At 38.6% G+C, this 288358-nt stretch overlaps 19 protein-coding genes and 2 long non-coding RNA genes across 61 annotated transcripts in view; 8 read left to right on the top strand and 13 right to left on the bottom strand.

The window, feature by feature from the left end:
* Ttc7 (tetratricopeptide repeat domain 7) overlaps window positions 1–2623 on the bottom strand; it is a 5976-nt gene extending 3353 nt beyond the window's left edge. The window contains exons 1-4 of one of the 2 annotated variants that reach the window (XM_033334688.2): window positions 2307–2623; window positions 1567–1718; window positions 1288–1456; window positions 798–860 (exon numbers count right to left, since the gene is read on the bottom strand). In XM_033334688.2, coding sequence (XP_033190579.1) covers window positions 798–860; window positions 1288–1456; window positions 1567–1718; window positions 2307–2430 — 508 coding nt within the window. In that variant the 5' untranslated portion in view covers window positions 2431–2623. The remainder of the gene's footprint in view (window positions 1–797; window positions 861–1287; window positions 1457–1566; window positions 1719–2306) is intronic. The other variant, XM_033334689.2, reaches the window with a different exon arrangement.
* Window positions 2624–2842: 219 nt separating this feature from the next.
* Window positions 2843–5557, bottom strand: LOC117157050 (KICSTOR complex protein kaptin). Of its 8 annotated transcripts, none has more exons than XM_033334714.2 (8): window positions 5434–5557; window positions 4677–4886; window positions 4334–4599; window positions 4056–4222; window positions 3767–3939; window positions 3599–3677; window positions 3246–3537; window positions 2843–3160 (listed from the first exon to the last, which is right to left on the bottom strand). In XM_033334714.2, the coding sequence occupies exons 2-8, from the start codon at window positions 4879–4881 to the stop codon at window positions 3089–3091; spliced, it is 1254 nt and encodes a 417-aa protein (XP_033190605.1). In that variant the 5' UTR covers window positions 4882–4886; window positions 5434–5557; the 3' UTR covers window positions 2843–3088. The 8 variants fall into 8 exon arrangements, with proteins under 8 accessions (XP_033190605.1, XP_033190607.1, XP_076478186.1 ...); XM_033334716.2 differs by having other exon boundaries at window positions 4677–4836; window positions 5434–5555; XM_076622071.1 differs by having other exon boundaries at window positions 4677–4865; window positions 5434–5544.
* Window positions 5558–5560: 3 nt separating this feature from the next.
* On the bottom strand, window positions 5561–14675 carry hzg (CTD small phosphatase herzog). 6 transcript variants are annotated; one of them, XR_013059333.1, is made up of 5 exons: window positions 14308–14573; window positions 13142–13575; window positions 12871–13056; window positions 12492–12798; window positions 5561–5692 (listed from the first exon to the last, which is right to left on the bottom strand). XR_013059333.1 is itself a non-coding variant. In XM_033334737.2 (5 exons), exons 2-5 carry the CDS (start codon window positions 14375–14377, stop codon window positions 12607–12609), a joined length of 882 nt encoding a protein of 293 aa, XP_033190628.1. In that variant the 5' UTR covers window positions 14378–14405; window positions 14551–14675; the 3' UTR covers window positions 7866–12606. The 6 variants fall into 6 exon arrangements, 4 of the variants coding, with proteins under 4 accessions (XP_033190628.1, XP_033190626.1, XP_033190630.1 ...); XR_004464220.2 differs by lacking the exon at window positions 5561–5692 and adding an exon at window positions 7866–9064; XM_033334737.2 differs by lacking the exon at window positions 5561–5692 and having other exon boundaries at window positions 7866–12798; window positions 14308–14405; window positions 14551–14675.
* Window positions 6573–8350, top strand: LOC143303233 (uncharacterized). Its single transcript, XR_013059334.1, has 2 exons — window positions 6573–6742; window positions 7270–8350. It is a non-coding gene; the product is annotated as an uncharacterized LOC143303233 (long non-coding RNA).
* LOC143303270 (uncharacterized) lies at window positions 14425–15688 on the top strand. The gene is made up of 2 exons (XM_076622272.1): window positions 14425–14430; window positions 14526–15688. Exons 1-2 carry the CDS (start codon window positions 14425–14427, stop codon window positions 14907–14909), a joined length of 390 nt encoding a protein of 129 aa, XP_076478387.1. The 3' UTR covers window positions 14910–15688.
* A 143-nt stretch (window positions 15689–15831) lies between these two features.
* Window positions 15832–21393, bottom strand: Glg1 (Golgi apparatus protein 1). The gene is made up of 13 exons (XM_033334673.2): window positions 20823–21393; window positions 19737–20717; window positions 19542–19643; window positions 19180–19464; window positions 18919–19088; window positions 18730–18847; window positions 18446–18642; window positions 18149–18368; window positions 17749–18075; window positions 17500–17679; window positions 17188–17416; window positions 16981–17087; window positions 15832–16910 (listed from the first exon to the last, which is right to left on the bottom strand). The coding sequence occupies exons 1-13, from the start codon at window positions 21144–21146 to the stop codon at window positions 16746–16748; spliced, it is 3405 nt and encodes a 1134-aa protein (XP_033190564.1). The 5' UTR covers window positions 21147–21393; the 3' UTR covers window positions 15832–16745.
* A 260-nt stretch (window positions 21394–21653) lies between these two features.
* Window positions 21654–58077, top strand: LOC117157037 (uncharacterized). 10 transcript variants are annotated; one of them, XM_076622063.1, is made up of 10 exons: window positions 21786–22369; window positions 22612–22671; window positions 23062–23350; window positions 25652–25890; window positions 27068–28045; window positions 29367–29718; window positions 31566–31971; window positions 33152–33423; window positions 33860–34044; window positions 34688–34877. In XM_076622063.1, the coding sequence occupies exons 3-10, from the start codon at window positions 23249–23251 to the stop codon at window positions 34860–34862; spliced, it is 2709 nt and encodes a 902-aa protein (XP_076478178.1). In that variant the 5' UTR covers window positions 21786–22369; window positions 22612–22671; window positions 23062–23248; the 3' UTR covers window positions 34863–34877. The 10 variants fall into 10 exon arrangements, with proteins under 10 accessions (XP_076478174.1, XP_076478181.1, XP_076478179.1 ...); XM_076622064.1 differs by lacking the exons at window positions 21786–22369; window positions 22612–22671 and adding an exon at window positions 21667–21775; XM_076622062.1 differs by lacking the exon at window positions 22612–22671.
* LOC117157059 (uncharacterized) lies at window positions 51364–63396 on the bottom strand. Of its 2 annotated transcripts, XM_076622078.1 has the most exons (3): window positions 62946–63396; window positions 59497–59771; window positions 51364–57892 (listed from the first exon to the last, which is right to left on the bottom strand). In XM_076622078.1, the coding sequence occupies exons 1-3, from the start codon at window positions 62955–62957 to the stop codon at window positions 57829–57831; spliced, it is 351 nt and encodes a 116-aa protein (XP_076478193.1). In that variant the 5' UTR covers window positions 62958–63396; the 3' UTR covers window positions 51364–57828. The 2 variants fall into 2 exon arrangements, with proteins under 2 accessions (XP_076478193.1, XP_033190633.1); XM_033334742.2 differs by lacking the exon at window positions 51364–57892 and having other exon boundaries at window positions 58503–59771.
* On the top strand, window positions 60620–79434 carry LOC117157053 (TD and POZ domain-containing protein 2). Of its 9 annotated transcripts, none has more exons than XM_076622072.1 (6): window positions 60620–60878; window positions 76754–76961; window positions 77424–77722; window positions 78034–78285; window positions 78740–78887; window positions 78970–79434. In XM_076622072.1, the coding sequence occupies exons 2-6, from the start codon at window positions 76784–76786 to the stop codon at window positions 79236–79238; spliced, it is 1146 nt and encodes a 381-aa protein (XP_076478187.1). In that variant the 5' UTR covers window positions 60620–60878; window positions 76754–76783; the 3' UTR covers window positions 79239–79434. The 9 variants fall into 9 exon arrangements, with proteins under 9 accessions (XP_076478187.1, XP_033190619.2, XP_033190611.2 ...); XM_033334728.2 differs by lacking the exon at window positions 60620–60878 and adding an exon at window positions 71052–71614 and having other exon boundaries at window positions 77520–77722; XM_033334720.2 differs by lacking the exon at window positions 60620–60878 and adding an exon at window positions 71062–71614.
* Window positions 64434–81221, bottom strand: papi (tudor and KH domain containing protein papi). Its single transcript, XM_033334697.2, has 8 exons — window positions 80812–81221; window positions 80327–80735; window positions 80033–80242; window positions 79795–79958; window positions 79488–79708; window positions 69130–69310; window positions 67604–67897; window positions 64434–66669 (listed from the first exon to the last, which is right to left on the bottom strand). Exons 1-8 carry the CDS (start codon window positions 80905–80907, stop codon window positions 66418–66420), a joined length of 1827 nt encoding a protein of 608 aa, XP_033190588.1. The 5' UTR covers window positions 80908–81221; the 3' UTR covers window positions 64434–66417.
* Window positions 81222–83476: 2255 nt separating this feature from the next.
* LOC117157054 (glyoxylate reductase/hydroxypyruvate reductase) lies at window positions 83477–86039 on the top strand. 2 transcript variants are annotated; one of them, XM_033334731.2, is made up of 7 exons: window positions 83477–83503; window positions 84009–84097; window positions 84290–84417; window positions 84763–84952; window positions 85154–85317; window positions 85395–85685; window positions 85872–86039. In XM_033334731.2, exons 1-7 carry the CDS (start codon window positions 83492–83494, stop codon window positions 85985–85987), a joined length of 990 nt encoding a protein of 329 aa, XP_033190622.2. In that variant the 5' UTR covers window positions 83477–83491; the 3' UTR covers window positions 85988–86039. The 2 variants fall into 2 exon arrangements, with proteins under 2 accessions (XP_033190622.2, XP_076478288.1); XM_076622173.1 differs by having other exon boundaries at window positions 85765–86039.
* Lamtor3 (Late endosomal/lysosomal adaptor, MAPK and MTOR activator 3) lies at window positions 86008–87421 on the bottom strand. Its single transcript, XM_033334743.2, has 3 exons — window positions 87267–87421; window positions 86821–87048; window positions 86008–86691 (listed from the first exon to the last, which is right to left on the bottom strand). Exons 1-3 carry the CDS (start codon window positions 87273–87275, stop codon window positions 86554–86556), a joined length of 375 nt encoding a protein of 124 aa, XP_033190634.1. The 5' UTR covers window positions 87276–87421; the 3' UTR covers window positions 86008–86553.
* A 557-nt stretch (window positions 87422–87978) lies between these two features.
* LOC117157055 (erlin-1) lies at window positions 87979–89754 on the bottom strand. Its single transcript, XM_033334733.2, has 5 exons — window positions 89477–89754; window positions 89123–89243; window positions 88868–89057; window positions 88536–88794; window positions 87979–88460 (listed from the first exon to the last, which is right to left on the bottom strand). Exons 2-5 carry the CDS (start codon window positions 89228–89230, stop codon window positions 88073–88075), a joined length of 945 nt encoding a protein of 314 aa, XP_033190624.1. The 5' UTR covers window positions 89231–89243; window positions 89477–89754; the 3' UTR covers window positions 87979–88072.
* Window positions 89755–89890: 136 nt separating this feature from the next.
* On the bottom strand, window positions 89891–93040 carry LOC117157046 (SET domain-containing protein SmydA-8). Its single transcript, XM_033334702.2, has 7 exons — window positions 92622–93040; window positions 92151–92346; window positions 91750–91977; window positions 91394–91678; window positions 90892–91179; window positions 90597–90807; window positions 89891–90421 (listed from the first exon to the last, which is right to left on the bottom strand). Exons 1-7 carry the CDS (start codon window positions 92693–92695, stop codon window positions 90111–90113), a joined length of 1593 nt encoding a protein of 530 aa, XP_033190593.1. The 5' UTR covers window positions 92696–93040; the 3' UTR covers window positions 89891–90110.
* Window positions 93041–93266: 226 nt separating this feature from the next.
* LOC117157047 (SET domain-containing protein SmydA-8) lies at window positions 93267–96993 on the bottom strand. Its single transcript, XM_033334703.2, has 9 exons — window positions 96697–96993; window positions 96024–96091; window positions 95716–95935; window positions 95184–95434; window positions 94941–95108; window positions 94629–94855; window positions 94311–94521; window positions 93734–93879; window positions 93267–93567 (listed from the first exon to the last, which is right to left on the bottom strand). The coding sequence occupies exons 1-9, from the start codon at window positions 96712–96714 to the stop codon at window positions 93335–93337; spliced, it is 1542 nt and encodes a 513-aa protein (XP_033190594.2). The 5' UTR covers window positions 96715–96993; the 3' UTR covers window positions 93267–93334.
* Window positions 96994–98009: 1016 nt separating this feature from the next.
* LOC117157058 (voltage-dependent anion-selective channel) lies at window positions 98010–101338 on the top strand. The gene is made up of 6 exons (XM_033334740.2): window positions 98010–98165; window positions 99132–99454; window positions 99564–99685; window positions 99988–100096; window positions 100179–100387; window positions 100608–101338. The coding sequence occupies exons 2-6, from the start codon at window positions 99135–99137 to the stop codon at window positions 100697–100699; spliced, it is 852 nt and encodes a 283-aa protein (XP_033190631.1). The 5' UTR covers window positions 98010–98165; window positions 99132–99134; the 3' UTR covers window positions 100700–101338.
* CSN4 (COP9 signalosome subunit 4) lies at window positions 99810–104247 on the bottom strand. Of its 2 annotated transcripts, XM_033334717.2 has the most exons (9): window positions 104082–104247; window positions 103935–104014; window positions 103504–103622; window positions 103304–103440; window positions 103119–103233; window positions 102857–103046; window positions 102413–102790; window positions 102194–102318; window positions 99810–99893 (listed from the first exon to the last, which is right to left on the bottom strand). In XM_033334717.2, exons 1-9 carry the CDS (start codon window positions 104162–104164, stop codon window positions 99825–99827), a joined length of 1296 nt encoding a protein of 431 aa, XP_033190608.1. In that variant the 5' UTR covers window positions 104165–104247; the 3' UTR covers window positions 99810–99824. The 2 variants fall into 2 exon arrangements, with proteins under 2 accessions (XP_033190608.1, XP_076478050.1); XM_076621935.1 differs by lacking the exon at window positions 99810–99893 and having other exon boundaries at window positions 101915–102318; window positions 104082–104238.
* Window positions 104248–105707: 1460 nt separating this feature from the next.
* Window positions 105708–112739, top strand: LOC117157040 (protein lin-54 homolog). 2 transcript variants are annotated; one of them, XM_033334692.2, is made up of 12 exons: window positions 105708–106005; window positions 107207–107603; window positions 107664–107984; window positions 108074–108310; window positions 108448–108666; window positions 108754–108870; window positions 108965–109102; window positions 109191–109430; window positions 109498–109703; window positions 109979–110222; window positions 110301–110497; window positions 110576–112739. In XM_033334692.2, the coding sequence occupies exons 2-12, from the start codon at window positions 107217–107219 to the stop codon at window positions 110757–110759; spliced, it is 2490 nt and encodes an 829-aa protein (XP_033190583.1). In that variant the 5' UTR covers window positions 105708–106005; window positions 107207–107216; the 3' UTR covers window positions 110760–112739. The 2 variants fall into 2 exon arrangements, with proteins under 2 accessions (XP_033190583.1, XP_033190581.1); XM_033334690.2 differs by having other exon boundaries at window positions 108074–108328.
* Window positions 112382–115037, bottom strand: LOC117157049 (uncharacterized). The gene is made up of 2 exons (XM_033334709.2): window positions 113661–115037; window positions 112382–113590 (listed from the first exon to the last, which is right to left on the bottom strand). The coding sequence occupies exons 1-2, from the start codon at window positions 114544–114546 to the stop codon at window positions 113085–113087; spliced, it is 1392 nt and encodes a 463-aa protein (XP_033190600.2). The 5' UTR covers window positions 114547–115037; the 3' UTR covers window positions 112382–113084.
* A 118-nt stretch (window positions 115038–115155) lies between these two features.
* On the bottom strand, window positions 115156–288136 carry LOC117157048 (uncharacterized). Of its 7 annotated transcripts, none has more exons than XM_033334706.2 (10): window positions 287975–288136; window positions 260066–260198; window positions 224227–224298; window positions 127104–127860; window positions 126350–126572; window positions 126032–126171; window positions 123538–123690; window positions 121282–121462; window positions 121032–121171; window positions 115156–120118 (listed from the first exon to the last, which is right to left on the bottom strand). In XM_033334706.2, the coding sequence occupies exons 4-10, from the start codon at window positions 127450–127452 to the stop codon at window positions 119850–119852; spliced, it is 1455 nt and encodes a 484-aa protein (XP_033190597.1). In that variant the 5' UTR covers window positions 127453–127860; window positions 224227–224298; window positions 260066–260198; window positions 287975–288136; the 3' UTR covers window positions 115156–119849. The 7 variants fall into 7 exon arrangements, with proteins under 7 accessions (XP_033190597.1, XP_076478083.1, XP_033190598.1 ...); XM_076621968.1 differs by lacking the exon at window positions 287975–288136 and adding an exon at window positions 261432–261646; XM_033334707.2 differs by lacking the exon at window positions 260066–260198.
* LOC143303258 (uncharacterized) lies at window positions 172272–176705 on the top strand. Its single transcript, XR_013059390.1, has 2 exons — window positions 172272–173097; window positions 174888–176705. It is a non-coding gene; the product is annotated as an uncharacterized LOC143303258 (long non-coding RNA).
* Window positions 288137–288358: the final 222 nt, after the last annotated feature.

Raw genomic sequence — 288358 nt, 5'->3', positions numbered from 1 at the left:
TATTAAAAGGATCTATTGTCTAAGGATTGGTATGAATATAATAGAACAATAATTTTTAATATTAAGGTACATATTTTTAAATACAAAAATATTATATTCACAGAGAATAAGAGAAGCAGCAAAAAAGAAGCACTGTTTTAAGCAGATTTATTTCATAAAATTTTATGCAATACACTTACAGTTATTTATATGCATTGATAAAGTTTATGATATACAAACATAACAATCAAATTATCTACAGAAGGTATATTAGCTTTATTTTCATTTTGCATAAGACATCAGCACAGTAGGTATAAACTATTAATTTTTTGTTTCAACTGAAATGTAGTAGTTATTATCGATAAAACATGCAAAGAGTCTTTTTATATGTTATAAAATGACTACTAATTAAAATAAATATTATAAGAGGATGTCTAACAGACAAACAGAAAAAATGAATGTTTTCAAACAGTATACATTTATCATGCAGCAGTTGTCAATATTGATAAGATGCAAGTAAACATTAATTTAAACAGAAGTAAGGAAACATAGTTACCATGAATAGAACATCTTCCCTTTTTTAGATTATTGAAAGTAATAAAATTAAGCATGAAAATGATATTGACAAGGCAACATATATTTCAAACCTTTAAAAGTTAATGAAAATATTTTTGATTTGGATTATTATATTAATAAAAATGTTTTGTATAATGATAAAGCATACAATAACACTTTAACGGATAGTCAAACAAAAATAAAAAATGGAATACACTTACACATGGCAAATAAAAGAAATAAAAATGAAGCAAAATACAAACCTTTAATTGCGTACGACTCAGCAATAATGCGCAGTCTTCGGCAGGATAAATGTTTCTCTGTGTCTAAAGTAAACAGTCTTTCTTTCTCTAAGTTGTACATTAGTTGTGATATTCAAAATACAGCAAATATTTTCAAAAATCATTGCTTGTGTAACTAAATTTTGATTAGGTATTACCTTCAGGCTGATGTACAAGATGATTTATACTTAGTAGAGATTACAAATAAGAAAAAATATGCAATTCTTTAAATTTTGTTAGAATAATTACATTAAGTGCAATACTATCAAATTCAGCATATATTTAATGTTCTAAAGTACAGAATTATTAAAAAAGAAATTTGTTAAGTGAAATATATAAGACACCAAACTATGATAGATATAAATCATTCCTTTATTCAACTGGCAAGCTATTATGTGTGGTATTAGAAATAATAATGCACTAGTACATACTAGCAACGTACTAAATGATTTAAATAATATCTGATGCAAACCTTTAATTGCATATGATTCTGCAATAATACGTAGGCTTCTACAAGGTAATGGTTTTTCTGTAAGTGTGTGTAATTCAGCTTGTTGATAATGTTTAAGAGCTTCTTCATACATCCCCATTGCATAATGCAATTTACCAAGTAGTAAATGTGCATCCAATACAACCAAAGCCTATAATTAAAAATATTATTTATTAATTATTCATACAAAGTTAAAATTACCAGATTCATAAATTTTTATCTTTTATTCAATTAAAAACTGTTAATTATGATTTTAATTACTTGTTTATCTTTTTCATTTGCTGCAAGGATCAAGTATTTTCTAGTTTCTTGTAGTCCATTTCTAGCTTTTCCAATGTTGGCATCTATAGGTGGAGTTTGTTCTAAAAAGCTTTCTAATCTTCCTTCCCCACATAAAAAATTTGCTAAACATTCTACAATCAAAAGCATCATACATAATTTTGGATATATATTTTTATCTTATATATTTTAGTATGAAATTAAATTTTCTTAACGGTATTAAAATATTTAGAAATATGAAATGTTTATTAAATATAGATATAAATGTTCATTTTTTAATACATTAACTTAAATAAAATTGTATACAATTTTCCTCATTTAAGATTTCAATAATACAAAATTCATAAGAAAGATATATTATTTTTTCGAAGTCAAAAATAAATTTCTAAGAAGGCATAAAAAATATTCTTATTGACAATTATCAGTATTTGTTAAAATCAGATATACTTATTAACAAACAGATAAATTTAAATTTAAAAAAGTGTTGAATTAAGAAGATTTATATCAAATGACATTTTACTACAATTATGTTTGATTGATATACATGTAATCCTTATAATTCGTGAAATGACTTAACAACTTCTTTTTACATAAACAGGTTACGAAACTCGTGACGTGACAGTTAATTACTATAAAATTTTATCAAATCTTTTATCAAAAAAAAAATTTTTGAACATGTAAATCTGATTATTTAAAACATTACGAGAAAAAGAAACATTTACCATTACTAGGGTACTGTACTTTCAGGTGTTCCGCCAATTCTATAACCTTTTTCCAATTTCCGTCCTCACGGTTTTTATCGATTTCTGATTCAATTCGGAGGGTGTGTCCTTTTTTACTAGTCATTCTAATTCACGTAAGAAAAAGAATGAAATACGCTGTTAAATTCTTTCGAAATATTCAACAAGACGTAATGTAATATATCGATCATCAGTGTTAGAAGCGTGGGTACAACATAAAAGATACACGTATGACAATTTCCACTTCAAGCACGTGCCACACTATTTTGAACTGTCTGTTATGTCACTGATTCTGCGAAGTCTAGATACGATGCATCGTGAAACATGTTGGTTTAAGAACCAGTGAAATTGCGCATTCGTTTGACTGTTAATACGTGAGTTGACTAGTTTATATGAAAATATCATTTCATTTTTAAAACAAAATCTGCAAAATGTATAATTTAGAGTCATCTACTGATATAGATTTGCTATATTTGAAAAGTAAATAATCTTTCTTAATTTAGAAATAAACAACAATATTTTATTCTTTGACTATATTTATTAAAATTATTCAACTTTACAATTATAGTAATAATAAAAATAAATTTCCTTTTATTCTTTTTGATATTTGTATCCATTTGTATGTGTATACACATATGTATATACATAATATCAATAATATGAAACGTGTGTATTTATATTTTGTAATTTCTTGTACTCTCTTCTCAATCCCTGAAGACTAAACCTCAATTCAAGTCTTTCTATATGGCAATTTGAAAATTAAGCTATATTCTATTTTCTTCAAGAAATTTTTTATATCGCTTTTTCCACTTATCTTTGACATCCATAATATTATGCTGCAATTTATATGTCTACTTTAAATTTTTGAAACTTTTGTCATATATTAATATTATAATTGATTAATTAAATACAAATTATAACCTGTAATATATGCACTCCGCGTTGTGTAAGGACAATAAGTTCTTTCATTCCATCATTGGTGATATCCATATAACATATAGAATGTACAGGTGCATCAAATAATTTTCTTATGATCAATTCCCATGAGTTATTTATGAAACAAAAAATAAGAACTTCTTGACCATAGGTTCCTAAAAGTATCTCATTTTGCCCATCCATATTTATGTCAGCAATACAAGAACATAAAATGCAATCAGATGTTTCACTACCATTTAATGTTATGTCTTCATCCATCCCATTATTTAGAACATCCCTAGTTATAAAAAATATGGAATTATTTTTTACTATACATATATAAAACAAAATTAACTTACATAAAGACAACTGCATTACTTGTATTCACAACAAGAACATTTAGTTTTGTTTTTTGATCATTTAGGAAAGATTTAGAGTCTACAACAAATTGAAAATATACATTAATTTTGATTTCTAATCAAGATTTTTTAGGATATACAGATATTAATATTTGTAATGAATTTTACTATTAGAGCTAAGAAAAGAAGGTTTCTCAATACTATTTTGAAGTGAAAAAGTGGATACACTGGAAACAGGTCTGTCATATCTTAATTTCCAACTTCGGCAAACTTTTAATTCTAAAACATTAGTTATAGCTACATTGACCAATCCACACTCACAACCGATTACTGTCAGTCTCCTAAACAAATTAAATTATTAGTTATTATAACTATATATATATTATATATATAGTTAGCTGAGTATTATTAGTTATTATAATGTAATGCATAAAGATTCGTTTCACATATATCATACCAATTGTAATTATCATAATAGTAAATATTAATCCATATTGCAATTCCTTGGATATCATGCAATTCAGGAAAGTACTTTTCAATAGGTGATTCGCTGTAACTGTGATTTAATTTATCTTCTCTGATCATATGTATTTTATAATCACTGCCAGAGAGTAACCAAACAACCTAAAATCTTAGGAAAAGTTATAATTCTGCTATAAATTCATAAAATATCATTTGCTTAAATTCCATTTGTTTAAGTATAATTAAAAGATCATTACTAATATAAAAAATTACCTCATTAGGAACATTTTGTTGGGGTAATACAGTATGATATAAATGGTACGGTGTATATGCTAATTCCACCATAAGACAATTTTGTGCTATAGCTTCAATGGAACTTCCTTCATCTCCTTCGCCATCTATGGCACCTTCTGTATATATATTTAGATATCTTTCTACAGATGTATCTGTACTTGCTTTCAAAATAGTTATTCCTATCACAAATCCATCACCGCTGTCAGACTTATTATAAGCATCAATAGATATGATTTCTGCACCACCTAATAAATAGGAACTTTTAATCAGATATAGAAAACTATTGTTTTTGGATAAAGTGTTAATATTTAAGATTACAAACTGGGAATGTATGTAAAAAGTAGTTCTTTAACCAGTGGTCTTAAATGTAGATTTGGCATCAAATGGTATTCACAAGAATATATTTTTCTTTTTAAAGAAGCCACCAATACCTTATTGGAACCATTGACAGAACACAATTTGGTCATTGAATAAATATTTCCCTGTGATGTTAAGGGAAACCAATGTGCGTCTGTTAAATTATTCATGTTATCTTCACAGAAAAAAATTATTAATAAACACAATAATTTGATTGTCATTTAGTTTGGATTGTATCATATTTATAAAAGCAAATAAATGAAATTAAATATTTATATAAAATCATTAAAAATGTTCTTCTTTGGTTAAATTTTATTCTGAATCATAATTCATTTATTTATGTTTAATGTCCTATTTTTCTTCTAATAGCCTCAAGTTTAAATTTAAGGTTAAGGATATAAAACTCATTTTAGGTACAAGATTAAGTCACAGATTTGTATAATTTTCACGTTAGAAATTAAGTTTTTGTTTGTTAATGAATAGCGAATATCATCTTGCATTAACAATAAATTAAGTATAAACATAAAGATACATTTTATTTGCATACATATATGTATATGTTCAATATAATTTTGTTACATATGTTTAAATCATTAGAAGTTGAGAATGTTAAATATTATTTTCTATATTGTGTAATTATTTTTTATATTGAAATTGTAGTACAAACGAGATACATGATAGACCTAACACTCACTGCATTTTTATGTCGCAAGTTTCTTTACCTTTAGGGCACCTTTATCACATTATCGTTCGTATAGTCATAGATGAGGTACTAGCGCTAGTATACACAGATTCGGCAACTCGTTCAATTTTTGGTGGTGGGAGATGTCATCATTTGATGGTGTTTGATGTGCATTAATCGCATAGCGCTACCACAAAATCTCTCAACAAACATGCGCGTCTAGCGACCACTACGCCGCTTTGGGACGGATGACAAAAGCTATCGCTAGGTCACCCACTTGCCACACATTCGAATTGAACCTGATTCGAATAGAAAGGAGAAATGAGTAGAGAGTAGAGAGAAAACAAAAGCATATATATGATCGTGACTGTGATTGCGAAAAAAATGTATGATAAGGGTGCCTCGTGCGTGCATTGTGCCGAATTGCAACAGTAAATATAAATACATAGATCTACTTATCTGTGATGTACAGAATAGACGTGATTCACATCACAGATTAAGTCAATGGTTGTAATTTCTATATTCGCCGAAACAGATCGCAGGGGAAGTGAGAAATTCTAATTTTGTCGAGGTCGGTATTTCAGAACGTGAGACACCCAGTTCTATATATGTACATAATGTCAGATGACAGATCTACCCTGTATTTAGTTAATGATCTTATTTACGATGAAATTATTTTTTCTAATACATAAATAAAATTATACAAAATTTAATAATTAACCTTAGGATATATTTATTAAATGTATCTCAATGTCATTATTTTGTAAAAAAATAATTGATTTTCAAACATTTGCGAACAATTGCTACGATTTGAAATAAATACGCTAAATAAAAATTCTATTCTAATGAAAATATAATTAACAACTCAAAATGAATATAGATTTGATTTTAGGTACTTCAATCATCTGATCCGTTTGAAAATTTTCCAAATAATCTAATATAAAAGCATAAAAACTATACATTTGTCAGAGTGCAAGCCTACCTGTTTTATCTAAAGAAAACATACACACCAAATACAACTTAAATTACGTTTACAAAATATTATAGATATCCCTTGACTTTGTTTAATTTAGTATCAGTGAAGTTACCTATAATTTAGGGTCCTTTCCTGACAGAATGTCAATCGTTTTAACACTACCTACATATTATCATGTATAGTACCATGTATGGTATATGCTCTAACCACTGACAGGTGGTTTACCGGAAACTAATAACATATGTACGTCAGTCATGACATTTACCTTTATAGTAAGGTAATTGCCATTCGCGAAAATTCAATATCGAAATTAATCGTGTGCGATCGAGCAGGTTGACCTGAATACTGTGGTGTCATTTAAACCAATATAGAGGTGCGTATGGTACATACGCAAACGTAAAGAATAGTATTTCGAACACAGTCCTGTTTTAACACTCTTTCGTACAATCTAATTTCATGTAATGAAATTTTTTTTATAATATTAAACTACGAAATATCATAATATACACTAAAAATTATTAAATGTCGCTCTACCTTGTGTTATGATAAATTTGCTAAATAGTATAATCTTTTTGTGGACCTAATTCTGCCATCATATTAACGACATAATTAAAACCAACGATGAAAATTTACCATACCTCTTTATAAGATTGAAAACCATAATACAATTTTCCTTCCAAGAATCTAATAACGTTTACTATTACAAATGAATATGTGAATGTAAAAATTGTTCTAAAGTACGTATATAATGTACAACAATCAGTAAATGGGGGACACTTTCATACGGGGATCATGCAAAAACTACTTGAACTCGTTTATCAAACGCGTATATGTACATATACATATATACATATACATAATATATATATATTTTTCTTTGTTTTTTTTTATTAAACACAGAATCACAGAGCAAACTGGACATGTCGGAGGGATGGGAGATTTACATAATCTAGCTGATTCTTCTGGTACGATGCACAGGGCTCACCTCCACGTTTTTTAAAAAATACATATATATAATGTATATATATATGTGTGTGTGTGTGTATTTATATATATATTTGATGTTCCGTTACTGTACAAAATATACTCGCTGTTAAAAAATCAATTGCGGTTTTTTAGTAAAAAACATACGAAATCGAAGATGGTGAGCCCGCGTAGACTGATCGCGGCCCGCTCGGTATCCGCAGAGAAGATTTCATTAGTGGAAGTAATTAAATTTTATTTACAAATCAAGGCAATATCGTTAATTACGTTTGTTTTTTTTTTACACATGCATACTCGCATCTCTCATTCTGTTTTTAGTATCTTTTTTCATTTTTTTTTATCTCACGCGGACACGTTCACCCATTTTACCGACGAGATATTATGAACCCTAGTATAGTATGTAATTTCATTCCATTTGTGACGAATTTTTTCACTTTTTGTACAATGTATGTATAATAATGATACAATAATTTAGCAATCGTTCAGGATGTAACAGGGCAACACGACTGGAGTCTCGAGCTTTTTCCTTTATTTCGCCTCTTCGCCATTCACATTCAGTTAAACTGATTACATATAAAAAATTTCAGTTTCGACTTTGCGCCCGTCGCCCGGCGAACGGTTTTTACCATTTCTGTTATTTCTCTTTCCATTATTTTTATTTCATTTAAAAAATTTCTTTTTTAAATTATACTCTCCATGTTACACACACACAGACGCACACGCGCGCGCGCGCGCTCATACACACATACGCGTTCTCTTTTTCCTCTCTTTCAAAATTAAATCCTCTTATTATATTTGCTTCTTTCGTACTACAGCAAAGCTGCTGCGAAGTAACGATGTTTTTTCGGCACTGAGAAAAATGTTAGCGGTTCGTTATTGCTGTATTGCAACACGATATATCGTTACCAAATAGTCGCTTTACTTCGGAGCGAATCTAGCCGATAACAATAATCATTCGAAATTAATGCAATGACAAACGCGCCAATAAAAGTAACGACACAGAATTCGTTCTACTTATCCTTTCCCCTCACATTTTCTTTTAAAATTCCATCGTTTCTATCATAGATCGCTAAGTAAACCTACACTTCATAGCAACGAACATTACACATATACAGGTATAGATAAATTTATAATTAATTTTAATAAAATCACTGGTACGTATAATAGTGAGCTCTTAACAAATTCAAGATATAGCTCAGTATTTAACGGTATCGTAAACGTAATCATACAAGCGAATGATATTGTACAATTGAATTTAATAAAAATATATCACTTGTACGCTCCCTGTTTGTGAATAAGAGTAACAGCTCTTGTACTTTCATGTATGCATGCGTTGTACATATATATATATATGTATGTATATGTATATATGTCAGATTACAGCGGCGAAGAGCTACGAATTCGAAGACACCGTTGCGTCGCTGTACGAAAGTATCGCGCATTAAAAATTAATTGGTCTACCTAAATATATATATATATAATATATATATATATATATATATATATATATATATATATATATATCTAATTACGTATCACGATCGTTTTCGCTACACCTTTCTCGCGCTAACAGTTTTCTCGGCGCATTTTTTTTTTTGCTTTTATAATAAATCTAAATGTACTGTATTCTTTCTCTCCCTCTTTCTCTCTCTCTGTCGCTCAACTGGTAGCAGACGAAAGCCATCATCCTCAATGTTATTTTATAGCGTCTCTACAATCATGTTACAACTCCATAATAATAATAATAATAATAATAATTATAATAATAATAGTCATAATAATAATAATTAAAAAAGAAAACAAAACAAAATGCTTGGAAAAACGAAACACGACAAAAGATACGCACTTATTATATTATGAAATACTATGGATACTCGTCTAGAGCATCCAACGGGTTTACATTCCATAAAAGCAATATACTAGATTGTTAATATTAATTAATCACGGAAGCACGACATGATGGATGCTTAAGGATGTTTGATGTATGATATTTCGTGTGTTTAATGTTAGATCCGATAAGGAACGTGGTCTTCGTCGGATGCAACATTAACTTTGCTTCTTCACACATCCTCCCGATCTTCCATCAAACCGATGAAGCTTTACATTACGATGATAGTTTCTGTACTTGAATTTGATTATGATAAAAATCATTAGAGATGAAAGATTTCTGAGATTAAAAGAGAACGAAATAATAATAAATAATAATGGTAAAAAAAAAAAAGAGAGGACCGTAGAATTTAGAAATATTTTCTGTTTCTTAGGATTTTGCCACATGACTGTATATGTCGCATTGTAATCGCTTATATATCGTATCTTAAATTTATGACTGCTTTCAGACAGTACACGAGAACATTATAAAAGACATTGTGTTCAATTTGGAATATACATATAAAATTTCCTTGTGTGGGTGGCATATTCTCCGTGTTTTTTGTATGCACTTCCCGAAAAGGTGCACTATAATTAGTAGAGTCATTTCGATGGGCACTGTACGAGTGGAAACAATCACACTTATTGACATACTTTTGTAAAAGTGTACGGTAAATATCGTTACTTATGTAATCTCTCAAGTCGATTGCGTTTTCGAGAAATTTTAAGAGCTAACGAACGTTTTGTATAACTTTCGATTTCTTTTTCTTTTAATGAATTCGTCGAGTTTGTGAAAAGCATACACATATAAATCAAGATTGAAGTAAAGATATATGGTTATTGCATAATTCTATATTTTGAAAACAGTTAAATCAGAAGAAGGCGAGGTACGTTTACTAACAATAAGTACAAATGTTCCATAGCATGCTGTTACTTCTTAAATACGAGTAATAATGAACATAAAAATACGGCTAACAAGTTAAGGTTTAGATATAAACATTCAACATTTATATACAATGCTGAGAAGTAAGTTCGCGTATTTTGGATTAAATAGTATTAATATGATTTTTACATAAAAATATTATAACTATGAAAATCGATTTCTTAGTTCTTGCTTATTCGGATTTTTAGTACACTATGCACTGTTATACCAGTTGGGTTAAAAGTAAGATCTAGTTGTGAATGATACTGATCCGTTTAAAACACTGCCATATAAAACAAAAAACTGATAAAATATATAGTTGGAAGCCATTTAATATTATGCAATATGTATAACTTGTTGTATAATATTCTTATCTCTGTATACCCTAGCCCTTTTTTAATGAAATAAAAACCTACAACACTGATGGCTTACTTTTTTTCAATGATAAATAGCGACGTAATATCAGATAATAATAATATATAGACTAAAATTAAAGAAAACTACCTCCAAACTATATATAATATTGTTAAACTTTATTGAATGATTATTTAAAAATAACAACGATTTATTCTAAAATTTATAAAATTTCTTTACAATTAATTCGTTTTAATAAAAGATGGATTAAAAATTTGGTTTCTATTTATTAATGTCGTATCTTCTTTATTTTTAAATTTTAAAAACATTAAAATTTCAGAAGAAAGACAATAAGTTAATTTTCAGATTTTTGTGTTATGTTATGTAAAATAGATGATGAAAATACATCGATATTGAATAGGATGAACGTTAAGACGTGAGTAACATGTATGATTAGAAAATTATTTAACAGGCATTATAAAACTGTATCTAGTTGACTGCCTGTTCTCCTCTGTAAAAATTTTTTCCCAAAAATTCAATAATGCGACCGACGTATATTATCCTTAGTAGTCTGATATTTGAAATTAAGTTAATGACGGCAGTACAATAAAATTTGATTTACTGCATCATTCATACTGACAAATATATTAGCAACGATACGAATAAAATAAAAAAGTATAAGTAACGACAGTTTGATTGGATATGAAAGTATAACGCTAGCTATACATTTCTTACGCACGAATTAAGCGTACAAAATTGACGACTATCTGTTAGTAAATATATTTACATGTGTAAATATACATTTGTTTACTTATTCATCCTTTATGGACTACATCTAAATGATTTTAATTTGTTAATGATATTGTAATGATTAACATAATGTTCCATTATTCATATAACTGCCTGGAGGGAAAGAATGATATGCATTGATCTAATGTTTCAAATATATATTGATTTTTTATCTTATACAATTCCCATTGCATTGTTTTTTTTAATTATTCTTTGGAATGAAATTAAAATAGCATGAAAATAATAAAAACAATATATATTCTTTCTTTCTCTGTACTTTTCATTCAACCCAATTATTAAAACATAATTTTTTTTATATTTGCATCATTTCCCCAAATTTCCGATTTATATCTCAACCTCATTTATAAAATATATGTTTGATCAAGCAAAATCAAACACACAAATTTTCAATGAATTCTAACAAATTCTAATTATAAAGGTAAGAAAATTTCATGATTTAATTTCATTTTTCGTAACTATTTGGAATTATCAGCCTCATAAAATTTGTATAAAAATTAATTATTTCTTTGCACAATATTTATGATTATATAAGAAATACTTATTGAAGTTTCACACATAACATGGTTAAAAGCAATGCAAAACTACGGTAAATAATCGGAATATACAGAGGGAAAAATTATAACGGCCCATCAAAAGACTCTTAAGTAATCTATTTTTTTTTCTCTCAGTGTTACTTAATACTACACTTTGATTTATTCTCTCGTGCAAATAATTTTGTATATACTCTGCATGAATTTAAATCACGTACATGTACTTATTCGATTTCAAATGCATATTCACTTTTTACATTCATTGTTATCATTATCATTTGCTCCTTTTCTCAAGTACATCAAACACGGAAACTCGCATTAATTCATTATGCAACCAATAAGTTGTATTCGAAATCTATTCCATGTCAATGTGATTGGAAGAGTTATTTGTTTATGACCAATTGAGCTACTTTTTAATCTTTCATCAAATACCTTAATAATTAGATAAATACAATCAGTTCATTGTACCTGATATACTGTGAGCAGTTATATCATATTATTATTTCTTAGGAAAAAGAACTGAAGCCAATGATAAAGCAGTTGTGATTCATGTTGTGTCAAAATGAATACAGGAGGGTTTAAAATTTTCACCTCCTTTTGGATGACTCTTTGATAGGTATGCTTACATTATACACCCAACACTTAGTGGGTCATACCTGGTTGTCCATTGCTACATAACAAGCAAGCAATGTGGAATATTCCAATCAAAGTTCTCCTCAGAGTGCATTGAGCGATGATAATACTGGCTACTTGGCCAGAATTTAGGTAGGGCTAGGAAGCACCAAGTGAACCTGACCCTGGGCTTGGACTATTTTGTACAGCTGGAGGTACTTGATTATAAGGATGATTACTATTGCACAAGACTGTATAAATATTTTCCACATTACTGAGCTTCTCGAAAAATGGAATTAGATCTAATAGTTCTGAATCTGTCATATCATCAAACCATGATGCCACTGGTACCTAAAAATGAATTTATTTTATTTCTTTAATTATTTTCTTCTTTTTTGTATATTTTTCATTGGTAAAACTTACTGCATTATCTGGATGGAAAATGTAACTGGCGGGGCTATTATCAACAATAATAATTTGCTGTAAATCCCGCCCTAGTTTATTTAAATCTTTAACATAATTTCCTCTGTGATAAACACAAGATTCTCTAAACAGTCTTGCTCTAAACACTCCCCATCTGTCAAGCAGATCTGCTACTGGATCAGCATACTGTAAATATCAGAAATATCGAATGTTCAAACAAATCTAAATATGAAGCCCATGGTAATAATAAACAACTGTTTGCATAATATACCTTAGCCAAACTTGCTGTGAACAATACACACTCGTACAGTTCACCCATTCTCTGTAAGAATTCATCCACATAAGGCCTCTTTAAAACATACACTTGATGCACTGTCCCATCAATCTCTACAGGAACAACAAAATCGGCATTGTTGATTGGTTTGAAGGAACTATGCACTAGTGTTTCATCCAAATCAATCACCATGCACTTCTTGTGCATATCCTGATGTCTGACAGGTGGGAGAAGGAACCTTGGGGATCCAGTCCTTAGGGATGGAGAACCATGTCCATCGCCTTGTAACGAGCTTGTCTTTGAACTTTTAGAACTACTTCCACGTCCTCTACCGAGGCAACAAAGTAGAGATCGCAGAAGCCCACGCCCTCTTGGCTTTTTGCCACTGGCTGAACCGGTGCTGTTCACTTCATTCTCTTGTGGTAACTGAGCTACATTTGGAAAAAATAAATATCATCTTGTAAATACACATATGTAAATATGTATATGATATATACATTAAAAAGTGATCAAAATTGTTAAAATTTGAGCCAAAATAGAGATATATTTATACAAAAATATATGGAAGATAAAACGTAAAATTTGCTCTTATAATTAATGGAACGTTATTTTCTGCTTAATGTACAAAGGGATGAATTACTAGAAATTACCATTTTTAGGATAGTAGAATATTTCTATAAGCATATATTTTGACAGTTTTAAGAAATGGGAGAGGAACATTTTTATTTTATCTTAATTTAAACATTGTTTGGCTTCGTCCAAGCAATATTTGAGTATCGAGTACACGAATCGGATTAAGTGAATTAAAACGGCGGCAAGGTATGGGTACGACACGATGCAATAAGTTACACGCGAAACTTAGGTGAAAGAAAAAGAGGGGGAGAAGGATAGGAGACACGATTTGTGAAGAGGCGAGGCGAGGCAAAACGAGGCGAGGCCAGGCAAAAACGAGGGCGAGAGGAAAAGAGACGTCGGAAGTGAAGTATAGGCGAATAGCAGTGGAAGGGAGGAGTAGAGGGGTGAGAGGTGAGAAGTTAGGTGAGGTAAGGTGAGGAGCGAGGTGCAGTCCCGTAACAGGTGCAGATTCCATCCAGCATCTGGAAGAAAAACGTAAAAAAAAAAAAATGTAAGGCGGCAAGCCTATATTCACAGCAAACACCTACCTTTCCCATTATTAAATTGGCCTAGCTCGTCATCCCGCGACACTTGGGTGATAATGGACGATGCGTCCATTTAAACATTTGTTGAGAGTCCCTGCGTGCTGATCGTGAATTCCGTTAATGCGCGCGCGCGACATATATATATATATATATATGCACATACATACACAACACACACGCGAACGATCTCAAGAATGAGAGAGAGCGTATACGCGCGGTAGCACGCACACGCACCAACTCACTCACTCAGTCACGACGTACGAAATCTCTCCCTCCAAACGTTGTCGCGGCCACCACCGCCGCCGCCGCCACCACCACCTCCACCGTCTCCTTCACTGTCGCCACCGCTGCTGCCGCTGCCACCGTCGTCGTCGCCGCCGCCGCCGCCGCCGCCGCCGCCGCCGCCGCCACCGCCACCACCTTCACTGTCTCCACCACCGCCGCCGCCACCTCTACGAAGATCACCACAACTTGGCGAACGGAGACGCATAGGCGCAGGCACGGGCACGGGCACGAGTACGCTCACGCACACGCACCCACACGGTGTGTTTTCAATACCAACAGTGATATTTACTTCACCGAGATCAGTACAGGATTTATCTTGATCTTAAATACCAATGTAATACATACGGCGATACAGTGCAGAGACGATTAACTTAGTAGGATCAGATTATTATAGTTAATACCGCATTGAAAGAATCGATCGGTTTCTTAAACGTAAATGTAACTGGGGAAAGTTAATCCAATTCTTGGTTACATTCATTCCAAGGGAGCTCGTATTGCACGTATGCCTACGTATACGTGTATGTACGCTCTCTCTTTTACGCGCCACACCTATGTCGTTGCGCAGTTCATTACGATTCGACATTTGTCGTATGCGTTCTACTCCTTCAATGTGTTTTTCTATTCGATGATGATGTCCTTCGACGCACGTCACATATATCAATCTTTCCACGATGGTTTTCGATACTATTGTTTGATATAATTAGTTCATGTATTTGTTTATTATTTGAGTTGGTAACAATAGGGATTCATTAATAGTTCGTAACAATCATGTTATACACTTGACACACACAACATTAAACAATGTAGATTTCTCACACAACAAACACTCACTGTAGCTACAATTTCGTCCGTTCAACGGAAACAACGTTGCGGACCTGCGCTACAGAGGTTTTTGATGTTAATATTTTGCTGGATCTTGTACTTCACGCGATTGTCGCGCCTCCTCGCGACCTTCAATCGAATTATATGTACGACCGTTGCGCACCGTTTGAACTCAAAAATTACTGCCATAAAAGCAAAGCAAGGTGCACGGTTTCGCTGTATTCCTTTTGTGGCCATCAACTAACTTTGTTAGTAATGATTCATATCAGATAGATAGATTTTCAGCGGAACTATAGCCTACTAGAAATTAAATTTTGTTAAATGAGAAATTCGCTTCATTTACTTTGAGTTTCATTATATTTAGACATTATGACTGAATTACGTATATGATACTTGGGTTATATTTTTTTACAATATAAATATGGGTAGAAAGAAAATTTATTTTTTATAACTAACAACGGCATGACTACAGTTCAGCATCTTTACCTTGAAATTTCACCTCGTAATATATTTCGTGTAACACAATATTTGGTCTTATACCTTAACTTATGATACACAGTAGCAATATATGTATTCAATGATAAGATTAAATAGCTTTAATTACTATAAATTGAGCATAACTTTTTTTGTCAGGAAATATGTAATATTCTTATACGTTTCATATTATGTGCACATTACATAATTGTCCAAGTTCATTCATTGTAAATAATTCCCGATAATTTTTATTCTATATGCATTCTAACGTTCTAAAATGGAAGACCAAGGTAATTTGTGCCCAGATAATATGTTTTGCTTTAAATAAAATGTGACCATTTTATTTTTATACGAATTTTTGTTATATATCACAAATGTATAGAATATTGACATAAAATTTCATTCCTCATTTCAATTTATTGTATATATATATATATATATATTCTCTATTAATATATTTTTTTTATTAAAATCTACCTTAAATGCAAATCATTTTCAATTTATCATACATTACATTCATTCAATCTTACAGTTTTTTATATTTATGATAATACTACTGAATGACAAATTGTAGATTCGTGTACATAATATGTATATGAATATATATATATTCTCTCTCTCTCCCTTTCGCTCTCTTTTATAAATTTATATGTGTATTAAAAAAGGAGATAAATAAAAATATTAAAAAATGCAACTTCTATCTTAATTTTGCACAGTTTGATATCTTGCAGGAAGGTCACCAGTACAATCACTCTGTTCTTCTTCTTTGTTTCGATGTTTACTTGGAATTGATTTTGTTCTTTCTTTTTAATTACAGCGATAGAAAATCTTCGAGGACGGATTTTTCTCACTATAATTTATCACTTATTTTTCATTAACATTGTTCGTCTTGTTACTCTCCCACAAAATAAGCCGGTGATGAAAATTAAGCCAATCATTGTTAACGCAATAATCATGAAATATCGTCTTGCGGGAGATTGATTTACCGTTGAGTACAATTCCTGGATTGAATTTGGTCCAATTAACTGAAAATAAATAAATATACATATATTACTAATATATAATATGTATTATAAGAAATATAGAATTCGCTACCTTAGCTGCATTTCTGAACATTTCGATCCTTGTAGTTAACATCTTATAGCAATCAGGTTGTAGAGACTTGTTACTGTCTTCTAATACATTTTGTAAACACATGATATCTAAGAAAAGAAGAAGAAATAATAAAATTTTGACAGATTTATACTTCTAATAAATGAACTAATTTATATATAAAATGTATTGTTTATTTGTTTAACGTACGCCTCCCTGCGCCTTGAGGAATATCACTACAGTATTTATTGACATCGACGGCACATGCTTTCTGTAATAATGGATCTACATTAATATCTGCTCTTGTTTGTTCTATTAAGTCAGCAATTTCAAGGCGACATTCTTCTTTCATATCTCTATTTCCAGCATTAAATTCCATTTTCAAACATTCTTCTACAGCTCCTGGATCATTGTCATCTGCTTTACAAACTGTTTCAATCTGTTCCAAATAGTTATTATATTGGTCAATATATTTATTTCAAATTATTTATCCTTTTTTTGAAAATATTCTAATGATAATACCTCATGTGCACACATTGTGGCTAATAATGGATTTAAATGGTAATTTAAAGCTGCTTCTCTAAGTATGTTAGTCATTTGGTGTTCACATTTTATTAAAAGTTTTGACTCTCGGAATTTAATTTTTAAACACCTTATAACTTTTCCTTCAAGTTCTTTATCGGTAGGTTCATTTAATAAAACCTAATGAGGGAATGTCATACATATAATAAGGTAGAAAAAAAGATGTAAGTAAAATATGTTCAAACATACCTCTTTACAATGCTTATTAATATCATAAGAACATGCAATTTGTAATGCAGTATTAAATCTGTAGTCTGTGTTTTGTTCAATCATCCTTCGAATAACAATACTTTTGCATTTATCATCAAATGTTGGTTCATCTTTATATTTTTTTAAACAATCTAACGCTTGTGAACGACTTATATCATGACAGAATTGCCTTACCATCGCTCGGCAATTATTTAATAAAGTGAAATCGCTTGAACTGTCTTGGAATTCTTGCTTCCTCACTTTAAACAATTGTTTATGACACGCATCTGTTAATTTTGACTTGTGTGCCGCTAAACATTCGAGAATCTGAAGTAATAATGTTTGCATTAATATAGATATCAAAATATAGATATAAAGATAAATATGTATATATCACAACCTGAGAATTTCCTGGTTCAAGATCATAACAATACTGTTTAATATCATTTGTACATTGTGCCTGTAAGATAGGATCAAACTGAATGTTTTCTCTTTGTTGATAAAGCTGCGCTTTTAACTGTTGTCTACATTCTTTTGTTATGTGATGTTGAGTATCTTTTATTATATCTTCTTGCACTTTTGTACTTAAACATTCTATTACTTCTGCCTTAGTTTTAGATCTAAATATTACATTTTAAAATATAAACATTCTTGTATTGATAAAAATTCATATAAAATATTTAAGAAATCTACTCACTTTGGACACCATCTTTTAACAGATGGTCTACAAGCTTCTTTAAATTTATAGGTAAAGTGGTAATTTTTTAATGATATCAATTGGAAGTGTTCCACTGCTGCTTTACATTTATAATCAGATCGCACTTCTATCTCATTTTTGTGTTCTATTAAACATTCCATCATATCACCCTCATCTTTACCATATTTTAATACTTCCTGTTTTTTAAATATTTCATATAAGTTTCATAAGTAAAAATTATGTGTTAATATTTAACTTAAATTTTTGAAAAAATTATATTGCACCTCACAATGACGCTCTATGATATGGAAACATGCAGTAGAAATTATTGGATTCAATTCAACACGTTCTGCTTGTTCTTCCGTAAAATTGCCGACTGCTAATTTGCAATTTTTGCTTAAACTGCGAATAAAACAAATGGATTGTAAAATAAATTTAGAAATTTTCATATGACCGAATACACCTACTATTACCGTTCTAAATTATCTTGAAGACATAATATTTCTTCTCCTTTTGCTGTTTTGTCATAACAAAATGATGCTAACTCAGCCAGACACACTTCTTCAATTTCAGGTTGTAAATCAACATTTACTGCTCTTTGCCTCATAACGCGTCTAATTTCTTCAAGACATTCTGTTCTTAACTAAAATGAGCCAATATAAGAATAGCTTTTAACTTCCAGAGTTACTTAAGGTATTATATACAGTTATTTATGAAACTACATGAATTCTTACTGTCATATTCTTTTGAGGATGATACGCATGTCTATATAAACATGGTAAAACAAGAGGTCCTCTTTCTGGATCCATTTGTTTTCCATCACTAGCCCATGCATTTCTTGCATGACATAGATGTGTTGCATCATATTTACATGCTCTATACAATTGAGGATCTAGTTTGAAATCTCTAGCTACAAAATATTGTATCTGAACTAAAGCAGTTTCACAAGCTTCTGTCATTTTGTCTGTACCAAGCTGTTCCATTAAACAGGATATCATTCTGGCATCACCTCCCTGTACCTATATGTAAATCAAACTAGAGTATTCACTTATTATTTAATAAAATATCAATTGATTTGTTTCAATTCTTTTCTTACATTTTTGCAAACTACATTAGCAATTAATTCACACTGTTCCTTTAAAACAGGATCAATTCTCCAATCTTCTCCAGCATCAGCTTCCATAATTAGATCCTCTAACTATTAATATGTTTAAAAAACATTTCGTTAATATTTATTATTATATAATTTCTTATGTATATAATAAATGTATATATGAAAACATTTGATTACCGCTCTCTGACATTTACTAGATATTCGCGATTTCCTCTTTCTTGGTCTTGTATGCTCCATCAAGCAATGAATTGTTGCACCACCAACTTCTAAACTATTACAAAATGCTGTAATATCATTAGCACAACCATCAACTATCTCAGGGGATAATCTATAATCTTCCATTAAAAGTTTTCTATGATCAAACATTTCAGCTTGGCAGTTATTATCAATTTTACTACCATTTTTTGCCGCAGATTCCAAACAAAGAAGAATTTGTGCAAGTCTTATGTTTTTATCTTCAAACGCAGATCTTCTACAATGATTACTTTTAATGTCATCTTTACAAGCTTTAACCAGTCCTTTACTAACTCTATAATCAGATGCAATTAATTTCCCTCGTCTTGCAAGCTGTTCTTGGCACATTGTTGTCATAGATCTATCCGTTTTGTGTTGCATTAAACACTTATATACTTGACCACTTCCTGGTCTAATATTTGGACAAAATCTAGTATGGTCTTCTTCGCAAGCTAAATACAATTGTCGGTCTAAGTTGATATTTTCTGCTTGTATCTCAGACACATGAAGTATATGTCTTTTACATTGAAGTTGAAGTTCATTAACATGTTCTTGTAAACAAGCTAATATTTGTCCTTGGGATATGTCTCTGTAAGGTTGTACCTTGTCACATTTGAATCTTTTAATATCATTTTCACAATCTGAAGAAAATGGTGTTATAATCCTAAAATCACTGAATGCAATCCATTCCAACCTTTGGATATATGTAATGCATTGAGGATTTTTGACTTTTTCTCTTTGATCAATTAAACATGAAAGATACGCTCCATGTTTATTACCAAAAGCTGTGCAATCCAATGAATCTAACTCTTTGCCACAGGTTCTTCTAGCTAAACGTTCTATATTTGAGTTACCTGTAACATTTAAGATATAGTCCCAGATTGCTTGTCGGCATTCATCATCAATACCAGATACTTCAGTTGGCTGTAAAATGAAAAAAAACCAAATTAAAATTAGTAATTTTATTTTACTTGTATTATTAAGTACTCTATATTATAAAATAACTGTTCTGTTAATTCAAAGTTATACCTTAAAACTTTGAATACATTCTAACAGCATTAATTCGTCGTTATTTTTAGTAATATCACCGCACAGGCGATTTAAATTTTGTCGACACTTAATATTCATAGATTTTAATAAACTATCTTCGTTTAACTTGATTATGCTGGCTCTTTTAATTCTAACGGAACTGTCAGCAGAACTGCTAAATAACCAACTGATTTTTGGTATATTGTCACCATTATTTGTAATTTCATCTTTAAAATAAGTTTTCGTCAAGTGAGTACAATTTAGCACCGACAAGTGTAGAAAAATCACAAATAAAATGCTTCTTATATTCGTCTTATGTTCCATCCTTATGAATTAGGTTCACTTCTCCAATTAGAACTTATTTTCCATGAAACATATTACACTGTTTTAGTACATTTATGAGATTTCCGTTCCTTTTTTTTCTTATTCTTTTCGTCTGTTATTATGGACTATGTAATGTCAACGTCACGAATAATAGTACACTCGTGTATAATACCGAACTTTGCGCGGACAGATTGCTCTATATAATACTCGTCATCTATAGTTCTATTTAATTTTCAAATAACCTTAAACGGCAGATTTTACTGAAAAATAATGAAATTAATTTATTATACAAAAGAATTAAATTGTTTTACATTGTTTTAATTGCATTTTATTGTTCGAAAAAATAAAATAATAATTTTTAATATGAATCAGATTTAATTCATTTTGCCGATGAAAATTTTAGTGTTTCACTATACTTCTTTACTGTATAACGAACACAAAAGTGCTTTATAAAAATGTATAATGACAAAAATACTTTAATTTCAGCTTAAATTATACTTGTATCCGCGCCAATGTGTAGCGATAAAAGGGAATTATTAAGTTTTGCGATATTTGCCATTCATCTCCTAGTGAAAATGCTCCTTGTCGTGAGTAGCATCATACAACGTTGGCAAGCCTGTTGTAATTGGGTATGTATTTCTATTTCGTCGTCTGCATTAAAGGCCAAGTGACAGCTCGAACTATATTGTTGACATTCGTATGAAAATTACGCTACCGCGTCGTACTCACGAAAAATGTAATTTTATATACTATTAAGATCGAGATATACAAGTGGACTTTCTCTTTTTTTTCATTGATATAAAAACTTTAATTAAACGATATCGGTGAATTGTGTATACATAAGAAGGAAACTCCGAATTAAATGATAATCGGTGTTTGAGGAATATAATTACATTGGGCTAATAGATTTGAAGCGCTTAGCGATTACGATTAAAGTGGTACCTATAAACCCTTCGAGCTGTTCCATATTGATTAGTATCTTTTAGTAGTTCTAACAATGACTGCTTATTGGAAAACTCTGTTCAAGCACCGTCGTAAACGTTGTTCTCAGTAGTACGTTCTCGACAGTGAACGATAAAGTGCGTGCGTAAAAGTGAATCAATCCGTATGGTATTACGCGCAGTTACTACGGCGTCACTTTCTAAAAAGAAAATATTAATTTTTTTTATTGATAATCAATTTTTTTAATGGTCTTGATGTATATTGATAAATCCGTGTAAAAAGTAAGTTGCAATTTAATCTTACGAAAAATTATAAAAGCTTGCTCGTATCGTAAGCGCAGCTTCTTTCCTCGAATATTGATGTTTCAATTTTCTACTTCTATCGTTTTTAATAAGTTTCATTTTACACAGCATATTAAACATATACTATATATCAAATTTATTTATACAGTCATTCAAAATTACAATAAAAATATATTATACACATCTTGCTTGACGAATAACACTCGTTTGCAATCACTTAGAAGTCAAACATTGCGCGCAGAAAATTCACGACAGGGTGAAACCTACGTTTAACGTAAAAGGTAATATTTCGAACAACGGTATATGGTGTTTCACTTGTATGCAGTTATTTCCGATTGTTTTCTTTATTCATGAACAGCATTATCGAGGAAATTTCTTAAATCGTTTTTCATCCGTGACTAAACATAACGTTATAAGGAAAAACTAAAATCGCCTGTTCAATCCTAATTTTCTAATTTCGAACGTAAAATGGATAGCGTAGTGTATTAACTATCCCTGACATTTTCGGCTCTATTTATAGCGTTGCCATTAAGGGTGTCCATGGTGTTTTTGCATCCGATTTCACGCCCCTCTCGCGACATAGGAAAATAGAAACTGACGATCGTTTCCGCGAATTAGGATTATCGTTGGTGACTGGTTCAGCGATTGATCTGTTCGGTATTTCATTAAAGATTCGAGGTCCAGTGAGGGAGAATCGATCAGTGGTCCCGGGTGTATGTGGTAACGGAAACAACGCGATCGATTCGAATCGGTGAAATTGTAAAAACGTGGTGAAACGAACAAAGAGAAAGACGGTTTCGGAATGACCTGTGGCGGTGGCAAGATCTCGTTAGAAATATCGGGTGGGGAGGAGGAGGCATGGAAGCTGAAGCTGGTCGGCAGTCTCACCATCAGGGGCTGCAGCTTACCCTGCCATCCCCGGGAATCCCCGGACTAGACGTTGTCAGGGCCTTGCATCAGGTTTGAATGTTTGAATCACAAATTTAATTAATGCACCACGATTAACTTTGTTACAATTAATCACAATAATTGAACTTGTGTTCATCCCGTTTGTTTTATTCTTTCCTATCTTGGCATAAAATAATCTTGTCAAAGAATTTTAATTAAATAATACAAATTTCAAACTCGTTATTATACATATATATATGTATACGCGCGCGCGCGCGTGTGTGTGTGTGTGTTATATTTAGAAAATAGATTTCAAATTGGTAAAATTAAAAAAAATACTTCTGTTAAAGTTTGATATGCTATTCTATTTATTTTTTTATATAGTAAGGTGTATATATTTAAACAAAAAGGCACAGAGTATAATTTATGTACTTGCTTTGAACTTTTGTTTGCAACTTTGTAAAATATTACGTACCAACATATGTAGGTAGATACAAAAAGCCAGTTTTTGTCAAGTTACTACCTGTTTGTTACTAGTTGGTCGTCTGTTAAAGAATAAGTTTAATTTTGAAGAAATTGCTCCTTTGTTATACCTACGTGTGTCAGTATGCCTGACTTATTATTAATGCGCGTGTATGTGTGTGATTGGTCAGATGACACGATGCTTGCTAAAAGGGCATCAGATCACTGTATACACCCTTACCTGAGCCATCGATTTCATAATACACCGATGCTGTTCGCTCTCTTTCGATCTTTTTACCTCTGTGATCCTTTGACCTTAGTGTATGATATGTTTCTTCTGTGTACGATTCATGGTACATCAGATTAAGGGATATATGTTAATAAACATAAGAAAAATTCAGGATATCATAATAAATATTTTGATTCTAACGAGATTATTATTTGTATTCTAACTATTTTCTAATTATTGCAGTTATTTGTAAAACTGATATTTTTATTCGCGTATTTAAATCCATACCGTGAGATTTTTATTCAGCGTAATATGGAAACGTGATTCGTCTTGTTTCTAATCTTCGTTGCAGCAGAAAATCAAACCGCACTTCCTACCGTGCATTGCCAGCGCTCAATTATTAAGCTATCTTAAGCTAAATTACATTAAACCACTTAATAAAACGACCATCTATTCAAACCAACGAAATTTAGGCCCATTCAAGCATTTTAATATAGATGCAAGCTTTCGCCAAGATTTTTATCCCATCGAGATGGTAGATCCATTTCGTCTTCCGAGATTTCATTCGTCTTAGAAAGTACGCGATTCGTCTCGGAACAGCGTTATTAACTTTGTAATCATAGGCATTATTGCCGATTCACAGACTTATCACGCGGATTTCCCATGTTCTAATCATTTTCTGAATTTCCATCTCGAACACGACTAATCAGAACTCTCGGATAATTTAATCGCGCAACTGCTCGATAAATTAAAAAAAAAAAAAAAAAAAAAAAAAATCATCGATCACTCTGTAATTTCAATAGGCAACTCTCGATAGTATACAATAATAGTGTATGATGTGAATATTTTCGTTAAGAATATACCAAGACCTGATCATTAAATGTACACGGCGAATGAAATCGAAAGGGTAATAAAGTTGATCATGTGTGCAATTCTCTTCAAACATTCATCCATCGTCTCAATTACAATAATTCCCGATAGCGCCTTGGTTCAACGGTGACCCATAATAATCGCAGCTATTTTGCGAACGTTCCAACTGAAACCTACTGTTATCGTTCACGGTAATCATAGACGCAGAGTGTTTGTTAAGAAAACGATGTTATAATTAGGCAAGGTTAATTTTCTTTGATACACTGTTTAGAAATTGGAAAGGAGCAAATTGGAAATTTCTTGTCGTATTCGTAGGGTTATACGTTCTTACGCAGAATACTTAGAATTATAGCTTAAAAATGTTCTAATGTTAGTTTCCCAATATATTTGCATTGAATTTACGTGACGAAACGTTTACTATAAAACCACATTCAGGAAAGTTTCTAAATTAGAAGAAAATAACCGATAACTGGGACATACAAAATTCGGGGATCGTACCAGAGTTAATCTTGCATTCGAATCTCCTTGAACTTGATCCTGCTTGTCGTTAGACTGCGGATTTTTACGCAAATTCGTACAATTAAATTTTTCAGAGTATAATTTAAGAAAGTGGAGCTTCGGTAGGAAATTGTTTTACCTAGCGAATATTACGAAGAGCGCTGTACTTCCGAGTTTTCTATAAGCGCACAAAAATCCGCTCTCTACTTATCATTTGTGTCTTGAGTGCGAAGAATCGTTTTAAAAATTCTTTTCAGAAACAAGCGTTATATGCTTGACGGATAAAAGTGATTTTTCGATATGCATGCTTTCAGACTGTGATATCGCTGCGCTCCGCGCTGGATTCTTCGCGGGAAGAGCTTCGCCGTCTTAAGCAGAGCGTTGGTGATTTTTCTGGCGAGAGCTACGTTGACGTCGTCGAGAGGCTCGCTCTTGAGAATCACGTCCTTAGGCGAAAGATTCTAAGCAGGAATAGTGAGTTTTCTAGTGATGCTGCCACAAGCCCGCCGCCCCAGGCCCGTCTTTTTTCACTCGCAGTAGAAGACGTCAAAGAGTGAGTCTTGAAATGCGTCTCTGTGAGCAATTAAGAGATCGTTCGTGGATTTCGTTTCTCTTTGTCACGCGCCATCGTCTTCTTCTACTTTCGCGTTTCACGATCATCGTGATCATCTAGCCCGGACCGGCGAGACTCGTTTTATTGATTTTATTTACGAATAACATTAACGCGGAGAAACGAATTGCAATAACGTGAAAACGTTGACTGCCGCGCGAATTTTACGCGCTTTGTTCGCTCGGTAATATATATAATAGGCGGAAAGGTTTCACGCGCTTGATTTATGCAAAATATTACGTTCCGATGAAAATTGATAATCGTCGAATAGCACACTTTCCGTTCTACCATTTTATCTAGTCATTTGTATTAAAAATTTCTCGGTCGATGTGACGTGATTTATTTTAATCGTAGTAAATGTAGTAAAAAAAAAAAAAAAAAAAAAGGAGGAAATAAAGCAACAACGTAGTGGCTGTCAACGTGTTAACGTATAGAAACTACTGGAAAAGTGTTTTCCATTTATTTATTCATCGTTTATTTCACTGTATTTCAGCAAAAAATTCACGTGGATAATGCGCGATCGAGAACTCAGTAAATGTTTACTGTTTATGCTAATGTATCGATAACGAATGAAAAGCGATTCTGAGAATGCACGTAGAGATTTGACACGAATGGTAGTACGTGGAGATTATATTGCACATTTGCAAAATTGTGTGCCATGCGTGTGAGATCTTTAAAAGTGCAGTATGACCGATAAGCAAGGGAGTTCTATGTAAATCTTTGATCAGTTAAAAGAGTCGTGCGAGAGTTTCGACAGTTGTTGCTGCTCTTTCGTCGTTAAATATATGTTTCTTTTTCTCATTATTCGTACATTTCAAGTCTACTTAACATTTCCACGATAAGGTCATTTTATTTCTGTCCAAAATAGTATAACCCATCCAGCTCAAAGCAAAGTTAATGTTATTATGTAGATTAACGATCTAAATATTCAGGATAATAGCGGAAGATATTCGCGTAATTCGCCGGTCGGAAGCGTGAATCGCCAAATGAAGCTTCTCCGTAGCGTTAGTGTTAATTAAAAGGAACGCGTTCCATTCTCGATGCACCTATTAATAACCACGTGTAGCGTGCATACGCGGCTGGTTTCTCGCTGTCATTCTTACCCTGTAAACGGTGTCAGTCTGTCAGAGCAAGCAGGCGTACTCATGGACGCGTCCAGGGACAAAGTCGGCACGGAGGACATGGCAGAGGCACCTAAGCCGGTCATCGAGCCTCGTGCCGATAGCAACACCAGTGGTAACGGCGAGATTCCCGATCTGCAGTCTCGTACAGTCGAGAAAGTGCCTAACAGTCATGTAGAATCCTCGTCCAAATCGGAATCCAGGAGTCAGACGTCGAAGTGTACGATGTCGAGAGACGCGACTGTTGTTAAATCTCAGGCTGGAATATCTGGTGTCAGTTTGGACGATACGGTGAAGAGCGGGACTTCGAACGACCTGGCTTCCGCCTTGACGAATAGACGATCCAAGGACGTCGAGGCGGAGGATGGGAACGCGGCGCAGGTCGATCACTTGGAGGTGCCAGAGAAGGATCTCGAGGATCTGAGCTTGAAATCTGTTTCCGACGGAGACAATTCGGTGTTCAGCGATAATCCGGACACGCAAGTGTTGCAACAACATCAACGCCAGAATCAATTGGCCGACCAGCCGAAGCCGAACGATCAATCCGAGAACGAGTCCGAGGAGTTGGACGATATCGAGCTGATATTCACCACGGACGAAACTTGTCGCGATCTTGGTCTTCAGGAAGATCTGGTCTCCATAACCGAGACCGAAACTTGGCCACAGTCTGCGCCTACTGGTCAACCGGCGTTGTTGAAGTACGCTAAATCAGCCGAGGGCGAGTCCTTGGTGTGCAACGGTGAGAAGACCAGCTCCGTCGAGGAAGCGGTTTCTTCGCAAAGCTCGAGCATCGATCGCGAGGAAAGCGTGGATAGGTTCGACGAAAGTTCCAGCACCAGGTTGAACAAAATATGGTCTCAGTGCTCGGTGCTGGTCGAAACAGATATCAGCAAGTGTGGAGTTGTCGAAGAACCTGAGCATGCTACCAGACAAGCGGTCAGAAGGAACACTTTAGCCGCGCCACCTACTGCATACAGGTAACTAGCAGCTTCTTTTTTAGCGTTGCACGATAGCCTATCGATTTTATTTTTTCGGCACTTGCGTTACAGCAACTCCAGGCCTCCGTCGAACGTCTTGAAAAATGTCGTAACAGTTGGAGCGTAAATCTTTATTTAAATTACCTGTTGTTTTTATCGAATATCTATTGGTTTCGTTGAAAGATACACTAAATATCGTGGATATTATTGTTGATCATCGTTGAACGAAGGAAAGGAAAGAGAATTCGACTTTTTCGCTTGAATAGGTGTACCGACATTTTATTTAACATCTCGTAGGGCTCTTCAGTCTGTACTTGATGAAAGACTCTCACGCTAATATATGTATGCGTGTATTCGTTGAAAGTACTTTAATTAGCTGCTTGGTATTTAACAGCCATAAAACGTTTTCACTTACTTCCAACTGCTTTTTTTCGCCTACGGCAATTTGCCACATGCGAAGCTTCCTAACGAATGATGCGTACGCATACACGAAACGACACTTTAAACGTGTTTCCTGTTCGTTAGCGCACACGCGTATTTATGCGATTTAATTACGTCGTCGGTTATAATTATCAATAACTTATCAAACACATCCGTTGGCTTGTCATTTGCTTTACTTTTACATCACCGTTGTCTGTAACCGAAATTGTTTCGTTAGCGCAACAAAGAAATCCTTTATCTCTACTTGCACCATTCATTTCACATATCGTTAATGAAATATCATCGACGATTCTCTCTCGATTGATTTGCTGGGTAGTTCGGTGATTTCAGTTTGTTGTGTCAGAATAGAGCGAGGTATGTGTTGTATCAGAAATTGGCTCTGATTCTGATACAATTATGGACTGAAAATTAGATCAGAAGCCACAGTCGATGGTCTAGGCTCTAATAGTATTCGGGTGTCAACGACGAGCTACTAATAGTTCGAAATTGCACGTAATTTAATATGAAATTTTGTCACAGCAAATTTAACGCTCAACATCTTGCAACCGCCTTAACAGAAGACGCTTCGACATGTCGAACGAATCATATGGTTAATCGTCTATACTTACACGATTTCTAGAAAAAGTCATATATTATAAATTTATAAATTTTGCAACAATAATAATGTTACTTCTTAACAGTACGTACAACTTCCCTTAAAATGTAAAGTAAGAAGACACGAGGAATTTGAAATATTTAATAAATAATAAAGTATGCTCGATGCAACGTTTTAACTAAGAAGCGTGAAGTCGCAATTGCGCGATTCTTGGAAGAATGGAGAAATGGCGAAAATGCCAAGTACGTCAAACAATTTACCGTATAGTTTTATACCTTTTTTCAGACCGATCATTCATCGTGAAGCTTTAGCGGGTAGTCGACGAAAGAGCGCGGCACCATTGAGACCGGTGATGGACAGAATCAGCGGAGCAAGACGAGAGTCTGGTGCCCAAACTGACATTTCTGCGCTTCCAGCCCACTGGCGTTCCGAGAGTTATCTCGCGCACAAAGTGGCCCATACGTTCACCACGTTGCCCAGCAAGTTCGCTCTGCCTACCGGGGTGCCTGGAAGACTTCGATTGTCCGACAAAACCCGGGAAGCTAGAAGAGTAATGCTATCGGACATCAGCTTCACTAGCATGGTGCCAGAGTTGTCCAGAAGCGCCGATCATCTCTGCCACGACCCACACGCACAGGTAGGATCCGAATTCGGATCAGAATCTTCATAATCCGTAAGATAAAGATTCGATCCTTCTGTGTCAAAGGACAAATCTTGTAGTTTTTGATTTGGAAAGTACGATAAATACATTATGTCAGGAGTTTATAGTTTGCAGTATGTTGATGTTGGGTGATAGTATGTCGCGACTGCAGCATGGATTTCATCTACGAATCATTGGTTTTCGTGCAATGTGGTGTTTCACATTTTTGAAGTTTCGACAATTTCAGAGAAAAAGCGAGAGGAACATCGCGTAACATTGGTTTGCGCTCGTGTGAGAAGGAACGATGCACATTTATGGAGTTAATCGTTTAAGAATCGAAACCAGACCTGCTGCTGCAGTGTAAGCTGGACTTATAGCGAACATTTGTGATACAAACTAGATTTGTTTATCAAGTAGTAGAAACATTTTTGAATCATTGGAGGACTCGTAGGATCGTACACGCGATAGAGAAGTGGAAGGGCAGCGAGTGCGAATCGCGTCATTCTAGCGTCAATAGAGTGTAATCAGGATCTCAATTTTTATGATCCCCAGATCAGAATACGAATAATTATCGGTCGTAATATCCCAACTTTCTGCTCTTTGTCTTCGTCCGCAATATTTACGTACGATGCTGCGATGGAATGTTTGAGCAGTCTTCCTGTCACATTTAGGTCTTAATCGTCAGCATTGTTTTTGTAACAAACATTATTTTTGCACGTTGATAATACTATACTTATAAAATCCTGTATGTGTGTTGTTTAAACGCTTGTTTGATAACCAATATATTTTATAGAGATGTACTTTGTCATATTTGTTTAACGTTACGTTATATTTCAGATGCCAATGAATTAATTCTGTATACTTAGCTGATAATGGACAATAAAAATATATTTTGTTGGTGTCTAATATTTTTTTATTTATCGTAATAACGTAATAAGTAACATTCTCTGCTATCTCGACGAATAGGTCCGATTCCAAGCATCCTACGTGTTTGAAATCACCTCGAAAATGGAATTACTGCATATTCACTTCGAAGAATCCAAGTAACAACGTTGGAGTAACGCGTTCTTGGTAAAGGACAGCTCTTTGGAAGGCGATTATATTACACGAAATAATAATAATTAAAACTATCTTTATCCATGCGCGTAGAAATTCAATATCGTAGGTGATGAATGGAAGCAGTAAAGTAGACTATTCTTAAAATGGCGTAACACCGTTTTATCTATGTGTATATATATTCCGTATATATATATATACAGAAATGATTGGCGCGTGGGAGAAGGTCGAACGAATAAAGCTAATGCGATTCACTTTGACGTTCGTTTCAATTCCGCCTCTCCGTCAACTTGGATGACTAATTGCTTGCCTCGTTTTGTTTTATTCCGATACTGTAGGTTCTGAATGTTTACTGTCGCTGTATTATTCGATTATACTCCTTTCCGCTGCGCTGCGGTGCAAGGGAACCTACGATCTTAAATATCTCAGTGAAACGCGAATAACGAATCGCTTATCTCTTTTACAATTGCTCTTCTGTCATTTCACTTCCATTTCGTCCTCGAACGGTAATTTAAAACATGGAAAATCGGCTGCTTACGAAAATTAAACAACGCTGCAGCTTGTTCTTGCATTCGTAGTCTAATAAATGTGGCAAATACGAAATAAAAAAGGATTAGCGTACACAATTACTTTTCTATTATTTCGTAATTTTGTATTTCCGATTGCGTGCGTTATTCTAAAAATTGACTCGTTCTACTCGAACACATTTCGGTAGATCGACCGGATAATCAATCGGTTTTACTATCGCGGAATGATCAACAATGACTCATATCGTTCCTTTTGTTCAGACTTGTTTCAGTTCTCGCGGCTGTGGCCTTCGAACACCGGACGTGCATCGCCGCGAATCGCTCGGCTCTCCTGCGGGATTTTGGCCTCGTTGCAACCCCAGCACAGGACTTCCGAGTCCGTGCGATTGCCGCCTCTCCACCGACTTTTACTCCTCTCGATATCGTGGCTCTTTGTCTTCGATCCCGTCGCCTGGATTGGAGGTTGTCGGTGGCCCGTCTCGAAGACACTCGTGGAGAGCAACCGCGACGTCCTTCGATACCTGGAGAGTTCCGGCGGCCACTTCTACCCCCAGACCAACCTGGTCCTCTATGCCCTCTTCGCCTACACACGTGCACCCTCCTGCGACGTCCTCGAAAGCTTCCAAGAGCGTTCCAAAGAGGACGCGATCGAAGGTCACTTTCCAAGGTTTGTCTTTCTATCGCACTAACTTATTTTAAAATTTTATTTTAAAATCATAGTTTACAGTTTGTCTATTTGTCACGATACATCTTAATTGTGCGTGTGTAATTTGAAACGACGCCTGTAGAGTTAATTTCAATCGAGATAAACTGTCGCAAATGGGCATGTAGTTTACTATTTACTCGCAGAAGCCAGTTGCGGTTAATTGAATCTCAGGCTCAGCCACTTCAAATTAACCTTCTATCGCGTTCAGAAACCTTACGATCGGCTGGAACTGTATCGCAAGTTCGCGTTTCCGTGCAACGTTATAAGACGAGTCACTCGATCGTAACCGATCCACATTACGTGGCTGTATTTTAACATCGTTTCGATATTTTGCACCTATTTTCGCAACCTTCCGTTCCTGCCAAATAAAACAATCCATAAAAGGACTTTTCGCTTTTCGACTTTTCACAAACGCTCTGATTAATATGTCGAATATTTGAAAATTCCAAAGGCAGCTAGTTGTTTGTATATTGTTTCAGGAATGAGATTTCTTAATTCTTTGGGGATCGAATTCTTTCAGACCTCGAGACAGATTTGTTCTTGCCAATTATTAACCATAGAAACTATACAAACATATCCTTTCCTATGTTTTCGTAGAGTAGACACAAAGTACTAGAACTTGCGGGCAATTTTCCCGCAAACCAAATACGTTTACTTAGTTGATAATCTGTAAAGTTTCAACTCGTACTTCCTTTATTCGCACAAGCTGAAAACGTACCTTCGCTTTCTTTTGTGTCGCTCATTTCGCTGTAAACCGTCCTCGATAATTATAAGTGGATGAAACCCAGTCAACCTGCAACTTGTCGCGTTCTTTCTATTTTACCATTGAACCTGTGCTTTGACGAAACCTTTTTTAATTACTCTGATGCGACGCGCGTATAACGATAAAGATAGTAAAAACGCGAAGCCCGTCGACCTCGGCAAAAATAAAACATCGCCCAAGGTTTCGTTGCACCACTTTTCCCCCAAACTTATTCGTATTGTCCGATAATGCTGGCCGATGGCGTCGATAAATAATAAATAAATGACGAGTTCTTCCAAACGATCCACTAAAGTAACATCGTTTGGCCAGACACCCGTTATAAACGGTGTATCGTCATAACAGTAAAGCGACTTCTGTCAGGACGCTGTTTGTTCGCAGAATGCCCGATGACGCGAGGCAGTCTGCCAAATTTGCGCTCGGATTTGGTGACCGGCGATAACAGCGGCGATTCGACCGAATCGTTGATCGACGAGGCTGAGGATTATTTACGACGGAGCATCGACTCGATGCTGACGATCTCCAGTAGCGGCGTCAGTTCCGACTATTGGAACCGACAGACAGCCAGGCGGAGACGTACGCGGCGATACTCCGAGCCTGATCTAATCCGTGATTGGCATCCCCCGCAGGATGCTAGACCGTACCTGCCAAAGGTGAATTTCACCAGCGTGTCTCGCGTGTGCCTCGACGTATCCGGCTTCGCTGACAATTGATTAGAACGTGGCACGATAACGTGTCATTTGGAACGGTGGAAAACACTCCGGCGCGATTAAACCGTTATAATTGTAAAATAAGCGAAGTTACGAAGGAGAGTTATTACATACAGTTCGTACGATCGCTCGTCAATTCGCTTAATCGATGAATTACCGTACGTACGAGAGATGGTCTGATGCTTGAAAGTTTCGCTCTTTTTAATCCTGGTGAATGGTTATCGGTGTTAAACTCGTCGATGATAGACGAAACTTAATCGAACGTCGAGCGTCTCTTAACGATCCGTTAAAATCGTTACCACATGGAATTAAAATCGTATACTTTACGGTAGATCACTTGCTGATCTTGGTTTACGATCTACGGCGTTTATTTCGACAGATACCAAGAGATCTCAAGCTGGATCATCTCGTGAAGGTTATATCGCCGGAGGGTAAAGTTCTTCAAGGACGAGTGAGATACGTCGGACCTGTGCCAAGTCGAGAGGAAACTCACGTGGGTGTGGAGTTACCCTATTTGAATGGCTCCTCCGACGGCACTTTTCACGGCAGAAGATTCTTCGATTGGTAAGTTATCATGTGTACGTTATATCAGATATATTTTCTTGTCGCTGGAGATTATTATGAATTATCATTCGTAGCGTAATTAGCTAGTCAACTGTTAAAGATTTCGTTAGTATCCATTTTGGAGGATAGTCCATCGCGTATTCGCATGAGCTGCAACGATCATGTCGTTACACATTATGGTTCGTGCGTTATGTCAGACAGTTCTATGAAACGAGCTTCGTTGCTTCGCTGAAACAATAACGAGGCCTTTTATCGAACGAACGTCGGTCGCGTTTTCGCAGTTAGCAGTTGCCCATTAACACAACGTCACAATCGCGACTCTGCATTGTTACTGCAGTGAAAATAGTGTTAACGAGACGCTTAGCAAACGCCACACGGATATCGGATCATGAGAGTAAAGCGATATCGACGCTAAACACGATGTATTTTTATTTAAGGGAAACAGTAGTCGCTTTATACGCCATAGTGCGAGATAAAAGTCGTACAAAATGAATTTTATACGATCGAAATTACCTTCTATATCTTCCTTTAGTCCTTACCTACCTTCTTTATCGTTAACAAAAATGTATTCACGTTCTTACGTATTTTTCTCGGTCGAGTTCTTAGTCGAAATGTGCCGCTTAGCATTTTTGGAATTTTTCAGGATACATCAAATCCTCCCGCCTCCTCGTGTTTCTTATCCTCTAACCCCACAACCTACGACTTACGTTCGAGAATTTTGGGCCGAAAACGTAAACAAGCTGCTATACAGGGTGGTTTGTAACTGGTGGTACAAACGGAAAGGGGATTCTACGCGAAAAAAGAAGTCGAAAATGTAGAATAAAAATTAAACAATTTTTTAAATTAAAAAAATAACGTCAATCGAGACAGCGATCTACAGTGAGATCCGTTGTAACGAGACGCGACAAAGTGCGGGCGTACCGAGCGAAAATTCAAAGTCGATTTTCTCGAAAACAAAACCTCGAACGAAAAATTGTTATTCTATATTTTCGACTTCTTTTTTCGCGTAGAATCACCCCTTTTCCGCTTGTACCACCAGTTACCAACCACCCTGTATATTATATGTAGTATCGGGGAGAAGGGCCTAGGAAACGTCGAGCTAACTACAGACAATGTCGGGAGAGCCGAGGCGCTGTCGGCTCCATCAATGCATTACCGGGTCCTTCAGGTAAATAGCTTTACCGAAAAGACCTACGTGACCCTGGCTACGAGCGTCTGTAGAACACGTGTGCGGTGGGCCCAGGAAAAGACAATAGAGTGCTAAAACGGGCAGAGAGTCAGTCGAGAAGCAGAGTGCGAGTTGAGCGGACACGGAGTGTGAGTCGGCGTGCGACGATATCGTAGTCTGTCCTTTTGTTATCGAATATCACTCATTGAAATACCTTAAACTTTAAACTCTACCAGCAATCACTTGTCCTTACTCTAAGAATCCACCAGTTACTACATATATTTGGCCCGATCATCGTACTACAGGTTATGCCTGTAATATTTACGTTTGGTGCGATCATCTACTACGAGCTACGCGCATAATATTTACGTTTGGCCCGATCGTCGTACTACGGGTTATGCCCGTAATATTTACGTTTGCTGCGATCATCTACTATGAGCTACGCGCATAATATTTACGTTTGGCCCGATCGTCGTACTACGTACTACGTGCCCGTAGTTGTAGGTCAAGGGATTAAGCGAAGTTACGCGCTTTTGCGAAGCGACAGCAAAATATTTCAGACGCTTAGAACGTTCGTTTTTAAGAACTTGGATGTTCCGTTTTCTCCCTTCAAAAACTATAGTTTCCTTCGTCTTCGGAATGACCCCTAACAGATTTCAACTAAGAAGGGCAGCGTAAGATTGAAAGAAGGAAAGATGAAACGACCGCTCGAACGTTCGTTGGATATTGGCCTGGAACCATCCGACAATGTAATTCGCCAACATCTTCCGAGCCAAGAGAAAAGATAGCGATCGAGGCAAAGGATACTTGAAAAGGCGTTATCTACTCTTGGCGAAACAACCTCGAATTCCAGTAGCGGTATAAAGTAAGGTATATTCGATGGTCGAGTAGATTGCTCGAGTTTCTGCAGTTAGAGGATAATAGTGATCATTTTGCTGCGCGCACGAGCTTTCGTGATACATTCGTTTACCTGTATTTACGAGGGTCGGCCTGCCGCGTCTTGGCAATGGGCGCTCCTCCCTTTCGACGACGACGTGGCCGAAACAGAAGGTTCTGCGTTACGACTTCTTCGGTTTGGCCCTTAATTAAATCGGCGCCACAAGCAGCAGCCGCCTTTCCCGAATCGGCCGGCGACGTATTTAATTTCGTAATTGCATCGTGTGTTGGAGATAATAGGCCGAACGTGGAACGAGCTGCGTGACAAAAGCAATTCCGCTCGCGATAAACTTTCTCTCTCTCCCTCTTTCTCTCTTATTGCTCGTAGTTTCTCTCGTTTGTACGAGTTTCGCGTATGTGCACCTGAGAGCACGAGTATTCACGTGCAGAGTGACGTAAACGTGGACTTACTGCTTTCTCTCTCTTTCTCGTAGAAGAATGCAAAGCTCGCCCTATGAACGCCGCGCGCTCGATAATACTATGCCATTTTTAATAATCATTGTTCGTTCGCGTAAAAGAACCGGTAATTCGCTCACTTCCGCCGGATAACGAGCAGAGTCTGCAGCAAGTCGGCTTAACATTTTTATAAAATACCCTCTTTGTTGCAGCAGGAAAAAGGCTTTGCTCGTTGCTTCGAGCGCGTCTAAATTCTGCCGGTGTATAGCTTACTTGCCGGCTCACGGAATACTTTTCACCGACTTTCGAATCTTACAACTTCTAAATTATAGACAATCGCGAACGATTGCGACGAGAGAGGGTAGAATGGTAATGCTGAACGCTGAAATGCTCAAATGGTAACGCTAATGGCAATGCTCGAGTCATTGCAGCCAGCTGGCAGAAAAATAGCTCATCTGCGTGCGTATCGAATAAGAAAGCGGAATTTCCGTTGAAACTGAAGGTACGACGGTTTGTATTGGGTCGTCCGAATAGTCGCTTTCGTTTCACTAGGAAATAATAGATGCGCGATCGTTTCATCGAATTGCGTGCTTTCGTCTCAATTATTTCGGACGCAGGCGAAATCGACGTCTGGTTCTTAGACGCTGAAACTCCTCTTTCTCAAAACTACCCTCTTAAACGAATACGCCTATTTGAATCAACGCGGCAGAATAATAGTCGAAGATTCTTATGTATCACGACGTTGAAATCGCGTTAAAATCGACGGTTAACAAATTCGCCTTTAAATGCAATTAATCGTTTGTCTGAATCTGGGTCGACTGTGCTCGAAAGCAGCGGATCTTCCAATATCTACGAACGGTTTACTGGCCGCCATAAAACTTACCGATACCCGAACCTCCATACATCGAATGCATGCTTCGTGCTTTTAAAAGTTAGCCGAGCAACAAGAAGCGTAACGTCTTGAAAAATGCAGGGCGTTTAAAAGTTAAGAAAGTGTATAGCGTGTTAAGGAAACTGCATAATGTATCATTTCGCCACTCGATCGCACCACGAGACCGACTTGCCTGATAGATAGAACCGCACGTATCATTCGAGGGAAACGCGACGATAGTCTAATCGATCGAACGTGCGTAATCCATTTTACTCTCAAGTCGTCTGATCTACATTCGTAGATTCGACTTACGCTATCAGACAGGCAGCGAAGCTGTGTAGCGAAAGTTTAGCAAAATTTTTGGTCAAACTATCGGGCAAGAGTTCGTGCAACTACAGCTTTGTACCTGGCGCATAGAGTTGAATGTTTGAGGAATTTATCGCTGACTGGTAGGTAATCGCTATTCTTGGTTCGCCAACTGAGAACGTTTTACGCTTTGCCGGTTTGAACACGTGAACCGACGTTTAAACGTAATGCCACTTTTGCTGCAAGTGTTTCGCCGATCGACAACACAATGAATAAGTAATGCAGACTCTCCGCCGTGTCGTGGCCGTAGATCGTCGAGATCCGACCAGCACGTTCCGAGCTTCTACGTACGTACAGCGATATATGCGCCTCTGTATCGACTATACGCTTTATATTTAAACTAGAAACGTCTAGCGAAAATGCTACGTTATTTTTACGCTTTCCACGGCTGGTTCTTCTCTGTGATGCGTTTTAATCGATATCGATCCGACCGAGAGGAAATGCTTATTGAACGTACAGAGGTATTTTGCTATTTTCGACGATGATAGTACGACTTTGGAATCCTACCGGATATTTTCTCTGATCTTCTTACATTCGTTAGAATTTCCAGAGTCGCGCGAATCATTGCCCTGATAAAGATTGGCAAGAAAATCGCTAAAGATATCGAGCGATTCGAAACGATATAGTTATTAATTACAAATGGACTGTGCGTGTTTGCACATTTGTGGGAAATTTGGTAAGAATTTTAGGAAATTATTAAGATCGATATACGCAAAAATATACAAATATACAGGCTGGTTGGTAACTGGTGGTACAAGCGGAAAGGGGGTGATTCTATGCGAAAAAAGAAGTCGAAAATATAGAATAAAATTTTTTTTTTTTAATTTCTCCATCGAGACAACGATCTACAGTGAGATCCGTTATAACGTACCGCACGCAAAAATTTTTATTCTATATTTTCGACTTCTTTCTTCGCGTAGAATCCACCAGTACCTCCAGTTACCAACCACCCTGTAGATAAATTTAAAGTATTTAGAACGGGTGGAAGAAGCTTCTGTTCAGCTCGCGTTTCCCTAGTCGTATCGGTATAAATATGGATTTGTGTAAAAGTTCGCGTCTTGCGAAAGCGTCTTAAGTACTTGAGCTTCTAATTAAGTTCGATCGATATCCAGATTGGAAAGGCATCGAAATCTGAGATTTTAATCGACGTATGCTTCGCGTATCATACGAGAAACGTTTATCCCTGTTCTTATTCCGAGACTATAAAAAGAGTGGGTACGTGAAATGTACTATTTTATACGATCGATCGGTATTTTTATAAATTCTCATAGCTGGACTGCTTCTGCGTGCGTTACATCCGATATACCTTAACGAAAATGTAAAATACGCTGGCAGACTGTGTTACCAAATGAATAATTATTACGATGCAAGGCTAATCGACCTAATTTTTACTATAATGCGGTATCAATTTAGGATCGGCTGTGTTAAATGTATCCGGTCGAGATAAGAGTTCGCGCAATTTCACCTAAAAGATTAAGAAATAATTAGACCCACGGGTATACCGTCGTTGCTTTCATAACTACGTTTTAGCAGGGTACTTACATATTATACTTTGAGCGTTATAAAACATCGTGCAACGTGTTCGTTCCTCTTACTATAGTATATTATTCGCGTGATATGCAGATTCAACTTTTTTTTTTTTTTCGAATTCTTCGCCTATAATTATTTAACGGCGAACAGATAGTCGCAGTGATGTAACCCGATTCGCAGTTGCAGTTTCTTACAATGTCGTGTTTTGCGTTTCTTACTATTATACTGCCGATATTTATGCAGATTCGTTTCTTTTCTTGTGATTCCGATTTAAGGGAAGAGATTCAAGGAGGCATTTGTTTCACTCACGTACACGTCCATTACATCCACACGTGTTGTATCCATTTTTATAGCTTCAAATACGAAGTAGCTACAGTTGCACGAACATTCACGGTTACTATAAAATATAATATAATAGTTACGATAAAATACTCGACATATTTCTAGAAACGATGAAGACGCCTTACATAAAAACGGGATTCCGGTATAACAATTTCTCTGTCGTTAGATTGCAAATGAAACTAAAATCCTGTATTATTTATCCATTTTTATAGCTTTAAATACAAAGTAGCTACAGTTGCACGAACATTCACGGTTACTATAAAATATAATATAGTAGTTACGATAAAATACTCGATATATTTCTAGAAACGATGAAAATGCCTTACATAAAAACGGGATTCCGGTATGACAATTCCTCTGTCGTTAGATTGCAAATTGAACTAAAAACTTGTATTATTTATTCATCTTATTTATCATTGTTTATTTATTATTTATTCGTCCGCGATCCTGCGGCGCTGGGTTCCATTTTCATTTACGATGACTTGTCTCTTATCTTACGTACTGTTTTCACCACGAAACCCATCTTCCTACCCGTGTAACCTGCCTAAACTGGAATTCAACTGAAACAGAAGTGAACTCGACGTAAATCTCATCTTGAACTTAAACAAATCAAACGTGAAGATATCTCAGACCTCTTCTTCTTGCCACGGCACATCCTAATATGCAGTTTCATAGCGCGTGTCTTCGCTGTTCACAACTAAGGTCATAGTTTCCAATGAATTAATACGTCCAGAGCTGTCACGATCGAATAGCCAAAAACTTACGCTAAATTATAATGTTTGCAAGCGATATTAGTTGCGGGGAACGAACGTGAGTCGCGAAAGCGAGATATTTCACCATTGTTCGTCTATAAATCGTATCAAATAAGAGATATTTTGGCAGAAAGATAAAGATATCCGAGCTGGTAGTATATAGCTAGCGATAAAAGAAGGACGATAAAACGCAACATAGAGATAGCCGGCGAAAAAGTGAAACGAATGGCAGAACACGGATGAAACGTTGTTGGCTTTACGCGGTTGGTCGATAGCCATGCCTGTCACATACGTTATCGTGAGAAACGTCGGTCTGCGGGGAGCCTTGGAAAATCGCTACAACTTTGGCTCGAGATGGTCGCGCGACGATCGTCGACCCTGAAAGCGCACCTCCTCCGATTTTGATCTCGAGAACGTACCTACCACCTATGCGTTGCTTCGAGTCTCGTCGTGTAAATCGAATCGTGGAAATGCGGTCGAAGGGAAATTCCTCTCGTAGCTCTGCGCCGTCGATAGGATTCGAACAATTCGAGAGAGGAATTCTTTGAAATTTATCGCTCCGAGTTTTCCACGCTTTTGTAGAAACGAGGAGGAATATTTTTACGGCAATATTTCACTCCGTTAGCGTTTACATAGGAAATCTAGCGTTTTCAGTTTTCGATGCCTTGGTAGGAAAATAAGGAGGAACGATCTTTAAACGAATTCGTGTATAGTATTCCTATGGAAGATTTAGTATCTCGCTGTTTCGATGTTTTCGTAGGAGATTTATTGTTTTCGACACTGCTTTTTTTTAAAAAAATGGGGTAGTAGTTCTGAAATAATTCTTCGTACAGCCTTCGCGGAGGAAATTTATTAATGGAAATTTAAAATGGAAGAATAATGCCAAAATGATATTTTCGCATAATCTGATGTACAGCTGCAGCACGCGACCCAGTGAATTACGTTTCTGCAATTTGTCGAAGAAAAGGTGAAACGCCACGTACTTTTCTGTAATTCGCGTAGAAAACAACGTAGTGTAAGCTGCCTCGATTGCGTGACTTCTCCTTGTTTCTTCAGATTTATAGAGTGATAAAAATCGAAGTGCACGCTCTCAAAGTTTGAAGTACAAGGAAAATGCAAATGACTTATTGGTTCGTGAAGTCGGCACCGGTTTACGATCCACGCGTTACGTGGCGTTTTCATCCGATTCTTCCGAGAAGGGCGAACCACGCTACGAGAACCGAGCAACATCGATCTTTAACCGGTCGTTAATTCCCTTTCTTCCTTTTGCCCTCTTAACCGTTCTTACGCCTTCCAATAATCCACGATCATCAACATGTACGCCACGATTCGGTTTCTCAGCCTTAACTTCTCCTTCGACTACCTCTAACGAGAGTAAATATTCCTCGAAGGATAGAACTTTCGGTTAAGTCTTTGAAGAAGCTAAAGATTTTCGTATGTAGGAGGTTGAATGATGAGATTACTAGTAGGTGAAATCGTTAATGTGTTTAAAATTGTCAGTACAACGTCCTAGTCGCGAAACGGTGTGTGTAACGTCGTTTGGTCGCAGTTATAATCCGTTTGCGATCGCGTCCGTTTATTTATAATAGTAGGGGGAAAGTCGGAAGATTCAAATTTGTCTTTGTTTTACGGTTACATGTAGCGGCGACGTTCTTTTCCTCGGAGTTTGTTTATTCTTACGTTATACGTAACCTAACGAACTTTATACTGCGAAGCAAGGAATACTCCTGTCGCGTGAGAGATTAATTCTATCGCACTTTGTGATTGCGGATTTTGTCATTAGGTGGTATTGATACTAGAATACAATACTAGAAACTTCAATTTTGCGTGCTTCTGGAACGCTTTTGAAACTTCAGTTTTGTAAGAAACTTTCCGGACAATCTATTGGGTTGGCAACTAAATGATTGCGGATTTTGTCATTAGATAGTATTGACAAAACCCGCAATCTCTTAGTTGCCAACCCAATACTAGAACCTTCAATTTTGCGTGCTTCTGGAACGCTTTTGAAACTTCAGTTTTGTAAGAAACTTTCCGGACAATCTATTGGGTTGGCAACTAAGTGATTGCGGATTTTGTCATTAGATCATATTGACAAAACCCGCAATCACTTAGTTGCCAACCAAATACTAGAACCTTCAATTTTGTACGCTTCTGAAACTATTGGGTTGGCAACTAAGTGATTGCGGATTTTGTCATTAGATGATGTTGACAAACCCCGCAATCAATTAGTTGCCAACCCAATACCAGAACCTTCAATTTTGCGCGCTTCTGAAACGCTTTTGGAACTTCAGTTTTGTAAGAAACTTTCCGGACAATCTATTGGGTTGGCAACTAAATGATTGCGGATTTTGTCATTAGATAGTATTGACAAAACCCGCAATCTCTTAGTTGCCAACCCAATACTAGAACCTTCAATTTTGCGCGCTTTTGGAACGCTTTTGAAACTTCAGTTTTGTAAGAAACTTTCCGGGCAATCTATTGGGTTGGCAACTAAGTGATCGCGGATCTTCTCAATACCACCTAATGACAAAATCCGCAATCACTTAGTTGCCAACCCAATACTAGAACCTTCAATTTTATACGCTTCTGAAACTATTGGGTTGGCAACTAAGTGATTGCGGATTTTGTCATTAGATGATATTGACAAAACCCGCAATCAATTAATTGCCAACCAAATACTAGAACCTTCAATTTTGTACGCTTCTGAAACTATTGGGTTGGCAACTAAGTGATTGCGGATTTTGTCATTAGATAGTATTGACAAAACCCGCAATCTCTTAGTTGCCAACCCAATACTAGAACCTTCAATTTTGCGCGCTTCTGGAACGCTTTTGAAACTTCAGTTTTGTAAGAAACTTTCCGGGCAATCTATTGGGTTGGCAACTAAGTGATTGCGGATCTTCTCAATACCACCTAATGACAAAATCCGCAATCACTTAGTTGCCAACCCAATAGATTGTTCGAAAGGTTTCTTTCGTTTTATAAGGAAATATAGACGCGCAAGATTTTTGGTTTTGTATTATTTTATCGAATTACGTATGATCCATTTTGTTGCAGAAGAACAACGAGCTAATATATTATCAAAAATGATCGTGTTTCTCTCTTCTGTTCAGTTTCAGCTTCTGTTTCAGCTTTGAAAATAACACAATTTCTGACATATCGGTACAATCCTTTTTTCGTATTTATCAGTACACTGTAATTATTACATTCTTTTTCCGTCTTTCTTTTTCTTCTTTTTGCTCACTGGTTCAACGAAGGTAGTTGACGCATTCATCGAAAAGATTCGAAAGGTCGCCGAGAAAGTTCGTTCCGATTTACATTTCGATTCGATATACGTTTATTGAATTATATAGATGTGATTTCGTTGCACAACCTTTCTGCTCCTTTCGCGCGACTTGAATATTCCATCCTTTCAGAATTTCTCAGGTTTCTCGGCGAGAAATGCTTCCATATAATTTCTTATGTCGTCAAAATTCTTTAAAAATCGGAAGGAACTTTCCGAGCAGCGTTCAACAAGCGTAACATTTTCTTCAAAATCAATTACCATATTTAAAGATACGCTTGAAAAGAATTTCCTCGATGCAGAGCTACTAAGCAAAATTTATTATTTTATTAAATTCCTTAAAAATCCCAATGGTTTCCAATTATTCAAGCATGCAACGTAAAAACACATTCGTAACATTTTGTTTATAGCATTCATTGCTTTTTCCTACTGTTCTATTCAACGGTAGTTAACTGTTGAGAATTGTGGATCTTCGAAGCCGAAATAATGTTATAGGAACGCTATATTGATACCGAGGATTAATATTAAAATAGCAATATATTTATTTCATGGACGATTTCTTCTATATTCATCGATACACACTTGCACGCGTCTCAGCACTTTCTTCTATACCCGACTGTTAACCGACTGACTGTTTACATTCATCTGTTTTCGAGACGCCGCGCACACACATACCTCCACACACTGATGTTTACATACAAGTATCTCTACTACGCGTTTAACCCAGTCCAACACAGAAAATTACACATATCTCAACATTAACATCTTTCATAGCGAATTTGCGTCTCCAGACCGCAAAGTGTTAACGATACAACAACGAGGAAAGAACGAAAGAATTACAGATAAAAAATTCTACCAAATGTCCAAATTGGACAAATTGTAAATGTGAAATTTTAAATAAAAAAAAAAGAAAAAAAAGAACTTCCACGCGTTTTCATCGAAACAGAAAATAACCAAAAAATCTAACGTACTAAAATCCTTTTCTACGACGAAATCGTGTTGCAGCGATCCCGGCCGTGCAATCTTCGTCCCCTTCAAGAAAGTGATCCTGGCCTGGTGCACTACTTGACCCGAACCGCCGACCAGCCTCACGACTCCCCGAATTTTGCTGTCTCAGTACACCATGTGAATGGAAGAAGAAAACGACGAAACACGTACGTACGCGCGATCTCTGATTGGTTCAACAAGTACGTGACGCTCCTTTCCGTCGTGATCGTCCACGAAGCTTCACTTAACGTACAAAAGCGGACAAGGGTAAGTTCACGTGAGAAGGAGACGCTTCGAAAGCTTCGCGAAGGGACGTTTGACGGCGGTCGATACGGCCGACGTACGTCGCAAACTCCAAACAACGATCGGAATTCGAATCGTGTATTTCGTCGATTTTAAGCTGATTCGTGCGAAATTCCATCCGAATTCCTTCTTTTCTCCGATCGTGCGAAGTACGTTCGATCGCATCGGCAAACGGACCTGGTTCCCTCGCCGGTACCTTAAGACGGAGAAAGGCGTTTCCATCGATGATCGATGGTCGTTCGCGTTGGCGTAACCACGAAGACACGAGACGAGTTTGCGTTCTTTGAAATTCGAAAACGAAGAGTCGATGGGAACGACAGATAAAATAATAATAAACGACGAATGCCAGCGTGCAACGATCTTCATCGACGCGTATACTTAGATGTTCTAGATATCCCGTTGTCGATCTCTGCGAACGATTTCCGCCTGAAAATCGGTGAATCAGTATTATAATTGTCGCGCGGGCCTGTATGTTACAAACCTTGTGTATCGTCGAACAGACGCGCAAGAAGATAATCGCATCAATGGATCTCTCGCGATACTTCGCATCGATCGATCATCCGTTCGTGAACGATTCGAACTGATAGCAAAGGGAGCGATAGAGCGAGAGGAACAAGTTCTTAAGAGAATATTTAGATTTAGCAAGGTTCGTCGCAATACTAATCTCTCGTCGTCGTAATCGCAATGAAGGACTCGTTATTGTCATTTACGATCCTGTTTACCTGTTTCGCTTTATCGTTTTTTCTTCTTCTTAAACGAATGCACGTACACTTTGCAGCGTATGCGATACGTTGGAAAGGAAAGAGAGGAAAAACGCGTATCCAAAGGAGAACACGTAGCACGAGTACGCTAGACAAATACGAGACTATTTTTATAATACTCTTTGAGATCGTGAGATTTTAATTGAAGAAAAGAAATTTGTCGGAAGCGTTTTTTAATTGTAGTTGTAGACTCGTCGTTAATACCACATCGATAAAGGGAATACGTTTCTTTTAGGCTCGAACGAAACGGCAGAAACGGTATATAGGAAAATAAAGGAGAATATTTCATAATTGATCGTTAGTTTCTTAAATTTAGGTTCGCGATGTTTAACGGTCAACGAAAATAAGTAAATAAGCGGATAATTAAGGAGATATTTTGGCCAGGATAATCGATGAAATTGTTTTCTACGGGAAAACTGGAAACGTTGTGAACTCGGACCGCTCAATACGCGGCAGTCTACTTTCTGCATTCGATCGATATCGCGTAAATGATTCTTCAAGTCGTGTCGACTGCTTTTGCATCAATTTTCTGATAATTTTACGGATAAACGCGAGATCGTGTTCGTACCTTTATCAACGTATTTTTGCTTAATCTTTTGCTCGAAATTTAGAGCAGAAACTCGATTGTCTCTTAGACGATCAAAATTAGAGGAAAGCTCGTAAAAGTTCGTCCAAGGCAGAACGAATTGCTGGAATTTTTCTTAGAAGGACGATCAGGCAATTACGAAGGATTCTCGCGAGAAAGTTCGATACAACAGATTCTTCTACATTTTATATACACGTTACGTTCGATACTTAACGTTTACAGAGTTTCCCGTAACAGGCGAGAAGAAGGTGACGTGTGTCTGAGAAAAGAAATCGAAAGGCTCGGAATTCTTCTTTCTAATAACACGGATTTGATAAGTAAACGGTCGAATCGATCGTTATTTATACATAAAGTATAAGAAACACATACACGCGCACAGAAGTCTATCATAAACGATATCATCGTGCAAAAGAAAACATACGTTCGAAGTTGAAGTTTTCACTGTACGCTGACAACATCTTCCCTCGTCCTCTGCAACTACCAAAAAAGAAAAAAAAGGAAAAGAAAAGATGAATCTCTAGTTCCATCCTCGTCGTCTACCTTCGTTTCGCCAATACCACGAAATTCCTAGAATATCCATGGAATCAGTCCCAGCGTGTTACTATTTCACGTTCGTCGTGCCGAATCAATTCCCAGCAAAATTTTCTACTAGTTTCTGTTTGAAGAACCGAACGATCCTGGAAAAACGATACTCGTTAAATTCCACGTTGTCCGTGCAATTTCGACATTTCATTCCGTGCATTTTTCCTCCCTCGTCGATCTCGCAGTTCCATTTCCACGCTCTTTGCTCCGTTTCGAAATTTCACTCCTCTGGCGTTCTCCGTTCGATTTTCCAAGCAGAATTGACCCGTTGCCTTCTCTCGACCAACGCAACGCCCGTTACGGGAAACTCTGCGCGTAGTACACCGTTGAACGCGCGTTACCGAAGTGACAATATCGATTCCTCGCTGCGACTCGGCCCCATGCAAGGTGATAACGCGTCGACGACGATGTTAACGAAAACTATGGGCGAATCGACGTGTTCGCCGACGACTGACGGCGCAAAAGGATTCACGCGCGTCTCCATCACGCGTGGATCGCAGCATCCAGCGTCGCAGATGTTCGCGTGATCATGCGAAACACTGTGCGTATTCTACGCCATCGCGTGTGTGTATACTCGTTCGAAGAAATATAGTGCGTTGGAAATTAATGGTCGAAACGTGTTTTGGGTATCTGGGCGAATTTCGCGCGATTATCATTCTTCGAAGAATGTGTATACGTAGAATATATATATACAGGGTGGTTGGTACAACTGGTGGTACAAGCGGAAAGGGGGTGATTCTACGCGAAAAAAGAAGTCGAAAATATAGAATAAGAATTTTTCGTTCGAGGCTTTGTTTTCGAGAAAATCCACTTTGAATTTTCGCTCGGTACGTCTCGTTATAACGGATCTCACCGTAGATCGTTGTCTCGATTGACGTTATTTTTTAATTTTTAAAATTTTTAAATTTGTATTCTATATTTTCGACTTCTTTTTCCGCTTGTACCACCAGTTACCAACCACCCTGTATATTGCAATTGTATCTCGCAGAATGTTACATCTTGCGATTAGACCAAGCGCCCTGCGCACGGTTTGTCGTTAGAAGTCTGAGCGAGAAGATAATAAGAGAAGAAGGGAACAGAAGTTGTTGAGAATTGAACGTGAAAATCGAGTATGCACGCATGCTCTCGCGCGGTTTTATTAAGTCTAGAAATATCGTTGTACGATTCGTGTTGTTGCTCGTGTTTACCGTATGTTGTACAAAGTGGTCTATGTAATTGGAACGAGCGAGAAAGTGCTTCTTTCCTGGTCGTAGTTGCAACGATATTTTACGATCGTACGTCGTTCTCGCATAGAAGCGGTACGTAGTTTCCGTTTGCAAGGGGACAATCGTCTCGTTATTTCATATCGGCGAATATGCTGATAGACGAGCGATCGATTTCACGACGACGCTTTAAATAGCGATGTTTGTCGAAGAACCGCTTGCCGAAACCGGAAAGCAACGGCTCGTTCCAGTTTCACGGACCGCTCGGTATAACGAAGAATAATTAGCGAAATAAGCGTGTCCTCGCTTAAGGACTATTTCCTGTTAGCCCTCGACTGGCACCTTTGAGTCGTGATTAACCGCAACGGTTTCCATTAACAAGGAAAATTAAAAAGGAATCAAGAAACAACAACAAGAGGAAAAAAAATCGAGTGATCTTGCCAAAGTAAACGACTCAACGACACCAGGATCGAGGACCAATATGCAAAAATTGTTGGAAATCAATTTTTATTCCAACGTAATGGTGCTCCGTTACGCTCCTATGAACGTACTGCGAAAAATGTTCAACATCGACGTCCTCGAAAAGGAAGCATCCTCGCAAGGACGTGGCGTACAATATTTTCGACCTACGTTCTCGCGCGCGATCGTCATCCCCTTTCGGTTCGTCGACTTTCCACGAACCTCGACTTACGTTCGGTCGCCGAGAAGTTGAAGCTTCTAATCGTGGAATAGCGTCTACACGCTGACGTATGTCGATGTATCGGGTACGCCGTCGTTCGAGGGCTTCGAATCCACGGCTGCGCTATATTTCTTCAAACTGGAGTACGTCTGTACGTGCGCGCGTAATACGCTGGAAAGTGAGGAGGAGCAAGAGCGCGTAACAGACAGAACGAGGAGGCGACAGCCGTGTTCGCGTCGTTGTTCGCGCCGTTGTTCGACGACGATGTAAAGAGGACGTTGTGAAGAAACGTAAGAAGAGGATAAAAGAGGAAAGACAGAGAGGCTATACGCGTGTACATTATCGTCCGGCGGAGTTTTCAAGTATTTAAGAGGCTATAGGACACTCTGTACAATCCGAGCTGTGTATATCTTAATCGCTGTGCATCCGTGGAGAAACATAATATTTAAACGCGTGTCTGTATTCCTGTATCTGTATATCCGTGCAACATGTAAACGGCATGACAAACAGTCGCAGTACCGTTTTAACGATTTTAAGCGAAATACTACGCAAGTATAAGCTGACGCTAACTAACGGAGTTCTAGTTGTTAGACTTTTAATCGAGCGTCTTCGTTCGAAGGACTGTCTCGAGATATCCTTTTCAAACGCGTCCAGTTGATCCATCGACAGGCCGAACGTTTTGCGTTAACGGGACCTTTCATTCTGCTATCTGTTTCTACCATTTGTCTATTTATTATCGAATTTCGTCTTTGGACATTGGACGAAGGGCAATTACGATTTTACCAAGTTCCAACTTTAATTCGTTCTCCTGATTGACTTCCCACGCGTTGTCAATTGTCCTGGTCGTTGATGGATTAACGACGCGTCCAAGACTCGTCGATGTTACGGATATCGTCCTTCTCGCGCTCCGTGCGAACAGATTCGTCTGGCCATCGACGATGAATCCGCGAATCGCGTTCTGATCGAACGATAGAGGCAAGTCGATCGCGAGAGCAACTTTGTACGGCGACTGGCGAAGATCGAGCTCGACGTAGGATCTTATTTCGTTAAATGTGGATCAATCGGGTCGTTGCTTATGCCAAATAATTTTTTTTACGAAACGTATCGACGGATGTGTCGTTGCAAAACTCGCCGAGTATTACAACCACGATACAAGGGGTATCTTCGACTTTCGAATCCGATTTCGGTGACAGATGGAAACGTAGCGGTGTAAATCTCGTTTAGCCTTCGTTGTTTGTCTTGTTCTTCGACTCGAAGCCCGGAAAAAGACCGGTGAAAAGTTATTTTTATATCCTGACGGTATTCATCGTCGGCATTGCAGACTCGTTGCATATTCATCGAATCTGCGTGGTATACTGCTCGCCCGTGAGACTGTTCGCAGTTGCCTGTCATAATTTCAGATAATAACAGTAGTAGAATCAAGGACAAACATCGGCCGTAATCCGCCATTAGCGTCTCGATAGCCAGCAAACGCAACTTACTCAACTGGAATTGCATTTTACCGTGAAAGAGGAAAAGAGGCGCCGCACTTACCGCGAGGAATCGTCGCAGTACGTGAGACTCGCTGGCTCAATGGGAAAAATCATCGATATCGAAGGTTGTTTCTTACGCACAGTGTCTAGTACCTGCATCTTCATTTTCTATTAAATCCCGAGATCTGGATAATTTTATAACGTTAAAATATTTTGAATATCGAAAAATCTTCGCAAAAGAAAAAAATAGAATTTTTCGAAAGTTTCTCGCAGTATTCGATCGATTTGTTCTCTGTTTATTCGAAGAAAGATAGAAGCGATCTACGTCGTTCGAACGTCTGAAAATCTTCGTCCTGTGATATTCGATCTCGTTTCTCAATGCACGCCACAGTTTTTCCTTTCTTTTTTAATTCGCGAACACGTGGAACGATTTATTTCGAAGTTTTGGATCTCGGCACGTACGCGTATCGTTTAGCCTGCGTTAAGTCGAGCCGTAGGAATCGATGTTCGCGGTTTACGAGGCTAGCAAGCGTTTAGACTTTAGAAACGTAACGACAGATGATAATTTTCTATCGTTTTCCATTCTCATTTAACGCCATCGACGACTTTAACACAGCAATCCTTAAAAACGACAAGCCGAATCGGTTTCACGCTTTTAGCTGATCACAAACGAACGGTTGTACCTGCATCGCGTTGCTCGTTCGTACGAATGTTGTTTTTTATTTGCATGTATTTTACCATCAATTCTCATTGAAAATTATAAGTAAATTACTCTGACGTGGTACTATAGCGTGAATCGTATTAAGCGATTATCGTATGTTTGATTCTAGCTGAATCTAATGTTTAAATCCAAAGGGTAACGTCTTTTTGGCCTGCGGATCTGATCCATCGTGTCAAGTAATTGAACAACTAATGGCTTTTAGTGGTTGTTGACTCTTATGTTATATCTATTACTGAATTTCGATATTTCTTCTTTAACTGTAGGTATCTTAAGGTCGCGATGTATTGTTTCGTTGGTAACATACCAAGGTGCATCTGTTAAGAATCTGCAGAGGATAGTTCTTATCAGATATCACGAAATACAGTCCACTGTTTGCGAGCAATTTATAGAAAGGTATTTATTCGACACAAAGCACAAGTCCAGGTATAATAACTTTTACGAAATAAATACGCGTAGTCTCAAGAAACTCCGTATATACGTCTGATGCGTCTGTATGCTTATGCTGCGATCGCTGAACTTTCTCGCTCGTCATTTCGTTTGTTTATTTATACTGGTCGGAGGACAGTCGGAAAATTTGAACTCGACTGCGTTTGACGGTTGAAAGTAGCGGCGACATTGTTTTCCTCGGAGTTCGTTACTCCTTGCAATACCTGTGACCTAACGGTCATGATACTCCGCAACAAAACAACCACAGGATTTGAATTTGTCCTGCTCGCGTGCCGCTACAAATCCTACAGTTTTCCATCGTTCGTACGAATGAAACGCGATCGTTCTGACGTGTTTTATGCACGTGTGTCCGACAATGAGCATACCAGATGTGTCGTGTTAACGGCTCTTTGCGTTATGATTCTCTTCGTTCGAGTATATGCGTATCGTTGGCCTTAATATACTTGAATGGTACGTCGAAATCGGAAGGATCTGTGCTCAGCACATGTACGACTTAATAATGTGAAAGGTAAAGTCAGAGTTAATCCTTTGACTACGGCGGACTTTGAAACGTAGAAATTTGGGACAAGGAAACTTTTCGTTACGCCTGCATCTCTGAATTCTACTATATTAAAACGATGTTATTTATTCACACGTATTCTCGTTTGTTCGCTTGTTTCCAGAGAATCGGAACACGAATCATTTGTCGTTTCGTGTTCGCGTTGCGTGTTCCTCTGGCCTTCTTATTATCCCAATTATTCGTTTCAAGGATGTAAGAAAGAATAGCTGTAAAATAAACTGTACTTAAATAACGTATGACTAACAATTGTTGAATTAGCGTTCGCTTGCGTCTGGTTCGAACCAGATTCGCTGGAATTATGGTCGATCAAATTTTCCCAACGCGTTTAGGTGCCAACAGTAGTCAAAGGGTTAAAGAGTCGAGCTTTGGTCGAACGTTATTCGTCGTTCGTAATTAACACCGTGAACGTGACTCGATGTAACGAGGCAAAGGGCCAGAAAGTAATTAAGAAAAGTATACTCACAGTTTCTCTCCGCGTCTAATTTTACAAATTAACTTTGGAAGCGATAGATTCTCGCCATACGTTTTCTTCAATTTTTCTCATCGACAGACGCGTCGCGCTTCGTCGCAATTTCTACGCATCGCTCGATTTTTAACGCGACGAGGAAAAAGAACGACGAAGAGTCGACACGTGTAAACGTTGGCGAAAACGACCGCGATAACGCGAAGCTTTATCGCTGGTATTATTGCGGTATATTATCAACGGGGCAAAAAGCCGTGCAATTAATTCCGCTCAATCTTTGCTTCGCAACACCTGCCACGAGCCGCACGGTTTCAACGTCCGGCAACAACTTCGTGGATACAAAATCTGTCTCGCGTGACTGCAGGTAAATTTAGTTATGTTACGCGAGACGATACTATCTGACTGTACGTAATATCTTTTGTTGGAACGAAGGATGGAAAAGTTTGGGAAACCTACACTTTTTCCTTTTTCTTCCTCTTATCCATCCCCGCGCCGGTCTTCGAGACGATTAAAGCGGTACGATGTTAAACGCAAACGGAAACTTGCTCTTTATTCCGAAAGTTACATAATTGAATTCCTTTGGCTTGAAAATTTCACAAGTTACCTTGCGCCAATGCAATTGAATTTTACTTTCGAGAAGCTACACGCGCACGAATTCCGATGGGATTTTTCAATTTTGAAACTTGCTCGCATTTAGAAACCGGACGACAAATTCGCGGCTTCCTCGTTGGAAAATCCACACTGGCCGTTGAATTTAATTTGCGATGCAAACTCGCACCTAATCTCAAAAAGTCGTCCAACGGATATCCTTCTCTTTCCTCTTTTTTCTTTGATAAAAATCCGCTTAACGGATCTAGCAATCTTCCTAGAATTTTTCTAAGCGAAGTTGTAAAATACCTGCGAAGCGAAAAATCATTGGAAATTGCCTAGATTGCCTTGTTGCGCGTTAACGCTTGCTGGGACCATGGAATCGAGAAACAGCCTTCTTCGGCTATCGATTCTCCTTGGAATCGGTTTCGTCTTTAACGTGTCAATTCTCACGACGTCGGTTCGAATTAGATCCGTCAATAACGCGGCATTGTATCATGGGTGATGAACGACGGTAGAATTGATTAAAACGTTCGACCTCGTTTCGCTCTTCGGATTATCCTTGCTCGAGTCGTATTTTCCTATGGTTGAAAAATTTCCCAAGGTGAAACGAGCGAACGAGTCGTCGTCGTTAGAGTACGCGTCGCTTCGTACGCTAATTTTACGCGCAAATATTTCCTACGCACGTCGAAAGTCGTTTCAAACTCGGAGTGAGATCGAAGCGCGAAAGTCGTTAAAACTGAATACGAAACGAACGTTAAAAATGAATACGAACGACGGTAAGAAATGTTCGATGATTTTGAATTTCCGGTCGAAAGACGGAGAATTTTCCGGCTCGGTGAACGCGTTAAATCAGACTCGCACGACACACCTAATATGCTTATGCGCGGCTCTGCGAGACGAACACGTGCATCGGTGCCGTATTTAATCCCATTTAAGTACAACAGTAACGCGTTCGACCGCCTGCACTTAAGCTTGTTATTATACATTCGATGCAACGTTACGTTCGCGATCGTGCTCGAGATACTTTTCTATTCTGGTGCTCCGAGACGCGCGGTTCTGCTGCGAGAGCGCGTCTGTCGATACGACGACGCGCGCCGATGCCTAGCAACATGAACGTTTTCGTAGCTTTGTTCTCTTTCGTCGTAGAGAATACAGGCGATGACACAACTGACTGTGGGAAATTTCAAGACGCAGCTGTCGTATAGATTACGCCGATGATCGGGTTCGTTAACGCTTCGTCGTAGTTTCGCGTCAAACTTTCCATAGAAACGAAAAGAGAAAAAGGGAAAACGAAAATGAGGAAAGTTACGAAAGGACCCGGTGTCTGGTAATTAGCGATATTCGGTAACAAACGTCTATTTAGGTGGCATTTCTTCAATTTTTAATTCCAAATGTTGCTGGATCGAATCGGTAGCTACTTCGGCTTGTTAGACTCTGTTCTCGGACGCTAAGCTTGAAGATCGTTCGCGAATTGATCGTTCCTGGAAAATACACAGAGTTTCGATGTTCTGAATGCTACTTTCCTATGGAAAGCCAAGGCAGATTCGTTTTTTGACAATTTTACGCAGAGATTAGTGGGTTACTTGGTGCGCGAGATTTCGCTGTTCTACGACGCTTTCCTGTGCAAGGCCAAAGTACTTGATCTTCTGAAACACGATTTTACGTAGAAATCGTACGAATAGTTGTTTCCTTGGAATATAAGATTCCGGAGAAAGACTTTTTCTGCAATGTCGAAGCTTCTCGTCTTTCTCGGTTTCGTTGGACGATATTTTTCAACTTAAAACAAATATCACCGACGTACGCGTAAGCGTCAGTCGTCGGGTGTGTTTTCGCGATCGATATCGTTAGCACTTTCGCAGCTACGCGTTTCTTCTGCTGTCCAGCTACTTCGCTTCATCCCCTTTACGTTAGAAACGACGAGCGCGCAGATTTTCGCTTCTCCGCTTGAAACACGAGGCAAACGCCGTTTATTCTCCTTAATCAGGCAAATTCGGACACGATCGCGCTTGTACGTGGCTTGGCGTTCGATTCCGCAATCATCTTGTTACGCCTCACGCTCCACGATGACGAATTTCTACAGCCTATCGACCCCTCGTCGTGTTTATGACATTGACGCGACCGGGATGATTCGAGGTCATCGACGAAAATCAATTCGCCGATCTCTCGATACCACGCCCTTGCGCTTTCCTCTCGACGAATTCAAGCGGATGGACCGGTCGTTGAAACGCGTCGCGTGACGTAGGAGACACGAGAAATCACGACGAAACCGACGATCTTGTGACAACGATCGCGTCTCAATCTACAGCAGAGATAAGACATCGACCCCCGAGCTTCCGACTCTTTCGCACACGTCGCCACCCTATCACCGAACTTATGACACGCCTTAATCTCGTCACAGATAAAACATCGACCCCTGACCTTTGAACTCTTGTGCACGTCAAAAGATACACCGAGCCCCTCGACATCCCCAAAGCGAAACGCACATAAGCCGAGACACGAGCCAGCTCGAGCAGTTCTTGTTCGGTCTTTCTGTGATTCAGTATCGTTCTACCTCTGTGAAATCGTTCTAATCATTGTATTTATCGTAAAGTTCGATAGAAAAAAGTTCATAGTTGGGTTACGGCTGAACCTTCTTTTCTCTTACGATCGAAGTCTCAAGTTCACGTGGCAATCTCCTCGCGTCGCGGTTCGAACGTTTCACGAATAAGGTGAAGAAATCGAACTTTGCATACGATAATAGAATTTATCATGCGAATCCAACAGAGTGACGGTTCAAAGTGTCGCAACAGAATGATCGAAAATGTTACATGAGACTGGGGCGAGCGCTTATTTTGCAGGGTTTTTATACCGAGCTTTTAGTCCCTCTGGAGGAGTCGTCGTCTGACGTGTCTCAGAGGCGCCTATTGCGTTAGTATTTGGTTATTGCTTCGATGGCTGTGGTATGCAGGATGTCCAGCTTATCCTGTTACAGTTTCTGAGCGGGTGACCTTCTTGAGCGTGTGACAACGGCAAAGCGCGGAACACGTTGTTTTCCTCCTACTTGTGTTCGTACTTTTCTGCAACGCGCTTAAAAACGTGTTGTTTTCGTTACGCTCGGCGAGCCGTCGATAAGTGGAAACGCGTTCGAAACGGATGAGGAGGCGTTTCGTGGCGAACAGAAGCGTTTTGCGAGCCGCGATACGTTTATGTAACGCCTCTGACGAGCCTACGCGCCAGGCGGATAATTTTTTCGCGCGAGATCGTTCGATCGAACGCCGAGAGAACGTCGCGACGCGGAAACGTAATTAACGCTCCGATGATCGCTGCCATAATCGTGTTTGGACAGGAGTCGCAGCATAGAACAAGACGCATAAAAAAGATTTCCCGATGGAACGACCATCGAGATGAACATTTTCTTCCGTGTTCGTCGGTTAGCCATCGAAGCTTCGAATTTTGATCGATAGCGCCGTTCAACCTCGTGTTGTCTTTCTCGACGTAGCTACGTCACCAGGTCAGGAGTTGTCGAGTCGCTGTTGTTTCGTAGAATTGGAACAATCAGGGAGCAAGAGCAAGCTTTGCAAATCTTCTTTGTCCAAAATTTAGCATGGAAAGTCGCTGTTGACGTCGATACGTATCCGCTGTATGTTTCGTTAAATAATTGAAAAACGTCTCGTTCAGGGTGATGCGCGATCCATAGTGTTTGGATTACAGGAAACTGTACCAACTTGAGTATAAAACGATCGCGAACGGAGAAGGCGACGCGACATCTTTTCTCGTAGATGGGATGGCGGATTGCAGCGAGGTATCTGATGATACGGAATCGTCGAGAGCGTTAAACGATCGTTAAATTAATAAATTGCTCGAGCGAATAAAAATGTTGCCGCGTTCGCACAAAATTCAACTGTATCGTTTAAGTGGTAAGGTCTGAACGGAAATATACGCAGCGAAAGGGAGGAGAAGCTAGCGGAATTTGCGGAGAGCAACGTTAATCGCTATTAATTACGATAATTGCGTTTGCTTTTTAAGTATTTCGATGTAACGTTGGATAGAGACGGCGAATAGAGATGGAAATGACGCGCTCGGATTCGATGAAGCATTTATTATCCTCTTCACGCTGTTGCGCCAAGGATCATCCTATCTCTTCTTCCTACGAAAACAATTCATCTCCAAGCGAATTATATTGCCTCGTAGAACAGTCCTTTCTGACGTTTATCGTAGAAGGAAGATCTGAACGAACAATTACAGCGAACATTTATAACGCAAAACGTGTTTCAAGAGGAACAGTAACGATCGACCTTCTTCTTCTTTTTCTTCTTCCTATTCAGAGAAACTTTCACCTGTTCCTCTTCGCCTAACGCGTAATTCCGCTGCGAAATTTCGTTCGTCCCGATGTTACAATTTCAATTAGAAGCTACGGAACTTAATTTATCGATGGTTCGTAACTTGTAATCGTTCGAATGGCGGGAACGCAAAATGTACTTGCTCCGCGCTGCGGATAAAAGGAAGAGGAGCGACGCGATCGCCAGGTCGACGAAGTCGTTGATTCCTCGCGAAACGTAGCCGATTAACGTCGCGTGTTGGATCTTCGCTAGATCCATTGAAATTTCAACGAGCGTGAAAAGAACGAGGGAATACGAACGAGATGGCGAAGGGAAGAGCGTGACGAGGATAATAACGAGCGGATTCGATCGATCCTATCGTTTCTTAGCCGTTTGCAGACGCCAGATGGCCGCGATATAATATATACATACATATATAGATATATAGGTACTTAAGAAGAATCGTGATTCGTGAAATTCGCCGGCTCGTTAAATTGAATTCCGCCTGGGAATAGGAATGATGCTCGCCTCGACGAGATTGTTATCGTTGTACCTAAAAAAGAGAGAGAGAGAGAGAGAGAGAGAGTGAGAGTGAGAGTGAGAGAGAGAGAAGAAACTATAGATATTAACATGACAGAAGAGATACAAAGGACACGCACCGTCGTTCTCTCGCTATTTATCGTATTGTAACGATGGGTGTGATCATATGCCGGAAAATAAAACTATTATTACTCTAAATGGACATCGTCCGATGTTTCACGGTGGTGTACGAGAATTTCTGGTCGGATATCGTTCTTTCGTGATTTCTCCCCCGGAGGATCGAGGTAGATCTTCACAGGGACACCGAGGACAACGAACGACCTTTATCGTCCTTTATCGTCGTTAATTCTCTGAAAGTAATTAGCGGCTGTAGAGGAGAGAAAGTTTAAAGAGCAATGGATGGCACGTTGACGAAGGCGACCGTGGTTTTAAGAGATCACCGAACTCGACGAAAGATCGCAGGTAAACTTTATCCGACTAGAAGCTTTCGCTCGCCACCATGCATATGTATTGAGTGTACTTTTGCCCTTCCTCTTACATTTATACAGCACGCGTCGGGATAAATACCGCGGGTAAATTTCACGAGTGCAGATAGATGGAACTTCGTCGTCGAGAAGAACGAGTTTCAGCCGCAAGCTTTTATTTTAACAGCGATCGTAAACAGTTCGAAGCTTATCGCACATCGGAGCACGCGACGTTTCCAGGTATTGTCCGTGAACGGGTCTCTTAGGAATATTCGATGAAGAGATCGTCGAATCTCGGTTAACCAAGCTGCTTCATATTTTATTCAAACAGCTTCGACTCGCTATGGAAAAATTATACGAACAACGATTGGTCTCGTTACGCGGCAATCGACTCTTTAACATCCGTCAAATGGAAAAGGAAAAAAGGTCGGGAGGTTCGTATCGAAGAGACAGGACAGTTTCGCGAGTTTCGCAAACAATTCACTTTATACATCGACGAAACGAGCGTAGCTTAAAAAGCTTGCAAAACGTATCGATCGATCCGCGTACATACGTTTTCGCGTGGTCGCTGCACCAAATTGCTTAACAAGTTAACTTAGCCAACTCGAGCAGTAATTTAATTTTCAAAATACAACGATCAAGGAGCGCACGCTTCGCGCTTTGAACGTCCGTGTTTCTTCGAAACTGTTCGACAACGTTGACCCTTCGAAGGCGTAGCGGAACGACCTAATTCGAAATGAACGATCCTCGAGATTTCCTGCGTTCCTGACATCGGATCACGAACCACGCTTGCTTTATTATATTTGCTTGCCTTCTCGCGGCAGATTTAGGTCGCGGCGACCAATTTTTCATGCTACGTGCGCGTTTCTCGCACAGTACGTCTCGTTAGAGGATCAACCTGCTAACCAACTTGATGGTCGCCAGTCTTACAACGACAATCCTCGCCAAGAGATATTCTAACGTCCGCTGATCCGATCAGAACGCGAAAGAACAATCGATACCATCTCCGGGTCACCTGCTTCTCCGATATTCTCCTTCGTCTTCGACGTAACAGATTCGTCGATCGTGGAACGCTCGTAGGCAGAATCCGTGGAAACGCGTCTCGATCGTTCAGGCTCTAGGTGATTAATGATGCGCTGGATAATCGGCGTACCAGCTGAAGGCTCCGTTCGAGCCTGTTTGTCCACCGAAATCCACGTAATCCAGGATGCGGGCGTTGGACCTCTCGGAGCGCACACTCCTCGGCTCTTCCTGAGAGACACTAGGAACTGCTACTGGAAGGTAAGCTTCTGTCTGCCTGGTGATCCTGGCTGTGGCTGGGGGCACCGGGCTCAGCTCGATCACGTCGAACCCGTCCACGGGAATGGCGATGTAACGGCGACCGGCCAAAGCACCGTAGACACCGCACAAAAGAAGCAACGTTACCCCCTGAAATAGTAAAATGGTACAAACGTATTGGAATTAGAATAAATAAATGAATAAACCCGAATTAGATAATCGACCGGAGAACAGAATTGCCACTGGGCTATTTAAATTCCCTTCTCGTCGAGATCGTCGAGCGTACGATCTTTCTGCGCTTGTACGTTGCATCGTGGCTACCTGCCGAGTACGATCGCCAAGCGGCAAGAAATTCTGCTACCCTTTAGGAAAAATCTAACGATCGTTTTCTCAAAGATTTCTCGCATGATAAGAGCGCGGTGAGGCGTACAACGTTCGCGATTATTCGATGCTTCTTCGTCGATCGCCGCTGAAGCAGCGTACAATTCTCAACGAGGCGTCGATCATATTTTATCGTACGATATTTTAAATGGAATTTGATCCAGCGATTAACTTTGATATCCAGACATTGTCCTTTACATTTAAGCGTTAGATTCAACTAGAATCAAACATGCTATAAACACTTACGATCTAAGTTACAGTACCACGCCGAAATAATTTACTTATAATTCTCGATGAGAATTGTTTGTAAAAGTTGTACCAAATTAAAAAAAAACCTTAATATTCCCTTTTGGTACTGTAAACAGATTGCCTAAGAAATATCGGGTGAATCGTAAACAATTTTGCGAGAAAGTCTAAATGTGGACGGACCAAAAGGGTCTGGCAACTTCAATAGGCCGAGCGAAAAGACCTACGTGACTATGGCTGTGGACGATTGTGGAACACGTACGTGGTGGGGCTGTGAGAAAAGACAAAGGGATGCTTAAGGGAGAAAGACGAATTAACAGGCAGTCGTGAGTCGAGAAGTCAGTGTTGTCAGCATCGTCGAGAAGGATGGTCCGCGCGAAGAGACAGCGTTGGAACCGTTGCAACGAGAGGAGTGAGCGACGAAGTGATCGCGTGCATGTAGACTGATACTTAATTTTGTGTTGGCCACGTGTTACGACGTCGCATTGTACTCTTATTCGCGTAGTTTCGTGAAATTTTTGCCAGTATACGCGTTTCTCTCGGTTTGCCACGCGATGCGCCAACGTGGCAGCGCGTGTTTTAAGATATCCGACTATTTTCCAACTGCGGTGTTATTATCGATAACGGAAGGTACGTATAGCGATCGTACAAAATAGAAGATTAAACGGCAGAGAGAAATGGATCAGGGAAATTAGGTGCGCGTGGACGATTCTGCCTTTCGACATCTACCGCAGCGATTATTTCTTAATGTGCAAGCTTCACAAGTTGTAACAAGTAATGGGCGATTGAAAAATTGGATAATTTTCATTTTCGTCATACCGACGTATTTTCGTACGATCGATCGTTATAACACCAAACGCATCGTCGATGAAATCTCATGAATCCATCCATCCACCGTTTAGAAGCAGAGTTATCTCTCTGTAGCTACGTAGTCTTACGAGCGAATCTCGTAAACGATCGCATTTTTCGTATCTCGCTTTAATATCTCGCGATTAAGTAGAAACAACGTTTGAAAGATGAAAATCGAGTAATTTCGTTTTAATAGAATTTCCACCAGCCACGCCTACGTCTTCGATTTATAATTATTAGTTTTGCGTTGGTCGGTGGCCTCTAATTTTCATTAAACCGCGTCAAGCGATGTGCTATTGGCCGTGTATTTGCCGCTACGTTGATTCGCAAAGTATATCGGCCCGTCCTTTAAAGCTTAAAATAATCTCGCACCGAGCGTTCCTGGGGATACCTTCAATCTAAGAACGTTTAACTTTTAAATCCTTGTCTTTGGAACGATAGCAAACATCGCGAGGGACGGCAGAGACGATCGATCGACCTTCGTACGTTCAGCAATATATTTAATGCATTCGATGTAAAAGCGAATTCTATCGAAAATTGCAGGGAAAAATCGGAAAGAATTCTTTTCTACGTCCGATGCTTCGAATCCTACGATTCTCTCTCTTTCGTAACGCTCGCAACAGAAATTATTACTCGATCGAGTTAAAAGTTGAGAGCGTAGCGCGCTCGGAACGATCCTCTTCGACAATTTCGTTTCTTCTTCTCGCATTGGACGACGCAAATTTCACTTTTTTCAAACGTAACGATTTCGTCTCCAACCTGGAGAAATAGGTAAAAGGAAGTCAAGGTAACGAAAATGCAATTACCGAGAGCTATCCTTCGGTAAACTTGGCGGGAAGATTCCAATTAACGTTATCGTTATTTATTCGCGGTATATTCTAATGAAAATTTACAGGAAACGTCAGCCGATTGACGACGATATCGAACGAGAGATAATAAGTTTGAATTATCGTAATTAACGCGGTAAATTATATCGTTTTAAACTATAATAAAAACTGCTACGGGGAACGCGCTGTGTTGAAAGGTTGAATTACGCGCCATAAAGCAACGAATTACGATCGATATCTCTAAATACGAAAAAATCGCAGATCGATCGATCGAAAAGTTCAGTTTGCAAGTAGTTTGCGCGATATATCCAACAACGATCGCGATAATCGATCGAATACGTTCTACCGGTTATTAGTTATCTCGTAATTGATCAATTAGCTGGTATATTTGTAATTTAAGATCACTACATCATCGATGTACCATCGAATAATTTCATCCGGTGATTAGCAATTGAGCTAATGGGACCAATTAGAGCCGCTGTCTTACCATTGCTATAACGCGTCCTACCATCGTACGAAGTTGGAGAAACAACGATGCGAAAACAAATAATTTCTATTCGTCGTAGAGGAGATATTTTCATTGGAATTTATTACACGTTTTACCTAATTAGAAATTTACGGTTTAAAAATTGATCGAACGTATAAGAAACAATTATTACATCGGAATGGCGATGATTTCATATATCGATAATTTCGATAGTTTCGAATCGATAATTTATCGTTGATCACGTTTGATTCGCTAGAATTCACACTCTACACTTCCGTTAATATACCGAATGATTATTGATACTTACATGCGATAATGTACGCAGATATATATTATTTACGAGCTGATCTAATATCTTGCGACGTATTATCAAGAAACGACGCGTTGAATTTCGAACACCGCGACCGAAAACAGTTCCTTGGAAATTGGAAAATAACGCGATTTAAAAATCGAAGAGCAATCCATCGAAAGGCCAAGAGACGATTAACTTTGAACGATTAGCGATAGAAACGGAAAGAGATAATAGAAATTTACCAAATGATTCATCGTTGGATTTGCTGGTCGTGGCGGCTCCGGTTTCGATATTCGTCGCACTGATCACGGAAGATCGGATTAGCCACGTTTTATACAGTTTCGCTCGGCCGCAGCTTTCTCGTTTTTCCCGATCACCGACCACCGACCGGCTTCCAGGCGACAGCAATTACTCGCGGCACTTCTTTACCAGTTATTTACCGTACTCCAGCCCAACTATCGCGTTCCCGACCGACGTAACGCGAAAATTGACTGCCGACTATTTTTAACCTCTTCGCCATTTTTCTTCCTTTCGCCGTTCTTTTAGGAAGTCGTGAATCGAGTTCCATTAGAAATCAAATTCAACGAGTTTAATCGTTTCGCTGGAACCGCAGGCTGGCATTATTCGGTATCGCTTACGGCGTTCAAGCAGTAATTAACTACGACGAACGATTACGTCGGAACGGTTGAACGATAGATCGTAACATCGACGTATCGATTGCTCTTTCGATCCCTAGAGAAACCAGTCGCGGGGCATGATCGATTTATCGAAGTAACGCCGCGTAATTACGAATTTCTGCGTTTCGTCTCTTTTTGGTAAACGAAAGAGATTCGTAGGGGGGTTTTAAGATACCTAAAATTAAAAATCGTAGATCGGAATTTTGTCGTCTTTTGTTCGAGCTTGAGATATTTCACAAGGTTACGCTTGGATGGGAACGATCGGCAAAATTAACTTTCATTTGCTTGATAAATCGTCTCGGCGTTTAGCTCCTCGACGTTGAGTCTCTATGACGCAAATAAAATTTAAGATTTCACAGAGTCCCAGTAAAATAAAACGACGAGATAAATTGATTTAGAAATTAGCAAACTATCGGAACGACAATAGTTTGTAAAATCGAGCTCGAGGTTTATCCGCTGATTTAAGCTCCGTCATCGTCTAAAAACGAACTCGTTCGCGGCTATCGATCGTAAAAATCGTTGGAATCTCTGAGCGAATCGGATTTCTAGCCGAACAACTGTACTCAAACTCCGTAAAAGTAGACGCGGTTTGATAGTCTGTGTCGGATGAGTAAGTTCTCTACTCACTGTTCCACTGCAGCAACTTCCGATATCGTCCTTTCCTCTTCCTTTTTCTCCTTCTGTTGCTGGTGCCGGCGTTGCTGCTCGCCGAGGACTTTGTCTCCTCTTTTTCGCGGTCGTCCTCTCGGTTCCCACTTTTATCCGCAGACAAGAAGCTCCGGAAACTCGCCGGTCTTGCATCACGACGCCGTAATCCGAGAAAGCAGCGACGAGATGGATAAAGTGAAAGGAAACGACGATTTAGGGTTCCGTTAAAGGACACCGAACGATTGAACAGAATTCGTAGAACGATCGTTTCATTCCTTGTCTACTCGTCTACAATCTCAAACTTAATTTCCATAAATTCTGCCGTCGTTCCGCGATTAGACGGCTGAGGGAGGCGAGAAAGGTTCGGGGGTTCCGTTAAAGGGCTAAGGAACGAACGAGATAATCTTTAGAGAGCGAAGATTTTATTTGTCCAATGATATTTTGTTGTTTGCTTACTTGAGTACAATTTCAAATATTTCGATCAATTTCGTAAACTGACGTTTCGTGATTTATGCTCGATCATCGAGCAAAAATCGGGCAACTTTCGTGGAGTTTTCAGATTTACTGACATCGTTGAATCGCAGCACGTGTCTACCGGAAGGGTTCGAGACAGCGAATCGGTTCTTTTCTTTCTTTTTTTTCTTCGTTCTTTTTCTCGGGGTTTTCTTAAATAAGTCTTTGGGGAAGAAACAGGTAAATCTAGGATGTAACGATGGGCTTAATATAATAGGTACAATGGAATCGGTCGTTTACTTCAATAGGTAACGGATCGTATCGTTATGAATCACTATCATTTTGGTGGGTAATAAATCGCGTAGACTATAATTGCGTATTTGTATACAATCGTGGATTTACCTTTGCGCTGGAAGAGCATCGCGTTACTTCATGATGTACCGCGCTTAGGAGAATGGGAAGCTACGATGAATAATATGGCACTATCATCTTAAGGTAGTTTCAAAGATTCTACAGATCTTGTGATAACTAGGACATCGAAATAAAAAAGACATATCGGATAAGAAGAAACAAAAATCCTAATACCGACGATCGTTTCGGCTTACGCATTAATCCATTTATTTCCCACCAATCTACAAAAACGAACTTAATTAATTAGTTAGTCATATTACAAAAATAGGACGACCTCTATGTAGTTTTCTTCGATCTTTATACACCTAATACTTGCAACTGTTGCAACTATATGTTGCATGCTATTATGTTCATATTTCAATGGTGGTAATTATGTATGAAGCAGAAGTTTAAGGCACGCGGTTTGTTAATCTTGAGCATACTTCAAACAGCGTACGTATCCCGAAGGAAACAATGCACAATCTGAAGAGAACGGCCAAGCACAACTGACTACTCGGAAGAAGAGTAAGGAACAGTTTTCTTCAAGTTTATCTTGCGATGAGAGTAACAATTATCTCTAAAATGTGTCTAATTTCTATCGCTTTCAGGCCCTTACGATTCTTCTTCTATCGTGTACCTTCCTCTCTAAAATATATGGAAGTATAGAAATTCTACTTTTGATTACATGATACTAATTAACGCGTAACAGCGTCTAGCAACATAAAATATAGAGAAAATTATCCAGTCACAAATGTCACGCGTGACAAATCAAATAAATTTAAAATGCTTCCATTAAAATAGAGAGAGAGAGAGAGAGAGAAAGAGAGAATCATTTGCAAATTAAATAACCTAATAAACGACCCTTTGTACTTTCAATCATTTACAAATGATCAGCTTGGCGGAAAAGACACTTTAAAGTAAGTAAGCAGACAAGCAAGTATATAAATAAACAAGTAAATGAACAAGTGAGTAAATAACTGAACAAGTAAATTTACAAATTTTTGAAACTAGAAAAATTAGGGAGTAAAAAAGAAATTAGAAAAAGAAGGAAAAGGAAAAGTTAAAGCTAACAACAAAATCTATAATTACATTTTGAGAAAAGCCCGGCGCTCTAACTACTTTAAAAGCGTTTTCCAGGTTTCGTCTTCGACTCGATTCAATCGCACTGAATACATACATATAAGACACTGTTTTATATTCTACTTGATAACTCACTTCAATGATATTCTCTATCAAAATCGCCGAGGTATTAGAAAAATATATCGCAACAAGATAAAAAGCATATCTTGCCGAAATTCATAGCATATGAAAGGCATTGCCAAGAGAATGAAATTTGAAAAAGAAAGAAAGCGCACGGGCACGGGTAAAGTTTAAGTCACTGCTACGTATTCTACTCTATTCTTATTTTCTTTTTTCTATCGAGGATTCGTTGCGATTGTTCAAACCGCCGCATTTCTAACATCTACAAGACTTCTACAACACATGAAATAAACGGAAGCGTATCTCGATAGAAAAAAGGAAGAAATGTACGGCCGGTTCTTTCGATTTACCCCAGCTCCATCACGTCCGAGTCGTCCGACATATCACTCTCGAAACCAGCCGGAGCGACTCGCGAGAATTTCGAGACTTGCCATGGACGTTCCCGTTTTTGGGTAGACTCCAACGGGATGTAAGTGCCGTTTGGAGGGCGAACACTATAGTCGTCGTCCTCTTGAACTTTCTTCTCGTTTGCGACGAAGCGATTCATCTCCTTCTTCGATGCCATCAGATCCACTTCCTCGGTCCAATCGTGTGGTTTCTGAAAGAAATCGATACAGACGCGGTTAATGATCGCGATGTATTCGACGATTGAATGGTTAACCGCAGCCGAGCGTGTTTTGCCAGCTACGCGCCGCAGGAGAAGAGAAAAAGATCGGCGTCCGCGCGCTTTCTACGCTCGATCTCGATCTCGACGACTTCCGGCGTCGTAGATTTCGTTACGAAAATCTTTTCTACGTTTCTTACAATTTTCTGCTTTCGATCGGTACACCGTGCACGTGTTCGTGTATTTATAAGAGATCTCGGAGCGTGAACGAGTTTACAAAATTTATCGGTACGCAAAGAGAACTGTAAGCGATCAGAGACAAAGTATTTGGATAAATAGGAATCGATAATTTCGTTAACGGTGAATTACGTAGCTTCTCTCGCCTTTGAATTTCCTTATCTCGAGCTTCGCGTAAGAATCTGTGGCGGCACTCGACCACGGAACTTTTCAACGTCTTCGCGACGCAAAGCGCTATACCTTCAAAGCGTAAGACCGACATGCCTAATGTACCATCGATATCCCTACGGTTTCTTCGCCGAATATATAACCGTCGCAGACATCCAATAAACGCGTACATAGTGGGGATATCGAGGGGCAGCAAAGAAAAGAATCCGCTTGGTTTCGAACCAAACATTCATTCTACCCAGAGCTGCGAAGTGCGAAAGGTCAAGCGTCACAACGAAGCAAACACGATTACAGATACGTGATTATTAACTCTTGATAGTTAATCGTTGACTGTCGATTGTTGATAGTTTAAAAAACTTTTTTCTTGAACGTCAAGAGTATTTCTTGCGGGCACCGTCACCAACAACCATCTCAAAGCGATATTAAACCTTCTTTAGTTCGGAATTAACGTAACGTTTTGAACGTAGATTAAAATTAGAGGCCAATTTACGACAAGTCCAAAGTCAAATTCCAATATATTTACATGCGGCGTAAATAGGTGAACTTCTTTAACTTCAGATGACAATACGTCAGATACATCAGTAGGCATCCCATCCATGGTCGACGTATTTGGCGAGTCGATGGCCGAATCCAAATTATGTGAACTGTTTGCCGACGTTTCAGGACTCAAAGCTCGCTTCGTCAGCAGAGGAGTCGAAACACCCCCGACGTCGTAGTGGCGTGAGAATAGCGACAACGTCGAGGAAGCAGTCGATGGTGCGGTTTCTTCTAGCTCGGCGTAACCTTCCTTTATCATCTCGCAGCCGATGTTAATTTCCTGCGCATGTTAAAAAATGTACAATTCCATGGCAATAAATAACAGCGACGAAAATTACTATAGAAATATACAATACGAAATAGTACGATTTTTAGTAATAATATATACAGGGTGCGACCGAATAACACGTACAAGCGGGTACAAGGTGATCCCTTGTGAAAAAATATGAACGAAACGTGGAATCAAAGTTTCTCTTCGAATTTCTTTTTTCGGAAGCGAAGGGTCTTGAGAAAAATTGTATTCCGCGCTTTCCACCTATCTTCACACGTAGAACGACCTCCTGTCGATTATCTAGTGCCGTCTAGTCCGCGACACGTTCAAATATACTCGATAAATCTTCAAACTCGACTAAAGTTTTAAATGAAAAAATGTTATTCCGTATTTTGTTCTTATTTTTTTCCTAAGGAATCACCTCGTACACTCGCTCGTACATGTTATTCGACCGCACCGTGTATAGTATAAAGTATTAGGTCATCCCATAAGTTCGTGCCAATTTTTGTGTATACATTTTATGTGTCGATTTATAAACATACGGCGATAAGGGACCGATGCACTAGAGCTTAGCTGATCGAGAACAGGCTAGAGCAGATTTTCGTGGGTACAAGATCGTGATATAGCGAACACAGTGACTTCTAAGAGTAAAAAATCATGAGTGAAACGCGTATCCATTTTCGACATCTCATGTCATATAAATTTCGGAAAATTCTGTAACAATTGCCACGAAAATCATATGTGTTGTTTACGGAGAAAATGCGCTTTCATCTCGCACCTGTAGGAAGTGGTTCCAACGTTTTAGAGCTGGGAATTTCCGTTTAGAAGACGAGGAACGCTCCGGGCGTCCTCCTCGGACAGACGAAGATAAAATTCGGGATCTTGTTGAAAAATCACGAAGTTTGACAGTTCGAGAGATGTGAAATGTTCTGAAAATTCCTAAGACAACGATTCATGGGTGTTTAAAAAAAATAATATACATAACCGCTCGAAAAACGGCACCAACTTATGGGATGACCTAATATATACGTATACGTATAGTAGATATAAAATAATTGAAACGTAGACTTTGTAGATGGTCAAAGAGCAGTTTCGGATTTCAATAAACGGTAATCTCCAACCGAATGAGAATAAAAACGAAATAATCGGTCTATTGGTAAACGTTCGAACGGACACTACTATACTGTACATATTCAGATAATTTTGTAAATGTTTCATCGAACAGATCCTCGTTAAAGTACCTCGTTCTCGTGCTTATTGTAAAGCTCGACGGAAGGAATCGGTGAACCTTCGCGACGAGATCTTCCATAGCCGAAGGTTCTCTCTTTGAAACCTTTAACTTTGGCATAAAGAACTTTCCACTCAGCCAAAAACGTGATCTCCGCGAAAAAGTCACACTCGTCATTGGACCATTCAGCTCCCCTGCATCACACGAAAAGGAACGTCAAATATTTCAAGGATATCTTATAAATATTATATTCAAATAGTAAAAGTAAATGATTATTAACAAAATATGTATCATGACCCGTGTAACAGGGAGAAATTTTGTTTAGTTGCCAGTAAAAAAAAAAAAAAAAGAATTAACTACAATCGATTACAATTTCCTCTTCGTTTATAACATAGATACTCGCGAGCGTGTAACTTCCAAATTAAATTGCAGTGAAAATGAAATATTCTCATTGCTCGATCCTTAATTTTCTAACAAAGTATTGGCGATTGCGGGTCCGATAAATGCGACGTTACACGAAGCGTAACGTAACAAATATGTTGATAAATTGCCAGCAAAAAGAGAATCGTATGCCAGCAGCATGCTCGTTCGTTTTCAAACGTTTAATGTTTCTGCCTCGTTAAAATAATTTTTCACGAGAGATGTAGGACTTTTTAGGCAATTTTCTATCCCTTGCAAATGCCATTCTTTTCATACTGTTAGTTGTAATAGTAGCTTCATACTGTTCGTACTACGTACAACAGGAAGATTCGGTAATTTTGGTTGCGCTAATTTTCTGCCGGTTAGCGTGATTACACGGAGCAGCCAGAGCGAGTACAAACAGCATGTAAATATTTATGTTAGAATGCGTGTCGCTGACAATGTTGAAAATACTGATTTATGTAGCATGTGTACACGCTGCGTCGATAGCGAGTCTTCGAATCACGTTCCATTGATGAAAATTACAATTTCAGTGGACGTGTAATTTAAACAAAGCGTGTATTCTATTCACAGCTTCCTAAATATAAAAGTCAGCGCCTTGCTATCTTCAAGCTAAATTCGCGGTTTCACGATTTATAAATCGTAGAAATCGTCGAACTGGGATCTCCGGATCTCCAAACGTTTCAATGAAATCTCCTGACCTGTGGATAATCAAATGTGCATGTTGTATTCTGTTGATTTTATCGGCCTACGAGTATCAATGGTCGAGGAGGGCCAAAAAAGGGGAACGTCAAGTTCTCAAAAAACGAAAATCTATTTTCACCGTGTAACATCTTCGTATTTCCTCGCGTATGGAGATAAAACCTCGCTTTATTCTTCATTTCATTCTGCGTCATTTTCTATTTTTACCCGATAACTTTGAGCAATATATGAAACTCTAACAAACGAACACCACTTTTTCGTTGTACAGCTGGATTTCGTAGCCGGTGCTAAGGAACGCTGAAAATTCCTTAGAATTAACATTTTAACCGTGCACCATTCGTATGCTAAATATACCTGGAAAAAATCATTCTTCCGCGTGCAATTTTAACACCGTCGATCTTTGCTGTTTAATTTTTTCGCCGATCGCAAAAACCATCGTTCCGCCCATCAAGACGAACACCTGTTTCCTCTTTTTCGTTTCTCGGCAACGTTTAAATCACGAAATAATTAAAGGATGAAAATGAACGATCAATCATACGCTCTCTCGTTATATTTCCCCTTGCAACGTACGGTATACCCTGGTTTCGTTCTCGCCCCAATTGCCCGCAACTTTTACGTAACAGCGATTCTTTATGCAATTACCATTAACCCTGTTTCATAGGCAGAATTCAGTTGGAATTCGAGGGTTGATAGAGCTATCATCGCACGAAACAAAGAAGGTGTGCGTGGAACAACCCCATTTAACGAGGCTGAAGCACTTTCAGGACGTCTTGTTCCATTTATAAACGGTACGATACAAGTGTACGCTGTACACGTGCGAGAAGATGAAGTGGACGACGAACGTAGACCCTCGGCAATGGTCAGAGGATCTCTCAGTCGTTTCACGATCATCGTGCAGAACGATATCCTCGCGCAAAGTAAAAAGAAAAAGAGAGAGAGAGAAAAGAAAGAAAGAAGAGGAGGGAAGTGTGCAAGCAAACCGATCATTTTTATTTGCCTGCAGCCAGAACGACCGGTGATTGAACGCGATGCTACGACAGTGGCGATCGAAAAAGTTAGGAAATTTGTTCGATCTTCTCCTCGTTTAAAAAATTTGAACAATTGGTAGATAGAGGAAGAGAGAAAGATCCAAAGATTGGAAGATATTGGTGAACTTTGAAACGATCTGTGCCTCTCTTTTTTTACTGATTTCATCCACCGGATAAATAAATGTTCAAAGTAATATAAGAACAAAGTGAACGCGTACGAAACGTCGAGTGGAAAGTGGAAAAGTGAACTCGCGATTACGCTCTGGCACGAAACGCTCTTGCTAGCTCCATGCACTTTACGCTCTATGCATTAATGAACGTGATAATAGAAGCGTGCGTTATATTTACGTAAGTACGCATTTATTTTGCTGTCGTGTGCGACCGTGGGCTTTTCAAGCGCGTGCAACAGTGTCAAGTGGTACAAGGTTTGAACGTTGGACGAGAAAATGCTACTCCCTCGACTTTCCATCGATTGTCAGATGCTTCGATTTCCTTCTCTCAAGCGCAGTTTAAAGCCGATCTTACGAAACGAACGTCCGGAAATATCCTTTTCGATCGACGAAATTATTATTATTTATATTAAATGATAATTAGACGGTAGAAAATTTAAATGTGCCTAAGTGCACAGAACGCAGATAATACAGAAATACGTAAGATATTGACAGTATAAAGTATAAACAATATTTATAATATTCATAAAATTGTACTAATCCTCATAAATATCGGCAGTCTAGCGATGATCGCGAAAAATCTATTATAAAATATAAGAAAACGCGTCTTATTACTTTACTTAATATTATCTTATTACTATAAGAGGCATGTTTGTACATTTGCTTCGTGCGAATGTATAGCAACCGGAGATCACGAGTTTATCGTTTAGAAATATAAGCTAAGACAGGTAATTAATCTTTTTAAGCGACCTCCTCGTTTGTAACGCAAATATAATCTGCCAAGTCGTTGTTGTCTTCAATTAAACATCGTTTAACGCGATTACCCCATTTGTTAATTCAGTCTTAAATTACCAGGTGGTCTCATCGCGTCTCTCATTGCCGAGAATTTTTCTGGACGCGTTCGAGGTATGACGAAAGTTCGCGGAACTCCTTTCAAGCCGGTAATTTTAGAGAATTATAGCGGTTACACATTGACGCAATTCGATCGTTCCTCTCAAAGCTCTAAAATTAATAAAATCGATAAAACTACAGAAGATAATATATTCTAAAAATACAATAAATTCAACTGCAACGATATATTCAAAGTAATCCGCGTAAAAAAATCTCGGGGGGTTTATGCATCCATTGGAAGATGTGCAGAAACGAACGAAATGGACAGAAATACGTAAGCTATTCAAAATATAGTACTTGTCGTAATAGTAAAGGGCCCGGATTTCGTTATCGAGTGCTACAATTTAAATTGGAATTTAAAAACGAAGAAATTCGCCGTATGTAGAATGTTCTGTGACGCCCTGTCTCTTCGCCAATAGCGCACTACATTGTTTCTTGATATTTCAAGTCATAATTCAACATCTAAAGCAGACACGTGTATAATTCAACTGTTTATTTTTAGCGACGTGTAGTATATTGCTTCTATTTTCATATTCCGAAGTGGCGATCTCCTCTTGTCGCTTATCGATTAGAACCTGTCGTTTCTATTAAAAAGCGGCTTTGCGCTTAATTTTGGTCCCCTACAGGGATTAGATTTGGTCGATACAGGCGAGATTAGGAACGTGTTTTTCGGAACGAAATTCGCGACAGTGTCGTCGAGTGAAAGCGAGGAAGATGAAGATATGCGGCTTGTTTCATACGCGACAATCAATTTTCGAGCGATGCGAAAAGCGGGTAAGATGCACCGCGCGCTCTATGAGCTGTGCACGTTTAATTTTGTATAGATCCGTGATTTGTCTCATATATTGTACATATCGTTTTATAGTGAGACGTATCTTGAGCGTCTGACGAACTGAAAAACGCATGCCTTTACACATATTATACATTTTTTACTTTGCTTGTACGAACTTTTATGAAACTACAGATCTTCGTTACTAATATTTCCAGGTAATTGTGCAGATTTTTTTCAGATTACAAAATTTAATTTAGTTCTGGATAAATGGTAAAAAAGCTATCGGAGGACGAAATTTGGGCACCTTACCCAATTGCAGACAGAACGATTCTCTATCTGGATTCTCCTTCTTTTTTTTTTCCTTTCGTTTGTATTCGTAAAAATAAGAATTTTCATAGATATTCGTAGTGCACTCGTAAGTGGACAACAGCCGTGTGCACGTGAAACGGAAGGAAAAATCGGAGCATCTTCGCAATGCTCCGAACGATCAGAATGGGAATAGATTCCGCTGCGGGGTAGCAATCGAATGTGAATTTAATCAATCTGACCGAATACCGGGGCTCGTATCGCGTGCCGAGAAACAGCTAATCACCGGCACAACCTCGAAGTAATGCACACACGATGGTTTTCGAGTTGGAATTACCGCGGTGCCGACAGTCTTCGGTTACACGCGACACGACGGCTTTCGAGGGCAAATCCGGTCGACGAGTGCCTGGTTGCCAGAAAGCCGCAGACCACTCTGAAACGCTTTAACGCTTTCTATTTCCGTTCTACTCGCCTCGTCGTTTTCCTATCAGGTTCGATTCCCCAAAATCTTTCGAATCTCGACATCTTTGTTTTAATGAGAAACATCTTCATCTTTCTCTCGTTATTTCGTTAACTTTTATATTATCTTTCGTTCTAAACGATCTTTTAGTTTCAAGTACCGATCTCTTTAATTAACCAGCTGTCTTTTCACGAGTATACTCGTCACGAAGAAATGGCAGTATTTTGTGTTACGATGAGCCCTGTCAGTAATAAAGTTCAAAAATAAAACAGTTGCAGCTTCATTCTATATCGTAACAGCTGCACATACTCTGTGCTTGGCGAGTATACTCGTCATCGCTTGCTTTTGTGTAGAAGCTTCTCAAAGCTTTCAAAGAAGTTGCAACGGCTATCTTAAAATGTTCTATCTGTCGTTTCAAAACTCAAGAAAATTGCGGTTCCATCATTTTCGCCTCTGTCCTTCTCCATTCGATTAAAAATATTTAATCGTTATTTCGCGACTTTACTCGGTAGTTGAAACAAATCGAAACGGTTGCGTTGATAGTTCTCTGCTCGTTCTCGATTAAAGTTGCGGTAACATCGGTACAAAAAGAGCACGAGCAAATACGAAGTTTTACAATTGATATTCAGTCGATTGCCGTAGCAATTGAAATTGCATCGGCTTGAATCTTCATTGATTCCATTTGTACGATTGCCGTCCCGATAACTGCTATTAAATTTCTCCTTTAGTCACTTTAACGTTAAACGGTACAGAGCAGTTAACCATCTTCGATTTATTTAGGCTAGTTACGGACGAAACTCCGTTCTAGAAGATTGATTAAACTCTCGGCCCTCGTTGCCACTGATATTCCAATGTAATGCAGCTATGTTGAACGAAAGCTTTTCTAATAACAGAATAATATAAATATAAGAATTCCAAAATTGCAAGGGTTCTTTCACTTGTCTTCTTACGTTTTGCTCTTTTATTTCTTACGTTTGCCTGTGAACAACGATACGCAAATATTTTTACTTGTCACGACTTGCCATAAGAAATTATGAAAATATATCTCATGGACAACAGAGTTACAAAAACATTTGTTACGTAACAATGTTTTGTTGCATCGGGTAGAGACTTACAGGCGAGATAGCTATAAAATTACCCGTTTCGCTGAATACGATCTTTAGTGTGAATGCGATTGATAATCTTATTCTTCCACTTTATAACGTATCGAGGCAACATTGCGCTCAGGTTACTAGTCGTTGTAAGCTGCATCGAATTTCGTTCGACGAGGATGCGTTAAAATACGATCCGTTTGTTTTTTCGCGTTCGATCGTTCTCTGAACACGTGTTTCCATCTGGAATAAAACGCGGATTTCGATAAAACGTCCAAACAAAAGAGTAAACGACGAGCGAGTAACCGCCAAGCAACTCTTTAAATGAAAGATAAATTAAGATCGAAAATTGGCGGCCCGCCAAAGTTATGCACACGTGCGTTTCACGTTGATCTTGCGATTTCCATCGTAAAGTTTTCCGCTATACAGAACCAACAATCGGTAAAGTGTTTTGCGCACTTTTGCGCGAAGCTTTATTGTGGCTGTGCGCCACGAGATTACGGTAATTAATTATTTACGGAACGAATGGCTTGACCGTTCTCAATGACCTTGAAACGTATTATCAAGATCAACATTCTCAACAATTTCTCTCTATACACGTGATCATAGTTCGTCCTTACTTCCGAAGCGTTCGCAAAAAACTGCAATTAAATTTAGGTTATGATTAGTGGACCGCGGATATTCATGCGATTTCGTATTTCTATAAATGTAATTGAGGAAATAGAATTCTAGATAGAGAATTGCTACCGTATACTATATCTACTTTACCTTCGGTATTTCACCTATTTTTTCGTGTACTACGCGTATTTTGTGAGTTTCTGCACATTTAAATTTCCTATAGATGCGTGAACATTCACGATCTCATGATTACACTGTGTTCTTTCATATGTAGCCGCGTTTCTATACAACCTAACTTAACCTTAACTCATGGACGAGAAAGAGAAAGAAAAAGAGAGAGAGAGAGAGAATTTTTAATATCGCGTAAATAGAAAAGAAAAATCGATGGGTTATAGATTAGGCTGGAACAATATACGCGATGTAGCGTCAAATAATTTTCGATGAATCGATCGATACATGAAACATGTGTCTTTATTTTGGTCTTCGATTGCTCGAAAAAGCAACGAATATATTCGCCATGGTTGTAGGATTGTTTACATAACGAAAGTCTGTAAAATAAATTGTTAAATATCCGCATGTACTATTAAACACGTAAATTGCTTTGTAATTCGAAAACTAAAGCCGTGTACGACAGTCACGTTTATAGGAAAAGATTGTTTAGAATTCCAACCTTGACAACACGCTTCAAGGTTATCAAAATCAGCCAGCTCGTCCGCTTTGTAAATAATTAGCAAAATTACTTGCAACAACATAAATAAACAAACAGATGCGAGAGAAAACAATATAGCTGAGACGAGTGCGAGATACGATAAAAAATACAAATTTTCTTTCAAAAGCTTTTTCAGAGACTTCTCAAACGTCTTACAAAATTAAAAGATACAAGACTCGCATTTCGTTATTCGATTCCTCTTCCATTGGATATTTTTTACTATATATATCCTAATAATAGCTTCTTCGTTCAGTGTACAATAGAACTCCATATATTGCTCGATTAACTGAACTTTAATTAAATTCGCTTATCTGAATATATTCCATTGTTTAAGCAAAAGGTTATAGGTAGCAGGTGAAACGAACGATATAAATAATCCAGCTACATAGGTTGTTTCCTTCTGATAAATTCAGATAAGTGAAGCCTTTTTACGTATATGTGAATGATTAATCGCCACTTGATTACCCTAGGCTCCTTCGTTTACATAAAAATACGATAATATGGAGTTGCTGGTGCCAGCTGTCTCGGACGTCGTGTTTAAGTACACGTGGCCCGTTCCAAATTACAAAAAAATTATTTTAAAGAAAAAGCTTATCGATAGCCCGTCGTTCGACATCAATGTGAACGATATTCGCAGCACGTGGAATTTGTCCATCAGATTCTGGAAGAATCCCGATGGTAAGAAGAACGTTATCCCAACTGTAAGTCTATCGTTTCGATCATTACTAATCTGAATCATCTTTCCCACAGTATAACATTACACTCACATTTGAAATATTATTTTATGGATAAACCAAATTAAGGCTTGGAATGATTTAACTTGAGACACGATGTGACTTAACTAGAGAAGCTTTTCTAGCCTAACTTGAGATACATTGTATCTTTACTAAAGCAAGATTATATTCTTTCAAATTCTTATTTTAACGATTTTTATTTTCTTTGTAATGGAACTTGTTATATTTGATTCGGAGAGAGAGAGAGAGAGAGAGAAATGCAGACCGCTTTTCAACTTCATCGCGGCATTTCTCAGAATTCAGTTCATCTTCTATTCCCACTTTCTTTTGTTTCTTTTTTCCATTCGAAACAATCATTGATATCGATTTTATTACAAGAAATGGATGATCCACTGTTTGATAACAGGCAAACGAATGATAAACCCGATGGTATTGTGCCTGAACATGTTGAACTGCACCGTAGATGAAGCGGAACAAGCGAAGATACGATTTCAATTTGCAGTTTTCAATGCTGACGTTAAACACTGGGAGTACTGTCACGTTAGCAGGACAATACTTGAGCTGAAATCATACACGGACATCATTTCCTTGGGATACAGGGACTTGTCCATCGCCGACAGGCATTTAAAGAAGAACGGCGAGGTGATGTTAATGGTTAAGATACAGATAATTCATTACGAAAGCGAGAAACACCACTTGTCGCAGGCAAGTACTCTCACGATCAGTACATAGAATAGAAACCCATTTAAACAGAGTTTGAAACTCATTCTACGGAGGATTTTATCTTTCACGAGAAAAGAATTATTTTTCAAGTTACGTTAATACAAAGCGAGATTGAAAAGGGAATAAATCCTTTCAAATAAAGTAAATGATATTTTTTTTAATATAAATGGATAATTTAAATATTGAAACATTCCAGTAATTTAATACAACTGCATAATATAGAATTGATCAGAAAAAATATCAGGAATAAAATGGCAATTATATAAATTAGGTAATGAATTAATATGTTCCAGGATATGGCCAGACTATTAAAGCATTCGTATGGCGCAGACACTAAGTTGATTTGCGGGGGTTTGAATAAAATGGAAATTCCAGTTCACAGCAACATATTGGCTGCTCGTAGCAACGTTCTCGCTGAAATGATTTCGCCCATAAGAGAATTGAATAACAGGAAAAGCTCGAAGTCGGATACCGCAGAAGATAAGATATCGGACATGAGAGAATTAGAAGAAGATATAATCGATAAAGAAAACGAAAGTTCCAATGTACGTGTCAGAAGTTATTCTGTGCCAATGTTACAGAGTGTTCGAATTAATTTATTCTGAAGTCCATAAACGATATAACAAATCCATATTCTGATATCGTATTTATTAAAGCCTTAACGTTAACATTAGAACATTAATATTCACCTTATTGCAAAAATTTGACATCTAAAATGAAATTTCTTTTATTATGTGCTTGCATAAAATTAATATAATTTTGTAGAAGTTTAATGTATTTAATGTAATTAATAAATTATTATTTTGATCTTTTTTTATTGTTTTCTGCTAACTAACATACTACAATTAATTATAAAAATACATGTATAATGTTTTGCGTGACATAATCATATAGTAGAAATATTTTTTAATTGAGTTTACTTTCATGGGTGAGTACTCAGCGTCCTTTGTTATTAAATACTCTAATTCTTTAATAATATTTTGTATAAAAATATTCTAGAATCGTTACGTGTATGCTCTGAATTTGCTGGATCTTAGCAAAGAAGTGACAGAAGAATTGTTGCGATACATTTATAGCGATCACGTTGATAATTTGGATATTTTCGCTCAGGAACTTTTATCTTTGGCTGAACGCTTTTGCCTACAAGGTATTACATGCTCCAGTACCGAGGAATTTTTATTAGAAATCTGATTTCAATTAATAAAGCTGTTGGTAATTATCTTTTTTAGGGTTAAAAGAACTCTGCGAAAGAAATCTTATCGAAACGATAACCCCAGAAAATGTAGCTAGCAGACTTTTGGTTGCAGACGAGTGTGGCTGTGATGCGCTTAAAAGAGCGAGTTTGGCATATTGCGAGAAAAATATAACGATGCTCAACAAAAGTTTGGCATGGAAAATGATGGAACAAACAAACCCAGAATTATTCAATGAAGTTTGTGAAGCTGGTATTAGCAGTTCAAGATCAAGTAACATAGATGATAGTGAATTAAGCAATTGACGTCTTCCTTTCTTCGTGTATAAGCAATTTAGTAATTAATTGTGAAGTATTATAAATGTTAGTCAGTGGTTTTATAGTTTTCAAAAGGATGAATCAAGATATGATATAAATTCTATAGAAAGTTTGACTACTTATAAAATACTGTTGAAAATGTATAATGCCAACGAATAACTTTAATAAAGAACGTTTTTATAAATTTTAGTATAATTTTATATTTAACTAAATTAATTTAATTAGAAATTAACTTACGGTGGTTTAACATTGGCAAGTGAACACTCGATCGCTTGCAATCTTAAGCTGAGAAAATCGGTTCGAAGTTCCAATACGCAATTGTGGTGGATTATTTCATGATCTCCATAATCCAAGTAGAAGACTTCACATTGATCATTTGAAGGTAGGGAAATAACTTCAGCTCTGTACCATTGCTTATTAAAACCGAATTTTGCTGCTACCAATTGGCCAACTTTTATCTGAAAAGATAGAATAGTAATGTGAAGAAATCTTTTGAATATTTCTTCATACTAATGAATATTAAATTATTGAATCATATATTTACACTTTTCAACTTATGCATTTCATAATTTTCTTTATTACTGTAGTAAGCATTCATGTCAGACACTAATTTATCTAGTGCAGTAATTCCAGGACCGACAATTTGAACCCAAAACTGACTGGGAGTTTCCACTGCGGATACATATACTTCTATGAAACCATCAGATACTAGAAACAAAAGTATAAAATATATAAAACGTTCATAATATCACAAGTGAGAATATTATTTATATTTCATGTACCTGGTAATGTTAAAGATTCAGTATTTTGACCCTGTTCAGATGAGTTAATGGTGTTACGAGGAGATAATTTTCCTCTAGGTAGTCTTGCAGCAGAAGAAGCCTGTAACTTTGTACGTTCCTCTTCTTCTTCATAAATTTTCTCTTGAATTAATTCTAAAGCTGTATTAATTTGTTTAGATGTTCCTTTTATAGTAATTTTTCTTTCAACAACTGTAAAATATTAGTAATTGTCAAAATTTGAGACAAAACCAAAGACAAAGCATGACAATATAAATTTATACAAAGTAGACATACATGGCTCAGAAGCAACAAAGGCACTATCAATAGTGACTTTCGCACCAGAGACTGTTTGAATATGATGTATAACATCACCACCTCTTCCTATTATTCTCCCACATGCTTTTTGAGGAACAGGCAATACATATGATTCAATTATAGGCTGATTATGAATTATGGACTTTATCATATTTTCAGCTAGATATACAGATTCATAGCTTCCTTTTATGACGCAAATACGTTCGGGACATTCAATATTATCCTCTTTAAAATGAACCAGAGTTCCTGTTTTATTTTGTATATCTTTTATCATTGAACCACCCCTTCCAATAACAGCAGGTACAAATTGTCTGGGTACACTACATTCTATTGTATATCGTTTTGAAATCTCAACTTGACTTTTTCTGGATTTAGTATCTTCTTCGTCCTATGTAATCAAAGAAGCGATTAAAATAAAGTACAAATTAAACAATGCATAATCTTGTAATCACTTTTAAACTTACCTTTCTGTACAATACATATAGTAAAGCGATACTAACGCTTGTTAAAGATAAACCAAGTAAAATTGGTGGTGTAAAATAACGGGCCATCCACCTCATTTTATACTTGAATGTTTAAAACCGCTATTTATTTCGTACTTTTTATCTCCGCAAAAATAAATTTGGATTTAAATTTGAAACGTGCTTTAGAGTTGCTATGAATGTAAGATTTCATAACCTCGTACCTTACAAATGAGAAAGAATCATGGCGTGGATTACGAAGTAAAGCACAACACGTTGACACAAAAAATCCACCATTAGAGTAGTTTTGGATAAGTTTCTATCGATTTATTTCACCCACTAAGTAACTATCGATGGGATTTTAGACTCGAATCGAAAATCGTATTTTTAAAACTGTATTATTACCAACAGTGAAAATAAAATGTGCTTTAAGGAATTACTCATTTGTTTAAAAAAGTACATGCAAATTTTTATATAATCTCCTTATTTTATATAGCTGTCTACTATATTCATTACAGACGAAAAATATTTAGGAATATTTTAAAAATATGCATAAGTATAAATATTTATAAAATTTATAAATCTTGTTTGTTATATTGGTATCGGTACAAAAGAGGTCATGATGTCGTCACCAAAATTAGATCATGACAGTTGATTTAAATGTATTGTTTACACTAGCAATGAATACATGGATATAATTATTGATAAATGAATTATTGATAATGATACAATATTAAGGGGGTGTCCTGAATTAAAATGTCAAAAAATCGTCTTTTTTTATTGCTTAAATTGATAGATAAATTATCTAAAAATATGTTTACAAAGTGACAAAGAGCAGGTGTGCGAGCGATCGCCATTCCGTCTTTCTTTACAGAATTTCATACTTGAAAAAGGTTGAAGGGTCGTTTAATACAATAGCTATAATCCATGGTTGCATCTATTTGAGTCTTAATGTGTCTAATAGAAGTATAAATGTGTATGATTTATTTAGTAGTTTGTAGCATCAACGGTTAGCTTGTTCAAATTCTTGACAGATACACTTCGTAAGAATATCATGGCAAGTTATCCAAAAGATACAAAATCGACCTCTGAACGAGCTTCGAAATCGCGTAATCGTCGATTCCATGGAAATTGATATGTTAAGGTAGGTATACATTATGGAGGTGTCCTGAATTAGAATGTTCTAAAACGGCATTTTTTTGTGATTTTTCTGCCGTTGTTTAGTTCACAAAAAGAATTAAAAGGTGAATCTTTCCCGCCGATTGAAGACTACAGCGACAAGACGCCCATGAAATAGGCTTAGAAATCTGTTCTAATTTTTTTTTACTTTAAAAAAAATTGTTTTGTATTCGTTAGATATATATAAAACCATACCTCAAGATTCAATAACTTCATTTCTTTCTTTCCCTTCTAAAAAAAAAAAAAAAATAAAAACGCTGTTTTGGAACATTCTAATTCAGGACACCCCCTTATCCATGTTAACGAGGTATTGGTAAATAACTTTTGGGATATGAAATCATACACTATATATATACATACATATATACGATCTTCCCTTTATTAAACAATAAAATACTATAGCAACATTTATTTATCCATAATAATTGATTTAAGAAATTAAGATTTATTAAATTATTTATGGGCTTTTCAAAAGTTTCACATTCGATCGATGTATATAGCTAATATTGAGGAAATAAGTGGTTTACGAATGAACTACAGGATATATGAATGGATAACAGGATATCGTGGTTGATGTCTGAAAATTATTCATGTTTCTGTTTATTATATTATTATATAAACAAGTAGTTAATATTTAAAAACACAAAAAAAAATATAAAATTTTCTTTAGTAAGTTATTGTACATTACTAGATATATGTTCTATAGCATAGCTATACCTGGTTATAGATAGAACAGTTACACAGTAGAGTAGCACACACACATATGAATAACAGTCGATACGTTTCTACGGATAACATACATAGATATATCCATGATATGCTTCTTCATATTTCCCTGATACCTCACGCTTTGGAATCACTAAAGGAGTTGAGACTTACTTTATTATTACTTTATTAATAACAGATACAAATATGTAATTTGTGCGCTTTACAAAGCAGGTAAACTATTTTAATATTATCTGTGAAATTACTCAGTCAGTCTCTTTAAAAATTCATGAATGATTGATAGATAAATGAAAATCGCTGTTAATTATCAAGTACAGCAAAATGACTAAATATGTATATATATACATATGTATTTGTAAGTAAGTAATCATTACATGTTTAACTAGTGTATATCAGGTCCAATATATTATTCAACACTTTACTTAATATGTTTTATTGGAATTATTACTTAAATTTCTCATATTCTATGACAGGAAATTATTTCTAGTAACTAAAAATTAGTATCGTTAATGTAAAATCTATATATGTATATGAAAAATATAAGAACAATAATGTATGCACATACTATATCTTATACTCAAGACGTTTGCTTAAATTGTACATTTTCGAAGCAGTTGTGATGCTATTTTAACGTATTGATTATTATATCTTACATTTTATTACCATTTCATTGACATGCAATCGTGCTAGAAAACAAAATGGCTTTCATCATTGATAGACACGCGCTAACTTGTCTATCATTCGCAGAAAGTGGCGTCTCTACTGAATAGGGAAACATATGATAGAGGAAGTAAGTTTCCAGTAAATAAACGCGCCACATTTGGATTTACGTTATTCTTACTTATATTAACACAGTGAAAATATAATCGTACGTATTGAATTAATACTATATATACATGTACATATATACATACGTATATACTCAAAATAATTTTGAAATTGAAATTTTTATCTCTGCTATGTGTGTTGGATATATGTTAAATAGTTATCACATAATGTTAAATAATTCTATTCAAACCTCTATTTCATTCTAATATGTATATAATATGTTTTCCTTCCTTTGTATATCTCCATGTGAGAAGTACACTTTTATATTAGTAATAATTACATGTACATTCAACAACAATCAATTTTATGGTAAAAAAAAAAAGAGAGAGATATCATGTCCCTCTTATGTTAGTTTTTTATCTTTCGATCGAATTGTATGCGCTTGCGCATAAAGTCAGATCGTGGCGTTATATAAGGCGCGGAATATTACTGCTTACTAATAATTTACAAAGTGATTTTTATTGTAGACAGAACGCCATAAAAGAACAATGAAACCACGTGTATTGGTTACGAGTAACGATGTGCCAACATCTGGCATAGATCTCTTGCGGACGAAGTAAGTGTACTTTTTAAGAAAGAATATTTACTAGTGTTATTTATAGTGATTTAAAAAAGAAAAAATTAAGAAGACCATTGTAATGCTGAAATTATTTGAATAATGGACATTATTGGAACAATTCACAATTATTTGTGAATTTTTAATGGTACATACTTATATGTTACTTGGAATTTAATACTTTTTGTTTAGATGCGATGTCACAATCATTCAGACGGCTATGCCTAATCGAGAAGATGTATTGCAAGTTCTTCCTGGTCATGATGCTATCTTTGTTACTGGACATATCAGTATAAATAGCGATTTTCTTAATAATGCAGGTAAATATTTAGTCATATTAATCTTTTAGATTATATGATGGTTTATGTTGTCGCGGAATTTTAAAATAAGCCAACAGTAACGGCGCTAATCAACTCAGACTTTTAAAATTTAATTGATGGAATAAGCATTATCCATAATTATAAATAATTGAGTCCGCATTTCAGAATTTATTAGAAGTCTATTAACTTTCTTTTTTGTTGAAATAATCGGCTTAAGTAACGGCGTTGTATTGAGTATTGTATTTTCTGACGTATTACTATATATATCTATTTCAAATTATAAACAACAAAATGTAAATGTATACGTCTTTCATGAATGAAATTTAAAGAAATATCAAAAAATAGGATCTTCTCTAAAAGTCGTCTCAACAATGTCAGCTGGCTATGACCATTTGGATGTTCCCGAAATTAAAAGAAGAGGTATCAAAGTTGGTCACACTCCTATGGTTTTATCAGCTGCAGTTGCAGAAATTGCAGTACTTCTGACATTAAATGCAGCAAGACGAACTCATGAAGGACGTCTAAAACTTGAACAGTAATTAGACACGAACTTTTTATTTAATCGCTTCTGAAAATTGTAATTAATCAAGTTAAAATTATATATCTATTCAAGAAATGTTATACAAATTTTATTCGGATTTTATTCAAAAATTTAGAAGGATAGATTTACTTATCTTAATTATAGAAAATGTTAAGTGTCTTTTAATACACATATATAAAATTCTTAAAAATTTAGAGGACAAGTGGCAAGATCTTTGCAATGGTTACTTGGTCAAGAGTTAAGAGGATCAACAGTTGGCATTGTTGGTTTGGGCAATATTGGACAAGCTATTGTTAAACGACTGAAAGGATTCGATGTAGATCGTTTCATTTATACCGGACATTCTCGTAAAAAAGCAGGTATTTATAAATGTATAGATAAAAATGAAATATGCATTTTTGATAGGATTGTTTATCTGTATTTCAATCTTAAATAGGGGATGAACTTGGAGCGCATTATGTGTCTCTTGACGACCTTCTTGCACAAAGTGATTTCGTAATTGTCGCTACCCCCCTAAATAATGAAACTAGAGGATTGTTTAACGATGATACTTTTAGCAAAATGAAAAGAAACGCGGTATTCGTAAACATTGCCCGTGGGCAAATCGTAAAGACAGATGCCTTGATTAGAGCATTGCGTAATAACACAATTTTTGCGGCGGGTCTTGATGTTACGGATCCTGAACCATTGCCTCCCGATCACGAACTTCTTAAACTTCCCAATGCTGGTAAATATCGTTAATCATATAAATGCAAGGTTTAAATGAATTAATATATTTATCCTTTTTTTAATATCTTTATTAACAGAAATTCCATTCTATATTTTCATGTAATATGTGTACATATTAGTTAATTGTAGAAATATATAGCAAAGTTGTATATATATACATTAACAAATATAAAATGTACTGCAGTGGTCATACCTCATTTGGGCAGTGCTACTACGAAGACACGAAATGATATGTCTCTTACTGCAGCACAAAACATTCTCAATGGATTAGAGGGTAAGCCACTGATATATGAATTGTAACTAATATGTTCTATTGCATGTATGAAGTATAAACTTTTATTACATAATTTAAGACTATATATTTGTTTGAAGTAATATAATGATACAATGATATATTCTTAGCATATTTAAGAATATTAACTGACACATATACATATACATCTATAACATGTATTTTAATATCACGTCTTTTTACATAAATTTATATTACCTATATATGTAAAATTTCCGAATGGCTCATCAAATATATTTTGGAAATATTGAAATGCCTCTGATGTCTTGTGATAATTTCCTACCTATTATAAAAATTTGTAGTATCTACCTCTTCTTCTTTATTTCTTGCATTATCTTATAAAAGGTTTAGGAGATACTTCCCTTTTTTTAGACAGATATTTAAAATGTTTTTTGAAACTAATCAAAGAAAACACAATTATGAAAGAATGTAACCCTCCAGTTTCTTATAAATTAGGGAAAAATATCCCCACCATTATTTAAAACATCATAGAACATCTGTTCATTACAAGTTTTTACCAAATTTAAGTGCAAACTTTTGGTATTTATCACCCGTAATGCACAACAGGTAACCATCAGGCTTCCACTACTGCATTTTTTAAGTTACTTAGGATTGGATCAATTTTAGTTTCCAAAGATAAGATATGGCCTGTATTACAATTATGACTTGCAATAAAACTTATTACTAAGGGTAATTTGTTCATCTGAACTACCTACAAAATAAATTAATAATTAGATTTACATTAGCTTTTACATTTATTTGTTAGTTTTATATTTAATGAAAAATAATAATATTCTATAATAATAATAATAATAATAATAATATGTACTTTTTTTATTACCTGATAACTACTATACATGCATATAATTGTTTTATTTTTCCCTAAACCCAGTTTGCTTCCTTGATCTGTTGCCATGCCAAATGTAGATAAGAAACTTGCTCTCATAGCTAATTCAGGTGTCGTATCATCAGTTACAGATATGACAGGTACTCCATCCCTATCTGTTATCAGTATACTATGAAGTCCTTCCACACTACTTAAAAGTCCATAAAGAAATTTTCTTAATTCCTGAGATAACAAAAACAAAGATATAAATAATGATAATTAACAACAATATTATGATACTATATGTACTTTCGCAAATTATAATATTTCTATCCATAAAATACATATTCTTTCCATAAATATTTTATAAATATTTTTAAATTAACTTGATCTATATCTAACCTTAAAATATAGACTACATTATATCTTATAAAATAATAAAATATAATCGGAAAACTTACTGCTGTCATCTTTAATATTCACTATGATAAGCTACGCGATAGATTGTAAACTTATTTAAGTCTAATAAATCTTAAATATTAGGACTATCAAATGCTTCTTTTGACAGGTTGTCATATGATAAACGTAGAATGCGCGCACATCGCATTTAAACTATCATGCTAAAAGAAACTCTTGGAACGCAGTTCGAATTTGAAATAGTTGTTAGATATTTGTTGTTAAAAACTATAAATGTAAATTAAACTGTAAAACTGTAAGTTAATAATTTAGTAATTCTAGAGATATATTAACATTTAAGTGAATCATAGGTTATAATTAAAACTAATGATTTGGTTTTATTTAAAAATATGGCCCAATTTGAAAAATTTTGTTTATTTTGACTTACATTCCGTATTTATAATGTTTGAGATGAAATTGTATTTGTGTTTATTTTAGAGCAATTACGGGACACTTTAGATACAAACTAAATATATAGTAACTCAACATCAATGTAATTTGTAACAATACTTTTATTAGAAAATTTTGTTTATCCTAACAAAAATTAGTAAAAAAGGAAACAGTGATAATGTATAATTTATTATAGTATATAAATTGATGAATTGTATAAATTTACATGCAAATTATATTTCATTTCATCAGAGTACTATCATTACTATCGCTTTTATAATTATTATATAATACCGCTCATCATATGGATTAAACATAAAACAATCATTACATTGTTCAAAATATATTAAAAAAAAAAGAAAACACTCATTTCTATAATTATTGTTTTTTTAACATCCACATATGAGTTTGTATTAGAGAGTTAATTTGACACTTCAGTAACATCCAACATAAACATTTTTGATATATCTTGACCATAATATATTTTTGTGTTATCTGCTAGTGCTTCATATTTCTTTAGTTCTAAGAATTCTCGGGTAAGAAGAAGCTTATTTGCTTCAGCCTGCATTTCTGTTTGATAATGTTCGGCATCTGAACGACTTTTCTGTCTTGCCAAATGCATTTCATCTTCAATAGCCGCTATTCGTTGTTGTGACTCTTTTTCCATAATTTTTTGAATATACTGTATTTTTGCTACTTGTGCCTCTTTTTCTGCTTCAATAACAGCTTTCTTTCTATCAGTCTCGGCATCCTTTTCGACGACTTTTTGATGCTGTGTTGAAATTAAAAGTTTCGTTTTCTCTGCTTCCCTGTAATAGTTATTAAAATATTATTCAAGTTTTTTATAATAGAATCTATCATGAACTTAAATCTATGGTACTTACATTAACTCATAATTTTTTCTGATGGTTTCTGGAATTTTTGGTTTAGTAACTCTAACTGCATGAATACTTAAACCAGGTGCTAAGTCATTTAAGTCTTTTTGTAAAGCAGTTTTCAAATTTTCATCTATTTGATCGAACAAGTCTATATACACCTCGTGCAATGTGTGTACAGAACAAAATTGATTTAATTCATGGTGAATCTTATTGAATATTAATGTTTGATCATAATCTGCTGTGAAGTTTCTCACCATGTTATAAACTATAATTAAAATAATTAATATACAATATTGCAATAATTTATAACTTCTAGTTTAACATAATAAAATTCTTACCACTACTTGCATCTAATATATTTACAACTTCTATACGATCAAAATAAATCATTACACCTCCACTTGTTCCGCATGGAACATTCTTTACTTCATCTGTCTGTAGTGTAACTTGGACAGAGCGATATGTTGTTAATAAGGGTATCATCATATGAAACCCAGGGTTGCTGACTTGAGGCAATAATGCTCCACCCTGTAGCATAGAAATGCTTATAATGTTTATAATATTAGAATCAAATATATTTATAAATTACTTACTCTAAAATAAACACCAACATGACCTTCTTCTATACGATGTAAAGAAAAGTTGAAAACTACTGCTAAGCAAATACAAAAACATATTCCAATAATGCTCTGGTCAAACATGCTATTTTAGTTGCTAAAATAGAAATATATCGTGTTATATGAATTAAGGAAATTAATAATCCGCTATATATAATTATGTTTATTGTAACAAGCTATTAATTTTGTATTGTACACAAGAATATTTATTACAAACTGTATTCAATAAAATGGCAATAATTTGTTTTATTTACACTTCTATCATTGAGGTTATATTTGACTTACATATATTATTAAACTTTGTAAACCTCTAAAATATTATCTACTTACGATAGCGAATATATTAGGAAGTAAGTAAACTTGTGAATTTAGATTTTTAACGTATAAATGTTGAATATTTTATGTTTTAGTCAATTGTGTTGTTTCAGTTGATATATCAGATTTTGTTATCGTTTGCTTAACTCATGTTATGTATTATATTAAATAATGAATTAGCTTTTTAAAATTACATTTGGATATGATTTCCATATATATATATACTATACATATCACACATTCTAATATCGTTCAAGATAAACAGAAACCGATAACTATTAAACCAGAACAATCTCAACGGACGAGGATAATTTCTTATAAGGAAATGATGATTAAGAGTTTCAAATTCTTTTTAATGTTATTAAAAATAATTTAAAAAATATTAATACAATTTTAAATAAGAATAATATAATTTATTCTGCAACATTACTAAAACAATATAGTGACATTTTTGATTACTAGTGTCACGTATGGCGCTTAAAATAATACAAAATTATCAAAAATTTTGTTTACTTAAATTATCAATATATCTTTATTTCCTGTATGTACATCTTTATAAAAAGGATGATAAAAGTTAATTCATATAGCAATCATTATTCTTAACGTAAAAGACATGTTTCTCTTGGGTATTTTAAGTATTTTTATTTCTCTATTTGTTTTTATTAGATTTATTTTTCTGTAATCTTTTTCTATCACGATTGCCACTTTCCTCGGTTTCATTGATAGTTTTAACATCGACTATATTCTGATTTAATGCCTTTAATTCTTGCAAAGCTCGTTTGGCCAATTTCCCTTCTGGCGTATCCACTGGTTCTAAAAGGAGCATCGTTAGGGACTTCTTCAAGAGACTCCCGGCCTCTTCAAGGCGCGAAGCTAATTCGTTTGAAGAAATTTCTCGTGCGGAATATGCACGATTTGCTAACAACACTAGTGGTAAGTGCATTTCGTATAACATTATTCCTAAAAAATATATGTATAGTAATGGATGACGTACTTTATTCATATACGTACATATATATGCATACTAAATTGATATTTAAACACATTTAAAGTTGCTGCAGAATTAAAATTCGGTTAATATCATTTTTCGCTGATTTTACTAAGTCGTATAAATAAATTACTCGATTAAAAATACCTTTCAATCGAGATATTCCTGGTTCGGTAATTTCAAGCATATCGTACATTTCCTTACATACGTCAGACATTTTCTGCATAATTTTTTTTTGTGGATTTGGCGTTGCCACTTCCTTTCTATAGGCAGCTAGTAACTTTTGTTTCAATGATAGCATTAGAAAATGATTTCGATGGAAAGACTTCGACAATTTCGCCATTAAAGTTTCCAATCCCTTGATTATTAAAAATCAAGATATATATTAAATTAGATAGATGCTCAATAATGTACAATCATCATAATTCTATCATATACGAACTTTAATATCGTAATCGTCCACATCGTCGATCAATGTTTTGGTTATATTTAAAGTGGCTCTGACAAGACGACCTCCGATGGAGCTTTTGCACTTGTTGCATTGCCATCTCGTTCCTTTTTCGTATGGAAACTTTGTCAGAGGGTTTTGCATTCCTATGTAACCCTCTCTACATCGTGGACACAGAATACTGCTCATGTACGATCCCATTTCGTATGGATCGCTGCATAATGGGCACTCGCATTCGAAATACTTTCCACCTCGCAAATGTTCTCTCCTACCTAAGGTTCCCTAGCAATGAAACATGTAAATGATTAATTCTCAAAGCGATCGATAAACAATTGATAGATCTGCACACCTTTACAATTTGTAATTTTAATCGTTAGAAGCTTCGTACATAATATAACGTGGTATAATAGTATTTTAATGATTTAAAAAAATTTCTCACGCGGAGTGATTTGGATTTTGTGAAGTAAAAATCTTTATAATAAGCGAATAAACAAACCAAAAGCGACGAGGTGTAATTGAAGTAGATTTCGTCGCCTTCTTTGATCGGCAAACTGGCGTATACAGTAAGCTGAAAATTGTCATCAGCAGTTAGATGAGTGTTACCCCTGCAGTCGTGAGCCATCAGGGAGGCCTCCACATATAAACCTCGTAAAAGAAGTCCATCCAGACCTCCCGGAGATCTGAGCTCGAAACAATTAACGTCTAAAATTCCGCACAACAGTTGGAGGAGCTCTGAGACAGATGGGTCGTCATCAGGAACCAAATGAAGCGATTTTATCACCTATTTGAAACAAGAAGACTTATTATAGAAAATTAATCGTCTTTCATAATTAGTTGCTTCGTTTTACTTACATTTACGACATTTAGTTCTCTATCTTTCCAGACGGACGTGTTTCTTCTCTTATCTGTATGAGCTTCCATAGATTCGACTTGTTTCCATAATTCTGCATCTCTTTGTCTCAAGAGCCATAACCTTAACGGTAATAATACACCGATGATATTTTCTGTATTGTTTATTAATAAATCTTTATTGCGTTTGAAAATTTCGCACTCATCCGGTGTATGATGTTTCGATCGTTCCTGAAATATGACTAATGATCAATGATAACTGACGGTGCTTAACAAAATAGTGTACCTTCTTCCAAGAGAGTAAAGAGAGTAAGTAAGGTACGCTTTGTTAAATTTTGTAGCGATTAAAGAGGAAATTTAGAGAGGATGTTTGAGTAGAACGAGTGAATTATTTTTGCATCTACCTCGCAGGCAGTACTGCACAGAGGCGCAATGTTGCATTTTGAGCAAACATACTGTAGTTCTTTCTTGATTTTTGGCAACAAACGCAAACACGCAAAGCATGCCGGATCTTTGCTGGAAGTTATAGGTCCAACAGCGATCGGTTCTTCGCGAAGTATCACTTCGCCTGCTGTTAAATTCTTTGCCGCCTGTAAATATCTTATAAAAGACGATATATAAATATATGTCAAAATACACAACACATCTAACGTGATATATACACACATGATTTCAATTCAATTCGTAATCAAATTAGTTGCGAAGATCAAAAGTGTATATATCATGATATACAATATCATATTTGCTTTTTGACTGAGATTAAATATAATCCAAGAATTTATTAACACGATACTGCCAATAGATGCTATTTCAACGCTTTTAGATGCCTATCGCGTTATATTTGTTTAAGATATATGTGCTGTATGTGTTTATACCTGCCCAGCTTCTCTGAGTAAGCAACTCTATATTTTAACGTGGGAGTCGCAGCGTTTTTCGATTTTCCTTCCATCGTGGTATATTAGTCCAGCTATTTTCGTCAATTGCTTGAAAGAACGTATGTACTTACGTGTCTTATGCGAGACTAACGATACTTAGACGCGTGAGAGTTTGACGGTATCGTGCATTTCCTACGGTTCGTAACTGACACCGAAATACAGGAAGTTGTAGCGGGAGCCGTCTCTCTTTAGTACTCTCGATACGCTATATTATTATTAGAAGTAGCGTAGCGCGTGCTTGTCGAGTATTCGTAACAAAACAATGCGTAGGTAATGGCTTTAGGGTCCGCGATCTTCCACGATCGTCCACATTTTAAATAAATCGTTCTCCCGGTGTTGATGAAATCTTCTAAGAAATTTAGATGTAAATAGAAGACCGATGTAAGTTTGACGAAGATTAAAAATGATTAAACTGTTACGAGAGGGATTTGGAGAATCAGAGACAGTTTTATTTTCTCCATTTGTGTTCGTCGTCGTTCGTTAGATGAGATCTGATATGTGATAAGTTTTTAGTAAGAAACATCATGTTGAATACATTATATTCGTATTGAAACATGATATATGTATTTATTACGTACGTACGTACGGTCTTGCGTAACTTTATTAACAAAGAAATACGTTCGTACAAAGCTTCATATATTTACAACAAATATTTATAAACTTTTGATCGATTCTTCGAGTTGAGCCAGAGATTCTTTAGCAACGATACCTATTTGACCTTCCGGTGTGTCCGGTGGTTCTAAGCATAAAATTAATGCCGCTTCTTTCAAAATGTTGGCAGCCTCTATCATTTTTGATTTTAGGGCAGCTTCGTCGATCACTCCAGCGTTCCATTGCGTTTTAGCGATAAAAAGTAAAGGCGCATGGAGCTCATAAAGTGTCATTCCTTTAACGGTAAAAGCAAAATATTAATAACAATCGTTAATAAAACATCATCCATTAACAGAAGTTCATTATTGTTTAATTGACATTTGGCGTAGATATCTCAGGAAATAAAGTGCGTTATCATTGAAAGTACAGTAACAAATGGTAGATAATTATAAATCCTTTACCTCTTATACGAGAATAGCCAGGTTCTATGACGTCCAAGACCTGAAGTAACAGCCTGCAAATATCGATTTTATGTTCTAATACGACGTCAGGCAAATCATCTAGGAGGTACTCGTCCACGCGGCCATACATCTGTGTCAACGAATGTCTGAAAAAGCGAAGTTCCTGGATTATTTCAATCTTCTAAATCCTCTTACCACGGTTTTAACATTACCGACAAAATAGGTATCAAAATTTGTATCTATTGAGAGACAGCTTTGTGGATTTGCCAATTGAGATTTCAGCATAATTTATACACAATAAGCGGATAATTCTTCCCATTCATACAGTATACGCACGAAACTTTACACACAGACGTAAATTTACCACGTGTCACCATACATCATCATACATGGCATCATACATTTCAATCTCCACGTGTATTCTTACAATCGCCTCTCAATGGTAATCGATATAATAATATAAATATTTTATCTGTCTCTATCTCGGTCGACTCTCGATCGTTTGTTATCTACACCGCATAATCTGATAAACACTTATTACGCATATGAATTACCATATTAATAAGATTATATTTACCTGAGCATCGTAAGGAAACCATGTCGAGGATGTAAAACAGAACGATATTTTTTCACCACTGTTTCCCTTTCCTGAATGGCATCAGCTCCATCAGCACCGCTAATGGTCTCTACTGCATCCACTTCTGCTTGTATGATATGCAACACTTTTCGAACGGCTGATCCCGATGTCGTAAATTCACAATGCGTACATTTCCATGAACTTTCTGGATCTGTAACATAAATTTAATTGGAAATTGCGATTACGGTTAATCGTATTCTTAATTGTATGCGGATCAGTCGATATCGTTAGCGAGGCAGTCATACGAGATATTTTTACCCAGAGAATCTAAAGATAACACAATTCCGTTATCGCACTTGTTGCACTTCAACGATGACACATGCGTTCCAAGTTCAGTGGGATCTGAACATCTTGGACAGGCACAGGCGAAATATTTTCCTTCGAGAAGATGTTCTCTTCTCAATAGCGTAGGAAGTAACGAATGTGTGTAACTTCCGTAAAGTTCTCCACCGGCAGGAATTTTGAGGGTGGTACGTAATCGTACTCTGTGAACAGAGTAAAAGTTCTTTAGATACTTTTTATCAAGTAACTTGGCGATCTGTTACTGAATTTAAGCAATTATCATTTTACCTATAATCAGTTGGTGAAATGCTGTGGCATGTATTAGAGATACACGAATGATTCATTAGAGCCACTGTTGGATACAGTGCTCTCGCGCTACACCCTTTCGCTGTTCGAATCTCGAAAGTATTGATTTCTAGAATTCCACAGGCTGTATGAATTTGTTCTTCCGAGAATCTGCGACGAAACAAAACGAAACATAGGTCGATGATAAAATTACTTATTTCTCTCGCGAGATTGACGAGTAATTACCTGTCTAATTTCAGTTGTTTTCTTATATAGTCCACTATATTAATCTGATTTGATTGCCAATGTTTCTTTTGACTTCTTATTTTATTGTGAGCCTCCATGTCCTTTATCTCATTGTTCCACCTTTCAGGATTTCTCTCCGATTCTAGAAGCAATCTTAACGGAGTTATACATTCCAATTGCGGCACTCCATTTTCGTTTGCTTCTTCCAGAGCAGCCTGCACGTTAAACTTCTCCTTGGCTTGTACGAATACCTACAAATAAGATACGTGAGTATCATAGTTTGTCGTTCGATGCGTAGCATAAAAGCGAATCATATTTCTAAATCACACGTCTTTTAACATCTTCACACTTTCATTTTCCGCTTTTAACACCTTCTTTTCTCTCTTATATCCTACGAAGTATGCAAGTTGACAATGTATTATTAGCGAAGGCTTCACAATTGATTGCAACATACGAAAATTATTTGCAAATAAGCGTTAATCGCATAAAGTGGAAGATAGTTTCGCTGTTTTTATATTCTCCTGATTTCTACCTGACATTCATAGTCCTTGTGTTGCGGTTGGTTTTCGCATTCTTCTGAACATACAGGCCAACCGCATTTTGAACAAAGAGGTTTAGCGCTTAACGATGGAGGCCATGTTGCATAACAGGAAAGACACAAAGGGTATGTGAATGCCTTTGGTCCAACTACAAAAGGCATTTCTGTGACAATTTCTTCCCCTGCTTCCAACTCTTTGCTGGCGACCATGTATCTGAGAAAAAGTATTTTAAAGATTTACCAAACAGTGTTCATTTCATTCGTAATATAGTCGATTAAGAAGAAGAAAAATACTTTCTTACCTTCCCACTTTGTCATTCTGAAGAATTTTGTATGTCGCCGTGCTTTTCCCCGTTGGCGTCGATTCCCCCTAATGAACAACATTATTATTTTTAAAGCTGTAGCTTTGTATTATTGAGAAATTGACTCGTAATTGAAAATTGTAGATTGTTATTTTCATTTTTAACGTAAATACGCAGCAGAATCATTTTTGTGCAATAAATGTAACGCGGAAAGCAACATCACTGTACATGCTGTATAGAAGCTTGCGTATGCAAACAAATCAATTCGGTACATCGATTTCGTAAGACCAGTACATAGTTTTGTATTATAGACTATTTGCTTGTTATTTTTTAATAGTGTGCAACAAACGATCAGTGAAAACTTCGTCTATTATAGAAGTATGACGCAAAATTTGGATATATTAAATGCAAATGCAGTTTAAATATGCTAAACGCAATATGTTCAGCATGAGTTTTCCATTAACGATAAAATTATAGTCAAGTCGCAATATTTTATACTCTATAGTATATTGTTAGCGGGTTTATGCGGGCAAATAAAACAATAAAATTAAATATTTTATAATCTACAGTATGCTGTTAGCGGGTTTATGCGGGCAAATAAAACAATAAAATTAATTTACAACAAGAACATTCAGCATGAACGGAACAGATTTGATTAATTTATGATACATACCAAGCTTTTTTGTGACATGGTTGATCAACGATCGATCAATATTGATACTGAAATAATTTCCTCAAGTTCGCTTGTATTGTACGCCTCTTTCGGGTTCGAACCGAATTGCACAATCTGCTAAAGAAGAAGGATACAAACAGACTGAAAATTAATTTTGCACAGACGTTTATATATATATATTCGCTTTAATAAAAATATACTATCCACGAAGAGACTGCCAAGATATGATCTAGATCGTTCACCATCGTCTTTCGGGAAGAGTCTCAGTTCGCGTAGAAATGGTAGTTACACACTCTGCGTCGAGCAACTATTCTATTTTGGGAACCGAAAATGTCCAGTTTTAATTACTTCGACAGTTTCACGAAATGGTCAAAAAATGAGACTGGTCATTTTTATGACTATTCATCTAATAACCATATAAATAATTATGTACATTTCGCTATTTTCTTCGCTGTATCTTCAGTACCTTTTTCATGTGACAGAAGATTACGGATGAGTAACTTTTTGAAATGAAAATTTAGGAATAATAGATAGTTTTGACCAACTATTTTAATATACAATTACCTTTATATATTGAAGTTTGAAAGAAGTTCTATTAACTTCGCGCCCTCCTTCCTTTTTTGTATTCAGGATTCTTCTTCTGTATATTGACAACTAGTTATAATCTAATTTTCTTACGAGATTGATCAACAGTTTCTTTACGTGTGCAATTGACTTGATTGAGGTTGCTTCCTACTGAAAATTGCCCATTGGAATTCCAGATTTTCAACAAAGAAAAAGTTCATTTAGTAGGAAAAAAAGGAAATTATAATTGGAGAAATTTCAAAAATTTTTCCGTTTGTCCAGTACATTAATCCAAACTTTTTAAAGTTTGAAATATAATATCCTACTATAATTAAAGAGTTTGATATATGTCGTTTATTTACATAATATATAAATACCATTTATACAGTGCATTTAAAATTAACATAGTCAATTAGAGAGACGTATATGGTTTTTAGTAATAAGCGTACGCTTGATAGTAGTATGAATTAAATATGTATTTAGTATACTATTCGACAATACTTTTTCCTTTATATATCTTTATCTTTTACTCAACGCTCAATAAACAGTACCGGGTGATCAGGATATGTGCAAGATCCACGCCTATGAGGGTGATCTTCAAGGTTACATAATATGTAGAAAGTAAATCAATATAAAGATTAAATTGCTGAATGTATTTTGTTTAATAAAAGAGGAACATTCTCCTATTTGTATAAATTAATTTTATTCTATGTATGTTATTAAAATTTTCACATAAAAATAGTGTCTAGCTTATTTGGAAGTTATTCTGCGCATGCGCAAGCACAGTTGCGCGAAGGTTCCGTCTTCCTCTCCCGATTCGCATATCGTCTCACGTACGCAATTAAGGGACAACGAGACGAAGTCTTGCAGTTTTCTGCACTTGCGTCTTATAACATAGAACATAAGTAAGTACCAACGAATACCATTATTTATACATCCTAGATCTAAATTAGATTCCTTATTCATACACACAGATTACGTGAAAATTTGCAAGAAAAATTAAATATTTGTAAAGCCGGCATGAGTTGCTAGTCATGTCGCTGGACTGTCGTTTGGCAGTGTTAAAAACCATTTCTATCAATTTTGTAAACTCATATGAATTTAAACGCTTTATCTTTCCTTTGTGATTTAACCAATAACGTTTTTTTCATTAAACAAGTATATTTTCGGGTGTGATAATGTAAAATTCAATTCAATTTTGAGAATTAGAAATTGCTGGTTTACACCTTATGTAATACCAAGACAGGTCAATATCACTCCATTTTTCCTCTGTATTATTGTTAAATTAATTACATATTGTTACTTAGTGTATTTTCTTTTTTTCGTTTTTCTTAATATTGGCATTATTAGCCCCGTAATTCATTATTTACAATAAAATTTCTGTCAGAAAGTATATACATAGTTAATTTGATATTCATTTTTCTCGCATATGTATTAAATATTACGAAATGCATTAAATAATTTTCAAGGAAAATTGCAACTCCTACGCTATATGTAGCTAGCAATTTTTCATTAACTGAATCTCATTCTTTATTTATTTTGTAATTGAAAAATATACTTGTAAGTTAATTATGACTGACACATCATTTATTGATTGTGAGATAATAACTTGAATTTTTCGATTACTTATCATTCAGATTAGAGATTATTGTCATTTTAGCGCTTTAATGCTAAGCATATTTAAATGTATAATTTAGAAAAATATATTTTTAAAATTCAATATTTTTTTTTATTTATGAATGAAAATGTCCTACTTACACTTTTCTTTAAATAAAGTAAATATTTGGATTTTATATGCATACATTATATAAATTTATGTTATTGTTAATTGACAAATAAATGTAGTGTACCTCTTTAATGTTTTTGCATAGATCATGGCTCCACCAGCATATAGTGATTTAGGCAAAAGTGCTCGTGACTTATTTTCCAGTGGATATCATTTTGGTCTAATCAAATTGGATGTGAAAACAAAAACTAAGTCTGGTGTAGAATTCTCTAGTGGTGGGGTATCTAATCAAGATAGTGGAAAAGTATTTGGTACTTTAGAAACCAAATATAGTATTGATGACTATGGATTGAAATTTAGTGAAAAGTGGAATACTGATAATACACTTGCTACTGATGTTACTTTTGCCGACAAATTGCTCAAAGGTCTTACCCTTGGCTATGGCTGTACTTTCTCTCCACAAACAGGGTAAAATATATCATTTAATTTTATCTGCATCTTATAGTTTACTTATCCCTGCTTTGCATGTACCTAAAATAAATAGTTTTGAAAAATATGTGATTGTTTTGTATTGTAGGACCAAGACTGGAAAACTGAAGACATCTTACAAACATGAGAATGTATCAGCCAATGCTGATTTTGATCTTAGTCTTTCTGCTGGTCCTTTGGTAAATGCATCAGCTGTTGTAGGATACCAAGGTAAGAAAAAGATGGCATGTATATACTTTTAGTTCATGGCATATATTTATATTATTTTTATTATTATGTAATATTGTATCATTTCTTTTTTTAGTATTGAACTTGAAAAGTTAAATATTGTTCAGATATTTAATAGTTATTATATTGTTGTCCTTATGTGATTTCTTGTAATTCCATTCAAGTCCTTCCCCTTTACATTCCCAGTATCCTGTTATTCCAGAAAGAATGATGTAAGATTATGTTATAGTAAAACAGAATAGATTAAATTTACTAGGTTATAAAATACTACGATGAAATTGTAGGTTGGTTGGCTGGATATCAAGCTTGTTTTGATACACAAAGAAACAAGCTTACAAAGAATAACTTTGCACTTGGATATACCGCATCTGACTTTACTCTTCACGCAGCAGTGTATGTATAATCGTTATAAATATTCACGAGAAAGAATAATTTGATAAAATTTTCTTCATTTTTTAATATTCTGTTTTTTTAGGAACAATGGCTGTGACTTTAGTGGCCTCATTTATCACAAAGTGAAACCAGAACTAGAAGGCGCAATTAATCTGGAGTGGAATTCAAGCAACAATGTGACACAATTTGGAATTGCTACAAAATATAATCTTGACTCAGATGCATCTATCAGAGCTAAAGTTAATTCTAATCTTCAAATTGGTTTAGGATATCAACAAAAGTTACGTGATGGTAAGTGATGTTTAATTCGTGCAAAATGTTACTCTAAGGAAGGGACTTTTGGTAGAGTAACAATATTATATTTGATTTTACATTTCTCATCAGTTGTCATAATATATCCATTAAATCATTGTACTTTACTGATTATGTTGATTATCTACTTACATATTTGATTTACATATTTATATTATCATATCTGATATTTGACTTACATATTCTTTAATATATTTAGGTGTAACTCTGACACTTTCTACAAATATTGATGGAAAGAACTTTGGCTCTGGTGGTCACAAGATTGGTCTTGCATTAGACCTACAAGCTTAAATATGAATCAGACACAAAAGGATTAGATCACTCAAAAGGTCTTTTCATGGCCTTTGTGTCATAAAGACAGTATCACAGTACATGCTTCAAAGTATTGCCTATAACATATAGATAGGTTTATCCCAAAATAGATGCCACATATAATACGTATAAACATGGTATGGTAACAATATCTTATCATGAACAATACGGTTTACAAATTCTTAACCAAAATAGAAGTGTTCTATTTTTTCCTCTATAATTCTCTCATATTTGATATGGTGCAGCCTTTTACCAGTTCCTGATGAACATGCAGTCTATTAAAATCAAATGTTAATTATTCTGAACTTAATTATAAAAAATATACTCATGGAGTAATGTTGATTGCAAATACGTATAAAATTAAATTAGGAAGAAAATGTGTTTAAGCATTTCTGGAAATATATTTTTCAACTCAGTAGTAAATGTTACCAAGTTACAAAGTAACTATAAATTCAGTGATTGATTTCAAAATAACACAGTATGATGCTGCACATACATTTTTGTAGCTACACAAATAATATTAATGACCGAATTTATTGTAAAAATACCTGCACTTAATATTATATTAAATAAATAGCTACGTACAGGGACTTGAGATTAAATGATGTCAAATATCAAGTACAGTTACTTTTCATTTGCAGAATGAGATAACATTCATTCCTATCTATATAATCAATATAAAACAATACTGCCAGCGTGATTATTTTAGGATTGAAACAAATTGAGAAATACATATTTGGTTACGAAGATTCCAATAATTTAGTCCGGCACCTTATATAAAGATTTCACATTTTTTAAATAGTACATAGTAATAAATACTTTTAGTTATAAATAATTCCACAGTCTTGTCTTATGTAGCACTTATAATGCATAAGAGGTTTGTACTCGTACAATTTTATTTTCCCATACATCAACAGTTGTTAAATATTCAGCCAAATCTGGATCAAGCTTTGATTAGTTCATAAAATAAAGAAAATTTTATTTTATGTGCAGTGTGAATGCTTTATTTACATGAGATAATTACAATATTCCCTTTACTGGAATATGCTTGCGTGAAGTTCATAACAGTCATAGATGAATATTAAACAAATGACTTTTAAGTGTGCTTAATCAATAAAAATTTATCCGTATTTTATACTTATTTTAATGTTAAGTTTTCGTAAATAATAAAGTAGCTATAATGACAAAAACCAATTGTTAAATATTTCATAAATTTTGGTATTTTTATTTGTATTATGAAAAATCAAAATTTATTTATTGATCATATAAAAATTGATTTTATGCGTATTAACAGAAATTAACGAGCATGATATATTTTACATTACTCGCAATGCATAAGCATCACTGTAGAATTATAACAATCTTTATTGCCTCCAAATTTTTAGTTGTGTATGTATCAAATGTTTATCTAATGTTCCTGTTCCAGTTTCTGTGTATGTTTATTTGATATTAAAAAAATTTATATTAATGCACCATCTGATCTTCCATTGCTTTTGCTATCCATTCTGGTTCAGTTTGAGCAATTTTTTCTATTATTTGGTTTACTTGATAGCAAAGTGATTGTATTTGTTTATCCCACGTTGGTAAAGTTTCGCGTGCTACGCAAGAAAATAAGTTATTGATAGAAAATATTTGTATTAAATCCATAAGACTGAATTATTAATTAACTATAACTGATTGCTCTAAACTTACTTTCAAAATGTACAATGGAATCAATTTGATCGATGTACCCATTCATTCGACCTTCTGTAATCATTTGGCTAGCAATTTTTTCTGCTTTCGTTGGTGGAATTTCTAACAAAGCACCCAATTCTTCGAAAGTTATGTTATTGTACAATTTACTAGCAGATAATAAGTTATGTTCTATAACGGCACGGTCAAGAATAGTGGATCCTAATCCATCAATTGTACTTGCTTTCTGATGAGGTTGTAATAAGGCTTCAAATTCTTGCAACTCGGAACGCCGAATAATGCGATCCAAATACATTTTTTCAAGAATTGAGTAAGCGGGAAGTTGTTGACAACGCTCGTCTTTAAATAATGTAGCTAACATACGACTTCTTTGTTGACCTAATATTAATGCAAAGCTTATACATTGTTTCTAAAACAATTAAAGAATATGAAACAAATACTTGCCTGCAGAAGCTAATACTGTACAAATTAATGCATTCCTAAGTGCAGTCATACGTTCATCTTCATGTATAATAGATCTGTATGATAATTCATTGTATCTTTGTGCTGCTTCTATAAACTTTCTTCTATAATCTAATACTCTAGCATAACAAACTTTATAGTATATTTGTAACTGTTCATTTTTCGACTCAGCCTAAAAAAACCACAAAATAAATTTGTTTTTAAAGGTATATATACTACTTAGGTAAATTTGAATACTATATACTTGTAAAAGAGATGCCCTATTGATGAATGCTTCGGCCTGCACTGGATCATCGTCTTCCAAGTACAATCGTGCTATTTTAAGATAAGTTTCAAGTTTGTAGTCAACCGTATAGTGCCTGCGTAAACATAATAATTATATCTAACAATCTGGAATTGATAGTACATAACAATGATTTTTCTATTTACTTCTGTCCTGTTTCTAGTGGTATCCCAACTAAAACATTAGCTGCTTCTCTCCAATTTTGATTACGTTCATAAATTTTTGCCAAGTGTTGTCTTATACTAGCAACTTGTTCTTCAAATGAGATTACTCTTGGTTGCATCTAAAACATTAGCAAGCAACTCCTTATTATATCTCAATTAATATATATTATAACAAAATTTACCTTGTCTAATGTATAATGCGAAATAGCCATCGACACTTCATCAGGTAAAAGTAATAATCGATTACTGACATCCGTTAAAACTTGTCTTGAGATGACCAAACTTACATATTCATGTACAACTGCAAGACAAAAAGCATTCATTATTACGTTACTAAGAAACCATTGGAAACAATATCATATTACAAAATGCAGACTAGAATTATCTACAAATTGGAGAAAAAAGTTGTGTTGATATTTAAGAACATTTATATAAAAACGTAGTTATGTAAATAACCATGAGGATATGACGTTTAATCTAATAAATTATTGTATATACAGAGACATGAACATGTAACGATTTGATACATATATGTTATATATTTATAAGTAATTAATAGTATCAGATAATTGGAAGATATATTTCTGTATATTATAAGAAAAATCTAACGTACTTGCTTCAATGAATATCTTCAAAGCATCCATCGCCTCTTCGCTGGACGATAACAGTATTGAGTCCAAAATCGCTCGATACCTGTAAGTATCACCATTTGTACGGAATATTCCAAAAATATACTTTTGATCCTACTTAACGAGCTTACTTCTCCGCCTGATCTTTATGAGAGCCCCCGGCATATAGTAAATTCGTGAGCTGTTGACGTACAGAAGATACCGTCACCACCATCTTTTCTACATGAATAACCAAAAATGACTTTTGCGCCTATTGCGATCATGAACTATGGACGGAAGCTACTAGAAGTACAGTAGGGAATAAATAGAAATAGATTTCACTGAATGTTATAACAATAAAATGCAAATTATTACAATAAGTAACAATTAAAATTTTTATATATTATAATTTTAATGAAATATATAAATTTTATTTGTATATAAACATAAATCATGTAATAATAGTTTTTGTGTTACGTATTTTCCTACAACTTGTTATATCTTGTACTTTATATGTATTGCCGATTCTTATTTATTTAACAATATATGTTATTATCAGATTATTAAAATTAAATAATTATAAAGATATGTACATCGTAATACAATTTGAGATGGCGCTTTATAGAACATTACTGAGATCAGTTAACACACTTTACATGAATAATTCATGATTGAATAGAATACAATTAATGTGGACTCGCTTATACTTATAAATTTGGTTTAACATTTCGTGTTCCATAATTTAAAAAGTTGATGTATTTAATTTGAATAGGGTTAGTATAATACTTCTTACTCTGTATTCGATTACAATAAATATAAATCATTAGTTTCATATCTAAACAAAATTAGTACACGTGTTTAAGTTATATATTAATTTAAAAATTGTAGGTAACTAAAATACTGGTAGAAAAATGATCAATTATATAATGTAATTCGTAAATTTTTAAAGATATTTGTTGATTACTTTATTCTGTTTCATACGTGTCGTAAACCTGTATAAGCTGTACTTAGTTACAGCTACAATTTCTATGAAATTTAATGTATGCTAATGTGTACAGAAATGCAATTTTATTATTCATTTGCAATTTTAATCTCTCATTAGTCCCATCATACCTAGCCGACAAAATTATAAATTAATGAATCAGATTCCGTTATACTTGAAATCCAAATTGATATATTGTTATAATACTTATTCTTTCTCAAGTAAATTATGTATAAATATTGGAAGTAAGATTATAATCGTAAACAGAAAATATTTTTACAAAAAGAATGCATTTAAATGTTATTTGATTATCTATCCTGTTTTTTTCAGTGATTATATAAAAATAACGTAAGAGATATTTGAATTCAATATATATTTATATTTTAAAGATCTATTTTTGATAATTAGGAGTAATTGATAAGCAACATTAATACATATATTTTTACTATACAGAAGTAGCTCTCTCTAATATTCGAGTAATTTCATTACTTGATTAGACGGTCATTAACTATCAAATTAGTATTGTGTTTCGCTATCGCAACATAAGAATATACGTGTATTTTTTAAGTACAGAATTCATTTGATATTAACGTTAATAACTAAGTTACTGTATAAATAAAAGGGTAGACTTTCATTCCTTTATTTAAGAAATAAAATTTGTAGAAATTTATAGACAGAAACATTATAGTTATAACAATATACAACTTTTCGTGAAATATTTTACATTCAAAATATTCAAGTTTTTGGAACACTTGGTTTTTTATTGGCCTAAGAGGGCGCTAAAGGGCTGACGTGTTTTTAGCCGCGGAAGGGTGAAAATGGCGAAATCGAAATTTGCAAAGTGCGCGAAAATATTGGTTGTTTTTGACGTAATATTCGATTGATAAAGTAAAACGTTTACTTTTGTCGAATTACATATAAGAAAAAATATAACTCTATAGTAACAGTGAACTTGTCATTCTCGTTTCTCTTTGAAATTTTAATACTAAACGACCTTTGGGTCTGTTTGTACACAGCGGTGCGTAGTGCACTGTGGGACAGCAATGGTGGGCGCGTGATTTTGAACAAATTCGAGGTATTAAAGGAACACCCAGGTATGTATTATAAGAACGATTAATTTATTTAGGAAAAAGTTTAAGTGAAATTTAAATACTTGACGAGCATATAAGAGACATTGTTGTATTATTTGTTAAAATTAAAATAAGTTTCGTGGCACGCCCCCACCCAGCACTGTATGTACCTGATATGAAATGATAACTTATAGGTTAAGTTGAATTTTGTGCGATTATAAGGCGAATATTTAGGAAAAGTTCCTTTTTTATTACCATTTGAAATATTAAGTGTTTAATTTTTCTTCGTACATTAATGTCGATTTGCTGTGAAATCATTAAAACTATTAAAATACTTGGAGAAATTCAGTTCGTGGAAAATGGCGCGTTCAAGTAATAAATGGCGCTAATGTTCCTAAGTAGACTATCCTTCGAATTTTTCTTCATTATTCAAATTTTATTGTTCGAATTTTCGAAAATTCGAATTATACTCGGTCTTTATATTGTCGGACGTGCTTGTAGGTAATCCTACTGCCCTTAGTAGTTATAAAAGGCACATCTACATCTTAAAGATTTGAATTTTTGAATTTTTAAATCGTCGTCGATTCGTTTCGTTTTTAAGTCAATTCATAAATCGTTTTATATTTTTCCGTTGGTTTACAATATTTCTTTCTGTGTATTGTCTAACAACGTTTCGAGCTTTATAATATAAACGATTTACATTCTATGAATTTCTAACCTGTGTATCCATCAAATACATGTTTATGATGAAAGATACAGACATCTGGAAAACCTTTTTAACTTAGATAAAGTTATTTTAAATATAAATAAGTGATATGATTACATGATATTAAATATTGCTAAAATTGTTTATAGTTTATAATTTGATATTTTATACTAGCATATAGACCTATGCTTAGGAATCTTTGTATCGTATGTTTTGTTTCCGTACTCAGTTATGTAATTAATGTCTTGGTTTTATTATATATTTAAGATTTTTACGAGAATGATAATTTTAAGAAATTATATATTATATGTCTATATGGCTTTCTTGATTATAATTGTTGTTATGTAGTTGATTATGTAGTTTGTTACAAATCTGTATATAATCCTACATTACATATTATATGTAAAAAGAAATAATCTAAAAAGATAATATCAATACAAATTAAATGAAGTACATTATTGGTATACTTATTTTCATTTAAAATATATAAGTTTCTACAGTAAGTAACATTTTGTATAGGGACGTAATCATGTCTATAAATAAAGGACAAAATGCTAGAGCATTGGTTGAACCATTAGCTCTTGATTCACGTACACTTGGTGATGGAGACTTGAGTGCACTGAGTCTATCGCATAATAACGAACAATATTCATCCAATGACTTTGAAGCATTTGCAAATATTCAAGCTGAGTTAGAATGCATGAATGCTGAAGAAGTTATGACAACGGATGAAGAGCATATAATAATTGGACGTAATATTGAGACTGAAACGATTGTACCTGATGTGGAAATGACTGAAGTTTCTGAACAAGCTCAAGAGGAACATATTATCTATACAACAGCAAATCAAAATAATCAAAATATTGTATTTCAAACAAAACCAACGTTACAAAGGCTTCCTACATCTACAGTACAGGTACACAGTATATAATACTTATGTTGGTTATATATTATTATTTGTTTATTATTTTAATAGGTAAAGTCAAATGTTGGTCAAGTTACGCAAAGTCAGTCTATTATGATAGTCTCTCCAGCTGGTGGTCAAGGTACTAGCCAAATCTTAAAAATTTCACACCCGTCAACAGCATCGGCTGGTCAATTACAATCATTAGCTCAGACTCTCATAACGGCAAAATCTGCTGATGGTAATATAGTTCAGTTAAGATCTGCACAACCTAGTAAGCCTGTAATGGCAACTAGTCATTCAGGAAATATCACATTAGGAAATGTACAGAATGCAAAAACAGCTCAGTCTGCTATAAAACGTACTGCACAGAGTACCTCTCAAAATCGAAATGTAAGATTATTCGTGATATAATATTCGTTATTTTTACTGTATTTAGGATTGAAACATTTATTAAGCTTCCCTTTTTACCATGATTTTAGGTATATACAAAAATGATACTAGCTGGAAATCAAGCACCATCAGGTCAACAAGTTCTTATAGCAAGTTCCCAAAATGAAAATCAACAAACACAAGCAATAAAATTTTTAAACAATAGTTCGTCAAGTCAAGATGTTACAAGTCCAACAAAAACTATAACATTAGCACAAGCACAACAAATGGGATTACTTTCCACTAACAAAGTTCAACATATTTTGCCCTCAACACCACAGAAACAAGTGAGTATAAAGAAAAAAGTAAGTATTATCTTCTTATTATTTTTATGAAAAGGAAGAATTAAAAATCTTCCAATCAATAAATAACTAAGATGTAAGATCTTTCAGAAATAATTAATTCGTGTTTATTTTTGTTAAAGGGAATAATTGTAAATAAACTAGTGCAATCATCAAGTTCTCAACCCTCTAAAATGACTATAGTTCCAAGTAATACAATCAAATCGCCAACAAAGATATTACCTGCCCCTACAGTAAACACACAAGTTAAAGCTTCGACAATTTCAAATCAGCAATCAACATTTTCCTCTTCTAATAAATCATCTGTCCAACAAAGTCCACAGAAAGTGATTATACGACAGGTTAGTTGTATGCATGTGATGCATATTTTTAATATAATTTTAATATTTTTTAAATATCTCTATGCTAATTATAAAATATTTTGATAGAGTTCTTTAAAACCTGGAACTGTCCTTGGAAGTGGACAAGTTATTAGAATACCAGCAAATCAAAACATTGTTACTGGATCTAATCAAGTACATCAAATACAAATGCCTGGCAGACAAGTAATATTTTTTTCATAAAATCAAAACATTGCAATATTTTTCTTTGCATTAATATTTAAAGCTTAAATATCTTAAATATACAATACTTTTCAAGGTGCAATATGTAAGATTAGTTAGTACTCCATCATCAGGTACTACAAATGTTGTTACTGTGGGTAAAACGAAATCACAAACAACTTTACAAACTGTTGGTGTTGGCCAAAAAATAGGAGGTCAACAACAGATTGTTAAGGTTTGTAAAAATAGAATATATAATCATCGAAAAATACTACAAAATTTACTTATATACATCATGTCTTTTTTTTGCAAACAAAATGCAGGTAGTTCCATTAAATACTAGCAATCAACCATTAAGGACAGTTGCACCTAAGGCTACATTAACAGGAAGTGGGCAAAGATTATTAATTCCAGCAACTGCAACAGTAGCCAACCAATCAAAAAATGCAGTTGCTATCCCAGCATCTGCCTTAAGTCAATTAGCATCTGGGCAAGCTGTTCTTTCAACAAATTCGAATGTGGGAAATATTGTAGTTTTACCAGCCCAATATATTCAGCAACAGGTTTAGTATATTTCTTTCATTAGAATATTCGTGATATGCATAGAATAATATTATTTATCTCTTATAGCCAGCAGACGATGTAAAATTGAAATCTCAACAAGCAACATCTGGTTTACTAGGTAATTCACAAAATTTGCAGACTTCAACAGGGACTTTATCTGTGGGATCTGTTATAGAAAGTAAAAGCTCTCAAAGATCATATACCAGTGTTGAGCCAAATGGTATTCGGCCGAGAAAACCATGCAATTGCACTAAATCACAATGTCTTAAATTGTAAGTATAACATAAGACTGTAAACTAATTCACATAATTTTTGAATATATAATATCATTGTTATGATTCTACTTTTAAAAACTGAACATCAGGTATTGCTTTTCATTTTTTTATTATATTGTAAAGTGACAGTCCACAATAGATGTTATATTACGTTTTTAATTAGAAGATTGTTTTGTGATGTAAGAAATATTTGATTTTCACATTAATACATCATTATTTTAATTGCGTTTTAATAAATGAAAGCAATAAGTCGTAAATATGTTTTGCTGCAGATATTGTGACTGCTTTGCGAATGGAGAATTTTGTCATATGTGCAACTGTAATAACTGTTCTAATAATCTTGGAAATGAAGAGGAAAGACAACGTGCTATTAAGTCCTGTTTGGAGCGTAATCCAAATGCTTTTCGTCCAAAAATTGGCAAAGGTCGTGAAACTGGCGATGATATACGTAGACATAACAAAGGTTGCAACTGTAAACGAAGTGGATGTTTAAAGAATTATTGTGAATGTTACGAGGTATAATAAATGGCCATACACATAAATGTTTTTAAAAATAATAAAATATTTTCGCTAAAATATTTTTTATTTTACTAGGCTAAGATTCCTTGTTCTGCTAATTGTAAATGTATAGGGTGTCGTAATGTAGAAGAACCGAATTTAGAGAAGAAATCTTTAAAAGACCTAGCTGAAGCAGCCGAAGTAAGAACTGCACAACTTACGCTAAATAAGACAAAATTACAATTATCGGAAATGGCTTTTAGGCCACCCGCTACATCAAATACTGGTGCAAGGTATGTTTAAGAAATACTGGAAAGAAAGGAAATGATAGAAATATTACGAATTACATGCTTGTGATACATATTTTACAGGCAGCCATTTAATTTTTTGACTGATAAAGTAGTACAAATAACGTGTGAGTGCTTAATGGCGCAAGCTGATGAAGCAGAACGTAACATGTTTGATGATGAAACATCACAAAGACTTATAATCGAGGAATTTGGTCGCTGCCTCAAGGAAATCATAGAATCAGCACACAAAGCTGAAGCTACCTAGCAGGTACATTCTAAGGAAAAATATAATGTTCAAAATGTTCGAAGTTTGCGGACCTATCCTGAAGTCACAAAATTGAAGATGTTAGTTATTGGTACTTCTTAATTTGATAATTGGTCATACTAACTATATATAAGTGTTACATACCAAAGATAATGGTGAAAGGTATTAAAATGTTATACATTCAACCGTTTTCTAATTTTGTCTTACTAACATATAAGAGGTTTCTTTTATAATCACAAATTGCACTTTCGAAGTTATAGATATGTTTATCATAACATAGTGAGTGCTCAGTTATGTGTGGTTAAAAAGTCTATTACTAAATTATTTTTATTTTCATTGAGAATTTGATAAAAATAATATAAAATTAGTTGTTATTTTATCATGTAATATATCAAGAATATAAAAGCAAGTTTAGAAATAATAGAAATAGAACGGTTGAATGAAATTTTACATGAAAATTTGTAACACAAATATATAAGATAACAAAAAATATTTATATATTTGTCAATTACATTTTAAAAAGATTTTATTGGAAATTAAAGCAAGAGGCTAAAGTAGTAAGAAGTATCTGTACATTGAATGTTCTATACTTTGTATCTAAATTTGAATTTCTAATTAATTAATTCCTGATTAGCATAAAAGTTCAGATGTTTTAATGAAAAGAAATGCATGTATTCATAGAATATTGGATGATGGATGGAGTTTTATGGAATAGCGAAAACACTCGATTTTTTATCGCTAGGCAATGTGATTAATGAGCTCAAAATTAAATGCGTTTAACGTAATGGTTTATATTATTTAAGATTTCCATATTGCATGTTAATTTAATATATTTATCTTAAATCGAAAAATTGATTTTTCTTGGTTAATTTCAGAATAGCTTGGTGTATATATGTTAGTTTAAAAGTTTACAAAAGAGAAACGCTAATTTTCAATGAAATTGAATTTGTTTATAATCGTTATCATTATCAAAAATATTTGAAAAACTTACGTTATTTGTAAAAGTAAAAGTTACTCCAGTTATTTCTTAATAATGTTGTATTTTTATGATTTTTTCTTTATCGATGTTCTTCGTCTATAGCTAATATTAACAGATTTTTTAAAAGGAGGTTGGGAAATTTTCTTTCATTGAGTTACGTTTGTGCATTTTATAATTAGCATACTTTTGAAGAAAATATATTAGGACATTTCCGTACGTTTTCTTACGATATGTAATATCGCACAACTTCTAACAATTCTAAAATAAAAGTTTTTCATTATGTGTTGCAATAAATTGTCTCTTTGAATTTAATTATTATTGTATATTATTTAATATGAGGAATTATTTAAATAATTAATGACAGAGCATTACAGTGAATTAAGATATTGAGAATGCAATTGTCTAATATATAAATTAAAGATTTAATAGGTACAGATAAATGGATATTTCTCATTGTGTGTTGACTTTATTCATCACTGCAGTAGTAATAATATCTGTCTGCCATTAGAAGTGATTAAAGTATAACTTTTATGTAGCAGATTAATATAAAATATAGAGAGTTTATATATTATATATATGGAATAGTGTAAGAACAAGTGTAATATAGGTACAGATACATATAAATACATATATATTCATAAAATTCATACTTCAAATGATAATGTTTATTTTAAGTATATAAATTGTACAGATTCATAATATAATAAGATAAAAATTGTGTGAATAGAAATTGAGACATTTATTTAGATGTCTCAAAAGAAAATTACGGTAATGAAAAATTAATCGTATGTTTCTACTTGTTACATGTCATTTGTATAACAGATTAAATATAGAAATATAAATTTAAAATTAACATTACAAATTTTGCAAATGATGCTGATACATATATATAAGAAACTACTACTATGTACAGATAATATTTGTATATCTACGTATATCTTTATAATTTGTCCTCTGTACATAGGGAGAAAAAATCTGATATCATAGAGTTTAATAAATAATTTATTCCTTTAACTTAGGAAAATTTATTTAAATGAATAAATAATTTCATGATCACATTGTACAATTAATATGTAAAAAGTTTTAATTGATTTAAAAATTCCAATATAATGTAAATAGATAATACATAAATTGTAATGATATTATATGTTATTTGATATCAGATTTTTCATGATGGTGGTTTAAATAATGTTAAAGTATATGTATGAAGATAATGTATGTATATACATGTCAGACACATGTACCTTTCAATAAATCTTACGTTTACATAGCAAGCATTGAATTATATACAAAAAGTTTACATTATACATAAAAATACGTGTATTTATTTCTATTTTAAGTACTTATTAAAATTTCACTATTTTTTTAGTCTTTTTATTATCTTTTTCATCTATGCTATTTATGTCCCCTCCTAGGGATTCTAAATTACCATTTGCAATTGTATTTACTGTAACGGTATTTTCTTCCTTTCCTTTGATCAAATCCGGACAGTCCTTCTTCAAATGTGTAACATCTCCACAAATTTTACAAGCTCCTCCTTGAGGATAAATTCCTTTAGGATTATCAGGGCATTGTTTAGCAATGTGCCCTTGTTCGCGACAAATGAAACAAGTTGCATATCTGAATTCCATTGGCTTAGCTACTTTACACTCGAAATGAGTATGTTCTGTTGATCCACATTTAAAACAGATTCCAGTTCCTGCTTGTTCTGATCCAAGTTCAGGACAATCAGATAAATTATGTCCAGATTTACGACAATGAAAACATACACATTTTCTAATTCTAGCTAGTGCTTTTTCAGCTTTTCTCCTTTCCAGTTTCATTGCTGCATTTATTTCTTTTTGTGGAATACCTACAAAATGACGAAAATGATTAAAAAATGTTTAATATACCATTATAAAAAGTTTACTAATACAATGTACCTTTCATGATCATTTTCTGTTTTAAATCACTTAGTCTATCTGCATCTTCTTTTTTGACTGGAAACCCGTCAAATTTCACAATTTCTAATTCTACACCATTAATGGTTATTTTTGAAGGGGCTACGTCTGGCTTTCTTCTTTTGTGTTCCTTATCATCCCGAATTTTAGGTGGTTTCCTCTTCCTTTTCTGATTGTCAATCTTTTTCATACCAAACTTATTTGGAATATTCTTGAAGTTCTGTGATTTAACTGGAAAGTTTGTATTAAAACTTTTTTGTGGTTTATTAATTTCTTTATTTCCATTCTTGTTATTATTTGTATTTTCTGGTTCAATACTATCATTGTTATCATTTTCTGTGGTTTTGGATACACTTTCATTCAAATTTCTTTTCTTCATATTGCGTTTTTGGCGTTTGGAAGGTATATCATTTTCATTTTGTGATTCATTCATATTGATTACTGCATCAATATTATTTTCCTTAATTTCTAATGTATTGCGTTTATCTTTTTTTCTTTTCTTATTGTTACTTGTATTATATTGATATACATCTTCTTGGTGTTCCTTACTGTTTATTTCTGCTGCAGGATTATCTTTGATAATAGTCTTTTGCTTTTTCTGTACTTTATGCATCATTACATTATGTTTTGTTTCAGAATTGTTTGGAAATTCTGCCCATGAACTATTAGCATTTTCAACATTATTAGTAGTAGTTGTATTTTGTGTGTCACCCAGCAATTCTTTAACAGTTTTTGTTTCTCCAATAGATTCTTCTTTTTTTGATAAATTTTCAATTAATTGTTGTTTCATTACATGCCATGGTGTAGCTTCATTGGGTATTCTTTCATTTGAAGCTTTTGAACCTTTAGCTCTTGCATATCGAGTCATGATTTAAAAATGTTGAAAGCCTTTACGGTTTTAAATAATTAAAAGTTACCAGTTTGATTACTATTGTTAATGTTTATTCGTAAATGAACAATATTGGTTTTAAAATACGTACTTTTACAGTTTTTAAAAATTGTAATATAGACGTAATTATAGTATTTTATCAAATAAATTTAGCAAACTGCCTTACCGTTTATTCGGGTATGTTATTATTAACAATTATAAAACAGTTATAAACATTTAATGTTTAAAATTCACTGTAATAAATTTCAAAACAATAACCCAGTATGTATTTCTTACCTTCGTCACGCGTGACATAACCTTATCTTCTAACACGTGAATGCAGATAAACGAAGTTATTGGTTACTGGTTGAATCGATTGTTTGAGTATGATCTGTTACCACGATTGTTCGATAGATCAATAAAGTATTTGAAAATACAAATTTTTTATATTTTTTAAAAATAAATTACTCTTCCATTTATATTTATTCCTTGATGCTTATATTGTTGTAAAAATTAATCAATTATAGAGTACTTCTTAGTACAGCTAACTATGGTATAAATGAAAACAGACAAGGATTCGGTAGAAAGGAAATAAGATGACGATGGTCATATGCTTAGGTACCTTTTATTCGTTTTGAAAGTTTCACATATACACGTTAATTGTTAACGACATAATAAACAATGACATATAGACATTAGAATCTGAGTAGATGCCCATATCACGGACCATTGCGAGAAAAAGATGTTTCGTAATACATATCACGTAATAATTATCATTATAGTGACCATATATATATGTAACAATATTTATAGACATATACAGACGAATTTTATGTGTGTATCTGTGTTTTACATAATATTTATATTTATATATTTATAATCATATTTATATATATATATATATTTATACGTTGTAACACCGATATGTCATTTTAGGCATGGATTTTCCGTGTGCGTGTGTACGTGTGTATGTGTATGTATCCTTTGCGATAGAATCCTTCTTTCTCATTCGTATTTCAATTTCACACGAACTTCGTATGGCTCTTACACAGATTAATTATCTACTCTTAATCAAAGAGGAAATAACATATAGGTATGTAGGTAGTAATGTGTCCGTACATATAATCTATCGTACGTGTATCCTATGCTTGTAAAATTATTATTTGTACGTGTGTATATGCTTGCATGTCTCTCGCGTGTATGTGATATTTACCAGCGTACACAGTAATTATAAGTTGGGGAAATTTAAATGATTCTTTGAGAGGTAACGAAGCGGACAATATAAGAGAGCACCGAGATAGATACAAGTAAAGATATCCACCGAAGTTCAATGAAAACAGAGAGAAAGAGAGAGGAAGAGGAAGAGAGAGAGAGAGAGAGAGAGAGAGAGAAAGAGAGAGAGAGAGAAAGAGAGAGAGACAGAAAGACAGACGGACAGAGACAGAGACAGAGAAAAGCTCCGTTCTTGAAGTTGTTTATACGAACAAATCCTTTCTTGACATTGTGTATTTGTTCTCCGTTTTTACTTGCACTTTCCCTTTCGTTTCGTTAAACTGACGCTTTTTTAATTTACGTTTACATGCGTGTATACGCATCTCTGTATGTATCATGTGTACGCCAAAGAAAGGTTTTCAGAGTATTACGCGCTATAATTGAAATAAATATATGTATGTATATATATTTATATTATGTATAATATGGCTATGCCGTGAACGGCTCGTCGGCTGCGCCTGCAACGACTCCATCACTGTAAGACACTGTACAAAAATACCGCTTATAATAATTAGTAATAATAACAACGCAGCCGGCGAGACTAAAACCTACGGCCATCAGAGATATGTCTCGACATGGTTCTTTGGGTGTCTCCGACGCGAATACGCGCAAGCGACTAGCCCGTTTCATCGTTCTACGATCACCTAAAGGGATATGTTTCACTATGTGAGTCAGGAGTCCCTTGGTTTTTCTTTTGATAATATATCAATGAAGAAGATAGTACAATTAGGAAGAAATCTATGATCCGTCGATATCATGTAGCAAGTTCTAGTAAAAAGTTTTTGAGAAAGTCGCGAATATATAAGGTACTGTTGATAGGTAAAATGAAACAAGAGACCGATATTGCTCGACGAAAGCTAGGATCAATGCGGAAACGGATATACTTATACATTTTTCTACTTCTTTCCCGTCGATTCAGTCTTTAATCTTGGGATCTAAACTCCTGCCTCACTGGATAAGTGCATCTATGCTAACGTTACTATTCTCTTTATTTCTGTATCTACTGGTATTTTTCGTCAACTTATAATCATTCACGTGCTGTCGTTCAAGCGAATCTTTTTCTTTTAACAGAATAATTGGCATCAAAGTAGTAAGATATGAAGAAAACGTATCTTCGATATGCCTCCTGAGGATTCTAAGCTATGTGTAGGGCCTGCAAAGAATACCACTCGGCGTATCGTTTAAACGAAGCTTAATATTTCTTTCAAGTCCCAACTAATAAAGAAAATTCGTGTCAGAGAAGAAAGTACTGGACAATCATTAAATAGATACTGGGCTGAAATAATCTGTAATGAGATTATTCACTTGTAACGACAGCACGTAAATAACAACTTTGTATTTTTATATCGATGAAACTTCTTAGAAAAAACATCCAATGCGTATATGTATATATATAATATATAGGTATATAATATATCTTTGATGATCGTAATAATGTGTATATATATGTAACGTACATATATTATATATATATTAACAAATAAATTCTCTTAAATCTCACGTTCACGATATGTATATGATCTTTAGAGATTATATCAGTGAAGCCTTAATTAACCATTATTTTACAGGTAAAATTTTGGGCGTATAAATGATATGTGTGTGTTGTGTGATATTGGCACGAACCTTCTCCCTTTTTCGATCGAAGGAAAAAATATTTTCTTAATATCTTGTCATCCCTCCGATACTTTCGGTATAGCTCAAAAAGTTTTGAAAAAGAAACTTGATTTATCAATTAAATAAAATCGATCAGATCGATGTTTTAAATCATACGTAGTATCTATTTCGAGGACAATCGATAATTCTATAAATCGTATAAATTTGAAAAAAAAAAAACGAAAATTTTTATGATTTTCCTTCGATTTCCATTAGGTTTCATAGTGGTTCGTGTCACGACGTAATATTATCATTAACCTAATTTCGATATGCAGTATATTATTCGTAATATTAATGCCTTAATCTTATTACTTTTTTATTACTCTATTTATCGAATAGTAAAACACGATGTACTTTCCATGTGTAACTTATTTATGACTCTGCGTTCTGTGAACGCATTATCGATAATTAATAATTATATCGCGCGGTATACAGTGTACGAAAGGTGTTCGATGATGGTTTACCGTTTTACCAACAAATACTCGCAACAGATTAATCAACTCGCCCCTATGATATACATATATCTCTAGATCGTTTAATGTAATCCGACAATATAATAATTACGTGCAGGATTTGTCTCTATACTTTCTTCGTTTCCGCGTAACAATCGAATTTTCCGCGTTCGTCGAAAAATATTACAGATATCTTTGACGTTTGCCGCGCGTATCGAACGAACTTCGAACACGTTTCGCAACTCGAAATACAAGCATACGTGGTGTGTTCGCACGTCACAATCCGTGCGTTGCTATAACAAGGAGGGGAATTTAAAGCGTCTAGTTGAAACGAAGGATGGTGCGGCAAAAGCGTAACTGCGACGTACGTACTACGATCGTTTTGCCGTCTCATCTCGCGGCGTTGCTGAAAGACGGTGTAATTTTATCACGCGCCGTATAAATGTCAACGTCTAGAGCGCAAGTAGAGCCTACAAAACAGAAGCGACAAGCCACTTGAATGATCGCGGTCGTGCTCTACCAGAATTGACAAGTGTCGGTTTCCTGTTGAGTATATTACGTTTCATCAGCAGTCGTTATTTCATTTCGACCGGTCGGTCCTTTGTGAATGGAGTTAAGCAGCTGAACGATCTCAAGATATCACCGGCAAAGATTGCAGGCTAAAGAGCACGCCTGAATATCGATCACCGGATTACTCGGTTTCCACCGAATATTTATCGGCCGAGTAACGTAATAAATTGGCGATTCTTCCTGAAATAACGCAAATACGTGGAACCGATATCCAGATAATAAATTAAGTAACGTAACTTCGTATAATTTTCGAACCGGAACAAAATACCTTCAGATAGAAACGTCGAATAAAATAGGAAAAATTAATTTATCGTAAATACCGTCGGTCAGGCTATCTGACCAATATTTTCGCAACTTTCAGCAACAACAGAAACTGGAGATCGACGACCTATCGTCTATATTACTATTACGTGAGATTGTGACGTACGAAGTGCGAACATTAAGAAATGTCGACGACATCGTCCCAATGATTTAAGGAACGCGTTGATATGTATAAGATGAATGTCCGTGGATGAGTGACGGCTAAACTATAGACATTCGAATTTTCTATCAAGTTATGCTACGCGTCTCGCGTTCATGCGAGCTTTAACAGACATCCATAAAATACTTGGCAACGATCTTGATATGTAACGTTCGATGAAAAAGGCTCTTACAATTATTTATGACATCGAGGGCTCCTTTTTCACCCTGTTATCGTACGTCGCGATCGAGTTCTCTCTTGCCCCGTTTCAGATATTCTTTGACCGTCGTTCGTTCCCGATGGAACACCTACGATTTCGACCTTGGAATTCGACCAGTCAGACGCGACAACTGAGATGTACACGGGTGCTGTATTATACGCAATCGTATCGTTCTTCGGTTTCGTTCTACTCCTGATCGAACGACATCGTGCTCGATACGTTCTTTTCTTTTCCCTTCGTCTTTCGCACGATAAAAAGGAAAAGTATCGATAAGATAAAGAACATCAAAAAAAAAAAAAAAATCTTCGATTTCCTTACGACTCAACGATACGATATCACGCGCGAACATTTCCCACGACTTTCGACCAGCTCTCGATACACTTGCTCGTTAAGTAGATTTACTCGAATTGCGCAGCGGTAGAATTGCAATCGTCGAAAGTGAGACTACATAAAGGATTAAGCTATAAATCGTTCAATCGTGTCACGTCTCCGCGACCGTGGCATGATTGCACGACGACAGAAGAACGATAAATTCGCTGGCCAACGAAAGTGGAGCAAACGAGGATAACGCCGCCGGTAGCAAGCATTCGCGTTCGCGAATCAGGGGAATAAATTTACGCTAGGGGAAACTGAGATGTCCGGACATAACGTGACATAACGGCATCGAACATCGCAGTTAGAGCATAGCAACGACGGTCACTGTTGCTATTTCTAGCATCATATTGATGTAAACGCCGCAGCTGCCAGTCGACGAGGTTCTTCCAGCGTTTTCACCGACGCAACCCATTCTCTCCAACGGTATGTTTTGAACGGAGTACTCCCGATGTTCGTTGGGCATGGTGCACACAGTGCGCTTCCTCGACATCCTCTCGTCGTCCTTGTCGCGTAAATTCCCCAGCCAAGCAGTGTACCATCGTAGCTCGCAGTTGCAGATCAGAGGGTTGTCTGTGGAAAAAGTGCAAGTGGAAAATGTTTCAGATAAATGGCGAGTGTACGTATTTGTTATTCGTTAATTTCTTTTATTTTTGCATATACTTCCAGCCGATCATTTCCTCCGTAGTTTTTATTAGTTCGGGCAACTGTAATTTCTTAAACGACTAATTCATTTTACGCTGGCTATTGAATATCGCTCTGGCGAACCGAGATATCTTTGTGGAGAAAGAGCTTGGCTCGATTGTGGCCTGTTAAGCTTTACGATGTTGCAGGAGCAGCGCTCGTTCGTAGATCTTACAGGGCATTATTTAAAACGAGTGTTTCTCCGTTCACACGATAATGACGTCTCTTAATGACTACCACTTGTCCGAGTCGCAGTCGCTGCTTTCTGAATCCTCCGACTTAAAAACTCGTCGGCGAGTTCGTTAACTAACTCTTGAAATATTTTGCTCCACTCTTCGCGATATTTCGTTCCTATACTTTTACTCGACGACTGCTTTCATTTACGTTTCAAATCTTTCGTTTGTCGTTCAATTAGACACATTCGCGGAATTATACGAAACATTGTACGAGTGGTTAAAATTTCATAGAAGTAAATGCAGAGGAAAGACTGGCAATTACAGGGACTGGCTTTTTTAATTTACCGCGTTATTTGCGGCAGCCTGAGCTGCCTCTTCGCGATAAGCAAGCAACCGGTAAGTTCCTGATAATAAGCGTTTTCTTCTTTTCGATTCTGCGTTTTCTTTCCTTTAACATCGAGCAATACTAATAACGCGAATATGGTGCATTTCGTTCCACAAAATCCTGCTAGATCAGATCGATTTCCAAGAGAGGCTCGTTGTATAGCCAACGGGGACTCTCCCAGGAACACGACTTACGCGTTGCCCTCCCTCCAAGCAGGTTCGAACGAATCCTTGACATTTACCTGTGATATCGATGTGTCGTAGGGTGTCCACGATATTTTCAGTCACTTCCTCCTGTATGTGCGTGAGCTTGTTGTTCTGCAGACTCAGCGTTTCCAGGGAATTCAAATTTTCGAAAACCAAGGGCGGCAACACCTTGATTCTAAAGAAAGGGAAAAAGAAAAGAGAAAGAGAGGAGAACGTGGCCGTTTACGATGCTAGAGTTCTACTAGAAGAGAAATATCGCTTTCTTAACGAAATAATTGAAATTACAGGTTCTTCTGCAGGTTGAGAAACGTAATGGAGTCACCGTATCCGGTGAAAGCGTCCTCCGGGAGCACGGTAATGTTATTGGCCTTTAAATCGAGGTGACGTAATCGATGTAGACGGCGTAACGCGTCGCTCGGCACCGAGTGTAAATTATTATCGCCCAGTCGCAGATATTGCAGGTTCTCTGTAATTCGATTAAAATATAGCACGCGTGAGCGTAGTCGTAATGCGACAGGTTTTTGGGCGGAAACGAGGCTAATTAATCGACGGTCGAACAGAACGCAACGCGTTTACTTTGAACGTAGGAGAAATTTCGTTCTTCGACGATTCCAGTTCGTTCGTTGGCTACGATCGATACGCTTTGTTTCTTCACGTTCTTTAAATTGTTTTCCCTCGATAAGGCGAGAGACGTGCGTTGGATAATCGCGTGATGACAAGTAATTTGGATCGAGTTATTTAGATTATAGAGGGCTGCAGAGCCATAAACGCGCAGATATTTGCCCCGTTAACGGCATGGCACGCGTAAAAATGGTCGTCCAACGCTTTTTTTGTTTGTTTACAGCAAAGCGTAGCTCGCTTGAATTGCTATTACCATCGATCGATTATTGGAAAGTTTATTTATCGAATCGTTTCGTCCTTTTCTGTTTATTAACGTTGAATAATCGGTGTTTCAAACCAATTATCGAGCAAAGGAATATCTTATACGTACAAAGTACGCCTTACAAAGAAAGCGCGAGCCGCGAGCTATCGTTTAAATTGCAATTTCAGACGCGACAACTGCTATACATTCGTCTATTTCAGGCTGTTTTCGTCGAATTAAGGACTGTTCATGCACAGAGTGTCTTCGAAGCGAAGCGGTACAAGCGGTTGGCTGGTGATTCTACGCGTAAAAATAAGCAGAAAATAAGGAATAACGTTTCTTCGTTTAAGGCTTCGTTTTCGAAAAAAACGAGTCTGAAAACCGGTCGGGTAACCGTGTAAGTTAATTCTTCCGTTTGTCAAACTTCTGTTCTTCTTCGTGTCTGTGTACTTAAACATATCACCAAACGCACTATTAAACGTACAATATACATTATCGATCGAAATTCATAGAAACGTACAATTGGTGCACGCGTACCGCACCGATCTTCAAATTCATTTTTCTCGAAAACGAAGTCTCGAACGAAAAAACGTTATTCTTTCTTTTCGACTTATTTTTACACGTAGAATTACCACCCGATCGCTTGTACCATGATTTCAGAGACATCCTACGTTACATATCGTATAGCGGATCCGTTCCACCGCGTTACGTTCGGAATGGTGCCGGCACCATACAATATTGAAACGTGCGCTTTAAATCAGACCGTTCACACTATCCGTCACGGTACGTGCCGATCCGTGACGTACGGTATAATCGACCTGTAATCGTCGCGCAGTCACGATGTAGCAAGGTGATATTTCATCGACGTGCATGCAACTTTCAAGTTTCCTCGATTCCGCCCGGGGCACAACGTCCATTCGATCGAGTCTGCTACCTGTTTGTACGTCAAACAGGCAGACTTCATCGCATAATCATAGAAAAGTTCAATCTGTTCGCTAACTCCTCAGCGAGGAATTTCCAGGATCCTGTCGGAAAAAGGTCATCGAGTTTGAAAAGAGCGACGACTGTTTCCCTTCAGAACAACCTTGCCATAACGTGCCTCTCGTTTAACTTCCTCTCTGCGAGATTATTTCCATTGAATTTACGTAAATTACCCTTTCTTTTTTTAATTTTTTAATCAAATTTTTAATCGAATCGCCGACGATCTTTTTTTTTTCGCGAAATCACGCTCTAAGGCAGGCAGGCACTCGCGAATTTCACCGACGTTCCACCTATCAGCAAATTGTCGTTAAACGAACGTTCGACGCCGACAACGATCAACGAAGATTTTTCCGCAGGATCGCCGTTTCAAATTTCTACGTTAGAACGCAACGTTAGACGATCGAACGATTTAATATCGTTACGTGCAACGATCGTTCTCGAACGAGATAAGCGACTGAACGGTTACAAAGGCAGTTTACGGGAACTGTCGGAAATAATTTCGATTAGCACGGTTCTCGCGACGTTGGCTCTTGCCGTCGACGGAAAATCGAGATCGACGCAGCTCGGTGTACGCGTTTGATGGAAAATCGGTTATCCGAGGCGTGCGAGGCGATGCGATAGAAATAATGGCGTTTCGCCGAGCGCGCCACGTGCCGAGACGTTTCAAAGGAATCGCATGAAATCGTGATTACGCTTACCCTCGAGACCGATGAACGCATCCGGATCCACGTGTGTAATTTGATTTCCGTCCAGCTCCAAAGAGTTTAATTGCGTCAAATGGGCAAACACACGGGCCGGCACTTCACGAAGCTGATTGTGCGCCAGTCCTAACGAATCCAGGCTTTTCAGACCTGATAACACAGGGAAAAGAGAATTTTTATCGCCTATATTTCTCTATGACACGACTAACGTGTTCCATTCAACAACAATTACGTTCTGTATTATCTGCTAATATACAGGGTGGTTGGTAACTGGTGGTACAAGAGGAAAGGGGGTGAATTTACGCGAAAAAAGAGGTCGAAAATATAGAATAAAGATTTAAAAATTTTAGAATTTTAAAAATTAAAAAAATAACGTCAATCGAGACAACGATCTACAGTGAGATCCGTTATAACGAGACGTACCGACAGAAAATTCAAAGTCGATTTTCTCGAAAACAAAGCTTCGAACGAAAAATTTTTGTTCTATATTTTCGACTTCTTTTTTCGCGTAGAATCACCCCCCTTTCGCTTGTACCACCAGTTACCAACCACCCTGTATATCGTTTCAGCGTTCGTCAAAGAATGGTCCCGGTTTCACGATGCTTTACAAAATCGATAGTTTTACATATAGTAATTTTACCAGTTTCATATACCGTAACGATCCTGTATCCTGCGTTATTACAGTGAATCCTATTGTAACGCGGTAGTAATACGTTCTATCGACATCGTGTTTCAAGCGAAAGCAAAACAGCGTGATGGAAATATTCGTGTTATACGAACGCTGTCCAAGTCTTCTATTAAGTCGCGTTATATGGAAATCGAGTTACGAGAATATCGCGTTGTAAAATGGCCGCGGTAATTTTTCCACCGTGTTACGTGGAAACCGTGTTTTCAGAGTACATGCTGGTAATATCGAATTAAAAAGATGATCAGGTATGCGATGGAATATCCGCAGCAGCGAACCACGAATAAGCCGTACTCTTAAGCTAAGCTTACGCAGTCAGACGACTGTCCGCAGACACGTGTCGCAGACAATCAGCGTCTGTCTTTCGTGGAAAATCTGCAGAAGGAACGACGCTGATTGGCTGCGGCACGTGTCTGCGGATTATCGTTCGCAAGCTTTGGCCAGATAGCATGGTAATTGCTTTCTCTCTGCAATGTAAGTTAGGTTAGTAACACGATCGTTTAAGGAAATTTATAACTAAAAACATTGGAACGAAAGATCTATAGTGTCTAAGATACGCGTCAGGTAAAGAGAGATTTCTCAGGATTTGTAGAAACGTTGTCGTTGTTATTGGTTCAGGCAACGACGACGACGACGACGACGACGACGACGACTCATCGTCCCATTCATAGATCGCAAAAGATAGAGAGCTGAAAAAGAAAGGAATAGACAGATTCGAATAGACAGATTTGTTCTTTTTCTATCGCAGGTCTGAAAATAGAAGTCGACAGAAGAAAGTAAAGCACGGAGTTGGAGCGAAGGGTCGGTCTCACCCTTGAAGAGGCACTGCCACTGCGCGAATCGATCTGCTTGAAAGTTACGACGCGGCCCTCTTTTTTAGAGACGAGCTAATTCGCGTCTAAGAATAAATACAGATATTAACTCTATCGATGACCTTATTGCTCGCATGCGAAAAGGTCGGCGATGCACGCGCGTGCACGCACTGTAAAGTTACGAGGTTAATCGAATATAAGTGGATTACAGTCTAGTACTTGAGCTAGGAAGTTGGTATAATAAGACGAGCGAATCGTTCTCGAACGACACGAAACTCTGATTTCAAATGGAATCGTTGCAAGTCCGATGGATCAGAAATATCAAGTTCGAAGTAAAATCTTCGAAGCTGCAAAGGTGCACAGACGCACAGACAACGAACGCAATATGTGAGAATAATACAAGATAATCATAGTGCTCGTTACGATAATTCGACGATGAGCCAGCCAAATCCCTTTCCATTCTTTTAATTGTTTTCCTAAAAATATGGATCTTCACGAGTATTCTCATTTTAGCGCGAATCCTATACAATAAAACTGTATAAGAAATATTACCTATTACCATATCGCGAATTTTCATGTGATTATGGCATATTTGAAGATACCAACGAAGCACAGCATGCATATATCGTGCGAAAACACGTAAAATATTCAAAGTACGATATTCCATTCTTTTTAGTGGTACTCGTAACCATATGAATTTGCATAAACGTCCGCAAATTGCGAAGAAACAGTCTACCCATCGCGAACGACGCGATACAGAGCGGACGATTTGCCTCGACAGCTCGCTTCGTGATATTAATCGATGATATTAATCGAATTTGATCGATGCAAAAAAGATTGGGAAAAGAGCATTTGACAAATATCATTCTACTTCAGGAACGCTACAACGTGAACAGCTCGAGTCGTAAGTCGCGCGTTAATATCCATCGCCCCGGAGGAAATCCCGAGCTATGTTGAGGAATCGTAGGGAAGGCGGAAACGAAAGTAGACGTACCTTCGAAATCGCCTTCCTGAATGGCCGTGATCCTGTTCTCCTGCATCTCCAACTTCTTCAGCATGTCCAGAGTGCGCAGCGCCGGCGTCGGCACTTTGGTCAAATTGTTTCCTCCGAGATTCAATCTCCTCAGCTTTCGGCTACGGTTCAAACGTATCCTTTTACTTGCAACTTAATTCTACGACGCTTGTTTAAGTCAGATTTTACGCGATTAATCGGAAGTGATAGGGATCGAAGTAATGGAAGAACAAGCGACGCAATGAAATTCGTAGCCGGGTGATAGGTAGCAGGTGGTTGACTCCAGCTGAAGTAACTTACTTGTGCAATCCTGTGAACGCGTCCTCTTCTATGTAGGAGATCTCGTTCTCGTAGAGGGAAAGAATCTCGAGGGTGTCGAGCCCTTCGAAAGCCTTTTTATGGATGTTTTTGATCTTGTTGCGGTTCAGATTCAGTATAAGTAGATGTTGAAGATCCTTCAAAGCGCTAGACGGCACCGAGAGCAAAGCGTTTTGCGAGAGGTCCAGCTGCGTCAGGCCAGTCCCTGCGAAACGCCGCGATAAACCACATTGATGAATTGCTTGCGCTTCGTCGAAAGAGTCAAGTATCAAGAGTCAAGATTCGTGGGATCTCGACGGCCTTCGCGATGCAACGTTCTCATTTGCGAAGAATGGAAAGATACTTAAAAAAAGAAGAAAAAAAAATACACCGAGAGGTAGGAAGATGTCAAAGCGTAAATAAGATAATATTCGAAGAACGTTCAAGGACCGAGACGCGCATATGTCTCTACTTAAACGCAAAGAGACAGGAGCAAAGACGAGAAGAGGCGTATCGTTGCTTGAATTTACCGGGTCTGAACGAGCAGTGAAACCGTTCCAGGCAACTTTACGGCAACCGAGACGAAGGTAGCGGAGAAACGAGACGAAGGAGAACGCTGTTGAGGTCGCGGTTGAATTAAAACGTTTTTCGGTCGGTCGATTTGAAAACAGGGAGAAAAAGAGGAGCGGCGAGACGTTGTCAAAGGGACGATAGAGACGCACATTGGGCAAAGAACGAAGAAGCGAAGGGTACTCACCGATGGAACTCAGAGACGATTCCTCGAGCTTCGACAGGCTGCTGTTGTGAATGGTCAAATGGCGGATGTCGAGGCCGAGGAACACATACGGCTGCAGCTTCGGCAGATTGTTGTGCCTGAGCCTCAGATAAAAGATCACCGCGTTCGTCCTCCCTTTCAACTTGCTCATCACCTCCGAGATGTGAAGTATGTCCGTGTACTCGCATACGATGTCCAAGCCGGATTTTTTCAGTGTGCAGGAACAGGGCGAGATTTCACCGTGCGAGGGGCAGTTGATGGATTGCGCGAGGCTCAGACTCGTTGCCAGACTCATTGCCCAAACCAATGTCCATAGGCTGCTCTCCTTCATCTTTTTGTTCGACTACCTGCTGTTTGCTCGAAACTTATCGAAATTTTATGAAAACGTCTCGTAACCTCTTTATTGGCCTCCTTCTTCTTCTTCTTCTTCTTCTTTTTCCCTTCCTCCAGCAGATTTCTCTTGCTTTCGTTTTGTTTTTGCTTAGCTGTTCGAAAGAAAGGACTGTTCTCGTCGTTTCGGTCTTGTCGTTCTCGGCGTTTTCTATACCCCCTCTCTCTCTCTCCCTCTCTCACCCTCTCTCACACACTTTCTGTCGGCTGCTTCTTCGCACCACGCTCGGTCGGCTTCCTCTTTCCTGTTGCTTCGCCCTCTCTGTTCCTGTACCTGCAGCCTGCTACTTAGCCTCTGCTCTTCTCATATCCATTGTTCGCTCTTCCGCGGTGCACCAGTACACCGAGTCTGCAAACAAAGGGCGTAGGTGGTTAGAATTTCGTCGCGGCTTTGGAATTTGGTCGCGGGTAATAATTGGGATTGAAACGTGGTCTCTTTTGTGCATTGCTGGAGATGCTGAGAGGAATCCATTCTACGTATCGGCGATGCTGAGTCTCCTGTTATCGAAAATGGCAAGATTTAACGACGAAGTTGATCGATACGCGAGATTTCGAACTGGAAACGATCGTATTTGTAGTTTTATTCTACGTTAGGAGATTTTATTGACATATACTATAGAACGTGGACTGGTTACTGAACCTCAGGTGGTTCGCGTCTCTGTTCAGTGGAGGATTAAAATCGATTTGATGAGAGTTGCTAGTTTTCGGTAGCTGGGAATTTTTATATCAATTCTAGTTACAAAAGTTTCTATTTAACAATTGTTAATTTATTGTTATTTAACAATTATACAGGGTGGTTGGTAACTGGTGGTACAAGCGGAAAGAGGGTGATTCTACGCGAAAAAAGAAGTCGAAAATATAGTATAACATTTTTTTTTTTAATTTTTCCATCGAGACAACGATCTACAGTGAGATCCGTTATAACGAGACGCGATAAAGTGGACGCGTACCGAGCAAAAATTCAAAGTCGATTTTCTCAGAAACAGAGCCTCAAACGAAAAATTTGTATTCTATATTTTCGACTTCTTTTTTCGCATAGAATCACCCTCTTTTCGCTTGCACCACCAGTTACCAACCTAACCCCAACCTAACCACCCTGTATATATATATATATATATATATATATATAGCTGAAGCTACAGCAATTTGTTAATTAATTAAGATTCTATAACAAGAAATAAGAAGTAATTGCTTGGTTCTTACATTCTGCAAACGCGTCGAACGCAACGCTTCTTATTAACTCGTCGGATGAATTATCACTGAACGATGATGTTATCTGTCCGGAAACGATGCAACTATCGAAGGAACCGTGAGAAGCGACGTTACGAAACTGGAAAATAGCATCGCGTTACTTCAACCGCCAATTATCACGAACTGCGGATCGTTTCCATCGCGCTATCCCGTGGCAAATGGAATTTTGCAAAATCGTAAACTTCTATTCAAATTCTTCGTTGGAACCTCGACTTTTCCACAGGTAATTGGCGATCAATTCTAGCAATAAATAAAAATAATCGCTTGCAACGAGAGTATTCGGCGCGAAGAAGCAGATAATCTTCAATTTCGTTTCCTCTTCGATTCTTTTTCGAAGAACACGCCATCGTGCGAGAAAAGCAAGTTCCTTTGAGGCAAAGATTCTTCGACGATCAGGATAATTAGAGTTCTGTTCTCTCTGTTTCAGCCGCACGAGTGACGCGGTCTCCAGATTTTTGCCATAGCGAAGGATATTCCAGACACGTTTCACTCGCGTGTGAAACGATACATCGGATTGCAAAAAAAAAAAAAGAAAAAAAAGAAAGAAAAAGAAAGTTTGGAAATAATCTCGGAACGAGATGCTCCTATCTTTGTAAATGAAGAAATAATTTTCGTTCAATAAACGTAGAAAATTCGTAATAAATTCGAGCGGCTTTAAACGGAAGTTGTAAATGATTTGAATTGTTATGACTCGCCTTAATAACCGAATATAAGTTAAGATATATGAGCCCGGCGGCTTCGGGATTATCCGTAGCCATCAGCGAGTCGAAATTTATAGTTTCCACTTACGAACGTTCCGCGATAATCTCGCCGTTGCTCGCCTTCCAAAATCTCGGATTCATCTCCCCCTGTCCCGTAGTTTAATTAAAGATAAAAAGTCGCGTAGCTGAAATTCGTACAGCTCTGCAAGTTCGGATTAACGATCCGTTAAGACCGCGAATTGGATGAAACGATCCTGTGACGGTATTGTTTCGAAAAATTTACGCGATCCGTTCTTCTCGCGCGTTTTATCCGATCGCGGAAAATAATAATTTATCATCGCCGTCACGCTATTTCGATAAACATCGTTGTTGCAGTCGTCGTCGATCATTGAACGACGTGCAACGGCAGATGGAAGCGCGGAAAATGCTGCAAGAACGACTATTCGCTGTGAAAATAACGCGGTTGCGTAGGCAACGTTGTTGCTTTTCCTTGTTCGTTGGAAAGTTAGAAAGCGGATTGGATTTATTTGGATTGGACCAGGCCGTTGCTGCGATTATTTCTTCTTTGCTATTCCGCTCGTTTCTTCCTCGGTTCTTTCACGTATTATCTCGCTTCGTTTGTTTCACTCGACGATCCTGAATAATTGCAACGTCCTTTCACACGACAGCCATTGTCGAAATCCTAATTCTAACTTTCCGTTTAAATGTTCTCCGTTTCAGGCGCGCGAGTGACGCGGTTTCCAGATTTTTGGCATAGCGAGGGATATTCGAGACACGTTTCACTCGCGTGTGAAACGATACATCGGAAGCAAAAAAAAAAAAAAAAAAAAAAGAAGAGAAAGAAAAATGGTAAAAAAACGCTTACTGTCAGATATGTTTCTCGTCGCTTTTTACGAGGTATATTTATTCTTTATAATTTGATTCATACGTAACTTGGTTGGACGTAGCTGGAAGGAAAAGTTTCGAAAAATATTTGTCCCCGGACGAGCTCGGTTCCCGCCACCCTAACGCGCTATCGCTTTCAGCCCCTGCTGTTTTTACTATCCCATGGTATTTTTTCTATGTATAACTTCGACAGACCAGGCTTAGGGCGACACCGCCAACGGTAAATCGGGCCAAAGTTCCGATCCTCGGTTAGCAACGAAGAAGAAAAACGAAGATGAAAGTAAAACGAGTTACCGGCGAATTAACTAGTTAGCTGTTTTTCACGAGTATACTCGTCACGAAGAAATGGCGATATTTTGTGCTGGGACGAGCCCCGTCGGCAATAAAATTAAGAAATAAAACAGTCATTTCGTGACAAGCTAATTCCGTATGGTAACACGTACTCCGCGTTCGACGAGTATACTCGTCGTCCTTTACATTTCGCCACGCGTTTTAGGTACACACTTTTCAAAGAGGCTGCAACAGCTAACCGGTTAATGATACTCGGGGAACACGCTCTTTCGAAGGTTAAATTATCTGTTCTTGCATCGCGTTTATTCGAACGCAGCATTTCTATTTACGTTTCCGAGTCGTTTCGCACGTGGGTACCTTTTGAAAATCCTCGAAATAATTCGTCAGCAGAGAAGAGGATCGCTTAGCGAAAAAGAAATATATTTTTAATTAAATGGGAACTTTTTCTACCGTTTTAATTAAAAAAAGCGGTTATTTCGGCAAAAAAGCGTCGTTCTCAACGAAAGTATAGCTTTCGGTAGAGCAGGAAATTCTTGTAACGGAAGCAGCTTTTTTTAACTTTTTCTTTCAGCCGGAAAGTTTTTTTTTAGTAGGAAATTTTTCTAGTAAAAACGTCGTTACCGAAAACACCGTTTCGCATCGTCATATCGAGCTGATTCTAGAAACAGACAGATACGAGATCCCATCGAAAATGTTCCCACGTAATTCCAAACTATGAAATTGGGTAGAGATTCTTTTCTTTTTTTTTTTTTTTTCGAAAAATACGAAGAACCACACATACCGATCCATGTAGATCACGTGGCGGTTTCCTCTGTCACTCGCGAGATACTTGCTACGGAACTGCGAAGCGAAAGAATGACGAGCGTTCGCGTGATCACTGGTCATCGCTTATTTATGTCACTGCGTATCAAGAAACTTAGCCGCTCACTCGATTAATCGAAACAGGGGTTTACATTGAGCGCAGGGGGAAGCATAACGACACACTTTTCTCTATCCACGATGCAACTGTGCGAATGATGTAACCGCCACATCCAAAATAAAACTTTCGATGGTTATAGGTCACAGTGATTAATCGTCGTCATCGTTATTATTATTACTATTCCGTAAGACAAGCTCCACTCGATTATTATCTTTCACTTATCCATTATTTCTATTTCCATTACTTTTCTCCGATCTTAACCCTCGCTTCGCCCGTGAACTCACTTTATCGTTGACAAAGACAAACCATCGACGTAGAATTAATATGGAATTAATATGCCCGTGGATTTCCTCGCAAGTTTCCTTCGCGCTTGCCGCCAAGGAACGAACACAATGTTCGCGCTACGTGGTCAGAGTTAATTTAACCGAACCACCGATTATCAAACAAACGAACGTCGATCGATGCGTCACTAGTCCTCGCAATTCCGTCCAGTTTCTATCCTTCCATTCGCATCCGGTATTCTCCGCACGTCCTCCTTAATCGGCCGCGCCGATCGCTTCGCCAATTTGCGAAAGCCGGTCAAAGCCGCCCGGACGACGTCCAAACGACGAAAAAGGATCGTAGCAAGATTCGTAGCGAGCGAACCGATTAAACTCACAGTCCCCGACGATCCAATTATCCACTGGAAGAGACCCGCGAGATCTTCCAATTTTCAGCCACCTCTCGCGAATCTTTCCGATCCTCGAGATGCAGCTAGCGACGAGCAACGACTATATTCCCTTCGATCCAATTGTAAAATTATCCTGTTCCCTTTTTAAATCCGTCCCCTCTTTTTATATTCCCGACGATTTTACTTTCCACGAAGAGAGTCCTTGTTTTTTGCCCAACAGCCCGATGATCGACGAAACTTTGCCGTTCGTCGGACGGTTGCCGTCTCTTGGACGAAACGAAACGAGTGGACGAACGAAAGCTGCCGTCAGTGCCGGCCTCTGCGCGGTACCACGACGGAGAGCTGACCTGGGTGTCCGTTGGCATCATCATTGGCCGGCTAATGGGCGGTTTCCGTCTCAGGGGATCATGGGATACGCAACGACGGCAATGGCAACGAGGTGGACAACCACGTCATCGGAGATCTCGCGATACTCCTGGGCGTGGAAGCCGAACGGCTTACCGATGCTCCACACTCGGTTTTCCACGCTACACCGTCGGTCGATCAACGTTTCGGCGCCGGTGCACCGTTCGCGCTGACGATCTTCGTTCGATGCGTCGATTTGTCAGCTTTCTGTAAATGTGTGTGTGTGTGTGTATGTTTGCGTGTAAACGCGTCTGTCTATGTATGTAGGTGCGTCGAAGATGCGGAGAATAGATTTCACGTAAATGTATATCCGCGCGAAGCAACGTTCGTTTGTGGAAATCGAATGAAAAATATTACGAGGATCAGATCGATCTTCTTTGACTTGTTAATTCTGCGTGGCATTGGCGTGACAAGTAGACAGACAGACTGTGCACGTCTGTGTATTTATGGAACACCGAGACGCCCGCAAACGTTTAGATTTAATAGCGTTACGTGACGCGAAAATATTAGGCTGTTCCAAAACTTTCATTTTATAAGGTTTCCTTTGATAAGTTTCGTTTTGTAAGGAAATAGTACACATACGACGTTCTTTCTTTTATATTGCTTTACCGATTTATCGTTCTATGGGAACAAAATGGGTCGTGAAGAATTCAATGAAACGATACGAAACAGTAAACGTTGTGTATCCGTTATTTCCTTATAAATAGATCCTCGCGACAAACTAATACATTTACATCGCTCTGTGATACCGTGATACGTTTCTTCATGAATGTTAATTATTAAACAAGTGCAAGTCAATGTACACGTATTTCTCTGACCTATTACGTACTCTATGAATCGCCTGTACATGTACAGGGTGTCTTGCGTAACACGGTCAGCCGACTAGAGGCTGATCGTATGCACAGCAATACGAAAATGTAGAATGTAAGAACTGCTCGAGCGAAACTTGGTTTTCGAGAAAATCCAGTTGAAAAGTTTATCGCGTATGCTTGAACGTGGCTAATTCCGGACCGGAGAGGAGCAAACTATGGATCAAAGGTTATCGTCTATGTCGTATATGAAAATAAGTGGAAAATGTACGGTACAGGTTTTTCGCGAGATCCGTTTCCGAGAAAAATAACTTTGACAATTTACCATTCGCCTGTATTAAATTCTTCAAATTCTATTCTCTTGGCCGTGCAAGGCTTTAAACGGAAAAATTTGATTCCACATTTTTCACTGATCCTCGGGTGTACAATAACCTTTCGCCGATTATTTGCTCGTACGCGATCGACGATCAGTTCGAGTTTAAATAGGCTTGGCGAATTATTACGATTCTTCGAAACTAGATTTCCCCGGTGGAAAGAATTTTATTTTATTTGGACCAACTTTCGGTTTTACATCTAATTCTCTTCTTTCTATTCTATTGCACTAGCATGCAGTTCATTTATAGCGAACTATAAATTATCAACTAATGACTAAAAACTATTGCAACTTTGGTCTTTAGCCTCCTTTCTGTCGTTTGCCCTTCTTTTCTCTATTATTGCTTTCAGTTCCGCTAAACCTTCTCCAGTCTCGTTCGGCGTTTTTCCTATGTCTTTTAGTCCTCCCGTTATTTCACATTCTTCTATTACGCGTCTTAGGTCTTCTTCTTTCCTTCTGCATAGTCTGCATCTTTTCTCCCCCTCTTCCTTCCAGTATTCCCTTGTTTTGGTTTGGTTTCTGCATCTGAATCTTGCCAGTATTCTTCTGTCCTTCCATTTCATCCTCCCTTCTAAGTACTTTGGTAATTTCTCTTTGGCTATGTTTCTGTAGTGTACGTTATACTTGGATTCCCTTATCCTTTTCCCCCTCTCTTCTGTTTCTCTCTTTCTTCTTTCTTCTATAATTTGGTCCGTCGTCATTCTTTCTTGCTCTTCTCTTGTTTCCATCTGCGTCCCTCCTTTTCTCACCTCTTCTAGTCCCTTCTTTCTCTTTCTTGCTCTTTTCCCTTCCTGACTATTCCCCCATTCTCTCTATCTCTTTCCTTTATGCACTCCTTTAAAAATTCCTTTTTTGATTCTAGTGCATTCTCTTCTCCTTTTAATGCTTTTTCTTTCATTTCTATTAATTTGCATTCCTCTAGCGGTATATAATTTGGGGGAAGAATTTTATTCGACATTTTCAATTAATTTTTGCATGAAAAATCGCCCGGTGGTCCCGGTTGACCACGCTATGCGAGACACCGTCGAATGCAAATGTACTTCGAAATGTCGAATGCAACTTCCGCATTTACGAAAAAGCACGAGAAAAATTTGAAGCGCCGACTATCGATCAGTTACTTTGCCTTTGAGGATAAATGTCCGACTGCTATGTCGAAGAAAGTTTTGCAAGATCGTATAAAATATATTCCCGCGAGGAATGGAATCAAGACGATGAAGAATTCAATAAGAAATAGCGGCCACGAAAATACGTATAAGATAACGTTAGGGCGACGTGAATTCGAGCTATCCGTTTAAATTGCTTTTCTGTAAACGTTCGAATATTTCACGAGCATTAAATATTATTTACGGTTATTATCCCGTTAGTGGGGAACATTCGTTCGAACGTCTTACGTGCGTTAAAAACATTCTATGAGGCTATCTTTTCGTTAGTTAGAGCGGCGCACGCGATTGTCGTTTCAGCGCCATATATTCGTATTAAACAAATACGTACGGGAATAATTTAAACGCTGACGTGAGATTAAAGGTTGTTGAGGGTAATCTGACATTTCGCAGTGTCGCACGCAATATCTGCTCGCAATGTGCTCGCCTGCGCCAACGTCAACGACCGAATTCTTTTATTTCCAAAGCGTTTCCATTATTCGTGGTGTTTTCGTTAGGAGAAAAAAGCGTAGGAAAACGAATGTAAAAAGGGGGGAATATAGGAGGAATAAAAGGCCGCGAAACAGGGTGGAATAAAAGGCGGGAATATAGGCATTACACACGAGTATTGGACGATAAAGAAAACTAAAGGCAGATGCGTTTAAAATTTGGATCAACGTTGAAAGCTTGCCAGCGTGCTGCGAGTTGCAATATTGAGGCGTAACAGCGCGCTGCGATATTCAGTTGTGGCGTACGGTTTTAACAACCAGATATATTATTGAACTTTACTATACGTTGCCACGGATTAGGAAATGGAATTGTCATGAATTATATTATTAACGAATTACGTTAAATCGTATTCGGCCATAATGGCCGAATAAAATACCAAACAGCGAAATATTGCGTTGTACTGCTAACGAAGAAGGAGAAATATGAAATTCTAATAGGTAATAAATTATGCACAACGAGCGGCTGTTAATTCGACGACGATAATACCGACGATACTATAAAATTAGTAGAATAAGCGGAATATTAAAAAAGAAGCGAAATATCACACGCTCGCGGCTTGAATTCTGATCTCGATCGACCTCGATCCTGCCGCAAATACAATTACCGTAAAATGCATTCGTCGTAACGACAGAAGCGACTTATCTCTTCTTTATTTCCAAGTAAACTGTTGGACGGTTTCTAAGGGGGTGAGTGCATTCGTAGAAATCTTAAAGGCGAAATCTCGGCTTAATTGATATTAAAAGCGGCAACGATAACGGGAAGAAACGCGCGGAAGAAAAGTTGAAGGAGAGCGCGGCGATGGAGGAAATTTTATTCGTCAGTTTATCGGAGTCCGCAAATTTACCGCGTCCAGCTAATTTTCGTCACGAAAACTCTCTCGACCCGCCGGCTTCTGTCGCGTCATTCCTTCTTTTTCCCCCCTGCTTTACATAAAATAACCGCTTTGAAACTACCCGCGGTGCACGGTAACGAACGCAAGAAAAGGGACGAGGAGAGAGAAAAAAAAAGGAGGAAGCAGAGTAGAAGGAAATGAGAGAAAAAGAGGAAGGAGAACGAAGCCGGTTAACGGCACAAAGGCGAGTTTCCATGGAGCAGGGTGAGAATGGAGAACCACACCTTACCTTCTGCCAGCCTGTGCCAGCGACCCTGCCCTTCTTATCGTAATTGCGACTCGCGGTGATCGATCGTTCGTCTTCGCGGCGCATTATCATGCGCGTCGGCTTGCTTCCATCGGAAAAATTCTCCTGGTCGTCGGAGATTCTACCGCGCTAATTGAATTTACAGAGGGAGGTCGGACTGTCGTGTCGAGTGGAAAATTCAATTCGACGCTAAAGGTGCTTTTATCCTTCCCTCGACTTCCATTCGAACGCACTTACCGGCCGATCGACCGACCACGACCGAGGTGAATCCCATTTTGGTCGTCGCTACCGGTTCACAGGGAATCAAGAAAGAAACGAGAAGAAGATAAAGGACGGTGATTCGTTCTGGATCTCGGCTTTGAAACGAGCGACGCCAACGATTCCACGTTCTTCCTCCATGTTTAACGTCCGCTTGCTGCGTACTGCTATTGGGCTGGCAACTATGTGATTGCGGATTTTCTCATTAGATGGTATCGACAAAGTCCGCAATCACTTGGTTGCCAAGCCAATGGAACTAACTGTTTTTTTTTGCTTCACGGCGTTTCGAAAACCCATTCAGCTGGACAATTCGCGCGACAGTGTCTCGATCGCCGACGAAATTAAAGAAACTGTCGCGTGCCGGAGGAGGTTCGACGAGGAGGAGGAACGCGAGACTAGTACGGTGGACCGAGACGTTTCGGAAATGGAAAGCTCATGGAAGAGGGAATCGTTGAGAAACATTCTACTTGGAGGAAGAGGGAAAGCAGAGGGTGAAACTCGAAAGGTGGCTAATAATGTGGTTCAGTGGACACGAACTACATTCGTCTACGAAAGTCATTGAGCTTCTGTTTCGAAACGACCGACAAAACGATAGGATCTGTTTAATAACGAACAAGGAACGATTTTATATCCGATTTGTCGATAAAATTGTACCATTGACGCGTTTACATAATTATTTTATAGATTCGACGAAAATAATTCACGGTAACATCCAGATGCGATATAATTCAGTGGGATTGAAATTTTCTTGGAGATTCCAACGAAGCGTCTTTGTCGAACTTCTCGTCCGCCTTGGAACTATAATAATCTTTATGCTGCATAAACTTCCGTGCAAGTTCCACCGCGGAGAATACGCGTTTGTTAGAGCATGTTAAACTCGGTGACCCAATTGCAAACTATCTGCGACCAGGCAACGCACCGACTCCGTCCTTATGTCAAATTACGCTAACGTAAATTTAGTCTGGCTCGGTTCTGTCAGTCGTTGAAACCTTTAAGGATGCTCCTGTCGTACAATTAGATAACGAGCCCTTTTCGACCACCGGAATAGTCGACATCTTGTTGGATTATCCCAAAATTTGTATCGGAATATGTTTGTCGAACGTTGCGATGCTCTTGTCTGTTGTCACGTGACTACATCCTCCCAGAAGTTTTCCTATATTTAGACGAAAAAAACTACCTCCAAGACCAAAATAATATGCCAATAATCTATCACATAAAAAGAAAAATAGGGATCAAAATTATACTCTACGAAGAAAACTTAAATGGACAGACCGCAGACACTAGGTGGAGATACAATATGACCCTCTCCCTCTGAAAGACACTAAAGACAAGCACAGAAAAAGCACAAAAAAATATTGGTGGATACCGAATCCATAATAAAATAAGAGAGAAAACCATTAAACCGACAGAACTCAATTCTGCCCCCGTATAACACAGGCGTGAACATTGTAAATATTGTAAAATTTGTAAATAAACCTATTTAACATCCCCCTCCCTCTCATCCCGCCCCTCCCCAAAGTTACACAGCACCCAAAAAGCAGACTACCGAAGCGTCCTGTTTTGCGACCAAGTTTTCAGGACAGAAAAAACAACTAAAAACGAAATCGCATAAAAGCTCCGCTCCCCAGCGGCTTAAATCCAAAGAATATATTAAAACACAAAAAATGTAAATGTACTTTTGCTTAACACATCTTATCAAAATTCATAGTGTATTGTGAATACCCAAATGTATTAAAATGTATCTTTATCTAATAAACGTTATTTAAAAAAAAAAAAAATCTTGTCTGTTGTCACAATGCTGACCGTACCTTTTTGTTCTCAACATCTTGTCCGAATTGTATTCAGCGGAAACTCCGCATCGGTTTTCTAAATTTGTACATTTTCGAACCTTACGATTTTCAAGCTTGCAAATTTTTGAACGTTCCAGTGTTCGAATAATCAAACTGTCGGGTCTTCTTGTATCTTCTAACAATACTTGTCAAGCAACTACTATCCTCCTATGATAATACGAAAGAATCCTGCGCGCAAAGGGATTGCGACAAGGGTTTCCAATAGCGGCCATTATTTTACACAAGATTTAACGAGTACTTCGCGATTTCAATCTCGCTCAACAGCGATCTTAACTCCGCGTAAATTCCGGTAATTTAACAAGTGGAGCGAACGCTCAGTTAATGGTAAATCGAAACGTCTCGGGGAACCATTTCTCAGAGACGCGGTGAATAATTTCGTTCGCGAGGAACAGTCGATTAATGCAAGCGTTTAACGCTAACATTATCAAGCCCGGTCAAATGGCTGGTTTCAAAATTGAATTTCAAAATTCATCGTTATTTCTTTCGTTCGTCTAACGTTACGTTGATTCTTACATTAAACAAACATTGAGACTAAAATTGAGACAAAAATTGCAGTTAGACGAACGAGAGAAATAACAACGAACGTACAATTTTAAATTAAACATTGAAATCGGTCATTTTTCACCGGGCCTGGTAAAGTTAGTCTCAAACAACAAGTGGTCCCAGCCGTTGACTATAATGTGTACAATACGCATGTGTAAAAATTAAAAAATTAAAAAATTTTAAAAATTTTAAAAATTTTTAAAATAACGTCAATCGAGAAAAAAGAAGTCGAAAATATAGAATAAAAATTTAAAAATTTAAAAATTTAAAAAATTTAAAAAATTTTGAAAATAACGTCAATCGAGACAACGATCTACAGTGAGATCCGTTATAACGAGACGTACCGAGCGAAAATTCAAAGTCGATTTTCTCGAAAACGAAGTCTCAAACGAAAAATTGTTATTCTATATTTTCGACTTCTTTTTTCGCGTAGAATCACCCCCTTTCCGCTTGTACCACCAGTTACCAACCACCCTGTATATGCGGCGTGGAAACCGATCGATTCGCTTCGATTCTCGTTGCTCGGTTTACGTTGTTTGAACGAACGATGACGCGAGAAAATGATAAAATAATACAATTGGTCTGAAGGGATGCTTCGTATACGACCGAGTAACGTTCGCGCTTCTGTCGAATTTGCCTGCACACGCGACACGTAATTTTTTTTACCACCAAACGTACATTTTGAATAAATTTAATTTTCAATTTTTATTGGAAGCCGTCGTTTTCTTTTGCAATTGTTTCAAGTTATTGTGAGATTGCGGTTTCATATACATATACGTTTACGTGATACTCGAAGGCGCGAGAAATGCGGAGAATTTAGGTAACACGGGCAAACCATAGAAAGCGTCGAAACTGTAGAAACCAGTGTAATATTTCGCCAAGTAAAACGACAAAATTCTCTACCTAGGTTCCATTTTCCTCGTTACATTTATACAAAAACATGAATTTGCATAATTATCCGCAGTTTAATTATCGTAAGTGGGCACGCTTCTACAAATGAAGACTTCTCGCGGTTCTTTTTTATACGTAAACGTAGGTATACGTTCTCCGTTACGTGGTCTGTAAAGTATTTTTAGCTGTCTTTTTTTCTTTTTTTTTAATCCTTCCCCGAAGAAACGTTGATCGAGTTATTAAAAATTCCAACGTGTTTATTCGTTGCACCTATTTTGATCGGAGAAAGACCACGTTAAAACGGAAACGGACAAGAGAAGGCACATCCAGCGTTTCTGCGAGTTGCAGAAAACTACGATAGCTCTTGAAACTGGAAAATATTCTATTAGAATAAGTGTGTTACAGTTGTAATTCGATCGAAAATTTCCTGATGAAAATGTAGATAGTGCGGGTCTGTTAAACCGGAAAGTTAGACCGCTCGATCATCGAAATTGTTCATATTTACGAGGGTTCAACGATATCCGTTTATTTTGTAATTACGCGGCCGGTATAATTACCTTGATCATGCTAGTTGTTAATATCACAGGGACAAACGGCTCGACCAACTAATTTCATAGAGTATTACCGTTGCAATTACGATATTCATGGAATTACGAATACGTCCAATCTAACCCTTCTCGATCAACGTTCCACTCGTCAACAGATTCCTCAAACATCAGGAACGCAATGTCGATACGATGCAACATCTTCAACTTGTGGAAACCGTGGATAAAGTTAAATTTTAAGAGAAAGTTGCACGCACGTTCAAACATGAAATATAAATGTTTTTGGGCTCCTACCTTTGACGATTATTCTGAAAATTCTTTGAGCAATTATAAATTTTGAGTGTCGTTTTTATTCATCGTGTTTATCTCCTTTGAAAAAGTACATTTCCATCAAGTTTCCATTCAGAATTCCAATTATTCAGGCGCACAGAAACGAAAAGCAAATCAACCTTCACCCGACCACCATGCTTTTCAGTCTGTAAATTTTCAAATTAAAAATGCCCCGAAACTTTCTCCCCACTCGGTAAGTAACTTCGAGTAAAATGAATAATTACGAATGTTTAATATTTCTCGAACCTAACACCGAACACTGAATACTTTAACCAATCCTATTAGCTATTAATTAGTAATATAGTGTATATCGATAGCAAGATTAATAATGCTGACTCATTAATGGCACGAATAATATTTTATGGACGTAGTGATGAAGGTATCTGTCGTTTTCTAAGACATTTGTCGTTTAATGAGAAATACCGAATATCTTACAATTAGGCTGCCGGCAATTATGAAAATTCGTGAGAAGCGCAATTTAAGAAATGATCCGAAAAGTTTCTTTCCTCTTATAAAGAAATGTGACGGAGGTGTAGTTGAAGCTAGGTGAAAAGGGAATGAGCGTTTCGTCCCGGGACTACCGGTGGACTCGTCGGTAAGGCTATGCCCGGTAGTCCCTGCCTTAGACGTAGAGGGAGTCTCGCTAGGTGCGGTATTTCTATCAATCGTCCGTATATTCGACCGCTAGCGAGATAGACAGACTCGTCGTCGTAGCCCTCTGGTGTTGGCGGTTGGTACCCGCGGATCGCCCGGGAGGTGTTGCGCCGCGTTGATGCCTCGACCTGTCGGCGTCCTATTGACACCGATCCGCCACAGAAATCATGAATGCACAACATTATTCGTTTTATGTTATTTTATCGAATTACGTATGCTCCATTTTGTTTTATCAAAATAAAGACACAACGTTTGACAGATTAGGTTTCGTGTTTGTATAAAGATGCATCGTTGTGAAAGACGTGTCTGTAAAAGAAAGACACTTTTCGGACAACCTAACGCTACAACAGGCGTTACGCTTCCGACATGCGTCTATTTTTCTCACATTGTACGCGTTCTATGCGTCTTTACGTTCTCAAACTTCTCGTAAACGCGTCAAACGTCCACTTATAATACCCACGCGTATTTCCAGATTTCATGCGAACCTGATCGACATGATCGCGATAGTCAAGCTCCGTAACAGTGTTAATTATCAAAGTGTATCGCGTAACGAACATTTTTCCGTGTCGTATCTCTAAAAAGCGTCTACGAACGTTCGAATATTTTCGTTGGTCCGTGTGCTTTTTACTAGCTCGTTGCATCAAGAATTTCGGTTTTCTAATTAGATTCTGCCACGGGAAAGAGCCAACGATCGGAGCAAGCTTAAAAATAGTCAGCGCCCGTGGGAAACGTAACGAAGTTCCTGCATCGTTGGATGCAATATTTAGCGGAATCGGCGAATGCTAGCAGCGGAAAAATCTTTTCACGGAGCCATGAATACTTCAGTCGCATCGACCCGCGTCGAAGATTCCAAGTTGCGTCGGAACGAGCACGAAAAGAAGAACAAGCAAAGCCAGAGAAAATCGGACAGAAGGAGCAAACGAAGAAACGAGAACGTCGGTTCGTTAGAACACGAATTTCGAGCGCGAAGTTTCCAGATTTTTGCTTAGAAACTCGTTTCACTTGGTTTCAGCGTGAACGTCTAACGTTTCTCGATTAAAACCGTTAATATGTATTTTATATTCCAGGAATCTGATATCTTCAATTCGACACGCCGAAAGATATCGTTTCGACAACGCGAGAGCGAGGTTTTCGTCCCTTTCTTCGGATCAATTTCGCTCGTGCTCTTTGCGTTTTAGCAGTTTCTTAAAGACGGTTTATCAATTTTTCACGAGGAACTTTCTTGGAAGAGGCAACAGACTCGAACGCGATTTCTTTGCTCGGCGTAAATCTTTCAAGTTGCTTCTGAAAAATTATCTTCCCGAATTCAAGTATTCGTTCGAAGATTCTTTTTTGAGATCTTCACGAACGAAGCGGTAAACCGTCGCCTGTTCGAGTTTCGTCGATCGTTCGATTCACCAAGCCACGAAACAGCGCCTAAAGCTCGGGCAAACGTTCCCACAGCCTCGTCAATTTTACCCTCCGGTTAAACTTTCATCGGTTCGTTTCTAAATAGCTCGCGGATCCAGCGAATCCATCGATCACATGGTCGTTCTACATTTTCATACCGGTTTGATGCAGATTTCGCGTCAATGATGTTCTACGAATCGCGATTCGCTTGGTCGACGTTGGCACGTTACACTGGCTCATTATCTCGTTGTGGTTTGCGGCTCGTTTATTATCTCGTTACCAATCGGTCGCTTAAGTTCCATGTAAACTACGATAAAGTTTGGATGTTGGTCGTTTGCCGGCGAGCTCGTGGAACGACCACTTAATACGGAAAACTTGCAGCCTCTAATCAGGCTAAAGTATTTCCAAGCTAAATATTACAGGAAATCGCTGTTTAATCGAATCAACGAGTTTCGGCGCGAGCAACGAGGCGAATATAAAACGAAACGACGAGTGTACCCTGAGAAGCATATAGCTTGAATTGTCGCGTATTTTTCCAGCGATTGGAAAAATTCGAAAGGTCGGTGGGAAAGTTCGTTCCGATTTACATTTCCATTCGATATACCTTTTACCGAGTTACATAGGTGCCATTTTCTTTCACGATCTTTCTTCGTCATTCACGCCACTTCAATATTCCATCGTTGCACAATCTCTCAGGTTTTAATACGATTTTTTACCAAATTCTTTAAAACTTGCAACGAACTTTCCGAGCCAGCAATATAGTTAGGTGCATCTAACGTACTGACGATGGTTTCGTATTGTTCAGACGCAACGACGCATTCGTAACAGTTTCTTTATGCCATCATTGCTTTTTTTACTGTTTTATTCGACAGTAGTTAACATTTTTCATAAGATCATAAGACAGATCATAAGTTCATAAGACAGAAACGAATTTCATCAAATTTTTAACGCGCCTGTGAGTTCGTGTTTTAATTTGTAGCAAGTTCCAATTGATTCCTTTCGTTTCTACGTTCGTCAAACTCTTCGCGATTCTAATTAGAACTTTGACTCTGCGGTTTTATCATATTTTAATCGCTTTAAAAGTAGCAGTTGTGCTTCGTGGTAAACACGATGAAATATTTCCACATACGGCTCTCCTCTAAATAACGAACAAACAAACGGACCATTTTTTCCACTGTCCGTCAGCATCGTATTAGGTTGTCCGGAAAGTGTCTTTCTTTTACAGACACGTCTTTTACAACCACGCATTTTTCTACAAACATAAAAGCCAATCTGTCAAACGTTGTGATTTTTATCTCGATAGAACAAAATGGATCGTACGTAATTCGATAAAATAATATGAAACGAAAAATATTGCGTGTCCATTATTTCCTTGTAAAACGAAAGGAACTTTCCGGACGACCTAATGCTTTCGATCAGCGAAATATAATCATGCGGTAACGATACTATCCGGCGAATATTAATCAATTACTCTGTCGCGTGTCTCTCTTCAGCCGAAAGGGAAGGAATCTGACGTGGAAATAAATTTCCTCGAGTCTGTCACGTCGTAGAGGTTCTTTCGCGTTTAATCCGCGGCTTTTCAACCGTTCGAGACGTAGGTGGCGGGAGGCGAAATTTAATTTCAGGGGAACAGTCTCGAAGAGGCTCCGACATCTTCGGTTTTAATTGCTCAGCGAGAGGCATCGATCGATGGAGAACGTGACGATAATGTTAATCGATGAATCGTCGCGCGTCTCCAACGACTCGAACGTATGGCAGCATCGAGACATTTGCATCGATCTTTTATTCATGCGAGTTTCTTTCAAAGGAACACGCGATCAAGCCGAATTATTCGTAGATTCGTCCATTCTTTTTCCAATTTTATGCTCGTTCAAAGAAAGAAAGAGTCCGACTTTATGGTAGTTCGAGGTATTACAAATCTCGATCTCCATCAAGATAAATATTATTAATAGTACGAATAGTAGAAATACTTCGGGTACGAGTTATTGTCGGAGAAATAGTTTGAATAAATACTATTACGTTAATACGCGTGCATGTACATGTATAGTTTATTTTCCAGCGAAGCATCAGGTTCTCTACCATTAAATTCCGTCGTATCGTCGATCATGAAACGCGTTGAAGAAAAAAGACGTTTGTAGATCGCGTACGCTCGATGTTGAAGAGATTTATAGCTGCAAAAATACCGAAACCTCGCTGCTTTAAAACTAGAGCTACCACATCAGTCAAATTGACTGGTTCTACAATTTTATTTTCAAATTTCTACTTCGTGTTATATCTTTTCCCCGCAATGATGTAATGGCTTTCGCAGCGATAATTAAAAGAACGATATAACGCGCGGAACAACCCTTTAACGCTTTATTCGTACGTTATTCGGAATATTTCAACTGCGGTCTTTCTATCGTTCTTACGTTACTCGGGTTTAAGGTGGAGTTCGGTGAATTTGAATAAACGAGAACAGACGTGAAATATTCCTTATGAAAAAATAAGAATAAAATATGCGATAAAATTTGCTCATTTAACACTAGAACTACCACACCACTCAAATTGACTGGTTTTACAATTTTATTTTCAAATTCCTGCTTCTTCTCCCGCAATGATGTAATGACTTTCGCAACGATAACCAAAAGAATAATATAACGAGTTTTATTTTGTTTTTTATGTATTCAAACTGAAAATAATTTTGCATCAAGGCTACTTATATCAATACCAGTGAGAATGATTGGTACTCGTCGAAGTGTAAAAGGGTCCTGCGATCTGTTCATCGAACCCCAATTAACCAGTTTCCTCGTTTTCTACAACTTGCCACGCGTTTTTCAAATTCTTGCCGCGTATCATTCGATACGACGATATCGGTTATCAGGAAAATTCCGGATCGATCGCTGGATCGCTAGATGCTAACGCTAGCAATACCACACCAGTCAAAATCGCTGTTTCTACAATTTTATAAACCCTCGTTTAGGGACGATAGTCCCAGATGGATTAATAATACCAAAAATGTACTACATAACATGGAATTGCTTCTGTAAGAAGGTAATAAATCAATAAATATAAAAATATTCCATTACAACGTGTTTTTTAAAGACAAGTCAAAAGTCAGTTTCACTGGTTTTGGTGGAAATAGCTTCGTTCTAGCGTTAATATTTGTACGCTCCTCGATTTGGAAAATGTAAATTCATCATTTTTGGGAAGATTAGAAGCATCTCTTATCTAGTCTGCCTGATTCGTTTTATAAATTTTTAGAAATTCCCAATGCTTGCGACTCACGTGAAAGTAAGAAAGTACGCGAAAGAAAAATGTGAAAATGGAAAGAATCACGCGTATTCGTACCATTTTATGCAATTCAATTAATAAATTCCATAATAGGTCTGCTGTTGATGAAGAATCTCATGCATCGTGTCACGTTAATACCAGTCACTAGATTTGCATAAATTGCAATAACCTATATTCCAACTTACCTCATTAAGTTATTAATCTCGCGTTACCAGCGATCGTAAGATGTACGCGAGTTAACGATATTGCAGCGTTTAAGTAACGTGATCGCCATCCGACCGTCTTGTTAACTCTGATCTGTTGAAATTACTTTTTGGATATTCCTAGCTATTTTTATCGCGTTCAGATTGTAAGAGCCGCATGGAAGAAAGGAACACGGCAATAAATATAAAACGTTTCGTCGTAAATCACGTATTTCCACGATGGAAACTAGTTCACGAGTAGAGAACGATCGATCGATACTTTTTCAACGTGGAAATAAAAGTTGGCCGAACGTTACTTTATCATTTTACATCGACTCGTATTCGCTTTGAAGTCGCAGACAACGTAACAACTTCCGAGAATGCGATCGATATTTCTTCGGTTAAAAGACGAATTAAAGTCATTTCAACGTGTCGCTTTTCATATTCGTTTGCGAGCTAAGAACACAAAGTTTCAACGGCGATGGAAAATCGAGACGTAACGGCTGTAACGCGTCGCTGTTGAAATAATCGAGAGTTCAAATGGAACTACGATAAAGTTCTGTACACGCGATTGTACACGTTCGTTTGTTTAAAATCATCATTCCTATAATTTCCTATTTTCAATCTATTCTCGGAAAATGAAATCTGAACGTAATTAACATCGCTGCAAATACGTAGACTCGCACGGTTTCGCTGAAAATTAAATCGAGCAAACGGATCAATTTTTCATCCGATAGAAATTCCGCGACGATTCATTTCTCGAAACTAACGTTCATTCCACCAACATATTCGATTATTTAAAATTGGACTTTCTTCGTTCTCCTCCCTGCGAAATTATATCACGCCGGCGCCACTATTCTTATCTGGAAATTCTTTGACGTCAGAATTTTAACGCGGGCTTTTCAAAATTTCATCGGTCCGAGGGTATTACGATCGTACACTCGCTACGTTCGCGTATAAAATTGATTTCGCCAGTCTTGTGCTTCGAAACGTACTCGAAATAATCTTAGAAAGGAAGTTTCAACGTCTATCGGATACGAATGAAACGTAAGCTTCTTACGAATAGACACGTAACAGGTTCAAAAGAAGGAATTTTGTTGGGAAACGAAACGACAGCTGGAAAATAACAACGAAGGGAAAGCTAGGCTGCGGAAAATGCACATGGGAAATATCGTGACGCTGCGGCGTCGTCCCGTCTCGTGTATTTTCGTCGGGCCGCCATAGCTTCCCGTTCTAATTACAATGGCTCGCCTCTAAATTAACACTTGCATTGTTTATACGCGATCGAATGAACAATGCAACTTCTGCGATGCAATCTCAGTGGAGACTGGTTGTACACCGGCCTCGTTTTACGACAGCGGCTGTTTTTTGATCCAGCCGCGAGAAATTGATTCTCAGATTTGCTTCGTCAAAGGCAAAAATATCCCACTTTCCTTTTTTTCATTTGTTTGCCACTGCTGTCGAAAGTAAGAATTTTCGGACTTTTCAACTTTTCGATCTTTGAATCTTTAATCTCTGGATATTCAAGCTTTTAAACTTTCAAACTCTCCAACCTTCAAACTTGTGAATTTTAATACCATCGATTTATCGTTTCTCCTTTCGAAGATTCGAGGTTTTAAACCTCTGAATTTTTCATCCTCCGGATCTTCGAATAATCGAAATTCTCAATTTTATTTAAATTGCCAATTTTCCAATATCCTAAAACCCTTCGATCAAACATTGATGTAACGCTACATGGACAGTGGAATTCGCTGCTAACGCTCTAATTACCCTAACGGTGCACGCGAATTATCATTCTCAAATAGAAACCAGATTCAACGACTAAAGTACCGGCAATTTCTTTATCTGCATGTATATTTCATTTCCGACATCCATAAAAAGCGACATGTCGGAGGAATTGTTTCGCTTTGGGGATTTCCGATAAGAGGCAAGGGACATTTTCCTTCCCTTATCGATTTTTACAGTTATTCGTGCCACTGGAATTTACGATTTTCATCTGGCGGAACGGTACTTTTGATGCCATGAAAAGATAAGCAAGCTAGAAAGTTGCAGCCAGGAGACTCGAATCTCTGGCTTGTTTCTCCATCTATGCGTTATTCATCGGGCTTATTAAGGAAGTTATTCGTAAAATATCCAATCCCGCGTGTGCTCTGGAAATTGAACTTTTCGAGTTCGTGTTACTGTCCCAATGTAACGAATTGTAACGTTACGTTATTTTACTCGGCAACTTCGCGAACCCCAAGATTCGAAACGCGTGGAAATTGAACTTTTCGAGTTCGTGCTACTGTCCCAATGTAACGAATTGTAACGTTACGTTATTTTACTCGGCAACTTCGCGAACCGCAAGATTCGAAACGCGTGATTGCCGTTGCAAAGCTGAAGATTTCCAAACGACACGCGTGTCCAGACGTGCGCTGAAGGTGGAGAATTGAAACGATATCTGTAATGGTGAGAAACGCGGCTAATACTAGCGATACTGGTGGTAGTGATTAATAGCGATTAAATAACAGCAGCAGTAAGGTAGCCATAAATTAAGGGGGTATTTTGGCTTAGAAATTTGAAAAAATCGAGAATTTTTTTTTCATATTTCCAAAGTTTAGACATTCGAGAATATGCGATTAAAAGGATTTTTCAAAATTTCAATTATTTTATGAGTTACAGCCATTTTTGTGACGCAGCATCTGCTCCGGTCCAATGAACAGCAGACGGTAGACGTAGTCCGAGTAAACTTGTCTGAAAACTTTAAACGCGTTTTTCTCGAAACTACATTTTTCGAGTTGGCGTGCACGATATCTCAAATTCTAACGAACCGATTTATTTTAAATTTGGTCTGAATATTCCTTATATACTCCTCTATCGTCCGGACCACGCTCAGCTCAAAATCTTTAATATTGCTATTTTTTAAACGTTCGGAATTGTCAAAGAAACGCGCGAAATAAGAAATTTTTTTTTCAAACGGCCGTCATTTTGTGAAAAAATGTTGTATTGACTTTTCCAAGGTTCGGACGATAGCGGCGTCCATACTAATTAAGAATCCGTTCGCATTTTTCGTTTCGGATGACCAGAGGGGTTGATATCATGCACGCCACGACACCCCATCTTTTTGGCAGCACCCACTTTGCCAGCTCGTAACTTTTTAAATATTGAGTTTTTTTTTCAGTGATTTTTTTACGTAATCTCGAAATATCGATAAACAAATGCTAAAAAGAAGGATAGCAAAAATATTTTTTGTTTCGCTTGTACAGAGCTTCAAAAATCGCCCGAAATTCATGCCTCTAGACCAGAATACCCCCTTAAAGTAACAACAAAAGTAACAAAAGTAACAAATTTCGCAGGGAAATAGGTCCGAGCTTGACGAATCGCTATGAACCTCGAGTTAATTCGTCCAACGCGGTATCGTCGATCGGTCAACAGTCAACCGCAGAGCGTAAAACGAACAAGTTGGAACGTGGTTCACCAAGACGATGCAAGACCACGCGTGTCGATCGTCACGCGACAAAGATTGGTGCAACTTGAATGGGATGTTCCAGCCCATCTACCATGTTCCTTCGATCTTGCACGCTCAGACTATCGCTTATTCTGCTCGTTACAAAACTACCTCGACGATAAGAACTTGTCCCCTTTGGGAGACTGGAAACGCCAGTTCGAACGTTTCTTTTCCTCAGAGGACTAAGCAATTGTACGTCGATGGAATAACCAAGTTACCACGAAGATGGCGAAATGTCATCGAAAGGAAAGGCGCATGCATTGCTCGGAAACGATACGCGTAAAGGAGAAAACGCGTGCTTCGATTTGGAAAAACGGAACGAGCTTTGTTCGAGCTTCAGTCGGAATTTCTAAATCGAAGAAACGCAATCCGCAGTTAATCAATTGGTCGAGCAATCGCATTTATATTTTTATATCACGCTTCTCTGTGTTAACCGATGTTAACGATTCGTTTTCCGCTCGTTCATACGGTTTTATTCCCATTTCGTTGCTCTCTTTTACGAGATTAAACCGTACGCCGAAGCGCGCTTCGGATCGTCGATAATTTCCTCGAGTATTTTCTTTTTCAAAATGAAATCGAGCAAACGTGGGACGTTCCGTCGAAGAATATTTCAATTTCTTGTACGCGTGGCAGACGTTCGTTGCGCGTGAGATAAGTTCGCCGGCGACGATAACAGCGTCTCGTCTTAAGTAGAATATATTCGTGTTGTTTTGCCGTGGATTTCATAGGTTTTTTATTAGCCAACCGTAAACTTCAAAATTCCTTGATACGAGCCGATCTACCTGGGCCGAATGTCGTCATAAAAACTCTCCGGGGAGCTTTCTCGTACAGCCCTGAAGCGTTGTCGCGCGGAGTATCGTTTCATCAGCTCGCCAAATACAAGTTTCGCGGTGGTCGATTCAGCGAAACGTCTATAAATCGTATAAAACAATTTAACGATCGAGCGTTTAGGTCTTCCAAGCTGGAAGATTAAATGCATCGTTGGTTTCCTCTTAAAAAAATAAAAAAAAAAGTGTCAGTCTGTGAGGCAGCTTTTCGAACAATCAGCTTCGGATCTTTGTTATTACCGCAGCGTCGGAAATAGAAAAATTTACATCGACTATCTAAATAATAGAAAACTTGTTAAAAGTGAAAAGCTTGTGAAACAATCCTCATTGATTCGACGACGATTTTATAGAATCGATGTGAAGCGTTAAGCTATTATATATGAACGAAGCTACTTTTACAACCTCTGGTGATTGATCGCAGTTGAATAATTAAATTCGCCATTTGCCACGCTCGTTACTCGAACGTTTACCGAGAAGCCAACGAATATTTTTGTTTCGCACGGTGTCAGGAAATTAGCATGAGAAATAAGCGGAGAAACGTTGAACGGTGACTGGCGAAAGAAGCTAACGTTGTATCTACAGTCGCTGGTTCCTTTGACTTGGAGAACAGTGCACGTATTATGTCACCGGTCGAGAATACTCTAATTAGAGGGGTCGTAAAACCGGGAAGCCCATTTACGTTATTTTCCTGAAAGTCGACGAGAACGACGAAACGACACGGTAGACAGAGGATCGTAGAAGAACGGTTTGAAGAAAATGAAGCGCGTACGAACCGATAGAATTTGCCGCAGCGGCGCCGTGAAATTGCGTTTGTATATTTCATTTTCACTCGTATTCCTTTCGAACGCTCGTTACAATACGCGAATAACGTTATTAATATTTAAATCGGATTGATTCACGTTGAAAGCCTCGCACACCTTTAGAAATCCAGTATCGACGACCGATTTAATGGCTTGTTTGTATGATTTCGCGATAAATCTTCCTTGGAGCAAACAGTTCGATGCGCTGCGTTTGCCAGCTGAAAATAAATTTCCCCGGTGAAATGTGATCCACCATGGTATTTGCCGTGGTCGGTGGTTATATTTCACTGGAGAATGTTGCGCCCTTATTATGCAAGATCTTTATTATGAGAGAATTTGCATTTATATTGTCAATTAGTTCGCGAAACCTACCTGTATCCGAGTGTACGCGTCGCTGTCTGAGCGCGTACGTTCAAGTGAATTCGAACAGGTGCGCTGCCGGCTAGAAATTATTCTATGCAATGGCTGTCGTACATTTCGAAATATACGAAAAATTACGACGATTATTATCGGTAAGCTATGGGTGCAAGGTGCCTGAAACTTGTGCCTGAAACTTGAGGCTCGGCTCTTAGCAGAGCCGACGTTCGTCTTTAAAATCTTCGATCGGTTTCGTTCACTATCCAGAAATTCTTCGACTATTCAAATCTTACGCGCTCCATATCGACACTATCTTTGCTAACTTCGATCGTATCGAGAGACTTTCACTCAACCGCGAACGTCGTTAGCGAAATCGTCGACATTTTTCTGAATTCTGTGAGCTTCCTTAAAAAAATTAGCTCGCTATAAACCTTAAATAAAAACTTGGAGTTAGTGCTCGCTATTTTAGACACCGAAGGATCCATCACCGTACTGATAAACAAACGATAGATAAACAAATAAGATTAGACAATATTTCCAGTTCGAGTTTAGACGATACGCAGGTGTTTTACCTAAAAGTTGGTCAAATTCGAGAACCTTCTTAGAAAAACTCATGCTACATCCATGTTAGATCGTCGAATAACGGGTTAATTAAACCGAATAAAGGAAGCAAGGATGACAGAAAGAGAAACTAAGAGTCCTTAATCTGGATCGCACGTTTTAATTAAGAATAGCGGTACCATCTTCCACTGATAACGTCATCAGCCTAAAATCCGGCGAAAAACTGAAAACCGAGAAACGAGGGAACCTAGAAAAGAGGAAAAGAAGGTAAACTGGAAAACCTAAACAAGAAATTGCATCGCTGTCGCTGTGCACGCAGCGTTTCCATTCACCGCACACGCTGGGTAATTCCTATGGCGGGACAGGATCCTCTTTGCAGCTCATTCCGTTCACGTAACGTCGGCATCATATTTCCGATCAAAATCCATCACGAGCATGGCTCTTCTTTTTTTATCCGCATCCGGTTGCACGTTCGTCTCGTTTATATCGTGGATTCTCATCGAGATTCGATCCAGCTGGATGCTCGAGAATAGGCCCGAGGGGAAAAATGCCAATTCGTAGTGCGAGATTCTCATAGGCCGCGCTATCCACCATGGTTTTATTAATCCCGAATCACGTTGATCAAGACACGCGTCGGACCGTGCATTCTCGTGATTACGCAAGTCAAAGAACGTTGTTCGTTCGCGTATTTTCTCTGTGAAGGAGCTATCCTTTCGAACACGCGGTCGTTTTTCAGAGCGGCGCGACTAGTTCGCCCGTTTCATCAACGAGGATTTTCATTTTCGGACCGAGCTGATACGAACTTCAGACTCGTATGAAAATTGTAAAGTGATAGAGAGTTTAACCGTACTTTTCGGATCTGGACGCGAGATCGATTCGCGATCGTGCGAGAGAATCGCGAGAGATTTGAGCGGAAAAATGGTGGTTTATGGTGGCAGCTCGTGCGTGCCGTTCGATTAATTAAAATTTCGTTTTTTTTCCTCTCGGAGACAGGCGTTTGAAGCGCTCCGCGTGCGAAAATCTAACGGTGCAGTATTTTCCAGACGAGTACGCGCGGAACAACCCTTTAACGCTTTATTCGTACGTTATTCGGGATATTTCAACTGCGCTCTTCCTATCGTTCTTACGTTACTCGGGTTTAAGATGGAGTTCGATGAATTTGAATAAACGAGAACAGACGTGAAATATTCCTTATGAAAAAATAAGAATGAAATATGCGATAAAATTTGCTCATTTAACACTAGAACTACCACACCACTCAAATTGACTGGTTTTACAATTTTATTTTCAAATTCCTACTTCTTCTCCCGCAATGATGTAATGACTTTCGCAACGATAACCAAAAGAATAATATAACGAGTTTTATTTTGTTTTTTATGTATTCAAACTGAAAATAATTTTGCATCAAGGCTACTTATACCAATACCAGTGAGAATGACTGGTACTCGTCGAAGTGTAAAAGGGTGCTGCAATCTGTTCATCGAACCCTAATTAACCAGTTTCCTCGTTTTCTACAACTTGCCACGCGTTTTTCAAATTTTTGCCGCGTATCATTCGATACGACGATATCGGTTATCAGAAAAATTCCGGATCGATCGCTGGATCGCTAGATGCTAACGCTAGCAATACCACACCAGTCAAAATCACTGTATCTACAATTTTATAAACCCTCGTTTAGAGATGATAGTCCCAGATGGGTTAATAATACCAAAAATGTACTACATAACATGGAATTGCTTCTGTAAGAAGGCAATAAATCAATAAATATAAAAATATTCCATTACAACGTGTTTTTTAAAGACCAGTCAAAAGTCATTTTCACTGGTTTTGGTAGAAATAGCTTCGTGTTAACAACTGGTAGTTCTAGTATTAATGTTTAGTTTCCAATTGAGTTTGAAAATTTATCAAGCACACGTGAACACGGCAAATTCCTGACTAGACAGAATTAGACGATCTGTAGGATATCGTTCTACCTGCGAAAATAAGTCGAAAATGGAGAATACAATTTTTTACTTTCTCATCAGAAACCTCCTGCTCGCTTGTTCGTGTTATTCGGTTACACCCTGTATAAGTGGAAGAAGCAGCGAAGGTAGATGCGAGTAAAGACTGTGCTATCGGAATCTATGGCCAACGATATGGGACACGTGCAGATTCGTGCATTCGAACGCAGGAGCAAGGCTATTGATAGCAATTGTGCCACGAGTAGATAACAAGTGTCGGATCATGCGTGCTGATACCGAGGACCTCGAGGTACTTGCAGTCGATATTGGTGACCCCGAGGTCACGACGAGGTTTGTAACGTTTCTCGGACGTTATCTCGGTTAGTATCTCGGCTCTGTGCAACTTGCCTTTCGAACAGGTGACGCATCATTGCCAATGATTTTGTAATTTGAGGCAACGCGTGTATCCATGTAATAACAGTTGGTCGGATGTGACTTCATAGAAACATGTATAAATTAAATGTCAGTGGTAGAAGCGAACAATAATACATGTGCAATTACTAGATAACAATGACGGATGATATTCTCGATTATTTGTTTTGGTAACGTTCAGCGTGTCCGATGATACGATCGTTATATTATTACGGAATTATTAGGGAGTACTAGGTTTAATGGAATTAATTATTAAATTAACTTGCATATCTGATAATTAATACGTTCGAACATTGCGTTTAACCTGCATTTGCTACCGTCCTAGACGATCGCGATAATTTTCATTTCCTTAATTTTAACGATCGATTTTAATAGCTTGAAAGCAAACGGCAGTAGTACAAGCCGATATCAAGCTATGTGGTCAGACGTGCTACTCCAATTATTTCATGGCGATTGCGAGTAGCAAAGGTAGCTTCGAAAATCGTTCTCACAATTTCTTTGTGCTTTCGCATTTTATTTTTATTTCCTAATCGTGAACATTCATAATCCGCAATTTATGTACACGAACGTATTTTTATTGAGACAAGCTTCGAACGCAACCTAACACAATATATTTGTTCCGCCGATAGCGAAAGAAATGGAATAATATGTTACGACAGACTAAAATCTCGGGATTTATCGAAGTCCCAATAGCGACGCTCGTTCGATTCGTTAACGTTAATAAAACAGTTTGCGTTCTAATTCGTCAAACTGTGAAACGTAAAACTGTTGAAATCGTATAAAAGCCACCATTATCGAGTTTAACTTAAAATACCCAAACTAACGATTCCGAAAATTTTCGATATCGATCGTGACGTTGTAACGTCGCCCAGAAGCCAGGAATCCGCCGACCTCAGGATATGCATATAACACCTGGTCATGCGATAGCAGTGAGAATAGACAGTAGCCGGATTCCCACCCGTGAGATATGTGAATCATAGTGAGGAGGTAAAGATCCCAGTCCTGACTTGTCAGTAAGTCAGTCTGTATTTTGCTATTGAAGTGTAACTTCGCCTTGTGAATAAAGTATACGAACGGGCTATTGTTCATTCTCTTTTTTTTTACATTATATATATATTACCTCGTCATTTATTACGTGACAACGCCTTCGCTCGCTCTGCGAATGATCCGACGCGATTAAAAAACGGCGCACGAATAACAAAGAACACGTAACAAGTTTCTTTTTTTTTTTTTAAATATTACAACTAATTCTTTGATATTACAACGAGTATCTTGTCTATCCTTTCATACCATAGTCGTTCTTTACATTTTCCTCGTTTAAATTTCCCATTGACCCATAGATTGGCCACAGTTGGTCGATCAATATCAGTCGCGCATTCTCGAAATTTCTCGCATCAAACTTCCCGACACGTCGCAAATCCTTCTCGATGCCCAGGATTCAACAACATCGAGGATGCTGTAGCTCGGCTCGCTTTGACGCCGAAAAGTTTCACGACTCCGAATCGTTATTATCGATTTTCATGACTTGCACGGCCCAGCGTTCGCAACGATTCGCTATCTCAGCGAAATGGTCGAACATCAGGACGTTGTACGAACCCAAAGAAGATCGTTGTTCGCTTAAATAGTCGCGGAGGTTGCCGATGTCGGGTTCTACGACCCTTGTTTCGTCCCTGAACCGTACGTTACGCGCTGGACGTTGCGTATGCTCGAGGAAGCCGTGATTTTTCAGAAGTTTCTCCTCTGGCCGTGTTTCCTTCGTTTTGTTCATGGGAATGAATAAGTAGGTTCATTTGTAAGGATGACTTTCGAGCATGCTCGACCCTGTTTGCGCTTGGAAAATTGTTTGCGTTCTTATTGCCATAAAGTATCGTTAAGCCGGAGAAGCTGGCGAACTTACGAAAAACTTTTTACATCTACGTGTCCCGTTCCTTTTTCCGTTTCTTCCTTTCGAATGCGCGCACCCATATAATTTTGATTGTTATAAAAGTATTCGCGTTTACGAGCTTGCATCGCCTTTGTACGATTTATTTTACATGTTCTCCGTATTTCGAGAGAATCGCTCTTTGGTTTCCTAATATCTCGAATTTGGCTTTCAACCTTTGAAGGTATTTTTTCTTTTTTTTAGTTTACATTTTTTAAAGGGTTCTTTATGTTGCGATAACAGTGCCACGGAACAAGTAGCAGACACTCGACTTCTCTTCCCGAGAAGCTCCCACAACTTTTTACTTACACCACTTTTACGCTAGAGAAATCCAGAGCAAAGCCAAAGTAAGATTTAATAACGTACAAAGATCGAGGGAAGAAAGGGGAATAAGCATATTTCTTTAGCGTATTGTACCGTCGCTATTGTCCCCTAGAACGCATAGTACGAAAGTTCTTTCGCTTTAAAATCTAACAGAAATTTAGCCTCGTAGACGAGCGAAACGAAAAATGTATGCGCAAAGTAAATAAGCCGGGAAAGTCGAGGGATTCTTATTACGAATATATTTCGGTTAATTCGCGAACAAAATTCGAAGAACGTCGTAGACAAGTCAATATAAGTCCGGAGTAAGTTTTCTTAAAAAACCAACGGCTGAATCAAATTGGTAGAAATGCTGACGAAAAAGTAAAGAAGAATTTACTCAAGCTAGTGCCGAATAATCCATCGACGACTTATTTTCAGCGACATATTTCGCTCGTTTTCCCGTGTTCCCTTGAATTATGCAACGAACCGTTTCGTTCGTCCTATCCGTTTCGATTCTTAAACCGAATCACGCGTACCTGTAAATGATCCGCAATGACGGAGCGCGCGTATCGATGAATCGAAAATAATTTTCGTAGAAAATCAAATTACAAACGATTGATCGTACGCGACGCGACATGCGCAAAACAAACAACCCCGCAGTTTGTGTGCTCGCCGTGCACGCGATTTTTATCAATTTCTCTGCAGCGTGTTTCGTTACTTTGCTCCTTTTTTTTTCATCGCGTCGGTGACCGAACCAGGAAAGAGCAAAAAGTTTCGGATATTTTTTTCCCGCGACTTTGATTCCGGTTTTTCCTCCTTTTCGTGCAGACACGAGTTTCCCTTTCGCTCGCTCGGGTTAGCTAAATATTCCCTGTTTATCCACGAACGTATCGAATCACCGATATCGATCTATCGTGCGTCAGGCTTTGCAACGGATTTAGCAATTAGGTCGCAGGAATACCCCTTGCACACGTATCCCTATCTTTTTTTCCTTTCTTTTTTCTCCTTTTTCCCTCGCGATATTAATCTTCATTTTCAATAAGCAGCTACGGTGACCTATGAAAATGCTGCAACATCCGCCATAAAAAGCTATCGTGGGCACGTTATTTCCGTTATACGAAGCTTTTTCAGATTTTATTGCCGCTGCAACGACACGTGGCTATTTGTATCGACGTATCGGCCAAATCAATTCGAAGATGTACAATATACGAGAGTCGCGAGTCATTTGCGCGAATATGGACTTGGCAAAAAACGACTATGAAAAATGACCATGCGCGCCATGAACGTTTCGCGACGTCCGTATAAGCTGTCGGATGAATTTGACATTTTATTAGCAGGACCGCGATGATAGTCGTAGCTGGTTGCGGTGTTAAGGAAATTACGGAAAACAGGTCTGCCCCGAGAGTGGATTTTCTCTGGGAACGTTCTACCGTGACTTTGCTGATTGTTAATTTTAATTGACGCGCGGCGATCGATACGCGAGTAACGGGAATATCGTGGAAATCCATCGGTCAATTTTTCGAAAAAATCGTTCGAAATGCTTCAACGCGGCTTCCTGTGACATAATCAGGCGATTCAACGAAATTAAACAATTAAACAATTGCTGTCCAATTTCCCGATGCCGCCCGTATCCGCGTTTCGAATCTACCTGTCGATAACATCGATTCTGTCGCTGCCTTCGTTTCTTTAACGCACGCACCAGCGACACGGGACGATAGAAATAAAGCAGCGACCGAGGGCAATCAATTTCAGGGATGAAATCATCGCGATACCTTTTATTCCGAAACTGAAGTTATTTGACGCAACGGAAATAGAAAATCGAATCTGATTAGGAGATATAACGTCTTACATTTGTATTTATGCGAGGATTCGCGTCACAGGTGGAATTTCTGTTTACAGAGACGTTCCCGCTGGTTCGGCCTAAATCTAAAATACATTTTTCACGCGCTGTATTGCTTCGGTTCTTAAAAGAAATATCCACCCTACGAACTCCTTCAATTTCCCTTTAAATCGCATTTTGCTTCCCGTTGACGGTTCTCGGCAACGATTCGCGACAAAATGAAAAAGGAACGCGTTCAAAAAGCTTTATCGGATTTCCCCTCCCACTGCCTCTATACCCGCGCCGTTGTACAGGCCGTGAAAATTGCGTGACAAAAGCGTCCTGGCGCCTTCTTACCGCTTTCTAGTCGTTTTTCTTCTTTTCTTCCGTCTCTACGACTCGAACGTACGTACGTAAAACGGGGAGAAAAGGAATTCTAAACGTCGTCTTCACGGCGACGGAAGCTTCGAACGCTCGATACGTGGCTGTCCTACCTCGTTAGCCCGCGACGTTACTCCCTTTTCGTCGTCGTTAGTCGAGTTTTAACGCCACGGAGATATCGCAACGATCACAGTGAAGAAATAATGAGTTGCTCGATGCAAGGTATTTTCAATTTTAATCATTTTATCGTCGTTTGACCTGCGAATAATCTTGCTCGGCGTAAGATTTAGAATATCGCGAATAAGATAGCCGTCGCGGTTTGAAAACGCCGCTGATTCTTTTTAAGCATCTCTGCTTGAAGAAACGCGAGATGTAAGGAACAGCGAAGGAGAAATTTCAGGAGAGTTCATTTCGAAATGCGAAACGACGAATCTCTTCTCTGTGCTTTGCTCGTAGGAAAAGTAAGAAGAAGGGTCGTTTGATGCTGTGTAATTTCTAGAAACAGCTATGGAATTTGTTGGTTTTAAAACGCCGTTACGAAAGAAGAAGCGTTCCGATAGCGGAATATAACGCGTAGCTGAGATCCTGTACGGTGTGCAAAGTTCTGTAAGACAAAGAGTCGGTAAACCTCATTGTTCGTGACTTCTCAGCTTTCCTCCTCTTTTACTTTTTTTTTTTTTTTTTCATCCTACTGAACCTTTCTCTCGCGTGCATTGAAATAACTTGGCTCAGTTCGAAATACGACACTCCAAAGAGGAGAACCGTTCCCTGTTTCCACAATGCGATTATTTAAGCAACGAAACGATAATTATATTTTGCCCGAGGTCTATCGAACGATTTTCTTTGACATTCGAATATCATTATTTTACATCGTAATAATACGTAGGATTTCTCTCTATTTATCCGTTTTCCGATTTATCCGTTATAGGACTTTTTTTCACAGAGTTTATGCGTCAAACATCGTGAAAGATAAATCAGCAAAAAACCAGGAACAATATCCATTCCTTCGATACGAATTCTTTCCTTTCTCGGATTTTTCGCCCGTTCGTTTTAGCGAGTGGAAAGAAGCTTATCAAAGTTGTACGATTACCCCCCTCCCCCTCCGCCAGAAGTCGACGATCGCACCGACGTCGTTCTATTTTCGCGGAAATCTGCAAATTTTCAATTCTTTCTTACGGAAACTTTCGATGCGTCTCGTCGCGTCGCTTCGTTTCTCTTCTTTGTACAAAGTCTTGCCGAAAAGTGTACAGCGAGCATCGAAAGATCGTACGAGCAAAGAACGAACGAAATCGAAGAATCCAATAATAAATAAAAGATCTCTTCTATGGATAATCACGTGGCTGTAACAATTCCAATGAAGCTACTCGACCAAAGCTAGGATAATGTAAATTGCTTAGATTCGAAAGCATTCAAGAACTAGAAAAAGAGAGAAAAGAAAAAGGACAAGAGGGGAAGATAATTTTAGAGCTGCAATTAGCGAGCGTAAATTAAAAAAGTAATTATCTCCGTACTTCGTATTTTGTTCGTAAATAAAAGTTCGCCTCGCGTTCTTTGAGGTTCCATCTTCCTCGGGAATTCTCCAAATGAAAATTCCCAGTAACATCGTCATACAGTTTTAGCCCTTCGACGTGACTTTCGTTCCACCCAGTAGATACGTGAGCGCGAGATGTACATCGTCGAACTATGATCGACCCATTATTTGTGCGATCTCTGCCCTTTACCGCTTTTTTCACATCCTCTTCGGTCCTGTTGTTCTTCGCTGTTGCTGGAAAACACGCAACGCCCGAGGAAGACGCGCAATGATCGTTGGTGGAATTTCCATGAAATTTCTATCGCGATACGCTTTCTACGTTTCCAGGTGAAATAACAAAGTGCTCGTGGCGCAATTCCTGCACTCTCCGTCCCACTCATTTGCGACCGGCCAGTTGACCTTTCGTTCATGCGCGAACAATTTTTATTTAAATCACCGCACCTCTGCGCTTTTCCTTTTTTGTCCAATCTGTTATTGGCGTTTAATCGACGTGTGGATAATTCGGGTTTAATGTTGCCACAGGGTTAGATTTATCAGCGTTTGGTGCAATTTTTATCGATGGTTGTATTTTCGCTAGGCGAAGAGGTTTTCAGCTGGTGGCGAAATATTCGTTCGAGAAACCCAGAATAATCTTTGCGTTCTTTCTTTTTCTGTTCTTCGAGTAGAAGGTCGAAGAATAGATCGTGGAATTTATTGGACCGCGGTATAGGTCAGTCGCTTCGCTGGCAAACCTTTCGTTCTTGTAATAGCTCGTCTGCAGGCTAAATTACATGACAGAGGAACTGCAGTTTATCGGTCATAAAATCATCCGATTAGAAAGAAATTCGACGCTCGTTCTAATTTGCTACGTCGTCGAAACGTTGGAAGAAGTATTGGAATAAGAGAGATGAGACATTTTACAGCATCGGGATGAATAATTTACGGGGGTAGTCGGTAGAGTTATAAACGACATGGTGCACGTAGATATTTCGATCAAAGTAATTAATTTCTTTGCCTGTGAAAATAAACGGATAGAACTTTACGCTCGATCTAATACACAATTGTAGCTCGCATAATTGCAGTACGATTAACCAACCGATAGCTGGTTATTTATAAGGTTAATTGACCGTTCCATATTTAACGAGCTGTAACGAGAATTCGCAGGAATAAGAAAATCGAACGGGTCCAGTGGCGAATAGAATTAATCGAGTTTCAATTTCTAAAAATAGCCATACATCCATAATAATTCATACGGTTTGTCGTTTGTGTATTTTTCCCCTGCGATTTCCCCCGGGTAAACGGTTCGCGTAAGAGAAAACTAGGCGGAAGGGAGAGAAAAAACAACAACGAGGATCGTGATCGAGGCACGACGAAACAATTCGTGGGAATCCCGGCAGGGCTTTCAATTGCAACACCTGTAACGTGTCACCGTGTTCTCGATGAAATAATATTTACAGCATTATCGCCAGCTTTATTCGATTAATTGTAAACAGATGCGAAGGATCGATCGCAGGTTGAAAAGTGTTAGCCGTTTGATTGGATGAAAAACGTCGCCTCGTTCGATTCTCCGTTGCAACGAAATCCTATGGCGAGCCGATCGTTTCGTCTTTTTCGTCGCCATAAATAATCACTGGGGAGATGCGGAGATTCACATCGATGTTATCCTTTCAATGGGAAATTATAGCGCGGTCGTTGGAAATGTTTACGTGGTAATTGCGGCGGTGAACGAATGGGTCGGTATATGAGTGAAATAAGACGATTACGGTCAGACATCGAAACCAATAAGTACGCAAAGGTGTTTACGAACGACATACACGTCGAATCTGTCAATTTTACGCGTATCGTTATTCCTAGTAATTAACAAGTAGACGATAAGCCGCGATATCTTTCGTACGATTTCATGAAACGCGCGAACCTACGTTTACGTTGATAATGAAACGCGCAGATATTCCGCTTTTCCTTCGTGAAATTTTATCTTCCGTCGAGATGATGTTGCCCGCAAAAATACAACGTTAACGAACTAACGTAATCGCGCGTGAAAAAGGTTGTTTACGAATAAATTAAAAGCAATTAAATGCGAGTGTAATTAAAACGTAGAGAAGCACGATGCAGTCGCAAAAATCGTTTTAAAGTCTAAATACTCGGCATCTGATCCTCAATGTTCGAGTGACCATAATCTCGATCCTTTGATTTCACCAATTTTTCTCTTCAACGAAATGAACGTCCCTTTCGCGTTAGATCTCTCGATACGCATCGTAATGTTTTACTCGTGTTGCGACAATATCCTGCGAGGATTCCGAGTTTGGAAAATAGGAAAATGACGACAGTAATCAACGAGAAGGTAGGTCATCGGAGCAAGACGTTCTCGCGACAAATGGTGCTCTTTTCGAGTTTCTTTCGGCGACGTGACGCGTCAACCATACTAAGCAGACAGGCGTCGAGTCTCGGAAACGAAAAGGGAGCACGGACGAGGCGTCCGTCAGCTTTGCCAGCCGAGAAAAATAGATAGAATCAAGCAAACTGCGTTTGCTCCGACCAATGGCGCGACTTGTCCCGACAACGTTCCCGACAGAATTTCGGATTTGCATGCTAACGAAGAAAAAGGACTACCGCGTCTCGTCCAGCTCTTTATTTCGCGTAGTTCTCCACAGCTGTAGAATTTATAGAATTCAGCTGTGCTACTAAATGTTTTTCATAGACGGGAACGAGAGGAAATATTTGTAACGAAAACTCGCTGCGGAAAAATGGAACAACGTTTGCAATTGTTCGACGCTGTGAAAAAGGAAAATTCCAATAATTACGAGGTACGATCGTACGCGGGAATCTTGCTAATACGTTAAAGTTTCAAGGGAAAAGGGAGGGGAAATTTGAAAAGTAATTCTAACAATTGCGAATGTAATAACGAGAAATCACATCGGTTTTTCCAATTTCCAGATACAAAAATATGAAACGCTAGAGAGACTTCCGATAATTATAAAATACGATCGACGCGCGCGATAACTTTTTAACGCTTCCAGGGAAAAAGAAGAAAGTCAAATAGCTCGAACGACCTCGAATGCCGATAATCTTTCGTTGCTCGATTTTCCTTTACCAATTTGCCGAAGGCCGAGCTACCAGACACAGCGTTAATGGTAACCTTGATACTTGGAAGAAAAGAGAGGAGCAGAAGTCGAGCAAATATCTTCGATTATCGCCAATCTCGCTGCTCTCTGTTTTCCGTTTAACAATTTTCCCACGGCAAAGAATGGAGAACGATAAGAAGAATTTCAACAATTACGTTATTATCCGCGACACGCGCGAGAAAATCTCGTTCGTCTAATTCCTCGATCCTGGAAAAGAACGGTGAAAACGAGAGGAAGGAAGGAAAATTCTATTCCCAAATAAAATTAGCCGCGAAACGGCTGTGGAGGATGTCGTTGACGCGTCACGGGAACCGGAAGCTGGGTCGACAGCGGTCCGCGTGCAAAGCCATAAGAAAGCATAGTCAGGTCAGAGTCCATTAAATGGGCGACTTGTGGCGAGCTGACTCGACTCTGCGACCCTCTATCCGGGCCAGGTAATTTTATATTCTCCCCTTGGCCTCGTAGCGGCGTCTCTTCCGCGATCTAACTTCACCTGTTGGTTGGCCCTCTGCGTCGTTCCTCGGGGCGTGATATTGATCGGCGTGTACGGCCGACGTGCGGCGCGGCAAAACCTTCGCAACAGTATAACGTGACATGGCCGCGTAATCCCGATCGCGATCACTCGAATTCATCTCGGGATTACGAGCCGGGGGATCTGGCACTTTGTTTATCTTTTGCCTTGAATTTTCCGACCAGACCGTCGCTCCTTTTTTTCGGACGTCATCCTGTCTCTGACTGTGGCATTTTTATTCTCGCGATCGAACGTCTCGGAGTAACCGATTTCACTGACTATCATCGTAGAATCGGAAGGTCGTAAGACGAAGACGGCGAGACGAATCGACGGTTCGATTTAAAGGTGGACGTTGAAAAGTTGCTATCTTTGGAGCTGTTTGCGAACGAAAACTTTATGCATTTCAGAGAATCTCTCTGAAGGAAGGAGAAACGTAATTAGCATTTATGCGCAGATGCGAAGGGAAAGTTGAAAAGAACGAGCGCGATGACGAACAAGCGACCAAAACTCGTCCGTGCGTTACGCTTACGAAAGTAAAAAAAGATAGATCGATTTTTAAGCAACGTGGATCGACAAGATGGAAGATATTTAGGACGCGATGCGCGTGGATAATATTGTACGTATCTTTGCACGACGATGATGTTGTTTCGGTGAGATGATTGGATTGTTAGTTGTTGGTAATACGTGCGGTAGGCAAATTCTCCTCTATGGTGATAGTAAATACAGGAAGAGTTGTTTTTAATCGAAGTTGATTCAGTGCACGCTAATGGACATGTTTGTTTAACAACGAAATTGTTTCTGGGTTGTAATTATGATTGATGATCGATGTTACTGCGACTAAACGGACGTATATAAATGTAACAGCGTAACAACAACGCGACATATAAATGCATCCACGTACATGAATATACAGGGTGGTTTGTAACTGGTGGTACAAGCGGAAAGGGGGTGATTCTACGCGAAAAACGAAGTCGAAAACATAGAATAAAAATTTAAAAATTTTGAAATTTTTTAAATTAAAAAAATAACGTCGATCGTCAACGAGGCGTGATAAAGTGCAGACGTACCGAGCGATAATTCAAAGTCGATTTTCTCGAAAACAAAGCCTCAAACGAAAAATTGTTATTCTATATTTTCGACTTCTTTTTTCGCGTAGAATCACCCCCTTTCCGCTTGTACTACCAGTTACCACCCACCCTGTATAACTATATAATACTGATCGCAAGATATAGCGGAAATTGTTTTCAATTAATACTAATATACGACGGGTTGTTGGATGAATTTATCCAACGATGAAGTTTATTTGCTCTTGCGAGTTAAATGGAATTGATGATGCACGATATCAAGTATACCGAGCACGGGCGTTACTTTTTCGACGAACTTAGTTTTCAATTTGTCAACGGGATGACAGAGCTGTTTTTATCAGAATCGCTTCGGCCACGTATATTACCAAGACACACGATAATGGTTCTCGTCTCGTTTTACGATTAAATCGAATCATCGATCGACGTCGAGCGCATGACGAATGCAGATAATTTAGATTCTCTTTTGAGGATAAATAATCTTTTGATTTGTTAACTGCGCGAACGATCTGCATTTTTCACACGGTCCTCGTTTGCAATGTGATTGAATCGTCGATCTGCGTCGTGCATTTGATGTATGCACGCGTTGTCGATTACGGTGAATTATAACACACCTGTTCATTTTTATCTCTCTCTCTCTCCCTTTCTCGTGAAATAATTACGTTTCGAATTACACGCGCAGCGTGTATTATTTGCACCGAAAACAGCTTTCGTGAACGATCGATGTAACAAACCTTTTACTCTGTTTTTAACATCGGCTTAATTAAAAATCACGGTTGATAAAGTTATTTACTTCTACGATCTAAGCCCATCGCGTAAAAAAAATTTATCGAATCAAGTTTCTCGCACAGATAAAACGTAGCACCAACGCGTAACAGTTTAATTAATACGAAATCCAATCCACGCTTTGCCATTAATTCTATAATTACGAAACAAATGTATAATAATTCCTGCCTCTATGAGGCTTCGAAAATTACAATTTTTCTCTCTCGCGAGAGCGAGCATTTTCAAGTGCTGAAAAAAGAGTAATTCCTTTCGAAAGAGCTGCATTTTAAGAGAGTTAAGAAATTAATATTTCAGTTTCTCATGCAGAGTGTCTTCTCGTTCTCTTTTATCAGACTCGCGCAAATATCTTTCAAACTATACGTTGTTCGAAAGAGGAGACTTCTTTCGACGAGCAATCAGATTCCTCTAGGTTCCCGAGAGTTTCCCAGATCTCTGGGCGATCTTTCTTCCATTAAAAGGGTATTTCTTTTTTTTATACGCCATTCTATACAATTTTCAATTCGCTAAAGTACAAGTGAATAGAAAAGTACTAAGGCACAAAGTAGCAGGACGATGTTGTTAATTTCATCAAATTGAGTCTAAGAAAGACAAGGGAAACATATGTAGATAGAGTAGAAGCACATCATCTTTCCTTGTCTTTTATACGACGAGTTTTACAAGACTAAAGTTAAAATATCCTTCGAACTAATCGTTTTTTCACCCAAGCATCTTGATACGTTTTTCCGGAGAATCGAAAAATACATCGAATGGCGTATAAAAAATGTACAGTTGCGTTAAAAGAAGCAAAGGTAATCGTAAAATAAAAAAGGCGCGTCCATCCAGTTTCGTTCGATACGATTTTCCCAATAATACAATATATAGTTTCGAAGATATATCGATTAAAACGAGACACCCCGTATATATAAATTTTCAGATTTAAAAATGTATTCGAAAAATGCCTTGCGTCTAGATTTTTTTATTTAAACTGGTTCCACGACTATGAACAATATAACGTGGTAAACTGGACCGTCGTCTTTTCGGGTTGCGATGTTTGCCGATAGCGGACCATGTTCAACTACTGATCGATGATCAATCGCGATATGGGAACATAGCGAGTTCATTAACAGAAGCGCAGGTGTTCCTCGATACGCTCTCGTAAACGACGAACACCATTACAAATCACGTGTATCGCACAGCTTTCGAGGTGTCACGGAGGTTTAATTAGCACCACCACAGATACGATCATTCTCCGTGTAACCAGATTTTGAGGAACCGTCCTATGTGTAACCAGTCATCCGCATTGTTCCATTGCGGATCATCTCGATTATCGAAACGTTAAATCGAAACGCTAAAATCACGAGATACTAAACGAACGAATGGTAATTTTACTTTTATCAACTCGTTGTTCGTTAGAGGCACAGACTGCGAACGTTTATTTATTTGCAAGCAGATGGTAGAAAAGTGGAAAGTTGTAGAGGATACGCGTAATGTGTAAAAACGTATAAAATATCCAAAGTAAATTTCTCGCGAGTATTCACGATAATCAGAGATCATCGTAATATTCGAATGCCAACAAATTCGCCTTCTTTTTCTTCTCTTTGCCTGGTACATCGTTCAGGTAGCGTTGACAAGACTCGCTAGATTTCACGTTTCTCGAAAAGTTGGTGACAAAGTTCGATTTCGGTTCAAACGAGTTAAACGAATTCCTGTTTAGGTCTTAGCTTTTATTTATTGTCGCAGTAACTCGCAGTAACTCGCATCGCGATACCAGCTTCTCTTTCGTTTCTAAAATTTATTATGCACCTGCTTAGAAATGGCAAGATGTTTATCCAACGAGTTAACAGCGATATGTGCGTGACTGAAGGAACGCTTACTTTGTCCACGATGTTAAAACACGATGTTAAAAGAGGAGTGTTTGGAGTGCTCGACATTAGCTGGCGAACGAAATGGCTGTGCAAATGGATGCAAACCCGTGTAAAGATAAAAATGGTCGTGGAAGATACATGCGCGAGCACTTGAGAGGAAGGAATCGAGACAGAACAATAGAAGAGTTCAGAGTTCGAGACGAGAATTTGCCAATGGGTTTAATCGCGTAGGACCAGAGTCAGCGCGATTAAACTGTTACCTTCGTTGTATTCTTATTAAATATAGTCGTTACTGTCTCATCTAATATTTTACGACTCGAGAGCCAATAATTCGCGATCGAAGGTCTAACGATACTCGTGAAACGTCTGTTTTCTATTTATTCGTTTATTTATAGACAACTCAATTTCGCAGCAGCAAAGGTGTATCGGATGAAACGAAGATACGTGACACTAAACTATCCGCTGTGAAACGAGAGAAAAACAGAATGGATAGCGTTGTTTAACGCGAGTTCAATGGACCCCCTTTGATCGACCGCTCTTTTTTCCCTTCCATGCTTTAATTCCGTCAGGTGTGAAAACAGCTGAAAACTTGCCAGTGCTTCTCGCGTTTTAACGTCTTTCCACGACGATATATCGACGCGTATTTTAACGCCGCGTATTACATTCTACGTAAGTAGAACTGCAAAGAGAATCGTATAACGGTGCAAGAACAAACTGGGTACTTCGCTCACGAAGCAACGCAACCAGGCTATTCTACGCGAAGCACAACTGCAAAGAAAATTACGTAACGGAACAAGTACAGGAACGAAACAAGTCTTTTACTCGTGAAGCAACGTAATTACATTATAATTACATGTTCCGATGAACTATAGTCCTGACGAATACGCTGAAACAACGAAATACTCGTAACGCAGACTCTTACCTTCGATTATTCCTCCAGTTCTTCGAATGTTTTATCCGCCAGGACACGAATTCACTGTAAATGCAGCCTTGGTAGGTTCGGGCGATGATTTCGGACGATGATAAGCTACAACGAAAAGCGTGTACAAGGTCGAAGCGGGCCTAATTCATTAGGATCGATCGGATCCATACTCCTTCTACTAGTCTTCTCTCCATTTCTGTGTAGTATCTCTGCTATTTTATTCTGGCTGCTGGCAACAGAGAGGATTGGTGCAGCAACGAGGCAGCTCCACTTTCCATTAATTCGAGCGAATCGACAAAGACGAAGTCGAACGTGCCAGAAATTCACAGCCGACCGATATCTGTACAAGCTTATGATAATAAACGATCATCGTCGAATAATAAATACAATCGAGATATCGAAGTTGGCCGCTTATTGCTGCAAACGTCGATCGTTCTACTCTGCCCTCGTCGTTTCTTCGTCCGGTGCAATTTATGGAAAATCGGAAATAACAAGTGGATGGCCGACTCCTCAGCGATCGCTTCCTCAAAAACTTCGCCACAGGCTTTCCTCGCGCGGTTCCAACGTGTCGTTGAATTTTCACGAGCTGCACAACTTTGGCCACGGTTGCAACGTTCGCCGGTAATTATTTACACGGGGTGGGTCGGTTGCATAAAACGCGACGCAGGTTCCGCTGTGGCAGGGGATGGGAGGCAGAGAGATACGGTATAAGCGTTCGCGGGATTTATTCCAGTCATTATCTTACCTAATTCATTCAGCAATATGCATTCGCTGGCGCCCGCGCAAGTAAATTATAGCGAGGCTCGCGAGCGAAAATGAACGAGCCTTGTATTGTCCGACGCGACTCTCTCCGCTGCACCAGACCCCCGATTCAACTTAGACACGAATCTACTCGGCTTACAATAAACTGCAGCTAGGAGCTGCCGCTGCTGCGAGATAGAACGATACATGGCGTTCGCGTGGAAATTATGCGCGCCGCGTTGCCTCGTCTCGCGTGTGCAGCGCACTATGGCAAGAGTTTGGAAGAAAGGTCTAACTTTTCACATTTTGAGCTTCCACGATGATGCGATCACGTGCTTGCGAGTTGTCGGATTCGAACACGTCGGAATATCCGCGAGCTGTTGCAACAGATTTGCGCGATATATCGACGTAGGCTGAGCTTGTCGTCGCTTGTACGATAAAATCGCTGCGCGTTTGTTGGATAGGTCGTGGCGATGGTGCTACTGCTGCTGTATATGATTTTTGTCTTCGTTCGGGTTGCCTTCTTCTCAGTTAGCAATTGTGGCGGATCGGTACCAACGGGGCGCCGACAGGTCGAGTCATCAACGCGGCGTAACATTTCCTGGGCGATCCGCGGGTACCAACCGCCAACACCAGAGAGCTACGACGACGACGAGTCTGTATATCTCGCTAGCGGTCGAATATACGACGTCATGATACAAATACAGCACCTAGCGAGACTTCCTCTACGTCTAAGGCAGGGACTACCGGACATAGCCTTACCGACGAGTTCTCCGGTAGTCCCAGGACGAAACGCAAACTCTCTTTTCACTGGCAGCAACCACACTCCTTACACAATTGTGGAGAAAAGATCGGACTACGAGTGCCGGGATTTGAATCTGGTCTGGAACGTTCGTAACCAACGGCGCTAACCACTGCTCTGCCGTTGTTCGGTCGAGGATAGGGTCTTTTGTGTAGCAAGGCCACGGGACAGAAACCGTTGGAAGATTTGCTGTCGAGTGCCGCTACAGAACCCATTGGTCACGAAGCGACGCTTCATAGCCGCGTGTCAGACACGTTGATGCTAACCACAGAGAGACGTAAAGCGCGAGCGAGTTGAAAAAACGACGTAGCAATGGAAAAAGCTCGTTGCATGGGGACCCATTGTGTTCTTATTTAGAAAACGCATGCACGATCGTACAGTGAATACAGGGTGTGTCCTAAATCATGGAACAAGCGGTCGAATGGTGGTTTTACACGCAAAGCGAACCGCGAAAGGAGAATAACATCTTTCTCGTTTAAGACCTGATTTTCGAGAAAAGTCAGTTTGTAGATCGATCAGGTAAGCGTGTACTAATTGTAAGCGTTGGTGTGAGTTTCACTTCCAGGAAAACTCTACATCTTCTCTAGTGTTTAGTTTTTGGCGCAACGATTCTCTTTGCAGTGGCTTCTTTGGTCTCTCTTAAAGTACCGCGGATAGATCGTCGATGTACAGACAATGTCGACGATGAAGCGCAAATGTCGACAAGCCGAAAGGGTCGGGAAACTTCAATAGACTTAACGACCATCAATATAATTCGGCACCGCAGCCATTGATGTTCAATTAGCCATCGAAGAGTCAAGTGTCGTTGATCGAGAGTTGTCATATCACACTACCGCATTAAGTTCACGTTGAATAATTACCGTTTTCTATTTAATCCACTGTAATAAGTCCATCTATCAATACATTATCGTGTAGACTAGGAACCATTGGAAATCTTAATTTCTAATATTTCTGAATAAAGAATTTCTATAATACATTCATCCACGCGTTTGCTCTCTCTATTCCGAGACATACAAAACCTCAACAGTAAGATTTGCTATCATTGTCGTTGCTTATTTCCTCCAGTATGCGCATTTGGGATGGTTTCACAAATAACGATAGCGCTACTAGTTGAAAAAAAAATGATTTCATTAACGTAACAACGTGTACCACATGTGGACCACGTTGCTGCGTACATAGCTCTGCTCTAATTAAACAAAGTTATTTAAAATGTTTAATTAAATTATTATCAACGCGAGTAGAGAGACAAGTCCGGATGCTCTGCCTATCCCGCTTACTCTATCTTTATATCTGTATGGTGCTAACGGTAGGAGTATTCCTTCATTGCAAAGTAACGTGCAGCTGTCTATGAAACAGCAGCGGCGAACCGTTTACGCGTTTTCGTCGTGACGTTTTTGACGTTAACCAGCAACGAGGCGTGCGTGGCAGATACAGACAAAGCGTTTTCCTCATCGCTCGACATTTTGATAATGAGACAAAATGTACCTTACTGAACGCTTCGTACACTGAAAACCGGCGTAGACGTATCGTCACGTCTAATAGACGACGCTTACGCTTCCGCGAATTAAGTCGTTTCGCGGACAATGGGCTTTAGTAGTCTGTAGTCTATCGAGCGCGTGGGAACTGTGAAAGCAAGCGTAAATGTTGCATTGCATGGGAGATCCTCCTATCCGAAAACCATAGCTCGGAGGAACAAAACGCAACGTACCAATAATACGATTAAAACTCGAGGAGGAATTACAAGCGCGTTAATTCCGGCTTGATCGTGTACAGTTACGTACAAACGTGTGAACGTATGCGCGTGTGCGAGTGCGTACCCTCGAAACTGTTACCCAGAGATCGCGATCGTTGGTCCAAAATTAATACGAAATAATCGACGATTTGAGTCGCGGCTGTGTCTCGCGCGTGTCGCCTTATAATTCACGCGTTCGCAAGGAAAGCAGATGACCGCGATACGACGTATCTTGCTGTTCTTTCTCGCGCGACTGTGAAAGAAGCGAAGCCGAACGAGTGACAGAATCTGCCATGCTGAGTATACATTTTCCAAAACGCGTTCCTTTTACGGTGCGGAAGGTGCGAGAAGTTGGAGTGTCCGTTGAAACGAAATAGATCGTAATAGCAAAATCGAGCGACAATCGAGGGTCGAATTTCGACGAATATTCGCAGTACGGAACGTTAAAGCGGCGTAGACGATTTGCGACACGTCATTTCCGAGGTCGATTCGCTTTCCGATCTTCGCCGTGATCCGGCGTACAAGAAGAAAAACCAATGGAATTGTCCGCTTAATTTAATCTGCTCGCTGCACGGGAAGAGAGAAAAGGGCTATCAGTTGCACGCTATCAAAGGAGAGGACGGATATCGCGGTCAAAATAGCTTCACGCTGACGAGTCTGGGTCGCGTACGATCAACCACTTTCGTGAAATATCGCTGCGAGGTTTGATATCGTTTACCATCTCTCGCTATGCAAAATCCACCATTTTCTCTCATTGGTGAAATAAATTTGCGGGAATACGCGTTCTTGCTTGACATCTGAATTACTAATTACGAAAAAGCAACAAATCACGAATCTTGTTTCGATATCAAACATGGAAATTTATTCCGAATAAAATAATCGCACGCTCAAACATCCAAACGCCGCGATTTGCTTCTAGCAAGAACATTTTCACAGAGCAAATCGCAGACTTTGTTGTCGATAGATAGAAATTTTATTGAAATCCTTCGAATTAGTTTCGAGGATTCTTTGTTTCCTGCCAGATTTTCAAGATTCCGCTCTCGGTGCCATTTTCATAAACCTCGAGGGGAACAAAACACGGAAAAACGTGTTTCTTCCGCGACGATGGATTCTATTTTAAAACCTGTTCTCGTCGCGTGCTGGCAAAATGAAATTGTACAGCCTTGTTTTCGAGAATATGGCCATGTTCTAGGGTCGTTTCGACTCCTTTGCGACGAGATCATCGCGATCGTATCTTTTCTGCTGCTATCTTTCCGTCTGTATCGCGCCTTTACCATCGTCGTTCCGATCTTTTGTGTTAGCCAACTTTCGCAAACAACCGCATTTAGAAAATCCTCAACCGTGAAAAATGTTTCGCCGATACCTTCTCGCGATACCTTTAAACAGGTTCTTCGTTTCTCGGAAGATAGTCTGCAGTCTGCAGAGAATATATCGCCACGTCGCTTCGAATCTTCGCCAGTTAAAAACCGGCAAAGGCTTAAACGCGTATTGGTGAACTTTTGAAAGCAGCAAACGTAAAGAATGAAACATAATCGTTCGTTAGATAGGAGCGACGAGTTAATCGATTTCCTGTCACCAAGTGTAATATCGGTGAAATATCGAGCCTCGTTCAATAGCATTTCAAGTTTCAAGTACAATTTCCACCCTTTGTACGAATACCAATTCAATCGTGGCGCTTTTCGTTCGCGCTTTTCTCCTTTTCAACGCGTTTCGATTGTCGAAACAAATTTCTATAAACGTGGCCCAAGTACCCTCTCTTTATAGAGAGAGAGAGGAAGAGAGAGAGAGAGAGAGAGTTTGCAAGAGAACCGTGGTTCGACGAAGAGATATTATTTGGTACATTTTCCTACGATCTACATACCGTTGCTACAAATCGGTCCGCGTATAGGAATATTTAACCCACATTTTGTATTCTTTAGTTGACGTTTGAATCTTCGAACGTGTTAAGAAATTATCTCTTACGCGTCCTTTTCTGATCCACTGAAACGCGACTGTTGCAATTAAAACGGGCATTTGGTTTATGCAAACGACAGGGGAAAGAACGAAGGGAATTTTCAGATTACCAGCCGCGATATTTAACGATGCAGCTAAAGTTCGCAGCGAATTCTTTCGCGTATTTTCTCTCCATTGTGCGAATCCCCATAAAACCGTATGAAAAAAGATTAATAATGGATAACAATGACAAAGCAACGAGAATGGAAGCACGGCGAAGAATAACTACGTTCTACAATACCATCCATCAACCTTGTTCCCTGGAATTCGCACATCGTTTTGTCAATCCGCTACTTTTTCCCAAATTCCATTCTGCATCCTCGACGAATCGCCGCGACCAAGCTAAAAAGCTTTTTATTCGATTATTCTCATCGAGCTGCACAAAAGACGCGTTTCGTTTCAAAAAATACCGCCGCGGTATTGACAATCTGCGTCTTACAGTCGGTCGAGATTCCGTAATCGCACAGACAACATTAATTCTCCGTTTGTCTGCCATTTAGGATTGTCGACCTCAAAGGATCAACGCACGTAGGATGCCTGTTCCAGCGCGACCCTTGCAGCCTTCCCTCCTTAGAGGTTTGCGAATTACCATCAAGCTGTCTGGTATCCCTGAACAGACCAAAAGATCGGCGTTGTATAGCCCCGGAGTGAGAAGATCCTCTGAAAGGACTGACGTTTGAAAGCAGCGTAAGGTGTCAAACGAGGCGCCAACGTGCACCCGATCCCATCGTTAAGCGACAGAAACGCGATCGTTATGGATCCCGCAAACGACATCGGGCTAATGTTCCACGTTCCGGCTGTCTGTGTTCTTTTTTATTCGTTCGACGAGTAAACTTTTCACCTTATTCCGTTTCCCTCGTTCCAATTCTTTTTCATTTTATTTCCATACGGGAGGAATCCACGCCGTGCTTCCGGTTCCAAAGGGAATAATTAACTCTCGATCGACGCTAGAGAATGCGGCGAGAAGATCGTAACAGCGATTCGGTAGAATTATTCCGGAATTTATTTCGAAATTTCATATGCACCGGAGCGACAAATGCGATAGTGCGCGAATATTTTTGGTACGTCGCAGGCGGATCGATTCACCAGGAAAATTGTACGAAGATAACAAGGCGCGTCGGCCGTCTCCCTCGAAGTGTATCTTCTCTTTAAAAAGCGGAAGAGTGCGAGATAAGTCTGTGGCAGTTGCCAGAACACTGTTCCAAAGGTTACGTAATGGCTGGCGAAGTGGAGCGTGTAGTTCACGATATACATTCGCAGAGCCGGGAAACTTTTCGGACGGCGCAAGGTATACGCGGCAATTCGCGTGACAGATATTATCCACGTGGGTGAAGGAGAATTGAAATTGGTGGTGGATGCCGGTGCTGGAAGCCCATAAAATTTCTCTTACTCGCCGGGGCGGCTGAGAATTTCGCGTAATTTTCCGTGGCGTAATGAGAAAATTACCCAAGCGGGATAACTCGATGAATCCGGAACACCTTTTCGAGCTCGCCATCTTGCCACGGCTGTTCGACGAGTATTAGCATCGCACAGCCAGGAAATCGAACTTTCGATAAGCTATAACCGAACTCTATCCACTCGACCGCTCACGAAATCGAACCGTTACGCGAATCCTGGGATCGATTGATTGAAATCGATCGACCGGCTACACAGAACGACGCGGGCTAAAATTTTCATGCGAATCGAGTTACGTCAACTTTTGTTGCTGCCGGTAAACGATCTCTGTTCGACTGTTACGCTTATTATTTAACGATATCATTCACGCGATACGTTTCTTACTCTGCTTCTTTGCTACGCTTCAAATTTCCATCGACTTAAGGCGCTCTGCTTTTATACGTAGGACGAAGAAAAAGAAAATTGCCAGTGTTTTCGCGCGATGTCTTCTTTTCTCTCGTTTAGCCAGTAACATGGCGAATAAATGAGAGATTGAAACGGAATGTAGAGAAACGTAGGAAGACGGTAAGAATTGCTTGTTTGGACGTTTTGAGTAAAAATTGACGGGAAAGTGACGACGAATTACGAAATCGAATACGCTTAGCTAATACAATTTTGCTTTGCTTCGTTTGAATTTGGCATTCGGTAGTTTTGTTTGCAAGTTGCGATAATGAAAAACATTGCTGCTGTTTTTCTTCTTTATATTTCTCGTTTCGTATCAAAATTCCGTCGAATTTAAAGCGTTAACCGGTTAGCTGTCGCGACCTCTTTGAAAGCTTTGAACAGCGTGTACCTGAAATATGTCGCAAAAAGTAAACGACGACGAGCATACTCGTCAAACACAGAGTATGGCTGTTATAATATAGAATTAAGTGGCAACGAAATGACTGTTTTACTTTTTAATTTCATTACCGACAGGGCTAGTCGTAACGCGAAATTTCTTCGTGACGAGTATACTCGCCAGAAACATCTGACTGATTAACGCACCAACGTTTATTATTATTTATTAACCAACATACGTTTATCGTTCAGAGAACCGTAGCGATTCGCGAAATCATCTACGTACGTCCATCGTAGAAAATTTTTATGATAATATTATATGCGCTGTACGAAACTTTCTGAAATACCATTAGCGTTATAACGAGGTACCATTATTTCGGCCGCTGATAAAGCTTCGAATAAATTTGACGACATACGTAATATCGGAATTTGCCAGACATTTATCGCGAACGTAGGTTTAGTAGAGGTCGCAAAATTTTTTTATTAAACTATAAAAATTATCTGAAATCGCACGACGACTGATTCGTGCCATACCTTGCATGCTCGTAAAAGGGTTTTATAGCAAATGGTCAACGTTAGGATCACCGACGAATATCGAAGAAGGAAAGTTATTCGAATTTTTAAAATTGCACCCTTGTCCAACGTAAAATTATAAATTGGCTGTTTAATCTGTTCGGCGGTTTGAACGTTAAGCGTTTAATCGCTGCGCGTTATTCGTAAGAAATAACGATAGCCCGAGCAGCTGGTACAAGTAAACGATCGCGTCAGACAAAAGGTTTTTCGTTTGCGTTGTTGGCGACGATTTCAGCCCTCTTTGCGGACTTTCGTCGCTTTAATCCTTCCGTTCGAGACTCGACGACGAGGTCGCGTCGGATGGTTTAACAACGTCAAATTACAGAGACGTGGAAGGGCGTTCGAACGACAATTACAGGCCTCTGTGGCGCGAGGTGAAGCACGTCGACAATTTCGTGCTCTTTCGACGTGGCCGCGACATAAAACTCGTCGAATTGCGTGAAATTACAAGCGCGCTGCTCTATAGCCGGACTGGTCGAAGTTTGCCGTGTGTTTGCACCGTCGACGCTCGTATATTCCGGCTTTTTGTTTATCCGCCATGTGAAATCCGTTTGCGATAAACTACGCGGCAAATACGTGGCACGGCCGAGTAGAAATAAAGGCTGGATAACAACGTCCGTACCAGGGCTATCGCGTGTTTGTTCCTTCGAGAAGTTTCGAAATACGCACACGTGTTTCGAAAATGTTTCGCGCAACTGAAGCAAGTTTGTCAATGTTGAGAATTTTGGATCCTAATAGCCGAAATAATCGTATAGGAACACTAAATTTACACTTGGAATTTATATCAGAATAGTTATATATTTATTTGATGAACGATTTCAAAGATATCGATACACACTTGCACGCGTCTCAGCACTTTCTTCCATATCAGACTGTTAACTGAATAGTTTACATTCCTTTGTTTGCACACACTGATATTCACATACAAGTATCACTACTACGCAGCTAACCTAATCTAGCACAGAAAATTATACATATGTCAATAGAAAAAAAAGAAGCGAATTCACGGAGCTGTTGTTTTTGTAATATTCGTATCTGTAATCTCCTCTCAACTTCTCTCTATACGTAATTTATCTTCCGCCAACACTCGTGGGATTAAGTTATTTTGGATTCTAACGGATGTATAGTGTTTCCACGCGAAGTGCACGTTTCCATGTAACATCCGAGTACGGGATTGTTGTGACCAGAATTCTACAGTTAGCTTGCGATCTAGTTTGGTCAGAGCCACTCAATGATATCTTAGTATCGTGATAGTAGCCATCCAGACACGTAGCAATCTAGAACGTATAAAATACGCAATAGATAAGCCCGAGTCCGATGAAAAATTCATTTTTATTTATAACGAAACATGGTTTGTGGCTTGTAATTGGCGCAAGAATTATTTTGCAGAAGCTACGAATTAAGCGAAATATCGAGGCACTGTTCTGACGGATCTTATATCCTATATCGTTGAAAACGTAAGAACGAATAAATATACAAGATATATTGAAGAATACAGAAGAGTAAAAAAGAAAAAAAAAAAGAAAAAGAATAGAACAAACGTATGAAATGAAAATCAACGTTCATGCGTAAAGAAGTTTTTCCTCGTCGAAATTTCTCATCGAAATCACGGGATGTTATTCCTATTCTTCACTGTCGTACGACCAATAATACATAGCTGCAAGATAATAGAACAGATCCGCCTGTAGGCAGACATGTAGAATAAGACGTAACCAGTCGAGCAAGTAGAATAGGTTCTCGCTTGGTCAGACAAGAGACGCGTCGGTTGTGGTTCGTCGAACAAGTAGAATAGCAATTCTAACTAGTCAGACGAGTGGAACAGTCGTCATTTCCATCGAAGCAAGGAAAGTGGGCACATTTGAGAACAGGATAAGGATAAATCCCAACGTTCTTCGTGGTTAACAGAGTGAAAATCTCTTGGAACGTTTTTAACGCTCGTTTCTTAATAGCAATCGTACTCAAATTTTGCCAATTATTGCAAGGAATTTTTATATTTGCAAACCATTTTTTACTTTACAAATCACTTTCGGATTTCAGATACGTACACGTATGAACATCGAATATACACAGTATCGTATATTTTTACGATAAATCAATGGAACGGCTTTTGTTTGATTTTCGGCGATACGTCGGTCATTACAAAACACTGTGCCGTTTGAAACGAAGTATCGAGCGTAACGCTGCCTTTTAGCGTATAACGCGATATGTTAATGGAATGTTATTTCCATTACGTTTCCCGTATGACAACGTTCGTAGGTTATTAAACGGGCAGAAGCGAAGGTTTTCGACAAAATCAAGAGGCCGTGAAAACTGTTATAAAACATTATGACACGGTATAGGTATTACGACACCGAAAGATATAAAGTTCCCATATACTTTCAAGTTGAGAAATAGAAAGAACGATAAATAGAAAGAAACGAACGAACAGAAGAATGAAATAGAAAGAACAGAGAGAAAGTTGTAAAAGTGCTATCTCGGGCAGGCATTGGCTCATTCTTATTTAAACCCTGGGACGAGCAGCCAGGTCTAATGGTTTTCCTTCCTTTCTCTCGTTCCTTCCTTTCTCCATTCCTCTGTGCATCTTTCTTTTTCCCTTGTGCTTTTTTTCTCATCTGTTTGCTTCCTCCCTTTCGCGCTGTATCTCTTAATCCCCCACCAGATGCTGCTTCATGTTGTGGCAGATAGCATTAACAGAAGTAAGAAAAATAACGCAACTAATATAATTATCATGTTCTGTCGATTCTGTAAATCGCACAACGCTCGTCCCGCGCTATTGTACCAGCCACGCATCCACGAATCGACGCAAAGCAAACGTTATGAAAGCCATTATCGAAGAACTTGTTATATTCATTTTATCGCACTCGTATTCCCTTTCCTTTGGTACTTGTTTGCTGCACAGGATCGTTCAAAGGCTGCTACAGAGCGGCTCTCGCGGTTTATATTCACCAGAGATTGTATTCTGCAACGTGGTTCGACGTTTCTCCGCGAATTACAGCGGCCTTTTCAATGCTGAATTTACTTGCAACATCCTTCCGGGGCACATCCAGAGATCGTTTCGCATGCGGAAACAACGAGTCTCTTTCGTCTGGTCGCGTCTTGACCCGCGTCCAACCGATGGAACGGTTTGAAGAATCGCGTGCAAAACGGTGGTCGACGGCCGCTAATTCCACTTCATTCAGTCCTTTCAACGTTTAATCGCAAATTCCCGAGTTCCGGCCGGCCAGCCGTCACATAACCAACTAAACTAGTTTTAATAGTTCGCAATTAAGAAATTGTTTTCCGGTGGCCGTGGTATTTCAGGTCACGTTCGTATAATCGCGACGACATTCATTGGTCCGCGAATTAACCAAAGCGCGGTGAATTTACGACGGCGATCGCGCGAGGAAAACCGGCAAGCTGGGTACGTCGGTACAATGCAGTTTCAAACAGACAGAGAACACGTAATATTTCGTAAGCGGCTGCATCGCGTCTCTCGCATTCCAATTATTCAACTTGTGCGAGTTAACGTCGTTGGAGAAGACGTCGCCGAATTATCGGATGGAATAGCGCTGGTCGTGTGACTCGAATCTCTGTACTCTGAGGATCTCGTGCCTCTGCAATTGTTCTATATCGATGTTCCTTTTTATATTTCTTTTTTCTATTTACCAAGGTTTCGCGATGAGAGACACGTTACCATGTTTTCATCGCTTTAATCGTTTAACTATAGGTAGATTTTCATAAACGGTTCCCTTGGAACTTAAAAAGCACGACATAGCTAGATACGATATCACGTTATCGATATAACGCGTGTCGTTTGTTAACCACAGTCGCGTTTTCCGAAATTTACGAATTTTCGTATTCAAAGTCTTGGAAGTTTCATTGGAAATAAATAAAAACGAAACGATATCGGTACCAGCATCGTAGGCTTCGACGATAAATAACGAAAGGAGTTTGGTTTATAATTAAAGTTCGTTTTACGAGGCTCTGGAAAATTTCATCCGCCTCCTACACGGTTTAGGTAATGCGTGTAGCAAATTACCCCCGCAGGTTCTTGAGTGCCAGGGAGCGTAGGCAGTGACGCTTTTGAAACGAATGGTCCAAGGGGATGTGTAATTAAATTCAATGGTTTCGGTTTTGTAACTTTCACTACTCCCACGTAACAGTTACGGTTCATCGCCGATCGAACTTCCGAGGCTAAAAGTAATTTCTTGCGAGCGCGAAGCCCACATCTTCGGCCAGAGTTCATTGACGTTAATCGAAAGATCGAACGCGATTTATTAAATTCATAAGAGTTTATCCTCAAGCTATCGGCAACCAACATCGCGTTAATCCTTTGAATTCTTATGTCGAGTGTGACAGTTTTTATCTCAGGAACTCCATTGTCGAGTCCTTCTCGACATTCTTTCAGTGCCATCTTCTTTGTGAGACGTGCGGAAGAAAACCAGGATTGTATCCTGGGAATTGTTTCAAGATATGCCATACACTTAAAAATTACAAAATACAAGAATAGTGTGAATAAAACTGGTATTTAAGTGAATTTCTTTCTTCCTTTATTTATTTCAATTGTCTTATTTTTTTAGTTAAAATAAATTTCAAATAAAACACTTAAAAGCGTTGGCAGCTGCTGCTAACGAAATTGAAATACAATTCGGAGTGCAAAGGGTTAACTTGACGTCTCGTTTGTAACCTTCGATCGGTCAATTTACGTTATCTTCTTTTGTTTTTCGATACCTTGATTCTGCTTAATTTTGTAAAGTTCGAAGAAGCTCCGGTACCTGTATAGCAATGACAAATTTCGCTTCTTCCGATCGTATAGTAACGCGAGCTTCTGTGAAATATCTAGCAATCTGCAAATGGAATGGATTTTCCGTACTTCGACAAAGGAACAAATTATTTTATTTACATGTTCGCGTAGCTTCTAAGCATTATCTGACATTATTTGGCATTAGCTGGCTGCTGAAGCGAGCAAAACTCTCGTAGAAAGAAGACTAAAGAGAAAACACCCCACTAAACCTCACTAAAGAAATAAAATGGTCAAACTCGAAGATGGTATCCCGCTGGGGATAGCCACCCACGTGTTATTTAGCAATTAAATTAGACAAATTTACCAAATGTCCAGCTAGACAACTTGTAAAGTGCAAATTAAATGATAAAAAAGAACTTAAAAATACCAACGATCATAGAAGAAATCGTCAGGTACGCAGAAATACAAGGAAAGAACGGTAACAAATCCAAACCAGCTGGCTGCTGAAGCGAGCAAAACTCTCATAGAAAGAAGACTAAAAAGAAAATACCCCACTAAACCTCACTAAAGAAATAAAATGGTCAAACTCGAAGATGGTATTCCGCTGGGGATAGCCACCCACGTGTTATTTAGCAATTAAATTAGACAAATTTACCAAATGTCCAGCCGGACAAATTGTAAAGTGCAAATTAAATAATAAAAAAGAAAAAAAAAGATGTGGCATGTGGATAAAATACGCGTTATTTACGATCGGAGAAAATTTAATAAACGCGTCGCTCTTGAACGACGATGTTCGAATATATTGGTCGTTTCTTTCGATTCGTGTTGAATACCAGGGAAGAGAGATCGCCAAGTTCAGAATGGAAATGTCAGACTACGAATCAAGGTAGACAGTGCGTGTCAAAATTGAAGTCTGTTAACGAGTTTCCTATTCGAGTACACAGCAGCAGCGTGGCCTGTAGCTTCAGGTACTCCGATATTCCTGATTGTAATTCAAGCTAAGTTGGGGCTATCTCGATTTCCAGCCAGGCGTTAGAATTTAGTCCCTTATAATTAATTACAGAGATTTCGAGAGATCAAACAGTTCTCAAGATTGCGAATCGGAGTTCCACACTGTGGATCGACGTTAGGGATTTAGACGTTGCGCAGCTGTTACGATACGATCACGATTCTAACGCAAATTCAAACATCACGGAGATTTCGTAGCTTGAAACTAGAAAAAGAACTGGAAGAAGAACGCTTTTCCGTAATTTTATCAAATTTCCGATAAAAAGACAGAAAAGTAAGATTTATGTTTAATCGCGTAACTCGTGTCCTCGCCCGTGCAAATTTAACTCGTTGTGGGAATCACATTCGCGATAAATCAATTAAGTTTAAGCATTGACGCACTCGTGGACGGAAAATATTTTCGCGAATAATAGCCGGAGCGTAAATTCGAAATTTCTAAAAATTCATTTATTTTCTAGCGTGTACATCGAAAACAACGATATTTGATTAAATTTCGGGCAAATAAATTTTATTGGAAAATAATTCCGTGATACCATTGACCTCAATTACGAGATTGCAACGGTCAAAGTTTGTGAACGTAACAACGACACCTGTATCCGTGAAATTTACGGTCAGATTATTCAAAATTCCGTATCTACGATTAATTACCGTTCACACAGTGTCGTAGTTTAAATACTGCCGCTTAAACACTGACACCGGGTACTCGCTCCAAAATTAATCCCACGTCAAACACGTTTTAAACGAGATATCCTAATTGCATTTTCAATAATTCCGACCTCTTGGCTAACTCGCCCGGTTTCGTGTCTCTATTAATTTCTCTCTCTCTCAAGATTGCCTGAGATTTCGTTTTCCACGAAACAGCTACGATTTAACAATTTCCATCTTCCGTCTAATCATCTGATTCTCATCTAATTCAACACGCTCGTTCCGACTTATGGTCGTTTAATCGCGGAGAAGCTAACGGTAATATCGAACGAGTCGAATAATCTAAGAGTCCGGAAATCGAAGGGACCGATCGTCGAAAACGTTGACAAATTTTCCAGAAAGGGACGAAATTTACGCGAGGCCACGTATAGCGAAATGTCTGAGTTCTCCTTGACAAATGTTTCCGACAACCCGATAGGAAAATGCAATTAACTCGTTGAATTTAGGAATAAACGGGGAAACGCCGGTTGAATTATCAATCCTTCATCCTGTTTCCTTTTTATTTGCAAAAGTGCTATCGTTAAAAGCAAATAGCAACGAAGTTGGGCGATCGAAATGACTTCGAGATGTAATCGTGATCGATGACCAAAGTATTTACGACTTTGTGTCTGTTTCCATTGTCGAGTATCCGTGGGGATAGCAGAGCTATGGACGCGTAGTATTCGATGAAAGTAGTAGGTCAGCTCTCGGTAGAACGAGCGAAATATCGTGTCTCGTATCAAGATTCGATTAACATCGACAAAGAGAGAAATAGCGAAATAGCATTTGAAGTATTTTGTAGATTAGAGACGCGACGATCGACGACTAAACTAAATTATTCGATAAGTTTAATGTACGTTTTCTAGTTGTTCGATAATTTTGGATAATCGTAGAAGGTGCGCGTGGTAACGCGCAGAGATCTTCGTTGCTTCGTGGCTGCATCGAACACGCCAAATGCAATGGACAAAATTCACGCAAATACGTAATTCTATTCGATTTTGTTGTCGACTTGTCCGTATCTGACCACCAAGTCTGTGCTGTAGCAACAACGCGCGGTTGCTTATCTCATTGTAAAAACTATTCGAAACGACTATCGTTCACCTAAACGCAAACTTATGTTACGGTATAATTGGCAATCTCTTAAAAATTCCAGTCACATTGCGCCGGTTTATCATTCTGAATTACTACGAGCGTAAAACTAACTAACATGGGAGCAACTTCGCTAAATATAAACCGTGTAAATCGCCTGTGTTACGTATACTCGACGCATGAATCGCGTGCCACGTGTTATAAAGTAGCCTGGCTTGATAAACTACCTCACCGATTAATACGAACTGACGATACAAATTAATAGCAACTAATGCGATATCTATTTACCATCAGCTTGAATATTTCAAATGCTGCCACGTAACTGGAAACGTCCGTAGGGTGCATGTTCGATGCCAAATGTGAACGTTTAGAATAATTAATCCGTCGTTTCTCGTTCGAAACACCCGGCGCGTTCGCTGATCGGCGGAATCTCGCGTCGGAAGATCGTCGACGATTCCAAAGTTTTTATCGACGTGGAAACTTTTGTACGCGGCTATACACACGGTGATACATAGACGCCGCGGTGATTCCGAATGAAAACGCTGAAAACGTTCGTTACTCGGTGGGATTCGCATGGAAGCTAGTTTACCCATCGGAAACGAATTCTAAGGGCAAACAGAAATTACTCCGTTTGTGGCTGATTGTATCGCAGCCCCCGGGGAGCGCCAGTAACCCCCCGGTCAATACCACCGGTATTTTCATTTCCGTCGGATGTTCTTACAGGCTGGTTCATTCGGCCCCGATGAAAACAAGGGAACGCGAGAGCGGAAAACCAAGAAAGCGACGTATTCACCGGATTAAACGTCGGATTCGATAAACAGCCGATTTTTTCGTATTCGTCGAGTCGCGGCCGGGAGTCGATCGACTGGAAACGCGACGCATTTACGCTGTGTAATTTTTCGCGGTAACGCGAATGAAAGAAGCACGATAAGGATATGGAAGATAGATTAGGCGTGATTAAAAAACGAAAGAAGCAAAAGTCCTGCTTAAACGAAGTTCCCTGTTATCCGACGTGTATCGAACTTTATCCTAACTTTATTCTTTCTCGAAAGTTTAACGTAAATAGTATTATTAAAACGATCGATCCAACTGACGAATAGACAATGAAACTCGAATAGGTATGCAATATCGCGTTATCAAAAATGTTTTTTACCACTCTAGCGCACGACTTATCAACGTGGACATTTCCGTGTTTCATTCGAGTTTCCCATTGTTCGTGGTAAGTTCTGAGTTCCACGTCACGAGATCGCATAATCGAGATTCTACTGTACCTGCAATGTATAGATCATAGAAAGAGATGTGCCGGTGATTATGAAAGTGGTCCACGTAATTCGAGTAGTCGTAACCGAATTCCGTTTAACGACACAAGTGCAAATTCCATCTAACGGTTCGATTTTCTACCACTTCGCAAAAAATGATTTTACAGTTCTTCTTTTTGTTTAATTTAAGCTTGCAAATTTCGTACAGATTTATGCGTTACATATGCTAAATATAAATAGAGTTCCAGAAGCTGTAAAACTTTCGTTTCGTTCCTCTAGTATCGAACAGAGGACATTGCCATACGGTGTGGTCGATGTTTCGACAGCTGTGTGTACGTGCCTGAACATTTCGGGTCGTTAATTATGCGAATTCGAACTCGAACTCGTCGAATTCACATTATCGTAGTGTGTGTGTGCGTGTGTGCGTGTGTGTGTGTGGAGGCGGTACGAAAAAGCTAATAGATTCATTTCCCTTTTAGATTTTTCACTCGGTTAGAATTAGCAGTTAACGTTGTTAGTCGTCGATTTGAAGATAAAAATTTAGAACGTTTAGGAAAATAATAGGAACATAAAATATACGATATGGATGTATCAAGTATATGAAGAAAATCGGAAAGAATATGACGTGTAATGGAAAGGAGATGAATTATTAACACGTTTACGTATATTACTTTAATAATTAACTTTGCTATTAGAATTCACGCATCAATTTTATTATAGAAAAATGGAAAATATTGAAAGCTCTGAGCGGCCCTAATTCGATAGACAGCAACTGCAGAGAGAACGGCGTTTACTTGAAACCGTTTCATAAATATTAATATCAAACAGGAACAACATACATACTTTGAATAAAAATTTCATCATGTTTTTCCCTGTTCTTATTTTCTCTCTCTTTTAATATTTTTCATAAAAACCGAGAATCAAGATTCTCAGCACGTAACTTGTAACGAGAATAAACGAGAATGTAAACAGCCTGTTTTATAGATCGTTCGTAACTATTAGATGCGATTGGCTTACTAGACGTTAGCATAAGTTGGAAGAGACACGGTCGAACGAGATAAAAGACACGTCTAAATGGGTGATATCGCGTTTGAAACGAATGTCGGACAGTCGTTCGGCGACTCTGCCTATATAGATAACCAGCGACGTAGGAAAAAATTAATGCGATCATTTGTATTCATTCGCTGTGTACGTGTTTGTCGTCCGAGTGGTGCATTTAATAAGAATGCAAATGTGGCTAAGATAATGTAAGACAAACATCGTTTCTATTTGCGCTAAACTAGTACATAAGCGTTTATCCAATTCAATTTGACGTGTACTCTGATGCTGATCTACGTTACAACCACGTTCTTACATCGTCCATGTCTAATATCATCTAATATCGAATAATTACACTGATCTCATTGTTTTTCTTTTTTTCAAATTTTCAATTTCGTTAACGATCAATCCTATCACTATATCGAGGAAAATTCGATTTTTGCTGTTTACCTATTCATATTGTGTTTCGCTCGCGTGTCCATTTTTGCATAAGGACCACGCGAGAGAAACGAGATAAATCTATTTTTGTCGGTATACTAATTTCGATGCTACTCGAAGACTACAGGTATTTTAGCTAGTTAACTGCGTTCGACGCGTATACGCGTCGATTCAAAATTTTATTTCGCCGCGGTTGACGCGTATACTCGCCGTGCGCAATAAAAGAATTACCATTTACTATAAAACCTCAGAATTTTAGTAAAAAGTAATATAAATGACATTCCAGAGAACCTATTCTGTATTTTATAAAGAAAAGTTTATTTGCTATTCTCTTTGGCGCGAATTGTTCTGCGTTTTATACCAGCTATACCATCGAAAGCAAGTTCGCTCGGAAGATGTGCCGCATGCTGAAAAAATGGAATCCGTAAGGAGTGAGGTTACCGGTGCTCGACATGCGAAGTGCCACTTTGCGTGGTACTGTGCTTTGAAAAATGCCACGCGGAAAGCGACCGAATTTCTTAAATTTTTCTTTTTTCTGAATTTTATTAGTTTTTTCGTTGGAATCGTTAATTTTTTATCGAATAAGAATTGTAGTCCTTCCTCGTTCTGTTTTACCATTTTCGTACAATTTTTAATAGCAGCATTTGGCCTGCGTTCGATGTGTACATTCGTCACTGCCTGATTTTACCTGCGAATCCTGTAAGGGATCTTTGAGATTAAATTCCGCGGTCAACACGGTAGATCGAAAGAATAAACTTTTTAGAAACTGATAAATCTACGAATTTTCGTAACAAACCAATGCCATAGTGACGATCAATATCTTCGAAGCGTTGCGAGAAAGTGGCAAAGATATGTTTAACTATACTTGACAGGAAAATCAAATAAAAACGAGAGAGATTGGTAATAATGAAACAGACAACGTTTAATCGAAAAATTCCGATCAAATTAAAGTAAAACGTTCGCTCTGTGCCTTTCGCTTGTCAAATATCACCTCGAGCCTGCAAGCTTATCAACAGGTTAGAAATTGATTCTCGTGTAACACGATCGACATCGGGTATTTTCTTTTATTATACTTCTTACAGGGTAAATCTGGAGAATCGGCAGAGCCAGCCAGACGAGTGAATTTTCCGGCTCAGCCAGTCTGACCTGCTCTTTTCATTCGATATAAAATGATGGATGTTTTCAATTCGCTACGCAGGGATATCGGTTGGTCGGAGTGAAACGTGGTTAAACGAGAACGAAGGCAGAGTTTGAAGAGAAACCGGGCGAAGGAAACAGAGAAAGAGGTGAAATACGAACTGGACAGATGTCGGATAAGGATAAAGCGAACAAGACGTGATATCCACAGAAAATCTCGAACTAAGTAAGAAAGAATGGAATGGAAAATGCGCTGGACTAAATCAATCGTTTCAACTTGTGTCGCCATTAACCTTCTACAAAAGACAAAGTAATCGATTGTTGTTTCGACAAATTTCTCGATTTTACTACGCAGATACATGGATGTGGAATTTTTAAGAACTTCGTCGTGAGAAGGTGATACGAGCAAATAATTAATTGAAAAATAAGTTTCAAACGATAACGTTTACGACACGGCCGTGTTTTTCTGATTTTCTATTTATGGCGTTGATCGGTATGGCTTTCGAGCGGTTAAATTGTGGGTTCTCGAGTTTCACGATGCAGAGGTCATAGCGTTGAAATTGGAATCGTAAAACTCGATATGAATCAGCCCGAATTCGTGAAACTTGGGAATCGTAATACCGCGCGCGGTTGGATCGCGTCAAAGTCGTAGGATCCTGGCCGATTCGCTTCAAAGTTCTATGATTCCGAAAATTTGGAATTCCAGTTACATATGTAACGTCGAAATCGTAGATTCTGGAATGCCACGGTAGCGAGGTCACGGATAAAATACCAGCGGAATCGTCCAGAAATTCTTCCACCTTTGTACGAATGTAAGATCGCGCGAATCAGCGGTAGAGCTTCGTATTACGAATTAAAAAGATATTGAAGCGTCGACGTGGATACCGATCACGTCGAAAAAGCAATTAAGAACGAAACAAAGATGCCGGAAGACAAAAGCGAAGGATACGTGGAGCGAAGGAAATGCTCGCGAATAGAACGAAAGGGAAACGTAATAGAAACGGAAATTATCGAATGAAAAAAGGGAGGCCGGATGGAGCGTAGAAGGAGAAAGACGAACCGATAGAGAAGACCGCGGCAAAGTCTGAATCATACCGTAACTCGCGTTAACTAGAAATCGATAACCTTCTGCCGTCCTGTTTTTTTCTCTCCACCCTTTTTACGGGGTTACGGTTGAGTCAGGGATAAAGAACACGTAGCCATAGTCGTTGGACGATATACGTGCCGTAGCTTTCTTACTCCGCCCCTCGACCGTCGTCGGCTAAAACCTAACGCTTTAACAGCGTTCGCTTTGAAAACGAATCACCCATTACGACGATTTTAAGGCTGCTACAGCCGTATACCTGGCGAGACACCTGTTTCCTCTGCGCGATTAAAAGAACACACGAGTTACGCTATAGATTTTTCGCAACTTACCCTCACGATTTTTTTTCTACTTCAGTCAGACGACTGGAATAAATGAGGCTCATCGCGCGTCATATAAACGCGTCACGGGTATAACCAGCGTGTAAAATAGAACACATGGAGACCAGCGAACGATGTTGTTATCTAAGACGACACAAAGAGCAGCGAAACTTTGTCTTCTTTCATTTTTCTGAATAATTAGCCGCTTAAGGCTAAGGGGAAAAAGCTGCGGCAACTAATAACGCGAACAGGCTGTATATCACAATTTTACAGAGCAAACACGGTAATAGGCAAAAGGGCGAAACGGTGGAAATTTGCATCAGCGCGATCTAGATAAAATATCGTATTCAAGTGGACGTTGTAATCGCGATTTCTAGTTACCGTATGCACCGCAGGTTCTCCCTATTTTTCGTGTCGTGTACCGTCGATCCGTAGTCCGCTGTACAATTTGAACAACTTCTGTTTTCGTGCGGACAAAAAAAGAAAAGAAAACAGAAACGCGTGGCAACGCGCGCGAGATGAAAAATACGGTTTTCGAGGACAGTCTGCATGCATCGAATAGATTCCGTTTTGTGACGGATCGACGCGGGAAAGTGATTAATAACGTGACGCGTAGAAGCTTCTCGGCCGCGTCCCACGCCGATGAATTTTTCCTACGAACGATACTGTTTGTATTGGGTTGACGACCAAGTGATTGCGGATCTTGTCATTAGGTGGTACTGACAAAATCTGCAATCACTTAGTTGTCGACCTAATATGGACAATATCGTTCGAAGGAAAAATTAGAAATAGAACTGCAATGAGTCTTTGAATTTGAAGCGTTTTATCGTTGAGCTTATTTTAGCGAAATACGATAGAACGTGACACGCGGCTTCGTAAAATGGTAGCAAATAGACGGGTAATTTTCGTTGAAATGAAGTTAAACAGTAGAAAAGTTTAATTCGCTAACTACGTTACTAATTAGCTGGTCAAATTAAAAATTGAATGTAAGTTATAAAATTAAATATATTACAGGAGAATTTCCCCTAGCGAGTTCAACGTGTTCAATTTTTTAACGCGCTCCAACGTTGTTATATGACATTGTTATGAATTATTAATCTTTAGAGTTATCACAGAACCGTTTTATCAACGTTTAACCATTTAAGAGTCTGTCACGCCAGAAATCTAACGAATCTCGTTTCTTTATTTGCTTCCATAGATACGTTTAATAAATTTATCACCAGGTATATCGTAATTGCACGTAAATGTTTAAGCTCTTACAATCTATAAATTCTTAAACATTCGTTGTTATTTTTCGAGCAATCTTCGTGATATTACCCCGATCGTTTAAGTACACAGCTTGGTAGTGTTTCAAGTTCGTAAGTGTTACAATTAGTTTGGTTCTGCTCAAGTTGCAGCGTTGTCTTGGCTCGGTGAAATCGCTACCAACACGTTGTCGTCACGGATGTACTTGTTGCGGTTCACTTTCCCGGGAACCCACGTTCGAAGACACAAGATCGTGTAATCGGGTGAATTTACCTGTTTGATTCGGTAATACTGTCAGATGCACAACGTTGAACACGCATCAAAGCGAACTCTACAAGCTGCTGTATGTTCTGTGCGTGTACGACGAAAATAGGTTGTTTAACAACTTGGAAAAACGGAATTTTTTATGGCGAAAGAGAGAGAGATAGAAAGATGGTTTATTATATTTTTGAAAAGCAATGAGATTTCTCTTTTCTTTCGAGTATTTTTTTCATAGAATATTTTTGTGGTTTAAACAACCACCGACACGAAATTACGACTCTCCTTAAGACGCAGTCGACTGTTGTCGACGTAAAATTACGTCACAGCGTAATTTTATTGCTTATCAGGATCCCGTGACAACGAAATTTTTAATTTGAGGAATTTTAATTCAGCGGATACATGGAAAATAGCTAAAAAAATGTAGCTGGAAAAACGATCGTTCTGATCGATGGGAAAGAATTTTTTAATTTTTTTACGTGACTTGTAACGTCTTTTTGCGATAAATTTAATCAAATTAAGAGACGACCGGGTCGTATGATTTTCCGATAACAAAGGTTTCACCATAAAAGAGACGAAACGAGATATAATTCAAGTAGAATCACGCGTTTGTAGTCGGTCGCCGTGTATCCGATTACCCATTTCACGGTAAATAGAGTTTTTCCAGATTAATTTACGTTTGTCTGGCATAAAGCACGAGTAAAAGAAGATGTTCGTTTTTTTTCATAAGCAGAAAAAACCGAGGGATTTTTTAAGCGGCGGGAAAATTAAACTGCGCGCAGGCATAAATAAAATTCACGAAAAGATAAAAAAAGAATTCACGAAGTAATCCGTATTCTGATACCTACGAGATTTACCGCAGTGTACACGGTTTAAAATATGCAACACTTTCGTCCTCAAGTTCCCGCGCGGCAAAGGCGAAAACGCGTTACACGTATACGGCTCGTGTACACCGCAATTAATAAATTCGTTTCTTGGGGAAGAAAATGTTGCAAATCTTGTGAATGGAACGCGTGGAGGATGAAAGGTGCGAGAGAAGCTAATTATAATATAAAATAATATTAATTAGCAGCGTAAAAGAATATTACATTTCGCATAAAGAACGTTACGCTTCTCTGTAAAAATATATGAAAAATTCAGGAATTTCAGCGAAAGCGAGAAATCGCCAGAACAGTTAGATCGTTTTACATCGCTCGTATACCGCGGTTCTCGACTTTATGTTCCATCGAACTCCCATCAAATTAAACTCCTATCGTCATTTCAGTTCCGGTAGATCGTCTACAATATCCGTATCACTTTCGGTTCAGGGAGAATGCCCGGCAAATAGAATTTCGCAGGATTTTAACTAATAAATTTTACTTGCGTGTGAAACGCTGCTTCAATGAATTTTTCCACAGGCCGGAGTATATGGAGAAACGAAGGATCGAAAATAGACAGGAAAACGTTCCTGGTCAACGTACTGCCGCGCTTCCGGCCACGAACGACGTAACAAAACGAGACACGATTACCCTATTCCGATATTTATGTTCGGTCACATTGACTTGTAGTAGTCACGTAGCTAAACCGCCCCGGACGAATGAAATTAACTGGCCGATTATATTCTCCGAGATAATTAATCCACTTATATCGCTGATACGTGACTGAAGCGTGGAACGTGGCTGCAACGTATATAAACGGAAACGGGCGTGTTTCCGTTAAATTAGCATATAGCCATTCAGAACAGCGGGGATCCATCTCGATAATTTATGACAATTTTTAATTGACGATCTAACGAACGATCGTATCGCGTCGTAATTCGATTATCATCGCCCTCGTTTTATTTGTTTTTGCAATTTATTTTTAGTTCAGTAGACTGAGAGTTTCAGAGATGCATACCGAGTATAGAAATTATCGGACGTGGAAGCAATATTTTACTAGGAAAATTTGCAAACAAATACAAATTCCAACGTTTTTAAAAATAATCCTCTCGCGTCGACGTATGGGATTTTCTTAGTTTCAGATCGGCGATACGCGGCGTTCGAAAGGTAACCGGTAGCTATCCACGTCAGAATTTTTCCAGGTGAAACTCGCGTTGAATTACGACGTGGCATCGACTTGAAAATTATTTCACAACAACGACGATGCACGTGAGTGAACTTCGTACAAAGGTCCGATCATCTTTCTTCTTCTCCTGGATTTCGCAATTTCGTGAATCTGACGGTTTACATCGCACGGTTCGAATACCAACGTTCAAACGTACCTTTCTCCGCGAAGCGAACGAAAAAGAAGAAAGTAAAAATATTCGTCATCGTTGTGACGTTACATTTTTCCCGATTATCGATCGTTTAGCGTCTGAACATCGTCCGCTAAATTTGCTGCAAGCGATAGAAGAGAGCGGAATTAAAAGAAGCTATTTTTAAAATCGTTTCAAGATTTTCGTTGACAACGATCAAACAACCGAACGATCGGGCGAAGAAACACATCAGATGATACAAAGATGATTGCTACGTGTAATTGATTCTGCTAGTTTTGCTCTTCTGTCCTTCCTACTGGTGATATCGTCGCCCTAGTTGTCAACTGTTCTATCTCCGCTAGTTTGCAAATTGAGGAAACTGAGTTTCGAGGTTGTGAACTTTAACATTATTGTTGTTAGAACTTAGAATCTAAAAGAACAAATATTTGTCGCATGCCTATTAGAAGATTCTTCGTATTATAACGAATTTGTATTCTTTATATCAACGAGACACACACGTATGGATCGATCAATTACATTCTTCCGAAAGATGGAGCTGGAACGACTAAGAACGAGATCAACGATACGTAAAATCTCTTACACACATCCACTAATTAATTACTAATTAATCGCGTACGAGGTCGAGAGAAATATTCTTCGACGTGCCTCAAATAAATCCGCAATCGGAACAAACGATAGAGAAACACGTAAAACATCAATTTCCTCTTATCTACGTATAAACCCTCTTTCTCTCTAGACAAATCAATTTACAAAATTCTGCTTCATCGCAGAACACACCAGCGAAACGATATCAAAATCGAGTCGTCGATATTCGAATCGTGGAAATTGCAATTTCTCTTCCATTTCTATTTCCTTTCGAGTTTCTAATTTAGCAGACGAGCAGACGACCGACCTTAGCAAGTAAACGAGTATTTGCCCGTTAAAATCAGACGGACAGTCGCGAGCAGGAACGTCATCGCGGTGAAAAACAAGGCCGCAAGCTTCTTGCGATCGTGCCGGTGTCTCGTGCGCTTAGGCGTGCACCAAGAAACACCCGGGGCAATCTCGGGGCGAATCGGTTCTGTTACGAGGCCGACTAATGAAACCGCTAATTGCATCTACGCGACGGCTGGTTCCTTCCTAAGATAATAATAAGCCGAGAGAAGACGATAGTTGACTCGGCTAAACGTATATCCTCGAGACGAGGAGCCATCTTCGCGGCGCTCTCCAATCTTGCGGCAAGACGATACCCCCGGGGGCTCAATTTGCGTTGCCAGGCGAGAGCATCGCTACTTCTCTAGCGGCAGCGTCTGCTGAAATATTTAACTGCACCGTGGAATACGCCCAGTGCGTACACATCGAGCCGCCGGTGTTAAAAACACGACGGTGCAGCCGCTCGCTTCGTCCGCCTTCGTCCTCGCGCGCACCCATCCGCCGCAAATTTTTCCTGTACTTTCCTTCCGTCCGTGTCTATTGGACTGTTCCTTCGTTTCGAAGACGATGGACAATTTTAACGACGACGTACATTGGTATTTTAAGAAACAAAGTTTGAGTTCGTTTAGTAATTTACGTCGAATCATTTCCTTTTACCTTTAGAGGTTTTTGCAGACGGCAATTTCGAGAGATTTGGATGTGTTGAGATATGTATAATTTTCTGTGTTGGACTGGGTTAAATGCGTAGTAGAGATACTTGTATGTGAATATCAGTGTGTGGAAGTATGTGTGTCGCAGCATCTCGAAAACAAAGGAATGTAAACTAGTCAGTCGGTTAACAGTCGGGTATAGAAGAAAGTGCTGAGACGCGTGCAAGTGTGTATCGATGAATATATAAGAAATCGTCCATGAAATAAATATGTTCCTATTTTAATATTAATCCTCGGTATAAATTTAGTGTTCCTATAACATTATTTCGGCTTCAAAGATCCACAATTCTCAACAGGATGTTTTCCCGTTAAATGTGCGGCTTCAGCATGGAAAGATCTCTGATAATAAGCATATTTTAGGATACTAAGAATATTTAGGATTATAAGGATATTTTGCAATAATTTAAAGCAGCTGTGAAATTGAATGGAAGAAGTAAGGAAGGTTTAAATTGCACTTAGGATAGTTCAGGTCTGACTTCTTTTTCTTGAACTCCGTTGCCAGTATATTTGTCTGTGACAGTAATCTTGAACCAGGATACCCTGTAGGTTTATTTCGTCCGAGGAGGTAATAGTATTTGAAGTCTCGTGTCGTTTGATGGCCCGACGAATTTACGATCTCGTGTTTCTTTTCCCAATGTTGTATATCCTACTCCCAATTCGATATGTTTCTTTTGCCATTGGTATATCCAACTCCCAATTCAATATATTCCTTTTCGCGTTTTCTCTTTGACAAAGATGAAAGGTAATTAAAATGAAGCAAGATCTGACGTTTTCTTATTCGCGCGATTTTCTTTTATTTTTTTTTCTGGTATCGTTGCTGAAACGTAGCATATGAAAATGCAAATTTCATGAAAATTCGCAGAAGAGTCGATGCGATCGATGTATCTGTCTCGCAGATGATAATCGTTTCGTTATTTAAAAAACGGCAAAAATAAGAAATATCGTTACCAACCGAAATAAGAAATATCGTAACCAACTCGCTATCGTTGCCTCCTAAAACGCTGAAAATATATTAAAAACACAAATGTTATTAAAATTCTCACAGAGCCAACCCTCGTAAACTTCTCCTTTAACAATCAGCTTTTATCGTAATTTTACTACAAACTTTCGCATAAACTTCACCGTAATTAAAACATTTATTTTTCCGGTGTGCCAGCGGGAAAGACAGGGAAATGCGGTATCCGGTGCTTGGAAGCGCCAAGAAAAGCGTGGAAAATACCGAGAGGAGCGTTATACACGGGCGTCTCGGCGATCTTATCGGATTTCAGCGACGTGTGCAGGTTTCATCGGCGTCGATATCTGACCATCGCTTTTTTACCGTCCCGCGAATATGACGCCTCAGATGAACGAGCTTTACGAGCTCGCTAAAGCGAAGATTGTATCTGGCGTCGCGTCGATGTCCATTTTCGTTTCACCTAACGCTTTGCAACTTTATGTTCCTGATACTCTTCGCGTCGAGATCCTCCGACAGTCGTTAACATCGCGATACCCAGGTCGAAACGTCGCTTTAGGCTTTTGAGAATTTCGACAACTTTCGTAAGCTTTTCCCCCTTACCCAGCAAGCGTACACATATTGCCAATGGATATAAACGTAACTTTTATATATCTGTATCGTGATATTGAAAATGTGTATCGCGTGAAACGAAGTTTAATAATCTCAAATTCATTGTAGCGAATTTTATTATCTTCTTGTAATTCACAATTGGACCGGTTTAAAAGTATCTTGGTAACAGTACGATGAAATCGGGCGAGTATCCCTTTCAAAGAAATAACGACGACATGGGAAGATCGTAGAAGTTTGTTTCTAGCGAGAAAAAAGCCGTGGAAATAATACAATAAATACAGCTGAAACATGTTTCTCCATTGAAATGTAGATTGCATCGTTTAAACAAACAGAGCTATCTGTCATTAGAAACAAAGGACGTGTTTAGGTGTTTGGCTTTTGGCGAGACAGCGTGTACGTTTCCAAATACCGAATTGCAAACTTCTGGGCACACAAAGGCGTGAAAGATATATGTGTGTAGGTGTGTATTGGCGAGTACGCGTGGACAATCCAGCCTGCGCGTTCGAAAAGCATCGTGATTCGGCGAACTGAAAAAGTTAGCCAACGATGACAATAGCTGTTGTTTAAATACACAGATGTTCATCCGGAATGTCGTGTTCGTTGTTACCGTGAAACAACACCGATCCGCGTAAACTCGTAAATCGAAAATTGTCGCACAAGCTTGAAAGTTAATAAATTCTCACAAAATCATCGAATGATCCGAGAAAGAATGACAAATATCGTCCGTTGAACGCGAATGCGATCGATCAAACAGCTAATTACATAAACCGATAAAACGTGAAACGATCGAATAACATTGATTTTTGACGAAGTTTCATGTTTTATAATTTGGAAGTAATCGTTAACGAGCGTTCGACGCGCGTTTAATTCCTCGCTAAGTTCGTTCAGTCTCTTTTCTTTTTCTTCTTCTTTTTTTTTTCATCTTCCGCAACGTTCGCATTTTGCCAACGGTTCACGTTTTTACCGCGCAAGCTGCATATTTGATATCCGTGAAAGCATGTTACGTCGAAGCATCTTGTAAACCGTATAGTCGATTTGAAACGCGGCTGCAAAAGGGCGGCGGACGAATAATCTTTAAAATATTCAGAGAGCCGAGAAACCAGAGCAGTAATAAACATACTCCGCGTCGCTGCTACGCCAGAAACTGGATATATTAAAAAACGAGACAACGGATACGCGAGTTTCCTAGCGAACATCTCCTTCCACTTTGTCCGACATTGTTTAATAAAAAAAACGGACTCGCGTAACAAACTGTCTGCTCTTAGGGTATCGAGAAACTCGACCATAAAACGTATTACTGCTATTAATCAATTTTCTAAGTTCGTCCTTCGCTCCTCTGTCATCCAAACTTTCGCAGAATTTCTAAGGAGGTTGTAGTCCGTCCTATCGTTTCGTTAAAGTGCAGCAAACGCACGAGCGATAATAAAGAAAAGAAAAAAGAGAAAAAGTTGCGTCGGATTGCCAACCCAAAGGACGAAATTTCTTTCCCTTTTTATCTTCGGTTTATATACATATATAGCCGGTGCAGCTTATAATTCGCTCGATAAATTAACGTGAAACGTAACGTCGGGGTACGTTTGAGCGACGCGTTTTAAGGATACTGACGGGTCGTTGAATATTCATCGGGTTTCGAAGAGCTCCGTTGAATGTGTACGTTTCAATCAAATATGTGCATAGTTGTCGGTTGAAATTAGATTTGACCCCGTGAAATTCCATCGCAATGCTTCCTCGTATTCCCTCCGCGTCACCGTGAAAGCTTAATTACGATATTAGTTATACACTAATCACGGCGAGATGTGTCGTGCTTTCGTAGCATGTTTCACGTTAAAATGCATTCTTCAGGCCATCGCACAGACAGCCTAATAATGCCTCCGCGGATCAGGGCGAGTCAGCATGCTGTTTATTTAATGTATCAGGTCGTCCGAAAAGTTTCTTTCGTTTTATAAGGAAATAATGGATGCACAACATTTTCCGTTTTATATTATTTTATCGAATTATGGTCCGTTTTGTTCTATCAAAACAAAGATCACAACGTTCGACATTTGATTAGGTTTCATGTTTGCATAAAGATGCATCGTTATAGAAGACGCGTCTGTAAAAGGAAGACACTTTTCGGACAACCTGGTACAAATACGAATAAAAAGCATTAGCGAAACGTTCGTACGACGGCTTAACACTTTACCTACCGATAGCCGATTAATCGGTTTTTATCGTCGATGCTTACCGACCGATAGCCGATTAATCGGTTTTTTGTTGCCGACGCTTACCGACCGATAGCCAATTAATCTGCTTTTTGTCGCCGACAATCTTTTTCATTATTTCAGCAGTAATTTGTTATTTAGTACTAAGGTACCTCGGTCAGTCGCGTTGCTCTGTAAGCTCCCACAGTTTTATAGCAATTTGAAAAACTTATCGCTCGCGACGAACGAAAAGAATGGTATTGGGAGTCTAAATGGAAACGGAACCAGCGCCAGGGAGAATCTGAGCCTGAGATGCTGGTTGAACCGCTAACGGTCGGTAAAGTGTTAAGGGTATTTTATTAAAAGCAATTAATAAGCGTTTCCATTGAAATCATTCTGAATATCGTACGATTGCGTTAGAAACTTTCGATAATCGTTATCGACACGTTTAAAAGGTGTCGGTTGAATTTTATATATTTTCGGAATATACGAAAGAGCGTGTACGATATTCGATGCAAAGGATTCTATTCGAGTATTATGACAATTTATTGGAAATTTCAAAGTCGAACTTTCACCGCCACGCTATTTGTCGATTTTCTTAATAGTTTAGGACGATGTGTTTATCGAATAACAGAAAAGAAGAACCGTAGGAAATAAATTCTGGCTCTAAAAGAAATACACGTTCTCCATGGAGAATACTATTCGTTAGTAAAAATCACAGGACTTTATATATGACGTATCGATTTTAAATTATTAACTTGGAGTCTCTCCATACCTCCGCCAAGTCGATGAAACGAAAAATCGTTTAGATTAAAGCCCGTTGAACATTCTGTGCTTCTTTCATCGGTCGGTACAACGAAAGAAGCCGTACGGAGATTGTTTAATCAAAAGTTTCAAAACGAATCTCGATTCGTAGGAAAAAGTCGGCGGTAACTTCCGATATCTACGTCGCGGCGCAGGTTCTTGTTTGAAAACTCCACCTCGTGGAACGACGCCAACTTGGAAATAATCGTCGCAGCAACTTCCCCGCGAAGTTGGCATAATTGCACGCAATCGAGCCCTTAACTTTTTCATTATCGCCGTGTTAACTCGTTTCTAATCGCCGGTTAGCCAATTAACAACGCTCACGACTTTATCTAGTCGTGAAATTAATATGCCGTGGAAAATGAAAATTTTAGTCTATCGTTTATGCTCGTTTATCGCGTGCTTGGTAATGAGATGGAGTTTCAACTTTTCAACGACCAGAGGAAAACTCTTATTTCGCACGAATTAGAAAAAATGTTATATCGTTGAATTTGAAACATCGCCCGATAGATCAGAGTTTTTAAACGTCGTGTTTATGAACGAATCGGGTGTGAATATCAATCGGTTTACGATCGATCGTGTTCCGCACGTTCGATGGAATTTTCATTTTCGCGATAATTCAATCTTCGTATCAAATCGCCCGCAGGAATTGCGTTTGTTCCGCGTTTTTCTCTCTTAGTTTCTATTTCGTTCCAAGCGGGATCCAACGATCGTTCGAACGTTCGTAAGACAATAGAAAAAGTCTTACGTCACGGTACTAGGCGTTTAGATTTGTAGCAATGATATACGAACCGCACTGAAACCTGCTCAATGACTAAAATTAATGATTACGGCCAGCAACAAGTGATCGCTATTACAGTCGACGTATCGTATCGTGAATCTGCATCATGTATTAAACAATTGGTGCGATGGATTCAACCATGTACCGATGGGCATGTAACAACGTATCACTGTTTGACATCGTTACGTTTCCTCTCCAGCTGACAAGTGTTTGTTCCATTAAATTGCAAGCGAGATTAATCTCTAAATAGCTAAGAAATTAGACGATCGATAGGCTTATCGATTAAAGAGAACCGATCCATACGGCTGAGAAGATAACTACGATAGAAAGCATTTGAAATTCCCTTTGCGTAACCGCAACGTCGGAACTCTCCTAACTTGATTATCATCGTTGGCAAATAAATAAACGAAATTAAGGAAGAACACAGAGAAGAAAAGAAGGGAAGAAAATCGTTCTAAGAACCTTGCGCCACTTGTCTACCTCTTAGCAAATAATCCGCTCCAATTGCGCGATTATCTCCTGCATCATAACCCTTTGCATTCCGATATCAAAACGCTTTAAATTGCCAAGTTCCAGCAAGTTCGCGACTATTCCAGGATTCTAGCTGCTTTTCGAGAAACTCGGACGCGACTATTCGCGGCAACCTTCCGGAGAAGTCGGCACGTACGCTGCTCTGAAAACACAATGGGGTCACGTGACTCGGCCCGACCAGCCACTTTCCTCATAAACATTCACGAAGGTTTCTGCACTTTAAATATTTACAAAGGCCTTGGTGCTTGTGTGAGTACGTATGGACCGTGCAACGGCGGCGTGGCGTATCTCCTCGTCGTTGTTCCATCCACGTTAGCGCGGCGTTACCTTCTATACGGCGCGAGTCTTTTATGGTGGCCATAACGCGACCGACAACGGGTCGCAGTAAAACGGATACGCGTGGCTGATACGTTCCATCAGGACACGGCCCGCATTGCGTTATAAAGTGGTTAGCCATCGACCCGCGAGACATCGTCACCTCGCCAAACGCTCGCTATTTGTCACTGTCAAACCGGATCGCTTCACCGTCCATAATTTCCTTCTTCCTCTGTCCTGTCGTTCCCACGTTATTTTCTATGGCGCCTGCAAACGCCGTTTTCGACGATACGTGGTCGTCGTGGTCGTCGACGTTTCGTTTCTGCTTCCTCGAGGCGGCACGCTCGCTGGTTTCACGAGGTTTTGCCTACTTTTCCATCGCGTTCGTTTATGTTGGAAGAAAGGGAGCGAACCGGCGATGCTTTTACAGTGTACGTATAATAGCTTTGTATAGGGGAGTTTCACTCCTGAATAATTCACCTTATCAAGGATTTTCGTGTTTCGTTAAGACGCGTAAGTGGAGTTTGCGAAATATCAGGCCGAAAAGTTTCTTTCGTTTTACGAGGAAATAATGGATGCACAACATTTTTCGTTTTATATTATTTTATCGAATTACGTACGATGCATTTTATTTTGTGGCGGCACTCGACGACGGAACTTTCTGACGGCTTCGCGACACAAAGCGCTATACCATCAAAGCGTAAGGCCGACTTGGCTAATGCACTGTCACGTAAACTTGACGGTTATACGATAAAAACAAGCTCGAGCCGAAACACAACTATTAACTTTCCTTTTTATTAAACTTTATTTTTTGCACTTAATATTCACGATTGAGTATACGCTGATCAAGTACGCGACTGGCCTAAGGGTAGAAACAGCTAAAGATACGTTGACTATTCTAAGGATAGAGAATAAGTAAAGTTTAGTGACGATGTCGTGGCGGAGGAAAGCCAGGGGTGGGTGTGTCTAAGCGCACGGGACCATCGGATTTGTTGACGACAATTTTGATTAAGAAAGTGAGGGCAGTAGACACCGCTTCCGATTGGATAATAAGAAGGTTGGTGGATCAGGAAGGGTTTTCGAGAGAAAGGGAACTCGAGAGAAAGTTGCTAACGGAAGATACCGAACGTGAGAAAAGCTAACTTTCCCGTGTTAACCCGTAGGAAACGATAAATGTAAAGGGTCACTTAAAATAAAAGATACTCGTTTGGTCTGAAGGACCTTAACTATGAAAAATGCCAAGACCCACAGTGGGTCCTTAAGACTATTGAGGGTACGCGCCAAGGATGTGTAGATATCCGGCTACCATCTTGTCCGCGTTGCGTGGCCTGGTCTCTGATGTGAATTGATGTTACAGCACCATCGATATCCTTACGATTCTTTCACCGAATATTCGGAAGACGGCAACGGTCGCGGACGTCTAACAAACGCGTACGTATTGGGGATATCGAGAGGCAACAAAGAAAAGAATCCGTTTGGTTTTGGACAAAAGATTCATTCCGTTTTGAACAGCAGAGTGCGAAAGTTCTAGCGTAACAGCGAAGCAAACATATTCGAGAAACGTGATTGTTTATTGTTGACTGTTAATTATTAAATAAACTTTATTGTTGAACATCGAGAGTATTTCTTGGGCACTTACGTCTATCATCACCTCAGTTCTATCAAGATAAAGATCACAACGTTCGACAGATTAGGTTTCATGCTTGCATAAATAAAAAGGAAACACCCAACAGATCTCACAAAGGACATAACCTAACAAACACGTATTATCTGAGATGATTAAAGAAATAAATCAATCAAATTCGAAGATGGTATCCCACTGGGGGTAGCCATCCACATGTTATAATACTATATCACTAAGCTATAATATTTTACCAAATGTCCTACTGGACAAATTGTAAAATGTAAATAAATAAACAAAAAAAAATGTTTGCATAAAGATGCGTCGTTGTAAAATACGCGTCAGTAAAAGAAAGACACTTTTCGGACAACCCAATACTTGCGTCACGGTCCGCGTTTGCGTACTCGTTGTTATTCCTGTCGTTTCTATTTTAAACGCATCGACGGACGAAAACGATGATGCTGTCTCTGCGCGGGAAAGAAGAGCAGGTACTTGGCAACAGATTTTTGCAAGGAGTTAAAAAGTAAATTCTTCAGTGTATGAAAGATACACATGGTACTGTAAACATTCTACTATCGCGAGAGGAAAAAGGGAAGACAAAGTAGCTAAGCTTAAAATGTTTAAAACGTTTCTACCTGCTAGAAAAAATAGGACAAAACGCGTGATTTATCGCTTGGAATTTCCCCCGTCACGCGATCCTTTGCGGAAAACAACGAGACGAAATGTCTGCAATTTTTCGTCCTTTTTTTTAAACGTCCTTCGAAGGAAAATTAGCGCACCGCGATAATAGTTCCGCACGTAGTAAAAGAGAAATATGGAGCAGAAATTCATACGTACTAATGCATGTACATGCATATAGGAAGAGTCGTTTGCGTCGTGTAAGCTTCGCATGACTGGCAGACATTCGAGCATGAATCATAATTAAATTTCAATGGTCGCACCGCGCCACGGAACATTCGAACTTCGCCTCGATAGCGTTACGCCTGCGAATTATCGTTCCATGCTCGAACTGACACGACGCGACGGTAAGCTCTAATAAGTATTGTTTTTCGTCATAATTACGGATTCCAATGCATTCCGATTGTACAAGGAAAATGCACACAATGTTGTTTAAAGAATAACAAAAATATCGCTCGCTCGCGCGGTCCGCTAATTATGAAATTTTTCGATTCGAAGGATTAAAGCGAAAGAACATTGCTATGGATGGTGATGAAGCAACTTTTTCGAGGAATATTTGTAAATTGATAACGAGTAACATTCGATTAAATTGGAAAGAAAATATCGAATAAAGATAAAATGAAATTCATTTGCTCTTAATTGCAGCTTTGTCGATTTTCATTATAGATTTTCACGATAAATAGCTTTTTGTCATAACCGTAATCATATCGTGATATATTTGTAAATGTACGATTGCAACAAACTGTTCTGGTATAATAAAGTTACTGCGTTTAAGAATCTTCGTTAATATTGGCAAGTTCTCGCTGTTACGTAAAATTCTTAGACGAAACGTCGAAATGATCTCGCAACGAAACGTGGCACTCGAAAGAAATATAAGTTGCATTTGATCAGAAAATGAATATATTTCGAGAAGGATGGCATTTCAATTCTCCAACGAGCACTCTGAACTTCTTTGTACAAGGAACAGGGTTAAAGGTCTCGTCGAAATCTTTGTACGAGGATTTACCGCTAAGTATACAATTTTAGATACAATTTTTAGTTGAATTAGTTAAGAATTCGATTGAAATGAAAATTCAGTCAAAATCAACGAGTTAGTTTGCAGAAGATTAAAAATTCTGTTGCTCGAAATATATGAAATTTTGAAATTCAGTACGTTAAATTTGTAATTTGAAATGCGAATTTTAATTATGAATGGTGAATCGTAGATTAAACCAATTAAAAATTAAAGTTTCGCTCGTCGTGCAATATATTCATTCGTAAGTTATGTAAAATAGAAAGCGTTGTTCATTGATTTAACCGGCAATAAAGATACAAATTGACACGGATAATAAGAAAAAGTTGGACACTCGGTTGCGTGCAATTATGCCAACTTCCCGGGAAAGAAGTTTCGCGTGGCAATTATTTCCAAGCTAGCGTCGTTTCACGAGGTCGAGTTTCCGAACAAGAAACTTCCAGAAGCACAGATATCGAAAGTTTCCGTCACCTTCTCGATGCGCGTCGAGTTTTGTTTTCAAAACTTTTAATTAAATAAACCACGTGCCATTTTCCACCACATATATCGTACAATTCATTTTTAACAGAAACGAAACGACATTTTAGAAGAGACAAGAAAATAGAAAAACGTCTACGTACAGAAATTACCAAGTTAAAAAATGTCTGTCTCTCTTTTCACGAAAGCTTGTTTTACGTTTCTTACAACTTTCTGCCTTTCTATATATATATATAAAAAAAACAAGACACAACTTAAAATTAATATTACACTTGAAAGATTTGCAGTTCGGCTGACCCGTTAACTTTCGTCTTTCTTCGTCAACGAGTTAGATTTACGTTTCATCGTAGAATCGAAGTATGGCACGAACTTCGCCCCTCTTTGTACCTACATTTATCTTTCATTTTGTACATCGCCTTGAATTAATCAACCTCCTACATTGAAGAGGAACAACAGGCAAGAAATCGATAGAAGCTTTTCCCCGTGCTTGATACGATGCGCACCCTTTCCCTTTCTTTATCTTTTCTCTCAAAGGATCATGCCGATGGAGAGAGACACGAGTGCTTCGAGTTTTGTTCGAACTCGAATGGCTCTCCAGATGAGTCGAGGTCTTTGGGGAATTTCGCTTCTTCGGCAACGAAGCGGCAAACACAGTTTGCGATCGTTTCGTTTGTCGCGTTACATATCGTTACTGTTACAACGATGGCAAATATTTTTCTAGCAATTAAAGCGTAATATTTTTATCGTCATGGTGTTTTATACGTTATAATCGCGACATGTATCGATGATAAAATAAAAATCAAATTTTCCGCCCATATACGAGTCGAGCGAGGTCCCGTCGGTTCTATCAATTATGCAACGATGCGAGAAAAATAATTAAACTTTGGACAGCGTTATCGATGAAACTTTGTCGTATCTTTTCGAAACTTTGCCCATCGTGGAGGTGAAATTAAAGGAAACATATTGCGCGACTTTAATTGAACTTTCTAGCATGTGATACGTTAATATATTAACACTAGTCAATTACGAAACCAGCCTGTAATCGCTCGTGCCAAATTATCCGGAAATTACTTTGGGAAATAGTAGGAAATTGAAAAACGAATAAATTGTATTTCGCCGGCGTTCATTCACATATTTCTTCCTTTTAACATATTCTATGTTACTCTAGCAGCTAAAATACCCTGTTTTGGCCGGCACCTTATATTAGGTTGTCCGGAAAGTGTCTTTCCTTCGCAAACGCGTCTTTTACAACAATGCAGCTTCGTAGAAACGCGAAACCAATTCTGTGAAATGTTGCGGTGTTTATCTCAACAGAACACGTAACTTGACAAAATAATCGTGCGTCTATTACTTCCTCATAAAACGAAAGAAACTTTGCGGACAACCTAACCTAACATAGCTGACGATCTCGTGAATTCCTGCAGGCTCGGCAAACGTTGTGTTGACGGAGAAACAACATCGAGTGTCGAACAGGGAATTCGTCGAGTTCCTAACATATCGCAGGCCGAAAAGAGAAATATCGTGGCAGAAATTCTAAACGAAATACGATCCCAGCGAAGAAGATGCTATTGCGTTGCGAATATAAGCAAACTGTCTGTGCTTCGAATTTTCGACTCCTGCTCCACTTTCGTCATAGGTCAATGTTTCGCGTATCTAAACCATGTTCGCGAAATGTTTCTTAAAATGGCGAAAAATGCATAGCCGAACTTTATTTTATGCTATGTATAGACGATATAATTTCTAGAGAAGACAAGATGTTCGTTTATTTGCATCCGAAAGTCAAACTATTTTAAAACGTCGAAACTTGCCAGAAACTGGATGGTTTAATTCGACGATCGAGTACAATTATCGGCGCTAGGAAATTTATCCAGTAAGAAATATCGCGAGATATAAATTTCTTCTAAACGAAGAGTCGGTAATTGCATCGTGAAAAATTGTTCGTCGATTCGGAGTGCGAGGAAATGAACACCGAAAATAATCGGCGAAAAAATTGCAGCGCGAGTTAGTCGAGCCAAACGAGTACTTTCGTTTCCTTAACTTCCTTGTTTCTGTTGAAAATAACATGCCGGATAAGTATATTTGCAGAATAAAATTTCAGGGACCTAAGAGAATGCATTTAAGGAAAGCTAAGAATCCACTGCTTGTTTATTCAATTATTTTCGCGAACGTTGGAACATAAATTGAACTAGACTCGGCCAGAGCAACGTATTACCCGGTTCCCCTACCCTGTTTTCTTAGCCGGACGCTAATGTGGTTGGTTAATGGCCCGGTCCAAATCCATTATGCTCAAACATTATCCCAAGTTCTCCGGTCGCACATCATGACGTCGCTATTAATCAGAAATTCATCAACAGTTACGGTGGTTCCGAGCTAATAGAACGTCAATTAATTTTCCGAGCTGACCTCCGTCATCACGATCGCGTTTGGTCGTTTCAACTTTAGAGAACGAGTTCCTTTTTACTCGTTTAGACGACTAATTGCTTGACGAACCAGCGGTTGTCTTCCCACATGGACGGAGACGAAATTTTGGCAACGTTCGTTCGATCTAATTAATTCCCAATCAATTTCGTATTTCACACCGGACTGACTGAACAAGTGGAAAGAAGTTAACCCTTTGCAGTTTCAGCACCTTTCAACATTTCGTTGTGACTGGTTCTCATATTCGATAGATTAAATTCAAAGACTGTGTTAGGCTGCGAAGGTTTAATTAAAACACTTTTCGGTAAGAAGTTTTGGATCGAAATACGTATTTTCTCACGAAGCGAGTTTATCGTTTGTTGTTTATTCTCCGCTTTGATTACTTCGCATCGAAATGAATTATACGATTACGATCCCCAGCAGTTCCGCGGAACCATCTTTCGATGGAATAAGCGTGCAAAGCACAGGAGAATTTCACCGCAGCGTTACGAGTACAGTGTAACCTACAAACCGACTGATCTCGAAATACGCTAAACACGCTTCAGGCCTTTATTCCCGGTTGGTATTCGACTCACGTAACTAAGAAATTCTATCATTCTGTAATTCTACATTTAGAAACGTATCGAGTGTCTGTCGTTATTTTCCGCTGATAAATTACGTAATTCTTCTGTATCGAGTTTTAAATTACGCACACGAAAAAGAAGGGAAGAAAAAAAGAAAGAAAGGATAAATTGCTGATAAAAGGAACGGTAATGTCAAATGCAGCTCGACTTATCACTGCGAAGGGTTGATAAAACAGCAGAAGATGAAACGTAGATATTTCGACCTTTACGAGACGCGAAAAACTATTAAGGAAACCCACGGAACGTTCTCTCAGTTGGTATTTTATTTATTCGAAATATACAGAGGCAACGTTTCACAGTATCGCTCGAGATTGTGCTTTGGAATTATAATAACCTCTGCTCGGGTAGGTTGCCGGGTTTATACACCCCTATTTTGAATAATACGCGCTAGAGGGAAAGAGAAAGAGAGGATATCACGTAGGTTTCTGAATATTGAGGAATTTCGAGCTGTTGCGGCCAATGAGATAACGCTTTGCTGTGGAACGCTTAGGAATGGTCTTAAGAGATTTGAGATTTTGGGTAACCGTAGGCGATAAGGTAGCCTCACAATACCAGAGGTTCCAGATCGATCCTGAGGGCCTTGGAGTTTCGAGTTGTCGTAGATGATAGTGATAGTGATATGCCATAACAGGCTTGAATAGTCCCGCAATATATCTATAGAGATCCATTGTCACACGAAGGACTGCGAAGAGTCTCCTCCATATTTTACGTCGGTTTGATACGCTGTAACGATCGCTGATTACGATACACGGATCATGGATCGTTCGTTAATATTTTCTAGATTTCACAATTTTATGAAATTTCACGAAATTTGTGTGTACGCAGTCGCGACACATCGATGTCCTTAATGGGTTAAAGAGCAAAAGCCACTCAATTATTTCTACACGAACAGAAGAATCTGGCTGTTCAGAGGTTCTTTCCTATGCAAGAGACGATTATCCTTCCCCTTTCTTGCTCAGATCCTTCGCGAACTACGTTTCCATTCCCCAAGGAAGCAACATCGATTCTCTTGCAATTCAAAACATTCCCGCGCATCTTCCGCGAGCGATCAATCTTACAGTCGCATACAGCTCCTATCTCGAACACTGTAAATCTACGATTGCCTTCGACTATTCTTAAAAGTACGTTGTTCCGGATTAGCGTTGCTCGGTCTAGGAGGCTAGAAAATTGCAGATAAAGGAATGCAGGAAAGTAAGAGCCGAATGCACTCGAAATGAGATTCCACGAGCTGTAAGATTCCTTGCAAGAATATTTCACGGTGATGAATTGTTAGAAAGAGAATTCGATAACGATGATATGACGACCGTTTAATATTTATATCAGAGAGATTGATAATTCACGAAATTGTATCGAGGATTTCGAGATAATTGACAGCTCCGTTTGCTGGCTTGCCGATCCTAAGAATGGCAGGTCTTTGAAAATACTTGCTACCACGTTCCATGTTGCACAATTATTTGAAAAATATTATTATTAATGTTGAAGTAGTCACCACTTCTGAGAAAACTCTACATCTGGTCTTCTTAGTTTTCTCAAGCACCGAATCCATCGACAGCGCGTAGACAAAAGACTGCGACGAAGACAGACCATAAACAGTAGACAGGCGACGTTGGTTTCGGGATTTTCAGTTATTGGGTAACACAGCTAGCGTGCGGATCTGGACCAGCTCAAATTGTATCCTTACTTATAATTACACTTCTATTTAAATATATTTTCTACCTTACAATTTATCCACGAGTTTCTCTGCTTACACATCGAATAACCTCAATAATTAAAAATTCAACGAAGATCAACGTCTGTTACTATGAGATATAAAGCGTAACGATAAACAGTCGACGGAAGTTAGCATAAATACTGCTACTATCGTATGCAGTTTAAAATCACGATTGCTCGTAATTGGCCTAGCCTGTGCCGTATTATTATCATTTGCTCTACATTTGTAATTCAAACGTTACAACACTACGAGACGTAAAAATGCATAATTGAAATTCGAATTAAAATTGAAATTGAAACGTACGTGCACGCTGTTCAACGTTTGTACTTTGTCGCGTAATGAACGATACCATGAAAGAACAATGCGGAAACTGGGATGCTCATCTGCACGGTAACAACGACGTGGCGAGCTTGTTGTTGCGAAGATTTTTATATTTCCTGCCGTGTCTGCCGAACCAGGGATAGTTTTATGGAATAGCATCCGCTGTTCCGCGCGCTATTTAACGAACAGCAAAGTTTAGTTGGTCCGGCCGGCCAAGGAACACGAGCTTTTTGTCCGTAACAAAACGGCACGTTAAAGTTAATTAAACTTTCGTCTGATAGCATCGTTACGGGAAATGGACTGCGAAAAACCTACTTGCTACTTCGTGCGCGATACGAATCTCTGATTTAACGCGCGTGCAAAGAGGATACCGAAGACAAGAGTAATAACCACGAACAGCTCGTGGGATTAAACGCGCGAAAGTTTTCGATGAACGAGGAGAATTTCGCCGCCCTGCTTCCAGCGAAACAACGTGACAGTCATGCGACTTGGAAGATGAAGGAGGGTGAAAGTGTGACGCGTTGGCTGGAATGAAAAGCGAGGATCGTTAGAAACGCGTAAGTGCGGCCCTTCGCGAAACGCTGAATGGCCGCTGAGAATACGCGCGTGTATGGCACGAGGCGTTTTAAGGGGGCCGATGCCTTCAGCGGGTAAAGCTTTAAAGGGGAAATCTAGGAGAGTTTTAAGAGAACACCGCGAATGCAACGTTTATTTACATAACGTTATCTGTTTCTGTGATTCATATAATTCGAACAGGCTCGTAGAAATCCTTTACGAGTGTTAGATTGTCCGAAAAGTGTCTTTCTTTAGCAAACGTGCTTTTTACAACAATGTACCTTCGTACAAACGCGAAACCAATTCTGTGAAATGTCGCGGTGTTTGTCTCAACGGAACAAAATGGATGGTACGTAACTTGACGAAATAATTGTGCGTCCATTAATTTCTCATAAAACGAAGGAAACTTTTCGGACAACCTAATAGATCGCGTGTGTTAGACGAAACGCGTTGGAATTATATTGGTAAAATACGAAACCGAAAATACGTTTACAACGCATTTATTGCAAATACACGATGACGTACGTACACGCCATGGGATTCCACTTTCACGCTGAAGTTTGGAAAGTTTGGAAGCTGCAACGTTGCTAAGATCGCGGAAGAATCGTCGATGTATTCGAACAAATATTAAACATGTCAATTTAAACAGCCGGGGGGAAAGTAGCCGAAAACGCGACAATTAGATTTGTTGCCGGTCGAATCGTGAAAAATTGCCTCCTGGTATTTTCTGTGCGCGTTAAATTGGAAATGTTTCCTTCGTTTCGCTTTTTTTTCTCCTGCGCCTCCTGCAATTCGTTTCGCGATTCTATATTCGCGTTCTATACTGTTATAATTTTCACGAGACGCGTACCGTTGCCTGCAATTGGATAAACGTACCTGTGTATGTCGCCAGGAAAAGAGAGATAGAAAGGAGGAGAGCGTGCATCGACACATGGTAAAAGGTGGTAGATTTTCGCCAGGAAATGAAGGCCAGAATTCTACAGCATCCTCGGCAGCAAATTCCATTATTCTTCGTTAGAGAGAAGCAAACGGAAAATTGCGGTACAGTGTACACAGAGAGCGCTCGCCGGATGAAACGCGAGTAACATTTGCCCTGGCCCCATCAACCACAGCCTCAGCGATGGTTAAATCCTGTTTACCAGTTTTAGAAATTCTAATCTTCTCTGGCAATCGTTTTCTCGTTCTCTTTGCCTGTTATTCTTTTTTATTGCTTCGTAGGACACTGCGCCAGCGTTTGTTTCTTTAGTATTTTAATGTTAGCGTTTTAATCTTCCTTTCGTCTAGAGGACTAATTGTCCAAGTTGATACAGAAGAATCTCGATCATTCTATAGATCTTCTATATCTTTTATCCATTTACGCAATAATATAAAATAAAGTTCCCGGTAAGCGTCTGTATGCTGCGACTCATTCGCTGTGCGACAATCGGTGTCGTTTCACCGACTACGGAACGTTTACGGAGCCTATAGAAATTCACGAGATCGTCAGCTATTTTGTCAGATAAAGTTACTATACGTAACATCAATTAGTTTCTGATACTTGTAAGGTTTTACGAAGAGCGCTTGTGATCAACGTATATCCTTACTTAGGATACGAAGATTTCTTCGTCATTTCTGTGACAAGTCCAAGATTGAAGTATCAAGCGGCGGATTGGCGCAGTGAAGCACGTTCTTCTTTTCCGTCTTTTAAATATCACAAACTAAGACCAAGGTAGATAGATTTCGTACTCGAGGTTTCGGTCAATTCGTTTGATCGATTCTCTGTTTATTCTTTCGTCCAGATGTCCTAAACGCGCAAGCGACTTCTCTATAACGCGGAGGTCGTATGGAAGAGCATCAGACTTTTCCCATAGAAAAATATTTGAGGTTGCAGCGTCAACAGAGGGTGTGTAACACGCGTGCGAGTATCTTGCGGATTAGTTTCAATTACCGGGGAAGTTTATCGAATAACAGGATAAAGGTCAAAGGAAACACATAACGCGGTTCAGCGAGCTTAAAATTTCATGCGAAATCCTCGTAAGAATTCTAAGATATCGCCAAGATCCAATTACATTAGCACGCAACCTATAATGCATCGTTACGTACAATGTGTACGAAATAAATTTCTACGACGTTGCAACTTGTATCGTCCTTCGTCCTTCCTCGTCAAGACGAGAAGTGTCTCCTTCAAATGATAAATTACGGCCAAGTATAACGTCCTCCGGTTCTCCGTACCTCGCCTCAATACGGTCGGCCGTCGAAGTAACGAGTCCCCGTAGAATATAATTCTCGTTCCCTTCGCGTCCGATTTACTTCCTGTATCCCGCATTCTTTTAACACGGTTTTGCGTACACGCCAGCATGATTTATTAAGCCTGCATCGAGCTGTTTCGTGGATCAAGCCGGTCGTATCATTTTTCAAGGGTCGCGTTATTCTTTGCACAGACGTGTTATTCCCTTCCGCGTCTTTCTCGCCTGTTTCTCTACCCATTGCGCAGCGCGTATTCATACTTGTCTCTGGGCGAAAAGCGAGAAACGAAATGGTTGCTGTTACCGGTGCAACCATGGCTGGATGTTGCCGGTGTAAATAATGGATTACGCTGAATGTAGGAAAATGGAAACTGAAACAACGCTTCGTGTTTTTCGGCTTCCGTTGTTACAGATTATCGCGGGTACAGAATGGTTGCGATAGTTGCATCGTTCCAAAGTTTTTCATACTACGTTCGCACGTAGATGACTGCGAACGTACGCGTGCGTATGTGCGTTAGGATGGGTGAGCTGGCTGATACAGAAGATGGAGCGAATGTATGCGAGCGAGGCTATCGATTTACGTCTCGTAGAAATTGTGCTGCGAGGTGACAATCTGCGACCGAAGTATTAATCGACGCTGCTATACCGTAACGCTCCAACGAAGTTTTTACGAACTGCGATATCGCGCATCTCATTTACATACGTACATCGTATTCGCATATACGATGTTTGCAGCGAAACTTACCGAGGTCCGAGAAGGGCGTCGTACCATAGTCGTAAATCTCATCTGTGTCTGGGCGCGCCTCCGAGATTTTAAGGTAACCTTCTGTTAAATGGCCATATTTGTTTCCATTTAGACAGACGCGTGGCCCACGCTCTCCGAGTAATTCGTTCGTTTGTAACTTTCAACGCTATTCCGTGTCATTTATTGCCGTTGAAATTGTAACTTCGTGGGACGTTTTCGAGATTCCTTTACCGTCTATGTACGCGCCCAGAACGTCTAAAAATGAGAATAAGGCTTTTCCGCTTTACGACTAAGGAAGACTATCACGTTTCCCGGTCTTAACGGTCATTCCATCATGCTATCTCTCTTCTAACTACGACAATCTCCATTACTCGTCACATAAAGCAGCAAAGTACGACGCGTACCTTACCACAGCTACGAACATTTCCTCTTCCAATAAGCCTCTTCTTCGCTCCAGAAATACCCCAAGCGATAAACTTCGGCTATAAATCATTTGGCAGAAACCAAACCACGGTATCCCCATGATGAAACTGCCCCAATCGTTCGATCGAATTATCTTACGATATTAGAATTCTCCCTATAGTCCACCTTTAATCCCATTAAGCGGCAAATCGAGAAAGCAGAATTCGCCGAATGTGTTTACGATAAATCGGAAGGCAGTGACGGAGGAACAGCGAATCCTACAGCAGGCAATTCTGTCGGAATTGTTCGAAGTAGAAACGGAAAAGGGAGCGTTCGATCCTGTTTCCGGAATGCGCGATGGCTCGCGTGTGCGAGTGCATGCGTACCGTGTAAGTAGCGCTTACGTATTTCGTTCTTGTGTATTGTCCGGCTGGAAAATACGATTCGGCCGTCCCGTGGGGAATGGCGGAACTGCGACAGGAATTTCCGAAGGAGCCACGAAAGGACAGGCAAAATAGAATCGCCACGAAAGGGAAGGCGAAATAGAATCGCCACGAAAGGGAAGGCAAAATAGAATCGCCACGAAATTGTTTCGGACGTCATTCCGAGCATTTATTTCCTCGATTCCGTTCCTTATTTATGGCGAAAGAAACTCCTCGAATGGATACGAGTTCTTTCTTCTTTCCCTCTTTTCTCTCCTTTTCCCGTCTTTATTTCTTATTTTTCGACGGTGAAGAAGCGGAAGTGCTTACGAGGTTCTCTCCTCCTGGTCCGTATATATCGGACGGTTCGATGGAAGGAACTCCCGACACGAACGTCGCTGAAAATGAAGAATCGCTTTTTTTCCCCCCGGGGAGAAAGAGAAATATGGGAGACAAGAAACGCCGATGGGGGGAATTCGAGACTCCCCGCTAGCTTTTGCTCTCCCCATTGCCATTGGGAGTTGCTTGGGTTCGCTTTTTTTCTTCTTCTTTCAAGCTTGTTTGTTTTACATGTTGCGTTATATTCGTTCGTTAAAGCTTTGTTAGGTCGGTAAAGCCAGGATTACATGACAGATAGTCGTAAGGAGATTTTTCTAAAACTTGAAAGGTGAAATGTTAGTGAAATTAGCAAGTGATCGATGTCGACTTTCATAAGATAAGTTGCTTAACGGCGCCGACACGAGAGACATCGTTGGTATCAGGCTTTACGAGCCAGTGTCGTTAGCATCGATTTTACAGTTTGGAAATCGTGTTTGCTGCATTCGAGAACGTAAAGTCGAAAAGATCCACGTTCGTGACTTGCAAACTCGGGCAATTGCATTGATTCGCGAAACATTTCGAAATTTCCTCTTTCTATCTTGCAGCGAGATTCCTTTTACGGGCTTTAAATCGAGTAATTTTCGGCGGAGGAAGATATCAAGCGCTGCTTCTGCTAAATTCATAAACTTCCGACGAGTACATCCGCACGAGTTCATCCGCAGTACGAAAAAACATCTAAACGAGGTTAGTTTGAAGCACGTTGACGCATAGCTACCGAGTTTTAATAAAAAATATTAAAAGGCGTGATTTTTTTTTATTTTAATGCTATTTTATGACTAAAGAACAGTATTATATTACCACATTGTAGAGGATTAAAGCAACATGTTAGAATCGAATTATTAACGCAAATGGTATTTTAATTTTATGACAAGCAATGCAATATTTTTAACACTACGAAGAGGCAGGAGGAATAATAAATAGCTTCTCGAAAGCAAGTAAAAAGACAATTTCATATACGTAGTTATCGTTATGCTATTTAACGTTTTTCGAATGAAAATCTATCTTCGACCCGACATTTCTACGGTAATGTAAACTCGACGATTCAATTGAGATGTATAGTAATACGAATTTCACGATGAAACGTAGTTATCGCTGCAGCCAGGGTAGAATCGTAACTACGTAGATTGAAGATGTTAGCAGTTGTAGAGTGTTGAGAGAATGTAAGGATTATGGTCAATATCAGCTTGCTTCTATATGGTCATTAGCCATGGACTTAGAGTTTTAGGAGAACCGCACGCCATCGACGTTAATAACACTCAGAGTTTCTATCTAGTCTGAGCACTGTCCAGAAGTTGGCCAATGCTACGGTTAGCACCAAGCACTAACCGTATTCAATGTAACTTAACTCCGGCGATCAAACGAGAACCGGACGTTTCTGTGCTACAAAGCCCTCGACGATATTACGTTTGATTAATGCAAACTATTTTACTTGAACGCACGAAAACTAACTTTCCAACTTTCAGCAAATCTAACCTTCGGAGTAACCCAAGTTATTCTTAGTAATAAAATTCCAACGAATGTTCGATGGTAAATTAATGCTAATAAAATCGCAACGATAATTTAAATAATTTCAACTACTTTCTCGCATTTTCCCACACGCTTAGTTTGTCATTTAAACGTATAAGAAGTTCGGCTTGAACACATAATGACAGTTGCGTGAAATACCAAAGGAAGTGTACACTGATCGAACGAGTAATTGCGAAACGTTGCTCGCACATTCCCAGCAGTCGCCTTCTTCTAAATTTGATGTACGCGATCACGCGTCTCGTTGGATTATCGACGATCGACTCTGAATCTGATAGACGAAGGTTAATTTCGAAAAACCACTCCATCATCCAGTTAAGAATCCAATTTTCTAACTCTTATCTACGAACGAATATCCAGCGAAATCTCTTGACTGAACGTTGCTTGTGTAATATCCGATACCCTGAAAATATTGTCGATCCTCCTCTAAGGAAATGTTACGTTACATTCGGTTACACGATATCGGACCGTTCATTACCGAACGTGCATATTCCTTAACAAACACGTTCACGAACGATGCTTGCAGCTTCTACCCAAAATGTTTCGTACACAGTGTACGCGTAATACACTGGGAAAAGAAACATTTTCGCGAGCAAGTGACGAGCAAACGAAGAACCGACGGTGGCCTGTTCTCGAACATCAGCAAGAACGTACCGCTCTTCAGCCGTGAAAATAAAATTCCCTCTCAGAAAGTCATACCACAAAAAAAAAAAAAAAAAAAAAAAAGCAAACTCGACTAGGTGTGAATTTACCCGAAATCATATTTTGTGGTCGCCGACACGTTGGCGATCGCGCCATAATCGCGACACGCACCAGGCAAACTTAGTTTGGCTAAAGTCAAACGATATTGTTGCACGACTGTTGGCGGATAACCAGTTACACAGCTTCATAAAGCTTCAAATTTACGAGGTGGTTACCTTTTGAAGTGGCTGACCGTATATTTAAATCACAACCCCATACACGTCACTTAGCAAGGGGTACGCGCGTGCCCTGGATTCGTGTCGGACACCGGTTCGACGGTATCACGGATCGCATGCTGGCTCTGACTGCATGAAAACGCATTCGCCGGCGAAATGCGCTCGTAATGAGATTATAGTCGCGCGCGCATTATGCTGCGCGTTAATGATAATTAACTATCGTTAGGAGACACGTCCACATACTGGCCAAGCGCTAGACAAAGCGCAGCACCCTGCATGGATCCGCTGGCGAAAATAGATTCGCCTGTTGCTGTACGACACGAAACCAACCCTGCCGACGACGCCAAGGTGCAAGGATTAAGGACCGACTAAACTAATGGAGAATCCACGTCGTCGCGTTCGTCTATTTATTTTTCCTTCGGTCCAGTTTGTTCGATAAATCGACCGCGAAATAATTCTGGTGTTCTGCATATGCACAGCGTTGGTCAAATTTCTTTAGCCGATGTTTCGAGGAACGAAACGGTTTGAATTGCCCGTGAAGCTGGGAATTGTTGTTTCTATAGTTGAACTCGGTTTATACGAATCCTTCGCGGGACAAATTATACACTTGGAGTTGATATTCTTCAATTTTTTAAAATATATTATTTTAATACGGCGATTGAACCGAGGGAGATTTCTCGAGTTAAAAGATATAAGATTTCTAAAATGAAGTTTTAAAAAACGTGTGTACGTTTGCGAAAGAGAAGCTCGGAAAAAGTATATCTGATGTTATGATGATCGATATATTCGACGTTATTCGATCGAATGTACTTTAAACGATTTCAATATGATTCGCGATATTGAATTAAAAGAACCGGCAAGAATATATATTTAGTCTGAAAATCATATTAAAAGACAGATCTGATGAAATGGGATCGATCGACGTAGTATCGAATGATGAAGTATTTTTCACCCACGGTCTTTATACGAGATAATCAATTTTCCCGAATTATTCAACCAGTAGGAGTTCATTTGTTCGGGCAATAATTAAAGTATCGTCCAAACGGACGAACTTTATATAAATAGAGTTCTACGATATAACGTTGTACATATTTACATGTGAGTGATGAATTAAAAATTCACTACACTCTTATCCTGATTTTATTACGACTGTATTATACCAATTCCGTGAGCAGCTGTTTAACAACACACCTAGTAAAATCGGTTGATAGATACGAACTATTAAACAAAACGGATTAGAAATAAACTAGTTTTAACGACATAAACATTCGGCCGTAGACGCTACAGCGAAACAGAGCTTATCACTGATCGATTTTTTCGTCCTGTCTTCGGTCGTGCTTTTCTTTTTCGCCTGTAATCTGTTAATCCTATTGTAACCTGTTTTGCCTATCTATGTTGTTCCTCTGCCACGACTATTCGCGTCTACTTTACCGACTAACCAATCGCCAATGTTTACGTCTCGTTACGTTCTATCCATTGTATTCTGAATTGTCGATTTCCAGCGATTCTACGCTGATCGTTACACACATGTAGACGCGGAGCAGGAAGTAACACGTGTCAGTACCTGTAGTACCGTATGCCAATACTATCGTTCAAGAAGAAAATACAATTCCTTCCGTTACGTTGCACAAATCGAAGAGAAATCATTTAACCCATTAATCTGGGATCCTGAGATCAACACGCTTGATCGATTTCAGATGCCACGTCGAAAGTCACGAGTAAAGAGCTTTCTCGTGTACGCTATCGTATTTCCGATGGTTTGCAAGTTGTGCGATTTCGAATACGCGGCAGTCGCGCCAAATAAGCTCCGTTAATTAGAATATTAAAACAAAATAATACTCGTTACTGCTCCTCGTGCGGCAGACTTTTGTCCGAGCAAAGTGAAATTCCCGGTGAAATTCACTGTGCATTCGCCAGGATACTCGAGGATAATTTGCTTTTGATAATTAATCGTCTTTTGTTACTCCACACCCTCGTGTTCTCTTTCCCTTCGATTATCGTACAATTTTTCGAATGTTGTTTCAATTTGTTTATAATCGATCGTTTGATCACCGATAATTGTTTCCTGTAGAGGAAATGCTCATTCCGCAAGAAATTTTTCTATAAATAATCCGTGTTTCTCTGATCTTTGCTTTTCTCTTTATCTTCATTTTAGCTGTCTATCAGCGATAATAAACAACTACAAACAATTATTATCGCTGATAGGAGACACTCGAGCCTGTTTAATCTCAACCTTATTTCCTCAAATTTGTCACGCTTATGACTAACTGTAAATGATCGTAGCTGGCATTTAATCACGATTAGTATCATTTAAAAAAGCGGCGATGTCAGAGCGAGCGGAAAATCTCTGTTCCATCGTTCGTACGCATCCGCTAAACCTGAAAACAGACGAAATTCCGAGTAGAGGACAATGCGCTGAGATACAAGCGATTTTGACTCTGGCCAATCTTTCGATTAAGACGAGAAGAGAATATTACCTTGTAGCAGTTCAAGAAAATTAATTCTTGAAATCTCTCAGCCACCGGCTACCTATGACGTTACTTTATCTTTGCCTGGCAAATTTTCTACCAAGCCTCTTCCTCCTTCTAAGTCTATCCGCTATCCGAACTAAGCTCCGAAACTTTCAGAACTTCCCTCCTTATCGGTTAATACTGTTAAAATTGGCGTTATACGCGCGAAAAGTACCGGCGAATATTCTACTTTGCAATTTTGTCGAGAAAGACAAAGCGGAATTAATTAGCTAGATATTGACTTGTGAACAAAGAGACTTCCTTTTTTCTGGTTTTCTTCCTCATCTTTAATCGTACGATACTTCGACTTTGACGGAAGACGAGAGATTTTTAAAGAAATATTGGTCTGGCAACTAAGTGATTGAGGATTTTGCCATTACCACCTAACGACAAAATCCGCAACCACTTAGTTGCCAACCGAATATATCATTAAATTCAGCGTATTTGCAGTAAGCTATTTGCAGTATAATTCAATTTTCAAAAAGCCTGGTCGTACAGAGTTGCAGCCATTTATCTTCGACGTTGAAAGTTTGCCCGTATACGTAACGCTTATAGTAAACCGTTGGAAAAATGACTTTTTGATTAATTACGGAAAAACCGTTCTTGCAAAGTTGTTAGAAAGCCAATATGTCGTGTAAAATGTCTGGAAGAATGTCTTCCTTTTTTAAATTCAACTCCGACGTCTCACCGTGTTCGAGCAAAACTGACGCGAAATATTTAATATCGGTAATTTTGGCATGCAAAATGTCGTCGAGGTATTAATATAACGTGAAGTTGTCGTTCTATCCATTCCAGAATTCTTTGTCAGCGTGAGCGTGTAGAGAGTGGAAACAGCGAAGGGATTTCTTTCTGGAGAGGGAATAGACGTGCGCGAAGGACGTGGCTTTCGAGGCTCATCGTATTTTACTTTCGAGGGATATTGTCGCGCCACAAATACCTTGAAAGATTGGCAGGTTACTAACACACGTTGGGTGCTACGCGAATTTTACATATTTTGTCTTGGGAGTCGCGACAGATCGAAATATACTACACCGTAATATTCAATTTTTCTAAAATATTTTCACACGTTTCTCCGACAATGTTATCCAAATCATTCGCATCGTTGGAAATCTTTCGTTTCGCGAAATTTATCTTATGCCAATCGCTCTAAAAATTGTATAAACGTTGGAACAAATATACTAAATTTATAAATGGAACTCGGATAACCGATAACCACCGCGACAGTCGAGAAGTTTTAATAACGCGGTCTTTTTAATTTTGAAGTAAACCATAGACGCGATTAAAATTATTTTCTCGGTTTATATTATGTTCTGACAGTGAATAAATTCGAAGGAAATTGAGTTGCGTTTCACGTCGAACGCGTAGGAAGTAACAGACATGTATTTTCAGATTTTGCGTGGGCTTTTTTCTCTTTGCATGATAAACATAAATATATTTGCGTCGTAATTTTGTCGCCAATTCCTCACGATATTACACGGATATTACATCGTTCGCACGCAAATAACTTCCTCTATGTGGGATCACGATTTCGTTGGAAGATACGTTGACTGTTACCACTGAACTGACCGTAAACTTCTACGTAAGCAAGTACAATGGAGCACACGAAACGGAACGAAGAATTGCACGACGACTTTCTCCGTAAATACCGGGGCACGAAATGAAAGCAAAAACTTAAAGAAGAAGTTATTTCGCAAATTGCTCTTAGACAAGGAATTATGAAGTTGAGGGAACCTTGAGTCTAAATGTTTGCACGAGTCTGCTCGAACGAACGTCTAATTACATCGTACATCTATCTAAATGGATTTTTATTCATTCTTTATTTATTGTTCGAAGTGGGTCACGCATAAGTCGAATCGATAAATTAATCCTTGTTTTTCTCTTACGGAGTAAACAAAGCGAATCTTGGACTTTGCAAAGTTTAGAAAGAAAATCTTCTTTTGAACCGCGATTCGTCACGCGTTCAGAATATTTTTCGTATTATATGCGTATCTATGAAAGGAAAACACGAAATTTACTTTTCACAGACGTACATTCTACTTTGCAGCGACGATCCATGCGTTTAGAAGCGAAAAAGGATGTACAGGCTCGAGTAGCCTGAAATCTCGAGGGGTTTCGTTTTAATTTGCAATTTATATTGCACGAGTAAGATCGTTAATAACGTTTACGACGTAACCTACGTGGGTGTCGTTATCTATGATCCAACGATGCTATTCGGAGATTAAAAATTAACAAGAGGTAGAAAATATTCGAACGATCAGATATTTTCACGATCAACGATAGATATGATACGTGCAGCGCGAGTAACGTAACCACTTCGCTAAAAGAAACAGAAAGCGTATCGATTGCAGTAATTCGCAATGTAACGCGAGTTTGTTGAAAAATATTTACCTTGTAATCTACATCGCGCTGATGAAGAGTTATCGTCGTGCAACGTAAATAATCGCGAATCTGTTCCGACAGCTCCATTTTCGAAATCACAGCGTTGTTTCGCTTTTGTTTTACAGGATGCAACGACACTTTCTCCAGTCGTTGAGGATATAAATGGTTATTTCATGTAGTCAGATCAACGCAACGAGGTCATGACTGCGTCGCATGATTTACGAGGCTCTCCGTTAATAGTAATTAATCGTTATTCGTTAACGCTTGACAGTGCAAAGCAACTACGTCAAATGCGATTATAACTGGATAATAAATCGCGTAGGGGGAAAAAAGGTGAAAAGAGAGGCGTAATTATTACGTCGTGCAACGAATTTCTGTCACGATACGTTCCTTCTCTAATTCCTGTGTCTTATAAATACAGAATGACGAGCAACCGGCACGTTCGATCACACTAAACTAGAAAACTAAACTAGATAAACTAGAAAATCTGTCGTCGATTTCTTCGATACATCAGGTAACTAAAATCTTGAATATTCCAAAATTAATTGTTTATTGATATTGAAAGAAAAGATAGAGAATGAAAAATTCTAAAGTATTTATTTATCTTTGCTTCTTTGTGTTTCTCTCTGTTGAACAATTTAATAATTCGCGTGGCAAGTGTAGAAAAGTTGTAAGCCGTATTAATTGCCAGTTTACGAGCACGGGAGCAATGTCGTGATGAAATAACCGAACGAAAGCACGTGAATATGAAAAGGAACGACGAAAATCGAAAATTGGTAAACGCGCTGCACGAAGCAGAGTAGAACGCGACGGCAACATTTTATTACATTTGCGAAAGTTATTCGAACCATCGTGTCGAGCCTCTAATTGTCACGAAATAAGATTTACGACCAGACCGGAAGCTCCACCCACTGTCACGCCACATTTACCGATTTTTTCTTTTTTTTTTTTATTAGCTGGAATGCAACAGCCACCCGGAACTCGCATTAAATGGTTCGACCACCGTCGGTCGTCGTACTCTTCGACCTTACTATAACATAAATACCCAAGTACCGTACTTTTTCTTGCTCTGGCGTATTGTTATCGAAGGACGGCCTTGAATATCGTGGTATCGAGTCATTTTTCATTCTGCTAGCCAGTGTTGTCCAGATAAAATGACACTGATAGGTAATACGTGCGATTCTAAAGAACGATTTGGAAGGATTAATCTACCCGAGATTATATTCTTACGATGTCGAGCTTTTATAAAAATTTACATAATTGGCTGCCGAGGAAGGAATATAACGATTTTGCTTGTAGCGAGAACGTTTCAATATATTTCGTGTTAGGATATTTGAAAGACGTAACAGCTGGGACCTATTAATTTTCATAATCGATCAGTTGTCTAAAACGTCATTCCCAAAGGGAATGAGATTCCTGAAAAATAAATAAATAAACTACTACGACGATGACGTAAAGATTTCCCCAGAGGCTAACGATAGCTCACATGAATAAGAAGCTCGTAGTTGGTCGAAGAAACTCGCCGAGAGATTTCAATGTTTTACGTTCGCAGAACAAACGAAATATCTGACTACCGGCGTAATCTGAGTGTTTTTACCTATTTTTTACGTTGAGACAATTCGAATTTAATTCTATTTGTTCGTTCAAATATCAGCTTCGTTGAAAAGCCGAAGCAGAATTCTTCTCGAACGAACAATATCGATTTTATACGTGTAACAGAATTTCAATGACACTCGTTGGCAAACGATACGAGGCAGCATCGTTTCTTGCGTTAGTAGGACCAGCGAATTTTTGCCATCTTTCGAAATAATGTTTACTTACCGAACCGTGATCGGTTGTAGCCAATTAGCGGAATACCCTCGTGAACAGTTCACTGACGCGCACGGTACGTACCTGAAAAAAAGAAACGAACACCGTGTGAGTGTATGGAACGCTGTGCTGGATTTGATTTATGTCATCGACGATGAAAAGGAACGCCCATGAAAAAGCTCCTTCGTCGAGTGCCTGCTCGACGCGATGTATAATCCATACACAAGCCGATACCAACGCCAACTCTATGATACTCGAATACTGCGCTGTTCTTCGATGCAATTCTACCTTCCTTCGCCTTGATTTATCTATTTTCTCTCTTATCGTTGTGGAAACCAACGATGATTAACGATCGGTCGAATCAATGGTACGTTATTAATTGTCGTAGATTTATCAACTTTTTGTTTCTTTCCGTTTCTTGGCTTTCACCTCGATGAGAATTAGTTGGAGTTCGCGAATAGAAGCTACGATTCGATGAAATTATTTGACGAAATGGAGCAGCATTTTACGCCCGAAGAGGAAATACATGTTCGATGAATTAAAAAAGAGAAAAACAAACGAGATTTTCGTATGTTAATAATTCACAGATCAATCCGGAGAGTAAATTAAATGTCGTGAATAAAGTATTGCTTGCTTAATGAAGAAATATTTCCATCGTTTTCTTAATTTGTACAGACGCACGATTCTTTTATTTAAACATAAACAATTGTGTCTACGTTATTCTATATTTGAGTCTAATTAAACGAATCGTGTATCCGTGCAAATTACATTATCGATAGAAATATTTCTCCATTACGCCGGTATTATATATTTATTTCTTGGAACAGTTAGGACGCCATTTCAGAGAATGAATTAAATATCAGGAATAAAACTGGCGACTGGTCGATTTGCAGACATTTCATTAATTCGATTACCACGTAATTATTTTACAGTGAAATCTATATATATATATAATCTATATCTATATATATATATGGATAAGTGGAATCTTGAAAGATTAAATCCATTGGTAAATAATTTTAAACAAATTCGGAAAAGCAAACTTCAATCATTCGGTAATAACGTTAACATAAATCATAAATAAATTACTACGTACCACTCGATAAATGCATATTTTAGCGGTAATAACTGACGTGTCAATTTTACCTAAATCCAACTGGACAACTTCAATCATCCACCATAATAACATTGACATAGATTGCAAATACGCATTATAAATTGATGGAATTATATTTTAACGAAGCTAAATTTAATTGCAACTTATATAATAACTGGTCGGTGAAAAATAAATTACACCTAATCTCTATATTCGTTAGTAGCCAGGCAATAGCTCGATCGTATTTTCCAAACGGGTTCGATCAACTTCGATTTTCTTAGCGACAAACGCGAAAAACAGCCGCGCGTTAATTGCAATCCCGTACCGGCTGGGTACATCCGTGGCATGTTAACGTTCGTGCCTTGCAACTGCTAGCAATTAAGCCACCAGGATTTTCGTGAATCGGATTAACAGTACGATCGAAGCAATTAAGCCTGCGTTAATCGCGTTGAAAACGTAGCCACGCAATTCTTCCGTTTGTACGCTATTTCAAAGATATACCGCCGATTCCACTGTGAAACGCCATCCATATTTTCTTTCTTTCGCCGTTCTGATTACTACAGCGTTGAGAACAATCGTCCAGATTCAAAAGTGCAAAAATTTTCATACCTTGTGCAAGACATATGTACAAAAACACGTATGTATTCGGTAAAAGCGAAGAAAGAGGATATTGAGAAAAATGGATTAAAAGCATACGCAACTATTTTATGCCATTAGAGTTTAGTAAGTTTTCGAATAAATTGCAGAATATTACGGCGTTGTCTGCGACCAAAAGTTTGTAGAAACGTAATTTACACGTTCGCTTCGATCCATTCGTCTTTTTCCTCGTTTTTGGAATGCAAGCAAACCGATAGAATCTGGTAACTAGAATTTCGAGAAATTTCAATTTAACTGATCGTTATAAACGGCGACTATCATTTTCGGTTAGGTTAACCTTGATGGCAGTTCGCGTAACTGTGCCGTTATATTTACCTCGTTGGACAATGAAATTGCGGGGAATTACGAGCACGTATCGGAAGTAATACGATCGTAATTGCGACGTTACGTATGAAATGAACGTCATTAAAACAGGACTGTTATCGCTATTGAAGCGTATATCATCTTATCAAATGAATTCGTACAAAAATTATCGACATAATGTAACGTGAAACGAGCATAAGCTGGACTTTGGCACATGTGCGTAACGATAATTGCCAAATGAAAAATCGATCCGATATAATTCTATAATCGGACAAAAGCGTAATCCTTGACTCGTTTAATCAAACGCGATTCGTATAATTGTTCCAGCGAGAAAATTCAATGCCCACTAACGCATTAATTTATGCGTAATGCACGCAGACTACGAGAACAGGGAACGATTGTTCGCCACTGAATGATCGAAACCTCGACGAAGGCGAACGTCGAGCAAACCTGCTCGAAATGCTCAGATCGGAGTTTAAATTTCATCGAATGGATTTAATTGCTTCATAAGCGATTCCATACGTATGATTCGACCGATTTATCACAAACATTCCACTTGCTATTCTCGTATTGCCGCCATCCAGTCTCGCGAGCCACAATCATCAACGCGATATTAAACCGACGTAATTTCCACTTTTGATACGATCTATAAATATTAATAATCTATTAATTTCAATAATAATCAATAATCTCTCAATAATCTATCAAGTCTCTTCTTTCGGATTGCTTTCGAGCGGAATTATCTTTATTTAAGCGATGACTGTTGATTTATCGAATGCTTTGCTCGTCCTCGAAAGGATTTACGTTTTTACTTTTAAACACGATTCAATCGTTTTGCATATTTAATATGATAGATAATGATAGACGGTTCTGTATCTTCTAAATATTCTACCGGCATCGATATAAAAGCGTGTTTTTTAAAAAAATATGTAGACATTTGTAATTTAAATCGAATCAAAATGTTTGTTGGAAATACTACCTTAAAATAGAAGCTCATATTCAATAATCAACTTGAAATTTCAATTTCAATTTGAAATACAAGCGTATCGAGTATTTTCATTACAAAAATAGCTTCTGTTACAGAAAACCGCACAGTCCCGAAGTATGTACTGAAATAACCGCTGACAACTTCTGGAACACCGGAGATGCAAATGCATTTTCTATAGAGTTGGCCTGTAGATGAAACGAGCTCGAAACACGGTCTCGGATTTTGTCGCTTCTTTGAGTGACAATGGAGAAAAACGGCTGCCTGATACACAGCAGGGAAAAATAACGCCGGAAACCTTGGTGGCAGATGCGGTTTAACGTAAAAACAACCAGACAATACGTATTATTTATAGAGCGTCGAAAAATTCACGGGTTTTTTCGCCGGCGAATTGGAAAACAACGATGGGAACATCGCCAAAGGGAGACGTCGAGAAGAGAAGAGATCGTCGTCGAGCGTGCGAACGTTCGTCGAAGGTCCGTGTAACATTATTTGAAAGAGCGTGATCGCGTTTCACGTACGAATGTGAGTTCATTTTTTTCTCTCGTTAAATCTGCCCCTCCGCGGTTCACGGGGATTTTTTCAAAGGGCAGAAAATAATTTCACCCCCGTCGTCGGCAAGTTCTCGATATTTTTACGTACGTGACTAAATCGAGGTGCGCGTTTTTCCGATACTTCCTAAGCGGATTAAAGCTGTTCAATTTACAGCGGCCAGTCTCATTTGTATTCCGCGCGGACAAAACGTTGCGTGAAGTTCGGTCGGAATTTTTACGGAACGCTCATGGTATCTCTGATGGGATGCTTCTATTATATGTACGTTACACGGGTTTAACCTCGTGTTAATTATGACAAATGTTGAGCGCGCAACTCGCACTCGCGAATTTTTCAACCCTTTGTCATTATTATTATTCGTACGCGTCCCGACCGGGGTTTAATGACTTAATAAAACGAATCGTAGCGCAAACGTTGCGGTAGAAAATTTCCAGGATATTCGTGAATCACGTCGTTCGCACAGCATCGCCAAAGCTATTCGAATACTTGAATATTTTTACGAATATATTATCTACGTTGTACGAAATTTGCTAAAATTTTTATCGACACCGTGACGAGACTCTGTCGCAATCGTATCGGACCAATTTGAAACTAGCCCCACTGTAAGATCCACCACGAGCAAAGAAAGCAGGAAAGAAGAGAAAGAAATAAATGAAACAGAATCGCATCGTGGATAACGGAAGGATTAGTAGAATCCAGTCCATGGCTGTAAATCACCAAGGACACAGGAAGTCGAGCAACTCCGTGCAAGAATTTTAGGATTCTCAAATACATCGTACAGTTATCCACTCGTGTCGTTTCTCGTGGCGATAAATAACCAACGATAAAGTTACCCAGCGTCAGCTTGACGCGCGTACTACACGACGAGAGACCAATATGTTCTTCGATTGCTACTTCGTTCTACGTCGATCGCCATCGCCAACGAATAAAACGCGATTCACCGCGAATCGTTCGTATAATTCGACGGCAATTTGCGCAAGCTGGTTGCCGTGTCGTTCGTGTATAACGACTCGTTCGCCGACGCATCATACGGTAATTATGCCCGTTATCCAATTAGCCGTGACCTAGAAACAAAGAACTACCTTTGAAACCAAGTGTCCAAAGTAGTTCGGCTCGTTCCAGGGTAGCTCGGGGCCGAAATAGAAAGGAAGCGAATTCTTGCACATCTGACTCGATTATTCGCGACTTTTGAAACTAGCAAAGTCGATTGGCTTGAAATTCGTTTTTCGATTAGGCGACTTTCATCTGTAATAATACGACAGAGTTCGAGAATGCTAGCCTTCAGGCACAGGGGAGGTTATTTTTAAAGATAATAATTGGATTTAATCGATGCAATTTTTGCGTACAGCGTTCGCTCTCTGAAATCATAATTAAAATTTATAAAAGTTATTCACCTCGTCGACTATTTTTCTCCTCGCAATTACATTCGTAAGTGTGCACTCGCCTGGCCCATTCATTCTATAGTTTCGTGCCATATTTGCTCATCGTTAATAATCGTTAACGTATGTTTCAGTTCTACGCGAAGTTTATGTATATTGTACGGTTTACATGGACGTCATATAGACTTTGCTATACCAACCTCTCTCCTCTTATTTGATCGTATCTGTCCGACAACGATACGTTCCTTAATAACATTAATGAAACCTAGTTCGATACTAGCGCTAATTTCACTTTGTTAATCAAGCTGCCGGCGATGCGCATAAGTCAACATGTATGTTCCAGTAAACTGTATTCTCATATGTATAAACTTTCGTACTTTTAGAAATCACTAGATTACCGCGCTTTGAAACTGGTATTTTTCGGTTCTACTCGTCAAAGGGTAGCCTCAAATTGGGTGTGCGGAAATCAATCGACGCAGATCGAAGATCCATCGAAACACGGAGATCAACCATCGATCGTAACATTAAATGTACAGGGCGTTGCCAAATAAACAAGAAACAAATGCTCGAAGAGACAAATCTATTGCATAGTTTGTTGGTATTTTTTCATAAGGAATAGCCTCGTGCCCGTTTGCACGTGTTATTCGGTCGCACCCGGTATATGCGATTACAACGAACCACCGTCTCGTAAAGCCAGCTGGAAATGAACTATAGCCAACGTCTTAGCAGGTAGAAAAAGCCAAAACGAGTGGGTCGTTCAGATGGGACGTGGCCTTCCTTCGATGAAATTCGAGCAACTATTCGAAGCTTGCCGTGCTCCACGAGTTAATTCGTAACAATTGGATTACACGGTTGCGAAGGAGGTCGAGCAATTTGGAGGAGCGAAGGACGCCGTAAAGGAACCACCAAGGCTAGGAGCACACCTGTAGCACTATAACCCTCGCTGCGAACCGACCACGTTCGTTTCCGGATTTCCCTGGTCGCGTGCGCCACACCGAAAAACGTGCCACAGCTGAACCAGCAATCGGATACGAACGAGTCAGCGTTTAGACAAGGAGCATCCGTCCTCGAACGTGTTACGGTTTCGCTGGTAGCTTAACGTAGACGTACGACCTTCTGTCCAAATTAGCTCTTCGCTTACAACCACGTCAGGGCCTCGTGCAACCAAGGAGATGTTCGATCAAGGAAGGCTTGGAGTATCGAGAAAGGACCTCTGTGGTTGCTTTAGCGTCCTTGAGCGGGAATGGAGCCTAACGGTACTCGTGGCAATTTGATTCCACGTAGCGGTCAGGGTAGTCTGAATTATTCTTCGAGGCTGACGATGCTCGTACACCGGAATACCGAAGTGTCTTGCTGTTACATTCAATGACGCGATTGATGAATATCTGAGTCTGTGATACTGATATCTAACTCTGTCTGTGTGATGCTCGCAGGATGCAAATTAAAATCAAAATGCAATTTCCACTTATCGTGACTCGCTTGAGGGAACTTCGGGAAACCTAAATCAACCAATCTCGGTCTACTCTCGCTTCCAAATTTCCACTTACGAAGTTCCTCGTTCAAACGACGAGAAACTTGATCGAAACCAATCGTTTCGCTCTATCCTTGCTTCCAAATTTCCATTTCCAAGTCCCTTATTCAAACAACGAGAACTCACCGTCACCAGACTGGAAAACAAACTTCCCCCGCCACTTTTCTTTTTCCTTTCGAGGCGGCATAGTGTCGGAGATATTACTCGACAACTTTCTTGCCCTGCGTTTCTTTCACGTGATCGCGAGTTCACGCAACGACCGTGCTGAATTACAGCTGAGATAAGGTCGGCGTGTTTCCATGGAGCGCGCCATCACGGAAATGCCCTGTTTCGCTCCCGAAGGAGAGCCATGCTCGTTAAACTAGCGGATAGAGCTAGAAGAGTTAACGTTACGGTCGCATTGTACGCGACGATCGGTAGACCGTTCCAGAGGAAAAGAACGTGTAAAAGTAACGCGATACCAAGGTATTCTTTGGTTTTGTTTGCGCCACTGCTTTTGCCCGTGACCAGAGTTACGCTTCTACGTTAGAAAGTCTAAGTTATTAAATGAGATTCACGCGCTGCGAGCCATCGGTTCGTTCGCGTTTCACGTTAATCTTGCGAATAGTTTATCACCGGGGAAATTCGGTTTAATACTGCACGGGCTTTACGCAACCTCGTTACATCGGCGATCGTTTCGTTAAGCTACAAATAGCCGTGGCATTTTCGATCGAAAGTTTTACAGTACAGGATGGATACGTTCACCCGTTTACGCTCTTTAATGTTATATACGGCCCGGTATACGCTGTTTAACGTCGCTGAAGTCGCGATACGCATCGTATGCACGAAGCCTTCGACAGGGCGGTCGTGGAAAATTGACTTTTCTCTTATCGATTTACGATACACGCTGCTACCTGCATGGGAAAGCGTCCTTTTTCGGGGTTTATGACGAGTTTTATCCGACACGGAATTTTATGACTTGGGAGAGAGAATTCGTATTACGACGATTACCAAAAGCATTTGCATACCATTTGACTCGTATTTTGACAAAATTGCAGCTTTTTATTCGTGTTTCTGATAATGAAATACTTCAATGTGTTTCAGTAGCAGCGACTGGCGATTGGAATATCGGGTCTGGAAGGATAAATTCCGAGAGATATAGTCGCTAGTAAAAGTGTTTGGACAGTGTGTTCGATGTTTTGCAATTTCGGAATTTGAAAGTTCATCGACAAAATTACGATAATCTTGTTACTAATGAAGTTTTTAATTAAGAATGTTGCTCATGAAGTTTCAGAAAGCTTCGTGTTATAATATCTACTGTACCTACGATGTATTTATAAATATTTGTAAGTATCAAGATATTTCTGCCACTTGGTATCGTGGTATTTGCGAGAAGTTTCTTTCGTTTTAGGAGGAAATAATAGACGCGCAATGTTTCTCGTTTTATATTAGTTTATTATAGAAATATAACGAAATGGATCATAGCTAATTCGATAAAATAATATAAAACAGAAATTGTTGTTCATCTATTATCACCTTATGAAACGAAAGAAACTTTTCAGACAACCTAATAGAAAAGCAAGGGGACCGAAAATGCTATCGTTTCGCGAGCAATTTATGTTGTAAAATCTAATCTTAACGGTTAATGTAATATTAGAGGAAAGCCTAGAATTTCACGATCTTCTTGAAGGATTAGACAGAAGCGCAGGTGTGGGACTCATCAATGAGGCTTAGGTTTTCCTGAATATTACATGCGCTTTGCGCAAATCTGCTCTGTGTGTGGTACGTGACTATGCAAATTGGGAATTTCGTATGCACCGTTGAATTGGGAATCGGCTCCTTCCAAAATCTGCAGCACTCGTTGATTATTGATTCGTTGTTGAATAAAAAAGCAGCTGAATTTTTCGAAGCTCCATTGTGGCTTTGAAATATTCTCTGTTCTCTGTAAGTACGTGTTAAAGCGAAATACACGAGTCTGCAAGTATTAGTGTGCAAGTAAATTAATATTTCAGAATAACGGTGGCTAATTACCCTTGCTAATTTCGTATTATAAATAAATCTAGCGATAAGAATTACGTCAAAATATAATACTCGTTATAACGTTTACTTTCGGTCACCGAAGTTTCTTCCCTACCTGGTCACATAGATGTTAGATACCAAAAAATAAGGCTAAGTCATCGTGCGCTCGAGTCTTTATTCGATACAAAAAATTCCAAGTACCATGCAGCAAGTCTTAAAGACGTAATTTCCGTCTACGTTAAAAACATAGCGGGTGGTGTAATTATTATACCTAAATAATTATATAATTAGCATAGAACTAAAACAGCCAAGTTTCTCCATATAATTCACGAGTAAATATCGCTAGGACATTCAACAACGAGATACTATCTCTGTAACGCGATCGACAAGAAAATGAATTATGTTACTTCCATGATGTAAGCTTCATCAGAGATACGCTTTCATCGATAATCCGATATTCGGTAGCGAACACACAAAGCAGGTAAAAACGCCAAGGGCAAAAAACGTGGAAATCTGTGGATCAGATTTAAAAATTCGTTCGTCAAGAAAAATCTGCACGTATCCATAAGTATCGTGAACAAGATACTTTGAGAGTTACTTTAAAGAGAAATTCGAGGAGGAATAACAGCGTAACAATAGCTCGCGAAAGACACGCGTGAACTAACGTTTATTTCGCGTCAATAAGGATCGCATAGAAGATGTAGAGTGAAACTCGTACACGAAGATCGTTCGTATTGCACACAGAGGCGGGGCGTACATAAACCAAACGGATGTTTCGTGTCAAGTTTGTCATACAGAATATTCCCCTTTACAAATGATGTCATTTCTGGGTTGGTTATCGCTGTCTATCTTTTACCTACGACGTACACTCTGCACGGTTAGTCGTACTTCCGTGTCTCGTCCGTATTTTGTAAATGATTTCAGTCAAGACACGTAACGTTATCGTAACGATGCAGTTTAAACGTATATAACAGGCCTTGACAAGAAGAATGCTGACGCTTTTCAAGACCATACATCACGCGATTCCACGCGGAGAAAGGGAATTTTATGTTTTCATAATCTCCAGCAATTTTAGGCACGTCATTAACACACAATTAATATATACACACAAATATATATAAATATATATATTAAATTCTACGTTAAATTTACCAAAGGCACCCACATTTTAAATAATTATATTTTAAACAATTATAAAAGTTACAAACATATAATTTTTTACAAATTTGCTAATTCTAGAATTTGGTTAGTCAACAAACTATTTGAGTCAGGTGGTAGGAGGTTTTAATAAATGTTTTCTTATTTTCTATAAAAATATTTTCTAAAAAAATGCTGAAAAGAAATACCATTGAAATACATGTATCATACGGTCATGGATTGTTACAGCTATTGTCGTTTTCAAGTGATTACGATCGTGGCGCATATGCAGTTCGACATATTCAATGACAAGCTCCTTATAAATCAGCCCTAACTAATGTTATCATGCCCATTGTGAAGTTAGCGAATGCGTAGGCATCGATGAATAATGTATCGCGAATTAAGCATGTATCCAGTCAACGGGATAACGAGACCAATGTTCCATAGACGAACGCATTCGATCGAGTTTCAACTATCCCATGTTACAGGGAATAACCCTGTGCTACGTGCGTAAAATTTAATACATCGGTTGTATATAATTGACTCGGCATCATGCTTGGACAATCGTATCTGATGCGCCTAGAATTCCTCGTGAAATAACTCGTTGCAACGCTGTCTTTGAAAATTCATTTTTCGATAGAATGTCGGAAAATAAAATATCCCTTTATTTTCTATGTTCTATACATTCGTGCTTATTTTCTTTCGTTTGGAAATAATTTTAATAGAGGAGCATTATACGATAGAGTAAGCGAAACTGGATTAAGCGATAGAGATAAACGGGATGCTTCAGTAGAAGAAGACAGCGCGAGTCAGACATCTGCCGCGTGTATAATAAGATACAGTACGGAACTTCGCGATTGAACGCTTCGTTCTCGTAATTTTCTTCCGGAGATTTTTCGCAGCGACGAAAAAGAAACACCCGAATTTGGAGATGTGGAACGAAAGATATCGAAACGTGAGTCCTATCGCACGGAGAATAACGACGACGACAAATTTCTGCACGACGCTGTTCTTAAACGTTTTACGTGCGAGTGGTAGTGAAAAAATCCGTACAGCAGCAGGGCACAGCTAGCAATTTCGACGAAATCGAGATCGCGACCGCGTACGTGCACAGAAAGCTACCCGCGCAACCCACTGATTAGTCATTGATTAGTCGTGAAAAGAAAAAAGAAGGAACGAGACGAAATGAATGACGGCGAGCTAATGTATGGTATTTATTTAATTTTTATTGAAGTATTGCGTGACCGTAAATTTTCGTGAGCACGTGACGTTACAGATGGAAAAGGGTTCCTAGATATGTTTAACTGCGAATGATCGATGACAAGTCTAATGTAAATATAATAGTGGCCCTAGATAACAAACATTTAATTCCCTTTCTCTCTGTCGAAAAAATATTCCTTTCACTTCGAAATCTTTCTCGCTTTTCAACTTCTACTACCTTGTTGCGTCTTGGAACTCATAAAGAAGCACGTGAGTGTTCGTCGTCGACGAAGTTTATAATTCCGAAAGGAAGTTTTTGAATGGCATCAGAGACAGTCAACAAAAGTTTACTTCGTGCTGAATAAACAAAAACGTATTATAAACTCGGCATTTCCGAGGGCTAATTAAAAGACAGCTTTTAACGGCAACTCGCTCGCGAGATTTTCCCCGGGAAAGGGAACACGTGACGGTACACCTGGCACACTTTTTGCATGGTGGATGCGTACCGTGTAAAAAAAGCGGGAAAAAATAGAAATGGTCGCGAAACAATTGGTTCCCAACAAAGTATAAAACTTGTGCTAAACTAAAGCTAACAGTGGAAAAAGCAATTTAAAATATAGAATTGTATTCGATAACGACATTTTATACAATAAACACACGAACGGAAAGGTGACGTGTCAAGGAAAAGCAAAAAAAAAAAATATTTTTTTTTCAAAAATCGACATTTTATTCGCCGTTGCTCTCTATTACGTTACATACGTTTTCTTATTACTGGGAAAAATATCACCTTTGTCGCTCGAAATATCCTTCGTTCGATCGTTTTGTATCGGTTGTGACGACGCATAATATTTTGTCTTTTCTTTCGACGATTCTTCAATTTGAAATCGCGTAAAACGTTCGAGATCGGTGTAAAACGATGTTCCACTTTGTCAGTTAGTTGTATTTCTTCTACGAGTAGTTTCCTTTTCTCGTTATTATTCGTTTCTACGAGATCAGAGATACCTGAGGCTACTTTAACGCGTGTTTAAAAAGCCAAGTAAAAAAGATACCGTGTAAAAAGAATCTCAGGTGTTCTCACCGTTCCTCTTTCACCCCCCTCCCCAAAACGCGTCCAGCATGCACGAAGGATCGCGACTTTTGCAATGTCGTTCATTGGAAAATTACCATTTTCGTACATCGTTCGATCGACGTGCATCCTGAACGAGCCAAGCTCAGTCTGTCTCGAACGAGTTCGATCTACTTCAGATCGTATAACAGATTAAGGCGAATTGTTGCACAGAAATTAACTACAATACACGATCATCCTCAAACTAGCATTCGCCGAGACTCGAAAACAAGCGAAAAATATTTGGTCAGAAGCTCGTGTCGAAATCAACGAACCCTGAGACGCGTCAGACGGTGCTCGTTTGAAAAAAAAGCAATCCAGACTATCCTCGTTTGAAAGGAGAGTTACTCGAACGCGAAGATTTCATTCGGTCGATCCACCTTTAATCTTTGATTAGTCTCGGAGGAAAAACCTGCAGATCAAAGCGTAGAATCACCTAAGATACCTGGGATCTTTTTCTGCGTCTCTCTTCGTCTTTCTATCGCGAAAGAATCGGACGAGCGCGTTCGATGAAATATTACCAACGACTCCACAAGACGCTTCAAACCTTCTTCACCGAGATTCGTATTGATTCGACCGAGCCCCTAGACGTCGAGCTAATTATAATTGCACCGAGTGAAAGGTACTAAGAGGCTTTTAACCGAAGTAATTGTAGCGTGAATTTTGTAGGAATGCCGGCTACTCGTTCAGCCTTCGGGCGAACGTTGCGCCACGTGACTCCGCTTCGACCACATCTCGAGGTGAACGCGTTTCCGTTTCCAGTTTCCGCTTCTAGCTGCCGGCTAAGGGGCATTTGATCGTGAAATATTTTGACAGCGCTGCCTTCGTAGACGTCAGAAGACACGAAAACATCGTTCTGTTCTCGAGCGAAGATATTCCCAGAAACTTCTTTCTATCGTTTAAACAGAGGCTGAACCCAACAATTTCGATCTCGTCTCGATCGGAATCTTCGATCATCTTGATTACTTGTAGAGAAACGGAAAAGTTTTCTTTTCAAAGATTATACGATATCAGAAGCGGGCTATACCGCGTCGAAAGTAATTTTGTCGAATCGCGTGCAGGATTTCCAGAGATCTTAGAATCGCATCTACTTTCGAAATGAAATATTATACTTTTCCCATTATTCGTAGAACACAAAATTCATACGACGCAACATGTCGTATATTACCTACATATTCTACGTGAAACAAGACAATAAGACAATACTAAATAAACAACGATGTTCGTGTTATAAGGGAAACGACGTTTATTCACGTCGACGTCATACTGCAGTACATCGTCGTTGAAATAGCCCATGAATTTTTTATCCATTATCGAGCTGTTAGTTCATACCGTGGGTAGATGCTCGATCTTTGTATACAAGTGATTCGATAATATTGTACATGGAAGTGCAAGGAACGATAGAATCTCGCTATGCCTGTTACATCGTTAATCGTAGTCCTATTTCAGTGGATGATAAAATCGACGATTCCGTTCGTTTTACGGTCGTATCAGTACGCATGTAAGGATTTACAAACAGATAGCGAATAGTCGTTTATCAGATATATTTTCTTCGATAATATTGTCAGTCGCTATCACGGACATCGTCGACGAATGGACATCGATACTTAAACCCGGTATCTTCACGGATATGTTTAGGATTGAAAGCCGTAACGTCCGCTGCAACGTTAGCTTTTTTACGTGCGTTTTGGTTATACGATTGCGATCATGTAAACTGAAACACAGCTGCGTCATACGTGCGCTTTTTTCCTTCGATTCTTCGATAATCGAAAGTATTTTCGAAATGCTAATTCCTGGAACACGATTGATCAAAAAATGTTGTTTCCAAGAACAAGATGAAATGTTCACCTCTGCTTTCGGCTATTTAACTTTCATCGGTCTGTATCTTAATGTCTTAGAGTTTATCTGGCGAGATCGAAGTAGGTACTAGCGGTGACGCGCGTACGACATTTTCCTCTTTAGAAATTCTTTAAGCGTGATACGTCTGGATAATGTACGTCGAAATCTGATAAATGAAAGTAACGTACGTGGCGTCACATACGTTAAGTAACATGGCACAGAAACTCGCGTCGTACCCGACAGATTGTATATCAGATGGAAGCGAAAAAAAAGCACGAGTCGGCGTTATAGAGCGATTAAAGGCGATCGTTTTCAAAGATTCGAGAAAGGACTGCTTTCTCCATCGAGAAACCAATCGTAGAAACATTCTTTCAACGCGACGTACATAAGTAGTTTCTGCCGATTGAAATCGACCAGCGTAATTTCCTGACAAAGGTTCGACGATTTCCCAGCTTATTATCCATGGAGGCAGCCTTATCTAAGGAAGTCTAGTTATTATACTCGAAGGAACCTCTCGGTATAACCATTTCCATTTCTTCGCGCAGTATTCCTCTCGAGTATTTCACGGAGAAATAGAATCATCGAAGCAATTTTCGAGGGTATTGCGCTCGAGTAAAATCAGAGCCCGACTCGAACTTGTTTAACTTCCGGCCCGCCATCGCTACCGCCTCCTGACTAACGCGGAGTCGAACTTCTCGTCGACAGCCTGAGAATACGCAGGCGAAAATTTTCTAACGGCTGATAAAGTACGTGAGACGAAACTACGATGCCCGAATCTTTCGCTTAGACTTTGGATGGCCATGCGAATTAACTTTCGGAAACTTTGCCTCGTGTTCTTTCGTGATTTCAAGGCAATGGCACACGACACTTTAGAAAATGACAAGTTGATCTTTCTACTGCAACTTGCTGCGTGTTTAAATTTATGGCGCTATGGCGTGCCTTGTGTACACAGGAATACATTAAAAAATATTGCTATTCTACATATATTATGTTCTCTTTCATATTCTATCGCAGATTAAGTTGTACCTTACTCAAGCCATAATTATGCCGCGTTTGATCGAGAGTCAAACACTTTTTTTTAAAGAATTTCTCTAATATATTACCTTTATCATGTTTTTCGTTCAATTATACTTAATTATACTTACGAGCATGTCAATGTACACGATGCATTCTGTTATTCGTCACGCGACCAATAACGAGCTAAACAGTTTATTCTCGGACGTAAACCGCTTGAAAATCCTTCATAACTGACCTCGTGACTCGTCAAATTCGCTTATTCTATGATCAAGGATAACCGGAATTACTCGTTTATATCTTTCCCGACTCTTTTAACACGATCTTTCTCGTTTTTCGCAGAATACTCGGGTGAACGTTCTTGCAAAGATGAGAAAGAAAATCGAAGATCGTTGCGTGGTGCCTTAACGCGCCTCTGAATTGAAAGACGGTCGGCGGAATTACAGACAAACGCTTACGAATAAGCGTGGAGGAAGATTATTAGCATAGTTAACCCCCGTCACGGAAATTGCTGGAGCAAAAACTGGTGTAGCACCCTTGAGTCGGCAAACGAGTAATTTCCGCGATAGCACATTCAAGTTGCGCGTTTGCCTTCCTTTAACGCCGGTGGCTGCGTTTCGTATTAACAAAAACGCCCCCGCCCCTTTTATAATCGCGTTTACGCTATGTAATACGGACGATTTATCTTGGCAACTCTTCCAAAACCGGAGTTACCGCGGCGTTAAGAAAGGCGCAAATTAAAACCATCGTTGGCGTTTCGCCGTAAAAATCGTTGCGACACAAAGTACCCGAACGCATTGTAATTCAATTGCGATTAGGCGGTTCGCGCGGTTTCCACGGAAGCAACGGCAATCTACGCGACGAAAGAACTATCATTATAAACTCTAGTCGCGATAGTTAATGACGTTACTCGTCTGGATTACAGTGTGCTTAAAACAAGTATTATTCGGCTGCCAGCGCGCTAGAATTCAATTGGAAGTTACGTTATCTGAACGAGAGCGGAGTGTTCTGTTGTGCCTGGGAACAGGAAACTTTCCCAACGTTTAACTCGCGTCAAATGGGGAAAATGTTTGCGAAGAAACAGCGTAGCAAGAACGTTACAACCGCATTGCAAATGTTCGGGCAAACTCGAATTCTTCTACATGCGACTGATATCGATATTATACCTCGGATATTTTATAACGTAATATTGTATTTTCGGGCCAAGAATTCGTATGGACGACGATCAATTAATAGATAGAATCCAGCGAATATTTCTATCAAAATGCATCGGTGAGTGACGAGAAAATGTACGTTGATGATGAGAAAATGTGCGTTGCGTAAAATATTTAAGTAGCAGTAGAATTGAAATAAATTAATAAAGAGTCGACAATGTCGCGCGAGAGTTGTTCTAGAGTCGATGAGAGAATGAAAAACTACTCGGTTGTTACGTTATCGTCGATTCTACCCTTTATGGTTGGTATTAGCTTCGAATATTTCTTCCTATATTTATTCGGTTTCGTTCTGTACATTTTGTGGTGGGTCGCAGCGACTTCAAATTTCCCACAAATACGTAAACATCAGCGATCTAGTTAAAGCGTTGAGCGATATTAAATAAAGCAGAAAAATTCAGTACAGAAATCTGAGAGGAAATTCAACAGAAGAAGTTTATATATTTTCCCTAGTATATGTGGGTTATTTGCTCTGTGTTCATTCTTCGCGGAATCAAACGGTTGACTTCGTTTAACCAGCGAAGTTTGCTTTGAGACGAACGATCTTCACAAGTACTACAAGCAGCTTCGTCCTGTTACCTTCGTCTCAACTTGAACATTCTATCCCTTCCAGGCTTATACAGCATACAGACGTTCGATCTACAAAACAATTCTGCAAGTTTCCGGCTCTATCTTGTAGCAAGAAACTTGCTCTGGTTGTAGAACCTCATTGTCGGAGCGACTTGTAAGCCGCGGCGAATCTGCCAAACGCTAATTACAGAAGAAACCGGAAGTTTAGATCGTTCGAGGAGCAACGATTTCGTTCGCATCCGCGGAACAGTGCGAACGAGGAAAGAAGTAATTTTAAATATTTGTATGAACAAATTGACTTAACAATAGCAAACGTTGATCGAAAGCAAAATCTTTCGTCTCTGTCGTGTAAATTTACAAAATAAACGCGACAAATTTCAACCGATAGATTCAGATCTGAAATTATAGAGTTGTACAATTTCAAAATAATGTTCAACGGAAGAGAAAAAGGATAGAGCGACAGGAAGATTTAGTACATCGAAACGGAAGATGGAATTGATGATTGATGTCGTTTTATTCGTGCGACCGCCCATTTGAATATTATTCAAATCCAGTCGCATCTCTTGCAAAACAATTTGTTCGGTCCAAGCAGGCATCTCCATAAATGATTCTGTTATTATATTGGGTCGTTTGGGAGGTTCATACCGTTTCTGAAAATCAATATTACACGCGGCCAGGTATTTGCCGAAATCGAAAAGGAATAATTTACTTTTATCATCCGATCAAAAATGGAATTCTTAAATAAGTATATTCTGTTTTTTGTTAAATATTGAGATTTCGATAATTAAAATCGACGGATGTTGACTTTTGACGAAGAGTTCTCGTTGAGGAGGCAAAAATATCCAATCCCCGTTTATCGGATATAGCAGACGTTAAATATGATTCAACGGATTATTATATTTTATAACTGGAACTCGTAAGAGCTGTTGGAAAAGGCTCGATATCGGGAAAGATGAAGAGTCTTTCGAAGTGGCCGAAGGAATAAATAGGAAAAGTTAGAGTCAGAAAGCAACGATACATTATTCAACAAAATGCTATCTCTATGAAAATACATTGCCATCAAATTCTTCTTAAATTTCGCTACGTGTTCCTGAAACAATCGGATACGACATAAGATTTCCTGATACTAAAAATCCCAGTCTTAGATATATCACGTACAAACGATTATAATTAACCCATTACTACGTTATTTTTTAGCATTGTCTCTACGAAATAGAATTCCAAGCATTCGTACAGCATTTTTCTATCGCTACTTCTTTCGCCAAAATTCTACAATTTTATGAAATTCGACGAGCTACTTATAATATTACGAGAAGCTATATCGCTTGATCGTCGATGAATTAAAGCGATACGATGAAAATAAATATGTACATTGGCGATTTTACGTCAATCGGTCAAACGTATTCGTATATTTTTAGCAATGACGTTTACTTCGATATTTGGTTTGGTAATTCCAATGTCGACTTCTAACGATATTACAAAAAATAACCTACTATCTAGCCTTAATATCCCTAATCGCCGTGGAGATGCAAAATTCTGCATTGGAAATCGATTGACGTCACGGTGGCCAGAGCCTGATAGATAGGACGGCCTTTTGCAATCGAATCTAGATCGAACCACGATGAAAATGCTGTTGGCAGCGGAGGCGTAGCGTATCCCGCCTTTATCGGTCAATTCATTCGCACCAGGTACAAAGGAATCGCGAAACGGTGCCGCCTTTCGCCTGATTTATTTGATCTGTGGCTTTCATAGGACGACGTGACGGAATCGCGTCGTAACGCAACCCATTTCGTATATCAAATACGCGGCGATGCATCCGGAATTCCGTACGCTTCTGTCGACGTCTTTGAACGGCGATATATTCGTATGTCAATGAGAAACGCGAGGCACGTCGTTAATGAAGCCAGTGGGACACCATCGATTCATCCACGAATGCGTTCATCCCGATAATATCTAACGATAAACGCGTCCCTGACACCTGCAAGAGACATATCACCGCGAATAGTAGGAGACAAGTGTTAGTGGATGGGCAAAACCGAATAATTATAGCGTCGAGTCGATGTATTCGTTTTGGGAGTAAATCAACAACACGTGATATTTACCGCGAGAAGCTAGCAAAATCACATAATAGTTGTGTATGTACATACCATACTTGTTTCTTGTCTTTTGTAGGCGAAGAGAGCAGCGCTGTGGTAAATGTTCGTAAATAGCGATAGAGCAAATGCAATGCAGTGGTATCGTGCGTACGAGTTTCGAATTTATGATCGGTGAAACGTTCAGAAAATAGCGCGGTTCAGTGGGATAATGCTTCTTGCAATCAAAGGTAGTAGGTGGGTTGCATTAACGTTTATGGCTGCTTATGCGCTTTACTACTTTGTGCATTCGGAGCCGCTTTCTATGATAACAGATGAAAGTATGACTTTTTGGAAGATGGAAGATTAAAATATGGTATTTACGAAACAGAAATGGTTTCGCTTGGATGAACGCGATAAAAGTCTAACTATTTCGAATGCTAAATATTATTAATATTAATAAGATAATCGTTAAATATTATTTTGATCGAACTGGCTGTGCGCTTGTTTTATATCAACAGAGGCAGCTTTCTTTTATTGGGATTTATATCGGAAGCTGGATATCGTGGTAAAGATTACAGGCTTTCGGATAATTTAGATGGATTAAAGTGGTTCTGATATTTCCGCCGCTGTATTTAGAGTTTTCCGCGCTCGTGTAACGTGTTACTACGCCAGCTCTGTAGTTGTTAAGCTCTGTAGCTTGCAACATGCTGGTTTAGTGTTCTTCGCTGGATATCTTCGAGTGTCCAGTTACGAGTCCTGTTATAATCGTCCTCTTCTTTTTGCACTTATACTAGGAGAACGTTATTCGACGAAAGTATATCGTTATAGTTTCAGTATATCGTGGATTTTCGTACTTTTGCTTGTAATTTCTACGACCTGTTCCATTCTATCTTTTGCGACTGTACATGCGGCTTCAGCCAACGTTATAAACAATGAAAATAAAAGAGACAAACACCAAGTGGCAGAAGTTATAACAAAGAAAGTTACACGATTGTTGTGGGTGGCGTGACAAACGAGATTTTCGCCTCGGTTCTTTCGTATGAACGCATAACGCGTAACGAACAGTCTGCGTCGCGTCACCGTAAAAGCAATACCTCTTTCATCAAATATTACAATTTTATTAGGCGTCTTTTGTATTATCGCAATGCGGGGGTTTGCTAGTACGTTCGCGAAATATTTTTAATTGAACGCGTACGCCTGTTACGTTCTTCCCTCTTGCCGTTACTTTAAAACGTAGAATCTAAAAAAACGCGCGACATCGGCGAGGCGAGCGGAGAACTTTACCCGATACGGTTGAACGAAATATATTTCCCCGGACAATATCGTGCCGTATCGCGCAAATAGAATATCACGGTTGTTCACGAATACGAGAATCGTTTGGTTCATAAATTTTTGTTTTATGTAATTCATAGGGCAATTTAGAGCTACGCTATTTTTCATTCGTCATAAAAATTCAATGCGCTGTTATTCTTTATTTCGAGTGCAAGAAAAATATCACAACGATTTAGAATAATTTTTTTGGCTTCAAGAGGCACAAGCAAGCAATTAAATACTTCTGAAGTTCGTAAAAATAATTCGAAGCGATTCATCGTTAAAGGGGACGAGAAATTTTTCAACAAAATTCGTTTCTCCTTTCTAACTTCATTTGTGAAGTTATAAATGGCAAAAGATCTGAAACTGTTTCAATCTTCCTTAACTTTCGTTACGAATTTTCCATACAATCTAATATATATTTTTCCATTTTTATTCCGCTTTCCTCCTATTCCCTCTATAATTCGCTTCTGTTGCTTTCTCCAGTTGCGAGAGGCGAACGCATAAAGATTTAACGTATCGTATAACAGATGCTCTCCATTTACCTTATTTACGACGTGTCTGCTTAAAAATATTTATAAGATTTCGGATATATCTGTCAGGTCAACCGAGAATGCTAAGAGGCGCATAAAAGAGTCGATCGTAAAAGTAAAGAAAGAAGGATATTATCGTTGTCCAACTTAAGAAAGGATGCTTGGTATAGTCATAAGTTTTTATTAGCGCGGTAACCGTGAGTTAAATGAAAAATATTTATCAAACAACGAGGTGAGGCCGGAGAATCGGAGCATCTAACCGAAGCGTTCTACGGAAGCCAGCGTGCGAAATTCACTAGAGACCAGGGTCGAGGGATGTGTTATATCCACGAGGCGTCGCCCATATATCAACCGCTAAATGGAAGGGAAGCGTGTTGTCTTATTTTCCCTGGCTGCCTGATAATTCGAAATTTTCTTGGCATATATACTACTTCCTCGATCTATCTTCAGACGGGTAAAACTGTCGATATGGTGAAACAGAGACGTTGTCCGATATCCGTATAAAATGATGAGAAAATTAAAGCAGACCGGCAATGGGCTTCAAATATCGTTATTTTCAAAGATGCATCTCTGTCAATGAGAATTTAATTATGGATTTGCAAACGAACAATCACGTAGTCGAGTAAATACAGTCTATTTATTTTCGTGTATTTTGCCGCGTGTTCTATGCACGTTTATTGCATCGATTAATCTTTACTACCAAACGACCAGATACGTGGCAAGATACGCGGGGTTTAAGCGGAATCCCTTTCGTAAACGCAAGAAACTTCGCCACAAAGGCGGAATACCAGATCACCTCGAAACAATCCCATCTCGCCTGCCCACGTTCTTGTCTCATCGCACCCTCCAAACGGGATTAAGCGAGAATCTTACCTTCGCTTTTATAACTCGAATCGCATACGACGCGACGATTTGGATCGACTGGATATTCCATAGATCTGATATCGACGCGGAAACAAGAATCGCGAGAATCCAGAGAACTCGAAGGACTTGAAACAGAGGGAATAATAAATAACAGGAAACTATTCGTCTTAAAAAATTAGAAAGTTGTCCGCACGATTAATTAGAAAATGCATTGGAAGATATAAAAGCGACAGAATCCTATCGCCCTTTGACGGATCGCGGTATCGGCGTCGAATCGAGAGATAACAGCGTGAAAGGTATCAGTTTGCAACTACTTGGTGTGGAAGCAGGTTCCGAACAATCATAAAGGCAACGCGACGTCGGGAACAAGATATAGTTGGGGAATTCATCCCCAAAGTCAGGGAGTCGAGAAGTTGATCGTAGAAGATGGAAAGGAAAAAGAAGTAGAGGTAGAAGCAGAGGAAGATCCTCGGATGGAGATGTCCCTTACAGTTTGGGGAGACTTTATAACGACGGCATCGCCACGGAAAAGTTGCTGGCCTCGTAACAGGATCAAGTGGCTGATCTTATCGTCGTTTTTACAGTCTGGAGTCGGCTCAAGCGCATTTTCTGATTTCGTCGGTGGATAAGCCTGTTCTGTAGGTTGGTAACAACGGCCGAAGACTGAACGTGGCCAGCGACGACCGCTACGAACTGTCTGAACCTGATACAGGCGTGATTTTATAGCCAAAACTTTTGCGCCTTCATTTTCCAACGGCGCGTACGCGACCCTCGTTCTATCGATTTTCCCAGCCGTGTTCTTCGTCTCTCTAGCTAGTTGGCTCGCCCCTTTTCCCACTCGTCCTGCTCGCCTCTCTCGCTCCGCCTGTTCTCTACGCTTCGATGCAACCTCCCTCTCTTACCTTCTCTCTCTCTCTCTCTCTCTTTCTCACCGCCGCACCATCCCTGTCGCTCTCGTTCTGCCCTGTATCGGCTGAGGTCGGCTACTTGCGATCACTAACCCCGATAGTAACGTCGAGTCGGTATGAAAATGACGAGATCTCCTTGCTCGCGACAAATCGTTCCTCTTCCTTCGTTCTTTCTCCTTCCAGTCTTTCGTCCCTGTTTTCGGCTCCGCGTAAACTCGCAGATGCGATTTGCTCGGTTAATAGATCGATCGGTTTGCTGCAAAGGATATTGTAGCGGTTGATGCGGTTAATGGTGAGATCTGGCAAACAGCGCAGAGATTTATAGATATTCTTTTTGACGGTAGAACCACCTACAACTAAACGTGAAACCTCTATCAAATCAAAATAGGGGAAATACACGGGACAAACGTAGGTTAAACCGATCAACTTTATCCAGTTCGATGATTTATTTTCTAAGGCGTTGAACATTGGTCGTACGTTTCGATATTAAAATCAGACGATTTTTACTTTATACCTATTTGCTCTTTCTCTATTTCTAGCCACTCGTCAAAGTTATCTTAAAAATGCGTCTAAAATATTGGATTGCCATGCGTCCTTCGTTCATAGTATATTCTCAAGCATTGGCCAAACACTCTTCCCTCGTGCATCTAACATCCTAGACCAAGAACCATCATCTATCGTTCTATTTACAAACACTCTTGACTCGCTCGATAAAATCCTATCATCTTCACACTACCGACAAGCATCCTTTCAGAAGCAAGTATTCCTTTCTTGTGTCACTGGATCTCGTTACCGAAGACTCGGCGCGACTCTTATTGACCCCAGTTCCAACATTTTCTTTTCCACTTGCTTTTTCTCCGCGCCAGTTCCCACGACTTGTCGAACCAGAAAAACCCCATCGCTGAAACAATTTATCAAGACTCTCGTCGAGCATTTATTTGCATCCCGTTGACCCTGCGACTGGCAATTTTTGTCGCGGTAGGTAAGTTGCACGCTCGTTCCTCGATCGCGATAAGGGAGAGTATCACGCTGCGAATACGCTTTTTCCGGCGACCACTTTGTCAAACTGACGTCGGTGACGACGCGGTTAACCAACATCGATCGACACTGCAAACAGTACCCGCGATACCGATCCTCTCTGCTAACGAGCAATAGAAGAAATGTCGTTCTTTTTATCGGCCGGTAAGAGCTCGCTCCTACGTCCTATTAACCGTATTACTGGCAAACATCTTGATGCCTCTCGTTTTTCTTCTACAGCGTATGTACACTGCCGTTCGAAAGTCTTGCGACGGTACTTAGGTATGTTTATTTTACATTTAGAAAAGTTAGGTGATCTTCGAGACGTACGAGGAAATTAATTTATTATTTCGCTGGATTCTTTGTACGGTAGAGAAAGCGTCATATACTAAAACGTTGGATTTTTAAACAAACGTAATTTCTTTAAGTACGTAACTTTATAATTTGTAATTTTTTTTCTAATTCTTTCGAAACTCTCGTTATCGCTATATCTCTCGCTTTCAGCTAAAAAAAAAAGAAGGAAAAAAATTATAATTTAACTATCGTTACAATCTTCTTACCGCATCAAATATTTAAATTAGTCTTATCGTACTCCAGCATCTCTACATCCTTAAAACGCAAGAGATTTATTTTAAAATAATCCCTACTCTTTTATTTGCACTATCGAGAGAGATCTCGTGGTCTAGTTAGAGAAAATCGGAAGAATTTGTGTCTAAGTCGTGAGAAATGGTCGAACGGGACTCCTCGACGAGCTTGTTGGACGACGATTGAGGATCGATGCGAGTGAATGACCCAATTCGAACGTTGCAAGCCGAAAGGGAGCCGTGTATTTCCAGCCAGCAAAATGTCACGAAACGCGTACGAGATCCAGCCGTTTCGCTTCAACGACTTCGTTATTACGTGACATTTCTTCAAGAGGTGTTACGCTTGGTGCTCGGGTCAACTGGCTGGCCTAGAGTATTTCAGGAGTGTGATTTCAGGATCGTCACGTTATCGCCAGTTTTACCTTAACGATTCAACCTTCTAATGGGTTAGCGTAGGCGTGCTATGCTTACGCTAATACGAAACTGCATATATCATGAAATCTCTTATCTCGAGCCTATAACCCCTAATTACATTAAATTTTTGTAAACTAACAAAAATTATCGAATGTACACGGTAGATCTTATCATTTCACTGCACAAACTAACTCTGTCGTTTTCAACAGCTGCACGAAGATAACGTTAAATGCGATCGTTTAATATCGAAGGCAGTCGCGTCGTGATTAATAGATCTTTTCTTTTTATTTTTGATATTATTAACACACATACATATATATACACAAAGTTTAATGACGTAAATTTGTATGAACTAAGGATGACCTTGGATGAAATAAAATTAGGTAACTGTACGTATACTTTTTAGCTATTCTAGGCTAACAATTTAATCTCTGGTTCTACTGCGCGTATATTCGGTTTAATGCAACTTGATTTATTATTGAACATTAGTACAATCGTGGATAATTGATGAGTGGTAATTATTGCAGGACGGGCGTGAAACGTTTAAAATATAATAGGAAAAACTGATAGAATTTTAAAGTAGATATTCGTCGAATGCGTACGGTATTTTCATCAAATTTCCTGCAACTCTGTGCCCAAACTTAAAAGCACCTTTTCGGACAAACAAATAGGACCACGCGAGGGACGAAAAATATAAAAGGACGAGGAAACTCTAATATGTTTAGGGGTGTAAAAGAGCAAAGTAAACGTGGAAAGAGGGGCGATGGTGGGGAGGGGGAGAGGGAAGAGGAAGAAAAATTTGCCGAGAAATCGCGGCGGCTACGAAACAGAATGCAAAATGAGACTTTTTTAGAACTGGTCCGTTGAAAGAGCGAAAAGAAGGATAATAACTTTGGGTAAATTTCACCGCCACTCCAACCCCCGTGCTTCTTGTTACATCACGCTATAAAAAGTTCAAGCATAGTTACCCTCTTTAGCATGCGTCTCGCTCTGACCTTCGTTACCTTCGTTTCCCTACGATTATGTCCGTTCTGAAAATCGATGCGGTGCCAACTGAGAGCGATGGTTCACCAAAACAGTCTATGCTTTTAGAAATCTTTTACGAATATATGGTATGTGTTCTACGAAACATTTAGTAGTTTCATTGATACTTGCCGAGTATTGTATCGATAAAACTTGAAACGAATTTGTTAATATATATATATTTCTCTTTTTGCAAATATAATATACATAATATGTTCATACAAATTTTCTATGACGAGTGTTCGAACACTCCTACGGGCCACTATGAGGCAAATCGCAATAGGAAACCACGTTTCACGACTTTAGAATTTATAGGGCGTTTAGTCAACAATAGTAGGCGTGTTGTTTTATAAAAGAAAATGGCAAAAAGCTCCATTGCAATTAAGCTTCCATTGTGGTTCCTCTGTGCCTTTTTTTTTGCATTTTTTCCAGCGTTGTACTCAGCGATTAACCTCAAATATACATCGACCGATTCAACGAGCGGAGTAAAATCTAAATCCCACAGAGTGATATAAAAACTGTTGTAGAATGGGAAAGTTCGGACACGTGTAGAGAATGTAGGTTATAGCTGGAAATTTTAGGGTGCATAATCCAGGCAGCAGGATCCTTTTAGCTTCGCGAACGTCACGCTTAGTTGTTGGACGTGTCACGGAACCTCTCAAAGGACAGATCCTTTGCGAGGGTGAGAAGGAAACGAACGAGCGGACTTTCCCAGATTTCCAGTTAACGTATTTCGACATCGACATTGAAAACAACAACCGGTAAGAAATAGTTTGGCCCACTCTAGCGAGGAAAATGATCTCACCGTTTTTCGACCGTGAAGAAAACTTTGCTCGTCCTTACGGAAAGCTGTTAACTGAAAGCACTCTCGTGTATAAAGTAATATTTACAAGAAAAACAGCGACGAGGAGAGACGAGATGGATCGATCGCCCAAACGGAAAGGAGAATAGAAAGCGAACTCAGACACGAGACGAAAATCACGGAGAAACCGTTTTTCCGAGGGCAGAGAGATCTCGACTCGAGTAGAATTTCGTAGCCGATAATACGAAACAACGTTGTATAATATTACTCGTAACACGATAAATAATTCCCGTATATGTATACATGACGTTGCTCGCGTATTCAGTAATAATTCGGACACGATCATTTGCATTTACATGCATTTTCCAATTTTCCAACGAAAATTTGCCAAACGCGTGTAACATGCTGCAGTTAAAAAGTGAAATTTCTACATGACGCAACGACGGATGAAAATAACGGAATGGCACTTTCCGTAAATAACATACAGCGACACACGTACTCCGCGAATTTTCGAAATTTCGATTTATTTCGAGAGAAAAATGCCTGCTGGAAAAATAACCTCCTGCCATTTTTCACCATACCGCAACTCACATATCACTGTTATGTCCACCATATTTCATATGGTTCTATAGCAAATGGTTCGAAAGAAAGTATTCGAAAGTTCCTTACGAATAATAAATTTCGCTGCAAAATCTTCGGCTGTGTATTATACTATTTCATAGTTTGTACGTTCCATCGAAGTAGGTTAAAAATCCATTCGAGAATTCGCTAGGAAAATAAATACTCGAAAATGCGATAGTTCGCGATCCAGTCAAAGATCGAGCTACGTATCGTAGTATCCACGGGCTCGTTTAAAAGCAACGCACATCCGTACGATCTGGCTTTTACTCCGACAGCCATATATCTCTTGAATTCTGCTGGAAAAATAAAAGGAAAAGGAGGACGCGGCCGCGCAAGAAAGGGTAATACATCAGGCTAAGTCCGAAAACAATTTCACCTACAAAACAAGTGTAAGCGGGGAAATACGGTCGAAGAATGTATCTTCAGATGAACAATCTTTAAATTTGTTGCTTACAAAGCAGAAAACGTATATAGCTTGTAGACGATATCGTTAAATATCCCTTGGAATATCGTTTGACGTTGTCTTATAGAAAATCCAAATTTTTCTTTCGATTCTTATCAGATATTTATTACACCGCGTATCGTGTCCATCTTTGCCGGTAAGATAAACATATACACAAATAAAATTGTGAATTGTTGTATAAACGTGACCAAAATGTATTCCTAAATATTTTAAACGATTGCCCAATCTATAGCTCTATCTAATCTATTAAAATCATCCCGTTAAAATAATAATCGATTCATTAAAATGATCAGACGAATTATAGATTAGGAATAAGCTATCGAAAGGCGAAGAGAAAATATTTGTGATTTTTTTTCGCTGTCGGGTCAGTTATTTTTCGAAGGTAAATCATCGAAAATATTTTGGCTGACTGGGAACTAAAATCTGGCATGGTAATAAATGGTTAGGAACTCCGTGGAAGTGTGGTTTGTGGCACTAGTGGAGCAAACTATCTCGCGGACTCAAGACAAATCACACTCCTGGGAAATCTTGCGTGATTTAGCTTTGCATTCTTTAAGGGAGCACCTTTCCGAGTGTCGTGAGACGAACTTAATCTTCTGTCTGAGTCTAAATATTTTTCAAATCATTCAACTCGCTTAACTAGATAAACTACCGCGTCGTTTCTCATTAGAATTAATACCGAGAAAAGTTCCATGTGGCTCACTCTTAACGACTTCGAAAGAAAAAAGAATATTGAAACTACGATACTCAGGACTTTGGTGATCCGTGACGCTTTGGTAATAATTCCCGGGAAAGAATAAATTAGTGCAATTAATCGTAGAACTTTAGCGTGTAACTTTTTAAGAAAAAGACGACTTTAAGATGAAGGAAAAGAAGATTCGAGTAGCAAAGATGGCAACATTCATATGGGAAATATATCCAATAACGCATTGTTCGTGATTCTCAAAAAGAAAAAGAAGGGAGGCAGAATAGCAAAAGTAATATTTAGCAAATCTTCGTAAAGTTTTCTTGTCGATTTTTAGCAGATTTTGTCGTCCGAAAATGTATTTTCCCAAATTACTTTACACGTACGTACCGCTATGATTAATAAAGGAGAGTGGACAGAGGTAAAACAACAAGGTAGAAGTACCATAGACGTAATGTAAATATAAAGAAGAATGGTCTATATAGCGCAAACGGAGTTGTGTCAGGCGCAGCTTGTTTCAGTTTCAGGTAAACCGACGAACGAGCATCTTTTTCTTCCTCAGACTAAGGAATACAGGTAAATAGATAGACGAGAAGTTAAAGAGGTAAGATGGGACTGTAGGAGAGGGTGGGGAGGGAGGGGGGAGAACCACCGACGAATAAAATGGGAATTTCTAAAAGACTTGTCTTCGAGAATGTTTTCAATTTCCTCGTTTGTTCCCAGCACGTTCCCTTACGCTCGTTTCTCTCTTCCTTTTCCGTTTATAAACGAGACTCCTCTTTCGAACCGTACTGAATTCGCGTCTTAATGAAATTATCGTATCTCGTCGACGTCGACGTTGAACGCAAACATCCGATGGAATAATTGTATCGCGTTAATCAAATCTTTGCTTCGAATAAAATCTAAAAGAACTCGTAAGAGTTTGGCGTAAAAAATATTTGCAAATATATTACTCGTGTTATGGAAAATATTTTGAAATTTCATTAGCATCATAGCGACACACGACCGTGCTGATTATACCGTTAAAATGTGAAAGGAATCTGGCAATGTATATGGAAGTTACGAGATATTTACTGCAAACATAGAATCTATTTAGTATACAACGTGAGAATAATGGTCTTCGACATATGCGCCAAAGATAGTTCAAATATTAACTCTTCAAATATGTTGATAATAGCCGCGAAATGTACGTTTTCAATTATTATCTTACAACTTCTATATACATTTTCAGATTGGTTTGAAATTTTAACTAATATAATCATGCTAATCAGGTGTCATTGCAGTGTTAATGAAATTTCAATGTGTTCCGTATAACGTACATAGTACATTCATTGATATATTTGTAACTGTTTAAACACTTTGACGAACCACTCTACGTATATCGTATGTATATGTATATATATATATATATATATATATATATATATATATATACACGTGGGAGTAACGATTTTAAAGCGTATAAACAGCGGATGAATTAATTATACAAAGACAAAGAAGAGACAGTAAAGAGGGACAAGTCAAAGAGCTTATAAGTATTAAGGTGCAAAAAGGAAGTTCGTTTCTGTGTAACTTAAATTAGTTTTAAACACGTTTATTGCATTACGAAGGGCTTCTTCTATTTAAGCTTTCTGTCTCCTGGACTTTTATGCATTCAAAGCGGCTCAGTAGCTAACCGAGTAACGGCACGAATGTAATTTTGCAATTCAATAGGAAAAAAACGCGTAGATATCATTAAAAGTTATTTAATTTTTGCAACGTCGCCCCTACGGATATTCATTTCGTTACATTGCGATGCAAACACGAGCCAGTGACTATTCGCTGTTCGAACGAAAGGCAACTTTAACCGAACGACAGCAGCAAAATCTTTTTAATTCGTTAGCCGCAGGAAATTTTGTTTTTGAGAAAAATCCCAGGGCCTACGATCTCTCCTTCTATCAACGAGATAGAAACAGGCTTTCAGTTGAAATACTTAATTTTAATAAAACCTTTAACCTATCTGTTCATATTTACAGTCATATTGCGAAAAGTATCTCTAGGCTGTTTAAAGATTTTTATGTGTTTGAGCAAGGAAACAATGTCGCGAAACAGTACGTAGACTACTTTTCTCAATATTACATTATAATGTCGCGAAGGTGGTTCAGTGTCTCCTGGGTCATCATTATGAGACGAAACAATGTTGGGAGCATGGCATGAAGCAAGCACGCGCATCGTTTAATTTTTGCAACAATGTCTCTAGGGATACATAATGTTCAGGCAACTAGCAAATTGTTATGAAGTATAAATTAAGACTGCAATAATGCGATGAAACGTTTCAAAGAATTTTCATACTTTTCGCAATAAATTGTCCCACGATATTTTCGAATCTCGAATAGGTTGCACCGTTTAACAGCATTTCCACGATGTTTCGACTCCCTCAGGTATTTTCAAATTCGTGATAATATCGGAAAGTGCCTCGAGATATATCTCATCCATATTCCATAGCATTTTTCTATAGCGCCTTCAGTCTTTCGACAATGTTGCAACAACACAGGGGATGTAACAGATCTATACAAATAACACATACATACATATATATATATATATATATATATATATATATATATATATATAGAACATATATATAGAACATAGAAAGCAATTTCATTTTGGCTTATGACATTTGCTTCAATTTTCAACCATTCCATCAATGTATGCCACCTTGAACGCGCGAGATACTTCGTATTGGGTGAACAACATTTAATCAGTCGGAGAGTTGGTAATATTTTCTTGTATCTGACGTATTCGATTGATTCACTGGCAGACTGTATGCACGCCGCGAGATGATGAAAGTTTTGCCGATGAAAGTCGGATGAAGGAATCTACTTGAAAAAGAAATCTTGTTTCGTTGGTAAACGCATCGGGTAAAAGACCGCGTATTTCTCTTACGGAACATATGCCAATGCAGTTTACAGTCTGTTCGATGGAATTCTATCGCCGTGGTGCGTTCTATACGTGACGCTTCAAACGAAAGCTACTTACGTACTTTTGCTCTCATTGATATTTCGTTTGAGGGAAGATTAAAATAAAGAAATAAATATTCGAAGACGACTGCTAGTTTCATAAATGACGACGCGAGCAAAATTAAAACCTACAGCCGTGTGAAAAGCATTGCACGAAGAAATATTCCCGATTTTGTAACTTTCTTTTCGTCCGAAGAAAGCTATGTATTATCTCGGGTATTATCAACTTCGAGCTGGAATCCGCCTCTCTGCTAAAAACGAAATTTTAACCAACTTTTCTCGAGTTACAGGATAAATTCGTAGGACGAATCCGAGGATGGAGAGAGAATTGCGGGCAAGTTCACAGGCTGAGCTTTTAAAACACAGAACACGTCGGTGGATACGTCAGCGCCAACAGTTTCATTGAAAGTTCGAAACTTTAGATTTCGAAAAAGATGAGTTTACGGTGAAAGTTCGACCGAACGTGGCTATACAATGGAGCTAGTAGTTGGAAATAGTCATTCTCAAGATGGGAATAGAGAATAGCGTGACGCGGATGCGTGAAAATAAGGCTCTGCCGACCGGTACACGGAAGCCAGATAAAATTACACTTACAATTACAAACACGAAGTCAATCGGTACGCGTTTAAACGTACCGAGCTCGAAGCGGGACCTTTATTCGTTTCGAAAAGCGTGGCTTTCATTTGCCACTTGCTTTTAAATTGAAAACTTTTATCGACACGTGAGACGAAATTTCCTCTCCAATTTTTCATCTCCGTCCACACAAATATTTTCTTCTTATTTCATTTACTACGCTGAGAAGAACTTTATGCACTCGCGTTGGAAATTAAATATGTTACCGCGAGCCGTAGACGAGGATACTTGAACATTTAAATTAGTCATACGACGCGTGCAAAACCGAATTTCGTACAGAGATCGGGGTATTAATAACGAAAACACGGACAGGTGTATTTATACGAGTGAGATTCGTCGATCTAGACCTGGCCTAAATTCACTGGAAGAGAGAAGGACGAGACAGCCTTATACCTCGGAAATATTCACACGTGATTCGAACGTCGAGTGTCTACCGCGCGCACAGAGATCCAAGAAATTTGCATTTTATGTCAAAATTTAGCATGCAAAAGGAAAATATTTCCGTTCCCTTTCCCCTCTTTCTATTCGTCCTCGCGACACCCGCTTCTGATTATCGTTATTCGAATGATAACGAATCCCAGCTTTGCGATACGTTCGAATACATTTCCCGGCGTATACGATAGAAAAAATGGTTTTTCGTGAAAACGTGTTATGAGAGCTGTTTGAGGTTTCCGAGAATTCTTAATTTAAATCCGTCCTATAGTTTAATATATTTTTAATATTGACACGCTTTAAACGAATCTTAAATTTTCATAACGTTAATGAAAAATCACGCAAATCTGTCTATTATCCGTAACGGGAAACATTAAAAATTAAAGATCGGTGAAATAAAATGTAGACGTTTAACAGGCTTGCCTTTGTCCCTCGACAATAATCGTTAAAACCTTTCTACAAGAATCGTCGGTCTCGCGAACGTTTGTTAAAATAACCGTATCGAGACTGTGGATGGAAAGAAGAGGAAAATAGACGAATGGAAAATAATTAAGCATTAAAGCTGTGTAAATGCGTTTCCTTGGCGCGTGTTTGGATATTTCAAGATAATTGAACGCAGAACACGTTTCCTTACGGCGATTTGTAAAACACGGCTTTGCCATGAAAAATCGTTACCATCTCTTTGTCATCTCCGAATCTCTGATATTTTTTCCACCTGGCTAAGGAAATTCGTGACCAGAAAAACGAGATACGAGAACGGTCAGTAATACACCTATCAAATAACTATGTCGTAACGTGTTATCAAGAACCTTTCCACTATACCACCAAAGCATCGTCGAGAGTATATGGTCACGAAGCAAAAAATACCTACTCAAACATCAATAAACCACACATACCATCCATTAACGATACGATCACTCAGAGAATTAAACTCGAGTGGCACTCGTCCGCAAAACATATAAAAACTAATATCGTAAAAAAGAGAAAAGAACCTGTGGGAAAGGAATAGGAACTCTCCAAGGAAGACAGAGTTAAGTTATCTGTTCTCAGCGGAGGGTCGATAATTGACCCATAAATCAGTTTGCCTAAATAGAAAAGTTGGAGTAACAGTGGTTTTCTAGACCCTGTTGGTCCAGTTTTAGGCTCAGCGGTCGAGGTGCGAAGTTATTCTGGTCGCGTGTATTGCTTTTCTTGGTGTTTCCTAACCCGTGCATACCTGCTTACTTGCATATATACGTTGAGAAGGCTGCTCGTGAATAAACTACCGGTAGTCGTACACACGCGATTGTCTCCAGGAAATATTGTGTTTCGTGGTAGTGTACGCCGATCCCGAGAATACTATAAGTACGATCGTTAGAGGAAAACACGACGAGGAATAATCGTGCAGAGGTAATCGACAGGATTGGCCTTCGGATTCGAAGGGAATTCGAGGCGATAGGATCGAACTAGGAGATAAGAATACGATTCGCCGAGTAGCTGACGGGATATCGACATATCGTAACGGTTACGTCAATGCTCGGGTATAGTCCGACCGAATGTTAACACGTTACCATCGAATGGGGTTGAAGAAGACAAAGCACGATATCGATTTTACCGTATGTCTATGATCAGGAGAAAGAGGAGGGGTTGAAACGTACGCCACAAAGCTTACTAATCCAGTTCTGAACTATGTCGGAGGAAAGAATAGGCAAGAATGAAAAAGTGATGAACGTGGAAGTTGCTGAGGAGTCGAGTATGTATATCGATTCGTTACGAAGAAAGAAAGAAGAAGCTGATTTATAAAATTAATATCGTGGAATAAAAGTTGTAAAAAAAAAATAATAATAATAATATTGCATAAGGAAAACGTAATATACATATACAACGTGTATCTACAAGTGTGTAGAAAATTTCCCGACAATACGATCGAACCAATTTGAGATTGAAAGGAACGTGTTCCTTCGTTATTCAATCCGGAGATGTATTTCCTGGAAGCTTGCCCGGATTAAATGAAAATGACATTTCGCGATATTTGGACGTCACGTGTGGTGGGTGAGGTTTATCTGCAACTCCCCAACACAGAGCCACAACTGTGGTAAGAATAAAACGGCGCAATTTCGTTTTACCTGGTTCCCTGCGGCTTATAACTCCTTTCTTTTTGCACATTTTTCTATCTTGCGAGATGCGGCCACTTACATGCACAAGACATCCATTGCTGTTTCATAGCCGCTCGACGAGCGAGTGTGCTTGACGTCAAGAGTCTCGGCGAGAAAGACACCAACAGCATGACTCACGGCTTTTACTTAAAAGCGTAAATCGATATTTCGATTGCAGGATGTCCGAAGATAATTGCGCTCGTTGCAGGCACGAGAAATTTTATCGGTTCCTAGTCCCGTTCTCAAATGTAATCGTCCATTCAGACCGTCTAATCACCGGTTCCGTGTTCACTCATCACTGATTAATGATTAACTCTGCTCACGGAACCGGGAAATAAAATAATTCTAGCCGGCGTAAAATACTCAGTGAACGAATTTATAACTTTCGAATCCTGTCCTCGCGAAAAGTAAATTCTAGTAATGGAAAAACTAACAAATAGCATCAGCTTCGTACAATTTTTGATAAAATGAGATTCCCTCGGAACCGTAATAGCACAGCTATGAAAAATGAATGTCCGAGACGTAAATATATACGAATCTGGAACTTCGATGTCTGTCACCTATTTTAACTGTGAAATATTATTTTTGACCGCGGAAAAGACCAGGAATTATTAAACAATAATGCATGGGTCGATCGATAAACCGATAGTCTATCCATCATACGTGGCAAGTAGCTAGAAATAATGACCCCGAGATGGTCTGTGATGGTCGTGTTTTGGGGTATTTTATCCCTAGTCTCCTGAGCTTAGATTCTTCTTAGCTTTCATATCGAATAGATATCGTAAATGTCAAACTGCATAAACGTGATGGACATTTCATTATAGAAGATCATCATGAGATATGCTGTTTTTATTATTAGCACAAAATCGGTATTTTTTAAATGAAATTGTTAAATCCCGTTATTTGCATTGAATGCATTCGCCACTTTGCAACCAATAGAAAAATGTTAAGTATTGGTTATGTATATATATATAATTGTCACCTGAAATAAATTTTCATCTAGTTTCATGTTCGATCTAGCACAATCAGTTTCCTGCCTCATGAAACAAGGGCGTGATTATTCAACGAAATTATTGTGCGAATAATAACGATGTGAATAATAATGAAAGCATTAATATGCGAACGACTAATTTCATTGATACATATATACATTACTAAAATTGTTTGTAAAAAGAACAAAAATTCATACTGCTGATTACTGACTAGTTAATTGATTAACTGTAGTTTCCTTCGAGCAAAGTATTTTAATATCGTATAATACTCTATAATTTTCTATGCTGCAATATTATGTATCTATGTACTTACTTTTGAAGCATGCTTTATTATACAAACGTGTATTTTAACATATCTGATGTTCCTCAGGCTTATTTCATGTTCATGTTATTAAACGTTAAATATTCAAGAACACAATATAAAGTAAGCTATATTTTCCTACTTATATAGCATCATAATGTTAATATTTATCTCATTATTATAAATTCCCTATAATATTCCGCTGTAACTTTCCAATGGTTTGATAAATTGCCAATTCGATCAGGTAACGCTAGTGTAACACCGTTAATTTAAAGCAAATCATGTTACGCTCGTATTAATTGAACGAATATATGCAAATTTTAAACCGATTTTCTCATTTAATTTTTGTCAACTGATAATTTCAGCATTTCCGTTACACGATACACGCTACAGGATTATAATTCGTACATTTCCGTTACAGCAATAAATATTGGAAATAATTTGTTAACAGAAAGTATGGAATGCATGATGGTACTTACTGATGAAGACAGTGATGTGTAAAGTAACTTTGCGTATGATGTGTCGCATGAGAATATGAGATGTGCCCAGGAAAGCACTGCCTAGACGATTTGTCGCGGAACCAGTTTACTTCTCATCGAGTCAATGAAACACCTAAACATATGGAAGATTATAAATAAGAAATAGCGTTCATGATACATGTACGTAGGTATACTGGAAGATAGATGTTTTTGAAATTATATAAAAAAAGGTTATATTTCTTTTAATCTATCAATATTCACCCTCGTGTATGAAACTATCGATTTTGATAAAGTTCAAGTCAGAAAAGCAATTTACAAGAAGTGGTAGCAAACAAGTAACCCGTTGTAGTATACACGTATAAATATTTGAAATTTTATGGCACTCCTGACATATCGACGCCATGACAGTTAGGATTAATCGTTGATTCACGACATGTAATCTTTGTGATCAATTTTTCAAAGTAATTAATTATAATTTAATTCGATCTTCATAAAAATAGTTCTATTACGTTACGTGCTACCTACCATGATATTTACAATAATTACAGTGGAATTAGAATATGTTGCACTTGTTTCACATTTACATATATCGAGAACGACGTTCCCATAATATGACGGATCACATACTCACGCGTTTGAATATCAATCTTTGCGAACAAGTGGCGCTGATATCGGTCGATGCGCCAAGGGAATCATGGGAAAAATATTGCAAAAGAATCAATACATTAGTCTTTTCGGTACCATTTTCTCATATTCGCTTTCCCCCCAACGTGATTTCCTTCAGTGTTTCATTCTTCGTACGCTCCGTTCCTTTTTAAAATATCCTTCTCCGAACGCAATCCAGTGGATTATCTCTCTTTGTAAATAGCTCACATTTTCTGAATGTTCCAGCGAACAGAAGACGTGTGTTTATTTACATTCATACATAGGTATTTAGACGAAAACAATATAACGACGCAGTCGTACAACTAACAAAAAATCAAAGTTTGTACGTTTCACGTATTCAAGCACGTTTCAAAACATGTAATAACAGACATTTTTTTAGAGATAAACATTTCAAACCAAGTGATGGTTGTCACTGAAGAATTCTATGAATAACCCAGCGTTTGTTATGATTCTTTTCTTCATATTGTTTTGTTTTTACATTCAAAGAACGAATAGTGTTTGAGAAGTGAACAGAATTCATAATCTCTGTCGTTTGTACTACGCATTAGACGCATATTGGTTGTTTGTTTTTAACCTAACATTCCCATAAATGCTCGCGTTCTGAATCGCTCCATGCCGATTGCATTGTATTCGAATAAATACATTAATTTATATGCATGAAAAGCTAGAAAACTTATCTGTTTTTTAAAACTTGACTCACTTATGTGGCATATATGAAAGTAGGATGAATTCAGCCCACTCCATTCCTGATGTCGTCGTTGTTTGGCATTTCGAGCGGTATACACGTGTTATCACTTACTCGTTAAATCGTTTGTCTCTCGTTCGAACGGTAGCAAGACACGATACAAATTGCGGCTGATAAACACAAATCTATCGAGATGGAAACTGCGCAACAAGAACGATGCTGTATGACGTATGACTGATCGCGTTCCAATATCGATTTTTGCGAACAAGTGGCGCTGATATCGACCGACATGCCAAGGGAATCATGGGAAATATATTGCTAAACGAACTAGTCATGTAAGGTATAGTAAATGCGTCGTGCATAGTTCACGAGTACGAATAGTTTACGCATATTCGGATGATTGATGAAATTATTGTTAGCAAATATCGTGTACTCCTCGTCCATCGCATAAGGTAACCAGATTTTTATCAATCATTCTATGTTATCCCGTGGTTTGTGGTTATATGTTTTGACGAATTACAATTTTGACAAATAAAACATTTGATTGGTTTCGTGTATTCGCCAGAATGACAGTTAATAATTTTATTACAAAGATATATGTGGATGCGTGCGTGTATTTCAAATACAATTTTTCTTCATTAATAGCTATGATAAATACGGTTGCTCGTAGAAGGTACTTTCGTAAATATATTACGAAATCATTTATCTTGTAGCTTCTACATATATTATATTTTCGAAATGGTTATAAATTTTATCGATATGATCACGACAGACATACTTCATTACTGTACCAATAAAATTTGAAAATGTTTTAGTAATACGTTTTCTATGATAACCGCTCAAATACCTTTACGAGTCATTGTATTTTGAAATATTGAATTTGTTATCTTTGATCCCAACGTACCGTATATGCGCGTGAATATTTCAACGTGAAAAATTGTTCGATAATGAAATTAGGTGTTTAAACTCTTACGTCGAACAAACACCGTTGTATATGAGGAAGTTTACAGGCGCGCAGACGGGAAGAAATGACGTTCAAAACTTCTGAAGTTTCGATCAAAGATAGATAAAAGAAAATTTATAAAGTCGACGTTATCGGCAGCCATTTTGTGGGTAGAAAAGAAATAATTTATGTGGCTATTAAACGAGACCGTGACCAATTTTCTCCGAGAAATATTATCATATTCAGATTACCGTTTGATGGGCTTATTTTTCTTCATGATTCATACGTATGCTCGGTTTTATGTAATAGTTCGTTAACAACTAAAAACTTTATTAATGCTACAGGAACGTTCAAAAACGTTCTAATTGAGTAAAATCAAACAATGTTCGTATGCAGTTGGCAAATTATACGCGTCTAATTGCGTCTTACAAACCTTCCAATTTTTCTTATCGAATTTTAAGAAAGATCAATCGCTTTCGAAATTTCGCATTAAAAAATGGCTAATATTCTTTCTTAGTTCGTTAAGTGGCGACAAAATTTCACAGAAAATGTGTCTGGTCAATGTAATAGAGTTATTGTCGCGGATAGCCTTGCACCTAAAGATCCTCATTTCTGCTGGGTCATTATTTCGTCGTCCTAGAAGCAGATGGCCTCTTTTAAATCTTTTAGCGCTGTTACGCGAGTGTTGTGTAGATACAACGCTGCCTGCTGCTTGAAAATCCAATAACTGCCCCCGGGAATTTTGATTTCTCCCTGATCCATAACAATAGACTTGATCCTACTTTTGTGGCAATTGTAATTCTACAAAAGCTTTGTGTAAAATATAATTCTCTTCAACTGTTTGCTGGATCGCAGAACAATTGCATTCTTGTCACCATCATTTGGTTTATATTTAATAAACTATTTTTGTATTTATTACAGGATATTGCCGAATGGATGCAGTCACAACGAGGTTATATTCTACAAAATGTGAGTGAACCAAACATACTTTTCATATATATGGACCTTTTAGGAACTAAACTGGTCAACTCCATTTTTTATTCATTTCATTACATAAGTGCAGGATTAATATTTAGTTCTCAAAGAAACTATTTATTTCTCAAAGATTCTTGTGAATTCATTGTCATAAATCATAAACAATGGTAAAGCCCAAGGTAAATGTACAAATGGACAATGCCTGTGGCATCACCAGTCTTCTGTACTTTTCGAGTTACACTTTTCAACTTATGAAGCTGATCAATGTGGCCTCTGAACGGTTCATATGTAGATTTATTTTCTCTTGTTCCAATAAATACTTTCAAACAAACGTATGACGTATATGCATAAAAAATGTAGCGGAATAATACAGTGGATAAAGGTAAATTTACATAACGCGACAGCACATAAGGCAAACGAAGTAGAACATGAGAATATTTTCTTAATTAGCAAAATTTCTGCATAATTTCTCCAAACTTCTACTACGTTAATTTAACCGCTATATTCGAGTAAAACGTTATTATATCTCTCCTATATATCTAGAACCACCGAAATATTAAACGATTACAAGCGTAACGGGTTATCTCTAAAAAAAAAAAAAAAAAAAAAAAAAAAATGATAACGTTCACGAGTATGCACGGTGTAACGACGATATCGGAGTACGTGTTTTACGGAATACAGCCACTTAGTCTCAATTTCAAGCCCGGCCTCACCCCGTATACAGCTGTACACGTCCCACGGCATTATCGTTTCGTCGTGGCCCGCCCGTTATACGATAGCTTTATTTCACGTGTACGTAGAGCCGAGATTCGATAAAAATGTAAATGCGCCCGGGCATATTTATGTCGCGAGTCGATCGCGCGAAAAATTTCAATGCGGCCGCTTGCTTTATCGGTCCTTTACCCCCCATGGATACAGGTACACGTTTGTTCACGTGAGACGAAACATCAATTAGCCTCTTAGAAAGGCTATCGGGAATTATGTTGCTCCTTTGTACCTTGGAAAATTGTATATTCGCGATATATCATTCGGCTATATAATAGTAAAAGGCTAAAGTTGCGTTCGCGATTAAAAAGGGAACAAAACATAGAGTAGACTCGCGGTTATCTGATGCCGCTTTAATCGAACACAATTTTGTTGGGATACGAACAGTGGATCCCGAACTGAAAGCGAGATTTTGCTTGAACAAATTTAAATTAAAGAAGCGGAAAAAGATCATCGACCGTTTTCTAAAAGTAACTTTAGTGAAAATACCTTTAATATAAATATTAAACGTTACAGATATATATGTGCAGGTTTTTCCATTAACAGCCTATGAATATGATAATTCAAGGTGAGTAAACGAAAGTATACCGTAGAAACGAAGAGAAGCAAGGAAATTTTTGGATGGCGTAAACTTAAACGAGAGCTTTCTCGTGTTATCGACGAAACGACGATAGGGGTGGTTTCGAATGGTAGAAAAAGATTCGATTAAATGTAAAACAGTTCAGTTTCTGAACACAGCCTTCGGCAATTTCTTTGCTTCCCGCGTTGAAATTATAGGCTATAAATATTAAAGCGGGATTGCACTGCACCCTGTGCTTCGAACATTCGTCCTATCAACGTTTCAGTTTCAGCCTTTTGGTGGCCCCTTTACAGTTATCGAATAGAAACGTGGTAATTTAAGGGAACAGTTGAATCTACGTTTTACGACTGTTTCGGTGGCAATCGCTTTTTATTTTTTATATATAGCTCTCTACGTTTATTCCTTTCCACTCGTCCACGCCGCTGCAAGTTCGATGGAGTAAAATAACCCCAGGATACGAATGCAGTCTTTTACGATTGGCGAAATGAATAGGACCGTACATATCGGCCAGCAGGGATACGGTAAAACCATATGAAGTATCGACGCGTATCTTGGTAAAAAGTGAGCGAGCTATCGGCTCCTGTTTCCCTGTTCCGGAGTGCATTTCAAGCGTTGAAGAATTACTATTCATCGATCGCCACCATAGCGTTCGTAGCGAAGATGTGCCGGTAAAATATAACGGAAAAGTATTACTGCTTCGGCTATATTTTCTTCTTCCGAGAGCTTGTTTGGAAAATCTTTCATGGCCAAACAATATACATCAGAACACAGTAAAGCGAGAATCATCTTCTTATTTGCATACAATCGGCATCGTTTGATAAATGACAGTGTAAATGATATATGAAGGCTATAGAGAAAGAATATGATAAATCACGTCTCCTATCTTGTACAGGCAAGCTATTTTAAGATTCACCGCGTTGTCGATTAATTCCGTACTATTAAAATTATTTTAATATTTAATATCGCAGCTGAACATGCGTTTTCCATTCGCTTCAGAATTTTTGAAATATTGCTCGCCTATTCTTTATACCTTTGATTATCGTAACGTATTATTAACTTACCAACTATTTTTCGAATCTAAATTGTTATCGGATCAAAATCAAGAGAACGAGCCGAAACGTACTTATCGCGTTTTTCTCCTGCGATCTTCGTATCGTTTTAACAATGAGACGGGAGGAAAATTCGTGATAAGGATTTTTGGTAATCGATGTAATATAATTTGGAAATCGGGTTGATTCGATTGGCCTGGTTCTGTCGAGTTTAGCGTAAGTGCGGTATCTAGAAAGGGACATAAACCAACACGGAGTTGTCTCGCCGTATGGTATCGATCCCATCCAATTCTGGAAGGTCAGAAGTGGGATACATCGTTATTAATTGCACATCAGATCGTGCAACTCGGTACTAATCTAGATAATTGCGTTGTATCCCATGGATCGAACGTTTGACTGCTCCAATAAATCGTAGCTAGTTTAATTGGTAAATCAAAACATCGAAGCGCCGAATGGAATTGTCTTGAATCAGGCCGATTAAAGCAGGTTGATGGATTTTAATATGAATTTAATTATCGTTCTTTTCGCGGCATTTGTTAACTTCATTTAGATCCCTTCTCTGCCCTTCGTTGAAAAAATATACTTTATGTTCCTAGAACCGTTAATTTCCAGTAATAACAACGAGTTCTCGTACTTAATTAGCTTATACATTAGCAGAGTCGCGACGGAACGAATCTATCCATTTTCATACCAGTTCACGAAGCACGATTTACATTTTATAGTAAGCTGTTACATTTTGTAAAAGTATAATGGAATTTCGTCATCCCGCGTGGTGACGTTGAAAAATAGAATGCGAATCAATCGTGTATAACCACTCTGGAAATTTTCGCATAAAGAAAATAATCGCTCGCGTTTTTTATTCAATGTTATCTCAAACTTAAAACGAATCGTGAAATGATAAACGAATGAAAAAACAGATGGAATTAGCAGCAGTTAAGTGTCTTTTTCATATAAAGCCTTGCGAGGTATTAAAAAATGAAAAACGTTCTGCTATTAAGTGAGAGCGCAGCGCCCGGAAAATAAACGAATTTCACTGTGAGATTAACAGAAAGACAGAAATAGCGCGGCGAACGAACAGATCTTTTGCACTGTAACGCGGGTCTCGGTGCTTTTCGTAGGAAAATATCGCGTTTCGTGGAAACACTTTAAGCGACTCGCATCGAGCAGGGCAAAAAGCAGACAAATGCAAACGTTGCGTGAAGGATCAAATATGAAGCACGCGACACACATCACGCCACCGCGGCCGCAATAACTAAAATCTTATCTCGGTTTCATTTTCTCAAATTAACGTCGCCCCGTCCAAACGATAGTTTTATGCGTTTTTCGTACGATTACCGACGTACACCGCCAATTAAGCGTAATTTCGCCGCTGTCATTTAATCATTTCAGGATGCAAAATTATATAGTCGAGGCTTCTCTTGCTGCAAACATTTCCTCTTCTCTTCCATCGCCTTATCGGAAGTGGAGATCGCAAAGAACGATTTTTCTTTTCTCGAAATTCCAGGTTACTTTCTCCACCGTAAGAAATTGTCTACAATTTCTTTTATTTAAAAAAACTCCAGGCAATCTATTTTAATCGAAGAGACCCTACAACTCTCTGCGATTATTTCTAATCTACGAGCTTTGGCTTCTCGTTTTGAATAATGTTCCGTCGATGTTTCACTTTGATATATTTCTCGCTCAAATTGGAGAAACGCCGATCAAACTTTCGTTAAAAGTCTTAGAGTAACGTAAAGAGTACCGAGAAATGCATTTGTCATCGTCGTTAATAGAAGGTAATAATACTCGTGTAAGAACTTCCGTCTCGTAGAAGCTACTCCGTCAACCTCGGTAATTGTTACGCGCACGTGTATAACGTTGTACAACTGGTTCGATAGACAATTTCATGCAAATGTACGATAGACGGAAGTATAAATTACTTTCTCATTTGTAAGAGGACAACTATTGGCGCAGTTAGCGCAGTCAAAATATGAACTCGCAGAGTTTTTTTTAGCGTTTGGCAAAATCAAGTGTCGAGTCGATGGATATTCTCTCTATTTCTCTTTACCTTTCTCTCTCCGCTATTGTTGACCGAACGTCTGTCGTGCAGCGCCGCGTTAACGTCGTTGGTACACAACGCGAAAGTTAACTTTACTCGTTCATCGGTTGACCAAACATCTGGTGACCAAATTGAAGCGTTTTCATTGCACTTCAACTCTTCCTCTCCTCTTTCTCGTAGCACAGTTCCGTTCCTGTCTGATACGAGCGCCGTTAATTCTCGATAGTCGGTGGAACCATCGAAACGACGAATGCAAATTCTGCTTGTCCGTGGGTGTCGAACGCGCAATTAAGTCTCATCAGAAGGAAAGCTCGAATAACGTTAGATCTCATGAGTGGTGCTACGGTATTCTCATTGTTGAGACACGGATGATGGAAAACGCAATTAGAGAGAAGAACGAGGGAAGTAGAGTGGTCGCTTACGTTTCGTCCTGTTGTTTACATTTCTCCTAACTCGGAATAATGAAAGCGACGACCGTTTTTGCCAGAAGGTTCATTAAAACGTAGTTGAATTCGATTAATGATCTTCGCGAACTATTTTCCCTGATCTATCGCAGTCGCAGGGTCACACGACGGTCACGAATACAATCTGTTCATTTCGATCTTGCGAAACCAGTTCTGTCGGGGAGCTTGCGCCTGAGAAAATGATTTATGTTCGTTTCTTTCTGCGAACGTTTTATCGAACGCTCGAACATAACGTCACGGCACCGAATAAAGCAGACTTCGTTAATAGCGAGGTTTTTCTCCTTCGTTATCGACTAGCCAGGAAACTTTTAATTAATCAAATTACAAGATAACTTGGCACATTGAGCACGCTTGATTAATAATAACCTGTTCCAGCCTCTTTTATCACTAAACGGAGCAACGTTATTACACCAGATAAGGACAGGCTTAGATTTCGTGTACGCGGATCGACTCTGTTTAGGTCAGATCTAGATTACGTCCGATCCAGGTTAAATTTCAGCTCGATGAAACCTTTCGTTTCTTTTCGTCCTTGGCTCGTACGAAGACGTTGATCGCATTCGTACACCTAGAAATCCGCCACATCGTTCTTCGTATGGATATGTCTTATGCATATATACGACAATTTCACGAAGATATCCCTATGGACCTGAAATTGTGCGTGTAATATACAAGAGAGATAGATCTTCAGAAAAATCCAAGTACGCTTGAGCTGTTCAAACAGGAGAGTACTAACGATACGCGAGTTCAAAGTGACGTGAAATAACATGAAATTAGAAATCGACTAACGATAAACGTGAAACTTTCCCACAATTACCTAACAAATTGTAGTATCGTTCGCCCTAAACGATACGATGATAAATAAAGTTTTTTTTTTATTTAGTTGTTTACATTTACAATTTGTCCAATTTGGACATTTGGTAGAATTTTTTGGCTGTTTGATTACCATGTGGGTGGCTACTCCCAGCGGGACACCATCTTCGTGTTTGTTAGGTTATATCCTTTATAAGATCTGCTGGGTGTTTCCTTTTTAGTCTTCTTTCTATGCTTGAAGTGTCGATCGTTTCCGCTGTCAGTCGGTTCGGGTGCGTTGCTATTCTTTCTCTGTACCTTCTTGCACATCTGCTAATCTCCTCCTTGGCCGTTGGTATTCCCAGGTCTTTCCGAATGTCCTCGTTTCTAACGTACCATGGGGCGTTTATTATTGTTCTAAGAATTTTAGCTTGCATTGTCTCTATTTTGCTTATATGGCTCATTGCTGCTGTTCCCCATAGTGCCGTTGTAAATAAAGTATCCGTCTAAAAAGTAGGGTTGACGTTTCCGACCATCGCCTACCAAAATTTTCGGATGACACAATTCGCTATTATAACATTATTTGAACAGGTTCTACGTATTGTAATTAATATAGCTGTTTAAAGTACATACACCGAGATGATTTCGTTTCTTATCGATAGCAATCACAGTAGCTAGAAACGCGTTTCACATTAACGTTATCGTTGGAATTCTCCCGGTGGTCGATTTAATTTCTGGTGACTGGATCGGTTCGTCGTAAGCGTAATTGTTCTGTCTCGGCTGTGCGATCCTCGAGGTTAATTCTTTCGTTACAACTGTCAGCCACGAAACCGTCGAGGGAGAGGATAATTGCGATCGTCGAAATGGGTCTATAATGTAAGTGGGCCGATTCTACGTTAACTAAATGTTATTTCTACACGTTGCGTGCGTCACGTGTCACGATCGGAAGACCTCTCGTGACGAAGTCGATCTCGTTCAACGTATATGCTCGCCTGAATCATATTACGAGGATGGAAATGATTCGCCAACTTCCCACGGCCCGCACCCTTCTTCCCAACCATCCCGTTAAAAAAATTTTCATCGCTAATTGCACAGTCCGAATACCGAAGCACATTTGGATTTAAGCGCAAACGTTACTGGTATTTTCGTCGCTTAAATTCGTTGTTGCCGCTTTGCGTTGATTCGTTCGAAGAGAATATCGTACTCGGATCGAAAATGAAATTTTTTCTTCTCGAGCGTGGAAGCGGCGCGCTAATTTCGCGTGTGTTTCCTTTTTCCGATTTTCATTCGAAGAAGATAACGGCCGACGTAAGTGGCGTTTAGAGGAACACGAAAGGGGATCGTAAGTTCGTTTTATTCCGCTTGCACGCGGAAGCGTGGCCTACTATTTTTCTTATTGAATTCTCTCGCCGGTGAACTGGGTTCACGATTTCAGATTAGTGAGAACTGCTTCGGTGCATTTACTTTGGCAACCTAGTTAGGTCCGCCGTTGTTAAGATAAGTCTTTTCGAGCATTAAGATTACAGATTACGTGTCACACGTTACACTTAAATACATATATTTACGATCCTGTTAGTACGATTTCAGATACAGTAGCGGAGCTCGATTATACGTAGATCGTTGTTCCAGATTTATCAACGACATCGAAATAGAAAATTTCTAAGAACGTTCGCAAACACGGGCAAACGAATCGCAATCTACTGCTAAATTCTATGGGAAAAATCTTACGATAGTAATAATATAACGTATAAAATAAATTAATGGCCCATATACCTCGTCGAGAATTGATTTGAAATTTTACGATTCTCTGTTGAAACCACCCGGATCGATACGAGATAGGTTCGCTATGCTTGCCTACCTTTGTTCGTGCTTTTAAGGACAGAAATTTTATGGTGAAATTTCACCGTAGGAAATTGATATAGCAGATGAAAAATTTCCAAATATTTTTCCTCCTTACCGTGTTATAACAGCTCTCGATCCACAGATGTAAACTGCAAAATATGCTATCGATATCTTCCAAAAGAAAAAAAACAAAAATAGGCAGAAAATAACACGAAATCTCGTCATTCCTTCGCACTCGGTGGATGCTAAGAAAGAGGAAAACACAGGTTCGTAATTCTTGCAGGTTCAGCGAATCTTTGCTGTTGCAGAGAGTCGAAGCATCCGGGGTGCGTCGTTCGATTTTCATCGAAGTACTGTGTTTCCTGGAGGCCGTACGTTACCTGTAACGCTTCTGCATTGGTAATGCGCCGTATCGTACATACTCGTAGATCGTGGCATATGCATGAGCCAATGGTGTAACAATGACGTGAATATCGACGACACACTACGGAACTGATACCAACGCACAGTAAACTAATAGTTTCAGACTTTTTGTTTCTCTAATTGCAATGAAAATACGTCTATACGAACTTGTCGAGGGAAAAACGATTCGTATAATTCGATGAAAGCTCGATGGCGTTTATTCGAAGAAAAATGTAGCATCGTTTCTTGCCAGCGACCTTGTTATCGCTCGTCCATCATTAACTTCAATTACACTTTCGCATTTACGATAGTTGGTGGCATTCTTTTCATAACCTGCTTTGGTTCGATGGGTTCTTACTTCTTAAATTGTTCATACGCTGGAATGATCAGATACGCGTGTCTAATGATACGTTGGTAGCGGGACTTTGCGTGACGGAAAGGTACTTACACCGTGTTTATTGGATCCTTTTTAATTCATACCACAATTTATCCCCCTTGTCATTAGCACGGTCAGAGTTACTTTTCTTCGTGTTTGTTTAAACATCCGAGGGACAGTGCTCTATTATTCTCTTATTAACGATTTATATCACGAGCAGGGGTTATTTGGTCGACTTTAACGACGTTGATGAGAAATATCGATCGATGAATTTCGGTTTGTCGAATAAATTCTTGTAAGGGGGATTCGCTATATTTGGGTCATCGATTTTCCTTTAATTTCGTGAATATTATATGTAACGATATTCTAGATGATTAGAACGATGATTAAAAGCAGGTATTATACGAAAGTTTGTTCGATACCGTTAGAAAATGTCGAACAACAGTTACCTACGTGTTCTTTCGCTAAACGTTTACAGTCAAATATACTATGTTATTACGGTTGCATTTTGCACGTTGATACATATTCATTTGGAGCTTGTAATGTTAACGCGTTATTTATCTCGTAGTATAGTTACGAAGCGTCTAGCTGCAGGCAAAATTGTATCTCCGTTTCAAACGGAAGCTTTGATGACTTCGAGGCGTATGCACACACGTACACCCGTGACATACGTTCAGATCTTACACGTAACTCACGCGTCACTTACACGTAATCTTACTAAAAAGATGTCGCCAGGAAGATCGAAACGAGACGAAGCTAAAAGTAAAGAACAAAGAGAAATTATTCGATACAGAAGAATAAGAATTGAAGATTCGTCGGATATCTCTCAGGTTATAATTTTCAGCAAAGGTTTCTACAAGTGTTGAAGTACTTTTCCGAGTTACTGTACGCGTCGGATACATTTTGCAATCAAGAATTCCTATGGTATATGTTTTTCTGAAAGCGCAATTGGTAGGAAATGGAGTTTCTTTTTCGCGGAGGTAATAATTTCTCCGCAAGAAGAGAATTTTCACAGCGAAAGTTACGCGTGTAGTTTGGTCGAATAGCGCGCTGAAACTCTGTGCATACCTGGAAAGGAGAAAGCAATATAACCTTTCATCTTGCGCGCTAAATTACGCAAACTCTTTCTCGGCTGGCAGACATTATGCGCGAAGTAGCGTCTGCTGATGCAAATTTTCCAGACGGATGCCTCCGCAAGATCTCTCAATTTAAGAACGGATATAAATAACCGACCTGGGACGTAGTGGAACTCTTGGTTTTTAAGAGATATTCAGAAACCGAACATCAAACAGCTTAAAACAAGCGACTTGAAAATTACATATCCAAAGTTTTCGCTATTTTAACGATCGTTTATCTTTTTTCTACTTTTTTCTTTCTTTTTGCTCCGGTTCATTCATCGAATTCAAGTTTCACGCGAACGATCGTTAAACGTTATGGCCTGGAATTTAACGGTCAGTAGTATACCTATCGCATAGAAAATACGATTTTCAAATTATAAAACTCATAATCGAAGGAAGTTAGCTTCCGTTTGAAAATTTCCCACCGACGTAATTTCCACACTCGGGCAAAACTTCCATTCCAACTAGATCGCATCACGTATTACGGTTTTGTTGTAAAAGTTGGTCACGTAGTTTTACTCGTAGAAATGTAACTTAAACGATAGAACCACGAGTTTTCAAGCGTTGGTCCGTGAATTTTCCATAATTATAGCCTCTAGCTATGCGTGAACGACACTTTCATTTAAATTTCATATCGCCTATTATCGTTACGAATTTAACGCTTGATCGGCTAGTTTTCACGTGCAATATGACACTCGCGCACTAGAACGCAGGAAAATTGTCTTTCGAGTTTTCATTTCCCAGTTTTCAACGTGTAGTTACGTGCAAAGAGGATCGTGTAACTCGATGGGATTCTTGATTGTATTCGCGTATAGAACGGTGGAAGCTTTTTCGCGGTAGATATGGCAGAGTAATTCGAGGATTAATAAATGTTCGTTTGAATTCAGTTGGTGGATTAGCGATGGCGGAAATGGTCGCCTTGAAAATTTTATTCCGAATAGGATGTTCCAGTTTACGACTGTAATCTCTGGAAACTATACGGTTAAAACTCGAACGAACTTAGGTTAGTGCCAGGGCCTCCCTCAAGAACCGAGTAAAGCTTGAATTTTGAATTATGCACTTCGCCAAGAAGCGACTTACGCTATCATAGTAAAACCCTGATAAAATGCGTTACAAAAGCTGTCCAACCACGATCTACGTAACTTGCGAGACTTTTAACTATCGAGTATAACAAAATTCTTATATCTCGCGACCTCGTAAATTCTGAAGCATGTAATTGAAGAAAATTATAATTGCGAACAGCAACAACCTAGATAGATAGCAATTACCCTGTCTAAACCATTTAACATCGTCAACCAAGATACGCGTACCGCATTGTGCGTATTAATTAGACCGTCACGCAAGATTGCATCAATAATTAAAACGTGGATAATTAATTCCATGCGAGGGTGGCTGAAAGGAAACAACGGGACGATGACGGAGATAAGATAAAGAAATAATTTGATTTTAAAGAAGAACCGGTGAGTTGAACCTGTGAATTAACGAGGCTTGCTGTCTCTTTCTTTTTGGCGATGCTGCTGATGCTTCTGATAACGAGCCGTAAGAATTAGATTTTTTTTTCGTAAACCAGAAATAGATACGAACTAATCGTATCGACGTTTCCTTCGTTGTTATCGTTTCGTTACAATTATATTATCGTAGCACATTCCGCAATTAAGAATCGTAATGTTCATCGATGTAGATATTATCGATTTCTATTTGAAAATTATTTTAATTAGCGAACTAAATAGCAATGCTTCGTTAAAATGCTAATTAACGTAACATGCTACTGAAATTTCACTATCTTCCTAAGCACGCGCGCTTCGATCAAACTATTATATCCGTTGTCGCGAGCACGAGCATAGCACCGAAGGTTGTCGCAGATTCGAAGTACGAATCGTTAAACTCTTATCGTGCAACTATTTTTCTTCGCGAATCGTTAAATCAACATCCAGCATCTTCGTACACTTAAACGACCCTTGAACTTCTTCTCGAGTAAACTTCTCACGCTATTAGGAATTTGTAGTTTATGCTTACTATAAGCAAACTCGTGTAGTTAAGTCATCCGTTTCTTGAAAATTCAACCTTCGTCGTATTACGTGGCATATAATAAAATTGAACAATTTATTGAGAGCCAAGTTAGTCAACTTGGCTTCTAAGAAGCTGGAATATCAAACAGTCTTTTAATATCCATCGTTAAAATTCAAAATAAAGAAGAAAGGCAGCCACGCAAAGTCGTAAATGTCACGCGCTTTTGGTCGATCGAAATCGTAAATTCTATTTTAATCTTCGGCTGAAATCGATGAAACGTTAACGGATCGAAGGCAATCCGAACCGGAATCTGTCCATCGAATCATGACGTGTATCTGATAGAAACTGGCCCGAAATCCCCCCTCCTTGACAACTCGACCAAAAATTCGACGAGTTCGCTGCGTTAGTTTGCAGGTGCGATCGGTTCCTTTCGACGCGTCAGCGCAATTAACGTGTCCCCAAAGTTAAACGTAATTACACGGCGTAACGAGTAATTGAATATTGATTTTTCAGTCGTATCGGTACAGAAATTCGATTGGCGGCGCGAATGCCAACCAAGTGCAGACGCGCGTTCATTCCGCCGAGAATCGACGTTCCGTGGCTAAGTTTTATGATTTGAGGAATTTGACACTGTGAAACGGCGACCCTTCTGACCTGTTCCTAAGAATATTGGAACTTCCCCTTGAATTATTAGTAGGGTTGAGATTGCTGTTATGCTGTTTCAATTTGGTGCGTGAAATTTGTTATTTCGCGCCAGCGTTTGAAGAATGTATATATTTTTTCACAGATTTTTAGAGCGAGTTTTTGCAAGAGAACGTGCTTTGGGATATTCTTTTTTAAAGCGGAACGTTTTTCAGAGTGCATTTTTTTCCTTTGAGTAAAGCGACTTTTAAAGGACTCGCCATAAAGCAGTGTACGTCTAAACGGAAACGCGAGCAGAATATACAACAATCGACTGTTTTCTTTCCTCGGTAAATTTATTAAAATTCGCCGCAGTACGAAGAGATGACTAAATTCGCGCGAAATTAAATTCATCGTGATAAGAATACCCTTTAATTTAAGACTATAAGGTTACGCAGCTCTGAATCATCGAACAATGAAATTCTAGCGCAAAAGAATCTAGATTTTTATATTCTAAAATTTGAAGCCTATAAGTTCTAAGAATAAAAGTTGTTAGGTATATTCATCTGCAGGATCCTGCAAGGTACATAATTCAGAGACTGTTTGATATTTTTCACGCATGCCTCTAGAACTCGTTGTTCTTTTAAAAATACATGCTAAGACGTTCTCAGAGTGTAACAGAACCGGATGTTGACCGCGTGAACCCGGACGTGAAGTAACTTCCTCCAAGAGGGTATAAAAGATACATCGCGGTATTCATCTCGGCCGAGGAGGATCGATATTCACCGAAACAACGTCGTGGGAGCGTTCAACGTAAAAACGTTCGTTCGATTTCTCTGCTTTCCTCTGATTCGCGTTTTCTGTCTCGATAATTCGGATCGGAATTGCACGTTTTCTAAGAAAAAGTCGCACGATTCTATCGCTGAAATGGGCACTTGTGGAATATTTTATGAACGTAGACGCGAACTACGTGATTGTCGTGCGAAGATACGCAGACGAACAGGTGTACCCAGGTAGATTGTGACGTTCATTTATCCTATTTGCGATCGACTCTGTCCAACGCGTGACAACCTGTTATAGATATTTGTTACCTGCTACTTTGTATTTATTCTATGATTTATGATTCAAGCTGAGTTTATGATACTTAGCCCTGTTACAAATGACGTTGTCGTTCAGCTTAGGTCGAGGCTTTACGTCTCTACGTGCTATGTTACTCTGTCATTCTATGTTTTAGACCTTTACAAACATGGTCCCATTACTTGTCTACGTTTGTCTCTTACCGGAAGAATATCCGGAGAATATCTTGAATTTTTGTTCACCACGGTTCAACGTGTTTTAACAAAATATTCATCGCGTTACCCGTATCACAGAAAAACCCTGTTTAATTAATTCTCGAAGTCGTAGAGCCTTGTTTTCGCAGAATCGATTAATTTTTTGCCTACAAGCCAGTACATAGATCGTTTTTCATAGCGACGTTTCCATCACGTTATAATTACTAGAACGAAGCGTGATCTAAAAGATCGGGAAGTTTGACAAATGTTGTATTTTAAACGTATACGTTATTTATTTTCTACCTGATTAACATTTTGGTATTTTGCCACCAAAGGACGTATAGAAGCAAGAGAGAGAGAGAGAGAGAGGGAGAGAGACGTTTGTTTATCCGAGAAGAATGGTTCTAAACGAGTACATGCGCGCAGCATAAATTACAATATCCATCTTCGTGCAAAAACGATCCATAAAAGGAAATGTTAACGTTGAAGAAGTTGAACGTTGAATCGCGCTTCTTCTTTTCCCGGCGTCTCCTCTGGCTTTGCAGCCGTCCCCACGACTCCCATTTACATTTGGGATTTGTCAGCGAACGAGAAAGAAAACTTAAACCGATAGAGCGAAAAGTTTCTCGAAACGAAGCAAGCATTCGTCCCTATTGGGAGCTGACCGATCTTTGCTCTAGTTGTAACGAGATCGCGTGCCACTACCAGAGATGAAGAAACTTCGTGTTGACGAGATCTTCAATTCACATGTTCAATTTCAACGTTGACAAGCGGTAAATATTACTTTAGCGAAAATGATGCCATGGAATGTTCAATTAATGCTCATACTGATAATTCACTGCGAATCTGATCTTCGTTATCCACAATAACGTAGGTTAACAAATAATTTTCATACAGCACCTGTTTCTATATCGTAAAATTGTACATGTACACCCAGTACATTATATTTCATAATAATAATTACGAATTCTTGCGAGATTTTAAACATAATAATTATGAATCATTATGAAATATTAAATATAATTGTAAATAATTGTGCATTGTTATGAAACGTTTTTGAATGTCAAGTAGGTACTACACTGCTTCCTCGATTAGAATCTTCTATTTAACATATTTCATTTTTCAGAAAGCAAAACGCGTGCACGGGTTCCGTGAAAATATTCCAACACCTTTTCCCCACTTTTTTCAATATTTCACGTGCGTTATACGAAACATTTTGAAATTTCGCTAACGCTGTTGTCGACTATCGTGACGAGTTTGAAACAAATCAAAAAATACATAGAGAAACTACGAGATATTTGACACAAATATATATTACACAAAGATGACAAAAGCATTTAAACCATTATACCACTTATCGCATAGCAAAGGTGTTTGTTTACGCTGTACGCTAATTTTTTATTAAATACGTGTTTGCAATAATTATCTTCCAATTTTAATATACATTTTCAAATTGGTTCCAAAATCGTCAGTGTCGCGATTCATTATAACGCTAATGTAATTTCAAAATGCTTTATGAAACGCATACAATATGAATATGAAAGTTTTTATGTGGCAAAGGTTCAAATATTACTTTCGCGAGCCGGTTTACATTGAATTTATTTGATACACGCAGCGGATGATATTTTCATTTCGATGCTTTCAGTTCCGCTGTCGTTATTAATCCATCGACTTTATTTATACAGCGCAGTCAAAGTTTGTTCGAGTAGCACTCCCGTCGGAATCGTTGTTCGAACACGAAGAAACGAAACGGGTAATTGCTGCCGGCTAAAGAGACAATAAAGACGTTAAAACTCGCCCCTGTCTCGCCGCAGATTATTTCCATAACCAGGTTGCTTTCAGGCAGGTTTCCCTTTTGTCTTATCTCTCGAAGCAGAAATATTTAGCGTTTTTGTCCGGTCGGGTCTCGTGCAATTACGTCTGGACGCTAACGTTGTAACGAACCAGAGCCTGTCTGCTTCTCGAAACACTTAATTTCGCGTAATTTGGTGCGCTCTGTCTCTCGGCTAATTTCGTGTCTCTAACTGGAAAAAAGAAAAAAAGAAAAAGAAAACGATTCTTCTACCAACGGGAAGAAAATTTTTCTATTCTATATAAAAATCTCTCGCTTTCCCGATCGTCGATTCGTTTTCTTTTCTTATTTCATCTGGAAAGACGATTAATTAAGATTTCAATCAAACAGGGATTCGTACAAAGCGAGAAGAAAAGTATTTTTCCACTAGATTCGTAGATCACGGGAAAAAAGTTTGTGATTTAAATGTATACTTGTGGTTTCCAATGTTTAATTGACTCAAAAGTGTAACGGTTTCGTTAGCAAACTTTGATGAAAGTAGCCTTAAACCGAGCTAACGAAGTTTAATCCTGAACATGGTGAAGTGGAAATTGAAATCAATGTTTCGTGTAGACATTGGATGTGTTTGACGAGTCTTGTTCCTCATTGACCCTTTTTCCCAACAAGCAAATACATTTCACGCCGTTTCTAATGACCTTCTTGTCACGAAAAATAATCTCGCACGTAAAAACGCAACGTGCAATTTATTCAACGAGTAACATTAATGTAAGAAACACGTTATAAAATTTGTTCTATATTTTTCAATGTTCTTTTATCGTGCTACCCTCTACGATACAATCAGCTGTCTCTTTATTTTATCTTATGAAACCTCTTGTCCATATTTTACATCGTCCTTGGAGATTTAAACCACTGACAGACCTTCTCTGTTTTTCCACGCAAACTTTATGCATTCGTCGACGAAAGCATAACGAAACACGAAGCGTGCATCATCAGAATCGCATTATCGCGCTGAATTCAAGCCATCAGGCGTTTCTTCGTCTCAGCTCAAAGCTCATCCATTTTAATCACCACACGCCACGACTCGATCTCCAAATTAATAATTGCCATAGATTCTCTCGGGTTGCATTATGTAAAACGCTTTAAAGTTGAACCTCGGCCCGGGACAAAGTTGGAGTACCGATCGCGTGGGACGATAGTTAAAAATCTCGAGGGGGACGTTCCCTCTTTCGTTAGGGAAATATTCAACGACGTCGGAAACTGCTCGCAGTAACGAACGTTGGTGTGTCAAGGCAGCGGCTTTTTAGAAAATCGCTTTGGCGAAGCACTCTTCGCCGATTAACCGGGGAAATACCTGTAGCATCGGTTTTTTTTTCCTTGTTTAAAACAGCCTTTTTTCTCATCTCACGAAGCAAGCGAATTAATTACTAAAATTCTGCGGTACACCGGCAAATGTATTTGACACAGTATTTATACCAGACGGCTGTCGTTACTTTTTTATTTGGCAATCTAAGGAAAAAGGAGTCAGTGGCTTTGATTAAATATTAAATACAGGTAATTAAGTATCGTACGGTTCGAGAATTCTCGTGGAACACTGATCGAATATCGTTGGCTTAAAGACACGTGCGCGGATCAGTTTAACGTAACATTTCTATACTGTTTGTCGTTTCGTTTGGTTTTTCCTATTTCTTCTGTGAAAATTTGTTGTTCTTCTTTTCTTTTTTTTTTTTTTTATTGTAACAGAGTTTGAAATGTACATCCAACGTTGGCACCAATTTTCTTAGAAACCTGTAGAGAACAGGCCAAACCGGTTTAACGTAGTTTTCCTATTATATTTGTCGTTTCACTCTATCTTTGGTCCTTTTTTTATTAAAACATTTTGTCTTCTAACCGAAGCAGAGTTTAGAACGCGATTTAACGTTATAAACCTCCTTGGAGATCTGTAGGAAACACTGTATGGAAATTGGTTTAGCGCAACTTCTCTGCTGTATTTATCGTTCAGTTCAGTTTCTCATTGCTTTTGTGTCTTTTAACCGGAGTGAAGCTTGCAACGTAGATTTGCCGTAAATGCTACTCTTTGGTCTCTCTGGACGTGTGGCAAGTCGACAATGTGTAATATAAGGATATTGGAGCGAGTTCTTTAATCAATCTTTGTTGGATAGCAGCTGTCCTTTAATTTCTTCCATGTGCAATCGCGCGATCGTTTTACAGCACGAAAGTTCGTGGTTTATCGACTACGACGACTGTTTCGATCCATTGACTTGTTTACAGTCTTGCTGTCGTTATTTTATATTTATTTTGTTCTTTAATTTTAAGTTTAGTTTTAATTTAGATCTTTCGAATCAAATACATTTTCGTCTGGACGACAGATATACGATGATTTAATATTTCAAAAGCTGTATTTTCAGCTTCGTCGTAACAGCGTTACCTTCCGTGTAATACGAAGCTTTATTTCGGACGAAATGAAATATTATTTTATAGCCTTGGACGTTGATCGCGTTAACTGTCGCTGTACCTTAAAATACTCCAACGTTAACTAGAAAAAGCTCGAGATATCGTCCGAGGATTCAAGAAACGCAATAAGCAATTTTCAAATTCAATAATCGACCCCTCCTTACGAGGGCACCTAATGAAACTATTATATCCCTCTAACTAAATACCGTTTCAATCGTTTACAAAGTCTCGTACATTTATTACCTACTCGACAAGCTTATACTTACGAACCTGACAAACCTAACGACGAAATTAATAAAAACGTTCGCGCGCGCTGTTCGCTAATTTTGCCCATTTACTCGCGCTTATTCCATCAAGTATCGCATCAAATTCTACGATCGGATAAATCACGCGCATGATGGTCACCTGCAAGTCCCGGGTCGTCATCGTTCTCTCTCGAAAAGTGCGAAAAAAGAATGTTTCCTCTGCGCAACTTTTTCCTTTGCCTGATAAACTTTTAAACCAGCCAAAAAATAAGGAGCACGTCGCTGGTGAAATCTTGTAACACATCGCGGTCCACTTGGATTTCTCTTCGAAAGCACAGACTCGCGGCATCATCGTCTTACGCGCGTATAACTGTCCTCTTGCGAATAAGGTAAAAAGAGCAGGTGGATTTTTACCGAAAAGACGATCTTTCCGCTGCAAAAAGGTATAACGGGGGAAACAAAGCTGGCGAGCGAAAGGGACTCGGTGGCAGGATAAAGGAAGATAAGGCAGGCGATTGCCATTGCCTCAGTTTACGCCGAAAAGCGTCGCGACGCGACCTCGAGCAGAATGGGCCACGACGTCGCTATCTGATAACGCTCAATACCGACTCGTTGCGTTTCACGGATTCTCCTGTGTTTTCACGGTAAAGAAAATCGGCAGTCGCGATTACGGACGCTGTTCCTGGTCATAAGCCGCCAGTGGAACCTATCCTTTGTGATTTTCCGACGGTTGGATGCGCAAATGTGCATTTGTTGGTAAAATATAGGTGGAAGTTGGTCGTGTGGGTTAAAGCATCGCGGTACGACGGCTAAATTATTAATCGAATCGATCGAATCTGTCTAGACGAAGAGCGTGTAGAGTTTTAATAGCTTTCCTATAAACAGACCATTGGAAAATTAAGTAAGTAAATCTCGCGAAGGATTTGTTGTTGGAGAAATGGCTTCGCTCTTGGCGATTTAGTTCTGGTCTGGTTATTAAAAATCGCTGTGCTGGTAGCCAGCGTTTCTCCGCAGCAGGAATTGAAAGGAACGCTTAAAAACTTAGGAAATTGCGATTTATTTCTCCGACTATATTACTTTCCAGCAGCATCGCGTATTTTTAAATGTCAGAAAGAAGTCGTACGGATGGATGATATCGGAATACGAACGCGATCAAGTTAGTCGAGGTTCGGCAATTTTAATATGTCACCGGGCTTAATTCGGGAAAACGTCATGAGGCGGTTGAAACTGGTCGCGTGAAAGCCAGTTAAGGTGACTGGAAGATAATAACGGTATCGATCCTGGCGCAAAGACAAGGATGCGTTTACAAAGGACCAAATGTTCTATTGGAAAGCTAATGAACGCTGTAAACCACGCCCGATTTCATTCCTACGATATCAACGAACGAAAGACAGAAATAAACGAGAAAATAAGAAGAAAGGAAAGGCAGATTAAACGAGACGAGGAATTTTATGGCATTAAAAATGCTAGAAAGTGCCGAATGGTTTTTAACGAAAGCAATATCTTAAATCGATTTACCGGCTGCCAACTTTTTATTACTGTTGCAGGGAAGAAAACCGCACGCTGGCTAGAGGCAACAAGTAAATTCACAACGTCGAGGAAGAAATTCATAGCAGCGAACAAGGCGAACTTAAAATGTTCGATTTTATTCCGGCCACGGGTGACCAGATTTACGAGCTTTCAAACACGCTCTTCTCTCGTATTTGATCGACAGCTTGCGCGAGACGATTCGTTGCTCGTCGAGAGGGTCCCGCTCGTATCTCGCTGCTCGTTTACCTTCGTCGATGAATTAATTATTAGCTCGACAAGAGGCTTCTAATAAGCTTTGGGACGAGGCGAATACAAATTCGAAATTGATATTCGATAAGATGGTGACTCTGGAAAATTGAACATTTCGGAAAATCTTCAGAAACAGAGCTAAAATTTTGAAACGGTATATCGTAGAAGAAACGGTGAAACCTTTTTGCTATCGTTTGCTCTATATGTTCGGTCGTTGGAATTCCACGCTAACAAAAGTCTACCCTCGACTTTGAACTAGTCGTTGATTCTCAACTGATCAGCCGGAAAAGGCGAGTCAAACCCCGTCATTCAGATCTGCTATTTTTTAACGCGTTGAATCGTCTCTCTTCGAAATAAATTAAACCGTATTTCCAACGACTACGATCGCCCTGTTTGAAGTTAGTTGGTCTCTGTTAACTTTTCATTCTATAATTACGCAAGTTTTCTGGTTAAGAAATCTTCGAAGCTTTAGTCGTTCGTATTATTCCAATCTTCCAACCTAACCCCAACCTAACCCCAATCTTCCAAAAAAAAAAAAGAAGATACAAAATGAGTGTTCGGCAGATGTCATAAAACTTACAAAGCAAAATTACAAATTTTGTATTTCCGTCGGAAACCGCGAAATTGCGAGACGAGATGGACAAGTCGAGCAACAAGCAGATGGACACCGTGTTGACACTGCATAGAGCGAAAGGGGGTAGGTTTTAGTTGGAAAGTGCGGTCGATGGGGAAGAGCCTTTGATAGAAGCGAAAACGGCAAGTGGCCATGTTGCAGATCCCTCGAGGGATTAAACAAACAACCGTGAGCGAACACGCACACTCGAATCGGACACACCCTATGCTTCTGCTTGGCCGTATGGTACTGGCGGAAATTCGGGACATTGCTGATGACGAGGTACGCGCGAAACAGGATTGAACTCTCCGGAGAGGGCGTTGTTGAATTCCACCCGGTCCCATAAATTCTTCGTGCCGTGGCTGACAACCAACGGTACGGAAAATTTCAACCAACGGAACGTTTCCATCTTCTAATATCGCACAGTCCAGCACCATACACGTACGAGCAAATGGCTTGACTCGTGTTAGATCCCTCCATGTATGTGTTTTATTACTAGACGAATACGTCGGCCAACGTATATTCGATTTTTTTTTTACGCAGTTGGAGATGCAGAACGAACGAACGAGAATGAACTGGTATTTACGAGTAGGTACGAGAAGGTTGACTCGGATGAAAACTCTGTTTCGGACGATAAGATGATTTAAGAGAATGATAAGGCGAGGTTTCACGAATTTGACAACCAGATTATGACAAGTTATTCGAATTGTACGAATTGATATCTCGTTTGGAACTTGAGAAAAGTATCGCTATAATTATGAATATATTATAGTACAAAATTAAATCCGTTCTTGCGTATCTGCTACATCTTTTCAGCATCGGTTCAGTCATGTTGATCATCGTATCGTGTATTCAAATTTCTCGCAGAAAGATTCTTATCCAAACAACTGCTAATTTTTTGGACATGATTTAAATGAAGGTGCATGGGAGGAAAGACGTGGTCGTTAATTTGTTCTTCTCTTATCTCCCATCGTTATCTCGCACGAACGTAAAATTCTGAACGATTAATCATTTCCCTAATAATCTGAGTCGGTTATCGAGCTTTGTTTAAAAGCAGCAGGTGTCCTTGCGCTTGTGGACAGGGTCTGTACGTGGACGGAGGTTAGAGAAATGTTTTATTAAATTTCCAGTCGGAAGAAGATAGCGCACAGTCGTGAAAGCAGTTGAAAAATGTGAGATCTTTGGAAAAGGAAACGACGTTTCGTTGTGTCGAAGGAAAAGCTCGAGTACGCTTTGTCTCTTAGTAGGAAAACAAAGTCTCAAGTAATACTGTGTATAAATTCAAAAGTCGTTAATCACGGTTTTCGAGAAAGCTTCCTTTCGGTCTTTGTACCAATTACAAAGGACAACTCTACCAATAGAGCATTTTTTTCACCAAAATCCACCTCGAAACGTTCCTCTTTTCCATTCTAATGCCATCGTCGAACGTCTACATCGTCGGGACAAGCTTTCAAAACATCGCAGCGCTGAATAGCAAGCAATCGAGCCAAGAAACGGTCGAAAAATCCGAAAACCCGAACGAACGAAAAGGCACGCGGTAAGTCGACCGCACAATGGATGCTATTGTACAGAATGAAAACGTGTCTCTATACTGTGAGCGTATTGCGCGATTCTGGAACATTGACCAGAAAGAATCAGCAAGATCGAACAATGGAAGCAACGGAGAAGAGAGAAGGAGACCAGAAGCGGAAGAACGGAGCCACTTGTTACGCGCAACGCGCGTTCAAAGTTGTTTCTTCGGTTCGTCGTACGTTCGCTTCGGTGAATATTCTCGGCGCGATCGATATCGTGCTCATTCTGTCAGAGTCCCCTGGCCTGGTTCAATCGAAACGCGTCGCGTCGCGCCGCCGAATGTTAAAACACACACGCGCATTGACATTTGACGCTCGCGGTTACCGTGAAACGCTAGTCGATGCCAGGAATATCGCGTTCGAGCTCCAACGAATCGCGTTAGTCTATGGTTACCGGTGGATGCGTGTTCTGACAAACTGTCATACCGACGAATATGTCAAACCGATCAATTATGTATATGCACCGGTTTACCAAAGTATTTGAAGGCTTACCACAGCAAACTTTTACGTCCATACTGTACGTGTTACGTAAGAAATCTTGAAATTTCATTCGTTGTCCCTAAACTTGTTTCAAATATCGACGATAGTGATGTCTCGTAACGATGCTGACAAAATTGCACAATGTATACGTTTCGTATAACGCGTGTAATATTGGGTTGGCAACTGGGAGATTGCGGAGTTTGTCAGTACCACCTAATGACAAAATTCGTAAAGAGATTTGTTTCTTTAAAATTGAACATTAACCGTACGCTTACGTAACGAGGTTGAGAAATTAATAAAATTCGAGGAGTCGATCGGTTTGGAGAGCTGCATCGTTCTTCGGATGTTTCATCGGAACACGTAATTGCTGTAATTCTAGCCCTACTGTCGCGCCCATGTACATATTTCGAGCTACAAACCACGACGCGTAATCGATCTTGTGGCGAAAACGACAAGTGAACGGAACATGTAATTCGTTCCGCGATATTACACTGCAGGTTTCGCGTGGTTATTTTATCAGTAGATGATTGACGAAACAGGGTGGAGTTGGACGTTTGGATACGTTGCACGTATCCACGACTGAAGATTTTCTTTCATGACTGAAGTTTGTCAAAGGAGAATATCATTTTTCCATCGTACAGTCAATATTTGTTAAGGCGAAACAAAGAGCATCATGTTCCTAGCTTTTACCAGTCCCAGCTCCTCGTTCACTACGAGAATCCCCATTATCCGTTGTATGAATCAAGTAGAACGTACAAGCTCTTGGCAGGGCAACGAGCGTTTCCTTTTCCTAAGCAACTTGTCGGTATACGTCGATATTTCGGAGTTAAGATGCGACTCGTTAAAGGCAAGGACACGCCTTTAACGAGTTTAACCTACGCGTTCGACGAGCTGACGTACAAAGAGACGGCTGAGTCAGAAAAATCATCGAACGTTCAGGGTAGAAAATGCGTATTACAGCATACGACAACTTCTGTATAATCCTCTTCGAGTCTATAGCTTTCTTAAAAAAGCAGTACGATACCAAGCGTCTTGCTGTATTTATCGCAACATTACGAGATCCGTTTAGATAGACGAGGAAAAGAATCCGATACTCTCGCGTGCTTGATATTTCGATGCGATGCACGGAACCTTAAGGAGAGCGTCGGCGAATATTTTTTCACCGGGTATAGGCGTGTATCCGCGGGAGGCCGCGAAACGATCGATAACTCTTGTTTTAAGAAATTCAAAAGGGTCTTCCTGGAAAACGGCTCAGAAGCTCATTAAACTCGTGCACGCTAGGATTTCCAAGTCGCCACCAGGATCGTCGCCGACATTCTAATTCTACGCTACTTCCGCGAGTCCGAGCTGCTATACGTGCGCTAACACGACGCAACCACGAAATTCGCGCAGGCCGTTCTTTTTCTCTTAAAATTACAAATTTCGACTTGCCAACTCTCGTACCTTTTCAAAGCTGTATTACGACTATTCTGTACGCGAAGAGAAAGCATTCGGAGAGGAAATAGGTACGGGAGAGAGAGAGAGAGAGAAGAAGAAGAGTTCAGAGTCTCTTTGAAACTTTCCGCGCAAATGGGAGGGGAAAAAAAAAAAAAAAGAAATGGTTACTCACATCCGTTTCGACCTCGTGCAATTGACTGCAGCCTGGAGAATACCAACTTCTCTGAATGATTTTATCAACCATACACACAACTAAATTAAATAAAAATCTTCCGTGAGGAGAAATTTCGTTAACCCCGTCACCAAGAACTTCAACGCTGCCGACGAGAAATTCTTGCTGAGCATAGTAACAGGTGTCTGATAGGTATTCGTCGGGCCCGTGAACAAATAGCCACCTTCTTCGATACTGCAGACTAATACCAGTCTTAGAAGCATTCGATCAAGCATAGACAACGATACTTATGAAACGTTCTTTTATTCAAACTCGTACGAACGAACAGAAGGATGGCACGAAGGATAGAACTATCAAAGATTATCCGCACTTCATATCCCGAGATCATCCACAATCCAAACGAAGCACACGATCGTCACTTGTCGCGATTTTCCCGCGAGAATCTTTGGAAAGGTGCTCGCTTGTTCACGGGCGTTCATCACTGATCATCACTGATCCCTGCCTAACGATCCGATCAAACACCTCTACTTATCCCTCGACAATTGCTCGGTGCTTTTTCCACTACATACATATATACATGTATATCATTTTCAACTTTCTTCCTCTAATTTATATCGTATATACATAACTGTATAACGATATATAGATTCACTGATCGATAAGAAATAAACGAATGGCAAGATCACTGATACGATAAGAATAGAAGCGTCGAAGCGGTTGGTGGTGGCGTTGAACGATTCGACTGGACGATCGCGATGATCGATGTATCACTGACCTTAGACCGGAAGTTGCTCCCCTAGCTGACGGACGCGCGGGAACCGAGGCTCATGTCAAGAGTCGTTTAGACGACAACGGGCTACCGGCGAGCGACTTTGCGTGATTGGACCTCGTGATCCTTTGGACTCCTGCCGCGCTCTGTACCGTGGCGGAGCGCGCGTACCTTAGCGGAGCATGCAACGACGCCGACGCCGACGCCGACGCCGATGCCGACGCCGACGCCGACGACAGGAGGCCACGGTGCACCTGCGCCTTGACTCCTCTCGTCCTCCTAGCCGAGTGGCCCAAGCCCGTTTCAAGCGGATCGAGCACCTCGGCTCGCCCTTTACCCTTCGCCGCGCCGTGTTTCAACCATTCACGCCAAAGCAACTCGTCCTCTTCC

Source organism: Bombus vancouverensis, chromosome 10, assembly GCF_051014615.1.
Source record: "Bombus vancouverensis nearcticus chromosome 10, iyBomVanc1_principal, whole genome shotgun sequence".
NCBI classification, from domain to species: Eukaryota; Metazoa; Arthropoda; class Insecta; order Hymenoptera; family Apidae; genus Bombus; species Bombus vancouverensis.
This window is presented reverse-complemented; position numbering and strand designations above follow the sequence as displayed.

Coding starts and splice junctions, on each gene's coding strand:
- LOC117157050 (XM_033334710.2), bottom strand. CDS start 4,932: ATGACAATCAAATTATTGTGTTTATTAATAATTTTTTTCTGTGAAGAT. Junction 3,678..3,766: donor TTCTTTTCTTAGCTCTAATA/GTAAAATTCATT, acceptor AATTTGTTGTAG/ACTCTAAATCTTTCCTAAAT. Junction 3,538..3,598: donor AGTAATGCAGTTGTCTTTAT/GTAAGTTAATTT, acceptor TTTTATAACTAG/GGATGTTCTAAATAATGGGA.
- hzg (XM_033334737.2), bottom strand. CDS start 14,377: ATGGACGCATCGTCCATTATCACCCAAGTGTCGCGGGATGACGAGCTA. Junction 13,576..14,307: donor CCAATTTAATAATGGGAAAG/GTAGGTGTTTGC, acceptor TTCCAAATGTAG/CTCAGTTACCACAAGAGAAT. Junction 13,057..13,141: donor TCACAGCAAGTTTGGCTAAG/GTATATTATGCA, acceptor TGATATTTACAG/TATGCTGATCCAGTAGCAGA.
- Glg1 (XM_033334673.2), bottom strand. CDS start 21,146: ATGGAACATAAGACGAATATAAGAAGCATTTTATTTGTGATTTTTCTA. Junction 19,465..19,541: donor CTAATGTAGTTTGCAAAAAT/GTAAGAAAAGAA, acceptor ATTTACATATAG/GTACAGGGAGGTGATGCCAG. Junction 17,680..17,748: donor TTAATAAGCATTGTAAAGAG/GTATGTTTGAAC, acceptor TTCCCTCATTAG/GTTTTATTAAATGAACCTAC.
- LOC117157037 (XM_076622059.1), top strand. CDS start 21,659: ATGTGTAGCGATAAAAGGGAATTATTAAGTTTTGCGATATTTGCCATT. Junction 25,891..27,067: donor GCAGTAGAAGACGTCAAAGA/GTGAGTCTTGAA, acceptor AAACGGTGTCAG/TCTGTCAGAGCAAGCAGGCG. Junction 33,424..33,859: donor CTAGACCGTACCTGCCAAAG/GTGAATTTCACC, acceptor TTATTTCGACAG/ATACCAAGAGATCTCAAGCT.
- LOC117157059 (XM_076622078.1), bottom strand. Junction 57,893..59,496: donor TCGAACGGAGCCTTCAGCTG/GTACGCCGATTA, acceptor TCTCTTTTTTAG/GTACAACGATAACAATCTCG.
- LOC117157053 (XM_076622072.1), top strand. CDS start 76,784: ATGGAGTTGCTGGTGCCAGCTGTCTCGGACGTCGTGTTTAAGTACACG. Junction 76,962..77,423: donor ATTCTGGAAGAATCCCGATG/GTAAGAAGAACG, acceptor GTTTGATAACAG/GCAAACGAATGATAAACCCG. Junction 78,286..78,739: donor AAGAAAACGAAAGTTCCAAT/GTACGTGTCAGA, acceptor AAAATATTCTAG/AATCGTTACGTGTATGCTCT.
- papi (XM_033334697.2), bottom strand. CDS start 80,907: ATGAGGTGGATGGCCCGTTATTTTACACCACCAATTTTACTTGGTTTA. Junction 80,736..80,811: donor TATATGTATTGTACAGAAAG/GTAAGTTTAAAA, acceptor TTGATTACATAG/GACGAAGAAGATACTAAATC. Junction 67,898..69,129: donor ACAATAAGCACGAGAACGAG/GTACTTTAACGA, acceptor TAACATGCGCAG/GAAATTAACATCGGCTGCGA.
- LOC117157054 (XM_033334731.2), top strand. Junction 84,953..85,153: donor GGACGTCTAAAACTTGAACA/GTAATTAGACAC, acceptor TTAAAAATTTAG/AGGACAAGTGGCAAGATCTT. Junction 85,318..85,394: donor ACATTCTCGTAAAAAAGCAG/GTATTTATAAAT, acceptor AATCTTAAATAG/GGGATGAACTTGGAGCGCAT.
- Lamtor3 (XM_033334743.2), bottom strand. Junction 86,692..86,820: donor GCATGTATAGTAGTTATCAG/GTAATAAAAAAA, acceptor TTTATTTTGTAG/GTAGTTCAGATGAACAAATT.
- LOC117157055 (XM_033334733.2), bottom strand. CDS start 89,230: ATGTTTGACCAGAGCATTATTGGAATATGTTTTTGTATTTGCTTAGCA. Junction 88,795..88,867: donor TATATTAGATGCAAGTAGTG/GTAAGAATTTTA, acceptor TTTTAATTATAG/TTTATAACATGGTGAGAAAC. Junction 88,461..88,535: donor AGAAAAAATTATGAGTTAAT/GTAAGTACCATA, acceptor TAACTATTACAG/GGAAGCAGAGAAAACGAAAC.
- LOC117157046 (XM_033334702.2), bottom strand. CDS start 92,695: ATGGAAGGAAAATCGAAAAACGCTGCGACTCCCACGTTAAAATATAGA. Junction 91,679..91,749: donor GAGAACTAAATGTCGTAAAT/GTAAGTAAAACG, acceptor TGTTTCAAATAG/GTGATAAAATCGCTTCATTT. Junction 91,180..91,393: donor ATTACACCTCGTCGCTTTTG/GTTTGTTTATTC, acceptor TTTCATTGCTAG/GGAACCTTAGGTAGGAGAGA.
- LOC117157047 (XM_033334703.2), bottom strand. Junction 95,936..96,023: donor CAGAATGACAAAGTGGGAAG/GTAAGAAAGTAT, acceptor ACTTTTTCTCAG/ATACATGGTCGCCAGCAAAG. Junction 95,109..95,183: donor AAACAACTGAAATTAGACAG/GTAATTACTCGT, acceptor GTTTCGTCGCAG/ATTCTCGGAAGAACAAATTC.
- LOC117157058 (XM_033334740.2), top strand. CDS start 99,135: ATGGCTCCACCAGCATATAGTGATTTAGGCAAAAGTGCTCGTGACTTA. Junction 99,455..99,563: donor ACTTTCTCTCCACAAACAGG/GTAAAATATATC, acceptor TTTGTATTGTAG/GACCAAGACTGGAAAACTGA. Junction 100,388..100,607: donor TCAACAAAAGTTACGTGATG/GTAAGTGATGTT, acceptor TAATATATTTAG/GTGTAACTCTGACACTTTCT.
- CSN4 (XM_033334717.2), bottom strand. CDS start 104,164: ATGGTGGTGACGGTATCTTCTGTACGTCAACAGCTCACGAATTTACTA. Junction 103,623..103,934: donor GAAGATATTCATTGAAGCAA/GTACGTTAGATT, acceptor TTTGTCTTGCAG/TTGTACATGAATATGTAAGT. Junction 103,047..103,118: donor ATAGGGCATCTCTTTTACAA/GTATATAGTATT, acceptor TGGTTTTTTTAG/GCTGAGTCGAAAAATGAACA.
- LOC117157040 (XM_033334690.2), top strand. CDS start 107,217: ATGTCTATAAATAAAGGACAAAATGCTAGAGCATTGGTTGAACCATTA. Junction 107,985..108,073: donor GTACCTCTCAAAATCGAAAT/GTAAGATTATTC, acceptor CCATGATTTTAG/GTATATACAAAAATGATACT. Junction 109,704..109,978: donor AAATCACAATGTCTTAAATT/GTAAGTATAACA, acceptor GTTTTGCTGCAG/ATATTGTGACTGCTTTGCGA.
- LOC117157049 (XM_033334709.2), bottom strand. CDS start 114,546: ATGACTCGATATGCAAGAGCTAAAGGTTCAAAAGCTTCAAATGAAAGA. Junction 113,591..113,660: donor ACAGAAAATGATCATGAAAG/GTACATTGTATT, acceptor GTCATTTTGTAG/GTATTCCACAAAAAGAAATA.
- LOC117157048 (XM_033334706.2), bottom strand. CDS start 127,452: ATGAAGGAGAGCAGCCTATGGACATTGGTTTGGGCAATGAGTCTGGCA. Junction 126,573..127,103: donor ATCGTCTCTGAGTTCCATCG/GTGAGTACCCTT, acceptor GGCGTTTCGCAG/GGACTGGCCTGACGCAGCTG. Junction 123,691..126,031: donor TCAGGAAGGCGATTTCGAAG/GTACGTCTACTT, acceptor CTGTGTTATCAG/GTCTGAAAAGCCTGGATTCG.